The 288,358-nt window shown below is 36.7% G+C and overlaps 2 long non-coding RNA genes across 10 annotated transcripts; one reads left to right on the plus strand and one right to left on the minus strand.

The window, feature by feature from the left end:
- Positions 1–15,476: 15,476 nt before the first annotated feature.
- LOC139076786 (uncharacterized) lies at positions 15,477–45,776 on the minus strand. 2 transcript variants are annotated; one of them, XR_011528742.1, is made up of 5 exons: positions 45,666–45,775; positions 43,005–44,137; positions 38,156–38,194; positions 23,981–24,083; positions 15,477–15,759 (listed from the first exon to the last, which is right to left on the minus strand). It is a non-coding gene; the product is annotated as an uncharacterized lncRNA (long non-coding RNA). The 2 variants fall into 2 exon arrangements; XR_011528743.1 differs by lacking the exon at positions 43,005–44,137 and having other exon boundaries at positions 15,688–15,759; positions 45,666–45,776.
- A 36-nt stretch (positions 45,777–45,812) lies between these two features.
- On the plus strand, positions 45,813–188,821 carry LOC139076785 (uncharacterized). Of its 8 annotated transcripts, XR_011528740.1 has the most exons (9): positions 45,827–46,022; positions 61,523–61,602; positions 63,223–63,375; positions 75,468–75,632; positions 143,396–143,493; positions 156,954–157,109; positions 158,234–158,343; positions 186,463–186,571; positions 187,162–188,821. It is a non-coding gene; the product is annotated as an uncharacterized lncRNA (long non-coding RNA). The 8 variants fall into 8 exon arrangements; XR_011528737.1 differs by lacking the exon at positions 156,954–157,109 and having other exon boundaries at positions 45,825–46,022; XR_011528738.1 differs by lacking the exon at positions 75,468–75,632 and having other exon boundaries at positions 45,825–46,022; positions 186,416–186,571.
- The last annotated feature ends 99,537 nt before the right edge of the window (positions 188,822–288,358 follow it).

Raw genomic sequence — 288,358 nt, forward strand, 5'->3', positions numbered from 1 at the left:
TAAAAATGACCTCCACTGATCCTTGGCACATTAAGGGAAAGATCTAAAATGTAGTTAGTGCCTACTATGTATCAAGTGTCATGGATTGTCCCTTATATACTTTATCTCATTTAAATCTCACACTTAAATAAATTGTACCATAAAATCATTTTACACATTGAGGCCAGGGAGATTAAATTTGCCTGAGGCCACCCAACTGGTTAGTACCAAACCCTGGATTTGAAAGATTTGTCTGCACGATTCCAAAAATCACCCAACTCTTTTCTGCCCATAATTCACTAAAAATATATGGATTGCCTTACTTATGACAGGGGCTTCCAAGGACAGGATAGGAAACCTCAGTAGGTTGAGGGCCTGCTTTTTATTTTTAATTTTTTTTTCTTTTACATATACATCTCTAATGTCAGAATGTGTCTTATAATTGATGGTGATTTATAATCCAGTAATAGCATAGGTGTCATTGTTTATTTATGAACGTGTTGGTCGTAGATAATTATATTGCTTTATTTCAATTGAGTAATATGTGGATTGTTGGAACTACACATGTTAAATGTGATTTTCTTTTAAATGTTTTCTTAATTGATGTCTCAAGACTTGCTGTTGACTCTTTGTAATCAGATCAAGAAACATAAAATCAAAACTTGTAGAATAGTTTCAAGTGATTTGGAAAAAAGTTTAGAGATAATGGTGGAACGCTCTTAAAGAAATGAAACAGCATCAATATTCTGCAGTTGCATATAATGCTACTGTCTTAAAAAATTCTAAGTGCTAAGCAAGCATCATCTCATAATTTAATTAGCATTGCTTTTATGTTCTTAATAGTATGTAAAATAATCCTCACTGTATTAGAACCCATGACATCTTATATCTGATGCTATATGATGAATAATTTGACCAAATTCACAAACAAGGTAACTAGTAGTGCCCCAAATCACAAAACTCCATACTCCAGACTCTTAATTACTAAACTATCCTGCCTTCTAGTCGAACAGTGAGAAATTATTTTTCTCTACTACACATATCAAAGATGGGCCACCTTCTTAAATATATTAAAAATGAAAATATACCCTGCATTATACATAGAAAATACTATAGAACTTATAATATGACATAAGAAAAAAAACACATATTATCAGTGTTAATTATGATCCCAGCATAAGATGGTGTGCTTTCAAATAGTAGTACTGATTTGATCTCCTTCAGTTAGCTTCCAAGGACAATGGATTAAGACGATAGCCGTTCAAGAATATACAGTGTGTTCATTCTTCTTTCTAGGTTTCTCTCACATTGTTCATTTTTTTCTGGAGGGATGAGACTGGTTGTCTAATAGATAGGGATACCTAGGCTTGGCTTGTAATAGGTAAAGCAAAATACTCCATTATCTTAGGATAAGAATAACGAGGAAAAAACAAAACTACTTAAAGAATTGTTAAAGAGTTTTCCAATGGAGGAGTATCCTTGAAATTAAACATTTCTTTATGCAAGTTGACATTTAAAATGTATGACTTAAGAGAGATAAGAAGAAAATTGTGAGAAACATAACCTTAAATATTTTGGATCACATTTTTGTGAATTATGCATCATTTGGCACAACTTTTAGGAAACAGAAAGGCTCTGGGGTAATGATGAGTATTTGTATGCACTTTGTGTGAACATATATGCACACTCACACAGTGTTTGTGGTATATGTACTCGATATATAGAACATGTCTATGTAAAATAGTTTTATATGTGACATTTCCATCCCTGGGATGAAATGCTGGCTCTTTAAAACTTGCTTTTTTATAGATGCTTCCATGTTGAGCTTTTGGAACATAGCTGTTGGATAGCACAAATGTTGTTTTAATTCTTCATGAGCAGTCAAAATGGCCTTTGAGAAGTCACCCTAGAGCCATCCTTAGAAATGGTATGTTGCAGATTGGACAGAACAAAGCAGCAAAAGAAATAAAACGAAACTATGTTATCATTGGCCACCCTTTAAACATATTAAAAACTCTCAGAAGAGATAATCTACAGTAGGGAATAGTGCTGTGCTGGCACAGGGTGGACAGGATGACCTAATGGGTCTTTTCCATCTCTAATTCCTGTGATATTGCAGATCTAAGAAATGGAGCCAGTAATTGCTTACAACATAACAGATTTCTCTCTCTCTCCTTTTTTTTTTTATCCCTTCCCTGGAGTTCAGCAGAGAATCTCTTAAAATAAACAAAAACTGTGAGAAACTAAGAGAAGTCAGGGACTGGCCCACTTTTTAGAGGCAGAAAGTGGAAAGTATGAAGCGCTGATTTGACTGTAAAGGCTGGAAAGCAGAGGGGCCTGAGCCGTTTATACTGCAGGCAGTAGTTAAAAAAGGAAAAAAAAAACAACTTGAAAAAATGGGTGTAACCCTGGGCTTTGATACAACTGGCCTTTCAGCCCCCACTTGAGATTTGCCCATCCCCAAGGGAAGCTGTGGTTTGGAATAAGATCGCGCATTTAATTTCACTCAGAGAACTTATTGGACTTGGCACCAAAAGAAAGAATTTGCAGTATATTTTTTGTCATGATTAGTGGCCCCCTCACCACAACATTTGATTATTTTGGAAAGGGAAAAGTTAAATCCTTGTAAAGTTGTGATTTACAATTTGCGAGCATCCAGGTAGGGAGCATGACTTCTGCCAGCTTGATCATGGGATCCACATTTTATTCTAGCTCATTGATGTGAGAAAACAAAACAGTGCTGTAGGGGGAAATAGACTTGGAAATATATCCCTTGATTATCCTGGGAGATTTTCTCTCCACACTACGTCTTCTCTCAGTCACGTTGATTTTGGTCTCGGCTGGAACTTGCAGCAAGAAACTGGCATGCGACTGGTTTACTTTTCATTTCTAATCTGCAGTATCTTGTACTTTTTATCGTTTGATCTCTTTGCCCTCACAGTTATGTAAATCTTGAGGCAAAGGAGTTAAAAGGAGGTTCTAATTGTATACCTGAAAATAACTTGCGCTGGACATTTTTTCTCAAGCTTTATAATGAAGACTGGAGAACTCGCGGGTATTTCAATACACATTAAAATATGTCCAAATAGCCAAAGGGAAAGTGAATGACCAACTGGGTAGGCTGATGAATATTTTCCTGGTAGATACACAACTTTCCCCACAACTGTGGGGCTTTATCCTTTGACATTAAGAATGCTGTTTGCAGAAGTAACATTCCTTTGAACACTCAGCTTTCTGAAATGGTGTCTCACCACAAGGACTGAAATGGGGTAAGTTTGAGCATCAATGCTGAGTAATGGCCAGGCCAATTAGATTCTGTTCTAGTGTCAAAAACTGAAATACTGTCAGTCAGGTCTTGAAATAAATCTTGAAGTGGAATTAATAATAACAAATATCACCTCTATTACTACTTTTGAATGTTTTGCTCTGTTTCTCGTTGGATTTGTGCTAGCTGGAAAACTGTCTCTAATGTTTAGGCAGAGAGTTCTCACCATGCTTACTAAGTGAAAGCAATGTGCTGAATAATGTCAATGTAGCAATGTTAGTGGTATTGTTGGCAGACAGAAAACACTTTTTTCTCTCATTCTGGACTTGGACAGGAGATAAAGATAAATACGAGAATTCCATTGGCATTTGGGAAGTGCTATACTTGTCCCAACTTGAGCACAGTGGTTAAGGGAATGGATGAGTAAGGGCAAAGAGCCTGGGTTCCAAGCCTAGCTGACTGTGTGACCTGAGCAAATTTTTTATCTTTTCTAAGCCTCAGTCTTCTTATCTGTACAATGGAATAAGTAAAACTAACTACTTCCTTTGGTTGTTGAAGGGCTGAAAGGAGTTAATATAAATATATCATTAATGATGTATAATGATTGGCACATCATAAGAATTCAATCAGTGTTAGCTATTACGGCTATTTGGTATCAATCACATTAGCAGGATATTTCCTGGCTGTATATTGTGGTAAATTTAGATTCAGTTTCTCTTTGGAAGTAAGATAACGAAATCTTCTTTCTCTTTCCACTCTCACTGATTTAATGACAGTAAGTCAATAAGAGTTTTCTTATTTGACCCCACCTTTGCAAAGCTATTGTGAATTTTGAATCAAAGACAATTCATTCTGTGTTAATGAGATCTCTTTCAATTGACAGTGACAGAAAGCTAAGTCAAACTTTCTGGTATAATTTCTTGTTTCTAGGAATTCTGGACTATCAGCTCTTCTTTTTTCCTTTTCTCTCCTGCCCTCTCCTCTTCCCCTCTTTCATAAACACATGCACACACACACAGTTTTTACTCTCTCTCTTCCCTGTCTAGAATTTTCTTTTCTCTGTCATAGATTAATTTCAGGCAAGCTGTCTCCAGCTGATGGCAAATAATATGCCCTCAATCATAGGTGATCTTACAACTAGCAATCTGAGAAGGTACATATCAAAATGTTGTGGCACAGAAACAATTCCCATAGCGAAGGCTAGATTTTTCCTCAAACATCTGTAATGGATGTATACTCATAAGTTACCACTTCTGGCCCATTTCCCTCTACATGTGTTCTTCTTTATATATGAACAATTTTGTAGTGTCCTTACCTAAAATAACGCAACCTTCTTGTATACTATAAACACATTCACCCCTTCCAAAAGAGATGCAAACTCAAATCTCACTCTTTTACTGCATGCCAGATCCAAGTTCAGGATCTTTGAAAGACGTGTATTTGCTTTGAATCTGACACAGATTTGGCAATTTCATGGCCCACTCACCAAATGCTAAATGCTATTTTCAATTACCCCCTCCACAGACAGTGGAGGAGGAAAAGGAGAATAAATTCATTAACACTACCATTTAGAAAAGAGAAGGGGAAATCACCTGTAGTAGTCAAGAGTTGTTGGCATAGACTACAGTCTGTTGGACTAGGGTAGCAGGATCTCTTCCTTCTAGTGGTGGAGAGGGTTCCATGGTCCCCTAATCTGGCTGCTCTGAGATCTGCACTCTGAGAGATGCCCCTTGTCCATTGTCTGTTATAGCCTCATTTGAGAGGGCAAAAGTTCTGCTACTGTGACAAAGTGAAGTTAGCAGCTCATATCGCCCTCACTTGGTGTCATTGCCTTGGGGACTGACTTGGGGGTTGACCATTCCCAGATCTTTATTCTCTAGTCTTCAAGTTCCTTTGATAAGCACCTTTAAAACCTCAGGAGGCTGCCTCTCTGTTTGTTTTTACTTTAAGAATTTCACATATTGTTGATTCTAAGATGTACATCTTTTTCATCTTTTAACATTTCTGAAATTGGGACGTGTGTTACAATCAATAGTGGCTTAGATTAGATAAAATAAGATAGTTCCTAAAGCCAGTGAATGTGTGAAGTCAAGGGCTGGATTTTAGATCCTGTTCTGGGAGTTTCTTCTTTCATCAAGAGTCTTGGTGTGTTGCCCACACCTCCCCTGCTGCCTACGCTGCCAATGAATACACTAAAGCAGGCAAAAATGCCTACAAATCCACTGGTTAGTGTGGTTGGAAATGTGGAGGGACATAATGGACAAAATCAAACACATTAACATACCTATTTGTTATCTTTATGATTTTTAAAATTTGGTTATTTGTGGTCATAAATACCTTTGACGTTCATTACTGCCATTTACGTTAGGATTGACATCATCTAGGATATCTACTACATTTTCTTCTAAAACGTCTCTTGATACCTCTTGCAGAGACACAAAGTTAGATTTGATTCACATGGTGATGATTGAATCTGGCATTTAAAAGCTTTTCTGTGTGCTAGTAAATTCACCAGAGCTATGTCTGTTCATAATTTCTGCTGAAGTATTAGTTGTCATTTACATTTTTTAAATTAACATCAGCAAAATCCATAGTCTTTTGCAGATTAAGTCTATTTCTCAGACAACTATTGGATTTAGTATATTTTCAAGAAGCAGAGCTTAGTCTCTCATTTATAACAAAGCGATTTATCTGCTTTCTCTGCATCCAGCCCTCTCAGTTCTGGGTCCATTTATTCCGTCCACTTCCTTTTCAATCTGCACTTGAGTAACTCATATTTTCCTGTTCCTTAAAACACACCTCTATCGAAACCTTCATCAGGAAACAGGTCTGGTATTAATTAGTTTTACTTTGGCATGATTTAAAGTCAATCCTGGTCGTGCTTTCCTTTTATGCTGAAACATTTAGGGAGGAGATTTCTCACTGAGCAGGCTGGAGACTAGACTTCACCCTTTCCCCGTGAAGGACGACTCGTCAGAATACTGCTTACACCGATTAGAGACTAAATCGAATTTAGAGGATGGGTTACATGAAAGTCTAGAACCAACCTTAACCATAAGAATTATCTGGAGCATTAAAAAAATAGCTTTCTGGGCTCCGTTCCAGACTCATCGGGTCAGAGTCTCTGCAATAAGGTCTTGAGAATTGTTTTTTTTAATGAACTCCCCAGGCAGTTCTCGTGACCAGGCAAGTTGGTCTAAAATAAGCCAATAATGGGAGAGAGTATAAACATAAGAGAGCACAGAGGATGCCACAAGATACCACGTAACATGCAAGAGGGTAAAACTTTGATCTATCTTCTTCAAGTACATTTGTAGTGGGTATAATCACTGCACTTTTATTGTTCCTCCTTGAGTTTGTCTTTCCTATATTGCAAACTTTAATATATCCAAGAGGTAGAAGGTTACACACAGTTTGAAACCAGAGAGAACAACTGAGACTAAATCCCATAAGATATGAATGTGAGGATTCTGTGGAAGCGAGAGATACTGCTGCATCCAGACACATAATCCCTGGGTGTCATCTCGCTTATCTCCTTTGAAGTATCTACACACCAAATTTAGCGTTTATTTGCTTTTATTTCTTCATATACGTTAATCTCTCTTTTTGTAAAAGTATATTTATTTATTTACTTATTTATTTTTCCAACTTTGTTGAGGAAAAAGTGACAAATACAATTGTGCATATTTTAAGTGTACCATATGATGATTTGATATATACATTGTAGAATGATTACCAAGATCAAGATAATTAACACATCCATTGCCTCACATAGTTAACTATTTTTTTCTTGTGGGTAGTGAGAACCCAGATGATCTACTCTCAGCAACTTTTGAGTCTACAGTACCATATTATTAACTATAGCCACCATTGCTATATATTAGATTCTCAGAATTTATTCTTATAACTGAAAGTTTGTACCCTTTGACTTATAACTCCTCATGTTCCCCTCCCCCAGGTCCCTGGCAACCACCATTCTGAAAGCATTATGCTGAGTGAAACAAGTCAGATAGAGAACCACAAATACTGTCTCGTATCACTTATATGTGAAATATGTGTAGGAAAAAAAGTCCGTTTCATAGAAACAGAGAATAGAATGGTGGCTACTTTAACCTTTCTAATATGAGGTTCTTTTGCAAGTATTTTTATTACTTTAGTGATGGACAATTTTATAGGTAAAAGTGGTGAATGTCATGATATGCATGATCTTTTATAACTTTGCGTTATTTAATATTTCTATATTTAGGAACCCAACTAAAAATATTCTAACAGCAACTTCTGAATTAAATCACCACCTAGAGAGGTAATATTGAAATGGTTAAAATGTATTCCTTTACATAATTTAAATAGTGCCATGATGCAAATAACTTGGCAGAGGGATAAAACTAGAGTAAACAAAAGTTTTGACAAAAGGTACCTTCTAAAGTACAGTGAGCTCGTATTTAACCAGACCTTTCCGTAACAAGTATTCAAACCACTCGTGATTCATTAAAAATTGCTGATGTTAATTATTTCATTCATGTCTTTTAGATGGGCTGTAAACTGACTTAGGTACATGAATTTTATATTCCATTTCGTCTCTGCTTTATAAATCTGCAGCCAGTTACTACTGCTGTTTCTCTTAGCCTAAAAAAAAGAGACCAAACAGCTCCAGGTCTGAGATCATCAGTCCTATTGCTTTCCAGATCTCCTTGTGTAGGAATTTGTGAACCCAGCAAAGAGAAAGAGTTAAGCCTGTTCTCCTAGTTGGCAGAAACTTTGTAGTTTAAAATTACATACTGACTCTGGTGTAGAGACACAAGAAATTATAGAGCAGACACTGTCCAGGACAACGTATAATTTAAAATGTACTAAAGAATGTATACCGCATGGCAAAGGAAGTGAAGTGCTTCTTCAAATATAAGTGTTTTGCATAGAAAGGCAGTAATTATCCACTCCTAGGGAAATGTTTGCATTCATTCTAAATCAATATTTACTATTCATTTCTTGTGTTCAACAAAACAGGGATTTAACTTTTTTTTTTAATTTTAATGAAGCACTAAGACTACAATAATTCTACAATGTAATTGTCTTGATATGAAATATTGCTAAATGGTGTTGCTATTTTGAGAAAGAGCAGTGTGAAATGGAAGGGTATCCCTATTTGTGAAATGTTACTTTGGGAAGATTCAATTCAAACTTAGCCAAGCAGGACGACTCACCAGTTTTCAAAGCTAACTTAAGCTGTCTCCTTGGTAAGGCCCTTAACTAGGATCATTCAGATGAGTCTTTGCCCTTATATTTTCTCTCCTTTCTCTGAACACACACTTCCTGATAATGATTCTGTTTCAACTCAACTATCGCCTTTTGGGGTGTGTGGTGACTGTGTGTGTGTATGTGTATGTGAGCATGTGTGTAAGAAACTCTTCTATACAATTATTTTTTTCTGCGGGAGGAAAAGATTTCTTTCCCCCTTTAACCTCCCAATTCTTGCTGATTATTTTGTTCAAAAGAACCTCAAGGAAAATGCTGGAGGAAAAAATAAGAAAATAGGACACACGAACACTGTACTCTGAGACAAGAGTGAAGGTCTCTGGCATATTTTTATTTATAGAGCTTATGATCTGATCATTCTATGACTTTTCTTTGGAAAATGACTACAATTTTTTATTACAGAATCTAAAAAAGAACTGGACAATATAACGACATGTTATATTACAACATGAATACTCTTTTTCTCAGCAACAGAAACAATAATGGCTTTGCCCCTGAGTTTCAGGTCAAAGCAGAGTCCTTTAGTGCATGCCATTACATTACCAAATGCTACATAAATGCCCAAGTTTTCTACAAGCTTATATTTCTGTCTTCCACTTCCGTGTATAGTTTAGGACCCAGGAATTTCTGTTGTTTTTTTGGCTTTGCTTTTATTTTGGGGGTGAGCGGGGTCAAGGAGACATCTTTTTGAAAATCCCGCCAGTCCCATGAGGTTTTTCAGATTTTATATTGATTAGCTTATTTGACATTAAACTTTAATCAGTATTGTACTTTCAGATTCACAGCTTCCATAGCATCCCTATGTTATTTAACATGAGATTTAGAGCAGGAGAGAAATCAAAAGTAAATTATATAACTTTGCAATCTCATCACATAGTTGGTGTTGCTTCTCTGACTTTAAAATGTTCACATAACAGCAGTGGGGAGTGGGTCTGTACCGAAGTTCCCCCGGAGCCTTCCTGCCATTCATAATTTATGCAAGCTTTGCGAGTGAATTACTATTTGGTATGCACTCGGGGGACAAATAATATCATTTATGTATTGTGATTGCTACTCCATTCTCTCTTCCTTTTTATTGACAAGAAACAAGGGTGTTGCTTGTAGTTTTGAAAGTAAATGGGGTGCAGAAATCATCCTTTCCTTTCTGAGAGACCCACCTTCTTTCTGCAGGAAATGCTATTGTAAACTGTACTGTTATAAATGGTGTGTTAGTTCTCAAGATATTCCTGTCTCAGCATATGAAGTAACAAAGTGTTCCTTGAGCATTCAGTGGGGAGAGCCAATGGAAAAGCAGGCGGTTAAGGACACGTTCCTAAAGTCTGGAAAATCAATGGGACACTAAAAAGGGAACTGAAGTGGACCGGAAGGAACCTCTTGAGGGTCATTTAAAAAACCAGAAACTGATTATGAACAGAGCTTTTACCCCAGGAACTGGAGGGGGCCAGCAAACCCATTCTACTGCACTCCAGTTAAATGTCTAATAGTCGAGATGTTTTCTGTACTGCCCATAAAGGATAATGAGGAATGCTTTGATAGCTTTAAAGACAGTCTCTCTGTGGCCTCTCACAAAAGCATGATCTGAGTGTAAGTGGCAAATGCTCGCAGACCCCAAAATGAAAAGGGGCAATGCCAACTAGGTAAGGCCGCTACCTTGCTAATTGCACAGGAGAGACGTCCTAATGTGAGTTTGTACCTGAGGGAAAAAGAAAAGTAAGGGGTGTCAGAATGTAAAATCTAAGATCTCATTTGCTTAAGCTGAAGCTTTCTGGAGACCATGAAATTATGTATGATTTTACCTCTATGTGGTAATTATTTAATGTAGGTCAAATGAAGAATTAACCTGCATTCTTAATTTTATTGTATTGTATCTTTTGGGGATCATGAATTGTTCCTTACATTAGTTAGGATTAAAAAAATTATTATATTACCTCTTTCCTAATGCAATCATTTCTGAGATTATTCTTGTATATCACCACTCCCCAACTCCAGCAAAGATAGACTTCATGAATAATTAAAAAAAGAAAAACCAAGAACATTCACGTTGAAGTATTTATATTAAGTTTGGTAATGAAGAAAACAAGTTTCGTTAACTGTTCTTTTTATGGTGCCTTTGTTACTCTTAGCAAAAGTCTATTAAAGAGAGAAACTCTAAAACCCTCTCCCAAGGCACTGAGGACACTTACACTGACCTTGTATTCACTCTTTCAGAATATGAGGCAGTTACATTGAATAAGAGAGTAGTTGAATATTTCTATTCAAGTAATTTGCTACATGGTTAACAGGCTAATCCACCAAGAATGAAGTAATGCTTTCTGCTGGACTTTAGGCAACAATTGATCAACCAGTCACTTTACAAACTTTGATTGCACAGCCCCTGGACATGACACCCAAACAAATGTTTAGAGTTAGCTGAAACAGGATGCCTAGGAACAGAATGGAGAAAGATAAGTGCTCAGAAAATTCTCGTTAATTTATGAATACTTCAATAAAAATTTAATCCACTATAGAGATATGTCCAATAAAGTGGACTTCCATAAGAATCAAAAAACAATGTTCTTTGAATTGATGATCTGAGAAAAGGGGAAATGACTGTCCTGTAAGGACTGTCTTCAAGCACTCACTGAAAGCTGACTGCTCACATTTACATGGATGTACCATAATGATTCTCTGTATCTAACACTCCAGTCCTGAAAGACTGACTGACAGATGGCAGGATGGAGCACTACATCCAAACTGGGCATCACCCATACCTGGACTTTTTTCAGCTCCAGTGATATTCAGTGCAACATCATTGATGTCTAGATGTCTTCTCTTATGATTATTTCATTGTCTATGTCAGCTGTTCTCAAACTTTTTGGTCTCAGAACCCTGTTACACTCGAAAATTACTGAGGACATTCAATAACTGAATGTTGTATCTATCAGTATTTACCTTAATAGAAATTTCAACTGACATTTAAAACTATTAATTTTCTTTAAAAAAGATAAATCTATTATATTAACATAAATATATTTTTCATGAAAAATAACTGTATTTTCCCAAACAAAAAGTATTTAGTGAGAAGGTGGCACCATCTTATATTTTAGCAAATCTCTTTAACGTCTGGGTTCTTATATCTACTTCTTCATTCAATTAGTTGTCATATTGAATATTATGTAGCCTTTTGAAAACTCCACGTATACTAATGAGAGAGCGAGAGTAACAAAGGCAAAAAATATTGTTGTGAAAATACTTTTGATTCTGCAGAATCCCTGAAAGGGTCTCAGAAACCATCAAGCATCCTCATGTATCACAATGTTGGTCTATAATGTGTAGGAGCCATATGTCTATCTACACTCCCAAGTATGATGAGTTCGGTGGAACACCTGGCACATACTGGGTACTCAATACAATTTCTCTTCCAATTATTTTTCTCCAGCTCAAGGTAAATCTTTCGGATTTATGCCTTAGAGCTCAAATAGCTTCATGTCTTAATGATCTTTTCTATATACTGAGTGACCGGGGGAGCATTCTCTCACTCTGGATCTCTTCTCAGGACCACTTTTCTTCACCTTTGAAGAATATTAAGGATGAAAAGGAGAAGAAAATGGGAATGGAGGAAAAAAATAGGTCCTTGGGATCCGTATGAGCAAGAGAATTACATAACTGGGACTCTGGATTTCTGTAATCCTTAAGCAGCCAATCCTAGTGGGTTCCAAAATATTTTCAGAAACATACTAGTTTCAAAGCAAATAGAGTATTGATAGTATGTTAGGTGCTGTGGCTGAGGTATGACGAAAGGACACATCTAGAGCAGGTTGCTGTTTCATCACCTGATAATGATGCAATAGAGTACAGCATAAACATTAAGAGCCATAATACTCAGATCGATAAAACTGTCGATAGTCAAATCAATTGATTCAAAGTATTTAAAGCCTCGAAAAGGCAACAAAACTATTTTCCCTGTTTGATATTGGGCTTTTGATAATGCAAGTGTTAAGATTCATTTGTTTAGCTAATGCTTACTGATCTCCTGCTGTGTGCCATGGATAAAGCAATGTAGAAGGAGATATGATTTCTGCCTTCAAAAGTTTTGCGGTCTAGTGAAATCTACCCGTAAAACATGGCAATTAACGATACAGAGTGGTGAATGTTAGGATGTGGGAAAAAAAAAGATGCTTTAAGAACTCATAAAAGGGGACATAACCCAATCTTGTAGGAAGAATGGGTCTTCCTAGGAAAAGTGAAGTTATCTAAAGAATGAGTCGAGCTGGCCTGGTTGGAATTCATGTGGAACTGGGAAGACACACTAAGTAGAAGGAGAGTTAAGAGAGAGCACAACTCATTTGCTGATGTGAGAGAATTTCAGCTAGGTAGACTGAGAACTATGTGGGGAAATGAGTGAGAGATTAGAAATGTAGCAAGGAGAAGGGAAGGATTCATAAAAAGTTTGCATTTAATTTTGAGATTATTATGGAGTCTTTGGAGGGTTTTACCTAAAAGATAACACAAATAAGCTTCAATTTTATCAAGTTCACTCTGGCTGCAATTTGTACACAAAAGCCAAGACTAGTGAGGAGACCGTTGTGTAGATCCTAAAGAAAAGGAATGGAGACCTAAACAGGCAGCAGCAGAAGTGATGATAAATAGTGGACAAATTCCAGACGTATTGAGAAAGTTGAATGAACAGGCTTTAATGGTTGATGCAGAGATAGGGATGATGCGAAGAGGAAAAGTTAGTGTGATGCTAAGGTTCCTAGAATTACCAATCGAATACTTTCATTGAAACAGGGAGTCCAGTAGGAGGGATACACAAGTGCAGACATCAAGGAAAGATGATGAATTCACTATTTTTGAGATCTCCAAGTGAAGATGCTGAATATTAAATGGCATCTATGAAATCCACTAGACTATGACATCCATTACATTATAGTTTTATGGAATTGTGGAGTTCACTAGATTATGGAACCCACTAGACTAACTACCATTAAATGGAAAACCTTATTACTTTGTTTCTTATTGTTACTCCATTGCCTGTTTTATATCTGTTGCATGTTAGGAATTCACTAAATATTTGTAGAATAAATGAAAGAGCAAATGGTATGAAGAAAGAAATAAGAAGATCAAAGGAGAGATTTGGAATGACTAGATAGATTTAGAAGTCATTAGCACATGGGTGAGAGTTGAAGTCAAAGGAGTGGTTGAAATAACCCAGGTAAATAATGTAGGGTGAAATGAGAAGGGACATTATAAAGTATCCGGAAGAATTGCAACTTATAAAGAATAGACAGAGGAAAATGAATCTACAAAAGCTCTAAAAAAGAAGGCCCAGAGAGTTATGAATTATATCAATCAACTTTCTTTTTACAATCAACTGAAGCTGACTATCATTCTTCAGCAAAATTTAAATTTTTTGAAGAACATTTGGAGATAACAGAAATGAAGAGAACATGGAGAACCAGATTTGGAAAATGCTCATGAACAAAATGGGCTCTGGAGAACTGGATAGCATCAACTATAAGCTTCTGTCCCTTCAGCTTCCATAATGGGAAGCAACCACTACCTCTTACCAAAACTCTGCACCAATGGAGCATTCTCCAAAAGGGAAATAGAGATGACACTAGGAAGGAGAAGGGAGTAGATGCTGGGTAGAACAAAAAAATGCCAAAGATCGTTACGAGGCAAAAGCTGGAAAACTAGGGCAATCTTCTAAATAGAAATAAATCAAGAGAAAAGAGAAAAGCAAAGTCTTCTCTACTGGCAGCAGCAACAAGGAAGTCATCAGTAACTTTGGCAAGAGCAGTATGAACAGTGTGGTGGTGATGGAAACCAGACTGAAATAGATTGAGTGAGAGTTGGGTGACATGAAAATAGCTTGTGTAGACGACCATTTTAAGAAGTTTAGCTCATAATAATACAAGAGAAAATTTGCTTATATAATTTGGAAACACTCACGATGGCAGGGAAAACAATTTCGCCCTTAATGAGGGATTTTCTAATCCTGATGGTCCTGGAAAGTGTTCTAAAACTTGCATGACCCTAGAGAGGAAAATGTCCATGTCTGGGCAATTACCCATACATTGGAATCTTTCTTTCTTTTTTCAGGACACCAGTAAGTCACACAACTCTGTAAGGCTTTGCCTTTGCCTCTTAAAGTCTTGGCCATATGATTTGTCACTTTAATGCTTCAAGGTATGTTGCTGTTATGCTTAATATTGCTGTCTTTGCATTTTTCTCTAACTAGGATTTCAAGTACATGGGGAGCACGGAGCTCTTATATTCCTCACAGTATCAGACACAGCATGGGGCATGAAATAGTTCCCGTGCTCAGGGGATATTGATTGGTTAGTTTGCTGGTTTTGAAGAACATTGACTAAAATGTCATTTACCCATATATCTTCACAAGCAAAGAGCTATTTTATTTGTTTTCCTCTTGAAGTTTCATTGCTATCTCCCTTGGCTCCCTTTAACCACCTCCCCTATGCAAATCAGTTATGAAAAGGCATGAAAAAACATGCATTTTTGCATTTTAAGATAGAATAAACTTTTAGATTGGAAACTTCCAAAACAAACTGAAACCAATGAAAAGTGCATTTTACTGCTTTCTGTCTAAAAATGGCACTGCCCAATTTAAGCTATTTTTAAAACCTGTATATTCATGCAGCTTGCATACCAAAATGAAAATTGGTGAGTTATAAACCCTTGAAAAACAAGGTTTATAATGGAAACAGTAATTGACCCTTAAGTACAACATCAAAATACAATACTATATAATACAAAGCCCAGGGCTTGGGATCCCATCTCTTCTCTAACCTCAGACTGGCACACTCACCCAACACCACAAAGCCAACCAATAGTTATATTCCAACGTGTTTTCATCTTACATGGCAGGGGAGCGGATATGTCATCCAATAGCCACATGTAGCTAAGCCTCACAGAACCAGAACTCCAAATATCTCGAATCAACTCACAACTTCAGAGCTACAACACTATTAAATAATTAGGTTTTCTCGGAAAAACCGTTTAATTGAAAAAAAACAAAAAAGGAAAACTGCTACTACCCCTGAAGTTGCACCGTGCTGCCTCCCGGACTTCGGGTATGTAACATTATCCCACAGGATGCAGTGAGGGTAGAAGGACCAATTGTCAGGAAAGCTCAGGGAATTACCAAAAATACTCTCGAAACATTTAGAGTTGTCTTCAACTTTGCTCTAGTTCATAGTTGGTCCAGTTTCCCATTTTCCAAGCCACAACTATCCATTTTTATCGTGAGAAAATGCAATCTAAAATAAAGAGGAAAATAAAAGTATTAAACTTGGCAAATCATATACGGAGGGTGAATCCAGATTCCAAGTTATACCTGGCTCTGGGCAAAGAGGGGCATATATATACTCAGGATCTTAACCTAGACTATTTGTGTGGTTTCTTTTTCTTTATGGGAGGGAGTGAAGGGGTTAAAGGACTTCGTTGCTAAAGAAGGAAAGTTCAGAGATTCCTTTCATTTTAAAGTTGAAATGTGAGAGCATTGCCAGCTTATTCCTTTAAGAAGCTTCCAAGGAATTTGTCAGCTAAGAATAGTCAAGATTTTGCCTTTTAAAATGTCATCTATTCACACAAATTTCCACTGAGTTATGTTTATCAGGGGACAATTAATGGGGCTCTCTGGTGTTTCCTTGTTGAGTATTCTGTTTCTGTTGCTACCTTAACTAGTGAACTAGGTAAAATGAAAATGAGGGAAACGTTATTGACTCTGTTTATACCATCTCTTCTCCTATACCCTGTGACTAAGACACTACGTAAGCTTTGAAGAAAGACCTCTTCCACATACAGGCTTGAACACAGATTCACGCTCTCTTCTCTATTTTCTTTCTTTTATTGTTTATTCTTTCTTTCCTTGTAATTCTCTAATACTGAGCTTGCTTCACCCTATTATACTTTCTGTGGATTCTGTAATTTTATTCATGGCTTATTATACTGTACATAAGTAATTATGTGATAGGTTAAAGTTTTGAAGTATTAACTGATACTTTCCCTTTTCTTTGTGTCCCGTGGCCCTTTACAGAGAAGTCAGGGACAAGAAAGCATATTAAAATGCAAAATAAAAATGAGTAATGCCTTAATTTTTGAGTTTCGAAAGCCTACTCCTTGGGGGAAGCAGAAAGAACTCAGGGTATCGGCAAAATATTTGGAAAACTACCTAATAAGTAAAGAGTCAAGCTTTCCTTTTGCCCATTAGATAAAACTTTCTCAGGCTGGGGACGTGAAAAAGTTGGAAAATAAACATTGACAACTTAGAATGTGTGGGTCGCTGAGAAAAGAAAAAGGCTGGTGTCCAGTCTCTTTGTCCGACTTTAGGTAGGTGGGGAGAAGGATGTGTAAGTGGAGGGAATGTGGGGTAACAATAACCCAAAGCTGGATTGAATCTAAGTACCAAGGGGCTTACACAGAGCCAAGACTTTGGGACAAGGGCCCTGAAGATCAGGGTCATGGCCAGGAGGAGAACCACTGAGTTATCTGGTGTCCTGGACTCCACTCTCCAGTTCACACAGGTTGCTTGAGTCCTGCCTGCTGAACTTGTTCAGGACTAGTGGTTTTCTCTTCTTCCTTCTTTCTCAGCCTCCTCTAGGATCCTTGAGCAAAATCCTCCTAGTCTTATGGCCCAGTGTGGTCACAGCAATGTCTGAGAGGCCTTTCCCCTTATTTTTGACCATGCTTAAGCACATGGGAATTAATCTACTGTCATAAGATGCAAAACACTCTCTGAGCTGACTCGGATCCACCTGCTTCAACTCACTTTGCAGCCTGCAGTCTACCAACATCTTGGACTCCACCTGGAGGACGCACTGATCTCCTTACACTGGATTTCCAACTGAGTCTAATATTTCTGTTCTTTCCTTGTTTGGAGGCTGACCAGGTGGAGGAGGAAGCAGAGGGCTGGAAATCTATCTTAGCTTTCAAATTCCACTCTATGATCCTCTAGGAAATTTTACCTTTCATCTTAAAGTTTGATATCTTAGTCCTACCTACCTCATTAATTAATACATTTTCTATTATCTGAGGTTTATTTTCCTGTTTCCTACTGAGGACCAAGCTAAGAACAGACTTGTTTGCTTTAATTATTTTATTCTTTAAGTCACAGCATCCCTTCTCAGAGGTAAAATCATAGAAGGTATTAATTGATTAAATAAGAAAAGTCTATGGACCCCAAGAAAATATATAGAAAATACATGAATTAACATTTCAAAATATCATCCCACCACAACTATTTGTGCAGTGTTTATTTAATACCTGTCTCTCTTGCTAAAATATAGGGTCAATGAAGGCACAGAAATCTTTTTGCTCATCACTGTATCCCTGGCCCCTTGTACATTGCCTGAAACATAATAAGTACTCAATAAATATTATTGAATAAACGAATAAATAAAATCATAAATAGAATGCCTAAGGCAATTCTTGTTACTCTTTTGTGGCATGCCCCACCATTTCCTCAGAAAGAGACCTTACATGATTTATTTTATCCATTACTAACTCTGGAAACTACTGGTTGCAACCCAATGTTTAGTAAGACTTTTCCTTCCTCTCTGGTTTTGCAGACTGAATATGTTTGTAATGCAAAATTAGGTGAGATCCCAGAAATGTAGGCTTTTTTTCTAACCACTTGATCTGAGTGAGATTTGAACATATCTAATGTAAGAAAGTAGTCATTTAAATTAATGGGGAATTTCTGGCAAACTGACTGACCTAGAGTAGTTAAAATTTTCGTTTTTTGAGTATAACAGCACCGGGCACACAAGGTTGAAATGAGAAAAGTCTCGTGGAAACTTATTTTGGTTTTAATTCTGAGTATTAGATATATAAAATAGGTTTTTTAAAAAGAATGTTTTAAGGTCTTTACTTCATTCTCGGCTCAAAGCGAAGATTTAAGGTGAAGTCACCTTTGGTTCTTCTGTGAGGTGCTCTCTAAACTCTCTGTTCTAATAACAACTGCCTGCTAAAAATTCCTACTCCCCAGGCCCTTGTACCTGTCTGTAGTTCTCATTGACCTAAATGGAGGTTAAATGTGTATTGCTGAAGGGAGTATTTGAGGCTCCAGAGAGTATCTCTTTTGTATGTGACAGAAGAGTGTGTGTGTGTGTGTGTATGCACAGAAGTCAATAAACCACATATTTTTACCCCTGCAAGCAAAGTAATTCAATTTTGGGAACTGAAAACTGGAATTAGTATCTACTTCCAACTGTATAGATTATATAGATTAACAGAGGAAAAGATTTCCATTCTAGTCCGCAGAGATAGACTGTAAGCTTCATAAAGATTTTGTGTATGTGTGTGTGACTGCCAATTTGTGGAAAATCTATAATTAGAATCAAAATGACATAGAGAGCTGGAAAAGAGGAGAAGTATATTTCTCGTAGATCACCTGGCATCAATGACATATACGCTCCTTTCCTGTGGAACTGATTGGGACATTCATTTCAAGGAAAACGTCAGTTTAGTCATCCAGGCATAGCTTCATTAAATAGTGTAAAATGCAACTTTGAAAGAATATTAAATACTTATTGAGCACATGTTAGACCAAACTATAGCTAGTCAACATGTATCAAGTAGTAAGTACTCAGTCTTATCTTTGCTTTAGTTTTTCATAGTTCCTTTACTTAGTTGAAAACTCATATCCTAGGGAAAAAAATCAGGTGGAATAGTTAGCAGTCAGCTAGTAAATTTAATTGGTAGAGAAAGTCAATCAACATGATTTGGTATTTCTAAAATAATTACCTAATGTCTTCACTTCAGTTTAAGTGGATAAAGAAAAGTTCCTTTCCAAATGTTTCCATTGATGTTTATACGTTAAGGATAATTCCAGAGGCCTCTTCTCAGTGTCGGGAAAAGACTGTTTTGTTTGTTTTAAATTCCTGCATATCTTTCTTGCATTGATCAGTCAAAAGGGAAAAGTGTATTAAATATTTATTCATATTTGGAATTCTTTAAATTGTAGGAGCAATCAGCGATTGTTTATTAAAAGAAATGAAAACAGTTCTATGAACGCCACACCAGTCTTGGCCATAGATCAAATTATGAAAAGTTTGACTCTGTTGCAGCACTGACATTTCTAAAGCAGTCACCATGAAGTAAAACTCAAAACGCAGGTTTTAGCAAAGACCACAAAATACATATTTATATTGTAGTTTCTAATTGTTCCCTATTGTATGGGCATTTGTCCTGCCTTTGAAATTTGAAATAGAAAAGCTAGGAAGAAAGTTATGTGTTTGGAGGCATATATTTTAGGTGTACGTGGTATATGTATTTAGGTGTATGTATTTTTTTAAAAAATAAGGCATATTTACTTCCTTTCTGTATTTCTTTCTTTGATTTGATGACTCTTATAGTATTTTCATTTCACGAGCACAACTGCAACCCTTATCATGAACTGAAAGTCAATGTCCCTTTGTGGGCTGGCCCTGTGAAAAATAAAAAGATTCTCAGCTAAGTGGATGTGCTCATATTCTTTCTCTTCCTCAGGAGATAGGCCCTAATCTTCGGAATGGAGCCTTGTCAAATGTTATCACCAAGATGCCGCTAATGGATTAAAATCTCCACCTGGTTGTTCGTTACCTTCCTTTTTTCTTTTTAAAATTTCCCCTCCTTCTTTCCTCTTTATCTTTCTCTGCTCATGCTTCCTTCTCCTGATCTACAAGTGTCCAAAACCAGAACTTCAGCCTTCAGTAATCATGGCTCCAGGAATCTAATGATCATTCTCCTGTACCTTTAATAGAATTTAAATAACATCACTAAACCTTCTGAATAGGTGGCTACTTTTCTTGTTATTAGGCGAGAAGGGAGAGATTGGAACCACAAGCTGTTAGAGAGATTTGACCTTTTCCTAAAGATACAAAATTCAGGTATTCATATTGATAATTGTGACAGGATTTCTAAGATCCATTCCTTATATCTTCTATGTGGTGAAAGCAGATAACATTTGTTTTGGCTGGAATGTAACCAAATCCCATTAAACAAAGTTGAGTATAGTCTTAGCCTCAGTATATGGTACTAGAAATGTCCGCATTTATAATGAAATTATTTTAATATAACTTTAATGTATTGATTAAGACTGGGATTAGAAAAATTGACTTTTGATTTACGTCAGGAAATATTCATTCATTTTTTTTGGCTGAATGCACATATCACCATCCTATACTCATATGCACTACCTACTTATACTTTGAACAAAATCTAGTTCACTTAGGTTCATACAATCTCAAGGAGAACAAACTGATATCAAGTTTATATTTGCACTCAGTTTGGATACCATTCATCAATTCACCTAAGTATTTAAGAGCCTATTCTGCATCTAATATTGTTCTGGGATCTGAAGACCTAAAGATGAGAAAAGTGACTGTGGAGTGTTTGTGTGTGTGTGTGTGTATGTGTGTGCGTGTGTGCACGTGGTGCATGACAGTGAGACAGGGAGAATGCCCTCGCCTAGGAGCCTACATTCTAGAGGGGAGACAGCATTATTCAAAGTATTACAGAATTCTTTTCATGAAAAGTAGTTTCATGAAAACATGAAATGACAAGAATCTCAGTGCTTTAAAGGAGAAGAAGGCGTTAGGAGTGTACTGCTGAATTAGGGAGGTCAGGAATTACACTGCAGAGGAAGTGAGGACTGAACTGAGACCGACACGAGCAGTAGGTGTTCGTGCACGAAGGGGGATGGGGAGGGGAGGAGAAAAACGGAAGAACATTCCACTGAGCAAAGACCCAGTGGTGGGAATGAGGAAAGACGAGATGTGAAAAGCAAGCGGTGGACAGACTGTGTATTTTAGCCTTCACACGAAATGCAATGGGAAGCCACTGACATTTTAATCAAGAGAAGGGAAAAGGGCACAAGTGGTAAATACAACCAGAATTTGCATTTTAGAAAGAACATTCTGGCTGTGGTATGGAAAACCACATTGACTGTAAATGGGCATCTTTGGTAGGAAGTTGCTGTAGTAATCCAAGAAAGAGGGGTTGGGAGTTTGGACTGGGATGATGGTGAGGGCAAAAAAGAGAACAGAAAGGAGTTAATAGATATTTATTTGTTACAGCATGGATAGGGAGGAGTTTGAGAGAGGGTATTTTACAAAATGATGTTTTGTAAAATGGTGATTATTGCACAGTTGGTGTTCTGTGATGCTCATCAACGGAGAAAGAGAGAGGTGCTAAGGAGGAGGACCCGCACTGATGGAAAACCATACATTTGGTTTTGTTCTATTTCCTTTGAAATATCCAAGTGAAAATATCCGATACAATGCCCAGAGCTCAGAGAGAGATCTAGATCAAAGATACACAACTGTACAGCTTTTGTGTACGGTTGGTGTTTAAAGCCGTGGAGAATGGATAAGGATGCCTAAGGAGGGGATAGAGGAGAAGGAGAGAGGGACACAACCTGCTCAGGAAACTGCAACACTGAAATTGGGAGGAAGAGTTAAAAGCCAAAAAAAATGAAACCAATGGTCAGGAAGGTGGGAGGAAAAGGAGAGAGTGTAATGTTATGAAAGCTGAGGGAAGAGAATGTTTCAAGATGGAGGAAAATGAAAATAAACATAAGAAATAATTCCTTATGTATCTTGAGGCAAAACTGATTTGACATTTCTTTTGTGGCTCTATTAGTAGTAGTAAATGCTAAAAAAACCCTAACGACACCATTCTAACTTGAGACAGATAAACACCAACAGGCTGCAGTGTGTGGAATCAAATGAGCGAGGCTTGTTCAGTCATTGCTATGTAGTTAGTTCACAAATTAGCACCCTAGATATTTCCGTCAGAGCACTTAACATGGTTTGTAATTATAAATTTGCCTTCCTTCCTTCCTTCTCTTTCTCCTTCTCTCTGTCTTTCTCTATCTCTCTGTCTTTCCTTCGTTGCAGAGACCACGTCTAATTTCTCACCATTGTGTCCTCAGCATCCAGCATGGTGCCTACAAGTATTCAGAAGGAATTCTATTTTTACTGATGAACAAACAAATGAATCTCAAATATGTATTAAAACAAGCCCTGAATTAGGAAAGGAAAGATTTAGGTCTCATCCTGCTCTGATTTGCATGGTATTAAAACATTAAGAGTCTCTCTTTCCTAATATAAAGAAGCATATGCCTTGACCAGGAGACTTCTGATCTAAAGTCAGTGAATCTGTTTACCTGACACTGCTGGAAATGAAGCAAAGTTCTCTGAGAAAAATTGGCCTTTTCTATTCCCATCCAGGTTGACTTTAAGCTGTGCCACTATTTGAAGAAGGCAAACACCTTACAGACGTCGTGCATCCTCTAGCTCCACATCTATTTGCCATTGTCAGCATCCAACTGAGCTCAAGTGAGCTTGATAGTGTCTGGCCTCAGCTGCACCCTGTTTCTCTTGCTTTCTCCCTGGGCTTCTCTGCAGTGGCAGAATAAAAGCCTGCCCATGTACACATCTGGAAGGGTATAGAATTCACATCTTCAAGGGACCTTTGACCAATGCAGAGTGGAAGCTGTGAAGAAACACTCCTCTCTACACTGGTCTCAGCTCTACAATTCTGTGGTGAATTCTACATGATTTCTCTCAGGGTCCCTGAAAGCACTAAGCCCCAATTTCCACAGTGGTACTTTCCCCCCTCCTCTCCTGTTTTCCTTTCTCCAGCCCTCACCCCCAGTTTTTCACTGGGAAAATTTCCCAAAATAAAGTACCTGACCACAAACCCTTCTCAGGAAGCTGCTTTTTGGGAGAACCCCAGTTAAGAAAGGCTTCTATTGGATCAATACAGGTACACGGAGTTCACATTACCCAGTTAGGACGTTTCTGAAATTTTGAGTGTAATCCAAATTGTTCTAATGCAATATTTCCCTCATTTCAATTTCAGAAATGCGGTATCATTTTGTTATGAAACTTTAATTGGCTTAGACTTCTAACTCTTTTAGTCTCTCACCTAGGATACCTTCCGGCTTTTATACCAAACAAATGATCATCTGCAAATAAATAGTTAAATATACTAGCAATGTAGTAATTTAAAAGAACTATTTACTAAACTTTTTTTTTTTGCTGATCAAAGCACAATTATTTACTTGCTAGCATGTGTATTTTCATAAATTTTACATTGGACTACCGTTTTGTTGTGTCAGACTTGTATAGATTTTAATCCTTATTGTTGGTGCCCTTCACTTGGGCTCAGAAAATTTGTTCCCAATTTCATAGCAATGATAATGCTTTTTTTCTGATCCACAATATGTTAAAGTGAAGAATATATACACAAAGATGTTTCTCTTTTTATTGGGAAAAAAGAAAGCATTTTTTTTCCACTGTTCCCTCAACCCATTAATCACAATACAATATATGCTATTAATTATGCTTCAATGTGGTTTGCTTATATAATTTGTGAACCTCTAATAACTCAAGACTTTCAAATTGTTTGTCTTCCATGTAGACATTTTGATTACTAAAACATTCCTAAAGCTAGAAGAAGGAATAATAACATAGGATTAAAACTATGAATCACCTTTTGATTAAACACTTGGCAGTCTTTGTTGCTAAATCTTCAGAGAATAACTCTAAGTCTCATTTGAACTTGTAGATTTTACTTCCATATTGATCACGATAATCTGGTAAAAGAAATGCATATTCACTCAGACCATAATTTGAATTTAAGCTTGATATTGATGCTTTGTTATAACCGTAGTGGTCTCTAATTGTGCAGCCCCAATAGACAAGACTGAGGGAACAAAGTAGGCAGCATAAAATGGACAGCGGCATTTGGTGACAATATCCTTTGAAGGACAATATCCTTGTCCTTGAATTGATGAATTTGATGCATCTCTTGAGTTCATATGTTCACTCAAGTCCAACTCTATCAGAGTAACATAGACTTCTGCTCGTAAAGTTTTTCTTTTTTTTTAAAGTTTTGGTGAGAAAGATTGATCCTGAGCTAACATCTGTTGCGTCTTCCTCTTTTTTTTTTCTCCTCAGACTCCCAATACATAGTTGTATATCCTAGTTGTAAGTTATTCTAGTTTCTTCCATGTGGGACACAGCCACAGCATGGCTTAATGAGCTATGTTTAGGTCCATGCCCAGGATCCGAACCAGTGAACCCTGGGCCACCAAAGCAGAGTGTGCAAACCTAACTCCCCAGCCACAGGTCTGGCTCCTTGTAAAGTCTTTACAGTGGTAATAATAGGAATAATAAATGTGTATACAGATCTTCCTGATGAAAGGTGTTACGTTCAGATAAGCCTATTGTAAATTGGAAATATCGTAAGTCAAAAATGCATTTAATATACCTAACTTGAAGATCATAGATTAGCCTACCTTACACATGCTCAGACCACTGACATTAGCCTACAGTTGAGTAAAATCATCACACAAAGCCTTTATTTTATAATAAAGTGTTGAATATCTCATGTAATTTATTGAATTCTGTACTGAAAGTGAAAACAGAATGACTGCCTGGGTACAGAATGGTTGTAAGCACATGACTCAGTTACCCTCATGATCACATGACTGACTGGGAGCAGTGCTTCACTGCCGCTGCTGCCCAGTATCATGAGAGGGTATTGTATAGCATATCACTACCCTGGGAAAAGATCAAAATTCAAAGTACAGTTTCTATTGAATGCATATTGTTTTCTGTACCATTGTAAAGTCAAAAAATCATTAGTCAAACCATCATAAGTCGAAAACTGTCTGTATGTAAAGATCTGTGTATTTTAAAATCTTTCACAGTTTAAAATCATCTCATTTGACTTGAAAAATTGTCTTTTGATGCAGGTGAAAGAGGTATAAGTATTCCCATTTAGGCTCAAAGAAATATTACATATGACCAAATTAAAAGAACTAATAAAGGAGACATTGGAAACCAGGTGTTGTGCCTCCTGATCCAGTGATCTTCCTGGTACACGCCTGCACCCTGCTTTATACTCTCACCAGCCATTGTCTTCATGACTGGTGCCCTGCCCTGTCTCCCACTCTCACATTCTTTCCTCTACCTTTCGCAACAAATGGAAGATACATACTGGCAGCTACTTTGGACCAGCTGTATCCTTTGCCTTCTTACTCAACCTGAACTTTGCATATAATATTCCTGTGACGGTTAATTTTATGCGTCTACTTGGTGAGGCTATAGTACTCAGTTTATTTAATCAAACTCAAATCAGGGTATTGATAGATTATGGTTAATATCTATAACCAGTTCAGTTTAAGTAAAGCATATTGCCCTTGATAATGTGGATAGGCCTCATCCAACACGTTGAAGGCCTTAAGAGAAAAATGGAGGTTTCCTGAAGAAGGAGAAATTCTGCCTCAAGACTTCAGCATCAATTCCTGCCTGAGTTTTTAGCTTGCTGGCCTGCCTTATGACTTTCAAACTTACCAATCTCCAAACTATGTGAGCCAATTCCTTAAAATAAATCTCTTGATGTATGATAGGATATGTAGATCATATATATATAAATTTCCTATTGGTTCTGTTTCTCTGGAGAACACTGACTGATACGCTTGCCTGATATTTTTCCTAGAATGTTAAGATCATACAATTTTGTTCCATCAATATTTTTCTGTTCCTTAAAGAATATCTATACATTTTCTCTCAGTTCTTTCTTCTGTTCCTCTTCCTTGTCAATATTTCAATTTTCACTTGTGCTTTTGATTTGATAATTCTCTTCAGTATAAGACCTGTTTTTCCACATTTTTCTCTCTTGCAACAACAGTCTTTCCATTCCTCAATTAGTGAACATAATCCTAATGGATAGGACAAGACAATTACCATCAGCCAGCTCTCTTCAATCTTCCTATCAGTAAAACGAGGGGCACATCAAATCATACTTCAAATATCTTACTGTTAGCCAGAAACACACACACACAAACTGAGTTCTAACGAATATATTTTATCTTTGGTTTCAGTCATATCTTCCAACTATTTTTATTTTTTCAACAGAGGCTAAGTAGCAAAGAATCAACTGTGAACTCAGCCACCAATACTGACTTTCATAATTCAGTGTTGATACTTTGATCCTTATGGCTTTTGCATACTGGTTATTCTTAAGGAGCTAGGCGTATTTGGTTGCCTACTGGAATTCACCTGGATGTTCTACACGCAACTCAAATTAAACCTAGCCAAAATTTAACCCCCAATTTTTTCCCAAAACTCTCTTTCCTTGTATTTCCCATTTGGTGGTTGGCAATATTATTCATAATTCTCAATGACTCTTGACGCTACATTTTCCTACACTATATGTCTCCAATTTGACCTCAATCCTGCTAATTCCTTTCCATTACTAAGTGCACCATACTTTGTTCAGCTTTCATGCTTTGTCACACTGATTCATTCATTTAATAAATATTTATTGAATGTGTGATCTGTGTCAGGCCTGATCGTATGTGCCCAGGATACATCAGTGAATAAAGCAAAGAAGTGATGTATTTTGTGAAGCTTACATTTCAGAAAGGTGAGATAGGTAATTAACAATTAATATAATTAATAAGTAAATTGTATACTTTAGAAGATAATATTTTTCCTTCCACAAACAGAGAACAGGGCAAGCCTCCTGGGAATTGCCTAGCTCAATAGGTTTTTAATAAACATTTATTACATGAATGATTTGCTGAATGAATAGTGCTTTAAACTCCAGGACGTCTTATGTTCAGTGTCCTGGAAGAAATGAGTAATGCTGAAATAAGGTCTTAGTTCATATGCTTGTTTGCTTTGGGAGGCTGAAATTCATTTTGTTTTGTTGTTCGTTTACTTCTTTGTCTTTGGTAGAATAAATGGGTGAAGGCTCAGAAAATGCTGAAAGTTTAAAATACCAAGTGAATCGCTTTAAAAAACTCATGTGTGCCTCTAATTCTTCCTCCTTCCTTTCCAGGTCCTTCTTTCCTTCCTTTCATTTAATTTAGCAGGCAACTATGTAATTCCTACTGTGATTCAGCAACCATGCCTGGCACTGGAGAGCCAAAGTCTTTAAAATTTATTTATTTATTTTAAACATTGGCACCTGAGCTAACATCTGTTGCCAATCTTTTTTTTTTCTTTTTTTCCGGTTTCCCAAAACCCCCCAGTGAATAGTTGTATATTCTAGTTGTAGGTCCTTCTGGTTGTGCTATGTGAGATGCTGTCTCAGCATGGTCTGATGAGCGGCGCCATGTCTGTGTCCAGGATCTGAACTGACAAAACCCTGGGCCACCGAAGCAGAGTGTGCAAACTTAACCACTCGGCCATGGGGCGGGCCCCAATACAAGGTTTTAATACAAAGCCACTGAACTTAGGGATCTCACAGTCAGGTGGGGAGACAGGCATGTACTGATGTCCAAGGAAGGCACCCTGGCGGGTAACAGTGAGCTATACTCACTGGTTGGACCCCAGGTTACTGCCTCCAGGCCTCAGTCTTCTTTTCTGAGAAATAGAGATAATACTAGGAACTACTCAGAGGGTTATGTTAGGATTAAATGAGTTACTATTTGTAAACTGCATAGCAAATACTTGGCAGGCCATAGTTATTTAGTCAGTTTTCATTATTTTTTTATTGTAAGTATAATATACTGTAGTAAGTTCAAAGAGAAAAGCGTGCCTGGAGATTATGGATGTCTATGAATAGTAGAACTAAAAGTGGAGGGATGGTTCTTTGTTGTCTATAAATTAAGAAGTGAAATGTGACTGCCAGAGTTGGGATGGGGATCAGGTTAGTTATGAGGCTCAAAGAGACAGTGAGTTTGGGACTAGCCCTCAGTGAAGAATGAAAGCGAGACAGGCTGCAGAGCAAGGACTGCATTTGAAATTTCCAAACAAAATATATTGGGGAATAGAGATATGATAGAGCTATATGGAAAATACGTATGGCAAGGAAGCAAGCTCTCTGTACAGCCATGAAAAAAGTAGTGGAGTTTTTACTTTAGTGGTCAATCTGGAAAATTATCGTTAGTGGATTATTTATTGCAAGAAGTCATTGTTAGAACTGTAAATTGTAACCATTAACTTTAAAGCTCTAGTTGTTGTTTGGGATTTGAGAAGCTTGGAATTTGTAATTTAAAAATTATGACTTTTTTTTAGTTTTACTAGACTTTTATGTTTATTCCATAAACTGTTATGTTTTCCTACTTGTAATATGTATTTGATACTATTAAATCAAGTATATTCTCATTTTAATCTTATTTTTAGTTAATTTTTCAAGCTATAGAATTTCATGTGTTATTATTTCTGCTTGGCAGATTTTCTCAGGGGATATACTTGAGTTCAAGTACACTTTATATGATATGCAGTTATTAATACTAATTTCAATAAATTAGATAATACATTGCATTGCTGCATTTTATTTGTTCATGTAGATCTGCAAAATAATAATTTTCTTCCTCAAAATAAAAAGAATACTGATTTACTTCCTGACATAAAATAATCTTAACACACACATGAAAGTCTATGAAAGCGTATATTTGTCTTCAAAGAGCAAAATAAGATTTAGAAAAGAGGGCAAACTTGTTAGGATTTTAAATCAATATTTGTATGACACCTTTTTATCTACTGCTTGGAAGAAATAAAAACATATTAAACTTTTTAATAAAAGTAAGTTAGAGTAACTGAGAACGTTTTCAATCACATAATAAAGATTTGTTTCAGACATAAACAATGACTTTCTGTGAGCTTTTTCCTGACATCTAAAGAATTCAGAATGACATTCTCTATCCAACAGGGTTTTTCCTTCTGAAAACACAGCCCACTAAGAATCCCCAAACTACTCCGCCTCTTTGGTTCCTGTGTAAAGCACCAGGCAAGCATGAGAAACCAAAACTGGCTGGCTGAACCTTGATAAAGAAGCCTGCACAATGAGGAGGCTTAAGAAGAATTTTCCTAGAAGCTGCCAAACCAGGCCTGTCAGAGCCTGGCCCTTTTCTGGTTAGGAACAAGTGGGGGTGGTGGGAGGGAAAAAGAGGAAAGACCATGGATGGTGATCCTAGAGCAAGCCGACCACAATCCCAAGCTCTACGTAGTGATGTATCAGCACTCATTCATTCATTCATCCATCCAATTCATGCAACAAATCTTTGCATGCTGGGCATTGTTCTTGGTGCTAATACAAAATAACGAACAAAACAACCTCCCTGTCCTTGGTCTAGTTCAGGAGACTGATAAGAAACAAATAAATATGTGATAAGTCAGGTGGCCATGTACGTTGTGGAGAAAATGCAACTAGAAGGAGAAAAGGGAGTATCAGAGTGGGTTTAGACTTGCCAGATAAAATACAGGACACAGTTAAATTTGAGTTTTAGATAAACATCAAATAATTTTTTAGTAAAATTGTGTCTCATGCGATATTTGGGATTTTGTAGCATAAGTGTGTTATCTGCAATATTTGGGGCATACGTATACTAAAAAATGAAATATTTGTTGTTCATCTGAAATTCAAATATAACTGGGTGTCCCCCCACCAAATCTGGGAAACCTGTTTGAGCTAGAAGAGGGAGAGGGATTCTATTTTTATATTGGGTAGTCAAGGAAGGCTTCTGATGATATGACAAAAAAAAATCAGAGAGTTAAAGGAAGTAAGGGAGTGACCCATTCAGATATTTGCAGGAATAGTATCCGTGGGAAAGAATAGTGTGTGAGTGAAAAGGCCCTGAGGCTAGATGTATTCTTGGGGGGGTGGGGGGCGCAGTGTAGATGGTGGAAAGAGAGATGGTTGCAGATTGCAAGGGGATGAGCTCAGGAAGTTGCATGGGGAGCCAGACTCTGGAGGTTTTAATAGGATAGCATAAGAACTTTGGCATTTACTCCAAACAGTATGAGAAGTCACTGGAAAATTTACGCCAGGAAATGCCATGATCTACTTTGGATTTTAAAAGGATGTGCCTGCTAAGTGGGGACTAACAGGAATGACGGAAACAGAAAAAGCAGTTAGGAGTCAATTGCAAAAATCCAAAGAAGAAATAACTGTGGTTTTGTGTGAGTGTGGTAGCAGTAGAGGTAGTGAGAAGTGGACACTTTCCGAATCGATTTTGAAGGTAGATCCATTGGATTTGTTGACAAAGTGGCTATTGTGAGATCTGTGGGAGAGAAGGCAAGGATAATTGGGAGGTTTTGGCCTTGGCAATTTGAAGAATGGAAGAATGGAGTTGACATGGACTGAGAAAGATGCAGAAGGTACAGGCTTTAGAGGGCAGTTTGCAGTGTGTTTTTTAAGGAGTTAGGTTTTCAGTGGCTTAGTTTTTCTAGTGGAGACGACTAAATGTACATGTACATCTGGTGTTTAGGCAAGAGATCAGGAATGCAGCCATGTTTGTGAGTTGTCAATATATAGATGTTATATAAAGTCAGAGGACTACAGTCTTGTGCCGCATAATGACATTTCCATCAACAACAGACAGCATATGTGATTTTGGTCCCATAAGATTAGTACCATATAGCCTAGGTGAGAATCATCTAGATTTGTATATGTACATTGTACGAGGTTTGCACAACTACAAAATTGCCTAAAGATGCATTTCTCAGAATGTATCTCTGTTGTTAAACTCTACATGACTGTAGATAAAATCACCTAGAGAGACTCCAAGGATTGACCTGTTGGCAGCACAGGTAGAGGCATAGAAAATAAAAGAAACAATTGAGAATGAGCAGTTAGAGACACAAAAGGAAAACCAAGGGAGAGTAGTGTCAAAGGAAGCAAGGGAAAAATATTGTGTGAAGAAGAAAGATAATCAGTGATGTTATTAGCTGTTGATATTTTGAATAATAACAGTAACAAATAACCCTAAGATCTTTTAATTATATCAGTTTCATTGAAAAAAATACAATAAAAGATGAAGCTCATCATATCTATTAGGGGGCTTCTAATTCCTTATTTATTCCTTTAGCTCCATCTCTCTAGATTGGAATGATTTTGGTAAACAGTTCAGCAATACAAGAAGACAAGTATGAGCCAATATTCGACAATTCCTGGCTCTTAATTCATTATACTTACATTTGTTTTAACTTTAGTTAACTTTCACATCCTTCTAGACTCTCTAGGTCTCCTGATAATATCTACACTCTTTATCTGAATCTCTATTTTAAATCTACCTATCTTTTATTTGCTTTTTCTGCACTCACCACAAAGACTTTTACATTCTTAAAGAAATGTATGAATGCAGGGCCAGGCTAAAGTTTGACTTCCCTGACTATGCCTCCCCTTATTATAGCTAATAATCTACCTTGGTTTGAAAAACATCTAAGCCATTTATTTCCTTTAAATAAAGGCCTCATCTGTTCTGTGTCCACTCCCTCAGTGTTCTACTACCTAATCTGAAAAACAAGTCCAAATCGATGTGTTGAACAACTAAGAGCATAATTGTCTCCCTTTCAAAATATTACATTTAAAAGGAAGTCTTCACAGCACATAGTAGCTACTGAAAAACATTGTTGAAAATTTCTCTGTGAAAAGTTAAGTATGGGGACAAAGTTGATAGGAAAAGGGTTTGGGGTAGGGCTCTGAAAAGTTACCCTCAATTCACCGAAAGTGGACAGTTGCCCACTTTCCGACATGGTGGTTCTCTTTTTATATAGGAGAGGATTATCTCATTCATTTCCTCAGTTCAAACTAAATGCATAGTTTGCAAAATGTTTTGGAATTAATTTTAATCAATGAATTTCTACTTTATTTTGAGAAGACCAATAAAATGTTTTCCAAACACACTCCTAGACTTCCTGTTTATTTTGTTTCTTAGAGTGTTAAACTAACAAGAATATATAAGCTTTTATTTAATAAAAAGAAAAGTTCCAGTTAGAAGTTGTCATATTCACAGTTGTGTTCCTAAACAAAGTAAGTATAGAGGAGGATTGCCAGATATCTCGAGTGGAGTCTAGATGTGACCTGAGAATTATTTACTAGACCCATCAAGCTACCTTGAAATCCTCTGGCTATGTCTGGCCCCTAGTGTGAGGATTCAGTGCTGCTGGCAAGTTCACCTCTGACTAGCCAATGGAATCAGGCAATAAGACTGTGGGAGCTGTAAAAATGTTACCTTTCTTGAACCTGAAGACCTTTAGTGTCTGGGTTCTATTTTAATAAAATCTAGTGCAGAGTTGCTTATCTGTTTCTTTCCAAACTCTCAGAACCTCACAAGTCAGTCCACAAAACTGAGTTGAAAATTTGGCTGGATTTCTAGAACATCCACCCCTGGTGTTCGCCAAAAATATCAAAAGGGCAGCCTTTCTTGTGGTACTCAGGCTCTTCTGATTTCAGGCCCAGTTAAATACCAGGTACTTTCTTCTTCCTTTTTGGGTGGGAAAGTAGGATATGAGAAAACTAGAAGGAGGACAGAATACCTAGACGTTTAAAAATTAATCTTTTTATATTTTCAGATCCTTGATTAAAAGTAACGTAAACTAGTGAGTTTGAACGTTTTCTGTTTGAAGTAAAAAGAGCAGCATAGAAAAAAACCTGGAGGCAATCTCTGTGCCAAGACCAAAGGGTAATTTTGTGTCCTGGCAGTTCAAGTTGTGGGTTGCTTTTCCACAACTATGCTTCCACTGCTATTACTTAGTCTGCTGAGAGTTCTGCCCCGACTAGTGCCCACATAATCTAATAATGAGCAGATGCTCCTGCTGTGGATGTTGCTCTTAGATGGTGATTTTGGGGGAGATTTAACTCTTTCATGATTCCAGGAAACAATGGAATGGAAAAAATTGAAGTCACCTAACATCCTAAAATAATTAATGCAGCTTGCAAACTTACCTACTGTATAAGTGGGACCTGAATTAACAAGAATAGAAAACCAAAAGAGAGTAATGTCTTCGAAAGCTTTCTCTTTTGTTTGTTTTCTTCCATGTTTAAAGGTCCTGGTAATTATATTCAAGATATCTGGGTTTTATTAGGAACCATTAATTAAATTAAGACTCACTACATAGTTTGTCAGAAGTAAGATATTTCTATGTTGTGCACAGTTGAGTGATAATGTGTTCAAAGTTCAAGGTCTAGCAGGTAATGTCACCTGGCTAAATGATGGCTCCAGGAGCAAGGTTTTGTCTTTAGGTTTTGAGGAAGCAAAAATACATGTAAAAAGATATGTAGCTAGACAATTTTCTCTTTAACCACACATCTGTGGACACCTCAGGTACAATAGGTATTACTGAAATCTAGAAAATATGCTTAAGAAGTTTGCGCCAGATATGTCTCCTTAGGGTATAAATTGTCAATTCTGGTTGTGCTGGTTTAACTGTCATGTCTTCTGGAATCCACCCCATAATTCTAGAAAAGAGTGTGAAGAGCTTTACCCTGTGAAAGATGGCAGATCCTTAGTTTGATCGACAGTTTGCTTATTTAATAATTTTAAATACATTTTTATAATTTTAACATAATGAATGGAGATCTAAGAGGGATCCCCAAAATATGTAGAGTAAAATAAAAATTTATTCACACTACTCGTAGGTGTTCACTTTGAGTTATTTATTTACTCAAGTAAAAGTAAAAAAAAGTAAAAAGAAAACACAAGTATTATTTACACTTGGGTTTTCTTTCTTTCTATCTTTTAAAAAAACTGTATATATTAATTTCTGTTTTGTTTTCTTATGAAATAGAATCATTTTCTATGGGTTTTTTCCTAATTATTTGAACTTAGCATTTTATATATATAATTTTGTCTTTGGTGAGGAAGATTGGCCGTGAGCTAATATCTGTGCCAATCTTCTTCTATCTTGTATTTGGGATGCCACCACAGCATGTCTTGATGAGCTATATGTAGGTCCACCCAGAATCTGAACCTGTGTACGCCAGGCAGCTGAAACTAACACTATGCTGTGGGCAGGCACCAATTAATTTCTGTTTTTAACTTCATTATCTTTTCCCTAGTTCCTTTAAGTGTATTTTCTTTTCCTAATTTCTTGAATGCTTGGTTTATTTTCATTTTTTTTTTACGTAATTACAAAAATATTTCAAGGCTGTGATTTTGTCTCTTGATACCACCTTGGCTGCATCTCACAAGATTTACGTGTAAATTATTAATTTCACTATTTTCTAAATAATCTGTACCTGTCAATTTTTATTTCTTTTTGGTGCAAAGTTATTTAGAAAAATTACTGTAAATTACACAATTAGAATTTTTGCTTGTTTTGTTTGTTTCTTTAGCCTTTGATTATCATTTATTATATTATTACATCGTGGTCAGAGAATATGCCCTGCATAATTTCAGCTCTGCAAAATACATGGAAATATTTGGCAAAACTGTAGAAGACTACTTTTTTCTATATGTTTCATAAATATTATATGTTTTATATTCTTTATAGTGCTTATAGTTAAAATATGTTTATTAATTCAGTCATGTTAATTACTTTTATCAAATGGTTTATATTTTTTCATGATCAATTAGAAGCATCAAAGACAGAGAACAGTGCGAAAATCTTCTGAGAAGTTCTGTTTCTATTTACTTTTTACATAATGTTTTTTAATGCTATTTGTTTACCATATAAAGATTTGTGACATTTTTGCAACTTTACTGTAAAGTGCACTTTTTCTGTATAAATGGCCTTTTGTAATCTGATTACTTTTTCCTTCAAATACCTTTTGGTTTTACACTAATATTTTCATCCATACAATTGAACTTATGGACAACTTTTCTTGTTAAAAATAAAATTTTACCTGAAGAGAACTGGAAAGATGGAAAGATCAAAGTCCATCATGATATAGTTAGAACGGGATAACTGCCCTTGTTCTTTTCTAGAGGGAACTTCTTTGCCTGAAAAATTTTCTCCTGTCATGCAGGTGATAACATGCAACATTAGCATGAAAAAGTATGAGAAGAAAGGATTTGCTCTTGACTAGTTAAGAAATAGGCTTAACAATTCACAAATTTCTTATGGGATTAGACTTTAATAACTAATAATCACCTTTGTCAAGGAAAATGTATTCGACACTGTGAGAAGTAATTGCAATTTATGGAAATGTTTTGAACCAACATAAGAAAAATCAAAGTATTGCTAGTGACAATGGTAATATGAAGTTGGCACACTGTGCTAGAAGGAAGAAGCATCTTGACCAGCTCATTCTCTGGGCTTCCTCTCAGACAAGACTTCATGTCCAGAACTTCTGAGCTTTGGTTCATTAAACTCACACTTCATCACCACAATTAAAATCCTTTTTCCACAACATCTTAAAAGAGAGATCGCAATTAATTCCATAGATACCTTTTCCTCTTAACACTATATTTCATACAACTGTCTTTTTTTTTTTTTTTAACATCTAACTATTTATACATGTCCTGACGTAATGCTCTTTTATTTGTTCATGCCTTCTTTTTCCGGTCACTGATGGTAAGCTTTTAGAGGACGGGAATCTTCCTGATTTAGTTTGCTCCTTCCTAGATAGGCTGAGCACAGAAACATGCTTAAAAGTACACCATGCTGTGCCAGTTATCTCCTTTTCTAACATTACCCATCCATACCTCTCCCTACATTTTTTCCTCCCTAAAGAGCATAATAATTAATATGAGTAGAAGTGTTAGGTAGAGAGGTGAGGTATAAAGATGAAAGAAGTTTCAATTTTCTTTTTAAATCTTCAATCCTTGACCACAATTATTAAAAAACTGTATTGGACAAGGCCTACAATATAAATAAAGTTTGATATGTTTTCATAAAATTTGCCATTGCATAGTCAATTGGGTGAGAGGGAGTAGCCGACAGCTAAGTTAGACGTAAGTTGCTGTATCATCTCATTAAAGGAATCCAAGTAGCCTCTTGTCTCAATCTATCTATTAATTTTCATTTATGTTTCAATCACTTCATAATCTGCTGATTACTGAATGAGCTATTATCTTTGTAGTCTGATATTTGGGGGCCTTAAAAAGAAAATTGTCTGGAGCATGCAGTACCTGGTGGAGGTTAGAATAAAACAATGCCAAAATACACTGGCTCAGTCTTGGACATCAGGCTCCCTGAATAGTCTGTAATTAAGGAGGAGTAGAGGAGGTGTGGTACTTGTCTTATGTAAACGAGAGATACGTAATTGAATTAAGCAGTGGGGGGAGGGGAATAAAACAAAGATCAAACCTCAAGTAACATCAGTTCCTGTTCTTGGCAATGACATTAATGATGAAAAGATTTCTTTGTTCTTTTGCATATTATACCACCCCACGTAAAGCGAACACACTATTGCAAAATTTGTAATTTACCCAAAGACTGACTATTTTGAATGTGAAAGGATAGCTTTAGCAGGTTTAGTGTTAGGAGTTTTAGAAATCTCCTCCTAATACTTCCTATGTGGAACTTTAAGGTGGAACATGAAAGCAGCTGACAATATTAAGAAAAAGAAACCCTTAAGACTGAACACAGGTTATTGGTTCCTACACATAAACTGTGCAGTTGAGAATAGCCTCAGGGGGCCATTTCCAGGGAAAGACTCACCTGGTGAGGTCAGAACCTCAGGAGTTTAAAAGCAAGGGGCATGCTTCATTACAATGTGGACTGGAGGTGAGCGAACAAGATCCCATCGCTCTTTAGAGAAGCTATTTCATGGCTCACCCGAGTGCTCAGGCATAAATACACAAGCAGGAGGCCCGTTACAAGGGGTTGAGACAAGTTGTAGCACTATCTGAACGTGAGCCAGGCCAAACTGCTAGGGCCCGAATTAAAAGGAAACGGTTTATAGGCTGTGGGACCTCTTACCAATCCATCTTTTTCACTGGGGAGAAAAAAAATCCCTTTCGCAGAGGTGATGAAAACCTGTATTAAAAGGTGACACAGCAGAAAAAAAAGAGGCTGAGCCAATTGGTTGAGCATTTCAAAAAACAAGAAAAAAACAGCCAGCATGGTTTTAAAAATATTTAAGTGGGGAGGGAAGAGGGGGAGGAAAAATCACAAAATTGTCTATGATTAACAGTTCCAGGACAAATGATATTGACAGTAAAGAACATTTAGAAAATTCAAGAATTATATTATATTTAAGCAAACCTCTACTTTTTTATAGCTACATTATGAATGTGTTGATGAACCCTTTGCAGTGGTGTGAGATGTGAGGTTTGTAAAATTCATCAGCCAATTAAGTGGACCCATAGCTAAAGCCAATGTTCTTGATAGGTCTAAGAAGGAGACAAATTTATGAATTTGATAATTGCTCTTCTCTGCTGTGGATATTAGCCTCTAGATGACCTTCAGCATACTTCAAGCTCTCTTTCTTAGCCCCACAAGCCTATAGGCACTTGCGGTACATGTATACTTCAGTCGAGATCATAAATATCATTGCCCTTTACAGGTTGTATGGCAATACATATACAGTACTATGTTAAGGGTCTTTGGGAAAGTATCCATATAGAACATATCGTATTCTTTGGTGTTAATACAAAAGGTAATAGAGGATTTGCTAAATGGTTCTATGACTGGAAAGAATGGAAATTTCTCACCCAGACCACCCTACAAGAATGGACTTATTGCCCCACCTGCCAGCAGACAGTCTCCATCTGTCAGTTCCTTCAGGGTTTGCCAAAGTTCCTGTGGACTGCTTCCTCCAAGAGATGCTCTTCCTGCCCCACAACCCATCCCCGTTCAATGACTGACGGGGACAGGTATAAATATCCAGTCATTTCTGGCAGGACAGGACAACTCTGAAGGGCTTGTCTATGCTCCAGAGCTTTCCTGAGCTTTTGACCAAAGGTTTATCGGGCTTCTATGGATATTCAACTTCTCCCTCTGCCCAAACTTACCTCCTCTCTTGACATATTCTACTCACCCAAATTCACTCTCAGTTCCTGCTTCCAGAGAAAACAACCTGTGAAATAAGACCATATTAAGAGAATGTCTAATAAGTGTTCTCTGCATCAACCTTATTTTATAGATTAAGCAATTAAAGTACAAATGAAGAGAACTTGCTTGGGATGAATAGTGAATTACATATTAGATATTAGGGCTGCGGTTTTTAAATCTCCTGATTAGCCTCTCATTTTTCTGATTGTAAGACTCACCAGGGACATTCAATAAGAATGCCAAACTTTGGAAGTTGTAGTTCCATTGGTAAGTGAAATTCTAGGCTGTCAATAACTTTAGTTGTGTATTAAAACTATGTACAGGGCAGCTAATGAGCTAAAACATATGAGAATATTAAATAATTGAGAATCACCATTGTTTCCATTTTTTTCTAAAAGATTTCTGTTATATCTCTTATATTTTCAGTAGAATTATGTAACTGGAGGGGATCTTGATGATTACGTGGTTCACACTTTTCAATTGGTACATCGGTAGAATTTGAAACTATAATCTTGGAATTAAACATGAAAAGTGGGCAATATGCGTTGAGTGGGCCACAATTAGATAAAACCAAAGACAGTCAATGCATTGCATGGTATTGGGGGTGAGTATGAACCATGAAAGATGTGGATAATTAAGGTGTAACCATCTTCATGCTAATTAGCTAGTTTTTGCTAATCAGTTATTAATACACATTTATTTCCAATAAAGTGTAAAATGGTAATGCAACTATGTGACGTATCCTGCCACTTATCTTGTTTGCGTATATTTCAAACCTTCAAACTGACTAAAAAATACTCATTTAGATCATGAGTATTTATTTAGTATTTGCTATGTATTAGGCAATATTTTAGGTGCCGGGGATATAGTGGTAAACAAACATGCAAAGTCTCTAACCTCATGGAGCTTATATTTCTGGTGGAGGAGATAGTAATTTAGAAAGCAATTAAGTAAGTAAATAAATAAATACAATCCATAAGTATACAGTCATGTACTGCATAAACGATGTTTCAGTCAATGACAGACTACATATACGCTGATGGTCCTATTAGATTAGCACCACATAGCCTAAGTGTATAGTAGGTTATACCATTTAGGTTTGTGTAGGTACACTCTATGATGTTTGCACAATGATAAAATTGCCTAACACATTTCTCAGAATGTATTCCCGTCATTAACTGATGCATGGCTGCATGTTATAATGTCAAGTAAGTTGTAGGAATAAAGATGAAGAAGGGTGAGAGGATAGTAACATGATTGGCTGCTCTAGGTAGGATTGTAAAGGTTAGACTGTGGGAAGTTAATTTGGAACAGAGAGCTGAACGAAGTAAGAGAGTGGGTAATGCACTCTGGTACACAAGTATTCCAAGCAAAGTGTAAAAGCCCTGAGGCGGGAAGGGCTTTGGGGTATAAAATAAATCAAGGAAAGTGCTCTTGGAGTGCAATGAGTAATCTGAAGTACGTAGGAAATTTAAGTCAGAGTGTTTGCCAGAGGTTGGATCTTGTGTGGGCTTACAAGCCATGGAAGGGACTTTGAATTTTATTCTAAGTATAATGGGAAAGCACTGGAAGACTGAGGGCAGGGATATTATATAATGTGATTTATCTTTTAAAAGGATCACTGACAAATGTGTGGACGTGAAACTGTAGGGAGCAACAGTAGAAGCAATTAATATGAGGAATATTGAGGAGGCTATTGCAGTAGTATAGACAAATGGTCATAATGGCTTGGTTTTTGGCAGTAGCCCTAGAGACGATGAGTTGTTGGATTTGCTAATGATTTCGATGAGGGGCGTGAGAGAAAGAGAGCAGTCAACAATGACTCTCAGGTTTTTATTCTGAGCAACTAAGTGGATGATGGTACCATTTACTGAGATGGAGGCCACTATGGCAAGAAATAAAATGGTGCCATGAGGAAGCATTGACCTATTGCCAATGGTTCATGCATGACATGATGGAGTTTCCAAATCTCTCCTTTTGGTTCCTAGTCCTTCATCATTTATTTGGGGTCAAAACAAGTACAAAATAAGAATTTGACATGCCAGAATGCCAAATGAGGAAAAATTAGAACTGGAAAGCATAAAATTATAGGATAGCAGAGAAGTGATGCCTGTGGCAGAGCCTTTATTTTTCTAGAATAGTTACAACAAAGCAAAAGGGACATTTTGCCTTTCTATTATGAATGTAAAAAACACAACATAAGAGTTCCTTGAAATTCTAAGATGGCCCTATTCTTTAATTGATATTTTGTTCTAAAATACAGTAGGATGGAATTATGCGAAAGATCTTTTTGACTGTAATTTTCATTTCTATTCCTTACAGTACAGTGTCTCATCCTCAGCTATGTATTCAGTGCAAAATAGACAAATTATAGTCCAGCTTCCAATAATCCCCTTTTCTTTGAGCTTTTCTTTGCTGTTTTAGGTGGAGGACTGCTTTAACTGTGGCTTCACATATGTTTGTGAAAAGGAACGTTGGTTGTAGGTATTTGAAAGATTGTGTTTACATTTGTTTCCTTTTAAATTTTAGCCACAGTGCTTAAATTCAGATTGTTTCAAGAGATGCTCATAAGATCACAGCTATGGCCCCAGTTAGGATCCCCTGAGAATTTGAAGCCACAGTGGGCCTCAGTGCCAAGACAGTAATATTTAAACAGTTGATGTTGACTGATTCTACCACCTACCATACCAACCTTCATCCAACCAGCCACAAACACCTACAAAATAAATTCTTTGTTAGTTCTACCAAGACCAAATGTGCATTTGCCTGCAGAAGGTTTTGTCAAAAGCAGAACATGTTAGTGAGGAGCTTTTACCAATATCATTCCATCATCACTATCATTGTCATAATCATCATTGTCTTGGGGCGGGAGGAAGGGACAATTTGTGACAAGGTGATACATTTCTTGGACACAAGAATGATTTCTAATCTCTTTCCCACACACATCATAGACTCTTGTGTCTTGAGGTCTTTTAATATGTTATGCATGTTCAGAGACTAGTAGTGGTAATGACAAAGCTAACTTAATTGATGTCCTGCAGTAATATGTAGTTCCAACTAACTCTTAAAAAATGGCAACCAACCTACAGAGAAAAATTCCAATCCTTAATTATTATGAATATAGCTACCTAGGTGATTTATCTCTGAAGACATTTCAATGGGCATTGAATTTTCCAAATAGGTCAATTAATGTCATATTAATTGCTGTTCTTACATTGCCCCAATTGACCTATTTCATATTTGTGTGACTCCAACGAGAAAAAGGAAAAGACAACAGGATAAACCTTTCCTTTCAAGCTGCTGTAATGTCCCATCTTTCTGGAATTGCATTCAGAGTAAGGATTTTGTATGAAAGGGCTTCAGGAAGTTACAAAACTCCTTTACATGGCCTGTTGGATCTGTGTACAATTTCCAGCATTACCCAGAATAAATACCAGGAGACTGGTGTGGTTTATACAAGAGTTTATAGAGAAAAAAAATCCACCCACCAGCTCCCATGCTGAGGATTACAACCAGGTCTCTGCTGCCAAGTTCTGTGTTTAGGTAAAGCATGAGAAAATCTGCCATTTTTTTTAAAGTCACAAAAGCGTTTCTATAGTAAAGAGTGGTAAGAAGCTGACAGCTTTTTATGCATAAAAGGCAGCTGTTCCTTCTCAGGTAATATTATTAATAAACCCTAAGGTAATGTTTGCTCTGAAATACGTCTAATTGAAATAATTTACTCTGACCCTTGGAGAATTATGAAACTGTTTTCATCATGTTCACACACAGCAAAATAATTATGAGATGCCATATGGAAAAGCCATCATGTGGTAGATGTCTTTCTGAATCTATATTTTTGAAATATTTCTCACAGATAAATCAAATAGCTAATTCACAAAGTAGAGGTGAACAGTGCCTTTTCCACGTGGAGATTTGATGTGAAATGTTTGCAGTTCCAGAATATTAACAGGGGTGTTGACATCAGTAATTACTACAGTTATGAGACATTTTTCACAAAGTATTATGAGAGCAATATCTGGTCATACAGGGACAAAAAAGGTATGGGACTTTACACATAGCGTATGAAATATCTAGGTACGTTTAGTCTCAGAAAACAGCGTGGGTACATTGGTGACTGAGGTACTTTTTGCCTTTAGCATAAAATCTGTCTGGAAAGTTCCAGCAGTTTCCACTGAGATAGCACATTTGGCAAGATGAGACTGAGCGTGGTATGTAAGGACTTTCGGGAAAACTTGTCAGCTTTCACAGGGAAAGGTCCAAGTGTTTATGGGAACTATGAAGTGGTGTTGGGTGGCTCTCAAAGGGATCTGCGGGGTCATTTGGGACAGGGATTTGAAAGCTTTTTGATTGAAGCTCTTCTGAACTTATCAAAATGGTTAAAAGTCTGGCTGTGAGTCTCATGAGAGCAGACTTTCTTGTGAAATTTCTGGTATGGTACTTTCCTGCTGGGGTGAGAAAATCTTAGTAGGACAGACTTTCTCACCATATTTTAATTCTTGAGATCCACGTCCCTGTTAAACCCAGGAAATGGAGAATCACAGGAAACCGAGCTTTGCTTTAAACCTCTGGGAAGTTAAGATTCAGATTTCTCTAGAGTTTCAACTGTTTAACTAAATCAACTTGCCCCATTTCCTGAACATGTCCCTCCCCCTCCGAAAAAGATGGGGTGCAAGAACAAAAAGGAAACACATAAAGAAAAAAAAGTTTTTAAAAGTGAAATCCACTTTTCCATAAGCTTTCGGTTTCTCCAAACTTCTATTAAATAAAAAGTGGTAAATAAACACACCCTGTTAACCTTGTGGTAGTTAAAATACCTAGTCTGCATTTCCTACCTCTCCAGGAGTGGTATCAAGAGCCTCTTGGACCCTCAGCATTGCCACAGTTTTTAGAGGGATCTCCATTTCCAATGCCCATGACTGGATTTCAGAGCACATGGTCTCAGTTGCAACAAATGAGCATTTTCTTCTTCTAACAGCTCTTTTGAGGCAGCCGCTGGGATGTGGACTCTGAGTCTGGCCAGGCAGTGTCATCTTCACAATTAGCTAATAGTTGGCACATTGAAATCCTAGTTCCAGTCCCCTCGGGTCCTTGCAGGAGCCTCCCATTCGTATACAGCCTCATCTTACTTCAATTCCTCACGTTCAATTTTCCTTAAACTTTAAAACACATTTATATAAAAGCTCGTGTATGTAGATACCATCCACAAATGTTTACAAGAGTTTTGCAGAAATGCGTGACCAAAATTTTTTCTCTTTCCCAAAGTTGCAGTTCTATCTTCAACAACGGAACACGGGATTTTTTTTAAAAAAAATAGTAAATTGCAAAACTGGAAACTTGACAAAACGATGAACTGCTGCTGTTTTCTAATATATTTCGGGGCAGATCCTCGTACTTCCCATTTTTAAACAACTGCCAAGCATTTGTTTTTATATCTGCTAGACATCTGTGCTATTGGTGAGCACTGTTTCTAGCTATTGACCGTCCTAAAATAAAGGTAACATTTTTTCTGTGATTTATAGTCTATCATTATTATAGTGCAGCCTCTGAATGCGAGAACTAGAAATTTATTGCGCACTTGTGTCTTATCCCCAACTCATGTAATAGAGGAAAGGTAAAATGTCCTGGCTTGTTGAGGGCTCTCTTCTTTAAGCAGCTGTCTTTTTTGGTGGGGTGCTTGCAGCTTGATTAAACTACACGGAGAAGGTCAGTGACCAAGCTTTGCCTTTAACAGTTTCCCATAACATGTATTCCTCATAGGGAGCTTTTCTCAGCTCAGGTTATTTCCAGCAATGTTCTCAAACCAAAAGAATGGCCTTTGCAGTAAACCAACACATTCCCACTTTTTATCCTTTATCTCACACGTAAGCGATGACAGCATTTCTGTTTCTTCTGCTGACTGAGCCAAGAAAAACTGGATTGATGAGGCTGTCTCTTTTTCATAAGTGTATTATATTCTTTCTTTGACCTTTCAAAACATGGGAATCTTCAGTTTCGTAAGACCTCTTAAGGAGGGGAATTCCCCACCCCCATTCCTGTCTACTTCTCATCACTTTTTGCCACTGTGTGGCCAGCTATCCTTGGGAATAATGCATTCAGTACACATACATGCAGACTCACACCAATCCCAAACACATTTACTGGAAATTTAGACTATGTAGCAGAAGTATAAAGAAAAGCTTTGCCATAGGGTTGGATTCCCAACTTCTGTTACACTCCACAAAACTTTTTGGAAGACACTATCGTGAAGAAATTAGATATACTGCATAAATATTTAAAAAAAATAAAGTAGCTAACGCTAAATGAGTGAAACTTAAGAAAGATATTTTGACATCTAATTTCCTGTTCCAAAATATATCAGTAACATTTTCATGGTTTCTCACCCATTCTTGCTTATTAATAGTTTCCAATTTCTGATTATGCTTTATGTGTGAATGACTGATAACTATTTGGGAAGGGAAACAAGAGAAGATGGCTAAATTCACAAAGCCAAATCCTAATTAGTGCTTCTTTTACATCCTTCAGTCAGGCACCAAAGTGCTTATAAATTTTTAGTTTAGACTCCAGATTCTCCTTCTTAAGTCAGTAAGACCTCCTATCTTTAACTCTGATGAAACTTAGTTGAGACTATTGCAGTAAATTGATTATGTCCTAAAGGAGAATGTAGACTGAGGGCAGTTTCTCAAGACGTTGCCAAGTGCAAACGGCTGTTGAGTAATTGGGTTTCCCATTGCTCTCAGAGTATCAAAACAAGCACCTGAGTGTTACCTCAAAGTTTCTCTGCTTAGACCCTCACTTATTTTTCTCATCTCAAAATCAGGTAAAATGCTTTGTAGAAAACTGAAACCGTCAGCCAAACTATTTTATTTATGAAAGTATGGTATAAATGGAAATATTCCTAGAAATTCCATTTTTTCCTCTGTGGGGTGAGAACCACAAAAAGAGCTGAAATCTAACCACTCAGAAGTTAATTGCAGGTGAAAAGAGGGCTTAGAACTAAAGTATGAAGATCAGGAGGCTAGGTCTTTCCACAAATCTCTAGATTCCACTGACCATCTGCCAATTAAAGAAATCTATTTTGCTATCCTACAGGGGTCTCACAATGAACCCATCTAAAGTGGAATGTTTAATTCTTTCCTCCAAACTGTTTCTTTCCCTATCTAGTGTATCTCAATAAATGACACTATTATTGATGCAGTTGCTCAAGATAGAAAACCAAGCGTTCTCTTTGGTTCCTCCCTTTCCTCAATACCTACAAGTTACATATCAGCAAGTCTTCTCTACTGTCTAATTCTCTTCATCCCTACTGTTTGCACCCTAGTACCCTAGATTAAGCCACCATCATATTTCATCTAAACTATTGAAATAAGCTCCTGATCAGTCAAGATCAAAGGAGGAAAACAGAGTCAATGCCTGGTAGTTGAACATTAGGAGCATAAAATGTATTATAAAGTGATTAGGAACGCTGAAAAGCCAAATAAGGATAGTGTACCAACCCCAACATTAGCTACATCAGCAAAACACTTCCATTCCTAGACCTGGAGGGCAACGGGAGAAGGCAAAGATATTAAAAGAGCCAAGGAACAAGGGCCACACAGCAGAAGGTGACATCACAGTGGGAGCGGCTGTTTAGAACCCTGATTAGAATTAGAACCACAGAGAGATCAGGCTACTTCCTGAAGCAGTGAGACGGTTGTGTGGCCAGCTCGACTTATCCCTTTCTTTGGCCCCAAACTCATATCACAGCTTCCCATTTATCCCACCTAGCTTGACGGCAGTTGACGAAAGTAGCCTTGGAAATGTTTGTAAAAAGCCAATTCCTGGAGAGCAGAGTAAGGGGGAAGAACGAATCTGTGAGTAATAGTGCAAATAAGTGTCACAGTCTGCCTCTTTGGCTATGCAGCATGTATTCTCCCAAAATATGTACAATTTATTGTCATACAACAACAACTTCATGTTCCATCTAAGGAAATACAACCCAAACACAAATGAAGAGATTCTCGCACCTCCCCACATGAAGTCTCATCATTCACTGTTCACTCTTATATTGAAGGTCTCCAGGTGACACAATGCCTTCTTCATCAGGTCTATATGTGATTCCATGAAGTATGGAGACTTATGAATTAAAATGTAAACTTCAGGAGCCAGCCCCATGGCCGAGTGGTTAAGTTTGTGCGCTCTGCTTCAGTGGCCCAGGGTTTCGCAGGTTTGGACCCAGAGCACAGACGTGGCACCACTCATCAAGCCGTGCTGAGGTGGTGTCCCACATGGCACAGCCAGAAGGACCTACAACTAGATAATACAACTATGTACTGGGGGGCTTTGGGGAGAAGAAGAAGGAAAAAAAAGAAAAAGAAGATTGGCAACAGATGTTAGCTCAGGTGCCAATTTTTTTTTTTAAAAGCACACTTAAGCATTGCCAGCACTCTTCACATACACAGTAGAGAAAGAGGAAAGAGTAAAATATGAATAATTTATTAATATATACATAATGAAAATAAGGAGCACTTTTAGAGCCCTAATTTCTGTCTCTAATCATGAGGGTGCTTCTTTCATCCACCTTTTCCTCTTGCCCTAATACAGAACCTCGGTTGGTCAGGCTTCTATGTCTGGTTGGTGAGCCAAGACTTCTTTCCTAAAGAGTCTGAACACTTATTGGTTCTGGCTTTATTGGGTAGTTTTTGTGGATTTTACTACTGGGCTTGGAATTATTAAAGGAGGAGAGTCCCAATGAATTCTATCATGTTTCAGCAAAAATTTCCTGTTGATAAGTAATTTCCTGATCAATATCCACATCCCCTTCCTTTGCCTGATGGTTCAATGGCAGGAGAAACCCAAACTATCCAGGTAGTGGTTTTAACTTAAAATTCAATGGGACAATTATTGTGTCATTAATGAAAGTACTTCCTTTTTTGGGAACTAAGACCTGTAAACCTGCAAAGTGTGAAGTTATAAGGACAGGAAGCAAAAATGATGCGAGTATAGATATTCGGTGTAATAGTGAAAACAGTAACTCCTAATTCTAATTCTTTGTTCCTAAACACTTACATACTGGCCATGGGAGAAGCAGCACCTTATACTGTCCCTCGTTTAAAGCACCCAAAACTACCAGATTGAGGTCTCCCACTGACTTCCCAAGTGATCATCAGTAAGCCATTCACTATTCTATTAGGTCAGTTTCCTTTGGGCAATGGGGTACATTGCAATACAAGTGAATTTCATGGGTATAAACCCATTGCTGCACTTTTTGCTGTGAAATGTTGCCTAATGTGTTGTGAGATTCTATGATTATTAACAAGATAGTCCTGAAAGTTCATGGATGATAGTGCTGGCAGATGCATAGCAAATCCATTTAAAGAGTAGGTATGTGTTCTAGTGAAGACAATCGATGCCCCTTCAAAATTATAGAGGTTCACTCTTTTCAACCTGTTATCAAGAAGTTGATGATTTCTTTGGGTATGATGATATGTCAGCTGTTAAGCATTGGCCACTGAGGTTGTACATCGGACACTATGCTGTGGAGGTAAAATCTATGCTGTTCTGCCCTTGCAAAGCTTCTATTTCTGGCATGATAGTACCTGTGTACATGGACCCACTGAATGAGCACTGGAGTGTCTGGGGAAGGCAGCTGCCTGATATCCACTGTATGAATTACTTTGCCCATCTGATTTGAGAGCCTTCTCAACAGTGGGTGTCTTTTCGCTGAGCATTTCACATGAGATACAAACACCTTCGTGCTTTGTGCCCATTCTTGGTACGAGCTTTTCTTCATCAGTCAACTGCTCATAGGAAATTTCTCATAGATCACATGTGTGGGTTGAGAGAGGCAAGGATAGTGTGGGATAGCTTATCTAAAAATAAAATCAGTGTTATTTGACTCTTTCAAATGACTGCCTCTCAGTTCTGCTCTCTCTTGAATTATCTATTTATCTATTCTTCTCAGTCATCACATCTTTGGACTATTGGGACATTATGGGGTGGCAATAGCTTTAGCACTTCACATGGGTGCCAGTTTCAGGGCCTAAGAATTGTCTGAGCAAGATATCCTCTCTGAAACCCTCAGTAGTTCTGCATTTTGTTTACTTCCTAAACTTACATACTGTGGAGTCTTATTTCTTGAATCTGGACCCTGACCTTGAAATTGAATTGCTTTGAAGAACTCTTTCAGTAGGGATAATTGTTATCTTTATTAGCCAGAGTGAACATAGCCAAATGAACATATCTGACATACCTTTATTAGTCAAAGTGTGCATTGGGTGGGATCTAAGGAAGCCAGCTCTTAGCAGTTTCCTTAATTTTTTCTTCCAATTTATCTCGGTAATTTTCCAGTGTCTTTGCCATTGCTCAAAAAATTATCTTGGGGTGGAGAATATGTGTTTTATAATTCCATAAATCATGGGAATAAGTTGTTCTGGTCATTTTAAGTTGAAGACCTGAGCCTCTTTCCTGTATGCTCCCAGAGGCTGGCTTGGAGCAAAGCTTTGTGTTTCACACAGGTCTTTACTTAAGGCTCCAAGGAGCCTTGTATCTGTCAGGATCCTCAGTCCAAGATGCAGAAAGAAGTTTTGGATATTTCAAGCAGAAAATGGAGTTATCAAAGGACATTGAGGACTTTATTGATGGCCAGGGAACCAGGCTACACCACTAAGAACTACATCCAGAATCACACCAGAGTACTGTCCATGACGACATCGTGTTGCTGCCATCCTTCCTTCACTACTGACACTTTCGATGCTGGATGCTGGACATAGCTGGGAGAAATGTTGCACACTACCATTTTGATGTGTATTTTTCTAGGACCTTTTCAAAATATACATACATATTTTTGTTTCTATTCAAACTGGAATGTTTTTTAAAGTTAGCAATACACTGTGAACATATTTTTCCAATGCTTAGAAAATTTTTTCTATAATATAATTTATAGTGGTGCATAATAGATTGTTACATAGCTCTACCAGAGTTTATTTAACAAATCCCATATTGTTTGTGCCATTTCCAAATCTTTATTATGTTACATAACATTTTAATGAACATCCTTGCATTTTTGTTTTATATAGATTTCAGGATATTTCTTTAGGATAAAATTCATAGAGGTTGAATTGTTGTTTCAAAAAACATGGCAGTTTTTAAGTTTTCTATTTGACTTGCCAAATTCCACTTCTGAGAGTTATCTTGGGGGATAAAGTGCAGGCCCAGGGTCATTTTTTGAGAAGCAGTTTGTTATGGAAAATAGAATAGGCTGAAAGATTCTTTATTCTCTCATTCCCAATTCCCACTGTCATTCTGTAGCATTTCACTTATCCAGATTGCAATTCCAACTCTGACACTCCTCTATTTTTATAAGATTTTTATAAGGATTAAATTAGATAATGCATAGAATTGCTGCTCATCACATGCCTTGCACAAACTGAAAACTTTTTAGAGGTTAGCTATTACTACTGTTATTATTAATCTGTTTTTTCTCACTCTTCTCATCACTGATGGTCAACTTTCATTGGTACAGTTATTTCTCTGCTGTTTTTTGAGGACTCCTGATATGCACAATATATGCATGAAAAATTTCACTCTTTGAGAACACTGAGGCACATATTCAAAATGATATTGTAAAGGTGAAACAATTATACCTATAAAAACAAAATTCTTTCTCTACTAAATCTCACATTATCCTTAAAATTTCTATAAAAAGTACCAAAGTGATCTCTCATAAATTGGAAAATATTATTTTCGCTGATAGTCTTAGAAATATTTAGGATAAAAATGTACTTTAAATTCATCTTGACAGAAATAGTTTGTTGCAATTACATCACTGACACATACAGATATTACATATATGTCACCTTGAGTTAATAGTGACCTGAGGAGGAAATTTGGTTTAGCAAATCCCTTCTAGTAACACCCACAGAACTGAAAACTTATCCCACTTCTTGGTGGTCTTCTGCCCATCCAAAGCTCCTGAGGACCATAAAACATGCTGGTTCCTCTCCTAACTGCTGTAAAATACATCCTGTGAGACCCAGGGGAAAATCATTCTGAGGTTGGGCATTCCATGGAGATTCAATATTCCACATTTTGAAATGTAGCTAGAAGTGGAAATGGATTTACTTCTCATGATCTCTTTGTTCATAATTAGCGATATAAAACATAGAGTTCAGAAAGCAAATGAAATATGATTGAAAAGAAAAGCCTTGATTTTACATACGAAATTTCTTTACCAGATGGGTGAACAAGGGTAACTTAAGATAGTACTTCAAATTAAACAGCAATGTTGAAACTATGAAATACTAAACTTCTAACACCCATGACCTAGTTCCTAGAAAGAAAGTTATCATATATTGTTAAGGTGTTCACACATTTAACAAATATTAAAGCATTCATTACATGTAGGGCATAAGAACTTATACCTCACTCAGTGATGATATTAATAACAATTCAGTAATCATTAATGACAGTTATGCTGTTAGTAACCACAAGACAGGTTTATTAGGGTTTTTCTTTTCTTTTTGTTCTCTCCTATTTATCTTGACTTCCCTTAATTTAATTTTAGTCTCTCATTTAAATATAACCCCTCTTGTTCCAAAAAGCATTTATGACAAACATGTTTATAATTTGGATATTGTCCTAGCAGTCTTTTCTTTCAATTTTTCCTCCATTACTTGGGACTAATTGCTGTGATTTCTCTCTTTTCCTTCTTTAAAACCACCATATATAGAACATACGCTCTTGTGTGTGCAATTAAATATCTATATGGAATTCAAAATCTTTGATAACATTAAGATTGGGCTTGACTCACAACGATATTGACTTAGTCAATGCATTGACACTGGGTTAATTAGAACGTTCTGCATGGTTAGGAAATCTGGTTATTTGGGTTCTGAGTTCTCTTTTGGTATAGAAACTCCATCTTTTGTTATGAACTCAAGACATCATGTTTTTTAATTGTATTCTGGAGGAAAAAGAAGACAGTAACAGTTTCTGAGCATCTACCATCTGAAATCTTTTCTCTTTTCTCAGTAATCCTCACAGCAGCCTTCTGTTTATTACTTTCTCTATTTCAAACATGAGCAAAAATATGTATAGTACTAAATGAGAAAGCCGGGATTTAAATTCAGATTTGCTTTCACTTATTTAAACAACAAACACATATTATATGCCTCATTGTGTTTTAGACATTGGTGTAATGGAAGTTGTTGGAGGTTATGGAAGTGTTGTGGTGGTGGAAGTGATTCCAAAGTCACTTCATATTCTACTATAATATTGCTGAAAAAATTTTAGATACTTTCTTGGTATTTCCTGAAGATTCAAATCCTAACATTGCAAGTCAAATGTAATTTACAAATGAATCACATAGCCAAATACACTGATTTGTCTGCTCTGGTGTTGTCATCAAAAATAACAAGGTCTCGATGTAGTCTGCTTCACTCTGAGAATATGGAGGGCCTGTAATATTCAATGTGGAATATACAGCAAACACGAAGCTGACATGCTCCAGTGTGGCCATAGCCAGAGGTGGATTTTCATAAAACTAATGTTTAAGCTTCCAAAGTCCTGGGAGAGACCCCAGTAATCATCGTTTTATTTTCCTCTTTCTCTTTATTTGCGAAAGCAAGGCAATTTGTATTCACTTTCTTCATGAATATATTCCAAATTATATAAATTTTAGTGAGAACAAATCCTTTACCCACCACTAGTTGTACCAATTTTCGAAATATTGACTGGCTCACATACTGGTTAGTTACTAGCCACGCCCCAACGCCCTAGGGGTCCCTCCTCCACTCTAGCTACAGTGGCTTCTCCATGGAAATCACCTTGCTCTCTTTATAATCCAGCCACTGAAAGGTTATGCCAGTACAACAGGTAGACTGCAGCACACTGCTCCAGAGCCATGGTAGGGCCTGTTTGCATTGGTTGTGTCTTGTGCTATTATCAATGGTTAAATATTTTGAATATCATCCCTTGCAAACCTGAAGATTCAACTGAATTTCAAAACTCCCATAGCTATTGAGGGACACTTGCAAAGCAATGTCAACTATTTTGTGAGGATCCAGTTACTTTGGCTTGATAAATGGGTCAAACTTGAACCCACCTGAATGCCGAGAGTTTCCCAAGTAATCAGGCCAACATGAGTCAGGTATAGAATCAAATCACCATTTGATTCACTGAACTTGTTACATTGTAACCTTTGACTCTCAGGATCTTGGGGAAGAGGGAGAAGAAGTGAGACTGCATAATGGCTAAATCTTCTCCCTTTCATCTCCTTTCCTAATTAGACCTATGGTTTAGGAAATGGTTGTTTTCTTCCATCCTTCTCAATCCTGCCCCCAAGGATTAATTTTAAGGCCTGTACAATGAAATAATTAACGTTTTTAATTTGACAAGGAATTATTTATATTTGGACCTCAATGGTTCCTGAATTGAATCAATCATAAATCCTTGGTTCACGACACATTAAAATCATTTGTCATAAATGGCTGTCTTTAATTTCTATTAATTAATTCATTAATTAAAATAGAAGGAATACCCATGAACTCACCACTCAACCTAAGAACTGGAGGGTTATCAATAACTAGAGTGAACCCCTGTCCCAGTTTGCCTGAGACAATCTTTGTTTACTATGATTCTCCTGGTTTAATTACTAATAGTGTCCCCTTTCGCTCTCAAAATTCTCCTGGTCTTAATGATATATTACATTATAACTCAGCCCTCTGTTTCTTCCTGGCCCATCCCTCTGCCTCCCCTCAGAGGAAAATGCTATCCTTAACATTGTGTTTATTGTTGTATGGTATTTATTTGCTTGTTTGTTTTTGTCATACATATGCCAAAATATTACATTGTTTGTTTTAAAACTTTATAAGAAAGATGTCATACAAGTCTTCTCTTCTGGAATTTGCTTTTTCCAGTCAACATTATGTTTCTAAGATTTATCCATATTGTTATGCTTACAAATAGCTCATTCACTTTAATTTTCTTTGCTGTATTATATTCTACTGTGTGAATATACTACAATTTATTATTTACAGGTAATTATTATATGGATTGTTTGCAATTTTAAGCCATTACACCCAGTTTTATTCTGAACATTCTAGTAAAATTCTAGAAGCTGTGTGTAATAATTTATATTGGAGATATGTGTATATATATGTATACACATATTACAAATAGAATTGCTGTAGTACATGTATGTATATATATAGCACGTGTGTGTGTGTGAGTAGAATTGCTGTAGGGTTAGTGAATGTTCAACTTAAAAAATATAATATCAGTGGACTTTCTGGGGTACTGATATTTCTGTTTCTTGATGTGAGTGCTGATTATAGAGATGTATTAAGTTTGTGAAAATTCAGAGAGCTTACACTGTGTGCAATTTCAGCATTAAATTATTATTAAATAAAGAGTTACAAAAGATAATGTCAAATTGTTTTTCAAAGTGATTGCACCAATTTATGTGCTCACCAGCAGTGTATTTAACACAGATCTTTAAAGGAAATTTTAAAAGAAAATATAAATTTATCAGTAATTTTACCAATAAAATATTATTGTTTTTAATTTTCATGTATCACGTATATTTGGCAATTTTTTAAAATATCATTTTTTGACATAAGAAGGTAGAATAAGGGCTCATTAGATAAATTATAACTCATTGAACATCTGTCTGCAAAGAATATTTGTTAATGGAATAATAAATTAAATTTTGCCTATTTGTTAACTACATCATACGAAAATTGCTGGATATATTTTCACCAAATTTGGAGTCTACGTTTAAGAGGGCTTGAACTAAAAATAGAGATTACTCAACATACAAAGAATTCTTTTTGTAAGTCATACAGTTTCTAAAAGAGATATGTAAGTATTTTTCAGAGCAGCTCATGCGATGCCAATTGAAAGAAAAATGGCGTATAAATGCAGACATTAGTGACAGAGAAAACAAACTGTGTTTTAAGCACAAACTCAACTGGAATGACCCAAGGCACACACTTTGAATGGGAGGCATTGATTGGTGATTGAACAGCTGCTTAGAAGGGACAGTCCACGGGTGGGGCCTTCTGGACTCTTCCCTCAGTTTCTTCACACTCCACTCACTGCTGTCCTCCTATTTCCTCTTTCTTGGTCTGTTTTTCTGTGTTTCTTTCTTGTCCCATTTGGCATTCTTCCAGGTTCTGTCCTGGACTCTCTTCTCTTCTCCCTGCCTTCTCTCTCCCTAAGTGAACTCTTCCAGTCTCATTTTCCAAATACTCTCCGTAGGCTGATGACTTCCAAACTTTTTCCCAAAAGATCTCTTCTGAGCCCCAGATCTTCTATCCAGCTGCTTATTCTCTATCCCCGCTTTGATACCTCAGGGGCAGTTGAAACAATGTCTGAAGCTAACTGCTGATTTCCACTCCTCCTTAGTCTAGTCCCACGCTCCCTTTTATTTTCCAATCTTGGTAAATGGTACCACCCCCACCTAGTTGTTCAAGCCAGAGGCCTGAATATTATTTTTGACTCTTTTCTCTCTCAAACTCCATATCAAATTCATCAACAAGTCCTAAAAATTTGACTTTCCAAATATACCTCAAGTCTGTCCACCTCTATCCACGTCCACTGTTGTCAATTGCCCTCATTCAAGCCTTTCTCATGTTTCCCTTATATTAATGAAACATTTTCTCCCTGGTCTCCCTACCTCTACACTTGTTCTTTCTAATCCATTATTCACTGCACAGGCAGAATCATCTTCCTAAAAAGTAAATCTTATCATGCCACTCTCTAGCTCAAAATTCTAAATGACCTCACAGTTTATGCAGCATAAAAGGTCAAAATCCTCACCAAAGACCAAAAGGATCTACATGATCAGGCTCCTGCTAACCTTTCCAGAATCTTCTTCCATCTCCTTCTATATTTATTAATCTCCCATTACACCGGTCTTATTCCAATTCTTCAACCTAGCCTGAACTTTCCTCTTTCCAAGATTGTCTTATCCCATCTTCCTTTGATAATTCCTACTTACCCTTTGGGCTTAAAATAAAGTGTCAGCTCCTCAGAAAACTTTGCCTCACCCCGTTCCCCCATCAACATCAGATCCCCTGATAGACTCTTTGACAGCACCTCATCTTCCTTCACAGCACTCAGCGCTGGCTGTAATTGTACTCAGATTTTTGTGATTATTGGCTTAATATCTCTTTCTCCACTGGAAATACCTATGCTACCTAAGGGCAAGGGACTGTGACATTTTTGTATTCTGGCCCATAATAGGTACTCACTAAAACTTACTGAATGAATTAATGAGTCAATTAAATATTTATTGAGTATCTTCTATTGAGCATGATAATCATTTCAAAGAAGGAAGAATACAAATTAATTCAAAACAAGTAAAAACTCCTAAACCACCAAACCTCTAAACAATTAGAGGACAAAGGAAGATAGCATACAATTAAGTGTGAAAATGTGTGGTGCAGTGTGAAACTGCTGGAGGAATGCAAGGAAGAAAGAGCACATCTGGGGCTCCAGCAACTCCATGAGTCTTCTTTGGAGTGGCTAGAACTTCTATGAGCATAGGATTTGGTCGCTTCAAACAATAGATAGAAATTGTTCCTCTCCCATAGCCAAGCCTTAATTATACCAATTATTGATTTTTTAACAGCAGTTCTTTTGCTGTTGTAAAGGGCCTCATAAATGTGTTATTATTTAAAATTCCCTTTTTCATCTTGACTTAGTCATATGTTTCCCTGCTTTTCATACCACCCATTTGAGTGACATCAAGCTACTCTGCATTTGCTCTAGTGGGGCTGTCCCAAATCAGAGCCTTCAGAAGGACTGGTGTTCATGGCACCAAAGTGACACTCCCCCCACCCCCAGCAGCAGATGAAATATTTCAAAGGGGACATCTGCCACCACCACGGAGATTTTATGGAGTACCCACACATGTAGACGCACTAAAGTGGGCATGACAGCTGAAAAATATTAAAAGTGTGTGTGTTTTTAAAAACAACTTATGGTTAGGAATTAAGAAATGACTTTTAAATAAGAACAGAATTTTTTTTTTTTTTGCAAGTGTGGACTATTTTTTTTCTTTTTCTTTTTTGAAGACCCCACACTTGCAAAATCTTTTAGGTCATGTGTTTGCTTTACAAAACATTTGGCAAGCAATAGGTGCCATGGGAATATATCCACTCCATCTGGAATCAGCACATCTTCCTGGTTTCACTGTACCTGCGTTACCACCAGTCCCCACGGCTCACAAATGTTTTTGTTTTCTTGCTTTAACAAATTTTGGATGCAATCGTTAAATGGAGGAGCTTCACTAAAGTGAGTTCTGCCTTAAATTTTGTAAGGCAAACTTGGGGAAGAAAGTAAATGTATATTTGCCAATTTGATGTTTACAAAAATGAAACCTGCGTAGATGGAATTACTTCTTTTCCTGATACAGCATTTTCTTTTACAAAACGAGGCCCAGTGAACACATGTTATTTCTGACCTAGTTTGGTTTTTTTTTCCCCCAGCGGAAAACTTTTTAAAGACATTTAATTTTTATTTAGATAATAACAAGTTATGGGTCATGTTGTCCTAACTTTTGTGCTCCTTTTAAAAATTGAACTAATATTGAAACTGGAAAAATGATTTGGTTATCTGATCCAGCCACTGTCAGAGTGAGATTGTTTCTTGCCATATCTTTTCTTATTTTCAATTTCTGTCATCAATTCAGGATAGTTATATTACTTCAGAAAGAGCCTTCTGGATTTTCACTCCTCCAATTATCTTATTTTGTTTTATTTTATTTTATTGTGTTTTATCTTATTTTATTTTAAATGAGAGTTCATGTAGAAAATCAGGCTTTTAATCTTACAAATACAGCATCCCTTGTTTGATATTTGGATCTTTTTTATTTCAGTTTGGCAAGAAATACTGTGGGAATAAGTGTTTCTGCCAAGTATCAGTTATTTAAATATTTCATTACCTCACAAAATAAAAAAGAAGACATAAAAAAATAGCTTATCTAAGACAATTGGACAAAGACAAAGTCCTGATTTATCCGAAGACTGAGTTTCTGCCCTTTCTTTAAAACAACATTAGAATTTTTAAAATTCCTTTTTAAAATTTCTGAGGATATGCGTACTGTTAAATTAATTCCAATGTTGACAATTGAAGACATAGCTTTCTAAGTAGGAAATATTTTAGTATCAAAAAAGGACTTTTTCTCACAAAAACAAAACAAAACAGAATAACAAAAAGCACCAATATTATAATAAGGTACTAATCTAAATATACTTAATCTAAACATTAAGATGAAGAAAATACACACACAAACACTTACAAATGCATTTCATTGATCTCAATGCCTCTTGCCATTTTCTTGCTACACATATAATTCTAACTAAAAAGCTTTGAGGGGACAGTGGTCATAAGAAGAGCTTGGGGGTGTATGTGTGTGTGTGTCTATAAAAGCAAAGACTGTGTGCTAAACCAGAGATCCTATGTAGAAATTAACTATTTTGTATGTGCTAAAATTTTTTGTTTGTTTAATTGCTGCAAAATACAACTTTGCTTTTGGTGCAGAGTCATAGACTTAAACATTCTGGTCTTTAAACTTAGTAGAAATCTAAGTAGATTGAAGTTAAGGTCTTGTTTTACTACTGAAAATATATTGTCTGGTTTATCTGGCAAGAAATAGTCAAATCATCTTTAGTAAAACACATTTTTCGTTTCTTATTTATTTCACCTACTGGCATATAAATCTGGCTTCAATGTCTTTATTGACAAATTTTCCAAAATATGACTTTAAAAAGTAGAGAAAAGAAAAAGAAACTACTAATGTATTTTACAAAAGGAATCTTATTAGGTCTTTGCCTGTAATGCTGGGGCATTTGATTTAAGGTTGCTTCTTTTGGACCCAGTTCAAGGGTCTTCATTACTGATGGTTTCAGAATGTCCTTGCTTTTAATCCATGTCAGCCATCTGACAAATCCATAGCAGGGGTGTAAGGGAAGCATATTGTCAAATTCCAGTATATTATTATTTAATTATATTTTAATTTCCTAATGACAGATGGAATCCCTTTATGCCAGCCTGTTGCTCTAGGCCTAATTTTAAATTTCCATGTTGAAATAAAGTGAATTCCTCTATTTCAATCCAGAACAATTGACTTCTCAATGAAAAACACTGAGCCTCTGAGAAGCAGGAGATGGTCAAAATTCTAGGACACAATTTTTTGGGTGCAATTGAACATAATTTGAACACTAATAGCTCACACATTCATTCTATGTCAAATGCAAGGCTCTAATTTTAATGGATGGAAAGATCATATTTTTAGATATTCTTATATAAAGTGAAACCTTTCAATATCTTATTACCTACACTTTTTGTATAATACTATAAAGATGAAAAGAATAAGTGATTATAGCAGACATTATAGAACAGACGCAACACTTATTATACCTGTGACTTTGCTGAAACTTATTAGATTTCTTTTCTAATAATTATTTTTGGGATAAGCCTCTGAAATCTAGTTACGGTAAAACTCTAAATATTTCCATATTCCAGGGATCAGGGGAGACCTCAAGTCCGATTATACTTCTCAAGTCTTAGATGACATAGAATATTAAATTACAGGAAAAAAAAAATATATCAGTGCTTCTGATTTTGTTAATAAAAAACAGGTTTTAATGGAGTTTTAATTTATTTGTAAATCTTTGAAAATAGGTTGTTCTCTGGTATAACGACTCAGAAGGTGCTCCACAAAATAAGTAATTTCTGAGACATTCTCCTTCTATAAAACACAGTTTTAGTAATTACTGGATTTTCTTCCTTTCTTGAATGGTTTCGCTTAATATAGATACACACACACACAGACAGACACACACACAAACTTGGAGCCTTATAAAATATATGTGAGTATTTTTCATTTTATTCCCTTGACTGGTAAATTTGGTCAAGGCATTCAAAATGTGGGTTATGGGCAGAGATGGATGTAGGTTTTGAGGCCTGAAACATATTCAATTTGAAGGAACCTCCTTGAGCAAAAGAATGCAAAATTACAAATATAAAAATAGATACAAGATCTTGGAAGGAAACTGGCTAGTGAAGTGTCCAAATCTTATGCTTCATTAGCATCTCAGAAATATTTCAGCGAATTTAGGAGTATAGATTGAGGCCTCTGTGTGAAACTTCAGACCTCTTTCTAATTTTCTTGTCCTCTTCTGCACTTGATTCCCAAGGAGAAGTGTTAATGTTGACAGTTCATGGCATTTATGATATTAATATGCTAAGGTACTAGTCTCTCTGTCTCTCTCTGTCTTTCTCTGTCTCTCTCTCCCTCATTCTTTCACAACTTCTTACTCATTCTCTCTCTCTCTCAAACTCTGTGTTGGGTCATTTTGGAAATTTTTGTCATCTCTTCTTTTTTACACATTTTTAGATTGGGACAAGTCTTGATAAGACCTGGGTGAAACAATCACATTGTCCTTATTGAGTAAGAAACCCTTAGTTTCCCCCTCTCTCTTGAAGTACTTTTCTCTGAACACATTCTTCCTTGCCACTGATGTTTTCAGATATAGAAAGCTAAGACTCATGGGTAGAGATAGGTCAAATGTCTCAGATCCAAAGCCAGGCAGGTGATAAAAATGAGCAAAGCATATCTGGGATAAGAGACACAACCATGAGTGGTAGAGACTGGAAATTTTGCCTGATGGACAGAGCAGCCAAGCTTTAACCCTGGAAAAATGTAACCAGGAAATATATTTCCAGTGGTGCAAATCTTTTTTTTTTTTTCCTCCAGAAAAAACAGCAATCTGGCTTTTAAAATATGAAATCTTCTGATTTTTAAATGTTTTCAAATAAGTCCATATTTTCAAGAATATACTGATGATCAAAACTCATATAAGCCTGTTCTAGCTAATGCTTGTCTACTTGTAATCTCAGGTCTGTAAGGAATGGGTAAAGACAGCTGTCAGTACACTTAGGCTGTAGGTTACATAAGTCTGTCTATAGCTCAGGGAAGAGGAGTCGTCTTCTGCTCCAGCATAGGTTTTCAAAAATGGCTTTTCCTACTGCATCAGAGGAATGAAGATCATTTATTTGCTTTGCCATAACCACTGCATGCATATGTCTCCTCCAATGACCTCATGTGGAGTCAAGATGGAGATAGGACATGAGAGAGAATGGCTGGTGGCAGGACAATATTCAGGTGTTCATGGTGTTGGATTTCTCCTAAAATACATTTCAATTCTACCTTAAATGTTACTAACATTTCATGCACTTTCCTTTCAGGAGATCTCTATAACTTCTTCCCAGGCTTTAGACTGTAGAAAGTGCTCCTTAACTCTATAGTTGTGGCATTTTGTGGTTTCAAATCCATCCAAGAATGCCGCGCTATTGAGGATTTTTCTATTCCCACATTAAACATGAGAGCAGCACGACTATATAGAATGCATTTCCTCTTATTTGGCCTCTTGACATTTCCAGTATCCTCTATAGCTGAGCCTGGAAGGGGCTTTGCATGTAGTTGAAATCACTTGCAAAAAAAGAAAGCAGGTCTGGAATCTCATATCTTTTTTCTCTAGGGATCATCTATGCTCTAAATTGACATCAACACATGATAGAAATTGGTCACTCCCTGATACAGTCATTCAGGAATTTTTGCTATTTTAAGGCCTATTATTATTTCCAGCAGTTGCTACTTCATCATTCAGCAAAATACAGTCATCCAGAACTTCCTGACATATCAGTAGTTCTGTTCCGGACCTTAACTCCCCAGTAGCCAGCCCTGCCAGTTAACACAGACACGACAGGACCAAGAGCTCATGGGCCTGGCTCGAAGAAGAAATGGAGTCCACTCTGCTTCCACCCCTCGCCCTCTACTTTTCCTGGGAGCCTGTGTTCGAGCAGGCTTATTTACGTGAAATCTGGCAGATTTTGAGATTGTACCCTGCCTCTGTTAGTCCAATTGAATCTGCAACTTCTCTTAGTAAAAATTGAAGGAACATGAACAATAAAGCAAGTGAAGAAGAGAACGGAAGACAAAACACACAGAGTTTGTTGCAAAATACACAGGAGTAAAGAACAGAAAATATGAGGAGCAGAAAACTATGAGAGTATAGGAATCAATAAATAGGAAAGAATTAGGAAAAATGTATGCTCAATTACAAGCTGCTCTTTCATTTTTACCTTCTAAAGAGTATTTGAATGTTTTACAGAATTTCTTTAATTTTACATGAGCGAACCCATTGGAATGAGGTTCTTTTACTCTTCTTTTCTTGTCCATTACCTTGGTTCACTATAGATTTTACATCTGTCTAGTTGCTAAATTAATGCTTCATAGGACATAACGCTCACTACTGGCCTGATCCCACACTTTTTCTACAAATGCCTTTGTTTTATTTTTCAGGTTTTTTGAATCTCCAAGGTTTCAAAGCATGGATAACTGAAGATTCATTAACTTAAGCACTAATGAGTTTCTAAATAAAGGTTTGTATGGATGTAGCTTTTCATACATAAAAATTTAACCAACTTCAGAGAATAAATCAACTAAGTATGGGCAGAAAGGACATGTGAATTCTCTGTAGTTGTGAGGGCTTTTAAAAATATATAATTGAAAAGAGGTCATTTTAAACCATAGTTTTACTGCATTATCAGTTTCTAGTAGGTAGTACAGACTGATTCTGAGCTGTTGTTTGCTTAGATGACTAAGTTGTCATTTTTAATTAGCTTTTGTTTTTCTTAAAGGCTAATTGCTTTTTTAGAAAAATCAAGATTACTTGATTGCTAATGACAAGAGTACCATGGTTACACGTTTTTTAAAGAAAATTCCCAAACCTACCTAATTGTATAAAACTGCTTGTCTTCTGATTTTTTTACAATAAAGTACATATTTTTAAAACCAGAAAAATACATATTTACTAATAACATTAGCAAAATAAAATGTCTTGTTTTTGGCAAGAGGATGCTGCAAACATATTTAACAAAACATTAACAAACATTTGTGGTTCTATTTGGCTTTAAAATATACCTTATATCTCCATTTTCTTGTAACTATCATAACTTTCTGGACAAATGTACTATAGCAACCAAATAAACACGTTACATACAAACGTGTTTTTACCGATACCCCCTATTGGTAGGTATATGCTATAAGGATTTTCCCTCTCCAGATCCTATCCCGAATTGCACTGTGTTGTCCATGTTTTCTTATTGTTGGGACTTACTGTATACAATGTTTAGGTGAAGGGGTAATAGGGTGTTGTCTTTGGCTGTAGAACAGAGATTTTTCTTTCTGTAGAGCTAATTGGTTCACAAATTAAACGGATGGTTAGGGTTTTTTCCACTCTAAAAAGCAGTCAGCTACATTAAACATGTCATATCCCTAAATTCTCCTGGACTCCTTGCAGGGTGCAAATTTTCTGAGCACCTACTACATGGCAGGCGTTGTTCACAATAGTGAACATAAGACAAAGCCTCCTGTCCACAAGGGGCTTCTATTCTAGTGGGAGAAGATAGATTATAAATAGAACAAATAAGAAAATTAAGTGGAGTATTAGAAGGCAGTAAACGGCATGAGGAAAAAGTGAAATGGAGAATAGAAGTGCAGGTAGGTGTAAGAATTGCAATTTTAAATAGGGAGGCTTTACTGAGAAGATGATACATGAACAAAAATTTGAAGGAAGTGAGCCATAGGGATATGTGGGGGAAAGCACTATAGATAAAGACAACTGCAGGTGCAAAAGCCCGGGGGTAGGAGTGCTCCTGGTGTCTTCATAGGAGAACAAAGCCACTGCAGTAGAAGAGGAGCAAGCCAAGGGAAGCACACAAGGAAATGAGGGCAGAGTGAAAAGAGGGGATGAATCTTAGAGGGCCTTCTAGACCCTCAGAATGATTTTGAATTTTACTCTCCAGGAGATAGGAGGGGAGGTGCTAAGCAGGGGAACGTTCAAATCTCACTTCTGACCTGAGAAGAGCATTCTATTGAGTAGTGACGAGTGGAGCAGGGCAAGCTGGAGGTTGAGGGATCATTTATGAGGCTAGTGCAATGGTCCAGGCACAAAGAGGGAGTTTTATCAATTGTCTTTAATGTTTCTCCATTTATCACAGTTGAGAACTTCAGTTCACTACCCTCATCGAGAAAATTATGGTCAAGTGTTGAGAAGGCACCCAGGGCTCTCCACCTGACTCCATTCTTCACATTCTCCCCCAGCACAGAAATGGCCACAGGGAAAGCCTTCTATCAAACTCTGTGACATCTTGGTAAATATGTAATTATACATGCAGCATCTTCATATGTTCTTTTCAGCAACAAATTAATATAAACCAGATGTGCAGTGAGCCAGAGTACGCTCAGGAGGTTGTCCTGAGAAAGTAAAGACACATTGATTTAGAGTACACACCTGCAGTTCTTGCTGCTGTGTGCTGCTTCTGCTGCAGCTTTGACGTCAGCTGCTTAAGGGAAGCCTCAGCTTCCCAAATCCTCTCTTGTTGATTAAGTAGAGGAACTCTGGGTCAATAAGGTCATCTAATCACCTCATTGCAAAGCCCAGAGAATCAGGGAATGGCGTCTTCCTATAAGAGGTCACTAAACCCCACCTAGTGTTTAACATGACCTGCTTGCTTTATAGTGAGCTTGAAACAATCGCTTCTAGTTATTTGTGAAAATATAGATGCAGAAAATGTAAGAACAGGGAGGAAGATTTGAAAGGTTGTGAGTAAAATATCACCTTGCTCTGCTCTCTCCGTAAGTCAAGAAATAAAGGCTTTCACTCTAAACAGGATCATGTATGTAAGACACTTAAAACAGAGATAAAGAAAAATGGCTTTATTAAATCAACAAATAGTCAAAGAAAAGGATTGAAATCTTGGGGTTTAAATTATTTATGAGAATAATCCCAAACCATAGCCAAACGAAGCACTAGACACTTCTTACATCAAAAGGGTTTTTGTTGATTTTTAAAATTTCCTTGTTTTGCTGCTAAAGAGCTGAGTGGAACTTTACTTTATAACTGGTGAAATACGCATAGTTAGAACATTCTTCTTAAGTATTAAATGTCTAATAATTATTGAGGATATTGGCAATAACTCCATCCCACCTTAAACTCTGATTTTTTCAGGTTTTAGTTATGTCCATTCAAATCAATGCATTTAGATTATAATTCAAAATTTTCCTTCAAATAATATTTTATTAATAAAGATTTTGTTAACCCATCACCCGTTTTTTATCATTATTGGTTCTTTTGTATAAAGAAATTGCAATTTCATATAAAGCATACAATGTCCAAGGTGGAGTTATTTACGCACCTAGTAAGGCAGGCAATTTGAGTTCTTTTTCTCTTGGTCAGGATGAACTTGGACTTCCTCCTTTTAATCAATAACCCAAGAATATTTTGGCAATGAAAGTGATAGGTCCCAAAGAAGCTATAGGCCACAGGGGAAAACACGCCCATATAGAAAAGAGCTGTAAATGGGGATTATAGAATATGCATTCTCTTAAGATATGAAAATTAGAGTGCTCTCCAGTGCTGTCCGTCTCCTCTTGATGCAGCTATGAGTCCTGAGAAGAATACTCGGCTCTGCTGAACTTCTCTCCTTCCTTTAGCAGACATCACTGGGACCCTGTGTTCTTCCATTTCCTCTTCTAATAAAATAGAATAATACCATCTTCTTCCACAAATATGAAGAGTGATACAAATGACAATGTTTTATTTTTTAATCTCTGGACAAGATAAATGACTTGAGGACAAGGAAACGCCTATTTTTTGCTTTCTCTTTTTTTTAAGAAAAAAAGAAAGAATTAATTTCGTTTGAAGAAACACAGATGTCCTCAAATAGGTCCTGTGTGCCAAAAGAGTTCTTTAGAAATTCTCTGATGAGTCAAAATTCCAAGGTTCTTTCCCATGTTGGCTTGTGTGGTTCCCTAATATTGCTTCGAGTTAGGTCAGAGCGATAAGGCGTCTCTCACTAAAATGTTCCTACAGTCCTCTCGGTTGTCAGACAATTCCCTGAATTTCGAATTTCTCCAAAATCTTACCCCAATAAGTTGTTTTTTATTTCCCACTGATGCCTGAACAGAGCCATAAACTAGACAATGAAGGGAACAATATTTGCAAGAATGTCGATTGACTCAAATACTAATTGGTAATATCTGTGTGCAGTAGTTTCCTTCAATATATGTTATATTATACTTAACTAGTCTCCTGTCTAGGATATCAGACATTAGGCATTTGGACAATATTTGTTATACTTTGTTTAATTATCTTTTATAGATTATCAATAGAGCATTTTAAAAAATGAATACAAAGTGTGTGCAGAGTGCTGCTCCATAACTGAATGGTTGTGTATAATTTTGTCCTCGGTAAAATTTCCCAGAGACCCTTCTCTGAAGTAGTCATTTAAATGATAGTGATCTTTGGACGATGCTGTTAGGATTAGATAATAAGGGTATGACTCATAAACATGTCATTTAAACATGGGAACAAGTAACTAGAACCCACTCTCTAGCCAAAAACCTCTCATTTTTATGGGTTTTCCACCCCCACATGAATGGCATACACCTCCAGCCTTTAAACTGGCAGGTTTTCTTAGAAAAATGACCCATTCTATGATGAAGAATACCTAAATCCCACAAGTAAAAGAAGCAGCCTGTTATTACTCTTCCTGTTCAGCACATGAAAAGCAGAAGAATGTGAGAACCAGACCCAACCTGTAATTTGGTAGCCAAACAACAGATTTGTGCTGTAACAGGAAAAATAAAAATATAGCTCTACTTTGGTATTCTTGGCTGATCTGCCCTGGAGGAGGAGTGAAACTTTGCTTGATTTTCTTGCTTCCAGAACAATGTTCTTGTCTGCCACTAGATTCCAATTAAAGAAGCTTGTGCACATGGGGAGTTCAATGTTTGTTCCCATTCCGAGTACTGAGATTAAGGAGGATATGGTGTGTGTTTGCTCTGTCACATGTCAGGCCTTCCTCTGCTGATGCGCACACTTCCTCTTAGGTGCACTTTAGGATTGAACTGTTTTAGGCTGTATATTTTTTCTCTTTAAGTAAGTGATAAAAGAAAAACTGAAGCACATTAAAATTTTCAAGAGTTATTTGAACACTTATCAATTTGAATTTGGCAGCTCCAAAGCTGGTTAGAAGTGCTCCACTGACATGAGCTAGGGGAAAAGTTTTTATAGAGAAGGCAAGAAGCGAAGTAAAGAAATCATTTGATTGGCTATAGCATAGCAGTTGCTTTAGGTGGGAAAACCCATTTGGCTGTCTGTGATTGCTTGTTCCTAACTGTCATTTTGTGAATTCCAGTGCATCGTCTCTAACTTAGGTTTTTGTTTGCTCACATAGGCTACAAGGCATTAGAGCCACCTCAGTCTAATGGCCTCCTTGTTTAATTACTCTAACACAATTACTCTAAAACATAGTTACCGCACTATAGAAGTAATCAGAGTTCCTCACATCTGTGATTGACTACAACTTGCTTAGTGACAGAAAGGACAGATTTTCCTAGTTCAGTCTACAATTCAATAAAAGGGAGATTGATGACAGTCCTTGTCTTATCAATACCACAGATACATAGTAACCCTTTTGAGAAAGGTAATATCATATTTAGACCTATTATTATATACACACACATACACACACCTACACACATAAATAGACACACATATGTGAATATATACATATATGTATATCATTTAACTGGGAATATTTATATTTGTCTTGGTCTCTACAACAATAGCTATGAAAAACATGAAGACAGTGTTATTCTCCGTCATCGAAGACAAGATTTTTCTCATAGATAAGTGGGGAAAGGGGAATTTGACACAGTTGTAAGAAAAATAGCTTTTAATCCACAAGAAGTCCCCAAAGCACAAATCATTCCATCAAAACGCTGGGAATCTGAAGCTCCAAAGAGAGACTTGATCCGTGGCCAATAGTTCTTTATCTGGTAAGTGCTCTGGAGTCAAACCGGGGATTTGGTTCTGAGACCAGCGAGTTCTGTTCATTCCAGGTTGCCTTGTAACATGAGGTGTTTGGATCCCAGGTTGCCTCGTAACCTGAGGTGTAAACCTACTGGTTTCTTACGTCTGTATTGTTCCATTCCATTGCCCTTTTTATTGAGTAGTGTGTATATACTAATAGAACCTTTACACTCTAAAACCCTGTGCAAAATTGTTTCCATCATTACATAGAATTGTATCAACATCATGATATGATTTTGTGTGCAGTATGCATTCATAAGACAGTATCACAAGATCGATATTAAAATATTTTCCTGATAGATGGGAAACCTAAAGAATCTCTTAGTGGGTTTCAGGAAGAAACAAAGGATTACTAATTTTGGCAAGCCTCTGTATTTAAAATATGTGTAGCTAGATGAGACAAAAGCTAGCTTTGTCCATCCTTTCTGTAGCTTCACCCTAAATTGGTGGACTTAACCTCTGTGTATCTGAAGCACTAAGTTGCGGTTACCTCCCCATTCACCTCTGCGACTAGGACAGGGGAGGGTGAGGAGAAGTAAAAGACTTCTATGTTTCAGGATCATTGAAGAGGGTTAATGAGAGCGCCAGAGCTGAGCTAGTGCTTTGAGTTGGTGAGTCTATGTTACAAGAGCATTTAGAGAAGAGATGTGTTTTTAGGGTGTTGAAAGTCTTCCTGAGGCTGGGAAGTAGACTTCATATCTCCTCAGCCTCTCCAGTGTAGATACTCTTAACCTTGAGAGATGCTGTTATCGCTCATGAGGTGGTTCATGGCTTCTGAAGGTGGGGGCTCAGCATTAATAAGTACAGCTGTGGGGGTCACAGTGGCAAGTACCCGTGCCCAGCAGAGAAGGCTCCTGATGGTTTTGTCAGATGAACATAACAGCAATGTTCAGTGTGCACTGATGACCAGTGTGCCCTGCTCCAAATGTTCTGGAATGACCCAAGAAGAAATCATGACTAACTCACAATATCCTTCCAGAAATACAGGAGGGACTTCTGAGAAGATTGTTTGATGATTAAGAGAAATTAAAAAAAAAAAAAAGCTAAAGACTAAATTTCATTCACATGACAGAATACCTAGCCCATTCAGATGGATTCTCTTTCCTTCTTTTTGTCTATGTGCTTATCCTTCATCCAAACTTTGAGGTGAGAAGATAAGTTGGAAAAAAACCCATGAAAATATTTCCTGGCATCTCCCCCAGGAATGAGTGATGAATAGAGGCTGGAAACAACTCTAAAAGCCATTTTCTTTGCTCATGTGAGGTCATGAGGTTGCTCTGTGCAACTCTCTGGGCACAAGAATGAATGAAAATGGCACAAAACACACCCAAGGTCTATCATTGATTTAAAGTGATTGATGGCTGGTCTTGTCTGATTGTGCTGCATTTTCAAAACATCCATCATTCCAAACAAACCCTGCACTCCATAGTCCAATATACAGTTACATGTGGCCAAAGTGTTGAGGATTTATTTTTTTCTCAGAGAGCAGTTGGTGGTGGAGTGGGGGCAGAAAGAGAATGTGTTACTTCCTATTACAAAACGACAAAACTGTTGTCTGTTAGGAAGAAAGTACTCTGATGACACATGCTAAATTCTTGTTAAGTTTATGTAGGAGTGTGTTCATTTCCATCGAGCAAACCACATTTTCCACATTTCCCACACTTTCCTCAGGCTGTGTCTTCCTCAAGCCTCTGCACAAAATCTAATATTTGTCCTCCTTAAAGAATCAGCCATTCCTAATTCCTAGAACAATCTGGTTTGAGACAGGAAGTTCATTATTTTAGAATAACTGAGAAATTATTATAAAAGTGTTTCATCCTCCTTACCCAAAACATAGATAAAGAAAAGTATGAAGAAAGAAAAATCACACATGATTACCTCCTATCCCACATCTAAGCATATCCACTCTTTCCTTGAATGTTTTAACGAGGTCATTGCAAAACCTTCCAGTACATGATGCTTGGGGCAGACAAGGAGTGTTAGCCTCTCCTGACTCACTCTCTTGGGTTCATAGGGCTGCGCAGGGGTGTGTGCTGGAGCCCTAGGGGTGAGCCCACCCATTGTGAATCACCAGTGGTGCTTATCTCACCCGTGACATGGCATCTCCTGCTTACCTCTAAGCTCCAGGGTTGAGCCCAGAATCTAGCTTTCCTCTCAAGCCCTGAAGTGCCTCCAGTCGCATGAAATCTCAGATCCATTCCTGCTCTAGGTGCCATCGTTCCTGGAACTTGCATTCTTCCTGAGTCATCATTCAGAACTCTGTCTTTGTACAGTACTAAGGACCAGGCTTTGCTCTTGCCAGGTATAATACCTCCCTAGATCTCTTTTCTGTGCACCTTTCCTTCCAGAATCTAGAGAGGAATGCTGTTTTGCCTCGACATCTGAGTACCTTTTGCATAGATTCCATCCCATCCCTCCCTGCTTCCCTGATGCTGTATTATGACTATCTCTAAGCAAGTTTCACTGTGTCTTGGACCCTGGTACTAAGCTTGTATCATGAATATGTGTACCTGTATTCCACGGGCACACTTCTTTTTTTCTTAGCTGTTAACCTCAGCAGGCCTTCTACCATCGTCGGCTCCTAAATCCTGCAGAAACAGACTTGCCATGGCTTCAGTAGCAATGTTAGTTGGGTTAAAGAATTGCCCTAGGCTTCTCTTTTTACCATTCCCTTCAAAACTTTACCTGCAACTAGTTTCTTTGATACTGAGATTCTTCCTCTTTGGGGAGCTCCTTCAAAGTGATGTTTCATCCAGGTGGTTCATATGACTTTTGGGATTCGAATCTCCCAAGATGCTTCTTCTTGGTTCATTGCCTTAAGCCAGTGGTTCTCAATTGGGCATGATTTTGCCCCACAGGGAACATTTAGCAATGTCTGGAAATATGTTTTATTATCATAACTGAGGGAGTGCTGGCATCTAGTTAGGAGAGGCCAGGGATGCTGCTAAACATTCTACAAGGCACAGAACTGGCCCACATGACAAAGAATTAACTGTTCCAAAAAGCAAATTGTGCCAAGTTTGAAAAACTTTGCTTTATGCTGTCCATATCATGGCCCATAAGCGTATGGGGCCACACCCAACTCTGCCTCAATGCAAGCTGTGCCTCCCCTTTCTCTATGACCCTTGAAGAGACACTCAACACCCCTTCACCTGCCTAACTCACCACTAGTGGGTGCATATAATGCTGCACCCTGAATACTCTGCACTGAAAATCAACTGCCAGGCCTCGCCAAAGAATCCTGAACCCTGCATCAGTATATGAAAGGCACTAAGCTAGGCATGGAAAAAGACATATTTTCTGTGCTCCAGTACTTTTAGGATAACATGGAAAATAAAATGTGTTCCCAGATGACTACATAACATCCATATCAGTTACTCTGACACGAATCTGTCCAACTAATTAATTACATGGAAAATGGCTACTGCTGGCCTCGTCCCTCCTTCCTAATTCCCAGGAATATCTTCAATTTTGGATAGGCACTCCCCTAAAAAAAAGTTGAATAAATAACTAAGATCCAGAAATAATGTATAAAACACACCAAGCCAGTAATTTCATGTGGAAGCCAAAGTCCTCGTGATGCCAAAATTCTTATCTAGTCATATCCTTTACTTCACTTAATAATTCATACATTTAATGAATTGGAATATGAAACACTTTGCTTCCATTCTCAGGGCAATGCATTTTTACTTTCCATTGCCATCATCTTCCTCATTGCTCTTAGTTTTTCCTTTACTTACCTGCTTCAGCTGAACCCACACAGCCTTATCTTCCCAGCCAGTTCTGAGCTTTTCCCTCAAACTCTCTTCCCCTGATATCCTTTCAATTTCACCTCTTTCTGGTATTTATTTTTTTTCTATGTTTTGTCTCCTCAATATTTTACTATAACAATTTTCAAACATAAAGATACCTTGAAAGGACTATAGAGTGAAAACCTACATATCCACCACCCAGATGCTACAATGATGCTTTGTTTGCTTTATCACATATCCATTAATCCATCTATCCACCTTAATTTTCGATGCATTTCAAAGTATGTGCCAGTCGTCAATATACCTCACCTTAAACACTTCAGCATGCATCTTATTACTAGAATTTAATGTTTCTTCACATATTTTTTGTGATAAAATTTACATACAGTGAAATGCACAAATTTTAAGTGTACTGTTTAATGTTTTGACAAATACATACACCTGTGTCAACCAAACCAGAGAGTTCTCTTTTAAAGAACAAAGCTGGTCTTATTACCTATTAAGTCTGATCTCAGCTCAGCATGTGAGCAAATTCAAAACAATATATTCTGCTCCAGTGATTCCTATATCTGAAACTGTCCGAGGAGTTATTTTAGAAACACAGATTCCTCTAATTCAACCTTGATTCACAAAGTTAAAGGTAGGGCCCCAACAATCTGTAAGTCTTAAAAACTGCCCAGGTGATTCTGATGATTAAAGTTTGGAAACCTCTGTCCTAGGCTAGTGTGCCCCAAACTTGCCTGATAGCATTCATCCAGGGGGGGCTTGTCAAATGCACAGATTACTAGGCTTTTCCCCTGGAAATTTGGATTCAGTAGTTGTAGGACTCAGACTTTGTGTTGTTTCATTTTTGTTGTTGTTTTTACCTAGCTATTCATTCTCTCGTTTATTAAACACATATGTGCTGAGTGCCTACTATGCGTCAGGCACTTGGACAATTCTGGGCTTTGGGCAAGTGTGAAAATCACTCTATCAAATGTCAAAATAATATCAAGGTTGGAGCTGGAATATGACTTGGAAATATTGGGTGGTAACTTCAATCACCACCTCCCTCCAAGCCCCTTCTCTCCCTCCTGCAAATGCTGCTGCAGTCAGATGTGTAATGTAGCCAATGCATCCAAGAAGTGAAGTCTTATCCTGAATGGTCCATCACTCAGCCACTAGCCAGGAGATTGAGTTAAGAGAAAGGAGTTGTACTAACAGGTTACGGTACTATGATACTGGAGTCTTTTGGCTACATCCACAGCCATTTGCAGACGTTTTGAAGGGCCTGGTGTCCAAAATAAACTCAAGAGATGCATGCCCTCTTGAACCCTTGAAAAAAACTCTGTAGTGTTTTTCTAATCACTTGGCTATGCAGTTGACATTTAATGTAGCTATTTCCTTGGTCTGTTTAAGGCTCTTGCCTCCCATTGTCTTAATATAAGCCCAAGAAATGGGCAAGATGGTAATAAAGCCCCACGGGGTCACATCAATGATACCCACAGGCTGGGCATACTCATTTGGATTTACTGAAATGATGGATGATTGGGCAGAAAAGTAGCAACACAATTCTTCACTCAATGGGCTCCAGGTCAGAGCTGTCTCCTTTGTGGGGAATGCAGAATGGTGCGCCAATCCTCCTAGCACTGGTACATGTTCATCAACAAAGAAGCTCTGGTATTTTTTTCTTCATTAAGCATAAAGATGGAAGTTATAAGGCAGCTATACACAAACTACTATGGGAGCACAGAGCAGGAGATTTTGCATGTATCTGAAACTTAAAGCACTTATGGTGGACGTGGCACTGGGTGGAATACTCTAGTAGAAGGGAGGGGCATGGGCAAGGGCATCCTTGCAGGGAAGTACATCATGCTTGGAAATGAAAAGCTATATGTTTTGATTGGCATGTAGTGGGTGTGAGAAGGATCAATGAGTAGAGAGGCTGGAAATGTAGATTTGGGCCAGATTAAAGCAGGCTTTGAATTTTAAAGCTAAGAGATTAGGGTTTATTTTATGGGCAATAGGGACCCATTGAGCTGAGTGTGTGCTATAATCAAAGCTGCACCATAGCAAAATTACTTTGGCAGCAGCTTGAAGAATAAAAGGCAGCATGGACTTAAGACTTAGAAGACCAAATCTGTGTGCTAGAACTGCCATGCATTAGCTGAGTGAACTGGGGTAGGTCATCGAATCTTTCCTCACCAGTTTCTTCATTTGTAAAATGGGTATGGCAACACTTATCCTGTAGGGCTCTAATGTGGATTTGAGACAGTGCATTTTAAAGTCCACTACTAAGCCTGGTGGATATAGGCACTCAGTAAATGTTCACTAGAAAAGGCAACATTGGAGGCACAAAGATTTAAGAGGGTTTCTCCATAGTATGAGTAAAAACCATAAGGGTTTGGAGAAAAAGAAAGGATTATGAAAGATAATGTCAAAGAAGAGTCTCTAGATCTTTAAAAATGTGGAAAAGAAAAAATAAAAGATGTCAGATATGTTGACAATTGGTGACAGCAAGGATGAAGATGCCATATCAGAGGCAGGAGTAGTGAAGAAGGAAGATATTTGGTAATTTCAATAAGAAGCACACATCACATAGAATTTAGCTCTTCAGCTAGTTATGTCTGGAAATAATATCAATTATAATAGTAACTGAGAAATAAATAATTGCCATATAATGCCGTATTTTAAAAATAAAAAATCTGAGGTATAGAGAGACTAAGTAAATTGCCTGAGGTCCCATAACTATTAAGTATTTGATCCAGGCATTAATCCTAGGCACTCTGGCTCCGGAATCAGGGAGCATAATCTCTGTGTTATACTAAAAGGAATTAGAATCCTAGAACAATTTCTAGATGACTTAGCTTTGAATATTTCAGTCCTTCAAGACTGGTCAGGCCTAGCTGGTCTACTGTGGAGAACTATGAAGAAGTAACATGTCAATGACTTCCTACTGAATTAGATACAAATTTTAGTCAACAAACTAAGATGTTTATCTTTATTCTATTTAAATACATTCAAATCTAACAAAGCCCTCATTCTACCATAGGTTTTAGGTAAAGCCAAATTGTTGGGGGACTCCTCCAGCCATTAGTCAAAAGTCCATGTTATGCATTGCTGAGGCTCCATCTGTGTCAGGCTACACAGACGCCTTCAGGTCTCTGCACCTCTCAGGTTTCCTAGTGGCAGGGGAAAGTTGGAGATTCTAGAAGTCCAAACTTCATGTCCACTGTCTTTACTTGCATCACATCCCTGCTATAGTATGTTAGCCCCTCCACAGGACTATGCCATAAACAGTGCCTGATACACCTAATTCCTCCCCAGTCCAGGGAAGTCTCCCCCTCTTCTCTACTTGCTGCCGCCTTTGGAGGACTACTTCTTCCCTTCTCTCATCATAACACCAAAGATAATTTTTCAATGAGTTTTTCCTTTTGCAAATAAGAAGAAAGTGCCTCCACTTTTGGAACTGCAAACATACAGTTCAGGGCAACATGCAACATATACCAAGTGAAGAGATTGACTCAGTAATTTAAAGCCTCCCTACAAAGGAAACTCCAAACCCAGATGACGTCAATGATGAATTCTACCAAATGCTTAATAAGAGTTAGCACCAATTCTTCATGAACTTTTCAATAAGTTAGAATTGGAGAGAATACTTCCCAACTCACTCTAAGAGGTCAGTATTACCCTGATACCCAAACCAGAAAAAAGCATCACAGGCAAACTACAGAACAATATCTCTTATAGATATAGATGCAAAAATCCTTGATAAAATACTAGCAAACCAGATCCAGTAGCTTATAAAAAGGATTACATACCACAAACTAGTGGGATTTATCCCAGGAATACAAGGTTGGTTTGCATCTAGCAATCAATTAATGTAATACATATGCCGGTAGAATAAAGGACAAAAACTACATGATCATCTCAACAGATGTAGAAAAAACATTTGACAAAATCCAACACTGTCATGATAAAAGTACTTAATAAACTAGGACTTGAAGGAATCTTCCTCAACTTGACAAAGGGCATCTAGGAAAACCTGTAGCTACCATCACACTTAATGGTGAAAGACTGAATGCTTTCCCCATAAGATCAAGAAAAGGACAAAGATATTACTCTTGGCACTTATATTTAACATTTTACTGGAGATTCTAGCAAGAGTATTTAGGTAAGCAAAAGAAATGAAAGACATCTTTACTGGAAAAGAAATATTAAATATCCGTATTTGTAGAAAATATGGTCTTGTATATAGAAAATCCTAAAGAATACATTAAAAAACTTAGAGCAAATAAATGAGTTCAGCAAAGGTACAGGGTACACATCAAAATACAAAATTTAATTGTATTTCTATACACTAGCAACAAACGTTGTGAAAACAAAGTTAAGAAAACAATTCCATGAAAAAGAATAAAATACTTAGGAATAAATTTAGAAAAAGAAGTGCAAAATTTATACTCTGAAGACTAAAATATATTGCTGAAAGAAATTAAAGATGAGTTACTTAAAATGGGAAGATACGTGATGTTCATGGATCAGAAGATTTAACAAATTGTTAAGATGGCAATACTCCTCAAATTGATCTACAGATTCAGCACAACCCTTATCAAAATCCCACTTGGTTTTCCTGCAGAAGTTGACAAGCTGGTCCTAAATTCATTCAAGGGACCCAGAAGAGTCAAAACAGTCTTGAAAAAGAAGAACAAAGTTGAAGGACTCGAACATACTCTTTTAAAAACTTACTACAAAACTACAGTAATCAAGACAGCTTGGTATTGGCATAAAGATAAACATATAGGTAAGTGGAATAGAATTAAATTCCATGCATAAACCTTTAGGAAAAAGGTGAAGGGAAATACATATAGAGCAAAACCCATTATATCTATCTTAAGAGAAATAATTCCATATATTATCTATCTATCATGCCATAATATTTTTTTAATGATTCCCTACAAAATTATTTTGGAATGAATATAATTAATTGGAATGAATATTGTCAAATTGACTTTTGGCAATTGAATATTTTTGTCACTGCAGAGAAAACAATCAGTATTTCTCTTCTCCACTCCACTACATTATTCCCTATCCACCTCCCTAACCCCTGGCTCCATTGTCAACCACCTGGTGAACTCTCTGGAAAGGACAAGTATTAGCTGATTTAAATACATCTGAGGTATAAACTATTCATATCCCAAATTTTCCTGAAGCTCAAAGGTCCTCAGAGGGTTAGTGAGCCAGAGTATCACAAAAGAATTTCTGTGACCTCTGAAGACAGATCCAGCCAAGTTACCATATTACCCAGGATTAGGGTTTAGAGCAAGGCAGGTGATTTGGTAAGAAAAACTGCCTAAGCTCCCATCATAAAACTATGGTTCAGTCATTAAAGTCACTATAAAGTAGCAACTGTTTTAAAAATTGTCCCCTGAACCAGAACCAGAGATTAGTATTTTAGGAGGGTTGGGAGGATTTAGTTAAGATTTAGGAAGAAATGAGGAACATTCAGAGGTATCAAATTTGAGAGAGTATTAAAAAAGAAAAATGTTCTTTTTAAGAAATTGTAAGTAGGAAAATGAGGTGGATTGCTGCTGTTTCAGAAGGGGCAGGGAGGGGATACAACAACACCAATAATTAATCTTACAATATCTGAGGCTGAGGGAGATTAAAGTAAATGAATATGAGTGACTTGAGTTTGTTTTGGAACAGAGAACCTATTTAATAATGAGGCAACTGCCCAGACCGAAAAGAGATGTTTGGGAAGGGATGAAGAAAAGTTTATAAAGGCCAAATTTATTGAGCTCTTAAAATATGATCATGTTGGAGTGAATTTCAAAAGTTGTGATTATTAAAACTACTTACTATGTCTCTTCATTTTTATCCTGCTAAATCCTGCCAGTTAAAGAACACACAACTTAAACTATTGTAACAGAATCCAGAGAATCCACCAAACTTTATTAAATGTTCCCCCAAAACAGACCGAATGCAACAAAAATCAGTTTTGCCTACCTTTCAAATGTTACTTTCATCTTGAGTCAGTAAACCATATGTAATGTCGTAATGAAAAAAAAAAAACCTAACTCGCCATTGTCCTGAAGATATTGTGATATTTATCTCCAAAAAAGATATATTTCCCACTGTAGCCTTCCTATCACCAAGTATTCTAGCAAATACAAATGATAGGTGCTATGGAACAGGAAAATTCCAATGCATTTATAATCTAAATATCTACTCATACTTAAAAAAAAAACCAGACAGATAAGTTTCTTCATCTAAATTAAAACTACAAACACATGAATTTTACATTTGAGATATTAACATTAAAGAGAATATACGAGTTTGCTGGTAAGAGATGGGATAAGAAAGAAGGAAAGGCAGGACAGGGAGGCAGCGCCACTGGAAATACACTGATAGATTAACAATTAAAAAAAAGAAATAGAAGGAAATCGCCTACAAATTTTTACAGGAGAAGGTTAATCTAAATGGACTTGAAAAGTCTTGAAAAGGTTAGCTGTCACATTCAATAGCAGGGGCATATAGTGGTCACCGGCTACCTAAGAGAAGTTGGGAAATTACTTTCTCCAGCTCACATACTTTCCAGAAAGATCAGCTCTTCAGTGTCTCTGGCTGGTCTGCATTAGGAGGGCTCCCCATTCCCTGGAAGGTTTTGTTAACCTAGCTAGCAGCAGGTCCTGATTGGTCATGGGAGAATCTGGGCTAAATGGTATACATTTCCGATGATGTAAAAGTAAATTAGAGAACAGGGCAAGTTATTACACCAGAGAACGTGGGGCAATGGGGAATAATAAAAATCAGGCTACTCTAATTTCCTTTGAACAACTAAATATATACAGGTCATTATTTCCTGTAAGCCGCGGGCCTCCCAGTACAAGCCCTGGCCCTGCGTTAAAGCCTCCGAGACAAAAACAACAAAATGCAGTGTGGAGAGAAATGAAAAAGGCTCTGATGCTATTTAAAGAATGGATTAAGTACAGTTTTCAGAGGCCGGATTTCTTCTCATATTCGAATGTTAACTTAGACAACTGAGGAGGAAAGCTCACCTTGCTTGAAAAATTCAGATGCTCCCCTAACAGTAATTTCCATTCTTGTTCCTTGTAGTCTGTTCCCGTACATCACTGAGGTGGCTGAGCCACATTTTAACTTCTCTTTGCCAAGGCTGGATCATAAAGGGAATCACAGTTTTTTCCAGAATTGGGTTTAGGCTACACTTAACATTATTTCTCTGGAGACTGATCTTAGTCCTTAATTTTTTTTTAAAGATTTTATTTTTTTCCCCAACGCCCCCCGATACATAGTTGTATATTCTTCGTTGTGGGTCCTTCTAGTTGTGGCATGTAGGATGCTGCCTCAGCCTGGTTCCATGAGCAGTGCCATGTCCGCGCCCAGGATTCGAACAAACGAAACACTGGGCCGCCTGCAGCGGAGCGCGCGAACTTAACCACTCGGCCACGGGGCCAGGTCCCTTAGTCCTTAATTTTAAGCCTACGCCAAAATTGGTCTATTTTCCCAGGACGTACACCATGCTACTTTTATAGGAAGGAGGAAGTCTGTTTTCCAGTCTTAGGTAGGTCCGCACATCCCTCCCAGTATATGAGGACTTCTAGGCTGTCAGAAGAGGCTACGTATAGGACCACAGCATCCAGCGAGTTGGCAAGAGAATGACTGAGAAAGATGAGTCCTTTACCAGGGCTTTTGGCTGCATAAACCCCTTATATCCAAATCACCTGATGAGCTTATTAAATATGCTGATTATTGGGCATCTAATTAAACTTGCGGAGGAGTGGAACTCAGAAACCATTTAAATAGTGGCCCCAGGTGATTCTTTTAAATACTAAAGTTTGAAAACCACTGTTAGTCATTCTCACAAAACTTATCCAAACGGACTGCTAGGGACTTTGTGTATCATATTTGTAAGTGGAGACATCTAGAACTAAATTCATCATGGCTGTGCCAAGTTCTTGCTACATGCACTATAATATCATGGAGAATAGGATTTCTTCCCCTGGCTAAATTCGTGTACTACTCTATCACCTTATAATAGAGTCCTGTTGCATTTTCACACGTCCTTATTGTTTCACCCAAGGAAGGATGCACAATTGGTGAAGCTTTTCTCACTTGGGGATTCTTGGTTCCCAGACAGCTAGACTGGGACAAAGGGGCTGGGTGATGATAGAGCACTCTCACTCCAGAAGTCTGGTCTGGTCCCACAAAACCTATCTAGTAAGACTGGAGACTATCTGGTGATGGCAAAGGTTGAGTTGAGACCCTAGAAAGCCAGCAGCCTTGATCCAGGAGTTCAGCTTGAGGGATAGGGGCAGTAAATGAAAGACAAAAGGAGAGGGGGGTAGTCTGGCTACCCCAAGACAAGATAAAGCCATCTAATATATGTCTAAACATGAGTTTCTTTATTACCAAATATGTAGATAGAGACATAAGGTCTCCTGTTGTACCTGGGATAGTTCTGGTTTAGGCCTCTTGAACTGGTGCAATCATTAATTGCCCCCCTTTCGCTCTCGAAGGTGTACAGTTGGGACAAAAATGATGTGCAAATACAGTGATATCTGGTCCTCCTGTCATATTTGCTGGTCTTAAAGAGAGACTACAGGGACCAGACCAGTGGTGTAGTGGTTAAGTTCATGTCATCCACTCAGGCGGCCTGGGGTTAGGGGGTTCAGATCCCTGGTGCAGACCTCCACACCGCTCATCAAACCATGCTGTAGTGGCATCCCACATACAAAAAAGAGGAAGATTAGTAACAGATGTTAGCTCTGGGCCAATCTTCCTCACAAAAAACAAAAAAGAGACCGTATACCCACATTTTATTATTGAAAGGTTATCAAGTCCCTTTAAGACTTTATTGTTGCTTAGCCTTAGAGCCTTAATAAGATGAGAGAAATAACAAGTCCCAGTGGTACTAAGTGTGGAGTGGAGGAAGGGTAGCATCCAAGAGAATGGGGTAGAATAGAAAGATTGAGGACAAGTTTGTTTCAGGCCATATTTGATACTACAAAAAAATCCCATCACTTCTGATAGTTATTTTTTCTTTAAAAAAAAAAGTTATGTTTGTAATTCAGAGCACTCAAAATGTTTAGAAATTATCTTTTTATCAAAGCATTGAATGTAGTTATTTTTATAATTTTTCTTAGTTATTAAATAATAATCTTGAAAATTAAATAATAATATATTTGAAAATTCACACTTTTCCTCCGATTTACCCAGTGTTAACACTTCTAACAACCTTTTCCAGCTTTTTTCTTCCCCATCTTCTTTGGTAATAGTCTAAATATTACTAACGACATGTTAGAAAAAAACTTCCTACCTTTTCAAGAGATGTTGTTATTCTAGAATCATAGAAAATTGGACATTGGACATCTTTGTTGAAAGAAAGCAGTTCTCATAATTCTGTTAGGTCTGGGAGGCAGAGAAGAAAACAAAAATAGGGGGCTAATATCTAGCATTTTAAAATTTGGGGGAAAAAAAAGATACTTCCATAGAACTGAGTTCTGTTGTCACTGCCAGAAAGTATCTCTGAGAAAATAAACATATACACCCCCTCCATAAAAAAAAAAAAGTGAGAACAGGATTTTTTTTCCTCTTAATTTGCTGTTTGTTTCTAAAAAAAATCCACCCCCACATAGGTCACTTGGAATTCATTTTGTCTACATCCTGGACTGCACGTAGAGAGACAAAAAAAAATGCCTGGGATCTGAAAAGAGGAATGTGGTAGGGCATGGGAATTGCAATGTCGTGGTGGTCACCAGAGCATATTTTGGCTTGTCTTAAAACAAGCAAGCACCGTTGGACCTTTGGAATACTAGCAAATTAGTCTCGCTATCAGGCTACCTATCAGAGGCTGGCTGCCTGAGAACAAGTGTGTGGGTTTGTAGCTGCAGCCTGAGGCGTTGGCAGGCCCTCTGTCACCCCTGCCCGCTTTCTGACTTCCAGCACTGCTCAGCGACCTCTGCCCCCATCCGGTGTACTGTTACAGTTCATTTCAATAATTAAACAGTGCAGGGATGGCAAGACTTTTGTGTTGTCAAGAGAAAATCAGGGCAGTGGCTTTTTCTTAAGACTGAAATCAGGAGTGTTTGGGTTTAATTATATTAGCTAGTGCCTGTTCATTAATTTTCCCAATCACAGGGAGACATGTTTGCCGGAAAGATTGGCAATGGGTTAAAGTGGTTATTAAGGCAGGGCATTTCAAAGGAAAGGGATCCGAACTCTGACAAAATCAGATGTCTGAAATTTCAATCAAGCACCCTGGGTTCCAATGGCAGTTTTACTCCTTGAAATAAGACAGCTTCTCTCCCATCTGGGATCCCAAGTCGCTCAGGGAACTGGACTAAGCCATTGGATGCCAGCTCCAAATATGCTGAGCTCTCAATGCCAGAAAAATTAACTGCTCCCTTCAAACTCCAAATAATTTGTTGAAGTACTACTTTTGAAAAGTCTCTTACATCCTCACTTACTATTGCTCAGTGGAGCTTTACCACCTCCCTACTTCAAGAAAAAAAAAAAAGCAATATAATGTACTTAGTGAAAGCAGCAAATTTGCTATTTTTGCTACTTTAGCAAAAATGTTAATACTTCAACTTTTTGTTAGGGATGTCTTGGAAATTTTGCTTATTTTTTTTCCCCTTTAGAGAGTTTAATGTGTACCTTAATGCCCCCTTTCATTATCGGCCTGGCCTTCTTCCCAGCTCTTCCCTGCTGACTCCAGACCTATCCTGGTTATTTTGTGGTGGTGGCTGGCTCTTGGTCATTCAGACATGTTTGTGGCTTATAAGTGTATCAAATTAGATGCTATAGTCTCCTAGGTCTCCTCCCTATACTGACAAAATTTGTCTTTCTCACAAATCTTCACTGGCCTCCCTAGATTTTCTTTTTTGTCATCTATCTTCTTTTGGAGCCTGAGAGATGTCCAGTGCCTGTCTCTATTCACAAGGAAAATGGCCAAATCATAAAAATTCAAAGGTGTCCTACTAACCCTTTTTAATCCTTGAGGATCCAGTTTGCCAATGAATAATAGCCTTGATGTTTAAGCTCGTAACCAGTCATGTTGATTACACTGAGGCTCTAGAGAATGAAGCAATGGCTATAATAACCCTGTATTCTTCCCAATTTCAGCTGACGAGCTCTATTTCTTTCCTGACGAGCTGAAGATTCAAATAGAGATGACCATTAGAATCTGGGTAATATTGCTCATGTTTATTTCTGCAGGACTTTATTTAGTTTGTCTCTAACTCCTGTGGGCTCCTAAGAGCTATGCAACAGAGAGTTAAGAAAATGGGTTTTGGAGCTAGATAATCTGGGGTCAGATCCTAAGCCTGTCTCTTTTGGGCAAGTTCCTTAAGGTCTATTACCATTTTCTCGTCCGTAAAGTGGATTTGATAATAACATCTACCTTAGAGCATTGTTGGAAGAATTAAATGAACAATACTTCTATAGAACAGTGTCTGCCACAAGATAATAAATGTCAGTTCTTATCACAGCACCATGAGCTGATATCTATTACAGTGTGTAAGACTCTGACTTGTAAATTTCATTTAGATGCTTTTATTTCTCTACAAGCTCTTTAAGAATAAAGATTTGAGTTCTTTTCATTTATGTGTCCTTAATGCAGCAGTGCAGTGCCCTGTACAAAGTTACTCAATAAACACTTATTACATGGATGGATGGATGGATGGATGGATGGATGATGGATGGACAGATGAAAGTACGGATGTGTAGCATTGGGGATGGTCCTAAGCAAGTATTTTAAGATCATGAAGGGTGTCTCTAGTGATATCTCCTTTCTATCATTTCCTTCAACTCTTCAGATTGTGTTGCCTTTCCAAGCTTGGACATACTCCAAATGTTGTTTTTCCTCCCCTTTCCTATCACAAGTTTCCTCTCTTTAGTCCTTCTCAGTGACTAATTATCTAGTTTGATCAGTAAGTGAAAGGGGCTTTATGTGTCATGACTTTAAGATAACTTGTAAATTTTATCAGAGAATTTTTTTCTCACTGCTTCATTCCAAGGAAGTGACTAATATGGGGATTTCACTATGGGTTTTAGGAAAAGTATTTTTTGTAGGAGGCTTTTGGACTTTGTAAAAATCATAGCCTATAAACATCTGCCTTCTCTACCTGGGACTAAAGCTGACCCTAAAGAGTACTTTGTTCCAATATATAAACGGCTAAATAAACTCATTTAGGATGAAAAGGTAGGGGGTAAATATTGAAAGACTAAGAGGCCCCCAGGAAGCCCCCTGTGGCATAGGCTGAGTTATAGTTTAGCAATAGGTTTAACACATGCAGTTTACCTCTCTCCCGAGCCCAGGGGAAGTAAATCTAGAGTGTCAACATGAAATATTCAAGTCTCATATTTTCCAGGTGTACACAAGCCAAATCTCGCAATGATGTTGGCGACTTCTCAGAGTTGCAAAATAATGGAGAAATTTTCAAGGGAATGATTCTCTGGCCCTATTAAGAATATCCTTTATTTCTACTTGTTCTTTCAAACTTGATATTTCAACACGGGTGGAAGGTCAAAGCAGAACTCACACAAGTGTCACATATCTCACTGAGGCAACAGGTATATAATGAAGACTTCCTAAAGCTGAAAATACAATGGATGAAACGAGAATTGACAAAAGACTCTGAAATTTACTATTCACACAGTTGAAGCATTATTTAGCCAGGTTGGGAATATGTCATTACCGCTTTTCCAAATGCCTGGATAATGGCTGTTGGTTACTAAGAGCAGAGTTAAGGCACTGTTGAAAGGGTCCTCAAACTACAGAGGAAGGTAATAGAGGGGGACGAAGGATACAGCTGGCATCCCCTCTTCATTGTAGGCTACCTTCACTCATTGTAGATGCCCTGAAAGAAGTGTGTAAAAGAAATGTAGAGGAGAAAGAGAAGGGGACCTTGGGCTCACTCATGCTGAAAGGGTAAGGACTGAACAGAAGGGGAAGCAGCATAGGAGGTGAAAAGGGAACAGTCACAGAGGAGAGGGAAAGATTCAAGAATTTAATTCTACCAGACGCAAGAGAGAGGAATAATGCTCACTGGAAGGTATTACCTGCAGTAAGATGGAACAATGTGAGAAATAAGGAATGGAGTGAGGATATATTTATTATTTACCTACTACATCCAGGCCATGTTCTATCAAATCATCAATCCTCCAGTGTAGGCGTTTTTGGTCCCCATTTCAAAAAAGAGTAAGTTACAGCTCACTGAGGTGAAGCCAGATGCCTCATGTCAGTGTTGAGTAAAAACAGGTCCAGGATTCCAATGCACATTGTCCGGTCCCATCTAAATTTTTTCAGTACCTTCTGCACTTCTTTTCTGAATCGTCTGCCTCTCATTGAGGGCCTTCGATTTGACTTTAACATTGTTCTTCAGTTTCCTAAGTAAAGATGGAAACTCCAGAGGGAGTAGCACGGTATGGTGAAGAGGAAGTTGTTTTGGGAGAGATGGATCCCTTAGTTCTAGTAGAAGCCTTGTCACTAACTAGCTACGTACTTTTAACCACTAGTTTAGGCTCCTTTCTTCCTCCTCTTTGAAATGATGGAGTGGTGACTCAATGTTGTTTTAAGGTAGCTTTTAGCTCCAACATCCTGTGGTTCAATTGAGTTAAATGAAAGCGAACATAACTAGATGAGGACTGGGCTTCTAGCAATAATACATTAGCATACTCTAGCAAGTAAGGGTTGTTAGGGTCATTAAGAGAAATGCTTTAAATTTATATTCCATTTAGAAGATCACATTAGTAGATGCAAAATAAATTACATGAGGATATTGAACAATATGAAATTCAGAAGACAGATATTTCAAAACTTTTTGGAAAGCTCTGGAAGAGAAGAAAGAAGAGAAGTCGGTAGGAGAAAGGTTGAATCAAAGTTTTCCCCCCTTTGGGGAAACAGCTGCATTACTGATGTTCCTTTCCTCATACCAGAATTGTGTACTTATTTCAGGATATGGAACCACTTGTAGCATTTTTTTCCCCACTCTTACTAGTTCCAACAAGTAAATCACATCCTTAGCTAGGTCATGCCATGTTCTTTGTTTGTTTATTTTATAACTTGCTCTAAGTACCTTAATAGTAACAATTAATCTAATCTATCTTGTATTCAATACAGAGACTGCTAACTAAAATAATCTGTTATAATCACACTCTGCCTAAATCAGACCTTAAATCTCCAGTATACTTCACAGATTTCTAAGTTATTTTCTATATACCAAAACCTCTCTGGCTTCTTTATGCAATGAGGTTGGTATGAATAAACAGATTGAGTTACAATACATTATGAAACTTGTTTTTCACACAATCTTATGAAGAAGGTAAAGCAGATTTTATTTTCATTTATAGGTGATGAATCTGAGGCACAGAGACGTTCACACACTTGCCTCAGGTTTTTTTGTTGTTGTTGTTGTTTTGTTTTTTGTTTTTTTACGTTACGAACCATGTAAGTTTATTGGAAGAGATGGTAAAACTGGAAGAAAAAACTTAGGTGAAGGCTTCTGAAGGGCAATATTGGAATAGGCATGCCCAGCATGGTGACCAGGAGAAGTCACTCCGTTTCTATGGGGAAGGCAGTCCAAGCTCAGTTCTTATCATTAGTCGTTCAGGGTGAACTTGTCAAAGAGGTACTTTCTGCCGGCTTCCGGGGCCCCCATCTTGCACAGCCCCCGAACTCTAGACTTGACCTGCACCTGCAGGTAGTGAATCCCCAGGAATTCACACAGGTGGGTGTCCCTCTTGTGGGTGGCCATCTGGTGCAGATCCAGCAGGCTCTGCTTCACGCTCTTCTCCAGGTGGAAGGCGCAACCCTATAGCCTTCAGGCTGCTCCCCCATTCCCAGCAGTCTGGCTTCTCGGTGTTGTGGACACTCATGCAGCTCCTGCATTAGTTCTGCAGCCGCCTCAGCTTTTCCGCGTGCTGCCTCTCCTCCCACGACTGCGACAAGAAGGCCTGGGTGAAGCACTTCAACGCCACGTCATTGGGGTCGAAGTGGGCAGCGGATGGATACAGGTAGGAGGGTAGAGCTCCAGGTTGATCTGGCTGTTGACAGAGGACTCAGAGTTGGGGTGGTAGTTAACTAGTGAAAAGATGAGTCTAGAACCCGGGAACTCTAATTCCAGTAGGGAATTCTAATTCCCTTACTCCTTTGATTTTGGCCTGCATAATATTCAGTTTTGTCCTAAGTAGTCTTGGGGACATCACAAAACTGAAACATCAGATATAAGATAGAGATGTGGGATAGAAGACAGAGACTAGAATTAAAACCATTAGCTCTGAGTGCTAATGAGAACGGCACTGCTTAGCTGTTTGGCTTTGAGCCGAACTTACTCAACCTCTCTGAACTCTTAAAGCAATCTTTCTGGACTTTTTCTTTGCTTGTAAAATGTGGATGATTACCCATAACTTGAAAGGTGTTGTCCAAAATAAATAATTTTACCTCTTTGAAAATAACTTTAAAATTGTATACTGTATAAATATTACCTTTTTATTTTGACTATAGAGCCAAATCTTTAGTTATCGATATTTTTGTCAAAAAATAGCAGCGTATATAATTTAAATAATTCCAAATCTACTCATTATTTCTTTTAGTTTTGATGTAGTTTATTTTTAGTAATTATAAATATGTGGCCATGTTATCATAAGGAAAATGAACATTAAGAAATTAACCTTGTTTCTCTATTCCTAGATCTTGCCTTCTCTTCTCTGCTTACAAAGAATATATAGCTTCTCCAATCAGTAGTTCTTAGAGTGTGGTCCCTAACCAGCAGCATCATTATCACCTGGGAATTTGATAGAACTGTAGATTGTAAGGTCCCTCCCTAGACCTTCTGAATCAGAAACTCTGGGTTGAGGTCCTTGAGGTCCAGTAATCTGTGTTTTAAGAAGTTCTCCAGGTGATTCTGACTCATGGTAAGGTTGGAGAATCAATGCCTTAGATTAGTATGAAGCACTCTCTTGAAGTCCTGCCAGCTCCACAAATGTTGGTTGAATGGCTACTAAATGCAAGATACTGTGCACAGTGAATAGAGAATTAAAAGAATAAAGCACATCTCATGATTCCTCCTTCTGACATGCGATAGTCTTTAAATAGAAATAGGAAAGGGGAAAGGACTGTGTTAAATAATACAAACATTAAGTTTAAAATCCAGTTCAACTGGGTTAGAAATGGCAAGTAATTCAATTCAAGATACAAGGATATCTCTGTTACATAACATTTGAGACTTATCCCACATGCCCAGGAATCAGGTCTTGATAGGAGGTGTTTGTCTTTCCTACTAGCATCACAGATCAGGAAAATACCTCAGAACACCCAATTTCTCTTAATGAGAGCAGGAGAGGAAAAGAGAGAGGGAACATAATATTTATTTAGTCACAAGGTTTCTCTCAGAAAGGAGAGTAATAGCTTTTTGTTCTGCTCAGCTCCTTGAGGAGAGAGAAACTGGAGGCAGGATGGTGGAAGAAGGAGAGATACTACAAAAAGGAGGCAGAAATGTCGGTGCTATGTGCAAAGTAGATCAAGTGTGAAAAAACCCTCTGAAGGCCCCCAGGCCAGTGTCATTACTGTTGTCGAGGTTTTAATAAGGTCGGGAAGAAGCTGTCACTCTCCTGAGCACATTCCCAAAGGTGTGTCATCAGAAAGTAATTTAGGAACTGAGACTTCCAACTATTTTGAGTCGATAAAATTATTGGGGTTACACTCTCACAATGTAAATTTATTTGGGTGTTTATTTTTTATGACTTTCATAAATGTACAGTTAAACACAGACAATAGAATTTAAAGGATGAAAATCAGCAAATAGAATTGCTGATATTTTCTTCACACTACCCATTGGTCTGTCTTGATCTCCTCACTGTGAAGTTCCTAGTTTAGACCAAGGTGAAAAGGCTTTAGAGGTTATGGAGGGGAAGGAAGGATAGATCTGCTCACTATGTCCTCAAGCATCAGTGATCCAGATAGACATGTAAAGACTGCAGTTTTTGATGGCTAATAGGTACTTGGATATGCCGAATCCGCTACTGACTAATAGTGTAAGATTCGTTCTTTCCCCATCCTGATGCTTTCTCACCAAATTCCTTCAGGACTCAACAAAGCTTCTTTTAGTGGTAGAGTGGTCACCATGGAATGTAAGAAAAGGAATGTCCAAACTTATCTGGCTAACACAATACCCCTTGCCCCATGACTCAAAAACCCACAGTTCTATAAACAAAACATAAAACAAAATTAGCAATGTGTTTGAGAGTGCGTTGGGAAGGTAGGAAGTTAAAGGGAAGGGTTTTGATGAACCCAAGGCAGGTTTAAAGAAATAACTTTATCTAGCAATTCAGTGCACAAGAATTTAGGCAATACTAGAAATTGGAGGCAGAAATGACTCATAATCATTTGGAAAAAACTTGTGTAGGTTTTTGGGTTGCTGTTTCTGTTAAATGGTGTTTTCATTTGGGTGTGGATGTGTGCAGCATGGGCCAGAGACACCGAGGAAGTGATTTTGTTGAAGGAAATAAAGTAAAAGAAATATTAACTCAGGTCTGGAAAAAAAGAACCAGCCAGGTTCTTTAGGCTGGGGACTTAACCTATCATGGAGAGAGTATAGCACACCAATAGTTTATTTATAACCGTGAAACCCAAGTCAGCAAATCAAGAGCCTTGCCTAGGTATCTATTTTCAGACTGAAGATCCTCCTTGAATAATGACTTGCCTAAGTTTACTGTCTGATGTTTATCTTAGTTTATGGCCAGAATCAAGATATTCAAACTCTTCTACCCCATGTCCTCCCACACATACCTTATATGTACGCACCTTAATTAGACAAACATTGTCATGTTTGTTGTGGTTATATGGCCAAGATCAGGATCACTTTATCTTTGAGTATAACTACCTATCTCCACTGCATGATATTCAGGAGTATACATAGGAAAGAGAACATGCTAGAGAAGTATATTCCTATCAGTAATGTCAGATGCAAACCAATGCCCTGTGTAGTTTATTCATCCTGAACCAAACTTGACCATGTGTGGGCCTCAAGGATCCCTTTTGTCTGTTATTAGATTAGAAGGAAGAAGACCACAGACCTCATTAGTATTGTGGATGGAAAGATTGAGGTAGGATATGATCCAATAGACAGGCCACCCAAAAGGGAACTTTCCAGATAGAGGTAAGAGCTTCTAATAGGGTCTCCTCTTTCACAGGTGAAACCAAATCCCCCTGCTAACTACCAGTACAGGTCTTGAGGATGGAATGTGGGTAGAAGGAAGAAGGGACCCGTACAGAGACTATCTTCCTTTTTATAGCTTACAATAAAGTATAGTACTTTTTTAAAAAAATTGTCTGAACATTACCAGTTTCAAAAATTAAGGAGAATCTTCAAGTACCAAACCCATATATATTTGAGGAGTAAATGATGAGCCAAACTGAAGATAAGATATTGCCTCCTACAGTGATCTTGAATTGAGAATCGATTTTACTATCATTATTGGGCTGAGTAGAAGAGATGTTCTTCACAAAATTCACGTCAGAGAAGTATTTTGCGTGCTTTCTAGATTTCTAAGTTTTCACATTCCTGATCCAGGATGTGAAAATATGGTTCATCTCACCTTTCAATTCTGCTCTCTTGGTGATGACTTCCTGGAATATATATTGAAAATGATTCATACACCATAAGATTTCCGTGATTAACTTGCAGTGTCTGCCATTGGTGTGGAAAAAGGGACTGGAACTATGTATTCATGTATTTGACATTCAGGAAGAATAGGAGTAGGAAGTGAAAAGAAAGGAAGAGAATAAGAAAGGTGGGTAGAAATTTGTGGTGTTTACAGAAAGTAAGATACAGCAGGAATACCATATGAAGAAATGAAGGTTCCCAAGGAGAGGGCAAGGCTTATGCTTCCAGAGCGCATGACCAGAAGGATCAGATACTTGACTTAAAACAATTTGAGTATTTTGGTATCAAAAAATCCCTTAAATCTATGCACACTTAAAAGATCCTAAAAATAAGCTCAAGGAAGAACAAGTCTGTGGCTCTTTGATGTAGGACAAATTCAGGAAAGAACTGTTGGAGCCCTGAGTGAGTTTTCCCAAAGGATTGTAAAGGATGCAGTGCTGAGCCAGTGCACATTCCTTCTCATGGTCTCCTTTACCTTTTCCCTGCTTTCTTTCTGATGTCTCTTGTTGTTTACGGCTGAACATTTAGGGCTTCTTCCTTTTAATGAATTCTTTAGCCTTTGACTTGCCTGTCACCACTGAGTTTTATGCTTTTGTTATAAGGCAGTGAGCTTGCTCCACACACAGTCCAAATTGAGCAAAAACCCCTTGCAAAGCCCCCCAAATGATGCCATTGTCCTTTTTAATGTATGCTTAGAGAAAGAAACAATCTGTTTCATTCCTTGTGTTAGAACAGCTGGAATGAAATGAATAGAGGGGGCTGAGCTGTTCTGCAAAATCTTTGATAATAGAGAAGTACAAGTGTTCCCCGTCAGCAGTAGGATGATAATTTCTCTGGTATGAATGATGTAACCAAGTGGTTGTGTATTACTGCCCCATTCTTTCTTGTCCCAAGACACCCTTGGAAACGCGATGCTACATCTCAATGGGATTTTCCAGTACAAAGATTCTTTTCAAATAACATAATTGTGGATACACACCACTCCTACAGAGGTAAGTATACTGAAGATGTGCCAAAACATTAGGGCAGAAATTCAGTTCCCATGGCACACAAGCAGGAATCCAACCATTTGCAGCAATAAATAAATTTTTTGTAGACTCCAAGATTATAAAGTATACACTCTCTATAAGACTCAAATTGCTTGTTTGTTTGTTTTGGAGTAAAACAACCTGATAAATGAAACAAGAGAGAAAAGTATACAGGAATGCAGAATATTTTTGTTTCACAGATGAAATTGGTATATTTCTATTGCTCTTTAGCATAGAAAGCCTATAGGTGACAAGAAAAGATTTAAAGAGATAATTCTTTGCTTAATATTGTTTGAACTTTTACTTCCTTAATTGACTATTTGAAGAAAAGAAACAAACACACAAGCAAAAGAAAAACAACAGCAACAATAAAAGATTGTCTAATCTAAGGTCCAACCAAAATGAAATCCAAGAGAAAATAGCATAATGTTGGAGACAAAATGGGCATAAATAAAGAAATAATTGGGTGTCAGATCTCTGGAAATCACTTCTATGCACAGCAGTTGAATAAACCTGCCTTTGGACATGTGAACATCTATTATGTAGAACACATAATAGACATAATTTCCCCAGGGGGAAAAATTAGAACCAATGGATAAACCATAGAGAGGCAGATAGCTCAAAATAAGAAAGAAAATTTTAACTACATATATTCAACAGTAATCATGACCACCATCACTGGGAGTTCTCAAGCAAAGAATGTAGTAAGGAAGACCAAAGGATTCCCTGCCATCCTTCCTGAATTTCCCAGGCTATGATATTGAGCTATGATGGTCGAGTTTGTACTTGAGGAAGTTTATTCACCTAGGAGCACCATGGAGAATGAAATATAAGACTCTTTTCTTTAAAGAGTGAGAGGTAAGGAAGGGTCTGAATCCTGGACGTTGTCCAGAACTGGCTTTAGTGGACATTTGTTTTGATCCAGCATTCATTCTCTCTCTTTATTTTGGCTAAAATCACACTGAGTTTTCTAGGAAGACCAGCTCTCCCTTATTCTTAATTCATTCGTTTGGGGTTCACATCCTCCACTACTAGGGGAAATCTTTACATGGATTTGCTCAATAAAATCATTACATTCCTGGCCACAGTGATTGGTTAAGCAATGAGTGTATGATTCAAAACCAGCCAGTTAGGGCTAATGAAACCTAATGGGGAGTCTCTTTGCCAGAGTTGTTGAGAGCCCGCAACAAAAGCCTAGAGCTTTTAGAAGTCCTCTTGTCATCAGGAGGGAAGAGCCTAATGTGAAAATAAAGGCAACTCAGAATAAAGCAGAGTGCGATGGGAGCGTGCAAGCTCTTGAAACTAATCATGCTTAAAACTAACTTTACTGCTAGATTGTTTATTCTTTGAGCCCCCATCCCTCCATTTAACTGTTGTATTTAAGCTTATTTGAGTTGGTTTTTGTCACATGCAACCAAAGTGTCCTGATTACTGCATGGATGGCCAGTGAGAGCAATAGTATGAGGTGCCAACAGTCACCAAGGGCCAGGAGAAAAGCAATGGCAAATTTGGCCACCTCATGATGTTTCTGGGAAGCTGGCCCTGAATATTACACTCTGTTGACCTTAAGCAGATTCTCTCCTCATATCACTGACTGAATCTTAAGTTTTTTTCTCTCAACCTCTGCTAAATAATTTAGTTTCCTCATAGCCTTTCCAAACCAATCACATCTGATTTCAGTTATTCTAGACTTCAGGTCATCTTACTTTTTACAGACCTAAGTACACGGGTGTAATTTGGTGCAACGAAAAATGCTGATAATTAAATTGATTGAAAATGCTCACCTGTTATTGTCTTACTGGATTCCACCCTTCTCCATTTCTTTATTCTAGTATTGAGTTATTATTATTATTGAATTATGTATTATCTTTGTGTTTCATTTGAATACTCTAGAAAGAAAAGGAATTAAGTTATGAATGGTTAGAATGATGTAGTATTTATAAAATCATTTTATTTCTATTTTGACATTTTATTTGTAATTTTTAAATTGTCCTTAAAGTACTTTGGCCAGGTGCCTGGTATATATCATTTGTATTTGCAAAGGAATTTAATATAATTTGATTATATATAATTTCCAATACATGATGAATCCTTAAGCAGTTGTTTTTCTGTTTTCAGTTTGTTTCTGAAAGAGTATGCTTCCCAGAGACAGGAGACAGCATGATAAGGAAGTTAGGGAAGTAAGAAAATTAGAATTTAGGACGCCAATGTCTTAAGGTAGGAAAATGCCATAGGTTTTTCAATTTCTCACTTTTTTTTTTTTGAGGAAGATTAACCCTGAGCTAACATCTGCTGCCAATCCTCCTCTTTTTGCTGAGGAAGACTGGCCCTGAGCTAACATCCATGTCCATCTTCCTCTACTTTATATGTGGGATGCCTGTCAAGCCAAGCAGTGCTGTGTCCGCACCCGCATCCAAACCAGTGAACGCCAGGCTGCCAAAGCAGAACGTGCAGACTTAACCTATGCACCACCAGGCTGGCCACTCTCACTTTTGATTATTGAGAAAAAAAGCCTAGGTGCTCTACTTTTTTGAAATAGTGAAGAAAGGAAACCATTATCTCTTGTTTTTCTGATTGCAGTGCTTCTTGATTTTTAAAATAGAAAGGCGTGTATAGAAAACAATGGCACTTATTCTGAATACTGAGGTTAAAAAATAAGATTACCAGCAATGAGAGGTGACTGGCCCAGGGTTCCAGCTCCTCTAGTCTTACCTAACTTGTCTCAGGGTAGAAGGAAGCAATATTCTGGACTTCCTCGTAACTTAAAGCCATCACCAAAGCTAATTGTTCTGAAGCTTGGTCACTTTTAAGAACAAACAAATGGCTCCAAGGGGCATAGAACTGTTGCTTATTTTCCCACTTAATTCCATTTCAAACATAAAGAGAGAGAGAGAACATCATTTTAGTTATGGCAAACTGCTTGCTGAGATAAGGATAAGTTTGTTCTATGGAATTACCTTGCTTAGGCATTTTTTTTCTATTAAGGATAGCTACACCATATACTTCAATGGTTTAGAATTTGTTTTTAGAAAACTTGAAATATAAGTCTCTTCTTTCCTTGATTTAGTCTTTTGTCCAATACAAATGCAGCAAGTAGGACCTCTGACTTTGTGTAAGAATGCACAAACCTAAAAAGTTATGGTTGAGGGTAATGCCTGCAAGAGTGAAAAAGTGTTTATTTTATTTGAGGAAGCATACAGATTACATGTATAAAAGCTATAAACAACAAGCAAACAAAAGTCCTTCCCTATGGTCTCCTCCAGGGTCCTTTCCGTAAGAGTAATCTCTAATGCCAACACTTTACAAAACCAAAGAGCCAACATAAAAAATTAAATTGTGGTTTAGATAATAGAATTTTTTACATTTTTGTAGTTTAAAGAGGCTGGATTTAGAATTCAGGGGCTTTGGGATTTAGTCCTGGCTCTGCCTCTCTACTCTATTCCCTGCCAATAGGTCTAGACCAACGCTTCTCAGACTTGAGTGACTGTTGGAATCATTGGTAGAGCTTGTTAAAAATACAGATTCCTGGGTGGACCCCACCCCAAGAGTTTCTGATTCAGCAGGTCTGAGTTGGGCACCGTGCATTTACATTCCCAGTGGGACTAATGCGCTGATCCTTGAAAAACCGTTGATCTAAACCTCAGTTTTTCTCATTTTTATAATGTAGGAATTCAATTAGGCCTATCCATTATAGCCCTAAAAAGTAGGAGACAACCATTTCCACTTATTAAAAGGAAAAAGATTTCAGTTTAGAAGTTGTATACTTTAAAATATCAATAAAATTTTAATTAACTCTCACAAGCACCTTGTGAGAAATATAGGATGAATATTGGCACCCTTGTCCAGATGTGGAAATAGAAGCATTGTGTATTTACATGTCTGAAATTATCCAGCTGGATAGCAGGAGAGTTAGGACTAATATTGTCTCTCAACTCAGAGTCCTATTTTCTTTTGTTTATACGTATATAAGTGAAAAATAACCCATTTACAATCTTTATTCATTCATGGTATTTAGGAAGAGGATTCTGTCTTACTTGGATCACACATGCCCCTTGAACATACCTTTTTAGCAGAGGCAGGTAATAGTTTAAAAAAAGAAGGAGAAAGAGAAGAAAAAGTAACAGAAGCAGCAAAGCACAAAAGAAATAGCATTTTATGGAACAAGCCACTTGTCATCTTTGAAGATATCAACAATGCTAAAAGAGAGCCTCAGTCAGGACGCTGATGCAAGAACTCTCTATTCACTGTTGTGGTGCAATATATATATATATATTACATTAATTGAGATGAGACATCAATTACAAACAGATGTAGCTCACATTGCATTTCTGTACCTTCTGTCTGAACCTAATTGCTGTCCCACACCAACAAATGTGTGCTCTTACCTCACCTTCAGTATCTCAGCTGCTGGTAAGTAAATCCCCAAACATTCCTTGATTAAGTTCTTGTTTCATGCTTGCAAGTTAATATTGAGATGCTAAGCCAGAAGGTGGAGGCATTGTTAGTGACAACAAAAATTAAAAGCAAAGTGAGAATTAATTTGTTTCTATGGCTGTCAATGGGGATCCTCCGAGGGAATGCTAGTATATAGCTCCAGTTGCTGTATTGTGCTAACAGGGATTCCATCAGCTTGTGCATCTCGGGTGAACACCAGCCATTTCACATACAATGGGATTTCAGGCCATCCGATAGGTTGGACCTCATGGTGACTTTGTATTTTTAGTTTTCAGATATATTTTTACAAACACTTTCACATGACAGCACTGCTACTCTTAAATATTGAAACAACCTACAAATGATATTATTTGACCTCCATTCTTTTAGTTGTTGCATCTTTTAGCCCATTCTTTTTAACCTTAAGTTTGGAAAATTAATTTTGAAATATATTTCTGAAAGTTATGCAAGGTCAAATAAATGACGATACTCATTTTGTAATGTGGCTTCCTGACTTGCAGTTTTTAGACCAGTAAAATTAAATAAAAATAAGGCCTAACATAGAGTTAGCAATTTTCTATTTAATAAAAAGAGCATTGAAAATATAATGCCTCCTATTATAATTCTATCGTTTATCGTCAGTATGAACTTTTAAAAAACAAGAAAGCAGAAAAAATATAATGTCAAAATTTTAAAAATTAGCTTTATGAAAAATACAATATAATGTCTTTAGTGTTTCTTTTAAATTATCATTTTGGAAAATTTGGAAAACAAAAGAAAATAGAAGGAAGAAAAACTTGCCCCAAGTCCCGTCATCCAAAGATAACCATTGTTAATAGTTTGTCTATATCTTCAGAGTCCTTTTTTTTGCATTTTTTTTATTGAGGTAAAATTGCCATATAACGCTGTTTCATTTCAGGTATACATCATAATAATTAGATCTTTGTACATACTACAAAGTGATCACCACAATAAGTCTAGTTACCATCTGTCACCATACAATTCATCCCCTTCACCCATTTCACTCACCCTCTGACCTCTTTCCCTTCTGATAACCACCAATCTATTTTCTGTAGCTATGAGTTTTATTCTGTTTTATTTATCCATTGTTTTGTTTTTAGATTCCACATGTAAGTGAAATCATACAGAATTTGTCCTTCTCTGTCTGACTTATTGCACTTAGCATAATACCCTCAAGGTCCATCCATGTTGTCACAAACAGCAAGATTTCCTTCTTTTTTATGGCTGAGTAGTATTCCATTGTGTATATTTATCACATCTTCTTTATCCAGTCACCCATTGATGAACACTCGGGTCATTTTCATATTTTGGCAATTGTAAATAATGCTGCAACGAACATAGGGGTGCATATATCTTTTCAAATTAGTTTTCATTTTCTTCAGATAAACACCCAAAAGTGGAACATCTGGAAGTTTTACCTTTAATTGTTTAAGGAATATCCACACTGTTTTCCATAGTAACTGCACCAAATTACATGCCCTCCAATAATTTACAAGGGTTCCCTTTTCTCCATGTCCTCTCCAACACTTATTTCTTGTCTTTTTGATAATAGTCACCCTAGCAGGTGTGAGGTGACATCTCACTGTAGTTTTGATTTGCATTTTCCTGATAATTAGTGATGTTGAACATCTTCTCATGTGCCTGTTGGCCATCTCTATGTCTTCCTTGGAAAATTGTCTATTTTGATCCTCTGCCCATTTTTAAATCAGATTATTTGTTTCTTATTCTATTGATTTGTTTGAATTCTTTATATCTTTTAGTATTAATCTCTCATCATATATGAGATTTATAAATATATTCTTCCATTCAGAAGGTTGCCTTTTCATTTTGTTGATGGTTTCCTTTGCTTTCTAGAAGCTTTTTAATTTGATGCAGTCCCACTTGTTTACTTTTGCTTTTATTGCTTTGCTTTTGGAGTTGAAGCCAAAAGTTCTACACCAAGACTGATTTCAAGGAGCTTAGTGTCTGTGTTTAATCTATGAGTTGTATGGTTTCAGGTCTTACATTCAAGTTTTTAATTTATTTTGAGTTAATTTTTGTGTATGATATAAGATAGTGGTCAAGTTTCATTCTTTCGCTTGTGGCTGTCCAGTTTTCTCAACACCATTTATCGAAGAGATTGTCCTTTACCCATTGTATATTCTTGGCTCCTGTGTTGTAAATTAATTGACCATATATGGGGTTTCTTTCTGGGCTCTCTATTCTGTTCCATTGATTATGTGTTTGTTTTAATGCCAATATCATACTGTTTTGATTACTGTAGCTTTGTAGTAGTTTTAAGTCAGACAGTGTGATACCTTCAGCTTTATTCTTCTTTCTCAAATCTGCCTTTTGTGGTTCCATACAAATTTTAGAAATATTTTTTCTAGTTCTGTAAAAAATGCTATTGGAATTTATATAGGAATTGCATTGAATCTGTAGATTGCTTTGGGTAGTACGGACATTTTAACAATGTTAATTCTTCCAATGCATGAGCACAGAATAACCTGCCATTTTTTTGTATCTTCTTCAATTTCTTTTATCAGAGCTTCATGGTTTTCAGTATACAGGTCTTTCACTCCTTTGGTTAAATTTATTCCTAAACATTTTATTCTTTTTGATGCAATTGTAAATGGGATTTTTTTTTAAAATTTAACTTTCTGATAGTTTGTTATTGGTGTATAGAAATGCAACAGATTTTTACATATTGATATTGTATCCTGCAACTTTACTGAATTTGTTCATTAGTTCTAACACTTTTTGGTGGATTCTTTAGGGTTTTGTATAGTATCTATGTATAGTATCATGTCATCTGAAAATAGTGACAGTTTTAATACTTCCCTTCCAATTTGGATGCCTTTTATTTCTTTTTCTTGCACAATTGCTGTGATTAGGACTTCCAATAATATGTTGAATAAAAGCAGTGAGAGTGGGCATCCTTGTCATGTTCCTGATCTTAGAGGAATAGCTTTCAGCTTTTCACCATTGAGTATGATGTCAGCTGTAGGTTTGTCATATATGGACTTTATCGTGTTGAGGTACATTCCCTCTATACCCCTTTGTTGAGAGCTTTTATCATAAATGGATCTTGACTTTTCTCAAAAGCTTTTTCTACATTTATTGAGATGATCACATAATTTTTATCCTTCATTTTGTTAATGTTTTGTATCATGTTGATTGATTTGTGGATGTTGAACCATCCTTGCATCCCTGGAATAAATTCCACTTGATCATGGTATATGATTCTTTTAATGTATTGCTGAATTTGGTTTGCTAATATTTTGTTGAGAATTTTTGCATCTGCATTCATCAGGCATATTGGCATACAATTTGTGGTGTGTGTGTGGTATTTTTGTCTGGTTCTGGTATCAGGGTAATGCTGGCCTGATAGAATGAGTTTGGAAGTGCTCCCTCCTCTTCAATTTTTTGGAAGTTTGAGAAGGATACATATTAAATCTTCTTTGAACATTTGGTAGAATTCACCAGTGAAACTGTCTGGTCTGGACTTTTGATTACTGATTCAATCTCATTACTGCTAATTGGTCTATTCAGATTTTTTGTTTCTTTATGATTTAGTCTTGGTAGATTGTATGTTTCTAGGAATTTATCCATTTCTTCTAGGTTATCTGATTTGTTGGTATATAATTGTTCATAGTAGTCTCATGATCCTTTATATATCTGTGACATCAATTGTAACTTCTCTTTAATTTCTGATTTCATTTATTTGAGTACTGTCTCTCTTTATTTTGGTGAGTCTAGTTAAAGATTTGTCAATTTTCTTTATCTTTTCAAAGAACCAGCTCTTTGTTTCATTGATCTTTTTTATTGTTTTTTCAGTCTTTATTTCATTTATTTCCACCATGATCTTTATTATTTCTTGCCTTCGACTAACTTTGGGCTATCTTTGTTCTCCTTTTTCCTAGTTCCTTTAGGTGTAAATTGAGATTGTTTATTTGACACTTTTCTTGTTTCTTGAGGTAAGCAAGTATAGCTATAAACTTCTCTCTTCAAACGAATTTTTCTGCATCCCATAGATTTTGGACTGTTGTATCTCCATTTTCATTTGTCTCAAGGTATGTTTTTGTTTCTCCATTGACCCATTGGTGGTTCGGTATCATGTTGTTTAATTGCCACTTATTTGTAATTTTTACAGTATTCTTCCTGTAAATGATTTTTAGTTTCATACCATTTTGTTCAGTAAAGATGATTGATATGATTTCAGTCTTCTTAAGTTTATTGAGATTTGCTTCATGGTCTAACATATGATCTATCTTGGCAAATGTTCCATGTGCACTTGAGAAGAATGTGTATTCCACTGCTTTTGGATAGAATATTCTATATACACCTATTAAGTTCACCTGGTCTAATGTTTCATTTAAGGTCAATGTTTCTTTATTGATCTTCTGTCTGGATGATCTATCCATTGATGTAAATGAGGTATTAATGTTCCCTACTATTATTACATTGCTATCAATTTCTTCCTTTATGTCTGTTAATATTTGCTTTATATAGCTAGGTGCTCTTATGTTGGGTGCATAAATATTTACAAATATTATATCCTCTTCTTGGATTAACCTTTATCATTATGAATTGCTCTTCTTTGTCTTTTATTGAAGTCTTTGTTTTAGATCTATTTTGTCTTAGATAAGTATAGATGCAACAGCTTTCTTTTCAGTTCCATCTTCATGGAATATCTTTATCCATCCCTTCACTTTTAGTCTGTATGTGTGCTTAGATCTAAAGTGAGTATCTTGTAGGAAACATGTAGATGGGTTTTGTTTTTTTATTTATTCAGCCACTCTATGTCTTTCAATTGGCTAATTTAGTCCATTTACGCTCAAAGTAATTATTGATAGGTATACACTTATTGTCATTATTTTAGTTGTTTTCTGGCTGTTTTTGTAGTTCCTCTCTGTGCTTATCTTATTCTCCTGCTCTCTTCCCTTTTGATTTCATGACTTTCTTTAGTGTTATGTTTAGATTCCATTCTTGTCATCTTTTGTGTATCTACTGTAGGCTTTTGCTTTTTGGTTACCATAAAGTTCACATATAACAGTTTATATGTATATAACAGTCTATTTTAAGTTGATAGAAACTTAAGTTTGAATGCATTCTAAAAATTTTGCATTTTTAAGCCATCTACATTTTATGTTTTTAAAATTATATTTTACACCTTTTTATTTTGTGTATCCTTTAAGTGATTATTGTAGCTATAGTTAATTTTGCTACTTTTGTCTTTTAACCTTCATGCTAGCTTTATAAATTGTTAATCTGCTACCTTTACTGTATATTTGCCTTTATCAGTGAGATTTTAATTTTCATATATTTTCTTGTTACTATTTAGTGCCTATTCTTTTCAGCTTAAAGAAGTCCCTTTAAGACTTCTTGTAAGACTGGTTTAGTAGTGATGAATTCCTTTACTTTTTGCATGTTTAGAAAACTCTTTATCTCTCTTTCAACTATGAATGATAACCTTGCTGGGTAGAGTATTCTTATTTGAAAGTTTTTTTCTTACAGCACTTTGAATATGTCATTCCGTTCTTCTGAACTGCAATGTTTCTGTTGAACAATCAGCTGATGGTCTTATGGGTGATACCTTTTAAGGTATCCAAGTATATACAGTCCTGTTTGACTGCAATCATAAACCTTGCTGGGCTCCAGATCAGGTGATGGCTTGGCAACATTGGCAAAACTTGGTCTTTCAGACAAGGGTATGAGCTCCTTTCTGAAAAGTGCCAACAAGCTGCAGCAAGGCCAAAGGAGAAGGCCCAGACGGCATCCCCTTGCCTATGTTTCTTTAGAGCAATTCTGTAGCTTCTAGATGTGTGGGAACCCTGAAGCCTGCCCCACAGACTGAATCTCCAGGACCAGTAAATAGACCTTTTTCACAGGAGGACTGATGATGTGTTTCATTCTGCTGTCTGTGCAGTGCCCTGGGAGTGGCAGCCTGCCTAGAACTGTCTCTCTGATTGTTTCAGGCCTGTGAGGTCCTCTTTAGATTTTTCTTCAAGATGCACCCCTGCAAACTTTGTTGACGACCTAGAAATTTCAGGAACCACTGTGTGAAGGAGAGAGGGTCAATTATCTGTTCAATTCAGGAGGGGGACCTGATGGGCATGCTAAAGTGATGATTTTGTAACTAAGGAAGCAGTATTTCAGATCACTTGGAAAAAAGTGATGTCCTCAGTGAGTAAGACTACTAAAAATCTCAATGCATCCCTTGATATTGACTAACTAGTGTGCATGGATCTGGCCAATAGCTTTGTCTTTTCCTCATCAAATCTTGAAAGATTTGTAATTCATCATTATGATCATTTTGAGGATTTTCTGCCCCGTGCGTTATCATAATATCAGTAGGAAAACAAGATTTGTATTTTAAAAAATATACTTTGTTGTAAATATTTTCTTGTATTCTCTCATATGATATGAGCATTCTGTGATGTCAGAAGAAACAAAGGCATGTTTTCAGATGGTATATGGATTTTGGCACAAAAAGTTACATAATCTAGTGGAACCATATGTGCACAAAAAGTTACAGAATCTAGTGGAACCCTACATACACAGTGCATCACAGATTGGTGGACCTCTGGTCAGGACCAGAGTAGCTGGACTTCATGGCCAGTTGCCCCCAGGCTGTATATCTTTGGCCTTAGGCAGCCATGTCAAGCTGGGTCTTATAGTTTAAACCTACAGATGGTGAGCAGGGTGAGTAATGTCCAGTATTTACCACTCTACTGTGGTGCTCTAGGCTCAGCAGTGAAGGTTCTAGACAACTGCTTCAGTGGTCAGCTCCAAAGATCATTGTATCCATTTTGAATAATTGTCTTTCGGAACTTCTGGAGGAATCCTTTTTTAGGTTTCCAAGGGGAAAGTTATGTAGCTTGAATTGTGCCTCAGGTAGAAACTCAGTGGGTTGACTGGCAGCGAGGTGGAGACTCCTGATATCAGAGCTGAGGTGGGGTGGCCCTACATCATTAATTTACATATATTGAATTCATCTATCTTGTTGTGGACCAATTGTGCTCTTTTAATGATGTCCATGCTACCTGCACAATAGCTGCTCTAATAATATGTGTGTTCATAAAGTGGATCTTGGTGGAAAAAAAGTCTGTTGGATTCAAAATTATTAAAAGAAAATTCAGCATTACATTTATCAATAAATGGAAGAGCTATTCGGTTCTCTAATTATAATTTTAACTTTTTTGATTTTTGAATGGTTGTAAAAGTTGGTTTTAAAATTATGTCACTTGTTTGTAATATTTTTTGTTAATGGTGACTATTAATGGTTTGGGATGTGCTTGTATCATTTTAGGTATAGATGTGATATAAAAAGTTATAGAAGTGCCCTCCAGTATTGCTGGGCATAAGTGGGAGTTCTGGCTACCTGCTGGGACTCTATTGATAGCACCTGGGCACCATGTCATTTCAACCCCTTTTGAGAGTGAAAAGAGACTGAGTGGGGAATCTGGACTGCTATCCCAAACTTGCAGTAATGCAGTGGTGCCCCATATTCCTCCTGCTGGAGTGGCATGAGAGGAAGCTGACAAAAATAGAAGATGTACATAAGATCCAGTGCCTCATAACAGGATACCCCAAAAGTCCAAGTTCAATAAAAAATAACTAGTCCTACCAAGGACCAGACAAATCTCAACTAGAATGAAAAAAGACAATAAATAGATGCCAACACCAAGAAGACAGAGACATTAGAGTCATTTGACAAAGATTTCTAAGGAGCCATCATAAAAATGTTTCAATGTCCAATTAAAAACATGATTAAAACAAATTTTAAAAAATCTCAGCAAAGAAATAGAAAGTTTTAGCATATAAATAGAATATAAAAGAAAGAAACAGATGGAAACTTAGAATTGAAAAATAAAATAAAATTAAAAACAGTGAATGGGTCAAGAGCAGAATGGAGGGGATAGAGTAAAGAATCAGTGAAGTTGAATATAGACAATAAAAATTTCCCAATCTGAACAATGAGGAGAAAATAGACCGAAAAAAATAAAATAGACTTCAGGACCTCTGGGACTGTAAAAATCTAGCATTCATGTCACTGGAGTCCTGCAGGGACAGGGGAAATAGCTCAGGGCTAAAAGTTATACCATATCTTGGGCCATAGAACAAACCTCAGCAAAGTTAAATGGATTGAAATCATACAAAGTGTGTTTTCTGACCAAAATGAAATCAAACTTTAAGTCAAGAACATATAAATATCAGGAAAATCTACAAATACTTGGAATTTAAACAGCAGATTTTTAAATAATTTATGAGTCAAAGGGACAGTCTCAAGGGAAATGAAAACTATATTGCACTGAATAAAAATACAACATAAAATTTGTATGACACTTTTAAATAGGACTAAGAGGGAAATTTATAGCACTAAATACATGAGAAAAGAGGGAAAATGTCAAATCAATAATTTGAAGTCCTACCTTAAGAATCTAGAAAAAGACCAAAGAAACCTAAAGCATGCAGATGGAAGGAGATCATGAAGATACGAACAGAAATCAATGAAATGGAAAGGAGTAAAACAATGAAACAAAAACTTGGTTCTTTGCAAAGATCAATAAAATTTACCAACTGACAAAGATAAAAGGGAGAAGGCAAAAATTACCAATACCATTTGTAAACAGGGGATATCACTACAGACCCTGCAGATATAAAAGGAAAATAATAGAATAATTTGAACAACTCTACTCAGACAAATTTGACAACTTAAATGAAATGGACTAATTTCTTGAAAAGCACAAACTGCCACAAATTACCAAATATGAAATAAATTATTTGAATAGTCCTATAGCTGTTAAGAAAATTTAATTCTTAATTTAAAAACTCATGAAAGAGGAATTGCCAGGCCCAAATAATTTCACTGGGAAAATCTACCGAATTTTAAAAAAGAATTAAAACAAATTATACACAATGTCTCCCAGAAAAGACAAGAAAAGGGAATACATCTCAATTCATTTTATGAAGCTAGTATACACTAATGCCAAAACTAGATAATGACAGTAAAGAAAAGGAGAACTAACGTCTAATATCCCTCATGAAATTAAACACAGAAATCTTTATTATAATAATAGAATTCAGCAATATATAAAAAGAATTGTATGCCATGACAAATGTGGTTATTACAGTGACACAAGATTGGTTCAATATTCAAAAGCTATTAATGTAATCCACCATATTAATAGGCTAAAGAGAAAAACCATATGATCATAGCAACTGGTATACAAAAAGCATTTGACAAAATGCATTTATGACAAAAATTCCAAGAAAAATGGGAGTAGAGGGAAACTTTCTCAATTTGATAAAGAAGATCTATAAGAAAACCTGCAGCCAATACTTAATGGTGACTTAATGGTGAAGAATTTGAATACCTCCCCACTAAGATCAGGAAGAAAGCAAAGATATCTGGTCTAACCACACTTACCCGACATAGTGCTGGAAGTCCTAGCCAGTGCAACAAGAGTAAAAAGGAAATAAATATCATCTAATTGGACAAAAAGAAATGAAACTTTTCATATTTGCAGATGATATGACTGTCTAACATAGAAAATTCCAAGGTGTGTACTAAAAAACTCCTCGAAACTGAGTTTAGCAATTCTGCAGGGTACAAGATAAACATCCTAAAAGTGATTGTAGTTCTATATGTTAACAATGAACATGTGGAGACCAAAATTAAAAATGCAATGACATTTATAATTGCTCAAAAAAGAGAGAAATGCTTAGGTGTGAACCTAAAACAATATGTACAGGACTTACATGCTGAAAAGTACAACCATACTAATGAAAGAAATCAAAGATCTAAATAAATAGACAGACATACTATGTTCATGGATTGGAAGACCCAACATTGTAAAAATTTCAATTGTCCCCAAATTGATATATGTTTAATACAATTCTTATTAAAATGCCAACAAAATTATTTCTTACATATAGAAATTACTGTATAATTTGTATAGAAAAGCAAAGGAACTGGAATAATTAACAAAATTCAAAAAAGACGAATGAAAAGGCAGGAATAGGTCCACCCAGCTTCAAAACTGATTATACAGCTACAGTATTCAAGACTGTGTGGTGCTGGTGGAGATACAGACACAGAGATCAATGAAACATAATAAAGAGCCTAGAAATAAGTCCACACAAATATGCTCAACTGATTTTTGACAAAAATGAAAAAAAGAAAGCAATTCAATGGAGGAAGGATAGCCTTTTCAAAATGGTGCCGGAGCAACTGGATATCCGCAGGCAAAAATATAACCTTTACCTAAACCTCACATCTTATATAAAAATTATCTCAAAATACATCATAAACAAATGTAAAACATAAATTTATAAAACTTTTAGAAAATATCATGGGATAAAATACTTGGGAGCTAAAAGCATGATCCATAGATGGAATAGTAGATTAATTAGATTTCATCAAAATTAAAAACTTTTGCTCTGCAAAAAATGCTTTGAAGAGGATAAAAAGATGAGCTACAGACTTGGAGAAAGTATTTGAAAACCACATATCTTACAAAAGAATAACATGTAGAACATAGAGAGAGCTGTTAATATTCAACAGTAAGAAACCAAGCAATCAACTTAAAAAACAGGCAAAAGACATGATCAGATATTTCATTTAAGAGGATATATAGATGGCAAATAAGTACATTCAGTAATGTTCAGTATAATTAGTCATTAGGGAAATGCAAACTAAACACACGAGATATCACGACACACCTATCAGAATGACTGAAACAAAAAATAGTGATAAAACTAAATGCTCATAAAGACAAGGAGAAATTCATTCACTCATGCATTGCTGGTGGGAATGTAAAATGGTACAGCTAATCTGGAAAAGAGTTTGGCAGTTTCTTAAGGAAATTAAACATAAAATACCATACAACCTAGTAATTTCACTTCTGGGCATTTATCTCAGAGATATGAAAACTTACATTCATGCAAAAACCTGAATACAAACTTTCAGAGCATCTTTATTCATAATAGCCAAATGCTGGAACCAACCCAGATATCCTTCAGTGGGTGAATGGTTAAACAATCTGAGCTACATGGATGGAACACTACTCTGCAATTAAAAAGGAATTAACTATTCACACACAGAACAACTTTGGTGAATCTCCAGAGTATTATACTGAATGAAAAAAGCCAATCCCGATTAGTTACTTACTGAATGATTCCATTTATATAATATTCTTGAAATGACAAAATTATACAAATAGAGCACAGATTAGTGGTTGCCACAGTTTAAGAATGAGCAGATGGAGACTACAAGCGAAACATGAGTAATTTTTGTAGTGATAGAAATGTCCTGTATCTTGGCTGTATCAGTGTCAAGACGCTGGCTGTGATATGGTACTACGCTTTTACAAGATGATACCCTTGAGGAAAACTGAGTAAAGGGAACATGGGATCTTTATGTATTATTACTTACAATTCCATGTGTATCTACAATTTTCTTCAACTCAAAAAAAATTAATTAAAAAAAACTTATAGAAAGAAGCTCAACTTTCTCATAAACATTTTATAAGATTTTATACAGAAATTTAAAAAAATTCAATATTTAATACACCCTCTAATATTTTTGTTGTTGTTGTTGCCTCCAGGGGAAGATTCACCCTGAGCTAACATATGTTGCCAATTTTCCTTTTTTTTGTTTTTTTAAGTGGGCCTCTGCCACAGCATAGCCACTGATAGACAAGTGGTGTGGTTCTGCACCCAGGAAGTGAACCTGGGTCGCCAAAGTGGAGCATGTCAAACATTAACCACTAGGCCATTGGGGCTGGCCCCATCCTCCAATATTTTAAATTTGTTCTTATCACAGGTGTATAACGTAAAGAAAAATATGATTAAATATTTTCGCAAAGCCCAATATGGATGCCCCCTAGGTTTGTTCCAATTTATCCCAGTGTGAGTTTCAAAGAAACCAAGATTTTTATCATAAGAAAGAAAAATCCCACAAAGAAAGAAATAATTTTTTAAATAACTGGTTCGCAACCTCCAATAAAATAATTATCTAGGTAATTTTTATACCAAAATTTGCATGACTATTTTGATGGGGAATTTTATAATGGATATATTAGGCTGACACCACCTGAATCTATTGATAAGACTTCCCTAAACATCAGTTTATCAAACTAAACAGTACAAATCGTTCATTGGATGTTAAGTGGATCCTGATATGGTAAAATAGAGAACATAGAGCACAGCTATGAAGTGATTTTGCCTCGCAAATACTACCAAAAACATCAATATGAATTTATTCAAAACTATAATGCTATCCACCAGTTTATAGGAAACCTGGAGCCGAGGAAGAGGTTAAGTGATGATTTAAGGAAATAAATAGTTACATGAAGCTTAAGAACAATTCAACATGAGAAATGACCCAGTTTCTTCAACACGGAAAGGAGCAACTGTTAAAGATTAAATGAAATGAGACATTTTAACCAAATGAAAAGTGAAGATCTTGTTTGTATTTGATTGGAACACACTGTTTTAGCAAAAATTAAGTAGAGACTGAATAATGATGATATTAAGAAGTAATTGTTTTATTATTTGTGTGTTTGATGTTATTGTGGTTATGTTTAAAATGACCCTTAATTTTTAGAAATATGTATTGCACTTCTTATGAGTAAAATTATATGATGTCTGGAATTTTCTTTAAAACACTCCAGCTAAATAACATCATCAATGACAACCAAAGTGGGAGAATGGAGATAATAGAGTAATATTGGCCAATGTTTGTAATTGTTGAATTTGGAAGATGGGCATATAAATGATCATTATATCATCCTTCATACTTTTGCATATGTTTGAAAATCTTCCACCAAAAAAAATGCACATATATACTAATTTATGACATGCAAAAACAAAGAGAGATCAGAACCGATTGTCAGCTTTTCATAGAATATTTTAAAACAGCTGAAGTGTTCTATTTCCGGATTAGTGTATTATTTAGACACTGGCTGAAACTGTGTCAGTCATACAAAGTGAATGCCCTTGTATTTTTTCTAATATCCTTCTCCAATAGCATTTGTCATCCAGAGGCTGAGACATTAACATACCCCTGTTTTTTTCACTATATCTGCCCTTGGACACTCTATTGTATATCTATCCTCTGAAGAATCCTGACTTCAATTAATTTCTGAGATTTAGTGGTAACACAGTTAAAGGTATTGCTTTGAAGGTTCTCATGGTCAAAAGGTAAGTAAACATAACTGGGAAGAGAGATTATCTGCTTTGGCCTTTCCCTATCTTCCCCTTTCTTCCTGCCTTCCTTCCTTCCTTCTTAGGGATTCCCTTGGTATTAGTTGAGTAATATACATTAAAAACAACAACAACAAAAATCCAGTTACCCAGGGCAAATATCTTTTGCACTTGATCAGGAAGAAAACAAAATAAAACAAAACATTTTTTTTTTAAGTACAGTACATTATCCTGCAGAGTTGTCGTATGAGACCAGAAAACTATACTCTTGTTCAAACTCCTGAAGTTGGAAAAAAAAAAGCCATGCAAATTAAGTGTGAAATGTAAATTATTCTGAAAACTAACAAGGACAGCAACATTAAAAGAACAGAGTCATCAAGGGAAATTCAAATCCAGGACACAGCTGTGTAAAACCTTAGACAGTGAAGAGTAGCAACACTCATGTAAACAAGGAAAGGATTACATAAAAGAGAATGCTCAATGAAAAAGAAATGGACTAAATCTATTTTTATTTAGAGGAGACCATTGCAAGATATTTTAATTACTGTTTAAAAATACCTTTATGGAACAACTTCCACTTACATTAAAGATAAAATGGAATTTTGCTTCATTTTGTTGAGTGTCTTTATAGCTATAGGATGTCTAAAATGAATATGCTGTTACCTAATGTGGTCAAAGAAGAAATTGTTCATTCATTTACTAATTCAACAATCTTTTTATGGTTCCCTGCTATGTTATGGGCATTAATGGTTCAAAATTAAGAAGATACAGTCCTCAATTTTCATGCACTTAAAATCCTGTAGGGGATGCTGGATATCAAATAGAAACAATTATTACAGTGAAATGGATCACTGGAGATATACCTAGAGTTCAAGGGGAGCTCAAAGGGGCCCCTGAGTCATCCCAGGGACATAAAGATTAAATTAAGTTTTGAAGGACTAGAAGAGTTATTCTAATGGAAATAAAAAGAAAAAGATGGTGACAGCTATGGTGGGGATGGGTGGAGACAGGTTGCTGGCATTCTAAGCAGAAGAACCCATGTAAGACACGGTGGTCTGCAAACCCTTGAAGCATTCTAAAATTGAGAGTAATTGGGTTGAGCCAGAGGGTATATTTTGGTGACCAGAAGAAGGTGCTAGATGTGAAAGGGACACAATGCACAAAGAGTCTGTCTGATAAACTGTATAACTAAATAACAAAGGGTCTGTGTGATAAACCATATAAATCAAGACTTATAAAGCATGAGAATGAATTGAAGGATGTTAAAATGAGAGGGATGATATGGTCTGATATGAATTCCACAAAGATATCCCCATACTCAAGTTGAATGGTGGTAGACTTTAGAGAACCAAAGGAGTAGTGAGAAAATCAGTGAGGATTCTATTTCAGTAATGTTCTCTTGTATCTAATATCTGTGGTTAATAAGAAGTTATTTACAAAATGGTCAGTCATTCTCCTATCCATTTTGTGACTTTCTCCTTCTCTGCTCTGTAATCAAAGTGGCTGATCCCTGCAAACTACATTTCCCAGACTCCTTTGTCCATTAGACTTCCAGTAAGGTTTAGCCAATTGGAGTTACTCGTGGGAGATTGCAGGAGAGAAGTCAGGGTATTTCTCCAAACACTATTTAATTTTATTACAGTTTAGGGGCTGGCCTGGTGGTGCAGCGCTTAAGTGCTCGAGTTCTGCTTCGGCAGCTGGGGGTTTGCCAGTTTGGATCCCAGGTGAGGACATGTCACTGATTTGGCAAAAAGCCATGCTGTGGTAGGCATCCCACATATAAAGTAGAGGAAGATGGGCATGGATGTTAGCTTAGGTCCAGTCTTCTTCAGCAAAAAGAGGAGGATTGGCAGCAGTTAGCTTAGGGCTAACCTTCCTCAAAAAAATTTTTTTTACTATAGTTTAGGACCCAACATGCTTTCTGTCTTTCTTTTTTAATAGATAGGGCCCCAAGCATAGTTGAGTAGTGTAGTAAGATATCTCCAAAAATATACAAGATAGAATTTGATAAGTTTCAAAATAAAGGGGAAAAATATTCTTAGGGCTTAAGCAGAGAGTGAGAGCTTTAAGCTGATCAAAAAAGGAGAAATGGGTTTCATATGCTGGTTTGTTTGAATTCACTCAACTCATAATTTAATGTATTCTGAGGGCTACAGCTGAAAGCATCTCAGAGTTATGTCCCCATTGCATCACTGACCTTCATAAGATTCCTAACCTCCTGGTACTTCTCTCTGTATGTCTGCTATGAGTCCTATTTCTATGCTTCCTGTTTTGGTCTTTATCTGATAGAAACGAGCTTGTAGTACAGCTGTGTGAGCAGAGAGAGACAGGTCATCAGATGGTAAGAGGGACGGCCAGCAGACCTGATATTTACCAGGGGTAACAGAACTGATGACGTGGATTGGAAGCAGCATAATAACTTTGGGATCAGAGGCTATCCATTAATTTCTGGATCCAGAGAAGAAAATACTTAGAAAAACTATTACCAACATGTATGAACTGGAAACCCTGCAGATTTCCTATATGGATGTGGAAGAGGAAGGTTTTTTTGGAGATAGATGCAATAGGGAGAAATTCCCTGTTAAATTTTGATATGAAAAAATAAATCGTTCTATTGTGGAGTTTTGATTTTGTCTTTAGATGATGCTCATGTAATGTCAGTCAGAAAGATAGTGTGCAATCAGGAATAAAAGAGGAAGAGGACCTAGACAGAGTGCCATTTCTGCCACATGAACAAAGAGAAATCAACCGTTTAACTGAAACAATGACAGCCGCAACAGTGAAAACACCAGCTATAACAACACAGCGCCTCTTCTTTTTGGTCTTAGGAGACTCATAGTGCATGGCACACTCAATAAATATTAGTGCTCAATAAATATTGGCTTAATGAATGAATGGTTAAATAAATGACACAGTGAATCTTTTAACAGCACTTGGGTAAAACAATTTTTAAGACAATGCTGGAAATAAAGCATTCTTTTATTTATCCTCAAATCTAAGTGATCTCCAATAGGTATACTCAGACCAAAATTATTAGTATTATTTTTAATTAATAAGTTTTTTGCTCTTGCGTTGAAACAGTGGATCGAATTTTATAGATACCCCAAAGCTGTGCAAAACAGTATTTACCCTTGAAATGCAGAAGACCTGAAGCGTGAATTACTGGACATTATGCAATCATCTATTGACATCTTCATTTCCTTCTCAAGCTATGAAATTAAGCCTTCTTTTATTTTAGTGATGAAAATACTGGATCTGTGGTATAGAAGGGTAAACTTGAATTTTCTTAACAATAAAAAAATACAAAGTATCATTGGCAAAGCTGCAATATCCTTCCAAAAAATGAAGCACGATAGACAGAATATTCCAATGGGCAGATGTTAACTTAAAGTGCGCATTGTTTGGAAAAGGAGTTAATTAACAACTTATTAATTGGATAGAAAATCTGAAACTGTTGTACTTCTAGCAAATACATAATTTTCTTCAAGTATTATTAAAGCGTTTTTGTTGTACCTATTAAAGATTCTTGTCTCTAAGTTAATTTCATTATGCTAATAAGCTATCATCGTTACAGAGCCTAAGCTTTGATCCATGTTAATTGTCGTGATCTTCAAAGACAAAGTCACCACTTACTTTAAATGAATTTTACATCTTTTTAAAGAATCACACGGAAATTAGGGGAAGTAATTAATTTTTTATTATGTGTCTCCATATTTTTAAGGGAGGAAGTCAATGGTATTGGCTAGAATTCATTTTAGCATTTAACTAGGGAAAACAGCATGAGGCAAAAAAAACGTTCAGATGCAAAAGATTAAAGAAAATTTGAAACTGGGACCTAATTTGTCTTGATAAACTTTGGTGTTTAATATGCTTCTTTTGTTCTCAGTGTGAAACTGCAGGGTTTTGATTTGTAAAAACTTTTTGAAGAATTAATTCTTTCTAATTTTTATTCATTTCTTTCCCTTTCTTTTACAGTAAGACAGACAAGTTGACCTTCAAACCATAACACTTTTAAATATCTATGAACTTGCAAGGTTAAATATATTAGTGATCTGATATTAGCTATTGTACACTAACAGAGTGTGTTTCTTCTAAGGCAGATTAGACCTAGCTGTTCCTATATAAGAACTAGTTATTTGAACCTTGAGGGGTATAAGCAAATAGTGTTATTAAATTATTTGCATTTCTTTTTGTAACCAGAAAAGATCAAGTGTGGAAATATTAACTCCTTCATTTTATGAAAGTTTATTTTGTAAGAAGACAAAATGTACTGTAAGGACATATCTGAAGTGGAAAATTACTGTTTGTATCTTTAACATAACCATAGCGATGTGCGTATTAGGGACCGTCAAACTAGGTCAAAAGCTGAATCGAAAACCAGAAAGGCAAAGGATCATACGGTATATTTTTTCCGTAAACTTTCAGAGAAGGGAATTTGCCAAAATTGCAATTTTGTAATCATGTATACTGTATCGAGCCACCTGACATTATTTTAAAGATATGGGCTATGGAAGAGATATTACAGTTAAACATACATTTAAAAAAAAGCAGAATTCACGAACTGATGTAAATTGGTGCTTCACAGAAAATGGAAATACATCAAATGAATTTTTTAGAGAAAATTTAGTGGCTGTAATATAATTGTTAGCAAATGGGAACATCTCAATACAACAAACAAGTTAATGGCGAAGTTCTCCCTTGCTGTGAAGGATGTCTGGGACCCATTGAAGAGGTGATGAACTTGTCATAATGGGTTCTTGAATGTAAACCAATAGTTCTTAATTCTTTGTATACAAGAAAATTACGGGATGATGGAAAAATATGAATTCTAGCATGGTGCCCAAGCGTTTATGTTTCTCACAAGTACTGTTAGCTGACTCTTTTTTTTTTTTTTAGGAAGATTAGCCCTGAGCTAATTGCTGCCAATCCTCCTCTTTTCTCTGAGGAAGACTGGTCCTGAGCTAACAACCATGCCCATCTTCCTCTACTTTATATGTGGGACGCCTACCACAGCATGGCGTGCCCAAGTGCTTCCATGTCTGCACCTGGGATCCGAACCAGGGAACCCGGGGCCGCTGAAGCAGAATGTGTGCACATAACCGCTGTGCTACCGGGCCAACCCCATGTTAGGTGATTCTAATGCACATAGTTCATAGACCACACACCTTAAACATAAGATTAATAACAAACTCAGATTTTATGAGACTTTAAAATACATTTCAATTCATAAAATTTTTACTAGTCAAAGTGCCAATAATCTATCTATAAAATAGCCATACAAATTAGTATGTTGGTTTAATAATTTCAGTATTAATAATATTTTATGTGTTATATAATGACTAAAAAAAATTTAATTAATTATATAATTAGGGCATTTCAAAATATACCTTCAAATTAGTACTGTCCTCTTCAAAACTGTAAACCTGTAAAGATTTTATGGTAAGGCTGCCATTTGTATTGTTTTCTTTGCGTATTACAGGCACTTAATGGATGTTTGTTAAATGGGGAAATTGGACTTTAATCTTTTATCCTGTAAGCCAGTATGAGACTCACTTTAAGTTTATCCATTTTATTTACCAGATGTGGCTATTTTCAAAAAAATTATTATGTGTAGACAAAGGAAAAGATTTCTACCCCTGAAATTGTTCTAAAAATGTGCTGGAGTTTATGAAGTTATTTACATGAATTTTTGAGATATTCCAGGTTCTGCAATAATACACGAACATGTGTTCCATGTGTCATCTTACAAATTTTGATAGACAGACCACATATTTGCATAAGTGCAAAGGTACAGTTTCTCCTAGACCTGCCAGTATGTGGGTGTAGGAGTTCTACATTATATTTTGAGATTGAATTTCTGGTAAATGTAATTTAGGGTGAAAAGATTTAGAAAAGAAAATTGTTTACATTAAAAAATATCAAACTCTAGCCACAACTAGAAGGACATGCAACTAAGATATACAACTATGTCTTGGAGGGATTTGGGGAGATAAAGCAGAAAAACAAAATCAAACTCCTAAGTTCCTGCTAAACAAATCTTTTATCCTTTGACATCTCATTTGACATTTCAAATGCATTCTAGAAATAATAATAATAATCAGTGTATGGGATCATTCTTATATTGAAGATGTTGATTTTGCTACATGGAAAGGTTGGAGGACGTAGTAAAGGTAGCAAAGAATTCAAAGCTTATCCCGCATTAGAATTGTGTTCGGCTGAGGTTGAGGAGAAAAGAGGCATAAGGTTCACATCCAGCTGTATCAGTTTCTTTCTAACTTCTCAGAGCAGCCTGATGAAGATGGAAGGGAAAAGTAAAACCTGCATAAAGTTTTCTCCATCTTTGGGACTGTAAGGAAAGAATGAAGGGAGCACTGCTTTTCTTGACAGATGTCAGCGTAGAAGTTCACAGGTTCTCATATTCTCTCTATCCCAACCAAAGCCATGTGGACACTAATCTAAGAGGTAACTGCTACATATGATGGTTTAGAGCAAAACATGCCTTGTACGAATGGCAAATCGGAGGAGAAGTATGTGAAGGATCAAACCCTCTGTGTATAGTTTTAGTAAATTAAATATTTTTAGATCAGGGTTGCATATGATAAAAATTATGAATAAACAAATTTAAGGTTAGGAGATGAGTGGCTTAGGAAACCAGAACTGTTCAATCGTTTAATCAAAGATGGAATTTATTGCCTAAAAATTTTGTTGCAAGACTTTTTTAAAACTATCAAAACAACACTGCAATGGCTTCAAAGAAATTTGTGATCAAAGGTGTAGTAAATTCTATGATTAAGGACTGTAATCCAGACTTTGTCAAATGCTATAAGCATTGAAGAGCAATACCTCCAAATAACATCGGGGATTTACTTCTAAATATCCCATGGCTTTCCAGCCAAAGGAATATAATATTTGCTAAATGAAATAGAGATTTTCCCAGCTTTTGCTTGAATTAGGGGATCATTAACATTCTTTATTTATTGTACTCTATAAGACAGGTAGCAAACTGGCCCTACCATATTTTGTTTGGCTTATATAATATTTTAAAATATTTCAAAGTTAGTTTCTAGCATTTAAAAATCATGTGATTTTATACAAATATATGGATATCTAGCTTTAATTGAAAAAATCCGGGGCCAGCCCAGTGGCACAGTGGTTAAGTTCTCACGTTCTGCTTCTTGGTGGCTCAGGGTTCACTGGTTCAGATCCTGGGTGCAGACACGGCACTCCTTGGCACGCCATGCTGTGGTAGGCATCCCACATATAAAGTGGAGGAAGATGGGCACGAATGTTAGCTCAGGGCCAGTCTTCCTCAGCAAAAAGAGGAGGACTGGCAGTAGTTAGCTCAGGGCTAATCTTCCTCAAAAAAAAAAAAAAGAAAAAAAGAAAAAATCCACTATCCTTAAATACTGAACAATTTTTTTACTTAGCAAAGATGGGATGAGGTTGGGTAGAAATGTCTTTAAACACTTGCTCTGTACTTCCCTGTTCACCTTGGCACCTGTCTAGCCTCCTTCAATCACGTAAATAACTTGTCTAAGACCTAAAGACACTTGAGTTTGCCACAACTGATAAAAAACAGAGTCTACCAGAAATAAATATTAATGCTACATCTGCTACAGGGGAGCCTTCTATGTGAAAATCATTGGGATATATTGAAATTCAAAAAGATATTAAGGACAATATTGTAAGGAATGAAAAGACAGTGGAAAAACAAGAAGAGATTGAATTATTATCTTAAAAGACACGTTCAGGTAAGTTCATGTTCAAATGACCTTTTTCAGCATTTCAGAAAACCTTGGGCAAGTCTGTGAGTATTCAGCAAATCTTAGACTAAGAGAAATGAAATGGTAAGGTTTGATGCAAATAATCTTAGTTTCTGTATATAGTAAGTAACATTCTAACTTAAGAATGTCAAAATACCTCTGACTGAAGATTGTTATAAAATGTTTGGGGTTAACTATGTTAGATGCTTTTCTCTTCTAAAGACCTTTGCTTTTAACTAAATGCTTGCTTATCTTTCTAATTTAACATAGCCCCACATTCTTCTTTGTAGTAATTTTGGGCTATCTGATAACATATAATGGAAAACATGTTTATGTCTTCCACTAGTTCTTGTTGCATATTTCAAATGCTTAGAACAACAATTTTCAGAAGCTTTCATTAAGGTTAATTTAAAAACTACATTAAATACAAACAGATTTTCTCACAAACAAAATGCAATGTGTACTTAACAGACTTCTGTATGTTATATTTGATAAACTACCTCATATAAATGCAAATTTTGACTTTCTGCCAGAACCAGGTGGTATGGAAAATATTTCTATTAAACAAATAATGCTGGAAGAGCAAACTTCAAGCACTGGTATGCCGCATTGGAATAGAGGATGTTTTCGTTCAGGTTTGATGTATATTTTCAGATTGACCTTTTCGTGTGCAAAATGAAACGTACATACTGAAGAATAATATATGGTGAGCAGTTGTCTTTGGTGCGAAAGAAGTTTCAAGAAAATATACTTGGGGAAGGATTTGGTATATTTGGAGAAATAGGGGAAACTACTTTCTTTTGTTTTGCATGGTTATTTGCTAGCATCATCTCTTTTCCTCTGATAGTTATCTGACTAGCTTTCATCTCAACCACTAAGTAAAATTGAACAAGGAGAGCTAAATAAAGCAGGATAGTCCTAAACGTTGCCTCACATGGGAAAGCTTTTTTTGAACTCTCAGCCAGACAAAATACAATCAGAATATAAAAGCAAACAGAAGACATCCCCCAAACTGATAACCGTAGTCTAACCATGAGAAAAGTCTTAGAAAAAACAAAATTAAGGGACATTCTACAAATTATCTGATCAGTGCTCCTCAAAATTTGTCAAGGTCATCAAAAACAAGGAATGTCTGTGATACAGACCAAATGGGACTCCAGAGACATGATGACTAAATGTAATGTAGTACTCTATGGGATCTTGAAACAGATAAAGGACATGGAGAAACTAGTGAAATCCAAATAAAGCATGGAGTTTAGTTAATAGTAATGTATTGATGCTGGCTCATTAATTATGACACACGTACTGAAGTAATGTTAAGATGTTAACAATAGCACGAAATTGAGTGCAGGGTACATGGGGATTCTTTGCAACTTTTCTGTAAATCTAAAACTATTCTCTCAAAAAAGTGTTTTTATATTTAAAAAAACAAAAGATAAATGGAGGAAATATCATTTGGCCTGAAGGTATGTGTTGATCCTTATGGAGATGCTTTATGTTCACTCTTAATAGGGTAAGAAATAGTTACACCATGAAACACACATGATGTCCACTAAAGGTTTAAGTACGCCATCTCAAAAAAGTCATTGCCTACATGAAGTTCGATGGGGAAATCCATGACCTTGACCCCATTGATACTGGGCTATCCATGATCTTCATCCCTTTGGTATTGGGTTCTAAAGATTAGGCTTAACAAACTTGCTCTTCACTATGCTGATAGGCTATATTTGTGAGGTGTTATTATAAAATTGGTGTGAAGACTTTGGAGAAATGTTTAATTTAAGACAAGGTGGTAACATGTAAGAATGTTGCAAATCATTTAAAAATACTATATTGTTGATAATATGAAATATAGGAATAATATGCACTTTGAAAATAAGGGAAACAACATAAGAATTTCAAAATTGGGAACAACATAAAAGAATTTTTAGGTTTGATATAATAGGTTAAATATCTAAAAGCAAAATAGTAAAACTAAAAAAAGTGTGTGTGTGTGTGTGTGTATATATATACACACATATACACACACATACATACATATATAAAGAAGAAGAGGAGGAGGAAAGAGTAGAAAGAGAAGGGAGAGGAGGAAAAGGGAGGGAGAAAGAAGAGGAAGAGGATGAGGATTTGGGGGACCTCTGTTCTAAGCAATGAGCTGTGAACTTTACATACTCTGCAAGTTTGGTGTTACTGTTAGATGGCGGACTTGTTTTTATTGTCTCAGAGATCATACATGATAAAGCTGGGATTCAAACCCAAGTCCATGTAACTCCAAAGGCTATGATTTTACATCAGTGAGTTAACATGCACATAGTAGAGCATTATCTACATAATACCCTTGATCTCAAATAATTCTAGTACAGTTTGTTGGCTCAATTAGTCAACTATGGGAATTATTGCATTTATCTTTGAGGTACTAATAAATTAATATATTTTATTCTCGAAAATGCTAAAGGACTTCCTAACCAAAATATCCATCACCAATTTTTTTTAAAGGATAATATGAAATTAAATTTTCTCTTTGGTGAAATATCTATTAACTTCAAAATGTAAATGTTGACGTATACTAACTCCATGATGTAAAATTTTGTAGGAATTGTAAAAATGAATCAAAGATAGAGGAGAAAGAGCGAGAATGACACATTAAGACACTTTGCAAGGTCTTAATGAAAAGTTACCAGGGAGGAAAAAAGAGATTTTGTTCATGTTATCATTCTTGTTTGTTTGCTTGTTTACTATAAGACCTGAGGTTTTCATCTGTCTAAAAATAGCTATTGTTTTGGTAAGAAACGTGTTCTTCCTGCTAGAGAAGATAGACTAAGCTAGTTGAGACTACAAAGATCTCTTCAGACCTCTGATCTAATGTGTTATTTTTGCTAATCTGAGGTTAACATCACTGACTCATAAAATAACTTTATAATTGTCTCTAATGACAACATCTAAGTATACAACTCTAAAAGGCAACTAGTTTGAATAAAATAATTATCATTAATCTCATGGCATACTTAAATTTATTTCATTTTAGTGTCAAAATGGAGCCAAGGTTTGTAGAGTTCATGACCTTTCAGAACAAAATCTTTCCCCTCCCATTGAAATGGGAACAGTTTCCTAAGAAATCGTTGTCTTTTGAGAACTAATAAGTTAGATATACATATAATCAGCACAATCAACACTCTATTGCAAGAGGAAGTTAAATTTCAAAATTGGAGATGTTTTTATTAGTTCTTCATTTAAACATTTTTCTGAATCCTTGAGAGAATTCAGAACTCAGAAAAGGGTTTGATTATGTAAAATACGATTTTAGTGGTGGGTTAATAAAATCATGTGTTCTCTAGCATATTTAATTTGAAGAAGCCTAACAAATGGCATCGATTTTATAACAAAATCAATATTTGCCTTGCTAAATTGGGTAAATTCATTTCTCTAAATTTTATTTAATATCAAAAGAACAAAATTCAAAGAATATGCAAAACCAGAGACTTACAAAATTGAATATGAAGTGAAACAGTATCAAAAACTGTATTAAGCTGGTCCAGATTAGGTATTATTTAAAGCAGATAGTCAAAAGTATTCAGCTTTTAAGGTAATGTTCTCATATATTTAAATGTGAATGACTTCAAATTTAACATTATTATTATTTCTTTATATTTTTTCCCAGAGAAAATTTCAGATTTTGAGCCAAGTATGGAATTATATGGTTGGAGTTTACATAATGCAGACCTACAGAGTGTTTTATATTATGTCTGTGAAAGAGAGCATTAGATTTCACAGAGAAAGTCATGGAGATGCCACATTGTTGAAATTTCTGATCTGGTTGCAGTGCTTAGGTTTGAATAAAAAACCCGAGGGCTAAATTCACAAAACAATTACATTTGCTTTTTGCACCCTTGATGCCCAAAACGCTAGAATTTGCACTTTTAAACAGGCAAAAGAAATTCTCTTTTCCCTCCTTACAAAACTTTAAACTTACAAATGTTTCTTACTTAACTTTAAGTACTCTCCTTAGGGGTTTTGCTGGCCTGAAAAAAATGCAGGGCAGCCGAGAAAGGTGTTCCCAGCTCAGCCATCCTGTTTATCTATCTGCTTAGCTCCAGTTCATTTCAAAACACAGGCACATAAAGAATCCTACCAGGGGCATGTATAAAATATGTAGCATCACTTTAAAAAGTAGTTCATGTCATTACTTTTTAACACATATTTATTTCTAAAAGAAAGGATTTAATGATATGACCACTCAGACCCTAGTTCTCTTTACTATTGAATACCAGATTATATCCATTTAAAGCTCACTTCTAACCATCAGTGTCGGAAATATATATGCACAAATGCATATATATATTATGTATAATACACATTAAATAGATATTCAAATTCCTTCATATTCTAAAGTTTCCCTTGATATCATGTCTTTTCAATGTCAGAAATCTATTCATAACCCATAATAAAAACTATTAATTAGCTATATGAAAATCACATAGCTTTTCTTGTTAATTAAAAAAATGGAAAATAGAGAATTGATACAAAGATGGCATTTGTCTGTGTAGATGAACACCCTTGAAGTCTTTCTTTCTTATTCTTCCCAAAGCCACTCATATTGTCTAAGCACTACAGTAATCTTCCTCTCATCAGTTGCTCTTGAAAACACCCATCGTCATCCTTGTCAATCCTTCCCTCCTTCTCCTATCAAGTCTCCCTGGTTTTCATCCCCTTGGCACTGTTTGCTGCCTCTCCCTTTAGATTGAAGACTCCTCTCCAGGGTCTCATATTTAGGCTTTTAGTTGTATGTGTCCCAAGACAGTTCTTTAGATCATATCCAGCACCTCAGTGTACTGTTGCCTGGATGGAGGACTCTTCCATCCTTGGAATAACTTTGCATCAAGGATGGCCCATAAGTATTCCAGTGGTGAAATTATCAATACCAAGGGTGATCACACCAGCTGCATTGCCAAGACAGTTCTGTTTTAAGCTTGTTATCCCCAGGTAATTATTAACAACACCTGGTTGTATTCTCAAGAGTCTCTGTATTTGAGTGTCACTATGTCAATAGCCAATGTGTTAAGTTGAATGGGAATAAACTCATGAGACTTGAAGGACAGATTTAGTATTTTAGGCAGAAATACTATTTGAATTATGTGTAATGAATATCTTTGCACTCCTAATGAGAATAAATGCATAAAAATCACCTGTAGTTGTGGGCTGGCCTGGTGGAGCAGCGGTTAAGTTCTCACGTTCCACTTCTCAGCGGCCCAGGTTGTCCGGTTCAGATCCCGGGTGCAGACATGGCACTGCTTGGCAAAAGCCATGCTGTGGTAGGCATCCCATGTATAAAGTAGAAGAAGATAGTGTAGGGACCTGAAATTGGCCACCCCAAGATATGTCTGTTTGGCATCAGGATTATTTGAGGCTGATTGCTTTTGATAAACTGGGACAGGGAAGGAGACTCTGAGGAATGGAACTTGCCCTTTGTTAGGACACATTTACTTTTGTAAGGTAAATCTCTATCTGTAAAAGATGCCTCCCTCTCTGTACCAGGAAGAAGAAAGGAGATGACCTTCTCTCTAGAAACTCTTAATAATACCAAAGGCATGGACTGAAATCTGCATTTTATTGTGCTTCTCTGGTAACCTCCTGTAACTGACTTCCCTCCCCCTCCCAACGTTGGCATCTCCTTAAAGATGAAGCATCTTTCTTTAGGCTGGGAACCGATTGCAGCGCTCATCTGTGACCCCCCAGGCCAGGCAACACACCTGCCACCCCGCAGCGTTCACTGAGACAGCAGACGTATCTGCCATTTCCATCAAGTGCTGTGCTGACAGAGCAGCCTTGTGGCTATTGTAAAAGGGACATTTCAATCATATGTGAAACACCCTGTTTGGGGGTATATAACCACTCTGTGCACCCCACTTCTTCGGTGTCCTTTCTTCCTTCAGGAAGAAAGGCCCTGGGCCATGGTTCCTCATAAAGCTTTGTTTAATTTTCTCTTGCTATTCTGTCTCATGTGAATTTAATTCGTTCTCCAGCCAGACGAACCCACATTTGGGAAGAGGAAATGTCTTCCTCCCCTACAATAGACATGGATGTTAGCTCAGGGCCAGTCTTCCTCAGCAAAAAGAGGACGATTGGTGGTAGTTAGCTCAGGGCTAATCTTCCACACACACAAAAAAATCATTTGTAGTGCAAAGGATCTTCTACTCAAATTGCAGAACAAGGACTCAGAGAAGGCAAATGAATGGAGATTTTTTCAGTCCAAAAGCTTTAGTGGTCATGTGCTAGTAATTAGCATTTATAAGTTTAAACATGCCAAGTTGGTCTCTGTAATAAGATTGTGATAAACAACTACTAAAAAAAATACCTAAGTTATATTTCTAGTGATAGTATTACTCTGAGACACCTCCAATAGCAGCCTGGATTGAAAAAGGAAAACAACACCAACTGAGTGTTAGGCATTAAGACAGGTATTATAATTATGCAATGAGACTATAAATACAGATATGTCAACACAGAGTGATCAGAGGGCCTCATGGAGGATCATGGCAATGAGAAGTTAATGTCTTGGGATTAATGAAAAGCCAAGGGAGAAGAGAAATGAGGCAGATACTGATAAGGCACAATAATTTCCCTTTCTACATGGACAACAGAGAAGTTTAGCAATGCCCGTGTGATTGCTATCGTGGAAAGTTCATATCATTTTTGCAGGTGAGAAGAGAAATGTGTGCAAGCAGGGATCAGCACTGGCAGAGCAGAGAGACAACCATCTCAGACACATCTGAGAAGGAACTTCTGACCACTTCTAAGAAGTGACATGTGCTGGGAAATGTGAAGGCTGAACCCAGACATAAGAGTGCCCAGCTTAGCACATGCCCAGCTTAGCACATGCACAGCTGAGAACAGAATGAAAGAAGCTAGAGTTGAGAAAAGTTTTGCATATTGAGGAAAACCAGAGATTCCGAGGGTAAACATACAGTGTATTCAGTTAACGATAGTGTGCATTTTCTATGTTATGTTTTCTTTTCTGTAATCTTTGTGACAGGAATTACTGTCGTATAGGCAGCGGAAATGAGAAATATGTTATTCAGTAGTGTACTGTAAAATTTATTATTTGAAGTAGTTCATGAACAATTGCAAGAATGGAAACATGGATGTACTTCACAAGTGCTATTTATTCTATCCTCAAAACAATTTAGGGAAGTAGATATTATCCCCACATGACAGATGAGAAGCCTGAGTATAGACAGATTGAATAATTTATCCAAGGTTACACAAACTGTTAATGGCAGATCAGCTCTAACTCCTAAGTCCATTCATTTTTCAGTATATTAAGACTGTAGAGGGGCAAACCCTGTGGCCTCGTGGTTAAGTTTGGCGCACACCGCTTTGGTGGCCCAGAGTTTGTGGGTTCGGATCCCGGACGCAGATCTACACCACTCATCAGCCATGCTGTGGCAGCGTCCCACTTATAAAGTAGAGGAAGATCGGCACAGATGCTAGCTCAGTGCTGATCTTCCTCAAGCAAAAAAAGAGAAAGATTGGCAATGGATGTTAGCTCAGGGTGAATCTTCCTCAGCAAAAACAAAAAAGATTGTAGATCAATGCTTTACAAAATTAAATGTTTCCAGCTATCACTTGATTTTTATTTTTGTTTGTTTGTTTGTTTTAATGAATACTCTGAAGCAGGTGGTCTGTAATGGGGCCAAGATTTATGATGACAACACTATTGGTCTGCAGACTACACTTTGAGTAACAAGGGTGAAATGTAGTGGTTAAGACATGGAGTGCCTTTATTCTTAAGTTTACAGGATTATTGATGCATCTTTTGTTACACATTATTTACAGACTTGCTTGCAGCAATTTCTTTTGAGTTACATTGCTTATTATTTAAGGAATTCTAAACCACCACATAAGAAATTGACTCCTATCAGGGTCTGTACTTTCTAATCAAGTGTCATATTTTGTTGGAATGGATAATTGCAGATGCAATCCATTGTCAGTTAATGATATATTTTCAGAATTCAGCAGGATCCTAATGCTAGGCTGATGTAATATTTCTCTGTAGTCTGTAGTTTCCTTCCACAGTTACTACTGAATCACCCACTAGCAATATTTTTGTTGCTCTAAGGTAGCATCCAAAAGCATCTCCAGCCTGTGGAAATTTAAATTTTAGTGGAACTGTTTCATGTTTCTTACAAAGCAAAATAAAAATGCAAAATAAATACATACAAAGCAATCAAACAAAGACCCCAAAATTAAAGTTCTGTAATTCTGCCACCTGTCACCAGTACGGTTTTGATGAGACTGTTTTCATGTACAGATATTGAATGTTGAGAAGATTTCCTCTTCTATATATTTCACAACTTTTAAGGTAATTTCAGTTACATTATTTTTTTCCATTTGAGACACTCAGGACACCTTTATTCAGGAGGCAGTACAGGTCTTAACCATAAACTATGATTCACCTGGGGAACTAGGCTGAGAGAAGTGGAGAGTTTCATTCAACTACTTTAAAAAATAGGTATCTCAGAAACTGATTATTTAAAATAATAGTAATTGTAAATACTTTGCTGTTTGTTGCAAACTCCCTTCCTTAAACTATAACTTTTTGTAGAACAGAGTCAAAGTATTTCGTTCTGCAAATGTTCAAATTATACAAATTATAATTATAAATACTAGTATAAATAACTAATATTCACGAAGAGCAAAAATTTTGTTATGGAAAAAAATCCAAGAATTACCCTTGCCAATAAATTAAATTATAGTCACTCTATCTCTCTAGTTATGTTACTTACAAAGGTTTTCTATAAAGGAGAGTTCTAGAATTTGTATAAATTAAGTTATTTCTTAGCCAACATAAAAAGAAAACAGAATTTTTAAAAAGTCCCCTAAAAATAAAGTGATCTGACAAACTGATTCTAAAGTTTATATGGGAAAAGACCCAAATTAGCCAACACAATATGGAAGGATAAGAACAAAGGCAGAGGACTCACACTATCTGACTTCAAGTCTTACTGTAAAGCTACAGTAATCAGAAAAGTGTGGTACTGGCAAAAGAATAGATAAATAGATCAATGGAACAGGATAGAGATCACAGAAATAAATCCACACAAATATAGTCAACTGATATTCGACAAAGGAGCAAAGGCAATTCAATGGAAAAAGGATAAGTTTTCAAAAACTGGTGCTGGAAAAACTGGACTTCCATATGCAAAAATAACACTACTAGTAATAGTCTAGATATCGACCTTAAATCCTTCACCAAAATTAACTCAAAATGGATCACATATCTAAATGTAAAATACAAAACTGTAAAACCCCTGGAAGATAACATAGGAGAAAATCTTGTTTGACACTGATATTTTAGATTAAGTATCAAAGGCACAATCCAGGCAAAAAAATTTGATAAATTAGATTTCATTAAAATTAAAAACTTCTGCTCTGTAAAACAAACTATCAAGAGAATAAGATAAGCCATAGACTGGAAAAAAATATTTGCAAAAGCCATATCTGATAAAATAGTTATTCAAAATAGACAAACTCTTAAAATTTAATGATAAGAAAATGAACAACTCAATTAAAAAATGAGCAAAAGATATGAATAGACACTTCACCAATGATGACATAGAGAGAACAAATGTGCATATGAAAAGATGCTAAATCATCCATCTTCAGGGAAGTGCAAATTAAAACAACAATGAGAAACCACTACACATCTATTAGAAAGGCTAAAATCCAGAAAACTGACAACGTGGAATGCTGGTGAGGATGTGGAGCAACAGGAACTCTTATCGGGTTTTGGTGGGAATGCAAAATGGTACAGCCACTTTGGAAGACAGTTTGGCAGTTTCTTACAAAACTAAACATACTCATACATTATGATCCATCAATCCCACTCCTTGCTATCTACCCAAATGAGTTGGAAACTTACATCCACACAAAAACCTGCACATGGATTTTTATAGCAGCTTTATTCATAATTGACACAATTTGGAAATAATCAAAAAGTCCTTCAGCAGATGAACGGATAAACTGGTACATTTAGACAATGGAATATTATTTAGTGCTAAAAAAGAAATGAGCTATCAAGCTATGAACAGAGATGAGGAACTTGAAAGGCATATTGCTAACTGACAGAAGCCAGTCTGACAATGTTACATGCTGTATGATTCCAACTATGTGACATTCTAGAAAAGGCAAAACTATGGAAATATTAAAAATCTCAGTGGTTGACAGGGAGTTCCCAGGAGAGAAAGATAAATAGTTGAAACATAGAGGATTTTTAGGGAAGGATAACTATTCCGTTTGTACTGCAATGGTGGATACGTGTCAGCATACATTTGTCAACACCCATAGAATGTGTAACACAAATAGTAAACCCTAATGTAAACATGGAACTTGTTGATAGTAATGTGTCAATGTCGGATCATCAGTTGTAACAAACGTAGCACACTGATTAGGGATGTTTATGATGGGAGTGTTTGTGTAAGGGGAAGAAGTATGTAGGAATTCCCTGTACTTTCTGCTCAATTTTGCTGTGAACCTAAAACTGCTCTATAAAGTAACACCTATTAATATTAAAAGTAAAAACAAAACAAAAAGAATGTGATCAAGTTAACATTACATTATATATTCAATTAAGAAATGTATAATATTCTGGTTTTTGTTTTATTTGTCTTATGCAGGTGAGTTCTTCTAACTCTTATCCCCAAAACACACACATGCACACACACACACTTTTCATATGCATGTTTAATGTTTATCTCACACAAAGATTATTTTTCATTACCTGGAAGATGATATCTTAAGGAACAATATCTTATAATGAATTGTTATGAATTTCAGATCTAAGTCATTGACGTACTTCAGGCCAGCGGGTGTGATGATGTAAAGTAGAATCGGTCTATCTAAATGACTGAATCCATTAGGAGATCAAACATATTTTAGATTCTATCACAGACTCTTAATCTAGACGGGCTTTAGAGTCAAATTTGTTATTTAAATGTTAAAAACTCAAATTATGTGACAGTTACTCAAGAACAAATAATAAGGATAGGCATTAATAATCATTGGCAAAAGGTTTTCTAACTAAAATAAGGTGATGAATGCTGTGATGGGGGAGGAACTTCATCTATTGGAATTCATATGGAAGACACTTGAGAGGACATGGATGAATTCTTGGTTACCGAAGTTTCATATTTATTTTAGTGGTTCATTAATAAATCAAAGTATTGTCATTTTAATATAGAGAAATAGAAGTCTGCAGCAATATGCATGCATTAGCCTCTTACAAGGAAAACATAATGACAATGATTTGATTTTTATATTATTTTCTCCAACTTTAAAATTTCACTTTTGCAGTGGATCATAAATATAAGATTATATGCATGTATTTCAGGCATACAAAAAAAAAAAAAAACACGGGAATATATGAAATATGTACGGAATCGTCTCTGGTGCTTTGCACTTTAACCAATTCATTCACCATTTAAAAACAATTAAAAAATTCATTAAGCTAGATTCTGCCCTTGGATACACACAACAAAACCCCCATTGAAGTCAATGGAAATTGTGCATGCATATCCAGGGGCAGAATTTGGCCTGCTGTGCTTAATTCACTCTGATCATTCCTATTAATTCAATATTAATATTTCCGTTCATTTATTCAATTAGTTCTGTGGTATTCAAAATTCATTGTATGTAATACATTGCGATCAGTCAATCATTGCATTTCCAGTCCACTTTCTAACAATCAATATTTGAAGTTAGTCAAGTCAAAATGCACTTAAAAACCAAACAGAAATAGAAATAGAAGTCCCTCTGCAGCGATATCGCCTACTTTATTTCCTGGTTTCTTGGGCCTGACCTCTCCCTGTGGATTTAGTCAGTGTGAGAGACATTAGCAAATTGTGGGGCAGAGCTGGCCCTTAGATCAAATGCTTCTTTGTGGGGTAGCCAAGTAGGGCTATCTAATAACAGCCAGATGTGAAAGACTAAGCTCATGAAATACCCACCACTTAATTAGGTCGCACAATGCCATTTGGCTCCTCATCAGATTTGGGTTATCTCTTTTCTGAGCAGAGGGATCTCTTCTGTGTTCAAGGAACATAGATCAAATTGAACACAGTATGTTAACATTACAGTATAAACATCGTATGCATGAATAAGTGGGGCCAAACTCAAGAAGTGTAATGTTCCCTATGCTCCAAATTCATTTAAGTATTTCTTTAGGCAAGAGAACTTAGGTTTTGGCATAATTTCTGTATTCATTATAAGTATCCACAATATGCAAGATTATCAGCAATTCTGAAAAGAGATGTCTATAGAAATTGACAGTTTATATTGAAGTATTCATTAAGAATTCTAAAAAGAATTGCATTCACTAGTTTTGTTTTGTAATAGATTTATTGAGATTATAATTGACATACAGTAAACTACATATTTTAAATGTGCAATTTGATAAGTTTAGACAAAGGTATACACCTGTGAAACCATCAATACAGTCAAGATACTGAACATATCCATCACTGCAGAAAGTTTCCACATGTCTCTAAAGATCTCCAACATTTCCCTGCAAGCTACCACTGATTTGTTTTCTAATAGACATTAGTTTGAAATTTCCAGAGTTTTAAATAATCAAAAAATATGTATTCCTTTGTGTCTGGCTTTTTTCACTCAGCAGAAATATTTTGAGATTCAACCTTGTTGTTGTGTCTATCATTAGTTCATTTCTCTGTGTTTCTGAGTAGTATTCCACTGTTGGGATGTATTATAATTTGTTTACACAGTCCTCTGTCAGTGGGCATTTGAATTGTTTCCAGTTTGGGGCTATTGCAAATAAAGCTGCTAAGAACATTTGTGTACCAATCTTTGTACGGACATCTTTCCCTCCACCTTGAGTAGGAGGGGAACGGCCAGATAATATGTTATGTGTATGTTTAACTTTTTAATAGGTTGCCACACTGTTTTCCAAAATGGTGTGCCATTTTACATTCCTACTGGGAGTTGATGAGAGTTCCAGTACCTCCAAATCCTCAACAACACTTGGTATAGTCAATCTATTTAATTTTAGACAGTCTCATGAATATGTAGTGAAATATACTGTTGCTTTATTTCATGTTTCTTTAATGCCTAATTATGTTGAACATCCTTTCACATGCCTCTTTGCCATCTGTTTATCTTCTTTGGTGAAGTGTCTGTTCAAATCTTTTGCCCATTTTTAATTGAGTTGTTTGTTTTCTTATTGCTGAGCTTAAAGTTATTTATATATTCTGAATAAAAGTCCTTTATCAGATTTGGTACATATTTTCTCTGAGTCTGCAGCTTGTCTTTTTATTATCTTCATAGTACATTAAAGGGCAGAAGTTTTTATCTTTTTTTTTTTTTTTAAGGAAGATTAGCCCTGAGCTAATATCTGCTGCCAATGCTCCTCTTTTTGCTGAGGAAGACTGGCCCTGAGCTTACTATCTGTGCCCATCTTCCTCTGCTTTATATATGGGAAGCCTACCACAGCATGGCTTGCCAAGCAGTGCCATGTCTGCACCCCAGATCTGAACTGGCGAACCCCGGGCTGCCGAAGCAGCACATGTGCACTTACCCGCTGCACCACCGGGCCTGCCCCAAAAGTTTTTATCTTTGATCACAGCCAGTTGATCAGTTTTCATTTTTTTCTTTTGGGATCAAGATGTTGGAAGTTATATATAAAAAATATTTGCCTAATCAAATGTCATGAAGATTTTCTTCTAGAAGTTTTATAATTTTATGTTTTATGTTTAGGTGTATGATCCATTTAAGTTTAATTTTCATACATGTTGCAAGGTGAGGACTGAAGTTCAATTTTTTTGCATATTAATGTTCAGTTGTTCTATTGTTTTAGATTGAATCTGTGTTTGTCTTATTAGTTTTTTAAGGTGGAACAAGTCATTGATTTGAGACCTTTTTTATTCTTTAACGTGGCCATTCAGTACTACAATTTTCTCTGCTTATAATGCTTTATATTGTTTTAGCATCATTCTACACATTTTGATTTATTGTGTTTTCATTTTCATTCAGTTCAAACTACTTTCTTGTTTACTTTTGGATTTTTTATTTTTTTTGCCAATGGATTACTTAGGAACATGCTATATAATTTCCAAATATTTATAGTATTTCTAGAGACCGTTCTGTAATTGATTTCTGACAATTTTATTATAGTCACAGAACAAGCACATTTTGACTTTTGAATATATTGAGACTAGTTTTCTAGACCAAAATACAGTATATATTAATAAATGTTTCTTGTGTACTTTTGTATTGTACTTGTCTATTTGTGTGCTTGTGTATTTTACATTGTTGAGTGGAATGTTATATGAATGTTAATTACATCAAATTGCTTGATAATATTTTTTTATTTCTTCTATGATCTCAATTCTATCAATTGTTGAAAGAGAGGTAATGAAATGATGGATTTATTTGCCCTTGTGATTTTATCAATTTTTGCTTCATTTATTTTGAAGCTTTGTTGTTAGAAATATCAAAGTTTAATATTGTCACGTCCTTTTCTTGAAGAGAGGTGATTATTGCTATGAAATGATCTTATTTTCCTTGGTTTAATTCTTTGTTCAGAAATCAACTTACTCTGAAATTAATATAGTGACTCCATATTTCTCTGATTAGTGTTAGTATGGTAAATCTTTCATCCTTTTAATTTTAACATACTTGTATCTTTATATTTAATGTGTAATCCTTGTAGGCAGTTTATAGTTAGGTCTTGCTTTTTTATCTCATCTGATTATCTCTGACTTTTAATTGGGATTTTTAGATTATTTCTGTTTATTGTAGTTATTGATGTTATTAGGAGTAAGTCAATAAAAAATTTGTTTTCTATTTGTCCTATATGTTATTTGTTCCTTTTTTCTGTTTTTCTCTTTTCAATTGAGTGTATTTTATGATTCCATTTCACATCCCCTTTTTAACTTATTGACTATGACTCTTGTCTACCTTCCTGTGTAAGACTCTTACCATAGTATACTTTTATCGCTCTTCTCCCAGACATAAGCTATTGTTTCAAATTTTACTGACAAATATGATATAAACTCTACATTATATTTTTATTCTTTTTGTTTAGATAGCCCATTATATTTTAAAGAGATTTAATACTAAGAGAAAAGCTGTTTGCTCATGTACTTATGTTTCCCAGTGCACTTCATTTCTTTGCGTAGACCCATGTTTTCATCTATTCTTATTAGGCCTGAAGGAGTTCCTTTAATATTCCTCATTTTACAGGCCTGTTGATAATGCATTATTTCAGATTTTATATGGACACAGTTTTTGTTTAGTTTTGTTTTTGAAAGATATTTTTACTGAAGGTAAAATTCTAATTGACAGATTTGTTCATTCAGTACTATAAAGATGACACTCTGCTGTCTTCCTGCTATCATTGGTTTTGGTAAGAAATCAAAATCACATCCTTATCCTTTTTCTCTGTATGTAACATGTATTTTGGGTTTTTTTTTTGGATGCTTTTAAGATTTTTTATTTATCCCTAGTTTTGAGTAATGTGGTTACACTGTGACCTGGTATGTTTTTCTTTATGTTTCCTGTGCTTAGAGTTTGTTGAGCTTCTTGGATCTATAGGTTACAGTATTCATCAAATTTGGAAATTTTTCAGTCATTATTTCTTCAAAGTATTTTTCTGTGCCCCCCTCAACAGCTTCAGAGAACTCCAATTACACATATATTAGGGCATTTGAAGTGTTTCCTAATTTTCTATTCATTTTTTAAAATAAATATTTTTCTCTATGTATTTCACATTGGATTTTTCTATAGCTATGTCTTTAAGTTCACTGAGTTTTTTCTTCTGCAATGTCTTATTGGCTGTTGATCCCATGCTGTATAGTTTCATCTTTGACATTGTAGTTTTTATCTTTAGGAATTTTACTTTGGTATTCTTTAAAAATGTATGTTTTTTCATCTCTTTCCTTAACTTTTACAATACCATTGTAAAAACTATCTTAACATCCTTCTCTGCTGATTCTGACATCTGTGGAAGTTCTGGTTTGATTTGCTTGACTTTTCTCCTAATCATGGGCCAAATTTTCCAACTTCTTTGCATGCCTGGAAATAGTTGATTGGGTGCTAGACATTATGAATTTTGTCTTATTGAGTGTCCAATAGTTTTGTGTTCCTATAAATATTCTAGAGCTTTATTCTGGAACATTGTTAAACTGTATGAAAATAATTTGATTCTTTTGCCTCTTCCTTTAAAGATTCATCAGTTGGGCCTGAAGCAGTGCTTAGTCTAGGACAAATTATTCTCCACCACTCAAGCAAGACCCTTCTGAGTATTCTACTCAATGCCATATTAATTATGAGGTTTCCCAGTCTGGCTGTAAGGGATAGGCACTATTCCTAGCTCTGAGTGATCACTGGAAACTGTTACCCCTAATTTTGGGGGGTCCTTTCTCTAGCCTTGGGTAGTGTCTTGAATGATCAGGACTCAGTTGAATATTAGAGGAGAACCCTCTGTGGGTATCTAGAGTTCTCTCTCTGTGTAGCTAGCTATTCTTTGATACTTTATCTTGCAGATTCTAGCCCCCTCCAAACTCTTACCCTCATCCCTTCAACTCAAGGAGTTTGCTGCATTGGCCTGGGTTTGCCTTCCCTGGACAGTGCTTTGGAAACGATTTCAAGGCAGTAATAGGGTAATTGTAGGGCTCACCTCAGTTTTTTTTTCCCATTTTTCAGGGATCATTGTTATTCATTATCTGATGTTCAGTGTTCTCAAAATCATTGTTTCATATATTTGTTCATTTCTTGTTTGTTTCAATCACAAAGATAAAGCTAATGTCGATTACTTCTTGGTCAGAGATGAAAGTCTTAGGTCGACCACTGAATCATTATGTATGTGCCATGGCCTTCTCATTTGTATCTCAAGCGGGGCATAGCAAAGAGCAGTTAATAGTCCTCTCCTAGTATGATCCATCTGGATTTTCACAACCAAAAATCTGAGAGAACTGGCAATTGTTAGGTTGACTGACTAACCATAGATAAAATCCATAATTTGTCATAAAAATGATTTAGGGTTCAGAATAATTTAGTTTGGCTCAAGTCATTCTGGTCTGAATTCAATGACAGATTTTCATGTGACTCTGTTCTTTTTGTCACTAGATAAGTTGACGTGATTCCAATCATCCCACAGTAGCTTAGCCGAACTGAGTTCAGTAATTAGCTCTGTCATTTTAGCCTTCTATTTAGAGATACTACAGTGTACCATCTATAGAATGAATGAATGATTCAGATGATTACAAAGGCCACTGAAAATCTGTTCTAATTATTTTGCCATTTGCTTTATTTTTAAGCTGCAGAGCTGCAGCTTTACTCTCCTAGCTCCAGGAACAACCACTTACTTTTCTCTATTATTTTATCTTTAAAGATATAACTAAATAAGAAAATTGTCCTGCTCATTTAAAATATTCTCTTCCTTGTCCCACATTCCAAAATTACATAAAGTTTTCCATTATTCTTAATCCAATGACTTAAACAACTGTTGTGATTTCATAAGTGGAAGCATTTGACTACAGGTGGGGATTAATTTGCAAAGGCAGGAAAACTGTTGAAAACAAAGAGCTAGTGTCCAAGTAAATATCTCTTGAGAAATTAGGAAGTACAAGCTACATTGCATGAGAAGAATTGTTACTGAGTATTATGGTTTAAAGAATTCCAGGTGGTCTGCGTGGGTCATAATGCTAGTATTTCATCTTGGAATAATTTTTGTTTTTTCCAATTCAGTTTTTTTAAAACTAGTTTTTCTCCTGCAATGTACTAGAAAGTTTGTTCACATAGGCTCATTAAGTCTGTAGCTATATAACACAAAATATAAAAAAGAGGGGGTGATCTGTTGGAGAAACATTCCTTTTGTACAAACTATATAGATAAATGAAGCAAGAGAAATTTGGAGGTCACGATGGGTAAAGGAGGGTTGAATTATCTGGATCTATGCCTGATTCATCATTTCATTTTCCTTATGCAGATTTAGCTTGTGTCTCCACAGGTTGAAACTTTAGTTTAATTCAAGGCTTTTCTAATTTTTTTTGTGGGAGGAGAAAGGAATTAAAGTCCTTTTTTCTTTAGTAGAGGAGGAAATCTATGTTGGTAAGTCATGAACAGGAGAGAAAGACAAGGGTAGGTGGTTAGAATTGTTGAGCAGGATAAAATAGGCATGGCTTCCATGAACTGCTATCTTTTCTTCGTCTGTCAAGATGGACCTTGTAATTCACTCGACAATAGAATGTAGCAAATCCTACTAAAAACTCAAATGGCCTGTTCTCTTCAAGACTAATGAGCAAGTTTCATTTACCTAATTATAGCCAATTATGCCAAATTCTATTTAAATCTTCCATTTCTCCCTACCGCATAAAGAATATACTCTTTGGCATAGCATGGCCTCTTTTACAAGCTAGTCCCAACTTACCTCTCTATTTGCATCTCATGTCACATCATTCCCTGCAGCTCCTTGCACCAAACAGTTCCTCCAAACACCATGCAGTTTTATGTCTCTTCCCTCTGATGATTTTTTTTCGACCCAGACATTTTTCCCTCTTCCTCCCAAGTATACTCCTACTCTTCCTTCAAGACCCACATCAAATGTCTTGCCCACATTGAAGCCATTCTCAACTCCCTTAGCAAGAGTCACATCTTCCCTTATTCACATACTTTTATATTAAGATTTAACACATGTCATTGACCTTCACCTCCAGGAATAATATATTGTAAATCCATCCTGATATGTAACATAATTGGCATAGGGTAGGCCTTAAATAAATGAATATATGAGAAAATTAATTTAAATGAATGGGCAAGTAGATAGGTTCTTTCACACACTGAGATACCAGTCAGAGCTGACAATGTTCAACATTATCTTCTCTTTTCACATGCATTAACAATGCACTGACCTCATTAGTAGGAATAGTTCTAGTTCATTTCAGAAGGACTTTGTTGCATTGGGCAGTCAGTGTCAGCAAAGAAGACTTGATGTACTTGTGTCTATACAGGTTGGATAGATGGAGTGAAGTCAAAAACAACTATAGATGTGGAGATTGCTGTTGTTCAGCTAACCATTGGCTGTATATTATGAACGGGGGAAAAAAAGGTAGCAAAGTGATGGGAACTTCACGTCAGGGAACTGGATAGTCATGAGCCTATTTATTGGCTTGACCCTTAGTCAAACACTTTGAAAATTGTTCTAGTAACAATCTCCCAGCTATTAGTGCAATGACTACAAGTTAAAAAAAACTTCACTTAACAGCAGTTAGATATTATGACTGCAACGGCCTGGAATTGTAATCCCTTCACTATTCTCATTCAATATTTCCACTATCACTTATAGGGTCTCAAGAAAAAAAAATCCTTTTATAGTGGGATCACTGAAATTTATCTATCAGGTAAAGTCCACCAATAAGCACCAAATAAATCATTAAAAAATTCTATTCTCAATGCTTTGTTTTTAAATAAGTGACATCTACTGTCTTTGTCACGGGTATTAGTATATCAAAATTGTCTTTGCTCAGCCTAGTAAATAAATGACATAATTGTATTTCATATTTTGTTTATTTCCAAGGCTAACAAAAAGATAAATACAGTATGTCTGAAACATTAGATTCACAGAAAAATCTTCTGGAATGGTTGAATGAATAACAGTCTACTTTCACTTTTTTTCTTATCTCTGCATCCTTGTTTAAACAATGGGTGAAATTAAGGTAAATCAAATTACTTAGTAAAGTCCACCTAATATTTTAAGGACAGATCTTGGAGTGTAATCTTTATAACTTTTGGCCTGACCCTTTGAGACTATTTCCCCCTCTCATATGTCCCTTTTAAGTAAAGGAAAGAGCAAAAAAGAAAAAAAAAATGCATGAGACAACTTTGAAATATTTTGCAAGATTTTAATATTACTAAAGCAAAGTTTCATTCCCTTTGTTTAGCGGCCAGCTGTGTCTGACACTAATATATAGTTGCTAGCTGCTAGCCCGCCCGGAGCGTGAGATTTTATATAAAGATTTATTTATGGCTAATTTCTTTATCTTTATACTGAATATAATACTTGCTAGTATCTTTCAGCTTGAAATTATTTTGCTTCACATCAAAGAACAGCATTAGAAATTAAAGTCCATTCACTCTCATGTATGATTCACAGCCTATGTTAAGGATCTTATAAAAGATGCTCATTTTTCTTTCTTTTCCAGACCTCCTCTCCTCTTCCTTCAGTTCACTGTATCCCTCTCCTGTCATTTCACATTGTTTAGTTCTTTCGATACTAGGAATGTATACTAATATATATTAGCCATACGTAAATGTCAGGGAGAGAAACCTTTTTCTGCCCACTGTCCTGATCCATAATCTAAGGAAGCCTCAGTTTCCTTGGTCCTCCACATTGATTGTGTATGTTGACTTTCTAAAGCACTTGCTAAATAAGAACAACATGTTTGGTACCAAGATGCCTTCACTTTCTTCTCCTTAGTGTGGAATCCTATAGCACTGTGGAACTTATAAATAATAGAGTTATTTTTAAACCACTGGATGTTTTCCAGTCACTCTATTTCACACTGGATTAATTATGTAGGAAAACCGAATTGTTCCTCACCAGTGTTACGACTTTTAAAAACAACATGCTGTTTAAATTCAGGTTTGGCAACTCCGACCTGAACCCCCTCAATTTATGGCACCACACCCATAGCATAATAAAACCTTTAGTGGTCCTTTGTCTTTTAGCTTGCCTTCTATTTTTTCTCAAGGGTGTTTTATGCTGGAAGATGCAAACAAAAGTTGTCCAGATGTTATTTGTATCAGAGCAGGATTTCAGTCCAGCTATCTGTGGTTGCAAATGTTTATTTTAATGGGTTATTGTGCAATCTTGCTGTGTAGACCTTCATGGCCTTATATGCATGTTCTCATCAATGCCAGGACATTGTTTTTTAAAATATATCATTTTAGTTCAGTTGAATGATTACTAGTCACTAGGGGAGCAAAAAATGTAACACCTGTAGAAACACAGAGGATATTTTTGCCAATGCCCCCATGTTGACACTGTGCAAACTGCGTGATTACGAAACCATGACCAATGGGCTTTAGGTAAGCAGGAGGAAGGTGTGGTCCAAGCCCTAGCAACAGTCCCAGCCCTTAGACAAAGTTCCACTGCTGCAGTAAACATACCAAGGGTGTCGAAAAAAAGGCCAGCTGCTGCCCCATGCAGTGTGATGGAATGAAAGAGAAGCTTAGCTAAATCACCATAGTGTGAGCTGCAAGTTTATTTTAGCTATTATAACAAGCATGAGCTGGGCTTATTGTTCATTTTTAGAAGTCTAATAAAATCTTAACTGATGTTTCCTTGATACTAAAGTAAATTGTTTACGCTGTATCTAAAAACACATCTTATGCCCAATGCACCAATTAGGAGTGGGGAATTTCTAGTCCTTAAAATAAATTTTGAAACTAAATTGCATTGTATGGAAATGGACTTGGTTTTTCTGAAAGTGCTAAATTTTAGAGCTACTAGTTTTCTCTGAGAATTTATTTAAAATCAAAGGATGCTTCTAGTATACAAGTGAAAAACACATTCTCTGATACTGAAAAAAAAACACTTTAATTTTAAACAGTGTTAGAAAGGATCTCTTAAGAGGAAAGTTATTTTATAAGCTCATGCTAAAAGTTTCACCAGGTATTTTCATACTAGACATTTTTGATTGACTTTGTAAGTAAAAGATAAAAATTTGGTTGAAAATAAAAGCTGCAGACAGTTTTCATAGATCAATTTTGAGGTAAATTAAATGTTGGTGTAGTGTCATAGATATGAGTAGCCCTGATAAAATTTGGTGGGCCGGAAATTAGAGAATATGATGAAGAAAGTTTTTCAAAATTTTGGAAAGAGATAGATTTTCGGTTACTGCATATGATAGTATGCATGTGTCAGTCAACATCGTAGTAACAACACTATCCTATATTTGTCTTATAGTGTATAGTTTAGAAAGTATTTTGGCCATTAATTCAAGGCTTTATAGCTTTGGATTTTCTTTTTTCTTTTGTGAGGAAGATTCACCCTAAGCTAACATCTGTTGCCAATCTTCCTCTTTTTAGTTTTTTTGCTCAACGAAGTTTCGCCCTGAGCTAACATCTGTGCCAAACTTCCTCTACTTTCTATGTGGGATGCCTCCACAGCATGGCTGATGAGTGGAGTGGGTCTGCACCTGGGATCTGAACCAGCAAACCAGGGTCACCAAAGCCAAGCATGGGGAACTTTAACAACTCGGCACTGGGGCCGACCCCCAGCTTTGGATACCTTATAGTGTCACATTTTTGTCACTCTCTAGAATCTGAAATGTCCTTGTGTACTGACTTGTTCTTCATAGGTTTGGACATGGTACTATATTTCTGTGAGATTCTGCCCCATGTACTCAAAGGGTTTATTGTTCATATAGATCAAGGGCTAGCATAGTGCCAACTCATAAAACAGTCATGTTATCCCAAGATATAAGACTTCTGTAAAATATCAATTAATCCCCTCAATTTCTCTACTAAAATCACATAAAAGAGCAGTTAAATTTGGCACATTTTTGGCTAAAATCAAGAGCATCAAAGGAGGAGAAATACATGCTGTTGCTTCCCTTCTGTGTCCAAGAGGCTCTGTCACTACAGTAAAAGCTCTGATAACCAGAAGGCTTGGTGTCTTAGTTTGGGTTTCCCCAGAAGCACACTCTGTCTGCACGCCAGTTCAGTGAGCAGTGCAGGGTATGTTGTGGAGACCAAAGAAAAGACCTGCAGTTGGTGAGCGAGACATATGAGTTCATTGGGAGGTACAGGGAGGTGCCGTGGTGGCCGGCTGGACAGCAATGTGCCCCCTGTACTGCAGACGGCATTTGTAGGGAAGATAAGAAGAGGTCATAGGCTAGATATATTTTCAAAGCTGAGACCACAGATTTGATGATGAAGTAAATGTGTGGTTTGAGAGAGAGAGAGAGAGAGTAATGAAAGGAGATACCTCAGTTTGGGGTCTAAATGATTAGTAGATGAAGTTGCCATTAACTGAATTGGGAGAGATTAAGGGAGAAATAAGTAAATTTCAGGAGAAAATATGAAGAACTGAGTTTGTACACGTTAACTGTGAGATACCCATTTACCCAAGTGGAATGTGTAAAGGCACAGTGAAGTTCATGGATGAGAGCTTTTCCAGAAACTTGAATTAAGTTTTCTTCAATCTAAATTTGGAGTTCATCAGTGAACTGATAGTATTGAAGCTGTGACGAACAGATGAGATCACCTAAAGGAATGAGGGGAGTTAGGAAGGGAAGAGTCCAAGCACTGAGGCAGGGGACCCTCCAATGTTTAGACGTAGATACATGAGCAGAGGACACAAAGGCTACATGCTTCCCAAGGGGCTGTCCCTGGTACATGAGCATTCCTAGGAACAGCAGCTCACACAGAGGGGCTCTGTATCCCTTTACGATGTGATGTTCTTTAAGTGAGATAAGGTAAGATCTGGGCTGGCCAGACCCTGGATTGTTACAAATCCCAGCAGCCAGTGTCTTGCTCAGAAGGGAGCCAGAGGGACACATGGTTGTAATGAGCTTGTAGACTTTTGCTGAGCAAACAAGGCCCGGGCCCTACACAGACCCTGAGATAAAGATGTGAAGGCAAGCAGTTTATTTGGAAGATGCAGTAAACACCAGTTGAGGGTGGCAGGGGAGAGATCCTGGGAAGTGAAGTCATCCATTAAGGATTGCTTTATTAAGCCAGCTATCCAGTGTGTGGCTGGTGCTTCACGCTACAGAGAATTCCCAGAATATGTTAGAAAACGCACCTCAGAATGATCCCATCCAAGAAAGAAGGAGATCAGATATTTATATCCCACCTGCCGAGAATAACTGGATAAGAGAGTTATTGGATTGAGGTGGCAGTGGGGAGGAGTGGAGGCAGTAGTGGTGGTGTGTTAATTCCTGGTATTTCTCTACCGTCATGAGTGTATGGAACAGCCTTCATATGTCCAGGAAAAAAGCCCTCAAGTGCACAGATGCAAATGGTGGCAAGTAACAGAAAGCCAGCCAGATGCTGCTGCAAAGTCTGCAGTATGAGGGTGGGACGCTGATGACATCTTCCTATGCTTGGGAAAGAAGATGTCCTATGACTTGGTGTTTCTAAATATTTGTGTTTTGATTCACGTTGCTAAAAAACTACTGAAAAATATTATTTTAAAAAATGTTCCCAAGAGGGGCCAGCCCCATGGCTGAGTGTTTAAAGTTCGTGTGCTCCGCTTCAGCGGCCCAGGGTTTCGCGAGTTCGAATCCTGGGCACGGACATGGCACCACTCATCAAGCCATGCTGAGGCAGCATCCCACATGCCACAACTAGAAGGACCCACAACTGAAAGTACACAACTATGTACTGGGGGGCTTTGGGAGAAAAAGGAAAAATAAAATCTTTAAAAAAATATGTTCCCAAGAGGGCTGGCCTGGTGGCATAGTGGGTAAGTTTGAATATTCTACTTCAGTGGCCTGGGGTTTGCAGGTTTGGTTCCTACACACACCTCATCAAGCCATGCTGTCGTGGTGTCCCACGTACAAAATAGAGGAAGATTGGCACAGATGTGAGCTCAGGGCCAATCTTCCTCCAGAAAATAAAAAGTTCCCAAGAGAATTGCTTGGAGAATATGATACATACCCTTCTCCAAAAGTTCAAGATGACGTCATCCTGTGCTCCTAATTATAATTTCTCAAGGAAGAATACAACCCAAGATGTTCAAGGTGTATGGAACACAGATGATGTTTGCACTGACCTTAAAGAAATATTTCAGCAGTTTGTTCTGATTTAAAATATAAGGCAAAATGTGTTGCTTGTGATTTGTAATATTCTATTAAAAGTAGACTATAACAAGAAAAGAAAAAATCCCAGTTAATTGAAGGATGTGCAAAATTAACTTCTATTAGTCAAAGTTTCATTGTGGCTGCCAAAAGGAAAGCAGAGTAATTCAGAAAATCATTCATCTATTTAACCAACAGATTTTATGAGATTTTTACCATGTACCAGGGAATTATAAAATGAACAGCATGAATTTGGCCCAGGCAGTGGTCAAAGTCTTTAGAGTAGTTAAGACTTGATACTGAAATTCACATCTGCTGCTCTCTGCTAGACCTCGACAAACTTCCTTAATTCCTGAGTCTCAATTTTCTCATCTGTAAAATAAGAGTAGAGGAGTTAAGATATTTAATGAGATTATGCTTGACAAGTGCTTAAGAGTATGCCTGGCGCATATTAACCACTCATTACACGTCATTTTTATCATGGTGGTGATGGAAATGCTAGGATTGCTGCCATCAAAGTCCTAGCAATCTGCTAAAGGGGGCAGATAGACACACTGTAAGGCAGGGCAAAATACAACGTGTTCTGTGATCACAGAGAATGAGCACAATTACAGGGATATCTTTTGAGGAGGTGGAGTAAATAGGTGGTTCTTGGAAGACAGAAAGGTTTCTGACAGATGATGTTAGTGGTCAGATTTAGAGGGTGAATGTAAATCAAAGTATAGAGTTCTAAATAGACCTGGTGTGCCTGGAACATTTAAGAGTACCAAGTACCTGAGATAAGAGCTCCTGTATCTACATCTAAACATTGGAGGGTCCCCTGCCTCAGTGCTTGGACTCTTCCCTTCCTAACTCCCCTCATTCCTTTAGGTGATCTCATCTGTTCGTCACAGCTTCAATACTATCAGTTCACTGATGAACTCCAAATTTAGATTGAAGAACCCTAAATTCCAGTTTCTGGATAAGCTCTCATCCATGAACTTCATTGTGCATTTACACATTCCACTTGGGTATCTAATGAGTTTCTCACAGTTAACGTGTACAAACTCACTTCTTCAAATTTCCTCCTGAAATTTACTTATTTTCCCCTTAGGTTTTCCAAGCTCAGTTAATGGCAATTCCATCTACTAATCATTCAGGCCCTAACCGGGTGTCTCCTTTCATTACTCTCTCTCTCAAACCACACATTTACTTCATCACCAAATCTGTGGTCCAGCTTTGAAAATATATCTATCTAGCACATGACCTCTTCCTATCTTCTCTACTAATACCATACCGGTATCCCTCCTAGATTATTGTAATGGTCACCAAACGGATCTCATTGCTTACTCTTGAGAAACCCAAAAGTCTCTTCTCCAAATAGCAGCAAGTTTAATCCTGTTTGAGTAAATTATAGTGTATTACTCCTTATCAGGACACTGCAAACTCCGGGGCCTTCATTTCATCCAGATTAAAAGCCCAAGTCTCTAAACGTTCTAGAAAGCTCTCCACGATCTCGCCTCTGTTACCTTTGATCTCACTTCTTTATGCGTTTCCCTCTTGATTATTTCATTCCAGTCATATTGGGTTCCTTATTCAACAGATAGGGCTTCACGTTCCCAGCTTGGGCCTTTGTTTTGCCTATTTCCTCAGCCAAGAACATTGTGCCCCCAGACATTTTCCAGGATAATGTCCTTACTTTCTTAGTGTCTTTGTTTAAAACGCATCTTTTTCTATGAGGTCTATACTGATCACCCTATTGAATGCTGTAAGCTGCACCCTTCTGCCCCTCCCCACATCCTGGTCAAAATGATTCTATTCTACTTCTTTTTCTATACCCCTTACTGCCCTACAACTCAGTATGTTATTTAGTAGTTTTATTTAATGTTTATCTCCTCCCGCCTCCTCTAGGACATAGCTCCTTGAGGGCAGCTGCTATTGTATGTTCTGTTCAGATGTTTATTAAAAGGATGCTCAGCACATGTACATGTTCAGTAAGGAGAAAACAAAAGAATAAATGCTCTTTCTTCTTTATTTTGAAATGTGCTCTTACTCCATTGACAGAAACATTTATTTCAATCTATAATACACAGCATTCCTTACTATTTAAAGGATCTTGGATATAATTTCCACACTCCTTAAAGGTTTTCTCCATTGGAAAGTGGACTATAGTATAAAATAATTGTTCTCTAGCCTATAGATTGGAAGATTCCTCTTCTTTCTAGAAAAATTATTACTGTGGATTCATAGTAAAAAACTAAACTAATAAATAACATATTGAATTACTCCAACATGGCAAGCATTATACATATTATTTCATTCAAATTCACCATAACACTATGAGTGGACATCTTTTCTACTTCAATGATTTGAAAACTAGATATCAGAGAAGTTTAGTAATTTGCCAAGATTCACACAGTAATTGAGTTGATCTGAAGTTGGAATGTAGGTTTTTCTGACTCCATAGCTCTTATTATTGATTGGCCACCTCGATTTGATAAATCAATATCTATTATGTAGATACGAGAAAAATTAAAAATGTATAAAGTCCTCTGAACCTAATAAATGAAGGATAAATGCTTTTTAATATAAGTATATCCTTAGCTGACGCGCTTTATCACATCCTTAGTACTTATCTTGCTTTCAGGCCACTCCACACAGAAAAGCTCCACTGATGTAGAGAAGACCTCATTACAGACAAACAAGATGATGAGAATTAAGCATCCCTATGGACAAAGCCAATTAGTAAGTTATACTTACTTATTATTCCAAACATTATGAAGAGTAACAACTGTAGTGTATAGTTATACAAATTATATTCAAAAAGTTTTTTGAAGTAGCATTTCATGATATTCACTGACTGAAAGTGATCTTTGAAATATTTTGGTTTTGGTTTAAATACTTTTTTGAAGTTTGCTCAAAACTTTGGTCTGAGTTTTCACAAGAACATTTGATTCTTATATCCTGTTTTTAAGCAAAATATTGGTGTTTTTTTGGGTGATAATTTTCCTGTTCTGTTGAAGCTAACACACATATTTTTGAGTTTCTTTCACTCCTTTCCTTACATATGCCAACTGCATTATGAGACAGAAGCATCTGTTTCAATTTCTCTCAATTGATTTTCTTTCATATTTTCTAAACCCAGGTTACTAATCTGTGTCATTTTCTTCACTCTCTCCTGGAGAAGTCTTATTTTCCTTTTCCAATGCAAAAAGTCATTCTTGAGAAGGGAAAATTTCAAGTTCATTTAAGAAAGAAGATATTTCGTGTTTCTTCACTTCTTCTGTTCCCCAACTGCTATCAGCAAACAAGGAAATCCAGCCCCACCATCGCTTCATGCATAAATGTAGAAGCATAAAATTTTACAAAAGAAAGGACCATTGGCCACAGAAGAAGTCATCTTGTCCATTTCTCTCATTTAATAGGTGAAAACAGTGGGGCTGAGAGTTTAAATGACCCCTAAAGACACGCCACTTGAAAGTGACTGAGCCAGGCCCACTTGTAGGATGACCAATTCTCAGTTCGCATGCATTCTATCTTATGACTTAGGTTTCCCTATTTTTTGAGATTAGGGAATTGATACTGTAAAGATGACTTTTCCCAACTGTCCACAGAAGTGAAGGGGCGTCGATATTACTACCCAGGCTTATTTTAATTTACGATAGTTTCCCAGATGAACATGTTAGCACACTGCAGTTTGGGACAACAAAAATATTTGCCTCTGAAACATCAGGCATATTTGAGAAAGTTAAAATCTGAAAAGAGAAATTCATTTGTTAATTTTCAAATAAGATTCAGTGTAACAATCTGCGTGGATTTTCTTCTTTTTTATCTGTGTGTGGAGCAAACAAAAACCCTGGTTAGCTTCATCTGCTTTCTTTTTTAAACCATACTGCAGAAAAGAGGTGAAAAGAATCAAATTCGATAGCAAGATTTCTGGTGAGATCCGTTTGCTCATCCTTAGTTTATCTTCTGCAAATGAGCATGTATAAAACAGTCCACCTACTGTTCTAGTTGCCACGGTTTAATGCAGTTCCTCTGAATGATCCTGTTAACCTAACCTTCAATTTGCTGGGGTCTGAACTCTGAATTACAGCTTACGAACATAGTTTAACAGCTGGTACAAGGGCTGCTTTTGAATTTTTAATCATATGAATTAAAGATTGCTAGAGATGCTGTTTTAGACTTCTCTGAGGAGGGATCTGATGTATAGAAAGTCAAGTATAGTTAAGCCCAGGGGAATGGAACAGAGAGGCACCGGGTCTAGAGACACTAGGTTGCACACTCTGCTCACCAGATTGAGATGGTAACTGCAAAGCGTTCATTAACAATTGCATCTTAAGCAAACTTAACATTATCAAGTATTACACTGTCTCAGATGTATAACATATACTTTGTAGTTACTTTGAGATAGACATTAGTTAAATAGAAGTGAGCATAGATTCAAAAGACCCACTACATCAAAACCTTCAATTGGTATAGAGACAAATCGGAAGGTAGTTAATCAACATACTCAAGGATTATTTGATCAAGACTAAAGAATGTCTTAAAAACAGCAGTGTTTCTCAGATGATGAGATTTTTGTGAAATTTAGTGAATACTGACATTAGTTTAGTGGGGCTTGAACAACGATTTTTAAAGAGCAACACAGAATAGAATGGAAAATGTCAGAATGTATCTCATTTAGCACCATTATATTGTTGTCTGAAATTTTGTGTTAGCTGTGTGTGTTTATGTGTGTATTTGTGCTGGGTAATGCTATAAAAATGTGTTTTTTTATCTGTTTAAGAACAGTTTGAAAAGCATTGGCACAGGTTATTTAAATGACTTGTATTTCTAAAATTTTTATTATTCTGATATACTTAAGAATAAATCTAGCACATGTAATCAGATATATACAGAATAATAATATTCACACATAGCAAAGTGCAGTTTTTTAGTAACTTCTAGGAAAATTCCCAAAATATGGCAACTATCTATAAGATATGGGGAGAAAAAATATTTAGCATTAGCTTTTGTTGTTTTTTTAACTATAAACATTCATGTGTGCATTTTACTAAACCCTTTTCTTTATTATTTATTCCAGCATGAGCTTCCTTACATGCTAAAAATTGCAGTGAATAAATCCAGTTCAACTGGATATATATCCATGTCAGCAGGCTGGTGCTTTGGGGTGTAGCAAAATACTTTGCTATTTAGTATTTCAAGTTTGCGCACTTCATAAAGTATGACAACTATTCACCTGTTAGAATCATTGACCAAAATACATACAAAAGAGAAGTTAAACTAAAAACAAACCAAGAAAATTAGGGCATTAACCAAAATGAATCATGGGTCTTCCTCAATCATAATTCCATGAGTTCTCTCCCAAGAGAATCTCCTAATAAATGCAGTGCAATGTTGTCTGGTTGTCTGGACAAGAGCAGCCAAGGTTCTTTTCATAAACATAAAGATATTTGTGTTTCTTTTGTGCCGCTCCACCTCATATTTTTAAGAACAAGTATATCTGCGAGAAGCGTAGGTCATGTAGTAATGATTTCAAAGGTTTCAAAGTTTGAGAAAAGCGATGTATTTAATTTGGGGGGAACAGTATGACTCTTCCTCCCACCCCAACTGTGAATCTATCTCTACACAGCCCACTTCATTCCCTTTCTGACATTGTCTTCAAAAAGACTATTGAGGAGAGAAATGTACCTTTCTTTGTGACCAAGTATAGGCTTTGTTTTTTATAATTTGATATGAACAGGACAAAGCTAGATAAGTACAAAGGAATAAATGAAGACGGTTCCATTCATCAAAAGGGCTCAGGACTGGCCCGAGAACAAGGAAATGCATTGAGACAATGGATTCAATAACTGATATGGCTCATGGTGGTGAGGCAATAAGGCAAGAAGAAACAAAGGAGAACCGATTTTGGATAGCTTTTGAATACTTTTCTTACCATGTGATGAAATGGTTGCTTAAAGCAGCTGGCTGCATTTAATTATTTTTATTTCAATTTTCTTTTTTTTTTTTAAATGTGGTTACTTCATAGACACATTTATTTTCCAACATCAGCTCCTTAGTAGTATAATATAGAATGCCTCATTAGCAATGGAAAATGGGCTTAAGTTCGTAGCAGGAATGTTCTGAATAATGTTTTTAGATGTGGAAGAAGTTAGCAAGGGAGATTATGGAACCTCTCTCTTTCCCCTGGAGAACTTTAAAACAAGTGAAAACTTTTTATTTAATCCACAAGTTTCACATGAGGTCTGTCCTCATTTGCTGGTGCTGCTTTTACTGCACTAAGGTCCCCCTCCTGCCCTTGTTCTTCCTCTCGCTGCCTTTGCTTGGAGAGGCCATGAGAAAATAGAAATATGCCTCAGCTGGAGGGAGGATGTGGGTGCTCCTCTAGCAACTGTAATAATCTGTTACTTTATCCCTACTATTCCTCTAGTTTTCTCATTTGTCATGTAGGGGTTGGATTAGCGCGGTGGTTTTCACAGTGTGGTCTCTCGACCAACAGCATCGGCACCACCTGGGAACTTGTGAAAAACACAAACTCTTGGGTCCCATATCAAATCAACTGAGTGAGAAGCTCTCAGGATTCAAGGGAAGGTTGAACTTCTGTATATTCAGTTATGGAATGTTCTATCCCGATTGAAATGCCTGACAAATTCAATCAAATATTTGGAAAACCACCCACAAAACAACTATAAATGCGGACAGAATTCCTTACCTGGTAATGTCCACTGCCCAAGACGACATAAATATTTGCTCCTTGAGTGTCCGCTCATACTTATTTATGCCAAAGAACCAATTCATCCTAGATGGTTCAAGCAAAAGTTCATCCATTTAGTCAACAAATATTTGTTGAATGCCTGGTCTGTGCCATACACTGTGCTAAGTACAGAGGACATACTATGAAGACGACGGTCATCAGCCCATTACATGAATCCTCTGCAGAGATGAGAAAAGTATTTGGAGAGCTGAATCTGGCACTTTTTTTTTTTGGCTGCTGATGCTACCAAAAGAACTTTTTATATTTCCAATAGTTTACGCTCTGCAGGTGGAGAAGTCTTTCCTACCAGAGAGAATGGTTACATCCCCCCTGATGAAATTTCCTCAGCCTGACAGTATGTTTACTAAAAATGCTATCTTTAGGGCATTCTAAAGAAAGGCAAACTACAGTCCCAGAAAGCGCAGCAGCTGAGTTGCTTGCATGTGTTTCTAACTCAGATCTGAAGGGCGAAGCTGAAACATCGGCCGCAGCTGGAAGAATGGGGAGCCGAACACTGGCAATGGGCAAAATGGTTATTCATTTCCTCTCTTGTGATCTTTCATATTTCATTTTTGTGTATCTCAATACATAGTTGAGACTTTTCCCAGATTCACAATCAACCCTGATTATCTTCCTCCTCTCTCCACTTTTCCCTTTTTAGTTTCTTGGAAGCTGTTAGAGGAAGAAGATTAAAAACTATCTGGCATGGAACATTTTTGCCTTTTTTCTTTCTTTTTAGGTTGCTTAGTATTTGTCTAAGAGTTGAGAAAAAGAGACAAAGGAGAGAGTAAGGCCAAGGGATGAAGAGAGACAGAAAGCTTTGTTTCTCTTCAAATGCGGTTTTCATCTCTGCCCTCACGTAAAAACTTTGCAGTTCATGCAGTCACAATATTTACATAATTTTAAACAGGTAGTGATTTTTTTGGTGACTAAATTATTATACAGTGTTAATCCCCTCTTATGCTCCCGTGGTTTGGTAGCTTTTTAATTTGTCTTGGGATTTAGTGTCTGTGGCAATGTAGTTTGAGTGAACAACCTAGCAACAGTTTGATTGCTTTAGGGTGTTCATAACTTTTTGCTTACCTGAGCTCAGCTGAACATCAACTCATGAATTCTCTGCAATTATTCTCAGCCTATATATGAACACAACAAGCTCCACATAGCAGTGGAGGACATACTGGGTTCAGAACATTGAGAGGCACCGCTCAGGCTATAGCCCAAAAGATCCATCAGCCTTGGGGCCGATGTCTTTGTCCTGAGTAGAAGTTTCCAGTGATCTGTAGCAAGTCTTACTCGGTTAAGAGATTTACCAATAAATTAAATATGGATTAAAAGTTATCTGATTAGATTTGCAAACATAAATACTTTAAGTCTCTAACATTGAGTTAAATGGTAGATTCACAATCTCCCCCGACTATTCTCCATCCCCCCCAACAGATGCTAAAAGATATTGAAAAATGCTAAAAGTCTGGAAAAATGGTCTTTTAATATGATTAAATTTGATAGGAATAATTGTAAGGCCCTACACTTGGATTCAGAAACAAAGTGCACAAAAGTAGGATTGGGGGTGATACGACTTAGCAACAGCATGTGTGAAAGAGACTTAGGCATTTAGTTGACAATATGCTCAGTAGGAGTCAACAGTAATGTGGCTGCCAAAAAGGCTGATGGACCCGGAGGCTGTATTCATAGAAGCAATGTGCTAGAATAAGGGAAATAATGGTGCAAATCCACTTGAATCTGCACACACAACACCTGGAGAGTGCAGTCAGCCCTGTGGGCCCCAGATGGACCCGTTTGCAAGGAACTGTGACAAGGCAAGTAAAGGCAGTAGGAATTACCACACGTGAGGAACAGTTGTGGGAAATGAGGTTTACCTTTAGAAAAGTCTTAAGTCAATGGTACCATGAATAATAGACTTATCAAAAAAGGATTAGAGTTACTCTGCATGATCAAGAAGAAGAAAGAAAACCACTTTGTAGAAGCCTTGAAGAGATAAGCTAGAAAAATAATATAGGCATCTCAGTCAGACTAATCTGGCATGGACTTCTGGTTTATAAGGCTACTCTAGAAGCTTGAACAAATTTATTCTTCTCTTCTTCACCTCTGTTTTCATATTCATAACGTGAAGAGAATATCTACCTTACAGATTTGATGTGTGGATTAGAAATAACTCATTAAAAATACTTAGCCCAGTGTTTATCAGCATATGGACTCAGAATCTACAATAGCAATGCTGAGTCAAAGATATCCAGAGTACTATGTGAAAAATTGGGAAGAAATATATGAAATTGTGCTCATTAGAAATGGTGATGAGATCCATGGACCAATGGAAATATAGAGAGTTGGGAGTGGATAGGTAATTACTCAAATGACCATAGGGTTTCTTTGGACCCTATTTAGAGATTATGAAACTTAAGACATTTATTTTTGGTTTGATATTCAGTGATTGCATTCGTGGGAGTTTTAACTAATAAGTAAGGCAGATCTTAAGATTATTTGTATCTCAATTTTAAACTAAATATGAAGAAGTGGGTTGGTTCTATATACAATTCTTCATGAGGGCAAGGGTTTTTTTAAATTTTTTTAATTGATACATCGCATCTACCAAAAACGGTACCTGGCATGTGGGAGTTAATAAATATTTGCTGAATAAATGAATGAATGATATTTCCCCCATTTATAGAAAGCCACGCTCAGTCTAAGTTCACAGAGCTAGAAATTACACATATAAGGGCATAGGGCAGAATTTTCCCTCAGAGAACTTTCAGCTAGCCAGTAGAATATTTTAAAAGAAGCTATGTTAAAAATATATTTAGGTTAGACATGCTCTCTCTAGTCCATATAGACCACTCATTTCTTACTATTCATTCTCAGTCTGATTCATGCAAATATATATTTTCGTTTAGGTTTTATAGGTATTTGAGTATGTAACCACTCTACACAAGCGTTTTTCAATTTATCATTCCTGAACCAGAAATATCAGTATCACCTGGGAACTTGACGCAACTATAAATTCTCAGGTGATCTGGGTTAACAAGTCCCTCCAGGTGATTCTAATATACTCTGAGGTTTAAGAACAGCTACCATCTAGGAAGGCGTTACCTGGTAACATCTCTCGGTTCAGGCATACTCTGCAACAACAACAACAACAACAAAACAAATAAAACAAGAGCAAAACAGATTCCCTTGCCCCATCCCAGATATACCTACAGAGCCAGAATCTGTGGGATCAGACACCAGAAATCTGGGTTTTTAACTTGCCTTTCAGTCCTTGGCCCCCAGGACAACTATTCTGAAGTCAGGCTAACAGGGTCCAAAGATTGGTGTTCAGGGACCCTTGGCCTAGGTGACCTCACCTCTGCAAAGCTGGTCAGTCACCTTTCATACCGTGTCAATGAAGGAAGCATTAAACATGAGGAATCAAAATAGAGCAATGCATACTGTTGTGCTTTCACCACTGCAAGCATTGATTCCCATCTCCTTTTCTCGATTTTATGTAAACCTCAGGTTCTCTTCCTGCCTTGTGCTAACTTTCAATCTTGGTGACAAGCTTTATACTGGTAAGCTGTGTTCCTGGGTCTATCCTAGTAGAAACCAATTAACATGTCACTCACTTGGGATCCCTCAGGAGTAGGGCACTGTGAAGACTCTCACACTCCTTTTTTTCTGGTTTCCAATTCCATTCTGTACTTGTACGATGAATCTGCTTAGCATTATAGTTACCACTTTTACTTTTCACTAAAAAGTTGCTAATTAATTTAATTAATTAGTTTGGCAATGGACTTCTATAATCCAATCTCAAGTGACCTTTCTATTCATGGCTCTAAAGATTACCTAAATATGTAAATCTTCTGTGCCACATGGAATAACTAAAAGTAGGTTCTTTCACCTCTTTTCCATATAGCTGCATACTGCTCATTCTATGTGGACCAAATCAAACCACACCTCTGTGGAGAGTCTGTATACTGTCCAGAGAAGGCTGTGAGTACGTGCCTAGTACCGGGTAGTCATTCCCAAAAGAGCCCAAGTGGTGCTTGTATTTGGAATAAAATGCAAAGAATGACTACACAAGAAAGATTATCAGAAAGCCATTCATAAAGAAATCATCAATGTTTCCTCAAAGAATGAAGATTCAAGTAAAGCTGTTACTTGCCTTAATAACAACTTCCAATTAATCAAACGCAAAGGAACCAAACCTCCACACCACAGTTTCTATAGTCAAGAAAAATTAGTCTTCCCAATAAAATAGCATGTTCGACTCAATACTGCAGGGTCATAGAATCACTATATAAACTCACTGGAAGAGAGAGATCATTCTCTCCACTTCTTCCATCTTTCATCTCTTAAAGAAATTCCTGTGGTGCAATGAGTGCAACATAAAACAAAGCACTTACGTGAAAGCAAAAAGAACAGAGATCTAATTCAAACAAGATAATTCAAATGTTTGGATCACAAGTAACGTAAAGTGTCATTTTATTAGGTTATTATTTCGCTTAAATAAAATGATGAATAGAGTAAAGATATATATATATATAATTATTGAGTATGATATGTATGTATATGTACTTGTATGTTAGAGAAGTTAAAGAAATTTTAAAAACATTGATAGAATAAAATAACATACAATATATTGCATGCCAAACTTCCTGGGTGAGGATCGTGGTGCCATCACCTGTTACCTGTGCAATCTTGGGAAAGTGGCTTCACTTCTCAAGGTCCCAGTTTTCCCATCATAACCTGCTTCATAAAGTTGTTGTGAGGGTTAGAAGAATCACAATTTGTGAAATCTTAGAACAGTGCTCAGCATGAAGTATCGCACAAATAGTATAAGCATGAACTGTATCATCCAAAACAGGATATTTCTAAGAGTGAAAGGGGCTGGGGATGGCTCAGTGGCTGAGTGGTTAAGTTCGAGCGCTCTGCTTAGGCAGCCCAGGGTTTCACCGGTTCGGATCCTGGGCACGGACATGGCACTGCTCATCAAGCCATGCTGAGGCTGCGTCCCACATAGGACAACCAGAAGGACCCACAACTAAAAATATACAACTATGTAGCGGGAGGTTTTGGGGAGAAAAATGAAAAAATAAAATCTTTAAAAAAAAGGAGTGAAAGGGGATGCTAAAAGCATTAAAGTTTATAGATTATTTTGAAAGGTTTATTTATTGATCAAAGAAAAAGTTTCCTTGTAAATGATAGTGGTTCATTAAAAAAAATAATAATAATAAAAACAACTTCCAGGGCCAGCCCAGTGATGTAGTGGTTAAGTTTGCATACTCTGCTTCGGTGGCCCTGAGTTCACTGGCTTGGATCTGGAGCACTGACCCACACACCACTCATCAAGCCATGCTGTGGTGGCGTCCCACATACAAAGTAGAGAAATATTGGCACAGATGTTAGTTCAGGGACAATACTCCTCAAGCAAAAATAGGAAGATTGGCATAGATGTTACCTCAGGCTCAGTCTTCCTCACCAAAAAAACCAAAAGAAAAAACCTTTTTCTTAAAAAGATGAAATAACATACATTCATATAAATTAAAATAAAATTATTTTTATTGTTTGTTGAATATTATGAAGGAATGTAAGTAGAATAATTATTTTTGGTAAATTTTCATGAACTTAATCAGTTTTCTTAGTTTGTCTGTGTTATTGTGTAACTGGTTTTGTTCCCTAGAACAAATTTTGTTTTTCAATGTGTTTTTGTTTTGATTTTGAATATCTTTACTGAAGTTTGATTTATATGCCCTGAAATTCACTAATTTTAGGTGTACAATTCAATGTTTTTAAATAAACTTACAGAGGAGTGTGAATCTCATCACAAAGGCTTTCTATTTTTAACTTCTTCGTAAAATTACCTGCAACATTCTTCCAAGTCCCTTTTTCTGATTAATTAACTTGAAATTGTTGATGCCTTCAATTGACTCTTCTCTATGGACTATAATAATTCGAAATGAGACAATGATCTGTTAACAGATACTGTAGTACCTCATAAGCTAATGGTAAATGCTACTAAAGAGGAAATATTCTTAATCTGAATTCTCTTTAACATAAAAATACATATATAGTACTGTCTATTTTCACAGGTACTGGCTTTTTGTTTTATTTACATTACCTTTCACCAATATCTAACAATTCTTTTTGTAAGACTACATTTTTCAAATAAGTTAACGATGATGACTGTTTTGAATGCTTTGCCATATTTAAATCCTGTAAAACTGTAGGTTTTCTAATTTTTTTCCATTTCAGTATGCTGTATATATTTTTTCAGTTAAAATAAGGACCTCCAAATTTTTTCTCCCATGAGTCAAGATTTTTCAGCACAATTTTAGAATTTAAAAATTAAATAGTGCATGTTGTTTGAGAATTCATCATTTAAATTCCTCAATTTGCCCTTTGCTATTATAAGCATAAATTTTCATTTCTTTCTGTTTGCAGGATCCTCCATACTGTTTTCCATAGTGGCTGCACCTATTTGCATTCCCACCAACAGTGCACAAGGAGTCCCTTTTCTCCACATCCTCATCAATACTTACCTCTTGTTTTTTTGATGATAGCCATTTTAACAGGAGTGAGGTGATGTCTTATTGTGGTTTAGATTTGCATTTCCCTGATGATTAGTGATATCATCTTTTCATGTACCTGTTCACCATTTTATTTCTTTTTTGGAAAAATATGTATTGAGTTCCTCTGATCATTTATAAATCAGATTTTTTTTTTTGCTATTGAGTTACACGAGTTATTTACATATTTTGGAAATTGACCCCTTATCAGATATATGATTTGCCGATGTTTTCTCCCATTCCATAGGTTGTCGTCTTATTTTGTTGATGATTTCCTTGCTGTGCAGAGCTTTTAGTTAGAAGTAGTCCCAGTTGTTTATTTTTGCTTTTATTGCTTTGCTTTGGGATCGAATCCAAGAACTCCTTGCCAAGACCAATGTCAAGGAGCATATTCCTTATGTTTTCTTCTAGTGGTTTTATAGTTTCAGGTCTTATGTTCATGTTTATGCCATTTTGAGTTGATTTATGTGTATGGTGTAAGATAGTGGTCTAGTTTCTTTCTTTCGCATGTGGCTATCCAGTTTTCCAAACATCATTTATTGAAGAGACTCCCCTTTCCACACTGTATCTTCTTTCCACATTGTATATTCTTGGCTCCTTCATCGTAAATTAATTGACCATACAGGCGTCAGTTTATTTCTGGGCTCTATATTCTTTTCCATTGATCTATGTGCCTGTTTTTATGCCAGTACCATCCTCTTTTGATTACTACAGCTTCGTAATATAATTTGAAATGAGGAAGTGTGATGCCTCTAGCTTTGTTCTTCTTTCTTAAGATTGCTTTAGATGTTAAGGCTCTTTTGTGGTTCCATACAAATTTTAGGATTGTTTTTTTCTACTTCTGTTTTAACACATAGTTATAAAAATTATAGAAGAGTTTTAATACCATATTAGAATACTTAAGTTTACTTATTAAGCAGCTCTTCAAAGGATAAAACATTTCTGAAATATATTTATTGATGGACAATGAAAAGAGAAAGCATGCACTACCACATTGTTTTTTTAAAAAAATTATTCACCATTAACTTCATCACAAAAAAAAATCTGTATTTTAGTCCATCCTACTGTGCAGAAATAAAAAATTGTAAATTCTGACAACAGCTACTTCTATTTTAACTCAAGATTTTCAGTTTGTTTGGAAACAAAAGTATAAACTAAGTGTTCACCACAGCCAATACCAAGTATATTTCTGTTCTGTAGGTTTCCTAATTTAGTAAGAATATTTTTTAACATGACACTTTTCTTCATCAATATTTATATTTATGTTCATTATGAAAACAAATAATTTTATTTATTTTTGATCTTTTTAAACTAAATATTCCATGCCAGATGTTTCATTTCAGCAAAATGAACTGCCCTAATCTTTGCTTTGATTTTATAAATGAGATCAAAAAATTAAACTACCAGTGGAATTAACTTGTCAGTTTGAAGCATCTGATAACAATGATAAAAGTAACGTCATTTAACCATTTGCAAAGTTCTTCTGCTAATAGAGTCAATAGCAGCTATTACTTTCCTTTTTTTATATGCACAAGAAAATTTGGACTTCAGCATAAGCAAAATTAACGAAGAACATTAACTTGATCTAAATAAAAAGATTTGCTTTCAGAGTAATATGAGAGCCTACCTTCTTTAGCTACATTTGTTAAATTATCATCTTTGGCAGAGTTGTCTATAAACAACTGGTAACTTTTGAAGTAGCTGCTGATGCTTCTTCAAAAGAGTTGTGTCTGAGTTTTCATGTGTTTAGTGGTATCATTACAGGCCCTATAGTGGATAATAAATGTCAACAAGTATTTTGTGCAAGTTAAAAGTTCATCCTCTATTTTGGCAAGCAGAAATTCAATAATTAACTTTTCATTAAAAGTTTTATTGTGAAAGTTTTAAAACGAAATTTTTAACTTTCCATTTTAAAAATTTTTGCTTATGACAAAAGGCAAAAAAAGCCCCAAGACATTAAAGGAAATATACGTATTCAGTGGCTGAATGACTGAAATGTGGACTTCTACCAAACCATCCTGACCTATTGAATGCAACTATTAATAATAATGCATTGCTTGACGATAAAAAATCTAGGGCAATGCTTTCAGCAAACAGGGACAAGTGTGAATTTGGACTTTACAAGCAAACCTGGGAACATGATCCCCCCTGCACCAGAGTTAATGCTATTCCTGTCTGTGCATGGATCAACTGGATCATGCATGGATCAGAGTAAAGCATGACCACAAATTGCATTAGTCATGTATGCATTTTTATATAACTTATATTTTACTATTGGATTTTCTGTGTGTGGGGAAACACCAAATTTCAAATTAATTTAGGGCTGGTACAAGTTTGTCTGCTTACGCTAACCTATCTCCCTCCCCAGTCACTCACTGTTCTTCACTCTATTAGCTGTGAATATAATTAAGTCTGAGGATTTTGTGGTTTTCTTAGCATGCTTACTGAGAGGAGACTTAAAATCTTTGCCTTTTTGCTTTTTGACGCTACATATAGGATAAAAACAAACAGATAATGCTGACAATATCATTTAAGGAGTTAATAAAGAAAGAATGTCTGTCTGTGGCTAATCTGGTGGGACACTGTAGGATCATATTAAGTAATATTTGTTGAACACTTCTATAAACAAGGCATTAGCCAGTTTTTCTGATACCCATAGTGGCCTTCGTTCAGTCTCGTCATCTCTTCAGCTGAATTTCCTCATCTCTTAAGTGGACATGCAGGATTTTCTGAAAAGTCTAGATGGAATTGAGGCTGTTCAGGCTATCAGTGACTTTAGGGAAAATACAGTTGTTGTGAAAAACATGGTTTGGTCCTACTAAATTGGTAGCATTCTTACTATTAAGATCTTTAACATTTTTAAAAAAATTTCTTTTAATTCCCAGCTGCCCTGATGAGGAAACTGAAATAGAGAAAATCCAGAGTACGTTCCACCAGGCCACACAGCAAGGTCTGATAGAGCCAGGAAAGCCTTTATGAAATCCAGACCCTCAGACGAATGTTCTATCAGCTAGACCTCCATGTGAGCCTCACAAACGTAGGTAGGAACAGCGTTCCCTAAGATGCTCGTGAGGCAAATCAGAGCGAGGCTTCATTCCATGTGATTTCTAATTTGAAATGCAAACAATTGCCAATTTGTTTGACTTGTATTTATAATTATTTCCTTGTGAATTACTCATCGCTAAATGCTTTATAAATATTTTCTCTCTTTCCCAATGTCTATGAAATGATCATTGCATAGAAAATGTTGGCTTTCAAGGATTTATTAATATCTCCTTTTGAAATAACATGTATTTGTAAGATAGAATAAAATCACTGTCAAGAAACAAATCTTGCGTTTGAATTCCGCCTCAGACAATGACTCATCTGATGTGCTTAATAAGATGATCTACATAGTGACTTTTATTTAAAGGTATCCATTATAGAACAAGTAGAAAGTACACATGCACATTTGGATTTAGTTGAGCACAGCCTCGCCATCAGCTCCTTCTGATAGATTTTCAGACTTCCCTAAGTTTGAGTAAGTTGAAGGCATCTCACTGAATGCGTTACTGAATCTGGTTTCACTTTTGCCAATAATGAAAAAAAGAAGCTAGTGGCCATAATATGGCAGCAGGCATCATATGCTTACCATAATCTCAAAGGTTAGCTCTGCCTGAAGAACTGAGCCTTTTATTTCTCAGTCTTTTTGAACATGAGACATAATTTAAAGCATTTTCTAGATGGTAAAATAAATACCCCTTTACGCAGAAACTTAACAAATTCAGAGTAGAGCACGGAACTCAGTAACTTGATTCAGAATATTGTTCTTACTCTGTGCTTGTAATTATTTTAATATCGAATAACTTTAAAGAAGAAAGAAACAGCGGTTTGCCCCCTTTTGGTCCTGGCTGCCATCAAATGGCAGTCGTATGTGTGCTTTTCAGTCTTTGCTGTGGAAAAGTGCATTTGAATTCAAACCAGCCTAAAAACTAAGAATCCAACATCCCCTTTTAAAAACAGAGATTCAAAATTGTTAAATATTAACAGCAATCTTCTTAAGAGAGAAGGGGAATCCATTAGAAAAAATTCAGAGAAGAGTCACACTTATTAAAGGGCCATAAGGATCGACTTTTAAGAAAAGATTAAAGGAAAAATTAAAAACGGAAACCTACATCTGTTGCAGGAAAAGACGATGGTAACCGAAGCTGTATAGTAACGTAAACAGTCTGGGAGAGCAACTTCTCATTTTGGCGTAATTGAGAGAGGAAAATGACCCAACTCTATTTGCTAAAGGTAAGTGTCATTCAGTGTTGATGTCCTAATCGAAAGGCAAGTCCTCAGCTTTAAATACTGTTTAAAATGTCTTTAAGAAAGACAGTTTAACGTGAGAAAGTGTGGTAATAATCAAATGGATGTAGAATTTTGAAACGTATTTATTCAATTCAATCTCTCCTTCCCCTCAAATCTTAAAATAGTAAAAAAAAAGAGAGCTACTGAGATGCAAAATTCTCAACTCCATACCCTAACAGAGGACTTCTTTTGTATGACCAACTCAGAAATGCATACGGAGGGGCAAGATAATATGAGCAACAGGGTGAAAGGAGAAGAAAATGCTCATTTTAAAACGAAAAGGAAAGATTGTGTGAAACATGAAAAGCCACCCCATATCTGAAAGAGATTGAAAAGGGAAGTCAAGAATGTCATGCCGTTTCCCATTCTCCTTACCTGAGTCTTCTTGTCGCTTCGTTGGTTAAGTTTTATAGGTTGCAATAACTGGCATGGAAGAGGTATGCCTGTCAGCTGTTCACAATGCAGAATCTTGAAAAGGTCAGCATAGTAGCAGTATGACAGGCCATGTAAGTCATTATGTGACTTATAACTCATTTGTAAGTAGAATGAGAACTGGAGCAAATTAATGTAAACTCTGCCATAAGACCTCCGAAAACATGTTAGTTATATTGAAAGCTAGGTTTTCCTTTTTATCTAGAAAGACAAATAGATATTTTCCAACAAATGTGTTGCCTTCCTTAGGAGCAGTAGAAATAGAAAATAAGTTCAACTTGCTGTGAAGAGGTTTAAAGAAAAGATGTTAGCAGCAGAAGGAAGGCAGTTTTGGGAGAAGATATGTAATAAAATATATATACAGGTAGTATGTGTGTTTAGGTTCCAGTTGGTGACACTTAGATGTCATTTCCTGATTAATAAAAATCTCAAGACTTTCAAAGTCATGTATTTTTGAGGAATATTAAAATAATATCAAATAAGAGAATATATTTGTGACTTTCTATAGTTTTATTCTGTTGTATCTGTTAATTGTGAAGCTTTATCTTGCATTAAAATAGGCACAATTTTATCCCATTAACCAAATGCTATTTTTGAAATGAAAACTAGTGAGGTACACATATAACACAGCACATTCATAAGTACTGAAATGCTAAAGTAAGTTGCTGCACATGCTACAGGTGATTGATATGGAGTAGTGAAAGAGTTAACCCTCCACAATACCTTTTTTTCTCCGAGACAGTCCACTGTGCCTCTGTTGTACACTTAGGCACAGTTCCTAATGGCAAAATCTATTAGAATGCACAATACTCTCCCAAGGGAGGTGGTGGAAGTCCTGTCACTTGAGACATTTAAAACTACACTGGATAAAGCACTAGAGAGCTGTGAGTGCATGTGCTCCAACCCTCAGGATAGAATTCATGACCTAATGGGTGCTTTTCCACCCCTTAATGTCTCTGATTCACTGGGTGTTTTAATAGCTCCCTCATATTTAAGTAGATGAACAACAGTCTGTTTTTTCAATGGGAATTTAGTTTGGTCTATAATGTGTCAAGACAAAGGTGACAAGACAAACCACAAGGGAATGGAGGAAGCCTCGTGGAAATTTAATTGATCTGGAGGAGGGTTGAGCAAACACAACAGTGTATTAGGGTTTAGCAAATGCCTCAACTTTTTTCAAATGTTTTCAGTTCAAGGAAACCCAAAACACATTTGGCTAAACACTTTTTCCTTAATTTTCAAACCCATGTGTATTTCAAGGGAAATTTAATCCATGTGTTTCTGATTCATTTACACTTAGCTCATCAAAATGTGGTTTCGTAAGACCCATTTGATGTCTAAGAAGCCTTGTGAGCTTTTTTATAAGTCTTTTTTCTTTGAACCAGGAAGTTGCTTTTTGCCAAGAGTCAATGGAACTTCAACCCAAAAAGCAACAGTTTCGTTCGGATTTTGGAATCCTTGAAGGTGGTGGGAGCTAATGAGCAGGGAGGGGAAGGGGACACATTCAGATAGAATGAACGTTCCCATTTCTATGTTATCTATTCACATGACTTGAAAAATCTTTTTTTTTATTTATACTAGAAAAATCCATATTAAATTCTTAGAAACCTTGTAGAAAACATATGGATGAATTTTATTACAGGATGCAATGTTGCCAAGTGTTCTGATAATTGTCCACTAATGTGTCTCTTGGTAGTGAGTAATCAGGCCGGTCGTGTCGTATTTATCTCAGGGGCAGTTATAAAGAAGTGACTCCAAAAGGTGTTTAGATTGGCCATTTTTCTATATTAAAAGAGAAAAGCCCTCTGTCTAGTTTTTGTTGCTCTGTGCACAATACTACTGGTTCTTTAAACAAGAAATGAGACAAATAAGGCTCAGTGATTGTGCTGATTCAGGTGCACACAATCCCCTATCTCATGGTCGGTGTTCTTAAAGAGCATCTGGGGTAAGGGAACATACATCTGGTCCATCCGTCAAGTCCATGAGAAAGCCAACAATGTCTGCACCTGCAGGATGAATTACGTCTTTGGTGAGTGTGAGGAGCTGCATAATGAGACAGCTGAAGAGCTGACACATTGCTTTCCTCCTACTCCTACCATCTCTTGTTTTTGCCCTCCTTTTCCTTTTTGTACTTCTTCCTCTCCCCTTTCCCCACCTTTACACAATCACCACTAGATAACGGATCAAGTGTGACACATTCATCCAAGGGGGAGTTGACATGGTTTATACATTGCTTTTCTTTGGTTGTTCTTTGGATGAATTCTTCGTTGAGAACAAGATAATGAAAACCAGACGGTCATTGAACACAAAATCTGCTGTCACTTTGGGATGTTCCTCTGCAGCCCATTTCATTTCAGAAAGCTTGGTCCCCGAGTTTACTCCAGGAGAGGATCCCAACCAGGTGGAATCCTGCCCCCCCGTGGGCTTGGAGAATTCAGCAAATGCTGCCAATATAGTTGCTGCCTCACCTGTACATCAGAGAGCTCATCTGAATGGAGCAGCTCCTGCCAGCCTGCTATAGCTTTAGAAACACGGCCTTTTCAGTATTCAGATGAGTTCTGTTCAGGGACCTTCATTGTGGGAATTGAAGACAGAAGAATCAGAATAGGTGACAACCGAGAGTTAAAAGAGCATTGAAAGTTTTTAAACTCATGCTGACCTCAAATTTTGAACCATCGCCTAAAGGAAATGAATTCTTTAGAATGTTACGATGAATGAAGGAGAACATGTTCTTAGTTTCTGGGCTGAGTTTTGACAGAATAGAGCAAAATTACGCATTGTCAACTACGGCAGCAAGTTCAGACTACAGGTGTGAGGATAAAGAATTATTCATTGATTCAAATCCTGTATCGGTGAGTGAAAAAGCTCAAAGCAATAAAAATACAGATGAGGTCCCTGGCATTTGAACAAAAGTTTATTTTCACTTTCTAATTTGTCACTAGTTTTACACAAACACAAAAACAACATCTCAGCTATGTAAATTCATCTCTGAAAACACAGAGGTAAAAACTATTATATATGGTTTAAGATAAAAATATTCTCTTTTAAAATTGGCTGGGAAGACTCTTTTACACTCACAGAACTTATGAGAATACCCAGTCTCTTCTGTCTAATTTCAGTTCCTTTCTCAAAGACATGTAATCAAGAATAAAAACTACAATCAATGCTCAAAATGTAACTCTCACACATCTTTCTAATGCTGGAGAAATACCATCAAGTTTTTTTTCAGTACAAATATATATACTGCTTTCAAGTGTCAGAAATCTTTGTCATTATTGATCAAGCAAAACAAACTTCGTATGGTATAGAATTATCTTTTTTTTTTTTTTTTTGAGGAAGATTGGCTCTGAGCTAACATCCACTGCCAATCCTCCTCTTTTTGCTGAGGAAGATTGGCCCTGAGCTAACATCTTTGTCTGTCTTCCTCCATTTTATATGTGGGACGCCTGCCACAGCCTGGCTTGATAAGCGGTGTTAGGTCCGTGCCCAGGATCCAAATTGGCAAACCCGGGCCACACAGAAGCAGAGTGCATGAACCTAACTACTACGCCACTAGGCTGGCTCCTAGAATTATCTTATTATCTCTCCCCTGTAAGTGTAGAAATGGAAGCAAAGTGATTAACAACAAAATTTATAAACTGCTGTAATTTGCGTTACTGAGAGATGGAATGGAATCTGGAATCGTTTCGTCCAAACTCCTAATTTTCTAGGTGAAGAAACAAAAAGGTCAGTGAGCTTAGGAGGCCTGTTCAAAGTTCCCAAACTGGCTTATATCAGAGTGGATATCAGAGTTTAGCTCTCTTAAATACTAGTCCAGTGCTATTTTAACAGTCAATAAAATTTCCATACAGGAATATATTCCTGGGATAAGACACATCGGATAAGACTACAGAGATTTTTTTGAACTTGAAAAATTCTCAGTAGGTAGAATTCCAATATATACAACAGATTCAAGTGGAATTCACTCATTGAAATGGGGTTGGGAGCCCTAGAGCCCCATATGCTTGCTCTTCCACCTGCTGGAAGGACTCTAAGGCACCTCAGAAGAACACCAAGTGCTCCTTAGGACTATGTCTTAAAACCACCATCAACGTCTCCAATTGTGGAGGATAGACACTAAAGTGACCCCCAATGACCCCACTGTATTAGTTTACTAAGGATACCATAACAAATTCCACAAACTGGGTGAAAAACAACAGAAATTTATTTTGTCACAATTCCAGAGGTCTGAGATTAAGGTGTAGCCAGGGTTGGCTTCTTCTGAGACCTCTCTCCTTAGCTTGTAGATGATCATCTTCTCCCTGTGTCTTCACATGTTCTTCCCTCTGCACATGTCTTTCTTCTAATCTCGCCTTCTCAGAAGGACACCAATCCCATTGGATTAGAGCCCATCCTAATAACCTCATTTTAATTTAATTACCTCTTTAAAGACCCTATCTCCAAGTGCAGCCACATTCTGAGGTACTGGGAGTTAGATACCAACATATGAATTTGGGGGGAACACAATCCAACCTATGACACTCACCTTCTTATGTTCATGCCTTTGTTATAATCTTCTTCTCTGAGAGTGGGTGAGAACTTTGACTTGATTCTAGCCAATGGAATATGGCAAAGGTGATAGGAGTCCTCCCGTGAGTATGTAACATTGTATAGTAACCTGTCTGTCTTGCCAACAGACTCGCTTTAGAGACTTTCTCTTTTGTTGGCTTTGAAATGATCAGTGGCCATATTAGGAGGCCCAGATGGCAAGGAGCTAAGGAAGACCTTCTGTCAATAACCTGCAAGAAGCTAGCTCCCTCAGTTTTATAGTCACAAAAAGATGAATTTTGCCAACAGCTTGAGTGAACTTGGAAGTGAATTCTTCCCCAGTTGAGCCTCCAGATGAAAATTACAGCCCTGGCTAAAACCTTGACCATGGCCTTACAGAGGACTCAGCTACAACATGCCTGGACTTCTGACCCACAGAAACTGTGAAGTGATAAATACATGATGTTTTTAAGCCACTAAGATTGTAGTAATTTATTACACGGTACAAGGAAAGTAATCCCTAAAAATCCATGAGTGACTTTGAAACCAGGCTATGGGCAGAGGTGGGAGGAATTTTGATAAACATGATAGAAAATACCTAGATAGCTATGAGCAGCAGATTATTGGCAGATATCTGGACATTAAGGGCACTGTCAATGAGGCTGACAATGAAGAGGGGAGTATGTTATTGAAAGTTGGAAGGACAGGGATCCTTGTTATATAGTGCCCAAAAACTTAGCAAAATTGTCTTCTATGGTTCTATGGAAAATACTTATAAGTGATGAGTTTGGTCATAAGGCTGATCTTCAAGCAAAGTGGTGAAGGTACTGTCTTGTTTATTCTTGTTGATTATAGTAAAATGTGAGGGGAGAGAGATAAATTGAGGGAAGAACTATTAAAAAAAACCCAAGATTTGATGATTCTGAAAATTCTCATTCTCTCCAGATGGAAAAAGGAAAAAAAAATTAACATTGACATTCACTGTCAGAACAGCTTGCTCTGAAGGAAAGTCAAGGTCGTGACTCCATAACTTCTTACTGAAGCCTCAGAAAGATTAAAAGATTAGGGTAATCAGTCACAAAAAGAGATCTTTCAAGAGATTAGCAATGCACCTCAAAGATTCTTCCAATCAAATCATAAAGATTCTGGGAAGTTCGGTGTGATGCTCCTTAGCCATGTTAGCAGGATGCCAAGGTAGAGAAAGGATTATCTCAAAAATATCTGTGGACCTAGTTTTTGTCTAGTGACATGGACCCCATTAAAATCTACAGGAGACCCAGAAAGTACTTGAGGTAATTGTTTCAATGAAGAGGTCACTATTGGCTTGGACTGAAAAGACAGAGTGCAATGCGAAAGGAGGCTGTCAGATCACCCCAAATTCTACTGGCTGGAAGGGCTGACAAAACTACTCACTTGAGAACCTACAGTACCTTTCATGACAAAAGAAGGGTGACCACAAAGCAGAACCAAGAGAGAAAGGATGGAGGCTAGAGCCACAGAGAATTATTCACAGTCCTTGACATCTAATCACTAAACTCTTGTTTGCCTGGCTAAACTTCAGAACTCCTTTTTATCTTCCATTTTCCTGCTTTTTGAACTAGAATGTCCACAAATGTTATTTTTAGGGTCTCCCCCCATTTTATATTGAGTTTGTTAGATGTAGATAACTTGTGTCTTTAGCGTTATAGGGTTACGGATGGAGAGGAATGCCTCAAGGGCTAGCTGTTCTTGACAGATTATATCCAGAAACCTCATTCTTACCTAGACCTGATTTAAATGATGAGATTTTGAATGTCGAGCTTGTACTGTTACAGAATGAGACCCTTTGGAGCTTTGGAGGGGGAGAATTTATTTTGCATGTTGGAGGGACATTAATCATTGATGGCCAGATGGTGGACTGTGGTAGACAGAAACCAAAATGACCTTAAAGAGCCCCACTTTCAAGCCCGGTATAAGCCCTCCCTCTAGATTGTGGATGACACCTGTAAGTTGCTTCCAACCCATAGAATATGCACAAAGTGATGAGGTGTCACTCTTGAAATTACGTTACGTAAGAATCATCTTGCTAAAAGTCTGTCAACAGCCTAAATCAACTTGTAAGTTGTAAGTGGACCTGTCCCCAGACAAGTCTCCAGATAAGAAACACTTGTTTGTTTGTTAACCTTTTTTTTTGTCCTCTCACCTATATGGGGACATGTTGCCTTCAAGACCAGGATATTGTAAACTTTTGAAATTAGGGATTATGGCTGTCATTTCTATTGTCTCCTGGCACTTAGTGGGGTGGTAGTGGAATGCAGCTGAGTGAGTAAGTAAAGGTCGGGGTTAACTTATTCATGGCTCAAATCTTTCTTCTCCAGTATTCTCAGTAAGTTGGCTCTTTTCATACTTATGAGTGCTCTAGTTCTAGGTGTAAAATGAAGACAAAATGATGTACAGCAGGAGATGAGGAACTATTTCTTCTCTGTTTCTTTTTATCATCAAGCAAACATTTTATAGAATTCCATAACGTAATCTCTCGACATATCTCATTGGCCAGTCCTGGGTCACATGCTCATGCAAAACAAGCCCCTGGCAAGCCGACAGATAGGTAAACTACGACCTGCTAAGACCAATCGTGAATCTCCTGAGTCACTGGGGAAGAGATGGTGGATTCCCTTGAACAAAATTGACTTCTGCCAACGTAGGAAGAAAAGTGAATTGTCTGTTGTTTTGACAAACAATAGTATCCTTTTCAAGAAAATAACACAGTTTTACAAATATCCGTATTATAGAATGACTGAAAAATCCATAAATGCTAATTGAGCGCCTCCCATGGGCAGTACTCTAAGAGCTGGGAATACAACAGTGAAAAAAAGATAGAATTTCTTCTACTTTAAACAAATAATGTCACTTGTTGATGGCGTAAAAGATAAAATTTATAAATGACTTGGCAAGGATGTTGGGGGGGGCACTGTTTTATGTAGGCTGGCCATGTGTAATTCCATGGAAGAACAGCAAGTGACACAAACTGACCTGAATTCACACTTGTCTAAATAAAAAGAGATTCCCCCTTTTGCCCCTGTGGCCAATCCCCCATTGTACTTGCTCCAAATCTCTCTCTCGTTCCCCAATATCTCTAACCTCTTCTTCACTATGAGCCACTTTCCATGAACACTTCAGCATACCAAAGATTCTCCCATCTTAAAAATGAATGAATAGGGGCTGGCCCCATGGCCAAGTGGTTAAGTTCGCAAGCTCCTCTGCAGGCGGCCCAGTGTTTGGTTGGTCGAATCCTGGGCGTGGACATGGCACTGCTCACCAAACCACGCTGAGGTGGTGTCACACATGCCACAACTAGAAGGACCCACAACGAAGAATATACAACTATGTACCAGGGGGCTTTGGGGAGAAAAAAGAAAAAAATAAAATCTTTAAAATAAAAAAAAACATGAATGAATAAACTCAGAAGCAATAATGGTGGCACTGTATAGGGCTTCACTGTGCATGTGCGGCACCACTCCATGGGGAGCCAGACAAACACTACCATATAAATAGTTGCAGTGTGGTGTCTCTGAAATCTTCCTTCTACTGCAGTTTCCTGCTCTAGACACAGTCTTACCTCTCTGTCCTCCCTCTCACTGAAAAACTCCTTAAAATAATTTCCTAGACTAGTTGTTTCTTCATTTTCTTCTCTTATTTATTTCTAAAGCCACTGCAATCTGGACCCCCTACTGGGTCAACGGTGACATCTTCTTACTAAACCAAGAGACCCTTTTCAGTCTCTAGGATGTTAGACATTTTCACAGCATTAGATTCTCTTTCTTGAAATACTCTCTTCCCATTTCACATTCCCCTCAGTTTCTTCAGTCTCTCTCTTCCTTCTCAGCTTTTCTGGGGATTTCTTGCAATTCTAGGACACTCTATGTTCTGCCCTAGGCTATCTTCTCTTCTCGCCCATGTGATGCAGGTAGTGCAATGTAGACTTGGGTGATCAAAATCTTATCAGCCATTTTTTAGTGGTACACAAAGTTATTGATGTATTTTCGTTATTTTAATGCATCTAAACCATGTTCAGTTTAATTTAATCTTGGATTTTGAAGTTGATATTTTTGAAATGAGATGGATAGATTGATAGAGAGATAGACAGGTAGATAGATATTGATCTAGTGATATCTATGCAACAATTAAGGACTATCTCACCTAAGACATTGTGATCTGGCACCTCCCTGACACATACTAGGTGATGAATAAGTACAGTTGAATAGATTAATTAATATGAATTCTTTTTGAGGAAGATTAGTCCTGAGCTAACTGGCGCCAATCCTCCTCTGTCCACTGAGGAAGACTGTCCCTGAGCTAACATCCATGCCCATCTTCCTCTAATTTATATGTGGGACGCCTACCACAGCATGGCGTTCCAAACAGTGCCATGTGCGCACCTGGGATCTGACCCGGCGAACCCGGGGCTGCCGAATCTGAACGTGCGATGTTAACCACTGTGCCACTGCGCCGGCCCCATATGTGATGTTTTAAGGAAGATTATAGGAAATACAAAATCGTGAGTGCAAACTATAAAATATTGATGTAGAATGTAAAATATCTATGAAATGTGGCTCGATTTATTTTCTACCCCCAAATATCAATAATCTGGCATTTTGGAAGACTAAAATTTTGCATCTAATTTGATATGGGTTATTGATTCTGTTCAGACTTGAGGTTAAAGGTCAACCATTTTTGTGTTTTGTGCCATGTCCTTGGTCAGGTAGAAGAAGAAAACCATAAAAGTAAATAGAGCAGAGAGATTTGATTATCTGGGCATTTAGATATAGGATGCTAAGTGAATATAAGACAATAAAGTGTTTTAGGGTAAACAGAGTATTTAGTTTCTGACTTATAAACAAGAAAGATAACTCAAATACACTGAAATCTCAAGAAATATGAAGCTGAAGAAATTACATTCTTATATTTTTTGAGCATAAAGGGAAAGAAAAATGATTCTGACTTCTAAACTTCCAGCCAAGCTTCCCATGGGTCAGTTAGACATTTTTATTAAAAGGGAAAAAAACACAATATAATACATCCATTATTCTTTCATTTTGCAAAATGTCAAACTCCATGTGATCCTTTTAATTTCTATGGGTGTTCTAAACAGATTCTATCTAGAGATGGAGCTAATACACAGCGTGGCAAGTACAGATCAAAGTGTGCATAAAAAGCCCTCATGACTTACATGCACACACACACTCACACACACACACAACAGTATCAAAAACCCTTGAATCTGACAGATATAATAAAGTGAGTTTTCTTTCTCCTGAATTTCCTATATCTAACATATCTATATTTTGCTCAATTTTGTCTCATGAAAATGAGTTTTGTGTCTAAAAGACATGGACTCCACAATGTACCTATGCTACTTTCTCACCTCCTGGAGTAGAGAAAAGGTCAGAAACAGTTCACTGCCTATTCCTTGAGTAGTCAAATTGGTATTATTTTCTGAAGTTGTTCGTGGGAATAAGACAACACAATGGTGAGATTGGATAATTTCATCTGAAATGCGCAGCTTCCTTTCATCTCTTCTCTGCCCGCCCAAGGCTAGAAGTCACTTATTTATGCTCATCTTAATATCTGAGGTTTTGAACCACTCTTAGAGGCAGTGAATAGACTGATCAAACATATGTGTTTAAAAGCAAATAAACTTTATTCCACCTCCACAGAAGAGAAGCTAATGACTTAAATATGGAAAAGCAGTTTTTCCTTCCTCACTTATCAAAAACCACGAGAACTTCCTGTCTCCTCATTCTTTAAGTCTACCTATGGTGGTCTAAAGGTGAAATGCCCGAATATTAAGCCATAATCAATCATTGTACACACACTAATTACTTCTGTCCTCCCCTTTCCTTGTCATCACGGTCCAAAGCAGGTTTTTGAGACTGAGTACATTCATCCGAGCTGTTAGCTGCTACGCTCCACTGCATCCTCGTATGATCTGCCTGGTCCAGACCCCTGGAGAAAATTTGTGCATGCATACTGTATGTGAACTTTAGATAAATAAATAAACATGCGAAACAGCTTCCAGATAATTGAAAGCGAATGAAGGAGGGAGCAAAAAGAAAACAATTTCTCTGGGGATAAGCGGCTAAGGTGGCAGGTATGATTAAAATCCATATGATTTATGGCTAGGTGGATTGCTAACATGACAACGCTGTTAGTGTTTGTTTGTTTTGGGTGCATTTGACAATAAAGTTTTGTTGTTGTTGTTGTGCTTGCTGTGGGTTTTGCTCAGGAGTTAGCCACTCAGGAATTCCTAGTGCCTGACTGAGCAGTAATTTAGCAAGCTCTCTTGTGCTCTTTTCCTGTCAGCATTAACATGTCAATTCATTTTAATAGTCTGGGCATGCTCAGTGGGCATGCATTTTTTCAGTAGGTATCCCAGGGGCCCGCCCTGTGGTGCAGAAATGTGTTATAGCTTGTCTCAGACCGCAGAGACTTCAGCAGGTTTATTTTCGTTATGGCCAAGTATATTTGTTAAAACAAAGCCAAAATAATATATACAATCAAGATTCTAACAAATGAAACAGATTATGTATATTTGATTGGTAATTGAAGCTCTTTCAAAGATTAGGTTGTGAAATCTTTCCTTACACCAAATTATTATATGGTAGAGCTTTACAAAAATGTGTGCTGTCACTGCCTTTAGTTTTTGGAAGTTAAATGATATTCTGTCACAATGGGAATTTTCTGTAATCATGATTAATAGTTGAAGTGGCTTTTATGTTAAACGAGAATTTGCCTACCCTCTTTCTCATTAAAGTGCTTTCAAATGTATTCTTATCTAATATTCTGTCCATAAGTAAGTAGATGAATGAATGAAGAAGTAAGTACATAAATAAATAAATAAATAAAAAACAAACAAAAAAACAAATACTAAAATCAAACTACCAATTAGGAGTTTTGGTGCTTTATAAATCTGTCCTTCAATTGTCAAACTGGGTCCCAATTTAAATCCAAATTTCAGATGTGTTAGGAAACACCTTGTCAGATGGAAAGGAAGTAACAAAGAAAAGAAAGAGGAGATGAAAACTAATTCCATAACCAAAACAAAATTCGGTGAATGATTGCAGAAAGGTTGGCAGTTTATGCCATTTATTCAAATTACTGCTTAAAAAAGCGAGTCTTTGAGGGCACGCTTTAAAGCAGCTAAAAAATTTAAGGCGTTGTACTGTTGACACCTTTTGGATCTCAGAATTTCTAAAACTGCTAAACAATTTGGTAATATCAAGAGTAAAGGGAAATTTGAGAGAAAGATAGAGTAGAGAATTATGTCAGTTTTTTTTTGAATGCTCCATCTCAATCTTTTAATTCTTTTTTCACCCCTGGTTACTTAACCTTTGTCTACTCGATTTTGTAAGGGCAGTGAGTTGACTGAGTATAAGCTCATACGATTTTTCTGTAATGCAGTTGGTGGAAATGGTGAGGCATTTGGGCATCATTACACGATAGAACAGAATTCTCCTTAGAAGTCAGAGTTTAACAGAGGATATCTGTTAGCCTTACACCTCAGGTATACTCTTGCCTCTCCGTAGACATTCGTTAAAATAATTTAAAATAAGGCTTTTGTAAAGTATTTTGCATATAGAACATTTAGAAATTTTTGACACAAACTTTCAGAATTCTTCAGTGTCATGTTTTCATTTTTACTTCCTTTCAGTTTTAACTATGGATATTTACTAGTTACCCATTAGCAAGAGTTGTCTGAATGTTTCAAATCTTCAATGATTGGAAAAATAGACCAGTGTATTTAAGCAGTAATAACTCAATCCTAAATAATTGTGTAATATTTTAACAGATATCATCAGTTCTAGTCAGAAAGTCACAACTACAGTGCTTTTTAAGGTCAAAAATATTCACTGAACTCAGGAAGTAGCTGCTCATAAATGCTTATTCAGGTCAGGGAAAATGTTTTTCATACTCTGTATCTAAAGGGCAAAGTGGAAAGATAGAGGATAATAGGAAGGGATACAGAGAAGATTAGATGGGTGTGAAGGCAGAGGTCAGAAAAGATGGAGTGGCTCTCCTTCCTGACACAATATCCTGTGGCTTTTCCATCACTCTGCCTAGTTCCGACACCTCTAGAGTCTTCCAGATGCTCCTCTCACCCTGCGTACAAGTATATCCCCGGGTGTACATCTCTCTGTATGCAAGCACATTCACCTTAAGGAGATTAGCGAAAAGAAAAATGAAGGAACAAAAGATATTACTTGTCTTCTCAACCTTGAATTACACCCAAATTATGTGACTTCTCTAAAGTTTGCATATTGGGAAAAACTTAAGTAGCATTTAGTCTTTTTGTCAAGATGAAAAATGATACATTTGTCCTAAAATAGTGAATACACCTTAACTCACAAAAACTTTGTTCATGTAAAATAGAATCAAAAAAAAGTCCTTCATCTATAAAGTGATTTCAGATTTTCAATGAGAGGTAGTCTATTTTCATAAGTCAGTCTCCTTATACAGGCATTAATATTATTATAAAATAATAATAATTATGATTTCAATGAAACAAACTAGAAACTATATTCTGCCTATCATCTTCTCTCTGTATTCAGCATACAATGGATTATCAGGCAGCCATAAAAATTCCCTGGCTTGTATTTTTATTCAAATATAGTGCTTTCAATTATTTTTACATAAAATTTTTGTAGACAGTTTATGATTTACATAATCTATGATTGATAATATTTTTTAATAAAAGTCCAAATCTCTGTCTCTCTCTCACTGTTACATACAAATAAACCCACCACACACACACACACACACACACACACACTCTTCAGGGCTCTTTTCAATCTAATAAGGATTATTTTCAGGACATCTCAGACATAATGTTCCAAATTATTATTCTATAATCCTTGTTCTTCTGCTGTAGATAAAAGAAGGGTACATTTGAAGAACAAATGCTTAGAAGTCTCTTTTACTTAAATGTGAAAACAATCAAAAAAAGAATTAGCTGAGAAATATACAAGAAGGTTCCATGGAATTCTGAATGAATCCTTCTACTAGTCAAAGTGTTTACATATGTTGTGTGTGACTAGAATAATGCAAGCCTTAGAAAATACTGTATTTTAATCAATTTTCACAACTATTTTGAACAGGACTTTAGAAATAATAAAAAATGTAGCACATAAATGTCCAATAGCCAAAATATACTACCTAATCATTTGCTTTTTATGGAAGTCAGGGTGGGAATAGAAAAACTATTATTTCCTTTAAATATCTTTGTCAATTTCTTTTACTCTTAGGATTTATGGCTCCCTTTTTACAGTGAATCTACTTTTCAAAGAATTGCTTATTCTTTGAAAACTTTACAAAGGCAACCTACGTGATTCATTTTCATATTATTTACACCAAATGCGTAAATCATATACTAATGACTGTAGCATCTTTGTAGTTCTTTTTAAATATGGATGAAATATGAGTTTTATTCCAAGGTACAAAACGTCATTAAGGGCTCAGGTGGTTAAAATCAACATGAAAAATACATGCTGCATTTTCTCCCCTTAAATGCAATAATGTAATCAGATTTCAAGTCATCTTACCTACCTCACTTACAGCTTTATGGAGATTAATTAGTTTTTAGACCCCAGTCACATGATCTTTTCTGACTGTCATTTAGCTGGCTGACTAGAACCTGTAAGCTGTCTCCCGTCCCAAAGGACAGATTAAATTTGAGCATTGTTTGTCTTTCTTTGATTTAAAGGTGGATTTTGAAAGTTATGGTTTAATTGTATTTTGTTGCTAATTGGAAATTTATTGTAACTTCGTTTTGGAGGAAGGTAAATATTTAAATAATTATAAATAGGTCAAACAACATATTCTCCCTGTTTTAGTATAAAAGCTGTTATTATGCTGACACCTAAAAACTAGCTTTTTGTTATTTATGATCCAGATGTTGTAACAGTCAGATGAGTTTTCTACAGTAAACCTCTACCTTACAGAGGAGGCGACTCCGGGGGGGCCCCAAGTTAAGGACACTGGTAACTGGTGATCCCAAGACAAGTTTCTAAGGTCCAAATGAACAGGGACTTTTTAAAAATTACGTGGAAATTTACTAAGCAACAAACAAAAAGAAGGACGCTTTGCCTCAGTGGAACAATTTCTGTTAAAAAAAAAAAAAAAACACCCACAAACAGAAAATAAAATTCAACGACAACAGAAACTTAATAGTGACGAATTTGTTCCTCCTTAATAATGTATTTTCTATGATTACTGTTATCCTTTATTACTCTGTCACTGACCGAGCTGAGGATTAAAATTGAAAGACCACAGCCTTAGTTTTTATGTTCGTCTACTTAGCCGTGGATTCTCAATCGAGAGAAAAACAAAAGAAGAAAACACTGATAAACTACTTCAATCTGCTTTACAATATGTGATTAAAGAAAGAAAAGAAATCTTGTCTGCTACAGTTGTTAATACATTGATATTTCTAGCTGGGGTCCTAATTAAGGTGTAATGAGAGATTTGAAGTGCAGTGAATTCCCTTCATTCACGTCACTAAGCCAGTGAACCACAACTACACGTAGAGTTTCAGGCAGACATAGGACCAAGTGAATTAGTTATCCTATAACTCCCGTGCAGTTGGTTCCGAACTGGAGCCACTGGGGCGTAGAAGCACGGTGAATGTGTGACTGCCTGGCTGCTATGTGACTGCAGATTTTCTTTCATGGATACTTAACAATAAACAGTCACTCCACGTAGGAGAGAACTTGATTCCATAAACACATGGAATTTCCTGGCTCTTGAATGAAGACGCCACAGGATTTTCACTGCTCAGGTGTTACTGGATGCAGTGCTGATTCGGGAACCGGAATGATCTGTTTCCCTTGCCTGTGGAGTTGGATCACTGCCTTTGGCAGTAACCCCAGACTCCTGCAAATGATGAAGACATCCCTCCATGCCTACATAGAAAATGGCGCCAACATGGATGCCATTAGAAAGATTCAAGTGAGCATATGCTGAGAAAATTGTGTCATCCATACCTTGCGTGAAAAGGGAGGACTGAGAACACCAGTATAGGTTGAAGTCCATTCTCTTGAATGAGAATCCATAGGTTGTTCAAAATCTCTGTAAGGACACTGATATCATATTTTTCTGGCTCTTTTTTTCTTCCAACACATGGTTCATCCACTTGTGCTTCCTGTGTGTGACTTTGGCAATAAAGTAATCACTCCACTCTATGCCTACCTTCAAAGATTTTTTAAATAATTAGAATAGACAGAAATTATGTGAGAGAATCTCAATACGCATCCTGGAGCATTTGTATAAATAATAGATTTGATAAGCTTTATTTTCATTTTATTCATAATGACCTTTGGTGAGTAAATGCCATTTCAAATTCCATATTTGTAAACAACAAAAACCCAAAGGCAAGAGATGGGTAACAGGATAATCAAAACCTTCTTTAGATTCATTGGTCTCATCAGCCTCTCTGTTATTTTTAGAAAATGTGTCATTATGTTTGGGTTTTTTACCAGGAAGCGTTGGTTCCTTATCCTATGACATTCTTTTGGTCCCGTACATAGATTTTGTGTATATGTTTAATTAAAAATAATATTAAAACATTCTCCCATTGCCAGGTAAACATTGCATATCTAATTAGTTGTCTCCAGTGGTCTTATAACTTTAGAGTTATAACTGCAGAGTTATATTCTTTATTGGTACCTGTGTGCTGCCCCTCTCTACTTCTCCCACAAAACAGACCTGTTCCAGCAGGGGTAGACAGTAAACACCCCCATCCACAGAAATTATCATAAATAAACAAATGCCTGAATATATCCATTTCTATCACCAGTAGGCAGCATTCCAAGCCAGGCATGTTGATCCTGGTTTCTGTTCCATTGATAAAAGGGGATATGCCATTTTTGTTCCAGCCCAGAGCTGTCCAATGTGCTCTTGTAAGGCAACTTTCCATGTTGAGTGAATAAGGATCATTGTTTCCTACATAATGAGCCTCCCCCTCCTTTGGCTCTCAGTGAAAGGCTGCCACCACACTGGCTAAGAAACAGTCCTGTTTAACCGCCAAGTGTCTGCCGAACACAGTGTGGTAATGGGAATGATTTTCTTATCCATCATTACATGACTGGCACGTGAATAATTTTACCCACCAGGTCATCATGTCACATCATCCATGGTAACTTGGCTGGATCAAATGTAAAAATTATATTACTCCCACAAAACAATCATTTTTACAAGAAAAAATCAAGAAATGTCTTTATTTCTACTCCCCTCCACCCCAGTCTATTGAAGATGCTGGTTACAGAGCTGAATAGTTAAGAAAGCCACTAAAGGACATTGACTAAATTCATATTATAATTTTAATTATATATATTTTCAAGTAGCACATCTATTTTATACCTGTTTCTGGCTGGAATAGCTAACTAAGGATCTAGAGATTAATATTAGATCCAGTTCACTGATATTTATTGCTCTAAATCCAATCTATATTAGCATGTCAGCCCTGTATCAAAGCAGAAGACAGCAGTATTTATGATTATTAGTACAATATTGAATCATCCTGAACCAATTACTGATCCAATTACTGTGTCATTATTATCTTCTGAATAGGGCTTGATTTGTCTGTGATAAATATGATGCAATTAAACCACCTTTTTACATAATAAAACACTGCAGGTGTTTATTCTTAAGAGTTCACAGATACCAACAACCAATAGATTTAATTAAAAAAATCCTTGATATAAGTGTGAATTTCATTAAATTTTTCTAACTTTAATGTACATGCAAAGTGTATCTTATTGAAAGATACAATGGTGTAATCTCTTGTCCGTCTATTACTGAGAAACTATACTACCTGTCAAACCAAACAAAAATTAATGTGGTTGCTTAATATTCTGATATTTATTCAAGGCATATAAACATTAACTGAATTGCTAAAAATGTTTTTAGAAATAGATATATTACAAAAAATATTGATAATAACAGCAATTGTGTATATGTAATTTTAAAACAAGTTTTTTCACTACAGATTTAAATATACTATTATTTGAATGACTCATGCTTTAAACAAGCTGAATATTAATAATTCTAAAAATGTTCTTATAAAAGACAAAAATGTTAAATAGAAAACAATATTTAAATTTAGTATTGGGGCCTGCCCTGTGGCCAAGTGGTTAAGTTTGCGCACTTTGCTTTAGCGGCCCAGGGTTTCACTGATTCCAATCCTGGGTGCAGACATGGCACCACTCATCAGGCCATGATGAGGCAGCGTCGCACATAGCACAACCAGAGGCACTCACAACTAGAATATATAACTATGTTCCAAAGGGTTTTGGGAGAAGAAAAAAAAATTAAAATGAGTATTATTTTTGATGTTGAAGATAACTCAAGAAATTGCCTTTGTTCTTGATGTATTTCTTTTCTTCACTCTCTCTAGCCCCAAATTTAAAATTAACATTTATAATTAGAGGAGTGGAAAAGAATGATCAATATCAGATTTACATTTTTTTTTAATTTCACAAGAATATGTTGAAGACTATAGTAATCAACTTGATATTTTATTTATTTATTTATTTATTTTGCTGAGGAAGATTCGCCCTGCGCCAACATCTGTGCCAATCTTCCTCTATCTGGTATGTGTGTTGCCACCACAGCATGGCTACCAAAGCAGAGCACACTGAGTTTAACCACTAGGACACAGGGCTGGCCCCAAATTCTATCATTATTAATTAAAGCACTAAAATTCAGGTTAAATTGGAGACATTTTGGGAGAGATGAGCAGTTGACTCATCAATTTTCCAAGACTTTGACGTAAATGGAAGATTTTTATGATCTTATTTTAAAAAGTTGTATTACAAGTAACGGATTCAGAAAGAAAAACCCCATTGACAGGTTCAATTTATTGCCAAATAGGCATATAATACTATTTATATCCTGTAATTTTTTTGATACCTTTTGAAGAAAGAAAATTTGGTATAAATTTTAATCTACTTATCAGGCTAGTAGCTATTTAACTAATTTCGCTCAGCAGTGAAACGGCAGTGGACCACCAACACTGTTAGATGTGGTTATGTAACATGTATCAGCATTTACTGACTGCATTATTACAATTAGCCAAGAGTTTCAAACTGGTTGATGACATATAGCTTTTATCACACACCTTACTATCGGCCTATCCAGGTAATTATAGAAAGTTTGTTTTTGCTTTAAGCCTGTAATTACACAAATTGCAGTTTTCATCCTCTTTCTTCCTCTCTCTGTCTATCTCTGTCTCTCCCTCTCTTTCTTTTCATGAATAGTTCTAAATAGGAGGGAGTTTCCATTTTTATTGCCAGCATTTCAATAATTGTAGATGTGCTCTTGTAGAAATCAATTGATAATTCTGAACACCTACCATCAATATCCAATTTTCTCCATATTTTTAAAAAGCAAGAATAAACTCAAATCCATTCCAAGGAGATTAGCAAAAATGCACTTTGTTTTTTTCATCTACATTGTATATAGGGGAGGAGGGGAGAGTTTGTTGTGCCTCGCATAAAGAAGTATTAAACATTAAAATGAACCCTTTCATTGGTTCAGACTAAATTTACTCCTGTAACCACAGAAATTCAATATAAATTAAGAGTTAGTAAAAAATGGAAAATGGGTACTAGATTCCAGACAATATTTAATTTAACTCAAGTTATTTTATTTTAAAATAAAGGCAACAACACTGAGAATAAATTAATGAACTACAATTAATTATATTTACAATAAGTGGTTTGAGTTTGAAACACCTACTTTCGGCACTGATAAAATAAGACCTACATTCTGCAGAAGCTAAAGTAAGTTAAATGAAGATGCTTTTAACAAGGTTATTACTTAAGCAATGACAGGTTTACAGATTTTAGCACCACTGGGTTTTCACAGGAGCTACAGCAAGTGCTAAAATAACGCACACCTTCAGGTTCATTAAATCCACCAGTGTGATGAAATAACTGATATTTTGCTAGATTACTATAGTCCCTCAAAGAACCATCTATAAATAAGATACACTAATAACAACTGTTTGTGCTGGTAAAACAATGAAATAATTCTTCCGAGGTTTATCTGCAAGGGAAAAAAAGAGTGTTTAAGCAATACTGTTAGCATAGTTACGTCTAGTAATTTTGATTTCTTTGGAGTCATATATTTGTTTATTTACCTAAAATAGGTATGTTCTGTAAAAGGTTTTGCCATGGGGCTGCACTTAGAAGGAAACTTGTAAAAAGGTGGTGTATATAAAGAGGAAATAAACTGAATCTCACCCCCAAATATTTACTTTATTGTCTGATGTTTACTAGGATATTTATGGAGGCTGTTTTATTTAAAGAACTTATAAAATTCCAACAACCGCCAGAAATGGCAGCATCTCTGATAAATTCTTTACTGTAGTCTGTTGTGAGATGAGCCAAAAGCATAAAGAGTGAATTTCTAATAAATCAATGGAGCCTGGCCTTTGGAGACCTAGAAGACATATGGACAGTAATAGACTATCTCAGGTTGTCTCATGAGTGATTCCATCTGGATGAAGTCTTGGTGTTATTCACAGCCTACTTCTCCCCTAAAACACCTTCAATCTTATCCACAGCCTCCATCTCAAATGTCAGACCACCTGGGATATGCAGCTGTCAGGCTGAAAGGGGAGCTGCCTGGGACTGGCCCTGGCCTGCTCATCAAGGAGATACTGTCACTAGCCAGCAGGCAATGCTAGGTGCACAGGGGTGACAGCACTACCGAAAGCAGGAAGATACGCCTGGCTTGGGATTTGAGATTTGAAGGGAAAAATAAAGAACTAGCTAAAACTATGGATATCTATCTCTACAAGAGAGCTGCCTCTGATACAATATTCTCTTCTTCGTGATACTTTCTTTTTTTCTGGTCAATATGCATGTAGGGATCAATCTATTTAATTAGGAATGAATCAAAAATATATAATATTACACAAATATATTTATTCATACTTCATATCATTCTCAAGTCTCTTGTCCTATGTTCTCCTACATTAGTATTTATATTTTCTATTACTAAGCAAATTTAGCTTGATCAGTGCATGCCCTCCAAGAGAAACTTTTCTTTATCATAATCAAGCTTAGCTTCTTTTCTCCTCTCCTCTGCTTCCTTTCCCCCTCCGTGTCTGCTGATTTTGTGACTCTGACAGTCTGGAAGATAACTAGACCTTGTGACAGGTAGTGATTTTAGTTTGAGAAGTGACTAATAATAATCCAATAAATTTATTATTTAGCGTTTCCTTCTTCCCTTTCAGGAACCCCCCTTTAAGAAATTAGCAAACACAGATTTCCTTTGCAGCTTCAATAAATTGCATCCTTTCTCCTTAGGGATTGAATTACCTTTCTGTGATTCTGTTTTTTTTTTTTTTGCAAGGCTACTGAGGGTCTCTTAACTCACTGAAAATAGTCCCAGTTCAATGCAAATGATGGCCTACACAAGAGGGAAGGTACCCTATCTGTCTGAGGTGCTTGTATTTCTAAGTTTTAGGAATGGTTCCGGGCACTCCGAAATATTTATCCAATGAATGGGGGAATTTGTATATTTCTATTTTCCTGTGAAAGAGAAATTGTCTTTATGGATAATCAAAGTCCAATGTGAAGTTTTATTTGCCTTAAAATTTTCTTTTCCTGCTGTATGACTTCACTCATATGTGAAAGATAAGCAAACATAGACAAGGAGACAAGATATGTGGTTACCAGACGGGAAAGAGGGTGGGGGAAGGGCAAGAGGAGTAAAGGGGCACATGTGTATGGTGACAGATGGAAATTAGACGTGGTGGTGAACATGATGTACTCTCTACGGAAGTCAAAATGTAATGATGTACACTTAAAATTTATAAAAAATTATAAACCAATGTGCCCTCAATAAAAAATTAATTAATTAAAAAAACTTCCTGTCCTAAATTTCTTTCCTATGCACACTTGTTACAATCCTGTTACTCTTTGTTTAGTTTTTCTCACTATCATGTTGTGCTTATTGCTTTTTGCTTCCTTTTTCTAACCCCTTGTCTACAATATCTGGCTTTAAGATAGACTCTGACAGCTAAATAAGTTATTTGTTGGCTTGTTGTCTGGTTTGATGAAAAATGAATCATAGCTTTCTCAGGGAGACAGCACAGCATAATGGTTAAAAGCATGGATTCTGGAGCCAGGTGGAATGAGTTTCAAACACAGCCCTCCAACAATCAGCTGGCAAGATGTTGGGCAGGACTGCAGTGGGTGCTAAGTTCTCCACAGTGAGGACATGGTACAACCTGCTTTGTTGGGTGGTGGAAGAGCTAGTCGTGACAGTGGATGAAGTGCTGCGGATGAAATCACATAGTTCAGTGCTACCACTGAATGCCTGATATTGGCTCTACAAGTTTGACTTGATCTGCAAGTTAAATATAATGGTCTCCATTTTACTCTTAAGAAACGAAGCCTGAAAGAGTTAAGCAATTTGCCTGATGTCACATTAATGGGAACTGAGGTTTAAATCAAGGTTAATTTAATTCTAGTGTCTTTATATTTTCTGTGAGTTGCTCAGACGGCAACCATCATGACTCTTTTCTTTCATACTCCTTCTAAGTAAATGATCAAGACGGGTACTGGCTCCCCTTTTAAAATAGATTCAGAATCTGACCACTTCTCTCTACCTCCACTACTACCACCTTGGTCTTAAACCTCCATCATATCTTGCTTGAAATTCTTTATTGGCTTCTTAATAGATCTCCCTGCTTTTATCCTAGCCCTTTACCTTCTATTCTCAACAAAGGCACTCAAGTGATCTTTGGAAAGTGTAAGGCCTATCATGCTGCTCTTCTGCTGAAAATCTTACACAGAAACCCCCATTTTACTGGGACTAAGAACCAATGTCCTTGCAATGGCCAACCATGTCATAGAAAGAACCAGCAAACTACATCCAGCACACCAAATCTGCCTTCCGCCATATTTTAATAGCCCATGAGCTAAGAATAGTATTACACTTTTAAATGGGTAAAAAAATTTTTTTACCTTATGATTTGTGAAAATTATATGAAATTTAACTTTCAGTGTCCATAAATATAGTTAATTGGAATACATCCACTCACATTCCTTTATGTTTTGCTTATGGATGTTTTGGTGCTACGCAGGCAGAGTTGAGTAGTTGGAACAAAGACTGTGTGGGTGGCAAAGACCAAAATACTTACCACTGGACTCTTCACAGAAAAGTTTGCTGACCTTGACCTAAAATTCTGGGCCCTGACACCTCCAGGAGCTCCTATACTACTCTCCTTAACTCACAGTGCTTTAGCTGCAGTGGCATTCCTACTCCTGCCTTGGGGCCTTTGCACTAGCCATTTCTTCTTCTGGAATGCCTTTCTCCTAGATCTCAACTATGCTCATTCCCTTTACCTCTTTCAGATGGTACGTGCTGACTGGGGTGACTTACGCTGGGCACCCTATTTAGTACTGTCATGTATACCCTACTCTTTGTAGTCTCGTTCTCCCTTATCTTGTTCTGCTTTTTCTTCTTCTCTCATGACACTTACCATCTTCTAATGGGCCACACAATTTGCTCACTTATTATGTTTTTTTTTCATTTTCTGTCTCTCCCTGCTAGAATTTAAGCCCCATAAGGGCAGAGTTGTTTGTCTGTCTTGTTCAGTGATATATGCCAAGCACCTAGAATATTACCTCAGAAGCAACTGCACTCAACAAGTATTTGTTAACTGTTGAATTTTATATTTCCTCTTAGTGAACAAAGTATTTTAATATTTGACCTCTCATATGTCGCTAAAGATGCTATTTTCATTTAATATTTTCTCTTCACTTTGGTACACACAAAGGAAAATGTGCTTAATTATGTAGTTAACTAAGTAAATGAGTATGCTGTATTAAACATCATTCTCAATTTACCAAGAAGAAAGTCATTCTTCTACTGCTTTACTCCGAAAAAACAATGGAATAGCTTTGAATTCTTGAGTGTGTGACTATGCATGGTAATTAATGCTTTTAGAGTTTCGAGTGGAATATATAGTTACTTTAAAGTCTTTGATGTTGCTTTAATGGCTACATAATGCCTTACATGTACAATAAGATTGTATGAAATATTCAAATAATACAAGCATTTCTTTATAAGGAATAACATTAACAAAACATTATTCGTATATATTTTTGAATAGTATTGCAGATACTCATATAAACAAAAATGAAAAAACTGATAAATAATGGCTAAATAATGTATGATTGATTTTAAGTGAAACTTTATAAAGTATTTTGAGAAAAAGAAAGGTTTCCAAAGCAACATTTCCTTCATTGCCTGTATAAAATTTTAAAGTTTAATTTTGGCATGGTTGATTTAAAAAAATTAACTCAATGCAACATGAAATAAGATTTTAAGTGGAAAACTTAGCTTTTTTCTGTAAATTTAGTTTACCTGACTAATTTACATTGAATGCTGCCATATAGTCTAAAATGAGCAAAAAATTCACAAGTGCCTGTAGTAAAAATGACTGATAACCACATACAGAAACATGTTTTATGTAAGAACTTGAACAATCTCTTTGAACAAGGCGTCCTAGGACAGAAAACACAAATTATACTAATTCAATTATTTGCTAAAATGTTAAAAGCAGAGAAATATAGCTACGGCATTCTACCAAGTGAAAAATCCCTTTAACCTCCTGTCTGCCCATATATAATAGAATGAGATTTGATATTCAAAATAACTCTGAGATACTTTAAAATCCTAAAAGACCATTTGAATCATCTCATTACACTTTACTTTTACTATCTTAGTAAATTTTATTTCATTCTCTTCCTTTGAAAGTTCACCATCTACTTTAGAATAAATAAAAATGTTTTAGAATCTCTACTAACGTGAGTAAAATAGAGGATATGGTCATATTACACTGATCCTATCAAACGTTTACCACCTGTTTGTGGGTTGGTGATCTATTTCTTGCTACCATTCAAATAGTCCTCAAAATTACCTGCAAACAATTAACTGGTACCTTACATTCAGGCGTCATAGAAATGGGAGATAAGGGAAGAGAGCGACACATTTAGTGAACTGGACAGGGATTAAAATCTTGAAGAAATGGGCCCAGGTAGGTAAATACTCTAGTTAGTGTGCACTTAAGTTCAGACAGTAGTCATAATTTGAGTGACACAGTATGCTGTCTTAGATCATTGGCTTTCTAGTTGATGCCGAAAATCTGTGGCCTGGAGTTTATAACAGTTTATGGACAGGGTTTTGCAGGCCCCCTAGATCTGAAGAAAGCAAACTTACCCAAAAGCCAGAAAACTCAGAACTTAAAGATTCTAAAAGCAGGTTTTAAGAGAATGGGTGTTGAAAAATAATTTTTATGAAAATAAGTGAAAGAAAAGTGTTGATCTTGTGCAGTGGTTCAAGGTACTTTTAGATGAGGGAGTTTGGGAATACGGCGGCATAGGAGGATCCTGAGCTCACCTCCTCCCAGGGACACTACAAACCTACAATTACTTGTGGAACAATTTCCTCTGAGAGAGATCTGGACACTGGATGAAAAGAACCTCCACAACGAGGAACAACACAGAAAGGGGTGGAAATCCTGTGAGGAAAAAACCACACCCCAGCCACAACGTTTCATGGTCAGGAGCCATTTCAAAGTTGTAAGCATAAGGAGTTTGTAACTAATTTTATGCTTATGTTTATGTTATAATACAACATAATTTAAATCAAAAAATATTTCTATATGGATGATGTAGAAAAGACCATGACTCTGTACCTGTAGGTGAGAGTCAACATCTGCAGCGCTGTCTATGTATAAGACATTACTCAGTACCAGCAGGACAAATTCAGAGACCCATTATATGCCAAAGAAGATAAAACATCTAGAATTGGCACTGGTTTGGGGAACCTGAGTCATGGCATAGACAATGGGAAATTCAAAACGTAGAAGTGAAAGAATTAATAAAGACCTTGTGGAAGCTGGTCCTCAAAGCCTTATACAGGGAGGAGGGTCTCAACTTTGGAAAGCTTAGGGAATCCACATGAAGCACAAGAAGAAGAAGTGGGAAACCAATGCAGGATTGCTCGTGTCACAAATTAAAGAGGTTCTCCATGGCAGATAGAAGCCTGTTATGCTTGAGGAAGATTAAACAGATCACATGTGTATCAATCCCGTGGCTGCCACCAACTTCTACTTCCCCAAAATGTACTCAACTAAAAAATACTGCTGGTTAATATCATTTTTAAACAACAGCTATACTTAATCATTTTGTTCTTTAAATGTTTCATGCCTTTTATAGCAGATTTGTAAGAAAACTTTACTTGGTAGCAGAGTTTCATTAAAATTGAGATCATGCTGTTAACAAAAATCTCCCTTGGGAATGGACCTCATGGCTGGATCTCAGGAAATGCAGTTTTTGTGTAATATACTGAGATATTTTGACTTTGGAGTGTGTGATTGATTTGAAGAGACTGAAATTGTTTTCTAGGGATATTTCTGTGCCTATTTATATCATTCTCCTCAATGCTCTGTATATAGTATTTTCTAGAAAAAGAAATTTGTCTAGTTTCCTAAGCAAAGACTTGCTTTTGGGCACTAGTTTTCTTCTAAGTAAGTGAAGTTGATGTCAATTTTGCACACCTTCTCAATCTACACTTGGCTGTTTCTTTCTCCTGCCATTCTCTAACTCAATGGAGAAAGTGCGTCCTTGAGAGTCTGAAGGAAGGGTAGTAGGAAAGGAACTATAGCAAGCAGGCAATTACTCTGCAAGTCATTTTCTTAAACTCTGGTAAAAAGAGTGATTAGTGGAGACAGAAATTATCTTCTCATCCTGGAAGACTAGGTATTTTGTGTGAGCTACTGACCACAATCTTTACTGTCTCCAAATAGTTTCCAGGGCACTAATTTTGTTGAAAATGAAACAATTCATTAGTATTTCGTTAAATGTTTCTTGTGTTTATCTATTTCCAGAAAATACAATGCAATGTCCAGTTTAAAATATTTCATCCCTAAACTCCTAATTATTTCGCTTTTCTTTTAGTGTGGTTTCATTTCATTTTATTTGGCAGAATTCTGCAAGAAGTCAGACACCCCCAGAGTCCTGATATGCTTGCATTGATTCATTCTGGTGTAAACTGGTCCTAACATACATGTAGAAGAATATAGATAATAGAATGATAAAATTGTTGTATAGCAGAAAAATTCAGGTCAAATTTAGGGAACACACAAATCAAGTAACACTCCAAAAGTTCCAAAAAATAACAGTAAGTCGCTATTTTTAAAATCACAGTGTAGCTATTTGTTTTTGATGACCTTTTAGTCTTCTGTTGTGCTAAATTTTAGTTTAATGAAGCTGCATATTCCCATGAGCTTTCTTGATGAATTTTATCTATTCTACTTTTACCTATGCTACTGCGCTTTAGGTAAATTATGGTGTTTTCGGGGGCTGGCCCCGTGGCCGAGTGGTTAAGTTCGCGCGCTGCGCTGCAGGCGGCCCAGTGTTTCGTTGGTTCGAATCCTGGGCGCGGATATGGCACTGCTCATCAAACCACGCTGAGGCAGCCTCCCACATGCCACAACTAGAAGGACCCACAACGAAGAATACACAACTATGTACCAGGGGGCTTTGGGGAGAAAAAGGAAAAAAAATAAAATCTTTAAAAAAAAAAAAAATTATGGTGTTTTCAAGTTAAAAATATCATTGCCTTCTACTTTATTATTGTAGATATTTTGTTCAGTTATATTGGAACAATGCCTTCATTTATTCCTTTTTGTTGCTATTGTTACCTAATCATAAATGCTATAGAATGTTATATTTATTTGTATTAACAAGTACAAGTTAGTCCAAAGAAAGCATACCTTCACATTCCTGCATTGAGCTAGTCAGACACTAAGCATGCATTTGCATTTTGAAGAACAAAAATGGATAATTAATGGTAAGGATCTGAGATACACACACACACAAACACACTGAAGAATAGAGTGCTCCCATGTCTAGGATAACATTTGCTTTTGAGATGTCTTTTAGAAATGTTTCAAAATATTATCCTCTTTAGAACTAGCTTGTCTTTATTCTATCAGTGCCACATACTGGATACGATGGAGCATGATATCAAATTTATTTCCAGCTCTTCAGATCCTGAAGATTCAGAACTCTATCTGACAAGCCAAAATGGGTTATCCTGAGAAAGAACTTGAAACTAAGATTTAAGATGGATTTCATATTCTCTACCTTTGGTAGGTCTGAATTTTTTAACACATTTGAATAATAAAAATGGTAAAGCTAACATAATATATGTATATGTGTAAGTATATGTATACATAATATGTGTATGTATGTATTAATATAGTATAGTATTTAAATAATCCATGTAAAATATTTAATATCTCGTTTGATTATAACTTCTCAATAAATGGTGGTGACGGTGTGGTGAAAATAGTGATTGTGATTTGTTATGATGATGATTATTATTACACGAAATCAGTAATTCATGTGGAATTAATAGATTAAAAAATTATAGTAATAAAATATCAATAACTAATGTATAAATAGAATAAATGTAATAGATATAAAAGACTGGGATCTGTTTGCTTAATATATACTGCAACAGATATTTTGTTCTCATTTTACTTAGGATAGAGGTCAACCTCAAGAGTAAGTTATGACCATTAATTTAGCAAGTTATCAGTAATTCTTAGGTGAAAAAATAAGACCTGGGGGTTAACTTTCTGATCTGATTTTAAAAAGCCATTAAATTAGTTTACATAATTCTAATACCTTACGTGGTAAAAAACTACAATAAGATTTTTTTCTTCTTTCATTTTAGGGTATTTTTATTGGAAAGAGCATGACACGGGTAGAACAGGAAGAAAAGGTGGTCATCTCCAGGTCTTTGCTCTACATGAATTTTCCTGAGTATCCAGATACTTAGAAACATCTGAATACTTAAATGGGACTAATACAATATTTGGGTGACTGAAAACATTGTTTCTTTTACATAGAAATATTTGGACATTTTGCATAGGTTATCTAAAATATCAATGATATAAGGTAACATATCAAACATATGCTTTGTTCTTGGTGTGATCCTTGTCTTCACTTGCTCGCATGATAGTGACTTTAGTTTGGATGATGTAGTGGTGCCTAGATTTCCAACTATGTCAGAAGAATGGACTAATAATTCCACTCTGGCAGCCTGACTCACTGTAAACCCATGGCTAAAAAGGCACACAGACCTACAGAGAATGACAGCATCAATGGTATGTTATAGAAACTCATGCTGCACTTCTCAAAAACAAAGTTTTCTGTCTTCACAGCTTTCAATATAGCACCTTGCACTGATACTAAATTTGCTGATTGTTTTTTAAACAAGGAAGAAGTATACAAACAGGGAAATAAGGTGCCTGCAACACCCCCTGTTGAAAGCTGCATTACTTATTCTGCTAGAATGAGTTTATATTGGATAAATCTAGTACGACGTGAAAACCCTATTTCCAGCTGAGACTTAAAGATGTTTTACTAAAACATGCTTAAGCAAATGCATTTTGACGCCTCACGAGGAAGATACACACAGAGCTATCTGTAGAAGTTCAATAATTTGTGTATTGGCAGCTGAAGAAAGATGTTCTCTTTCTGATTTGCACTCAAAGATTTGCATTGACTTAATTTAAAATTCATGGTATGCACAGTAGAAATGGTTAAATATGACTTTTGGATGATAACTAACAAGGGAAAGTAACTTTTCCTTTCCTGTTCAGTAGTTAGCTATGCTACTGAAACTCCACATGCTCACCCAGAAACTGTCCTTTTAGCAGAGGGTCCCTTCACCGTGACAGCCTAAGACAATGGGACTGCTCCTTCAACTGGCCTCTCTCCACCTTCCAGGATCCCGAAAGTTTTGAAATCCACCTCAAGCCCAGGCAGTAGCAAACTGGGAGAGGAATTGAAGAAGCAAAAATAAATATTAAAGTACAGAAGAATTAAATATTACCTATTTAAATGGCAATTAGGCAGTTGAAAACAAGATCATCACACCTGTACAAGAAAAGGCATACAAGCCCAAAACATCTGCTGGGATCCACCTGCCAGGCACCTGTTTTGCTGTTTCAATGCCATTTGATTGCTGGAGATGTAGAGGCTCTTGTGAGGTAATGAGTGATTTTACATTATGCATGATTGAAAACAGGTGTTCTAATGCTGTACAATTCGATGCATGAATAATTCAGTTTGTTTAGAGCAAGATCTTTCAAAGAAGTACTGCATAGGCTTTATTATTTCTATAAACACGAAGGTTAGTTTTTAAAAAATGCACAACGATTGTTCCTTTTCAGTCTGCTTGTTTATGTCAATTTTTGTGTAATTTTATGGATGAGGAATAATATCTTGAAAGGTAAAATTGATCAGACTTAAAACATGTACGAAGTAAAATTGAAAGGTCTCTTAGCAAGAGGAAAAACGATATTAAAATTCAATGTTCTAAGTGAAAATGCCTGATTATTTCCTTCCTGCTTTGCCTGCTTTCTGATGGTAACAAAACATTCATCTGAGAGCTATAATTAGGGAGGGGTGAACTATTTGGGAAAATAGAGAATTTGTTTTGTACCTCAGCCCAAACACCAAGCAGAGCCCAGACTTCCTTAAAGATAGAACTGACGTTAGTCAGCAGCCCTTCCTTCTACTTAGATCTCGTGAGTTCACAGCCTCTTGTACTCCACTGTAAAGTACCACTGAGAGAGACAATTGCTTTTGCTCCAATTCCCACTTCAAGTCTTGTCTACCCTGGCAGCAGTTTATTATCAGAATGTTGTGTTTCAAACAGCAAGTAAAATCCCCAAACTCCCAATATAGACATGAGATGTGTTCTCTTAGAGACTTGTTCTCTTGGAGACCAAAGACCCTGTGATGTCTCAAACTACATATCATTAAATAGTTAAGATTTCTGAGGTGTGAGAGAGAGAAAACATATTTGCTTCAATAAGTACTATTTAAGTAAAGGAAAGACGAAGAGGACAGAATTATACTCATTATCACTTTGCTCTTACAGATTTACCTTTGTTGAGTGTTTCTTACCATATAAACCATAGTATAAGAGAGTTATTGACTCATAGTAATCCCTTCCTAAAATATACCACCTCAGGAAGTAGTCAGCTTTGAGCTTTGAGGTTTGGCTCCCTTCTGTCATTTTAAGAACTGTGGGGAGCTTCGCAGGGGAATCTATTATTGAAAAGCTTTTCAGCAAGAAGGAAATTGTAAGGCAGTTCCTTCATCTGAGGAACAACATTGGGAAAGTCACAAAGAAAAACAGAAGATTTGATATGCAGGAGAACACTTTCATTGCTATTGACACGGTGAATTGACTTATTCCCTCCCATTGGGATAAGGTTGGAGAGCAGGCCTTCACAAGTATTCACCAAACAGAAGTGTTGGCCTCATAAACTCCAAGAATCAATGCCAGGAAGGGCTTCAGGGATCTGGACGAACGGATAAAGTAAGCAGAAGACAGAAATGTTGGTCTGGTAATCCTGACCTAGCATAAAGTGACCTCTTTCTCCAAAAGCTAAAATAGCAAAGGTTTTTTTCTGAATCTGCTAAATATTTATATAAAATCTCTTTTTTACTCCATATCTCAATGCTAACAGATAACTAAAATATTAAGTTGAATTGTGAAATTGCAATTTTTGTTTGTCAAAGTTGACTAAATGTTAGGCATTTCATATAGTTCAGTCTATCCCTGCTAAGTGTCCCTCAGGTGGAGGCATCACTTATTCTTGAATACAATAAACCATACCTTTCATTGTGTGAAATGCATTACTATGAGAAGAAATGCTGTCTGATAGGAGGAAATGCAGAGACAGACAAAGTGTAATACATGTTCAAGAACCACTTAATGAGAAGGTCTTGCAACCATGGTAGAAGTTGGGAAATGTTCCACCTCATACCAAGAGGTGGAGTCTCCGCTCGCCGTGAATCAGCCTTTCTTAATGAATTCTTTGACCAATAGATTAAGGCAGAGCTTTGCAGCTTCTGCCTGTGTCTCTTGGAATGATAGCTGTTAGGACTCTTTCTCTAAGAACCCAGTCATCGTGCTTGAGAATCTACATAGTGAGATTGTGTGCACGTAGGCACCCTGGTCAACAATCTCCTCTGAGCTCTCAGCCAATTGTCAACATCAGTTCACAATCACATGAGGGAGCCAACTTGGCTGTCCAGCCCAAATGAGCTTTCATACATCTCCATCCCCAGTTGCCACTTGACTGCAAATGCTTAATTGATTAAATATGACTGCAAATATTGACTAAACATGGCTGCACATATTTTGATGCTCCTCCCATTGAGAGGTGGGGTCTATTTTCCCTCTTTGTGAATTTGGGCTGATGCTTTGAACATTGGAATATAGTAGAAGTGGTGCTATGCCAGTTCCAGGCCTACTTGTAAGAGGACTACCAGTTTCTGCTCGTCTCTGGCAACACTTGCTCTTAAAAGCCCGCTTCCATGTAAGAAGTGAAACTCAACAACCAACCCACTCTGCTGTGAAAAGCCCAAGCCACATCTGGAGGCCCTGGATGATGAGAAGCAATTTGGGGAGTAGGGGCAGGATTGGAGTGTGGAATGGGGAAGGAGCACTAAACAACAGATACGTTAGTGGAGGAGCCATCTTGGAGGTGGATTTTCTTGACCCATGCTGCTCCAGATGATGCCATGTGGATCAGAGATGAACCCAGACAAGCCCTTCCTACATTCCTGACCCACCAATTTCTGAGTAAAATAAAATGATTATTTTAAGCCACTATGTGTTATGGAAATTTGTTAGGGAGCAGTAGATAATCAGAACGTGCTTCAAGAAATAACACAGATTCAGCCACTAACCATGTGTGAATGTGAGAAAGTTACTCTCAACCTCAATTTTCACACTCAAAAATGAAATACTGATCATCTACCTCCAAGGGTTGTTTTGAGAATGAAAGCACAGTGCCTAACACATAGAAGCCCTCAGTAGTTGTGAGCCATTATAATTGTTATTCAGGGCTCTACAAAGAAATAGAATATGTTGGAAAATTGTTAACCCAGAATGTCCAAGCCACTCTATATAGTGATTCAAAGCTCCTTGGTGTGGCCCAAGCTGGTTACCTTCTGATTTTTAGCATGATGATTGTAGGTTTCAACTAGCAGATATTCATCTTGGAAGTCAGAAAGCCTAGTTTAGAGAGTAGTCATGTGCTATGCAAATGTAAATTATTAGTTTAGCTGGCAAGTTTCACTCAGAGCACAATGAGTTTATGACAATTCTTTGTGCTTGTCTTAGGTGTCCAAAAGGGTAGATACTGGGGAGGGGAATTAAAGGGTGGAGAAGTTAGCAAAGATAAACTCATATCTTCTAGTTTTATTCAGACTCACACCCCTTTGAGACCCCTACTATGTGCCCATGGGCTGATGTGACCAGTGATAAATTTCCCGTGGACTAGCAAATGATTACTAGCCTATTAGAGTGTGGTAACTGTTATAATAATAGTTATTATAATAATCACATATATATTAAGGCTCAATTTCTGTTAAATGTATTGTCAATGCTTTGAAGGCATATCGTCAGTGATCATTCAGTTGAAGCACATGATTATTATTGATCATTTGATTGTAAGCATCTGTACCAAATTTTCAGCATTTTAATTCTTAGTACTTTAAGGACTGACTAAAATTGTCAGCCCCTTAAGAGTAGAAACCTCAACTTGATGCGTGTACAGACACAGTCTAAGCATTTTTAAGTGGAGAGGCAGCATCGTGTGATGGTCAAGAAGACAGGCTCAACTCCTCATTCACAACTTACCAGCTGTGTGTCCTTAGGCGAGTTACTTAGCCTCAAGTTACTTCTTTATAAAGTGGGGATACTAGAAGTAACTACTTACTGAGCTCTTGTGAGGATGAACCGAATTAATATTCGCGAAGTGCTTAGAACAGAAGTCATCACGCTGGACTGCCGTGTAAATATTAGCTAAATAAATAATTATTCTTAATACTTATACTTTGGAGATGAGGAAATTGAGTCTAGACAAGTTAAATAGCTTAGATACCCTTCATAGCAAGGTCACAATAGGCCAGGATTTAGATACCACATACCACAGAAAAAGAAAATAATTATTCAAATGCTGCTAAAGGTATATGCATAACTAAAATTGGAGTTTGAGATTAGGAGTTAAGGATTATCTAAAAGTGTTTCAGGTCATTGGGAAGTGTTATCATGCTCTGGTATATATTAACGTATGAAAAAGTAGACGGAAAATTTAGAGTTGTAAAAAGTTATGGTTACTTGAAATAATGATTTAAATTAAATTGGATCCCCAATATTGGCAACATGGTACTGTTTTCGCAATTAAGAACCAAACCATACTACTTGCTTAATATTCCCAAGTTTGGAAAAACTTAAATGAAGCTAACACAATTGTAAACTTCAGAGAAGTGTGTTAAAAATTGAGTTACAGCAACAGAGTCTTACAGTACTGGGTGAGGCACTTCTGCAAAGACTTTAGAAGAAATTTAAAAGCAAAATGCCCATTCCTGAATTGCTGGGGGTCAGTTGAAGAAGGAAGATCTGAATATTTAAATCACCTCAAGGATAGGCTAGGCAGGACCAGTCTAAGAAAGGGCTGGAACAATTGTCTGGAGCAAATTCATACAAGGGATGAGGGGTCCACAAATGGAAAGAAAGGAGAGTCCTTCAGTCGTCATACACAGAAAGGACGACACAGAGATAAACACGTTTGTTTGAGATTAATTGAAAAAGTGAGAGTACTACATTTGTTAAATTACCATGTAGTCCATTGATGAGAAATACCTGCTCATCAGGTTGAGTTGGTCCTGATCCCCATTCCAGTCTACTACTTCCTCTCTATTCCAGCTTCACCTCTCCTCCCCCAGTGGATTGTTTTCATTGAAATCCATCTCAGTGTGCACTTCTTTGGTGTGTGGTAGGTATGAAAGCCAAGTCACAAATCGAGGTGTATAAGAAATTTAACTTACTTTTTCTGTAACTGAACTTGTTGTCTCTTTTGAGCTTCCTTTCACTATGTATTGAAAATTAAATTCTCATCAAATAGTTTCCCATCCCTGAACGCAATCCTTGAAAAGGAGTACCTAATGTTAAGTTCACGTGGGAAAGAGTTGGTTGTGGCAAATGGGATCTGGTCCAGGTTGTCAGCATCCATCCACACTGACATCTGTTGAGGTACCCACATGACCTCTTCTCCAGAGCACATGCACATTACTGCTGTTTATCTTCTTGTAGCAAACTCAAGGCTTCCCCAGGTCAGCTCTCTCACGGATGATATCGTGCTCTTCTCTGGCTCACAGGAAGCCACTCTGGGATTCCTGGAAAGTGCTGCACCCAAGGTCATTCTATCTAGATGTTCCATGAAGGCATTTCTATGCTACTGCCCTTCTATAATGCCCAGTAGTGGGGAACTCTGGATATTGCTGGCTCCCTAGTCTTTATCTAGATTTTCAGGCATATTCACCTTTCTCTCAGACACTCTGACCCTAGCCAACGTTTATATCATCCCTACCTTCTTCCTTGCCGCTTTCCTCAACCTGTAGAATTTTTTGTATCATCTGAGGAGAACTTCTCTTACTTATCAGGAATTAGTCGAAGTCTTTCTGGTCAAAATTTTATGCCACAAGTGCTTTAGTGTTTATAAACACAATAATCAAGGTTCGTTGGCCTTCCAAAGCCCTTTTCAAACCGAAGATATTTCTGCTTCTGATTTGTCAAACCCCTCAGGACAACGTGATGCCTTATGGCCCAGCTGACAAGGGAAGTATCATTGCATCACAGGAAATACTGAGCAAAGCACATCAGTTCATCTTAAGAGTTTATCCAGCTATTTGTAAATCAACAAATCGTAACATTTCTGGACCTGGCTATAAATGACTTTTTAATAATTTCTCCTGTATCCTTTCCAAAGTTTTTATGTCTCTGAACACAAATCCTCATTCATGCCTTTGCACCTTTACTTGTGTGACGCCTTCTGTCCCGAACTACGTTCTTCTCACTCTTTGCCTGGGCAAACCCACACTTCCACAGAAAAGCATCATGGGAAAGGGTGTGGCGTCTGGGTTCAGACCTTATACGTTTGGCGCTACCGCTTACTCCATGTGAGCGATAGACAAATTACTTAAGCTCTCTCTGCCCCAGTTTCTTCATCTGCAAATTGGGAATAACAAGAGTGCCTCCCTCAAGGGTTTATCATGAGGATTAAATAAAATAATATATATAAAGTACTTAGAATGGTATGTGGTGAATAGTAAGCACTCAGTAAGCATTGGCTATTTTTACTCACTGTTCAAGACTCACTCAGCATTGCTTGCAGGTAGCCCTCATAAATGACCTTGGCTCAGTACCTGGCTTCTGAGATCCCACAGCTCCTCATGCTCACCCCATATTACTCTCATTCTCCTGCCCCTGGGAGTCATTAGGGTGAGAGGCCTTACTTCAGCCCCTGAGGGTGGAGAAAGAAGGAGTCAGAGGCACCAACTGGAAACGGCTTAGCGTTGATTTTCTCTTACGGGAACAGGCTTTTATGTTTTGTGGAGTCATCTCTTGTGAATACATTTGCTGCAGAGTCTCTGTTTACTTCTCCAGCTCTACTGCTGCGACATCAGCACACTAGCAGGAGTGCTGGGAGAGTGAATGTGGAAGGAAGGAAGAAAAAAGATTTGTACCAAAATATTAGTAGAAGTAGGATTACTATCCCTACCTTTTGAAATAAAGAAATAAGGTTAATGGAGACAGAATGACATGTTCAGGTTCACAGGTCAGGTGATAAGTAGTTAAATCACGACTCAGTTCAGCTCTTAAGACTTCTATCATCTTGATGTTTTACTAATGTAATTCTACTTCTCATGGGAGTGTGCCCTCTCTGAGGAATATATTACAAGTGGTATCTGGGCAATGAAGACAGAGAAGATTTTGGTTGCAGAAATTGTACCCTGGTTTCTCTCACTATTTTGCAGGACCTGCCTGACTTGTTTGGGTTGTAATCCCAGTTTCTTAAAGGCTTTCTATGAAACTTATTGACTTGAATCTTGTCCCAATGTCTCAAGTTTCTTGCCACAGATACAGTTTTTATCTTAAAGCAAATCCTTCATTTTCTTTGTCTGCACAAAATTCCAGGGCCTGGATATCATCTAGTCTTTGGGTAACATCTTCCAGATTTGTTTTAAGCTGATTACATGTTGCTGAACAATCAGATTTTCTGCCCTAAGCAGCACAAAACCAAGTGATGACAGCCCTGGCTCTCGGCCACCAGCAAAGTGATGATGCAGCATGAGTCTTTGATAGACATGAGTTGATCTTGGGTGTTCTCACATGGCTACATACCCCTGAAGACTGGGAAAGGGAGTCTCCCTCACATGGTGACACAACAATGTTAAAACTCATGTATCGTGGCTGTGTACGCCATCTCCATGACCCCCTCTTCTTCTACGCTCAGTCCACCTTTTCACATTCTCTTTACACAACCCCTTACATTTTTATACACACTTACATATCTAATTGAGGCCTGTTAAGTGTTTTAAAGTAGCTGCTTTAAAAAAGGGAATGCCAGTGGAGACTGTGTTCTGTTTGGAAATGTAGGCAGAACTTAGCTTATTGATGTAGGAAATATCAAACCTAAAATGTGGAAAATCTTGTGCTGGACTTTCATTTTTCTGGTCTAAATGTCCTATTCAAGTTTCTCTGTTCTCTTGTTTTGCTAGTCTGTCATCTTCTGAACTGCAATGACTGACGCCATATACCAAGGCACAGTGGTGATTCCCATAATTTCATTTGATTTTTTAACCTACCACAGTAAAGGCTGTCTGTGGAGGCAGAAATGTGTACCTAGAACACACAGTCAGCTTTATGCAGCTTCCAGGTGCCTGAATGCAGAATTCTGGGAAGTCACAGTGGCTTTCCCCATTACAGAATTGAGCAATACTAACTCACAGTGAACATAGGGAATGAGAAAATGACAATCAAGCAAAAAGTTCACTAAGCCTCATTAAATACTTACCAGGAGTAGGGTGCTGGAGCAGAAAATGCAAAGGATATCAAGTATAAGACAAAGTCCCCAACTTTCAGAATTTCAATCAGTTTGGGGAATCCCAGCATAACGACAGCTAACTGGAAATATTGAACATGATATACAAAGTATCAACTTAGTTCTAGAGGAAACTAATTCTGTAAAATATTAAAAAGTAAGATTGGGATCATTGTGGCTTGAAGTGATCAGAGGATGCTTAAAAATTTTGGATCCTACACTGGCCTGTGAACAGAGAGTAAGAATCAGACATTTCAGAAGCAGAAAGGAACACATTCCTGGTAGGAGGGATGCCTGAGCAAGTTTTCAGACTACAGGAGATTGAAGGGTGAATGTGCGAAAACTGAGAGAGTAAGTTTGGCTAAAAGGCTCACAGAGGTATAAAGCGAGCTATCTGTGCCTACCACCTGGTAGGATTCAAGAAACATTCATGATATACATGGGAAAGGGTTAAAAAGACAGGTTGATGTCACATTATGATACGCGGCTATCTTCTCTGTGCTCTGTTTAGTTGGTTGAAGGTGATTGTTACTGTGATTAAAGCTAAAGGTGGAATCTTCATCTAGGTCTTTTAAATATGTGCTAAACTTCATCTCCATCAGTCGAAAATGTGTTTTAGTGACAAAGGCGACTGAGTGAGGCCAAGTGAATGAGTGAGATTAGAAGCATCTGCTTTGTTGGAAAAGAACTCAAGGTATATGACTAACATCTAGAACACCTGCTTGTAAATGGCTCCAATAAAAGCCAGCACTCTGGAAGTGGCACCCTTTTCTGATTTTGCTGATGAGTGTGCCAACTTTCTGATTGTAAGAGTCAGAGGGAGCACCCTGCGTTACACTGGCCTCTTTCTTTGACTCTCTTCACCAGGTTTTAAACTCGCCAAGATAGGAACTGTCTTCTTCAACATTGTAACCCTAGCACCTAGCAGAATGCCTACCACATATTCAGCGCTCACCAATATCAGTTGCCTGAATTACTCTGTTAAAATACCTGATGTGGTTCTTTAATTTAGAATTGTGCCAGGTCAATAAAAAGATGAACTGAGACAAATTAAATGTACACAATGGATAGAGCTAGATTACCCTACATATAAATTAAATACAACTGTAAACAACAAAAGTTGGATGACCTACACTTGAGTCACTGATTCCTCCTCATATATGATGAAAACAGTACTGTCTAGTTTGGATCCATCTGAATTCCTCTACTTGGTGTGTTTTTAAGAAATTGTTGATTCTCTCTATTTCTGGTTCGAGAAGGGGTCATTTCCCAATATTTTCAGATTTTCCAGGTTTTTGTAATTGCTCAAAGTTTATTCCTAGAACCATCCTGAAATTCCAATGCATTTTGTTCTCTCCAGTGCTCCGCAATATGATTTTTATTAATCCCTTATTTTCCTGGAAATGACAAATTTCTTTCTCCAGAACGACAGCCTCCACTTGGAATCTGTGTGATCATCATATCTTTCCTAGTACTCTGCTTTTGCTGCAGTACCAGGAAGGGTTAGTTATATCTTGATCCTTTTCATGACAGAACAATTTTCTGATTGGAGTTAAAGATGACATTTAACGTACTTTAGCAATTGCCTAAATGTGGTATAAAAAGTACCTAGAAAATCAAATAAAATCAAAGGAAACAAAAACCCTGCAAAAATATTTTTATATTTACAATGTATCTATTTTATAAGAGTGATACATTTTATTATAATAAATTCAAGAAGTAAAACAAATATGAATAAGGAAATAAAAACATACCCCCAGGGGTCAGCCTGGTGGCACAGTGATTAACAAAGTGATCACACGTTCCGCTTTGGCAGCCTAGGGTTTACCATTTCGGATGCGGGGTGTGGACCTGTGCACCACTTATCAAGCCATGCTGTGGTGGGCGTCCCACATAACAAGTAGAGGAAGATGGGCACGGATGTTAGCTCAGGGCTAGCCTCTCTCAGCAAAAAGAGGAGGATTGGTGACAGATGTTAGCTCAGGGCTAATCTTCCTCAAATAAAATTAAAGGAGGGGGGAAGACCCCCAAACCATCATCCAGAAATGGCCTTTATTATATAAAGATGAACTCTGTTCCTGAAAGATAGAATGGGTAGATGGATTTAGAAAAGGAATAATATTATCAACATAAAATTATATATGTGTATATACGTATAAAACAAAATGTCAAATATAACAGCACTCAAATTTAAAACAGGAATAAAGAAAATCTGAAATAACTTTGAAGAATTTGATGAAGTCCAGATACATTTTAAATCACTCCTAGACAATACTAATTACTAAAAAATCCCTTTCAATTCAAGAAAAAGATTATTACAAAAATTAGGAAGTTAAGCGCAATGTTTTTTTACCTGCACTATGAAAGGAAGAAATATGAAGAGGCACTTTTTCCATTTGTCTTTTGTTTCTCAATTTTTATAATTATAAATATGTGTGATGTCAAGATCTATAATTTCATTATATTTCATAATAAAATTCTCAGATTTTTAGAATTAAGTTTGCATTTAAATCTATTAAGTGCTTGCTCCTGGTTCTTTTACCATGGTGTCTCTATTCCTGAGTTATTTATTTGAAATTTCCTCTTGGTTGGCTTGAACCAAAAAACTCACAGATGCTGAATTTCTTGAGCATTTTCATGTTTGAGAATGTTTGTTCTTTTATGTTATAATTAATTAGTATTGGATCTGCCTTTAATATTTTCAGGTCTCTTATACATTGTTCCACTGTCTTCTCACATTAAATTAGTGAGAAGGTAAACTCCATGAGGGAAGAAAACTTTGCTTGTTTCGTTGTGGCCTGAAACAAAATCTTACACATAGGGAGTGCTCCAAAAGCATCCATGGAATGAACAAATGAATATTGTGTAAAGGATCCAGACACTAGCCTGAATCTTTCTCCCATTCACATGTCTGCAAAACTCCATGATTCTTAAAGTTCACTAGCTTAACCAGGATGTTTTCTGGCACTGACTTTCCAAATGCTTATTACTGCAACATAAATGCCCCTTACTGCATTTCAAACAAATATTCCCTTTTCTCTTTTCTGTTGTTAAAAATATCAGAGTTAGACAAGTTCTCCCCTAAGAAATGGAAAATGATATCCACCATGGGTAGTTAAATGAGTTAATACAAGTAAAATATTACATGGACATAGTTTTTATTTGATCTGACTCATCCTTTAATAATTCTCAGATTTCATAGCAGTTTACTATGTAAATGCTATTTACAAAAGATGGACATACGAGACTATAATGACATTTCCTGTCTCGAACAGTTTATGGTTTTTCCTGGAGTTGATAGTTATCTTGCTTTTTGTTCGCTCAGTTTCTCTTTTATTAATTACTAATTCTTCCCTGAAAGCTTACCTAATGAAAAGCTCATATTAGTGTGTCTAATCACATCAGTGCTCTATCAGTTGTGTAATCTTTGGACATCCCTCGTGAGCCTGCTCACCTGGTCTCGTCTGGACAGGATGCTTGCTCTTCCTGCCTGCTACACAGGTTTCATCCCAGTGTCCCCCTTGCCAGCTGCCTGAGGATTCCATTCACCTCTCTTTTCTTAGATGATACATCTGGGTCTTTCTCGGATTAATCTCCTGTTTGCCCGTGTTCTAGTAACTTCCTGAGAAGGGTGTACTGTAGCTCAACAATTTGAGATGTTGCATGTCTGGGAGATATATCAAATTTACTTTCCTACTGTTCTACTGAATTTTCCTTCCTGTTGTAATATACTTAATTTCCAAAAGCTCTGGGTTTTTCTCATTGCTGTTCTTTTAATATTTGCTTTTAAATAGCATACTGTTCTTGTGTCATAGATATAGCATCTGCTCTGTTTGTTCAAAATGGCCTTTTTCACTTTGTTTGCTATTTGTCCTTAATGTTCTATGCCTGTAAGTTGTCCAACGGTAGTTGTTTACAGTTATATTTAACTTGTACATAGGGTAACCTGGCTATATCTATTGCATACAGTTAATTTGTCTCAGTTTATCTTTTTATTGAGTTGATGAAACCTGATGTAAATCCATATGTATAACTAAACATCATTAACTGGAAGTTTCTATTAACTCATTGAGCGTTTCTTTTCCATGTGCTCAAATCTCTAATTTGGTAACACTGAATATTATTGTATTGTCTGTATCCTGATTTTATTACTTTTATTAATTTCTTCAATGTCTTCATCTCTTTTCTCTTTAATCACTAAAATTTTATGAAGCCTCGCTCACTGTTGGCAATATGGTTCTTATGCATACTTGAATGTACTTTTTCACTTTATTTGTTGTGACGTTCTCTTAGTGAGGCAAAATCCATTTTCAGCTAATTCTTTTTTTTAAAGTTACTCATCTTTGAGCCCTAATGTTGTTCCAATTTAAATTCCTCCGTAGTGTGAATCACTCAGAAGAAATATTATTTTAATCCATGTTATATTGTCTTTCAGACTGTGGCCTTCATCTGCTTTTTGCATGCTATATTGCTTTTTTACTCTTCTTTTCTCCAAAGTATGTTTGCTTACTTGTCTTTGTATTTCTTTTCATTTTCATTGCTTTAACTTAACAGAGAGACTTTATTCAAGTTTTACATCATTCTGACACAATATGGTTGAATTCTCCTGTATCCTCTTTCCATCTTATTTAAGGATAGACTATCTTCACCTCAGAACCATAATGTGTTTCTCTGTAGTCTGAGCTGTTGAGAGAAATTGTATGTGTGTGTGTGTGTGTGTGTGTGTGTGGCAGGGTGAGTAGGGGAGTAAAGAGGAGAGGGCGGAGCTCAGCTGAACTATGTATGTGCTGTGTTGTTGGAGGTTGCAGATTTTGCTCTCTTTTCTTAGATTTTGACAAACCAATAGTTGGGAACATGGGAGCAATGATCTAGGACTTTGAATCAATCAATTTTGTCTCTCTCTCTCTTTCTGGGAAAACTAAAACCTATGCTTCTCTCATACAGCCAGGTACACTTGTTACTTTTTTCTATTTCCTTACTACTTGAAGTCTTTGTGGACCAGCAGCACAAACATCACATAGAAGCGTTAGCAGAATCTCAGGCTTCACCCTAGGTTTTCTGAATCAGAATCTGCATTAAAATGGGGGACATATTAGGGTGTCTGTGGTCTCAATATTGATAGCTGGGGGAGGGGAGGTCACATACCATCTGGGGCTTTTTTTTTTTTTTTAAAGATTTTATTTTTTCCTTTTTCTCCCCAAAGCCCCCCAGTACATAGTTGTATATTCTTCGTTGTGGGTCCTTCTAGTTGTAGCATGTGGGACGCTGCCTCAGCGTGGCTTGATGAGCAGTGCCATGTCCGTGCCCAGGATTTGAACCAACGAAACACTGGGCCGCCTGCAGTGGAGCACACGGACTTAACCACTCGGCCACGGGGCCAGCCCCACCATCGGGGGCTTTTTAACGTGTCCTTCCACGTTTTCTACTTTCAAAGATTTGTTTCACTTATCTTTATACTAAATTTAATGTTTCGTTTTATTGCCTGAGATATTTAGCTTCATTTGATTTCATTTTTGGCCCCTAGCTCTCTGGTTTTACTCCTCTCTAAACTACGAGTGTATATAATGGGAGAGCCCAGGTGGTTCTTTCTAGCTTGTCCTCTGAGATCCTGCCACTGTATGTAGTAATTTCTCCCAGTACCTTTTCTGTGATTTATTTTTTCTCTTGGGAAGCTATTCACTCTCTCTCTAAATTTCTCTCTAAATTCAATAATTTTCTTTGAATTCTGCTCATTCACATTGTCTCTTCAGCAATATTTCTAGGTAATGAGAGGGAGGGCATAGCAGCCCAGCAAAAATATAAGCCACACCAGAATTTTTGTTTTCTGTCCTTGGCTGCCATATTGCACTTGTCCTTTTGATATTACTGTGGAAGTGTTCATGGTGGCAGAGTTTTTCCTTTTTCCTGGAGCAGAGAGGGAATACCATGGGAAAGAGATACTGTGCTTTAGTTTTATTCTGCTGTCTTTACCCTTAGGTTCCGTCTTAGCTTAGTTTAGAATTAATGAGGTTTTGACGGAAGCACAAGTTTAGTAAGACAAATGAATGCTTGTAAATTGTGTCTTCTTCTGAAGGAACACTGAAATAAAAGCAACAAAAACATGCATTCTGAATTTTAAGTATAAGTATTTGATCTTACAATGCTTTAGCAGTTGGATGATGCTGGAGTTTCAAGGCTTGTGGATTGATGGCACTCCATCACGGTGGGTTTTGCTGGCAGGTACTTTTAACTTCTATCTTCTCACTACACTCCTCTCAGCCTATCAAGCTGCCCTTACTGAAGTTGTGTTGTATTCATAGCCTAGTAAGCTGTGAGTGGTATTACTGTGAGCTTCCATACATTTCTTTCAACTTTTACAGGAAGGGAAATCCTCCCAGGGTGAGAGAGAATTCTGCTTTTATGATCACTCCTGCTGAATTGTACTGTACTATGTGTGATCTGACTGGAACAATGCAAGTCAGTACTGTGCCACCATACCTCTAATGTGGAGTAACAGACCACAAGAGGACAAACAAAAAATTAATGGTATTTGTAGAAAATAAGACCCAGGGGCTGTACACTGTAGATCTAGCGTAAACGTAGAATTTTAATGATTCAGGATAAAATCAGGTAGCTAGTGGATGTCATGCATTTAGTCAACTGATTAGGAAGACAATGCATTTCAAAAGATAACGTAAGAAGCCATGGCAGGAAAGGGAACAAGAATGAAAGGGAAAGGGGGGGAAGGAGGAAGGGACAGCGAGAGATAAGGAAGTTTGGCATTTTCAAAGCTTTTTGGTTAAATGATCATAGTCTATTTGAGAGTACAAATAAACTTAGGTAAAATTCACATTCTGGAATCATAAATTGTTCTTACACAGTTACTTCTCTGGATTGAGCTCAATTTATCAAACATTGGACGTTTGATTTTAGAAGTAGAGGAGACATTTTGGTAACGTTGTTCCCTCTCAAGAATATTTCAAATTAAAGGTATTTCTTCATTTTGTCAGAATAGATTGTTATACATTAAATGGTTTGGATCTTTTTACATGTGGTAAAAAAATAGCGTGTTTCAAGTAGAAGAATGGTAAATCTCCCTATTTTTCCAAATAAAGTAGGCAAAAAATAGGAGTAAACAGAAGAGGTTTTTAGTGGATTTTATGTAAAGTCACAAAGTATGTTTAGAATTAATCTTGATTTTCCTTCTGTGCTCATCTTCCAAATTCTGTTCTTCCCTAAATGGAAGAGTAGCTATCTATTTTCAGACCATCTACTCAATTTAGCCAAGCTACCGTTATCAAGCAGATAGGTTCTCAAGCAATCATTGCGTGAGAGTAACTGCTGATTTCACTGACCAATCCTCCCTGGTTACTGATATGTCAGAGCTCAGATCATAGGCAAATAATTCTACTGGCTTAGGAATATGTCCAGATTGAAGAAAGGGAACTTTCCTTATCTTCCAGCAAAAATATACTTGCATCATGTAGAAAGAATCACAAAAGGTACTTCTCCAATAACAATGGGAAATATTTTATTTCATGTTGGAAATTTTTACTGAACATCTTTTAGCTTCTAGGTACCACATCAGGAATCATTAGGCTCACCCCTTGTATTATCATTAAATCAGAATATTAGAATAAAAGGCAGAACTATCATAGCTTCCATATCATTAAATATATCTAGTTGGAAAATGTATTGAGACCAAAATCTGTACTAATGTACTTTTATCAATTGTTTTGTGTATCATTCAAATTATTCATGTACATTATTTACCTTTACTTTCTATTTGACTTTCATTATTTCCTTCTTCCTCTTTGTGTATTTCTCTCTATCAAAAAAAATTGGTAAACCTGAATCTTGCAATGTCAGAGGTGGAAGGAACCCAAATGATCATCTCATCTAGCCTGTTTATTTTACAAATTGGTTAAGAGATGAAACTAACTAGGCACACAGGAGTAGAGAAGGCCGCATTGAGCCCTGAGGAACTCCAAGAATAGGTCAATCAGGGGCTGGCCCAGTGGCATACTGGTTAAGTCGTGCACTCGCTTCAGAGGCCCACAGTTTACACATTTGGATCCCAGTCATGGACCTAGCACCGCTCAAAGAAGGAAGTGCTAGAAGATGGAACTGACAAGAAGTACCCAGTGAGAATAAGGGAGGATAATCTACAAGACTATCTAGATTTCATTTGTTAAATATGGAAGCTATGCATAATATCTTTTCTCAGCCTTGCATGCTAACTTATAACGCTTTTATGATTATGCCTCTAAGTCAATCATGAAACTATTAACATTTTGGGCTCAATAATTCTCTGTTGTAGGGGCTGTCCTGTGCATTATAGGATGGTTAGTGGCATCCTTCGCCTCTACCTAATAGATGCCAGCAGCAACCCCCAATCGTGACAACCAAAAATGTCTACAGGTTTTGCCAAATATCGCCTGTGGACAAAACCACCTGGATTGAGAATCACTGCTCTAACCAAATTTAAGTAATCTGTAGACGTATTGATTGCTACTAGTTGAAGGGATAGAACAACCTGAAAATAGCTGTCTAGTCTCATAGCAAAATTATTAAATTATTTTAGAAATACTTTATGGCTTGTTAATATTATAGTATCAATAAATATGATGTGCATTTTTCTATACATTTAGTATTTGTATTAGTAAACAGTTCTACAAGCTTATGCAGGATTTTTGGAGCATAAGCAAAATAAAACTTTATTTTTGGATGCCACTATCCCTTTAAAATTTATTTAGTCAGAGAATGTCTTTCCCAGTCACTAGAGATGTCCATTTTCCTTTGGGACACTCACTGGTAATAAAAATCCTCTAGTTGTTTTCAGTCACAAACCCAGTCTCAATTCAGAAAATAGCACTCTCATCTTTTGTAATAATCCTGATTTCTAACTTGATGTGGCACTAAATCTCTCCCCCAGGTGGGGCCTACTCGGGGCACTGGGAGAAGGCAGGGCAGTATGGGCTTCTCTTTGGTTCTCCTCTCGCTGGAGCTCAGCACAGCGCAGGCGCTCGTCCTCCCTGCCGCTCTCCATCCTGGGGGGCAGCAGGGATGGGGCACATGAGAGGGCTGCACCCGCCTCAACCCCCGGCCTACCTGGCCCGTTCCCCGCTTTGACCTCTATTTCTCCTTCTGCAGCATTCTCTTGCATCTAACCTCCCATGGGTCAGGCTCAAGGGTGCAAGAGATTGTGAGGAAAGAGTATAGCCCCATGTGGCTGGTGCCATTGTCTCCCAGCATTGAGACCCTCTGGTGGGCAGATATTTAAGGCTGACTTTCATTTCATAGGCACATTTAGGAGTTCTTCCTGCCTGCAGTGTCCCTCTGACAAAATTAGGTGGCATATATCTTGTATCCTCTGACTGATGCTCCTCCTCACCCTGTGGTCTTCCAACATCCACTCCTCCGTCCATTCTCCTTGTTGGAGTCCATGACCCTGCCAGGTCTTCTTTAGCAGGAGCCCAAAAGGCCACAGGTGGGCCCTAGTCTCCATGTGGCCCACATCTGGTGCATGGGAATACTCACATCCCTCTGCCTCAGGAAACTTTGGGAGTGCAGGCCCAACCTCTACCCAATCCCTACTTTTTACTGCCGGAGGTGAATACAGTTACTAAACAGACACAGGCACTAGTGTTCTAGGTTTTCCCAAAAAAGGCCCCCGTTTCAATAAGCTCTTACTAGGCTTGAGGCAGCACTCCCAACCCAGCTCCCTGGAGAAGTGTAACAGCAATTCAGTAGCTCTTTAAAAATCTCACCATAAAATACTCTCTTAATTTTGAACCCTTGACTATGTTTTGAATCTGAAAGAGGACATGAGTCTCCAAGAATCAGGTCCTTGATATCCACTTCAAAGGTTTTTCTAGAGTGACCTGTCTCACTTTCAATTCACTTGATATTGGTAAATCTAGGCGCCCACCTCAAACTGTTGTTATGACCTTCTGATCTGGCCATGTAAAGTTTTCATTTTCATCCTAATTATTAAACTAAAATATAGACCTTTTGCTACATGAGGATAATGTACTAATACACTAATTCCCCATGATTTTCAAAACTCCACTAAAACCTGTCTGAACCTCTATGTAATCATCTATAAAATGATTGAGTTGTAACAGATGATGTTTAGATTCATACAAGACTGAAAACTCTGAGCCTCTATAAAGTGTAATTCCAAAAACAAGACTGTATGTAAAAAAACTTTGACTTTATTTCCCTTAGTTTTCGTTAATCTATTTTTCTTATTAATTAGGAGAAGAATTATATTTTCTTAATATTAGGCCCAATGAGGAATTTAAAGCATGTGCAATAGTTTAATCAATCAGTATTTACTGAGTCCCTATCGTGGTCCAAGAACTGCGCCATTACAGAGTGTGAACGGCGTGGTGCAGCTTAATTTACCTCTTTCAATTCGTCTCTCTATTTTTTAAAAAATCTAAGAATTTCTACAACATTCTCCAGTGTGTATTAGGATAAATTAACCTGCCCTTTACTGGTGGGAGCCATCTCACTTGAAAGTACAATGACCATATTGCCAACAGGCTCTGTAAATCTGTAGGACATCCATAGAGCTGTGTTCTTTATTAACTAGAGCTGTCACTGGAAGTTGCTAATTTCTTTTTTAGCTGTATCTTAGATTTTTAACAGTTTCCTGTGAACTTATAACAGTTATTCCCTATTCAAACACTATCTCTAGGAAGTATTTTTACAACTTCCTCAATTTTATTTTAATGCTCTATAGTATTTATTGCCGTGGTACATAGTAAATAGAACCAAATAATGAAACTAATGGTTTGAATGGAGTTACTCAGTGTTCATTGAAAATGAATCCTATCTCCACTTCCATCCCAGGACTATGACTGATGCAGCCACCTTCTCTTTCAAAACAGTTGTTTACCAGTTAAATTCACCTCTATTTTCTTTAGATGCAAAGCAGGCTAAAGAGAATATGACCGTTGTCCCATTCTATGACCTTTTGTAAATTCTTGACTTGCCATTCAGTTGTACTTTTGTGAGATTATAGAGAAAGATAGGCTGTCTTTGGGGGAGAAAAAGAAAAGTTCTTAATATCTAAAATTTTAATTTTGATATACTGATCTACATGAAATTCCTTGTATCATGTATCTATGTCTACACATTTCATAAATAATAAAAACTAATGATAGCTAATATGTATTGAATGCTTGATATTTTTATGTGTATTAATTTGTTTAATTCTTATAATAGCATTTTAAGGTAGATATTTTTATTATGTTGAATTTTATTAATTCCACACTGTTTTATCTTTGACTCATTCATTTGTTTTTCTTTCATTTTGATACCACATTTATACAACCTAACAAGTATGTATGGCAAAGCAGTCAGAACAACATTAAGTTGTGAAATTGCAACCAATCTTCTTTTTTTTTATTTTTTTGAGGAAGACTTGCCCTGAGCTAACATCCATGCCCATCTTCCTCCATTTTATATGTGGGATGCCTACCACAGCATGGTGTGCCAAGCAGTGCCATGTCCACACCCGGGATCCAAACCAGCAAACCCTAGGCCGCCCAAGTGGAACGTGCATGCTTAACAGCTGCGCCACCGGGCAAGCCCTCCAATCTTATTTTCTCTGAAGATTTGCTTTCATGGATTTTGAGGGGTTCTCTATTTTGAAGGGAGTTGTGGCAGCCGGGAGCTATTGATCAATAAGTGTGTAGAAAGACATATGATGCAGCAGGGAATAGAACAATTGAAGCTTTGGTTGGCCCTGTGGGATGCTATACACAAAAGATACTTATATGCATTAAAGAAAAAGAATTTATATTTGCTAGAGTTGCCATCTGTTTACATATTAACATCCTTTTTTGACCAGGAGGCACTTATAGATACAAAGGATAAGGTGACCTAAATAATCAAAAGTACTAAGATATTGAATTTTCCTGGTAGTTTAGGCATTCAATGATTTCACAGTGACCTCTTTGACTTTCCTCTAACGTAGTCTGCTTATAAGGATTACTGCCATTTTTTTTTATTGCCCTTTGTTGTCTATTGGACAAGACACTGACGTCACCACTACGCTGTCATGCTTTGTCTACCAAAGCTGGTCTGTTAGCTGAGAGAGTAAATGGGAACCCTATCAGGAAAAGAATGTCCAGTGTTTATTCTATTTATTTCTAGGAGAAGATAGGAGAAAGCACTGGGATGTTGATTGGGGAAAAAGAGAAAGAAAAACACCTCTGGATTCATGACAATTTAGTTTTGGCCCAGGGATCATCAGAGTGTTTCCCTGTTGTCTCATGACCTGTTCCCTCCTTCCTCTTTTCAGTTTGTTTTTAATTAATCACTTTCTTTTGTTTTTACCTTGATATCTCGCTGCTTCTTCTCTTCCTTCTTCCTCCTCCTCTTCTTTCCTGTTCCTTTCTCTTCCCTTCCCTTCTTTCTTCTTCCTTTCCCTCTCCCTCCCGCTCTCTCTCTCTCTCCCTCTCTTCCTTCTCCCCCTCCTCATTTTCCTTTAAGCTCCTTCCTTTCCCCTGCTTCCATTTATTTAATGCTAATAGGATAATTTCTTCTTTGAGCACTTTCTCTCCCTCTTCCAATAATTTATTTTCAAACTTTGCCTCTGCAGGAGATAGGATTCCTTCTATTTAAGAGCAGGTCAGCCTTAAGCAGACCACGGAGAATAGCGCCTCTACTCTGGACAAGAACTAGAATAGAATTTCTGCCAGGGCAGGTTGCCAGATTAACTTGGTTGCTGAATAGGTAGTAGCTCAGGGCCACCTTTTCCCTGAACGGAGACAATTTTCCTCCAGCAGTTCGGGGTAGGGAACTCTTTCCTACCACTTTGTGGAAACAATTTGTTCAGGTAAGTGAAGGATAAACAAATATATCCCTTAATTTATTGGTTGTGAATGAGTAAACAAAGGCTCTCTCCAATGGAGACTTTCATGGCTCTTTTGTATGCATTTTGATGCTTGTGGTAGGGGTGTTCATTCTCTATCCTGGGCACAGTGGTTACAGTGATCAATACTTAAATCTACATTGTTGGAAACATAGACCACACGTGTCAGAAACAAGTTACAGAACACTTTGCAAAGCAACGTGTCAACAGGTCGAAATCAATTTGGCGCAGTACAATTGAATACAGAACTGCCTCTTACCTGCATTATTTACCACTCAGAGGCTCTTTTGAATCGGAAGTATAGTAAGGATTGCAGTAGTTGCATTAGTTGAGGTTAATGACTATTGAAAGGAACATAGCTGAATTTGGCATAAGAAGTGCCATGGTCAAATCCTGTTTAGCTATGAAAACTGCTAAGTTACTTAAATTTCAATGTGATAATCTTTGAAATGGAAGTAATAACAAGGTAGTACTGATAAAGTAATGTAAATTCTTGTGATATTTGCTAGTACATTATGTGGCATATGTAGATAATTTTAAAATATTAACTTAAGAAATGATAAGTAAATGCAGATTAACTAAGGGCAATACCAAGCCTTCATTCTTTTTCACTAATTTGATGTACATTTAAATTATATTTTAATTTTAATGGCCTTTTAAACATAATGGTTTGAAATTTGGTTTATATATTTATCCAACTTTATGTCACATAGGAAAGTTTACCTGAATGTGGGCAAATATTTGCTTTATTCTGTAAATAAGCTACAGCCACCAGGAATTAACTATTTATAATAAAGAATCCTATGGTGACGCTTTCTCTAAAATAAAGAAGCCTACTGTTTCTTTCTTTCTTGTATTTTATTTTTTTTTTACTTTTATAGATCAACTTTTCTCCATGTCATTGCAAAGCTAATATTGCAACACCTATAAACAGCTTCACAACAATAAAAAAAATACCAATTTGCCACAGCATAGGCTCTTGTTTTAAAGGAAATGGGTTAACAAATAGCATAAAAAAATTGCCATGTATCATAACTCTTTCCAAAAATCTCCATTCCATTGGCTTCAAACCTTTCCAGAGAATATTCAGACATAGAGATAATGAAAAGAAGTGACATCATACCAAAAGAAAAATCTAGCTGAAATCATTATTGAACACTGGAGGAGAGCACTGACTACAAATCTTCACATAATCGTATTTAAATGTAGCTAAAAAGATCATTGAGCATTCAGTGCGAAGGTGGCTCCCATTGATGTAATAGGGACCATACTAAACTGTAGTGGCAAATAACAACTTGATCTAGTTTTATTCTTAAACATCTCAACTTAAAATAGTACCATATGTTGCATGCACAATCCGTATACCCAGTGTCTTTCTTGATGATACAGTACTTGGGGAAACTGGCATGGAATATTTTATTAAAGAAGACAGAGCAGATGAAGTTGTGGTTAATAGGAATGGGGGTGGACCAAGGCCTTTATAATTATAGATACTGTGTTTGTATCCCACATTGAGTGGAAAGTATTTTGTAGCATTTCTTCTCAACAGTAAAATTTCCTTAGAACTCTAGTTTGAAAGCCATAAAAAAGGCTTGTAGTGGAGGAACTATGGGGATGTCATTTGTAACCAAGACACTAATGTTTATAATGTGTGCTTTTAAATGTTGCCAGGTGTTGAAGCTGTTATGCACTATAGACTATCATTTTTAGAAAGTTAGAAAAAAATGGTGATATAAATTTCTTTTTAAAAAGTTTAATGAAATCAATAGTAATGGCCAGAGAAAAGTCAATTGGCTTAAAGCCTTATTGTGCTAATTCTGAAAAAAGGTTATGTTTTCCATGAAATTAATATTATCACATTTGAAAATATAGGTTGTCCAAGACTACGTGATGTCAATTTTTTTAATGTTTTATGGTGGGTTGCATATGCAGGATGAAGTCCTTACTACAGTGCCATATTCTGGAAAAATTGTAACACACTATAAACAGGGAACATTTTAATCTAGAATGTCTCACCTCCATTTTATTATAATCCCCTGAACATTCCGTATGATCAGTGTTCTGTTCTGGCCTGTGTGTTAGTTGCTGGGAAATTACAGGCCTGAAATAAACTTTAAACTGCTGTTGTTATATCTGCTGCATTGTAACAAGTTAACGGAACAGGGTCATTTGCTGCCTGCCTTTGAGGACTTCTGTCCAGCTGGGTCTTTTGCAAAGTCCCTGAGATTCATTGCAAAGAGTCAGAGCCTGAGCACTCAGACCAATGGCCTGAACCAGGTGTTAAAAATGGAGGCTGCACGTGTAGCTGTGCTCTTGAACGGGATGGCTATTTCTGTCAGCTGCGGTGATTGACTATGCTACTTGTTTAAGTTGTTCTTTCCCAGAAGGCTCCTTGAGGATTACTTTCTGGTCTTTATTGACACCTTTAAGCTTTCAATAGCCATTATACTTACACTTTTTCTATCCTGTCATAACATTTTCCATCAGAATTATATTGATTTCTTTTTGTGAAAAAATATAATCATCTTCATAGTGACTGGATTTTTCTATTTCTGCCAGAAAAAAAAGGCTATTAAAATGCTTGCACATCTTCCTCAAATTGATACTATGCGTTTAAAATGCTTTTGTAATAATAAATACCATACGGACATATGTATCCAGTAACGGGTTTCAATTTTATGACACTTGCTTCTTAAGAACAGACATATTTTTTAAAGGAAAAGAAAAAAAGTTTCCAGCTCTGGATTGATTGACATTTGTTTACTTAACTCTCTCCTTTTGAAAGCCTGCACACCTATTTCAACCTTGAACAGTTTCCAACTGTGGTATCCTGGAACACTTTTTCATTTAGAAGTTCAGTGTTGCCAACCCAAACAAAGTATAATCAGCGATGATCCGAGCAGACCAAGCTGTCTAGCACCATACAATGTATCTGCATACTAATTTCCAAATTCCCTCACATTTCCAGAGAACTAATGGGATCATTTTCATTCTGTTACAGCAACTCAACAGTTACTGAATCACCATCTGTGTTTTCGTTAACCTGAATCAGATATGAATTCTGTTATTGCAAGGTAGAGCAGCTTGTTTAATGATTCTTAATCTTTTCTTTAATTAAATCATGCAGCCAACCTGAAAAATCTATCTTAATGCAAATTAGGAGCTTTTTTGGCATTCGCTTACAGTAATGCACTAATAAGGTTAATTTATGAAGGTTCTCTTCCAGTCTGTACAGATGATATTTGTTCACTGCATATTTTTAGCATATTGTCCCTTTTTGTAATATTTTAAGTAATAAAAACATAGTTATTTTTCACTTACACAAATGAGAGATACTGTAAGCAGCACTCTCTGTTAACCAAAACTAAGTATGAAAAATATAAAGAATTCTAGGTAAGAGGAGAATTCATTTTGTTGAATTTCAAATGCCAGTTCTCTGGAAATAACTGTCTCTCTGTAACCATTTTCAGTTTCTTAGATATATGAGAAGAGAGAGAGCTGAATAATTAGATGAGGAGTTCCGTTTAACTTTTTTTAATTCTTTTGGACATAAATTAGAATTATTTTATGATATTTTCTTTACTTTTTATCTTACTATAAAGACTTAGTTACATAATTATTATGAACTGCATTTTGATCATTTCGAAATACCTTGTCTGAATTCTTTTCAATAAGTAGTATAATTAATATTTATTATAATGCTAAATTCAGTGTAAACACACATTCGTGAAGCTGGAATAGATTATAAGAAATAGTACAGGATAAAAAAAAGCAACTTGTGAGAATAGTGGGATCAAAAGTTAAAGAATGAATGATAATACTAACCTTATCAAGTCTACTGTTTGCCAATGGGGCTTTCCTTCATGACCCTTACTCTGATCACATTGTGTGGTGAAATATGTCATGTCATGATCAAGACTTATAGTTAGCTGCTGTATTCACTAAGTCTCTTCTAAATCTAGATTTAGCATTTCTCTAAAGAACACCAAAGATGGTTAATTAAGGTAGAATAAAAATTATTTGCCTAAGTTTATTGTATGCATATGATTTTGAGAGCCACATACATGAAAAGCATGTTACACATACATACTTGTAAAGATGTGAATATAAATAAGATATATAACATCTGCCCCCAAAAAGTTTAAAATTTTTGGAAGGATTATTAACTTTGCACTTATAAAGTTTTCTAATGTGATTCCAAGTGAAGCATCAGTGTTTCTTGAAGCATTTGTATTTCCCTTGCATCGTTTGGCAAATTTGCATGACTGTGCTCTAGTTAGGTAATCATTCACTAAGAATGGACTAAACTTTTAATAAGACTATTAGCAACTTATATCCCACACTACACTTTGAAATGTCCTATAGCAGGATGCTTTTAATGCGTGAAATAAAAACTGTATAACATTTTTGTTTTGATTTCATCATCTATTCCCATGACATTTGGACCCAATCTCTAAATGGTGGTCTGTTTATATACATTTTAATATCACAACCTGTTTCTTTAGAACATAACTTGGTATAGACTATTTCCAAAAGAAAATTTCCTTATTTGTTACTCACATGGAAATTGAAAGCGTTTTTTTTTTTTTTTTTTAGCATTTTGGGAGATTTCATTATGGAATTCAGAATTATGATATGTCATCCATCCTCCAAAGCCCTGGGAAATAGTGTAAGTAAAAGATGAGTGCTGTGGCCTTAAAAAAAAGTAATAAATTGTAGAATATATTGCTTTGGTTACGACCAGGCCCCTAAGCTCACCTCCTTTATCTATAGTATAAATATATGCAAATCTTGACCTGTAGTTTTATATCTCCTAGACTTTGAAAAGATAAAAACAAGCAGATTAATGAGGTAACAAATGTATTACTGCCTTTAACTCCTAAAGTCCAGTATGGCTGTTGACTGTATTTATTATACCTCCAGGTAAAATTCAGTCCAGAGGGAACTGAGCCCAACGGAAAGCATCAGTCATTTGGAGAATAATTATATAGCTTAATTATAATTAGAATCAAAGCAAGACCCATGTGTTCAATTGCCAACAGCAAATGGGATAAAGTATTTCAAATACTTTGGGTCAGAGATTAGTCTAAAATATATAGGCATTAAAGTAGAGATGTTCTGTGGCATGAGTGGTATCCTTGTATTTGAAACCAAATGACACAGAAATAGTTTTATCTAGGAAATTGGTAAGTTACATTCCCTTTTTATTTCTTTGAGTCAGGATCTATACAATACTGAATTATTACCTTACAACAAAGCTGCTATTTTAAGAATTTTAAACTAATATTGACTGCTGTCAGATCAGTTTCTAGATTTATTGACTTAAGAAGTAGATATAAACTGAGGTGAAGGCAAGGTCAGGTCAATATTTATCTTGTGAATCAATAGATTTTGATACTAACAAAAAATAAAGCTCAATAAATGTATGTGGTTGATAGGAAGAGGAAAAATCTGGTCAAAAAGTTTGTAATTTTGAAATTTCCTAAGCAAAATTGACTTGCCGGTTTCAGATATTATGGGATATTATATACCCTAAGGGTATACAGGAAAAAATAATTCTGACTTGTAGTCTTGAGAACCTAAGCTATGTAACAGATGCATGCAATGTTCCTGTCTCCATAAGACAAATGTTTTTCAATCATATTGTATTATTAGTTAGGAAAGTTTTTTCTTCAATCTAGCTTTTATTTATCTGCCTCAGAAGAGAACCAAATGAGAGAATGTTTGATGCTGAAGTGGAATTTTGTTCAATTTTTAACCCCATGTTACTTGAAATGTGGTTCCTAAGAATAAACTATAATTGCTCGGTTTACTTGTATCTTATTCATCTTTGTAGCTCCTTTGTTCTCCAAGGTATCTCACTGTCTTAGTCCGTTCAGGCTGCTATAACAAAATAGCACAGACTGGGTAGCCTATAAAGAACAGAAACCTATTTCTCATAGTTCCAGAGGCTAGAATTCTGAAATCAGGGTGCCAGTGTGGTTGGGTGAAGGCTCTCTTCCAGGTCGCAGACTTCTCATTGTCTCCTCATGTGATAGAAGTGGGCAAGGGAGCTCTCGGTGGACTTTTTGATAAGAACATTAATCTCATTTATAAGGCCTCTGTCCTCATGACCTAACCACCTCCCAAAGCTCTATTTGCTAATATCATCACATTGGGCATTAGGATTTCAACACATGAGTTGTGGGAAGACATAAACACTCAGACTGTTGCACTGGCATACTATAACACACAAATCTTGAAGTAGTGAAAAGACATTATTTTCCCATAATTCATGACTTCAGATTCTTGAGACTCCTCAATCCCTCAAATCAGTTCCAGGTGATAGACAGTTGGTCCAACATCTATTGAAGGCCACCCATGGGTAGGAAAATATATTTAAAAAATGCACAAACATATGGTCTCTGCCCTCGAGGTTCTTGCCTCGTATAATGTAGGGTGACAGAGCATACGAGACACTGAAGAGTGTTTAGAAAGCATTGGGTAGTTAAACAGAAATTGTCATATTGCAAAATGTGTGCATGAGGCACAGAGTTGTGACATGTGGTTTCTTCTGGTGATACTTTTGGGGTCCTAAATAAAATGAGTTACTTAATAGGGAGTAGAGCTATATGTCTATATTGTTGTTCAAATGAGCAAACAAAATCCAAGAATTCAGGGAAGAAATGAACAAGTCATATATTATCTTTGTCAGAAAACTTTTATGAAATATTTTGGTTAGAAAATGATCACAGAAAAATACCTGCAGACAAATCTATAAGATCTTACACAGAAAGTCGAAGCTGGAATATGGCCTTCAATATTATAGACTGTCACATTTTTTTCCCAGCCAATAGGAAATTTGTCTTTGTCTCAAATCTTGTATCATGTCAACTCACCTCTTCTTTTTACACAAACCACCTTCTACTTTGTACATTATATGCCACCTCTCCAAGCCTTTTGTGGGTAGAAAGTATGATTTATGTAATAGCTTTATCACCTTCAGTGCCAAGTGAAATAATTTGCACATAGTGGGTTCTTATTCAACAAATATTGTTGGTTGAACAAACTTCACAAAAATTTCATTTTTTGTAATATATGACTATTAGCTTCAACTGGTATTTGTTATTAATGGATTCCCTGACAAAATGTTCCATTGCTTAGATGTCTATGAAAAAACATACTGCTGCATTTTTTAGAGTAAAAATTGAGTTAACCATCTTGTATGTTCCCATAGCATTTTGCATATTGACTCTTACAATGTGCATCACAATTTAAAGAAATGTTTATCTGTCTACTTGCTATACTAGATTATGCTCTTCTCAAGAGAATGAACTATGTTTTCCTTTCTTGGCATCTATAGGCCCTAACATATTACTCTCCATATAGCAGTGACTCAATATTGGTTGAAATAGAAACTTGCAATAAATGAGTTATTGTAATGAAACAAATTCTATTAAATAAGGAAGGAAAACTTTTAGGACTGCTTCTCTTTGCTGTGACGACACCTACTCAATTTGTGAAAAGTAGGAGGAAAAGATAGAATACTGTCAATTCCTCTGTATTTTATATGTCCTCTTTTATTTTGTTCCTATTGACAGATTTATCAGGGTCTTTGCACATCGCTGATTTACTTTCAAATATGTAAACAAATTCTTAAAGCCTTACAGGCCCAATGAAAAAATCTACATTTTAGTGTGAATGCTAGTAACTTTGAAGTACATGCTTATTTGAATAATCCAAACACAAACTAATGGTGTTTGAATGCATTCAAAAAAAAGAAGGAATGCAGCAAATTAGACACTGGTATGAGTCACCAGGGGGAAGGGAGGGCAGGAAGAAAACAAGCATTTTAAGGTACAGTAGTTTATTGTTAACCTGACAACCAATTCTAGTCCACAACATCAAAATTCTTCGCTAAACTTGGGAGTTACGCTTCACTTAGAGACAAGGATTGTGTGTTTCTCAAAGTGTGGTCTGTGGATAAGGTGACCACACTATCTATCATCCAAACCTAAACATTTTCAAGAGTTAAAGGGGGCATGCTTAATTTGTTTACTATTAGTATTAAGAGTAATGCTGGGCAGCCAGCCCGGTGGCGCAGTGGTCAAGTGCGCACATTCTGCTTCAGGGGCCCAGGGTTTGCTGGTTCCTATCCCGGATGCAGATATGGCACTGCTTGGCAAGCCATGCTGTGGTAGGCGTCCTGCATATAAAGTAGAGGAAGATGGTACGGATGTTAGCTCAAGGCCAGTCTTCCTCAGCAAAAAGTGGAGAATTGGCAGCAGATGTTAGCTCAGGGCTAATCTTCCTTAAAAAAAAGAGTAATGCTGGGATGATCTCAGTCAATCCAGAATAGATTGTTACCTTTACTTGGCTACTTGTATTGGAATTATCTAGGGTCCTTATTTTATTTTATTCTTTTTGCTGAGGAAGATTTACTCTGAACCAACATCTGTTGCCAATCTTCCCTTTTTTGCTTGAGGAAAATTAGCCCTGAGCTAACATCTATGCCAGTCCTCCTTCATTTTGTATATGGGTCAGTGCCACAGCACAGCTGACAAGTGGTGTAGGTCTGCACCCGGGATCCAAACCCATGAAATCAGGCTGCTGAAGTGGAGTACACCAAACCCAACCACTACACCACAGGGGTATTCCCTGGAGTCCTTATTTTAAAATGTGATTTCTGGGCTCTACTCTAGTCTCATTGCATCAGACAGAACCTCTAAAACTGGGCGTGGACTCTGCATTTTAGCAAGTACTCCAGATAGTAGCAGTTTACATTCATGTTGGGGAAGCTGAGTTAAAGCAATAGGTCAAAAAAGAGTGAACTAGAGTGAAAAGGCAGGTTGCAAATCTTCACGCTTGCCCAGGACAATTTCACTCCTTACCATACCTGAACATGGGAGACTCATGATTCTGTATGATTTACAAGACTTATGTTAAGAATTTTATAGTGGGGCTTTGAACCTACACTGGTGTTTTGCAAATCTCCTATTTTACAAATATGATCCATAAAACCAGGCCGAGGAATGACAATAGCTCAAGCCTTCACACAAGCTAGGATGCTTCTGCCCTACGCCACACACCTGCCAGTGACTCACCTGAGAGAAAACACAGGCATGAAAAAGGTGGGATTTAAATAAACTGCTTTCATCTCACTCCTACACCCAATCCTAGGAGCCCCAAAACAAGAACTATAAATTAAAAAGAGACAAAGCTTCTATCCTTAGAAAAATAAGAGAAAATATAAGGACTCTTGAAAGCAGGTATTTTAAGATCACATTTTTTTTAACTGAAAATAAATACTTTAAAGATCACATTATTTTAACTTGAAATACAGTCAAATAGATTCAAGGAAAATATATTATTCTCAGAAGAATTTTTCAGTCTCTTACTATTGCACCCATCATTCACTACGGAGAATTCTAGCCTGTGAAAGGCAGAGTAAACATCAACCAGAACCAAAGAAGAAATCATTTATATTCAACTTTTCCAAAACATGACTCTTTATTGTGGTTTTTCTGAAGAATGTTTATCTGCCAAGAAATGAGCAAGGGTAGGAACAACCGACTATAACAAGAGGAAGGTTGTTTTCTTTAGCATCAATGGTGATATATGCAGATTTCCATGTTTAAAATGAAAACACTAAAATTGTAGCTTAAATGTTTAAATATTATTTGACCTAAAATAAAAGAAATAAATTCACCAATTGTAGTTTCTCAAAGCCGAAAGGACTATTTCTCATCTAGAACAAAAAAGGCACCATTTGTTTGATATCATTTTGATGAATTATTAATTTTATCACAGCTAAGATGACAGCTAATATTAGAACATTGAATTATTAATTTTCAAATGTGCAATAAAAAGCAGAATAAACATAAACTGAGATGTGTTTTACGTACGGGTTGCAGTGCTTACATATTCTATTTAAGAAAAATATCAAAGGAAACAGAAGGAATTAAAAATCTTGTCAACACTTCTGATGAATTCTTTTACTCGGTGTTTTCTATGCCACTTTAAGATATAAAGCACAAATAACATTATGTGTTATCTGATAATAAATGAGATTATTGAACACTAAAGATATACATTATCCATATTGCAAATTATCTTTTTGTAGTTCCAAGCAAAATAGTTAAATCACAAAACGATCCTAGGAATGAGAAACATCTGTGGTCTTAAATGATTCACCTCTAATCTTTCTGGGATTATTTCATTGACAGATGAAAACTATTTCTTCAGAATAGTTTCAAGTAATTATTTTAGTCTTTTTTTTTGTCATGACAATTATTCCTGTTAGTTCATGGAATAAAGCTCAAAGAGGTCTCAGTCTTCCTCAAATATACAGTGTTGTGGTTTCAGTTCAGAAACAAGGACGCGCTCTATAGAGCTCTGTTGCGCTAGTGGCCAGTGGTGAGCGTCCTATCAAATATCTGGTCATAAACATCCCCTGGACTCTTGAGCCTTCAAAGCCTTAACACAATTCCTGAATAAGACCGTGTTGCCATAGTGTTGGTGTCATGAGTACTCAAGTAGCGTAGAAGAGAACCACTGCTCAGCAAAGGGACAGTTAGAAGAGATGGAGAAGTGGCTGTAAGGCAAACAGACTGATGGACAATTTTTGGGACATAATTACTCTTCAGAGGAAACCAGTTATTCATCCCAGAGTTCACAACGATTTAGTCGTGATAAAAGATGAATTCACATCCATTAAGACAACAAAACTTTTTTATTTTCTTTATTATGTCATTTACTATTTAGGCACATGGATCAGGGAGTACAAAAAAGAAGAGGGAGTTTCACCATAGATTTTTTTCTTTTCACTGAAGTAGGACCCTAAGTACAAAATGATATGACTTATATCTCATCTAATTTAAATAAGAACGATTTCAACCAGAAATGCTTTTGTGATATTATTCAAAACAATAATGTTTAGTCACTATTTTTACACCCCCCCATTGCCATGTATGCCCCCACAGAGGGTTCTGTGTAAACTGCTACAAGATTATTTCATTAATAAATTGTTATAGTATCTAATAATTAAAACACATGCTTTCCATGTTATAATACATCAAATGACAAATTTACTAATAATCCAAATCACATATGAAACAAAAAGAACATAGTATCTATGTTCTAGGCCCTCTGACTCTCGTCAACTCGGTAAAATAGATGCATCTATTTTCAAAAGATTAAATAACTTGCCCAATATTGCATAACTGGTAAGAAGCTGAGGCAGAATTCAAATGTGTATCTGTGTGGATTCAAATCTCTTTTTCGGATAATACATCTCTCTCTTGAAAATTCACAATGTATATTAAACTCAAAATGTCTGAGAACTCTTAAATAATATTGTGTAAATTAACTTAGCATTTGTTTCATTAGCTTTATATACCCCTGAATCCTCATAATAGCCCCTGAGCTCTGTACTATTATGACCTCACTTTTACTTGAAAGGGGGCTGAGACATGAGAGATCAATTGTTTGTCACCAATAGGGCTGCACTTTGAACTCAGGATGTCTGACTCTCTCAATTGTGGTGCCATATTATGTTCAAGGGATAGATTTTATTGATATAGGCATATATAACACAACATACTAAACTGAATATATTGAAAATTGGAGGCCAAAGAGACTAGACTAACAGGCTCTATGGCTTCTGGATTCATTAGGAAGAAGTGATTTCTGTTGCTTTCCTTTAAAAGAATTGAGAATTGAGTCAACTCCCTTGGAGAACATGGTGGGTTCTCTCTACTTTTCTCCCTCTTCATTTTCATTAATTGGTCTCCAGCCTTTCCACCTCTTCTTGGCCGCTGACAGGAGTCAACAAGGAGCTTCAGTACACTGAGTGTTCTAGAAAGACCTATGACCCTTCATAACCCTCACTGTTAAGAGGCTCGTCATTACTTTATGCCTTGAGACCATCAGGACTAATCTACTTGTGCTCTTTATTCATATTTATGTCACTTGCCATAATAAGCCCAGTTTCTGATTCCCTTCACGCTGTTCCACCTATGTCTGCATATCTGTCCCTATTTCTATCCTTCCTGATTCCTGAAACACTTCCCCTGGGCCCTCTCTGACTTATGGCCAGCCTTCCATAACCCTTCCTATAGATCCATCTTCATCCTCTTTAAACGTTCCTTTCCCTTCTTGTTATAAAGGAATGCCAATTCTCTCCTGAGGGTATTCTCCTCTTGAACCCTCTCAAGTACTAGCTAATTTCTCTCCCATACTCCTTCTATTGCTGGACATGAAGCTATGCTACATATTTCCCTTGCTCTACTGCTAGACCATTTCCCTCCCTTCTCCCAGAAAATAGTCAGCCTTGAGTCTCAGCTCATCTGACTATCCCACTCAGTACCCCTCCAAGCTACAGTCCTTTCGAGATGTCCTGGGTCCCTCTCCCTCATTGTTTAAAGGTTTAATTTGTAAGCTTGCTGTTGTTTTCTTCAACAATACTCCTAACATAATTCCTGAGTATTTCAATATCTGCATAGTCAAGGATGATAATTTGATACCCTGGCCTCTCCATTCCTTGGCCTCCTCCCTTCCAATGATTTTGGCCTCTGCCTTTCCTCAATCACCCACTCTCAAGGTCCTGGGCTAGACCTCGTCACTACTACTAACTCACCCCACGATACCAATTTAAAGCCTCTCACTCTTGCAGCACCATGGCCTAGACTTATGGCTAGTTTCTTAATTCCAACAGTTCTTCAGACACATTCAAACATCCCACCATGATTTTACTTTTCCTCACTCCCTTAAATCCTCACTTATTATATTATCCAGCTTAATTGCATGGCCTATTATCAATAATTACTCCCTTACATAGACCCTTGTTTCTCCTACCCTTTTCTCTCTTCATGGCACTCAATTGGCAAAGCCCCAACTTTAATTAAATTCAAGCGGCCCTTACTATTGTCAGCCAATCACACTAGTATTTTCCCCTAGAGCTTTCATTCTCTCACATTCCTAAATGACTATTTATGACCTTCTCCTTTTTGCTCAACTTCTAACAACTCATCCCTCATCATCAGTCACACGTAACAACCTCACTTCCTATTTCAGTATGAAAACTGAGGCAATCAGAAGATAACTTCCAGGGACTCCTACTGCCATATTTATTCATCCATCCACCACCATATACTCAACCTTTCCTCTTCTTCCTGTGGCTGAACTTTCTGTCACTCTCTGCTGTGCGTTAGATCTCATACTGTCTGGTTAATGAAAGGTCGCACTCTAGCAATTCTCTCCTCACTCTTTTCAACATGAATTTTCCTCTCCATTCTGGATCATTTCTAACAACATACAAACATGTACTTATTGGCCTCATACTTTACATAAAAACAAACAAACACTTCTTTTTATTTTGCCTTCCAATTGCTGGTCACTTTGTTTTTCTCTACAGAAAAACTCATCAAAACAATTGTCTATATTCACTGTTTCCAATGTTTCTCCTTTTCTTTTGAACCCACTCCAATCAGGCTTTTACACCCACCATTCTTCCAGAACTGGACATCAGTGATCTTCACATAGCTAAATCTGGCAAGTAGTTACTAGACTTCATTTGGTTGAACCTATCACTGACAGTAGACGTGACTGATTATGATATTTTCCTTAAAAACTTTCTTCACTTGACTTCCAGAACATCTCATCTCCTAGTTTTTCTCCTACCTTAATAGTTGGATTTTTTTCTGTTTACTATGCTGATTCTTCATCTTCTCCCAGACTTCTTTCTGAAGCTCTATTTGTCTCCATCCATACTTTCTACTGTGACTTTCTCAAGATGTATGGCTTCTAATACTTTCAATAGGCTAAATCACCAAATGTTTATATCTATCCAAGACCTGTGCCATGTACTAGAGACTCGTAAGTCCAACTATGTAGTAATTATCTGTTTTTAAATATCTAATGGGCAAATCAAATTTAACGTGCCTAAATGTAATTCCTCATCATCTCCCAGAAGCCTCCTTCTACACTTTTCCTCATCTCTAATGAGGGCATTTAGTTTCTCCTATTGCCTAGGCCAAAAATCTTGAAGTCAATTTGACTCTTCCCTTTTTTTCTCACTTCACATCTAATCCATCAAAATATCCCATTAGTGCTATATTCAAAACATATCCATGTTACAGCCACTTCTATTCTTATGCTTTTAGTCTAATCCCTAGATGTTCTCACAAATATTATTTCTATAGCCTCCAAAATGGTTTTCCTGCCTTTGTTCTTTCTTTCTATGCTAGAAATGGATAGATTTATGTGTATGTGTGTGTGTTACTTAAAGGTGCATGCCCAATCCAGGACTAAATTTCCCAGCCTCCTAGCATATAAGTGGAGCCATGTGGATAATTATAGCCAATGGAAGACAACTGGTTGGGTCACATTTCTGGGCTGAGGTTGTTAATAATGCAGTACTCATTTCTCATGCTCTCTTACACATCCTCAGAAACCATGGAGACGTGTTGTGGAAGACCATTGCATCACGAGATGGAAGGAGTGTGGATCCACGTGTCACTAATTAGAAAAGAGTGATCCGGGGCTGACCTGGTGGTGTAGTGGTTAAGTTTGCACGCTCTAGTTCAGTGGCCCAGGATTCGCTGGTTGGGGTCCTGGGCGTGGAACTACATACTGGTCATCAAGCCCTGCTGTGGTGGCATCCCACGTAGAAGAACTAGAAGGACTTACAAGTAGCATATATAACTATGTACTGGGGCTTTGGGGAGGAAAAAAAAAAAGAAAGAGGAAGATTGGCAATAGATGTTAGCTCAGGGCCAATCCTCCAAACCAAAAAAGAAAAGAAAGAAAGAAAGAAAAGAGTGATCCAAGAGAGCTACCCATTCAGCAGCATCCACATTGGATTTTGCGTGAACAATAAACATTTTATTAAGCCTCTGAGATTTGGAGGTTGTTTGTTACAATGTATCTACTTTCTAACTGACACTATAGCTTGTTCTCCACCAAGCTGTCAGAGTGATCTTGTTAAAAAATAGGTCAAGTTACATCATTCTCTGCTCACTTACTTTACTCCAGTCACACAGGCATCCTAGCTCTTCCTGGAATACACCAACCACTCTTCTACTACATGCCTTTCTGCTTGCTCTTTCCTATGCCTAGAGTGCCCCACCCATAATTCTTGTATGCCTGCTCCCTCTTCTCTTTAGTCACCCTCTTGGTGAGGCTTTCCTTGACCAACTTATTTGCAATAGAATCTGACTTTCACTTTGACATGTTATATTTCATTTCCTGTTTGAATTTTCTCCAGAGAACTTATTAGTATCTCACACTCAATATTTTATTTGTTTTATGTTTTGTCTGTTCCTTTGAATCGCAGCACCTAGAAGAGTGGCTAGAACATTGTAGGAACCCAGTAAATATTTGTTAAATGAAAGAAAGAATTGAATCAATTGAAGAAGAAGCCAGAATATTGAAGAGTAAATTTTTAGAGAAGAGTAGAAGCTGTTCCCTTTAAGTTTATATGGCCCGAGGCATGAATCAAGGATGATTTTCTAGCACTAAGTGTTTACAGTGAGGCAAAGAGGCTGTGGGCCAAGGGCCCTGAGGAGAGAACATATTCTCATTTTCCGTCTGAATGCACAGAAGGACCCCTAATACACATGTCTATACTTCTTAAAGACAAGTTGAACCAACATCAAGCCCCTGGAAACTATTATTTTGGTACTTGTTGCTTTGAAAACTAAGTTGGTTGTCCATAGGTTTGTTCGTGGAGTCATTCAAATTATTTTTCAGCAAGTATTCACTCCCTCTTTATCCTCACCCCCAACTTAGTTCCATGGTCTCATGGTAGACAGAACGTACTACCCTACTCCTTGACTTGTTTTGACAAATTGGATATTGAAGGACAACATGGTGTGGTCCTCGAAATATGCTTGCGTTGTCAGGCTTGTGTTCTCACACTCCTCCATTTCGGTGTGAGAAAACATGCCTCAAATATGTGTTACTGTTGGTCCAAAGAAGATGCGAGATATGTGGAGTAGATCTGAACCCAACACACATATTGGAGTCAAGTCCAAAGGAGCCTAGCCATGCCCAACTTTTGAGACCTGCAGGTTGCGACTGAAAAAGGTCACTGATTTGGGGATGGTGTTAATACATAAATTATTGTGGCAAGAACTGATAAAGAATTAATTGTACTTTTCCTTTCTCTTCTTCCCAAAAATTTTGAAAAGAATTGGGGCCAGACCAGGGAAGAAGTTTTATTTCTATATCCCTAATGAAAATACTAGAGATCTTAACTGTCCTTAATGCTAAATCACTGAGGAATGAGAGAAAGTTTGGATAAGTCACCTATTGATTTTTTAAATTTTTGTAAAACCCTCTTAGACATCCCTTCTGTGAAACTGTTGCAATCTACACGTACAATAAAGTGGCCAATGTGGCTTCCACTTCAAACACAAAATCAAGTTTTTCCAGTTGTGACCAAGACCCACGTGTACACTTTGGAAGCAGGAATCAACAGACCACTCAGTTGGAGCTTATAAATGTTAGTTCCTGAAGCTGCTGGCCACACTCTGGGAGTCCAGGAATGTTTCAGGATAACACCTAACTGCATGGAAAATTGAAAGGTAACGAGGAAACATCTCTCAAATATCATACAGTATTTGTACGAGCAGTCTATCATTTATTTCCTCCAACACATTCAGTACAACATTTTTGCAGCCGAGGTACCTTTGGCCGTGCAAAGCAGGATGTTATTCTCTTATATCTGCTGCCAGAGGGACTGGAAGAGCAACAGCCTTAAAGGAAGTGTAAACATCTTTCATTTAGCTAAATGGAGTGTGAACTAGATTTGCTATATTAAAGAAGGAGCCAAAATAGACACACATACACACACACACATGCATGCATGCATGCAAATACAAAGCCATCTTCTGGCTCTCTCTTGTGAGTTTCTGAGATCTCAGAAGACTTAAATTCACAGTTGTATCAGGTTGTCTTTTTATACCATATAAAGCATACCTTATTGAAATTTACTCTTGCTATGTGACTATTGTATTTTAAAATATCAAATATTTTTATAGGTCTTGCTATATGTAAGAAAGTGTTCTAAGCATTTTGTTAATATTAATGCACATTATTTTCAAAATAACACTATAAGGGTAGTAATTTTATTATCCTCATATGACCCATGGTGTAATTGTGGTACAGAGAACTTAAGTGATCTGCCCAACATCACACAGTAAATGGTGGAAGTGAAATTTGATTCCAGCAAAAACCAAAATCTTTTGAACATTATGTAAATGCAAAAATAAGACAAGCTGCAGTTTTTAAAATGTGATTTATTTAACAATTATGATTTCAGATCTCATTGTGCAAATAATTTAGTAAAAACAAAAACAATTAAAAGGCTAGAGATTCTTTATCCACCTACTCATGGATTATTCAGTTTTATTTAACTCTAATTATGAAAACCATTTACCTTTTACCATGCATATCTTCGTTAACTAACTGTACTGTGCATTCATCACACACATAGAGAAAGCCTCACTGAGGTGTTGAGATGAGTGAGGGAGAAAAGAGGAGGGAATGCTGTCCAAATTAAGAAAACCAAATTACACAATGCTTATTTTTTAAACGGATCAACTTTTTCAAGTTACATAAAGTCATAGGAAAGATGGGAGAAAATAAGATAAATTCAGCTAGAGTTAGCAATAACTGCTATCATCTTCCGGTCATTATGGAAGGTTTAGCTCTATCTAGAGAGTGGAAGTGTATCCTATAAGAAACATATTTCTGAGTGGTTGCGCATTCTGTATTTCAGGTGTTTTAATTACTTGTGTCACATGACATGAAGTTCACAGGTAACATTACATGGGTTGGGGTGTTCCAGGGTGTTTACACCTCTTAGGTCTCATCTCACATGCCATGCTGGATGAGTAGAGAGCTACTGTAATGCTATGATTTGAGTAACACCAAAAAACAAGAATTGCTAAAATTTCTTGAAAACTATTTCATACTGAGCACTATTCTGAGCATGTTTCCTGTCTTCTCTCATTCAGTCTTTACAACAGCCCAACAAGGTAAATGTTGTTATCATCGCTCCCATTTTACAGATAAGGAAATTATGCCACGTGGAGGTTAATATGATCCTACAGTTAGTAAGGGTACACACTTAGGCAGTCTTGTTCCAGAAGCTGTGCTCTTAACATCATGCTATCTCTTTTCCCAAGCTTTTCCTTCTCTGCTCCTTGCCAGAGGGACTGCTTTGTCCGGTGTCATTACTTGAAAAATGTGGCAAAGAGGCATCTGCTGAATGCAAACATTTCAGTAGAGAGAGGGATGCATAAAAAGTATGAAATGCTGTAGTGGAAGACTTAGGAGAAGTCAACCTGGGCCGCCAGAATGATGCATCCAGGCGGCAAAATCAAATGAGAAGAATTGATAAAGGCAACTTTCCTTATCCCATACTTACTTCCACGATTGGCCTTAGAGCTATAGAAATCTTTTCAGGCAACAGGCTTTGACCCTCTCAGGCCCTGTACTGCAGTCCTCACTTAGTATGGCAGTTGATTGCAGCTCCATCTCTGTCACAACTGGGCATAGACTGCAGTTTCCAGCAATAAGAATATTAATGGTATCTCTGGGGAATCCAGGGACCTGTCAGCCAGTGGAGCTGGATCTTCACCTGATGCCACTCTCCCCAACTAGGATCATACATTCTTTATGATTGCATTTGCCTGATTTCCAACTATCTTTCAGCAACTTTGTCCCTGTGGAAATGAAGCACTGCTTTGAACACAATTACTTAACTGGTCCAGAAGCCTTTCAAAGAATCACACAACCGCTTTCTGCTATCTCACCTCTTCCCACAGTTTAGCAGCTACCAGGAAACCAATCTTCCTCCAAGCTAACCACCTCAAAAGATGGTCCACCTCACACCTAAAGTTTTGAGCATTTCTACTGCTTAGCAAATATTATTGTCTTGTCTCACCTACCAGGTTATTTCCCTCAGAAAAGAGACCACATAGGATGTTATTTAGGTTCTCCAAGGATAGCTGAACCTCATCACAGGGAACAGCCGTATGGGTTGCCCTATTTTTCTGGCTCCTGATGGTTTCTCTTTTATTCTCATCTTCCACGCCTCCCCTAGTCCTTTATTTGAGTCCCCAAGCACCTCGAGCACCAAGCCCACACAGACTGTGACAGGCTTTACATCTGTCACTAACTGGAAACATAAAGAAAACCTACATGAAGGAAACCTTTTCAAGTTGAACTTCTGTCAAGCAATCGGAGGAGCATGTGGTTTTGTGGTAAGATTTGTCAGAATGAGTTGTGGAAGTGGCTAAGTGTTGCGAGTGGTAAATGACTAGTTCGGTGCTCTCAGAGCTCTGTGAAGGGCGATCTGCTCGTTACCCATCAGTTTCCGATCTCTTCCGAAGCTTAGAAAAAATCCCCCAGTTTTTGACACAACATCACAAGCTATTTTTATTAGAAAAAAAATTTGTTACATGTGGAATAAAAATTGCCATGTGCTGCTATTAAAAACTAGTTTTCTGATGGAAATTATTTGAAGAAAAACTCATTTGTGTGATCAGCACAGGACTTCTTGGTAGAGGATCTCAGTGCAATTATCCTTTCTCTTACAGATTAATTCACTAAATATGGTCCAGGTTGTGTACTAGGGGCTTAGGATACATGTTGGTTTATAGTCTAACTGGGGACAGAAAAATACACAATGATGTATCTACAACCTCAGCTGACGAGGATAGATGATCAACCAGGCAAAGGAGATAACCATTGTGAGAGAGTCTGCCAAACTGGAACAACTAAAAGAAATTCAGTACGGCTGCAGCAAGATGAGAGAGTGACAAGTGATGACATAATCTGAAAGAGGAGAGAAAGTGAGCACGCGCTGGGGACATCTTCCTGTTCAATAAGAAATTATTGTTAGGTTTTAAGTAGTAGCATGACATGATCGGAATTTTATTTGCTTTTAAAGGATTATGCTGGTTTCAGTAAGGAGATAAGTAGGAGTAACAAGGTGAGAGATATAGTGGTTTGACTAGGCTGGTGACAGAGGATATAGAGAGACTCGAATGGAAAGAATAGGAAAATTGGACAGAATTGATGTTGTTCAAGAGGTTAAATCTTTTCATTATACTAGATCCCCCTTCTCGTGGTCTGAGCACGTGGACCTCACCAGTTTCAGCTTAAACCAGTCTGCCCCTCCATTCATTGTGCTCCAACCACAATGACCTTCTTTCAGTTCCTCAACTTCAAAGGCTCTTGCCACTCTTGGGCTTTTTTTATATACATTCCCTCTGCCTAGAATGCCCTCTCCACCCCGGCCCTCTAATTTAAGGTCTTCCCTCCAGGAAGCTTGTCCTAAATCCCTAATGTAGATTAGATGTTCCCATTGCACGCTGACTTTTGTGTGTGTGTCAGTCACTCTTGAGTACTTTGGTATGGGGAGGGATACTCTCTCTTCCATTACAGTAGAGATCTTGTCTGCCTTGCTCTTTACTGTGTTCCCAGTGCCGAGACACTGCCTACACAAAGTAGGCTCTCAATATATGTTTATTAAGTAAATAAGTAGACTCAGATGGTGTCTTTATTAAGTCAATTTTAATAAACATGCTCACATTCTAAAATCAGTGACCAAAAGATTTGTTCTCCTTGGATTATTGCTGGAAATGGATGCTTGATGATGACTGTCTCCAGCTTACAGGTGACGGTCATGAGTTCTAAATTGGTAGCACAAGTAACTTGGTCTAAATTCCAGTTGTTCTCAATCTTGGCTGCAGAGTTTCATAACTTGGGGAGATTTTAAGAGTATTGATGTCCAGATCTCCTCTAAAGCAAGTGAATCATAATCTCTGGGGGTGGAGGTAGGCACTGGTACTTTTAGGTGTTCATAATGATTCCAATATGCATGAGAGATTACTATGTAATGTTTACTCAGCTGTATCTGAGAAAATCACAGATGTACAGATGGAGTGTCCCAATACATTGCTATAACCTACTAAGATCACAAAACCAAGGACTGCATCATCAAGTTTACAATTTATTTGTTCAACCTCCCTCAAATATTTATTGGATACCTATTATGTACCATTACTACATTAGGTAATAGAGATGTATTTTCAGGACTGACGGTGACTAGAAGCGCTATTTATTTCTTACCTGTGATAACAAAACATAGTGGCTCCAGATCCATAAAATATCTGACTTGTGTATGCGAAACCACTTTAGTTATCTATGTTTTCATCAACTTGACTTTGAAAGCTCTTGTTTTTATGTTTCATCTTCTAAGCCAGTGACGCTCATGTTTATTTTTTCTGCTTATATGTGCTTTTGCCATATTTCCACAAAGTATATGATCTGTTTAAATGTTATTACATTAGACACAGTCATAAAATAAAAGAATGTCTATTGAGATTCATCAGTTTACTCCTGTGACTTTTTCCCTTGTTCAAATTATAACGGAGGTTACAAATAAATTACTGAGAACAGTTGTTACTTTACAGGAGAAGAAGTACCTTATACATCTGCACAGAAATTATTCAGGGCCTTCCAGGAAGATTTCTTTCTGTGTGAATTTGACCGAACTATGTGTCAGTGAGAGGTATGCACCATGACTCTGCTTCAAGCTCTCAGGTCTCCCCTTGGGTTTCCTCAATGTTTTCAAGTTGTAATGGATTTGCAAACATCATTACCAATGGAACTATTTACCACCATTTTGGGGGCCCTTCCAGGGCTGCTGTGCAGAATAGAGAGGCACTGCCTCACTCCTCCATGTCATTTGCTTATGATTTCATCCAACTGGAGAAATCTCAGGCCTGCTTCCATTCAGAACCCTTGTCTCATTCTTTTATGTCACTTTTTGTTTCTTCTGGTCATGTGAATTCTCTGCATGGGATGAGGTTGAAGGATGATTGTAATTATAAAAATTCTAGGTGCCATTTTTCCCTTTTTTAGGACTTTATGAAAAGGTATGCCAAGTTCCAGAGAATTGTCCTGACCAGTAAGCGTTTTCTAAATGTTTAAGTTTCCACAGTCCCTCTTCTTTTTTCTCTCCATCAGTTATTAGTAAGAACTCTAATATAAGAAGTACAGAAATGATGACTATATAACTCAATTAAATTAAAAAGTTTATTCAACCAAATAAATTTGCATTTAAAAAATACATTTAAAAAGAAGGTAAAAATATCATGATATTAAAATGGGAATGCAGAGAAAGAACTAGGACTTAGAAGGTATACAGACCAAGGATTGAATCTAGTCTCTGGCAATTACTGTATCTGAAGCTTTAGGCAAATTACCCCAACTTTTCTTCCTAAACCTCAGTTTATTTAGCTGTGAAGAATTATTAATAACTCATGTTTAATAATCACAAAATTTATGTGTTTTTGGTTTGTTTCTGTTTTGTTTTGTGAGAAAGACTGACCCTGAGCTAACATCTGTTGCCAGTCAATCTTCCTCTTTTTGCTTGAGGAAGATTGTCACTGGGCTAACAGCTGTGGCAATCTTCCTCTATTTTGTATGTGGGATGCTGCCACAGCATGGCTTAATGAGTGGTGCACAGGTCCGTGCCCGGGATCTGAACCAGCGAACTCTGGGCCAACCAAGCAGAAGACACAAACTTAACCACTATGCCACTGGGCCAACCACTGTATGTATTTTTTAAAACATGCAAAATTACAAATGCAGGGAAAAATTGCTCTGTAATTGTTTAGGTAGATCTATTTTTCTAAGGCTGTGGTGAAATAAACCAAATATGGCAAGAAAATACATATGACATAGAAGTATGACAATGAATCACTTAAGTATTCATTCAAAAAATATCTAATTAATCATTAAGAAGAATGAACTATTAAGAAGAGTATAAGCCACTCTTCTTAAAAAACAAGGGCTATAGCAGTGCCGGACCTAATCCCTGACTCATGGATCTTATGTTAATATCGGAAAGAAATCTATCAAACTCTCTATCCTACCAGCTTCCATTTCAGCTATTAGCTTTTCTTTGTACTGTCTTTTTCAAGTCAAGATCAAATGGAGCAGGGCAGCTGGAGTGTACCTTTCCTCTTTGCATTTCTGTCACTGGTCAACATCAAAAGCTTTACCTACTTTTCAGGAGAATTTTGAACATTAACGAGACAATGTTTATGAGATGAACTCCTCCGAGAAAGTAGAATATAACTGCAAGAAATTATAATTTATTGCCTCTCAAATGTTATATGATATAAGGTATTCAACTGGATCTGTGCTATTAATAAAAATGTGAAGCTTTACAGTAAAAGGAAGTCAAAATGGGGAAACACTTGGAATTTTTCATTACTTAATATGGATATTCTGTCTAATTTTTAGAAGTCATTCTAGCTTCATGAGGTACTTTGTCAATTAAATTAGATGCAGCTTCTACAAAGAGGGAATGAGCTTTGAGATACATGTTGAAGCTCTTAGGAGGCAAAAGAACAGAGAAAATTATCTTGAGGTTGTTGCTAATATTAGGATGAACCATATGTAACTACTGAGACAATCATTTTTGTCCTACCAAACCAGCAATTTCATGATTCACTGTAGCTTGTGCTTAAAAATTGCCTTGATTTAACTTTTTATTTATTGAGAAAAATATTGAGCTGACACAATACTGCATCATGAAGAATTTGTATTAGTCATAAGAAATAACCAACTTACAGTTACTTTTATTAATTGGTATAGTTTATCAAAAGTATTGTAAAAATATCAGTTTCTGAAAAATATGGCCTAGTGGATAGATCTTCAATTCACATTGTTCATGGATTTCATTCTAACCTTAAGTGTGATATCTGGGAAGTCTGAACCAAGGAGAGGAGGTCTTCTTGGGATAAGAAGCGTTACCAACCATCCTCTAAAATCAATGATGGAGTGAAAATCCCTTTAAAATATTTATGAAACCAAGTCCCATGACTGGAAAAAGTCCACAGTTGAAATTCTTACCATATCGAAACTTAGTGACCAAAAACAGTAGACTACCCAATTTCAAGAGGTTTCCCACATCAGAGGCAGGGGCAGAGTCAGATTTGTGTAGATCAGAATTCCAACAGCACACTTATATTCCACTGATATGCATATTTTAATACAACAGTATCCTAGTAGTACACAATAAGTAATCCAGAAGATTATTCAGATCACTACCAAGAGGTTGTGACGTTCTAATTAGACGATTGCCAAGAATAGGGATGTAGGGACATAATCTTTGATTCTTCTGGGATGCTTCATAGAGAAAACAGATTAAGAGGTAAAAAGATTTTCCTAGAAAAGAAAACAAATGAGAATTGCTCCTTCTGGATTATGTAAACACAAAGTGTAAATGTGTTCTTGTAAGAAAATGAATTATGCAGTGATTCCAAATATAGCATGAAAATAAAGTGCATATTAACTGCTGAATAAAAGAAAAGGAAGAGTGATGAATGAATGCATATCTTTTGGCTCATATTTTATAAAAGAAAAGAGGCTTAAACTCTAAAGCTAAGAGGTAGTGTCAGGAGTTGGAGTAATTCTTTTCATTATTAATGATTATTAAGTAAGTTGCAACAACATTTTTTTATACACTCTTTAAGTTATAGTCATCAAAAATAGTCCGTATTAATTCATTCAACTGTTAACCATCACTTGTCAAAATTAACTTTATAAAAATTCTTTCATGTTATCTTCATAACAGCCATAGAGGATAGGAACAAATATTATGATTTTATAGAGAAGACAACCAAGAATTAAATAATTTTCCCATAGCTGACAGACTGCAAATAGCAAAGTCAAATATTCACATCCTTGTACTTTATCAAGTCTGGTGGTTGTTCCTGTCTTTCACGTTCCATTTCCTTATTTCGCAGCATTTGCTATTGTGAGCACTTGAACATCAAAGACGTTTTTTTTTTTCTTATTCAATCTTTATGTAAAATATTCCAATACACGAAACAAAATAAAAATTGCTATATCTTTCTTAATCTACTACCTCCTAGTAAAATTACCATCTTCTCATTGCTTCTGTTGTCCCTACTGTACATGATCATTAGTTTAAGATCATACCATTAAATCCCTGGCTTGAGTCATCACGATAGAGGGATCTTCTGTTATTCTATGTCTTCCACTGTTGTTTGGGCCATTTTAGAACACTTCATAGTAAATGGAAGGCCTTCAGTGTCTACATAGCATCCTTCAAATTTCAGTCAACATTGTGCATATTTAATTCTTGGTACCAGATTTTAAAAAGGAAAGGATAAAGATAACCAAACTCTGTTCTGAATAAGATATATAAGCTATTTAGAGAGCCAAGAACAATGTCATGTGAAATTTATTATTATAGCCCTTAGAGCACCTAGGGTGACTTAGCATTGGGAGGTGAATAGGATCTTGGTCTCTATGCCAAATTCTGAGGAGTTCAATGGCAACCCCCCAAGTTCTGAAAATTCCCAGGGCCTTTGGTTCTCATGATCCCCTTTGGATTGATTCCAGCTGTTGAAACTGTAAACTCTTGTTTCCACACACATGTCAATTCCCATGGCTTATTTCCATTCTCTATTAGATGCTGAAATCTAGACATGGGACACAGCTCCTTTTGCTTGATTTTCCTTTGTACAATTTACAGAGAGCATTTTTATCCAGAGGGATCTTTATTAAAAGTTTGGGGAGATGGAGAGAGAATAAAAATGCAAAAAGTTTAAATAAGTTACTCCTTAAAGTCTTTTGACTTCACCCCGACACCACTGGTTATATTTCTTTGTAAGTTTTAGATACATTACGACATTGTTGCCATCTTCCCACTTCCATTTTCTGCTGCTATCCTCCACCCCAAATTCCTCTTTTCTAATGCAGAGTGATGTCTCTATCTCTTTCTTCTCACAAACTATGACTTTCAGTACACAAGTATCATGTATTTTCCTTCAAAGTGAATTCTCCTTCTAGGAACAATTACAGTATAATGCTGTCTTTTCATATGGTTATACAGTTTGGCCAGCAAAGAGTGTATGTGTGTGTGGGGGTGTGTGTGTGAATTTTTCAATAAGTTGTCCGTATATAGACTGTGGGAGTTTTCATAAAAATCCACATTTTCAGCTTCTTTTGAGAAATAGAAAGTCTGGAAACACCAATCCCTCATATTTGGATGAGAACAAATATATTATGCTGAATAGTGACTGGCCCTGTTAAATGGAGCGTAACTTCTCTGATTTTCAAAACTCTCACCATTCTCTGTCTTCCAGGAGGACTCTTTTTCAGTTACGTGTTTGAACTTTATAAGCTTATCAAGTTGCATATCCTAGCAAACTAAGAACCACTGAGAAAATGGATACACCTATAAAAGGTTTGTAACTAGACAATCAATGGAAGTGAGTCAATCTCTAACAAATATGGTAAACTCGTTGAAAAGACAATAAACTGAAAAACGAGTAATCATTGATAAAGCTTCAGGCACTGCTTATATCAAGAATAAAATACCATAGGTGACTGAAAGGCAGATCAGAATGTCCTGGGGAGATTTTTAAATATGCCAGATATTAAAGTGAATCTGTAGAGATTCTAAATTTCGAACATGTAGACTGAAGCCTTGGAATTAGTTTTCCTAAAATGTTTGCCAGGCGATTCTGATATAGAGTCAGGAATCGAGCAGGGGCCGTAAGCTTATAGTACCTAATATATCAACAAGTTTTTATTGAGCACTGTGCCTGACATCAATATTAACTACAATGTCTGCTAAGTACACAGACTCTTCTACTTGAAGTTTCCACAGCCAACTGCCCACTAAAGAAGGATGATTTTGCCATATGACCCAAGGACAATTGAACAACAGAATGGCAAAAATTCCCACACTGTGATTTGGCTCAAAATGATTAACTGAACCAATTAGATTCTCTCACTCTGGCAACAAATGTGGAAAGAATGATGGGATATCCATGTTCACTAAAAGTTAAAAGGTCACAACAGCGACATTGGAAGGGTTCTGACTGGGCCACATGCAGTCAGAATTTATGAGAGAGCAGAAACTACAATAAGTTAAAAAAACTATGAGGGGGAGGAGAAAATACACATACAAAAACTAAAGACTGGGCAAGGCCTGGATAAGAAAATAACTAAAATATGAATGAGTTGAGGAGCAGACACACAATCGCACAAGTAGTGACTACGGAACTGGGAGTAACTGGGGCCTAGAGAGAAGATCCAGGGCCTCCAATGGCTGAAACCTCTAGCACTTACTTTAAACTAGGACTGCCCTCATATTTCTTGTCTGAGCACCTGGTTTTAAGTTTTTCCTGGGATCCCACATGCATATCCTTGGAGTAAATTATTCATTGTTTGACACAGCTAAAACATGTCCTTGTTCTTTATAATCAGTTATCAGTAATATGTATGCCTTATACACACAGATAAGGAAGGGAGAGGGAAATTTTTTAGAAAACCAGCCTATCCATTAACATCACATCCTCAGCAATGTTATTGATTCCTAACACCTACACCACCTTCCACCTGAGAATACTTTCCAGGTGATGTGTGAAAAGTAATAATGTATTTATTTTTTGCCTATGTAATTAAGCAATTAAAGATAGCAAATTTGTTCTGAGTGATTATGGCATTATGCTAAGTATATACAAGAGTAGTTTCACTTTATTCCAGATTGCCATCATGGGTTAAGGTCTGAAATGGCATGAGCAATGCCCTGAGAATTCAGTAAGAGAGGAGAAAGAATTGAAAGCAGAGTGAGATCCAGGGACAGGCTTAGTTTCAAGGATGGCACGAGAGGAGCCATCGGCTTAGACTTCCTGTTGAGCGCATTACCTGCAAAGACCTTTTGAAAATATTCTAATGGATACCTCCAACAAGTTTCATCAAAGTGACTGTATTAAAATGTCACGTACTTACAGTATTTAAAAACTCAACATCCAAGTATATATTCAGCTGGAGGAGAGAGAGGTCCATTTACTTCTAATCACTGCAATACAACACCCTTTCTCCTCACAGGTAAACATAAAAAAGGAAGAAACCTCAACACTTACCACCACCATTTTATACCTCTTGGTCTCTCTATTACCTCTTCCAACTTAGACTCTTGTCATTACTACTACCTGAAACAGCTCTCAGTAAGGTCAACAATAACGTCAATATCATTCAATTCAGTGCATATTTTTTTAGCATGCTTCTTACTTGACACCCCTGTTTCTGGGAACACCTTCTTGCTTTGACTTCATGACCGAAGTGCTCTCTGAGAGATTCTCTTGGTATGCTATGGTTTTGAGGCTCACCCTCATCCATCCAGCCATGAAATTTGAGAATTCTTCCTAGTTTAGTCCCAGATCTCCTTATCCTCTCACTTTTTATTTTATCCCTTAGTAATCACATTCTTGCCCATGCTTTCAATGACTATCTGTGTATCCTGATGCCTCACAATCTCTGTCTCCAGCCAAACCTCTTCCATGAGAGGTCTAACTACCTGCTGACTCAAAATGTAATATTACTTCAAATTCAACATATCTCATTGCTAACTCATGAGTGTTCCTCCACCTATCCCTTTACCACACATTTCTTCCAAATCTGGTAAACTTCAGAATGTCTCAGTAAGAGTTCCCTCCATTAATTTTATTTGCATTAGCCATAAATCTCAGAGTCACATACAGTGCCAACCTTTCTTTTATTCTTATATACAAATCATCACTAAGTCCTCCTAATTTGGCTCCTAAGTATTTCTTCATTTCCACTACCAAACTGCAGAACCCAAGTCAAAACTAACGTTATTGCTTGGGACTGTGAACACTATAACCACCAACTGATTTGTCCACCGCATCCAATCTGATCCCTCACCAATTCCATCTCAACACAGCAGCCAGAATAATATTTTGAAAATAATAAAGTGATTATGTGACAGGTCATTGCTTACAATACCTTCCATTGCAGTCCATGATTCTTAGATACAATCCAAATTCTTAAATGCCCTTAAATATGTAATCCAGCCCTGGATATCTCTCCAATTACATCTGTCATCATTTCCTGCTTACCCTTTTGCTCCAGCCCTATTTGTCTGATCTTAGTTCCCATATCATTTGGGTTTCTGTATGACTTAGGGAATTGTGTATGTACTTCTGTTCCCTTTTCTTAAAATATTTCTAAGCTCCTCCCCCTCTCTCCAGATCCATACCTACTGTTCCGAAGGATATCAGATGAAGTTTCATTTCCTCGTGGAAGCCTTCCTTGATCTTGAGCCCACATCAGCTTTCTTTGTATAAACACTCACAGAAAGATGCTCTTTTACTTTGTTGCCCTCTCCTCCTTCTTCATTTTATAATACTTTAATAGAGGTAATTGATATTTCTTTCCTCATTAAATCCCCAATTCAGCAGATAAGATACTTCATTTTTGTCCAACATTATTACCCTAGGTTTAGAACAGTGCTTGGCTCCTAATGAAAAATCAATTAAATACTGTCGAATGAATGCCCAGTAAATAGAAGTGATTATTGAAAGTGTGAAGGCAGCAATAAACATAGAATGGAGAGTATGGGCAAGAGAAAGAAGAGAAGAGATTTCCTCACAATGCCTTTAAGTCGAGGCCTTAAATTGTGAGGAATGATACTTAACAAACATAAACCAGTTCAATCAACAAGGTTGGGGGGGAATTTAACACAAGAGTACAAGAGTATCCCTTGGAATCCAAAACAGGAAGCATATCTGGGCTTCAAAGGAGGTTGAAACCAGGGACTGGAAGATTAGAAATTGAGACTGACCTCTCTATTATTCTGGGGCTGCACAATTTCACGTGTCTTTTTGTCTCTGCTTCTGTTTCATTCTTAACCAGACTGCCTTTCTTTGCCTCAATTTCCTTCTGGAGACTGAAAAATGTAACATCTCCTGTTCTACTGAACCACAGTGATTGGTGAAATTTCTATACCTGCTACTTCACATTCTTGAGAAGATATTATTATTGATGTAGCTTAAGTAGGGTGTCTACCTGATCCAATAAGCTATAGCCGGAAGGACAAAATCAGAAACGTGGCTACCTATTTCTCTTCCTTCCAGGGTAGGTTGTGAAGTCATTCAGAAAAATAGAGTAGTGGGCAACTAACACCCAAGAATCTGCTATGCTATGCTTAGCAACAGAATGTATATAGGGGGTGCTAGAGAGTTGGGGGAGGGGAGAGAGACAGTGAGTTGAACATTTCCAGGTTGACTATTAGAAAAATTATAGTGATGGTAGGACAAGGAAGTTCACAGAAAGAACTAGATTGGAGTGAAGAGTTGAGAATAGGATTGAGTATTGTTGAGAATTGTTGCATTCTAATAGAGACAATGTCAGATTAGTTTAGAGAAAATGGAGTCATTTATCATTGGGTCATGTTTTTCCCTTGATATGTGAGAAATTGAACCACATAAAGCTTTATCTAAATACAACTCTCCTCACATCTTGATTCCTCAATATAACCTACCAACTCCTTTCCTTTTCTCCAAGATTTATGCAGATAAATCATATTAACGTTTTCCTCCTGCTGTCCTCTTAGACATAATTTCCAACACTTGTTGATTGACATTTGAAATTGAACAACAGATATGGTTTTGCAAATTCAAGCATGATATGAATCATGTTAAGGCAATTCTCTGAAATGAAAAATGGTGGCTTCGTAAACTCAGTACTTATACCAATGGCAAGATTACATCTATGCACTACATCTCTAAACTTAAAATAGATTCAGAAATTTACTTTGAATCTAGGAAAATTGAACTACAGTATAAAACATGCTTATTTTCCTTGGAAAGTTTTATTGTGGTGGTTGTTTTGCTTTTGTTTTTGTTTTTTTGAGGAAGATTAGCCTTGAGCTAACATCTGCTGCCAATCTGCCTCTTTTTGCTGAGGAAGATTGGCCCTGAGCTGACGTCCATGTGCATCTTCCTCTACTTTATATGTGGGATGCCTGCCACAGCATAGCCTGATAAGCGCTGCATAGGTCTGTGCCTGGGATCCAAACTGGGGAACTCTGGGCCACCAAAGTGGAGGACATGAACTTAACTGCTATGCCACCAGGCCAGCCCCTGAAAAGTAGTTTTTTTTCATTGACAATCTGTAGATAAGTGCCAAAAATGTTTGACTTGGCAGTCAACTGTATATACTATGGACAGCTGGCCTGTAGGGCTCCTGACTCATAATTTTATGGAAATTAAAGAATATAATTCATAAGGACAATTGCAGTTGACTTTGTGAGAAGGTAGACAATATATGATAGGGAATTACAAAACATTATTGTCATACTTTTCACTTTTTATGGAGCTTCTTAGAAATATATTATATTTATATTCAAAATGAGAGTGCTTTGGTTGTGCCATTTTCTAAAACCACCAAGGCAAAAAAAAAAAAAAAAAAAGAAATCAAATAAGTCATCAGAGAATTAAATAGCATGACAAATTATGTCAGAAATTGAGATATGAGAATTTACACATGATAGCATGTGTTTTGTGGGTAGTGATATCACACTGAAATATAATTTAATCAAATATTTAAAGAGGTAATAATTAATTTTTAAAGAATTGAAGTGAACCATAACTATAAAGAAATGTTATTGTTTATTTTTAATGCCAGAACAGTATTCCTGATGCAATTTTAATATTTCATTAAGGCAGTAACTTGAATATTGTGGGTTTTATCACAGATTTTCATGTTTGATGATATATTTTTTCTTCCTGAAAAAAGTTGGAATTTTATTGTACAGCAATAGTAGATGATGATAAGTGCTCTTTTCATATCCATTTGAATATGGTCTATTATCATTAAATTACTAGGGCTTAATCAAGCAAATTAAGACAAGTATATTGGCTTATGTTAGAAACGTAACTTATAATCATGCATAGTGCTCCATATTTTATGGGAATTATGCAGAAACATTTTGCTAGATGTTTTTCTTTAAAACCTTTCTTATGCTGGATAGCTCTTAGGTGTTTAAGTTATAACAGGAAACGTCCTTTAAAATCTGTCTTGCACTTTTTCATTAGTTTTATGCAGTGTATTTTTCACAGTTTGAGCATTTGTCTCTGAATTTGGGGAAATTCATTTAAGTCTCTTGTTTCAGCCATACTTAAAAGCGTGACCTACTAAAATTGAAAGAGTATACACACATTAACATGGCTGTGGAGATAGTATTTGGCAGAAGGATGCATGCGAAATGAATGTTTGACAGAAAGCATTTAAGATTTTTTTAAAAAAAGGAAAGAAAAAGACTCCTAAATTTGACAGACAAGAGCAACATATATTTGCAGTTTTCATTTGTGAAATGCAAAGAGCCATGAACACAGAATTGTACTCATTTTATGACTTTAGCTTTTTTGCACACTTTACTCTGACTCCAACTTGTGGCTTCTGTTTTATCAGTGGTGCATTTATATTCTGCCAGACTTGAAAACTTAGTCATCTGTGACACCTTTTGCTACTTTAAGTTCTGTAAGCAATGTCATGAATATCTTTATTTTATTCAAAGAGATGTTATTCTTTCATATGTTACTGGTAGAGTTCTGAGAATAGTTTTTCCTAGTAGTGGGGAATAATTAGTCCTAGACTTGGGACTGCATGAGTCCTGCTTAATAAACCATAAAAATAAGACCCAAAAGTATTAAACTGTCTCTAAGAAACTTTACTGTATCTCAGAACATAGCTTGAGAATATTTATGGGAATATAAAAAATATCTAGCATTCATCAAGATTTACAATGTATGGCATTTGATAAAAAAAAATTGCTAAGCATGCAAAGAGTCAGGAATATACAACTAACATCATGATAAACCAATCAGTTGAAACCAACCCAAAACTGAGACAGATGGTAAATTAACAGTTGTTCTAACTGTATTCCAAATGTTTAAAAAGCTGAATTGAGACATGAAAATATGAAAAATGTAAAGAGCCAAATTGGACTTCTAGATGAAAACTACAATGTGTGAGATGGAAAACACAGTGGATGAGATTAATGGCATATTAGCTATTGCAAAAGAAAAAAGTAATGAACTTGAAGATATAACAACAGAAACAATCCAAAATGAAACACACAGAGAAAGAAAATAATTTTAAACATGTACAGAGTATCAGATATCTATGGTATTTCAAGCAGGCTAATCCATGTTTAATTAGAATCCTGAAAGAGGGCTTTGGAAAAATATATTTGAACAAAACTTGGCAAAATATTTTCCAAATGTGATAAGATAGTAACCTATAGATCCAAGAAGCTCAAGGACCACCAACACACACAAATGAAAGAAAGAAAGGAAAGAAAGGAAAGAAGGAAGGAAGGAGGGAAGGAGGGAAGGAGGGAGGGAGGGAGGGAGGGAGGGAAGGAAGGATGGAAGGAAGGAAGGAAGGAAGGAAGAAAAGGAAACTACAAGACACATGACAAAGTTCTCAAAGATAAAGAAAACTTTAAAAAAAAACACTAGAAAGGAAAACTATGAACAAATTAAGGATGAAAGCAGATTTCTTGTCAGAGGGAAGGCAAGTGAGAAGACAGTAGAGGGACATGTTTATAGTATTTAAAGAAAAACTGTCAATCTAAAATTCTATACCCAACAAAAATATCTTTCAAACAAAGGCAAATAAAAATATTTCAAGATAGAAAAATTTATCACCAACAGACCCATCCTATAAAAGATGGTAAATCATATTCATTTAACAGAAAGAAAATGATATAAGATAAAATCTGTATCTACAAAAAGGAATAAATAGCACCAAGAATGGTAACTTAGAAAAGATATATATTGTAAACCCTAAAGTAATCATTAAAATAGCAAAAGAGTTATAGTTAATAATATAACTAAGAAGATAAAAATGGAATCATAAAAAATATTCAATTTATAAAAAAGAAGCTTTTTTTGTTAATCCAACATATCTATCACAAGGGCTTAACTGGAGACTTAATTCAATAAAATAGAAACAAAACAAAACTGACACCACAGCCTAAGATGCTGAGTTTTAAACAGAAATTAATGAGAGGAAACATAATCTAAGGAGAAAAAAAGTAACAACACAAGGAGAGAGGATGAAGAGCTGAGGACTGGGACCTTGACTGCAGATCTGCTTTGAGTAGATTTGTTTTGACCACTTCTTAAAGGTTATGGATTTTTCTTCCATATTGGATAGGAGAGGGAGAATACACATAACAAGATGTTTATATCAATAATCACCTTAAATGTAAACGGTCCAATATCCCAATCAAGAGGTAAAAATTGTCTGATGTTGGGGGAGAGCCAACTACATGTTGCCTGCAGGAAACACAATTCATATAGAGAGGAAAATATGGGATAAAAGTAAAATGATGAAAAAAGATATGCTATGCTAAAATTAAACTAAGATAGCTAGAGTAGCTGTTGAATGTCAAAGTAGATTTAAAAGCTGAGATCAAGAGTATCATTTAATAGTAATAAAAGGCTCAATTCATTAAGAGATATAACAAAAGTAAACATTTATGTACCTAATAACAAAACTTCAAAATACATGAAGCAAAATCTGATAAAACTATAAAGAACAACAGATAAATCCCTAATTATAGTCCAATATTTTGATATCACTCAATAATCAGTAGAACATTTAGACAGAAAATCAGTTTGGATAGAGAAGATTTGAACAACACTAGGAACCAACTTCACCTAATTCCTGTTTAGAGAACACTCCACTCAACAATAGCAAAATACACATCTTTTTCCAAGCATATATGTGACATTTACAAAGATAGACCATTTTCTGCACCATAAAACAAGTTTCAACATCTTTTAAAAAGTTTGTGTCATATAAAAATATGTCATATAAATTATGCTCTCTCATCTCAATAAAATTAAATAAGAAATCAATAATAGAAAGATGTTTCAAAAAATCCCCAATATTTGTAAGCAAAGGAACACATGATTAAATAACCTATAGGTCAAATAGGAAATCAAAAAAGAAATTACAAAGCTCTTGATCTAAACAAAAATGAACATGCAACATTTCCAATTTGTGGGATACTGCCAAAGCAGTACTGAGGAAATTTATAGCACTAGAAAAAAGGAAGTTCTTAACTGAATGACCTCAGCTTCCGCATTAAGAAACCAGATTAAACCCAATATATATAAAAGAAAGGAAATTGTAAAGACTAGATACAGAAATCTGTGAAAAAGAAAACAGAGGAATAATAGAGTAATTCAATGGAACCAAAAGCTGGTACTTAAATCTTAAAAAATTCAATAAAATTGATAAAACTTTAGCCAAATGCACAAGAAACAGAGAAAGAAGACGCAAACTACCAATATCAGAAATGAGAAAAGTGACATCATTTTATATTCTATAGATATTAAAAGGATAGTAAGCTAATATTATGGATAATTTTATGCTAATAAACTTAAGGAGTTGGATGAAATGAAAAATTCCTTAAAACACAAAACTACCAAAGTTTACTCAAGAAGAAATAGACAACCAGTAAATAATATCTATTAAGTAAATAGAATTTTTGTTAAATAACTTCATAAAGAAAATTTCTGGCCCAGATGCCTTCACTGGAAAATTCTTCCAAACATTTACAGAAGTAAAATACCAATTTTATATAAATTCTGCCAAATAATTGAAAAGGAAGAAATACTTTTCAATTCATTTGATGTTAACATTATTCTGAAACCAAAATCAACAAATACATTATATTAAAAAAGAAAACTTCAGACCACTATTCCTCATCAAAGTAGATGCAAAAACTTTAGGCAACATTTTAGCAAATAGGATCCAACAGTATATAAAGCGAGGAATGCATGATAGCCGATTTGATTTTGTCTCCACATTCAAGGCTGGTTTAACATTGAAAATGTAAGCTGCTGTAACTCATCAAATTAACAAACTGAAAAAAGAAAACACAATCATCTCAATCAATGCAAAAAAAAGATTTGACAAAATATGACATCTATTCCTGGGAAAAATTGTAAGCAAACTAGGAATAGAAGGGAATTTCCTCAACCTGATTAAGGAAATCTAAAGAAAATCTACAGTTAACATCATAGTTCACAGTGAAAGACTAAATGCTTTCCACCATAAGATCAGGAAAAAAAACCCGCAAGGATGTCCGTTCTCAGCACTGCTATTCTACATTGTACTGAAGGTTCTATCTAGTACAATAAGACAACGGGGAAAAAGACATCCAGACTAGAAAGAAAAAAGTAAAACTGACTTATTTACAGATGACATCATCTTCTGTGAGGATTATCCAATGAAATCTATAAGAACTCATAAAACTAATAAATGAGTTTAGCAAAACTACAGGACACAAGCTAATTATGCAAAAATCAATTATATTTTTATATACTAGCAATGAACATCTGGAAATTGAAGTTGAAAAAAATACCTTTATAATAGGCATTTAATATAATATAATATAATATAATATAGTATATATAATAGTTATATAAAGAAATGAAATACTTAGGGATAAATCTGGCAAATGATATGAAAGACCTGCATACTGAATTCTATAAAACATTGCTCAATAAATGGAGAGATTCATCATGAACATGCATCAAAGGCCCCAATATCAAGATGTTAACTCTCCTAAAATTGATGTACAGATTCAATACAATTGAAAAGAACATCCTAGTAGGCTGTTTTGGTAGATATTGACAAGTTGATTCTAAAATGTCTATGGAAATACAAAGGACCTAAAATAGCCAAAATAGCTTTTAAAAGGCAGAACAATGTTAGAGGACTAAGACCACCAGATTCCAAGACATTATAAAGCTGTGCTAATTGAGATAGTTGTGGTATTGGCATAAAATTAGAAAAGTAGATCCATCCATGGAATAGAATAAAGAGCCTAGAAATAGATAAACACATATATAGGGAACTGACCTTTTCTTTTTTTTGGTGAGGAAGATTGGCCCTGAGCTAACATCTGCTGCCAATCTTCCTCTTTTTCCTGGAGGAAGATTATCACTGAGCTAACATCTGTGCCAGTTTTCCTCTATTTTGTATGTGGGATGCTGTCACACCATGGCTTGATGAGTGCTGTGTAGGTCCGTGGCCAGGATTTGAACCAGTGAAACCTGGACTGCTGTGGTGGAATATGTAAAGTTAACCACTATGCCACTGAGCTGGCCCCTTGAGGCAAATGATTTTTAACAAAGAAACAAAGATAATTTAGTAGAGAAAATATTTTGTTAACTATGGTGTCTAAAAAGTTGGATATCCATATACTAAAAATATCAACTATAATACATACCTTGCACTATCTATAAAAAAATTAACTCAAAATGAAGCAAAGACTTTAATATAAAATTGAAATGAGATAACCATTTTGGAAAATAATTTGGCAGTTTCTCAAACAGTTAAACACACATCTACCACGTGATCTAGCCATTCCACCTCAGTATTAACCCAAGAGAAAGAAATCATGTGTTCACACAAAGAGTTTAATAGGAATGTCCATATCTACTTTATTTCTAATAACTAAAACCTGAAAACAATCCCAAAATCCATCAACTGATGAATGGATAAGCATTAGATAACTATTCAACAAAAAATTAACTATTGAAACATGCTACATCGTGGATGAATCTCAAAATAAATATGGTGAGTGAAAGAATCTAGACCAAAATAAAAAACACCTAATTTATGATACCATGTATAAAACAAGTTTGGGAAATGCAAATTTATGTATTCTGACTGGAAGCAGCCCAGTATTTGCCCAATTTGGTGGGGGATGGGCAGACTGAGGAAAAAATGGGAGGGACTGGGAAGGGCTAAAAGGAAAACGCTGTGAGTTAGTGAAATATATCCATTATTTTGATTTTGGTGAGGGTTTCATGGGGGTATATACATGCTCAAACTTAAAAAAAATATGCACTTTATATATATGTGCAGTTTACTCTATGTCAATTATATTGTAATAATGCTGTTTTAAAAAAGAAAAAAATAGAACATAGGCTCAGGAAATGACAGGGAGCACTGCTTACTTGAGACAGATGTACTTGGAATTCTCCACTCATATGGATGTGCTCCAACCATTCCAAACCCATCTTTGTCCCTCTTCTCCAGACCGAAATCCTGAGAGAGAGACACTGAAAGAGACAGAGGCATAGAGACAGAGACAGAGAGACAGACACTCATTTACCCGACTTGAGTCAGGTGTCTACCATTTGCCAAGGAGTGGGCAGATTACTTTGGTTTGAAGTCTCCATGCACGTTAAAGAGAGATAATTTCCCCAAAAGAAGTTTGGGATATTATTCTGAAAAGAAAGAGGAATGAATGGCCAAATTAAATACATTTTCACTTAAGTAAGCATATCTGTCCCTATGAATATTTATTGATTGCCTACTACAAGCTGGATTCCAGAGTTTGGGAACACACTGATGAAAAGACAGAGAGTCATCCGTCTTGGGAAGTCGTACAATGGAGAAAATCTATGTATAAAGAGGTAATTCGAATACTCAAATGAATTACTTATCCTCTAAGTCTCAGGTTCTGCCCAGATCCATGAAATCACCTCACAGCTTGAGCCAGCACACAGAGGCAGGAAGCAGGGGGAAAGTTGCAGGGCTAAAAAAATAGAAAGAGGAGGCATTACAGGAGTGAATACCTGGCAGCAGGCATTTAGCAAAGAGGAATGGAGTAAAGCAAACTCCATTAAATATAGTTAAAACAGAAGAGTGAGCAATTGCAAACCAAAGTTTAAGCACTTTTTGCAAATAGTTAAAAACAAAACAAAACAAACCTTCCTGAAGCAGAATAGCTATAGTTCAGGATCAGAAGTGGTGAAGGAAAGAAGCACTCTCTGCAGAGAGCAGGACAGACTTCTAAAGATTGTACCAGTTTTTTGGACAGGAAGAATTACTACGTAGGTCAGTGCATAGTATCTGTCGGTGGGAAAACCTAGGCTGACAAGCTTCTCTGTCACTTATGGGTAACAATTAACTTTGAAAATTAAGTTTTCTCCTCATGTTCTCATCTGTTCAATGTTGACAATATTAGTAGCTACCTCACATGTGTATTACAAGGAATGAATGAGAGAATATGCATGAAAATTCTTTAACAGAATACTTTATTCAATGAAAGGTAGAAACACGTTTAAAATTATTTTGGACCCTCATTTTATATTATCTAGAGTTTGTTAATCCTAGTTATATTTATATTAGCTATATAATAACTTGTATATATTCATCTTTTCTTTTCTTATATTCATAAAATCTCTATTAAAGAAACTCTCCAGGTATGGTCATTGCTAGATACCTATTCGATAAGCAATGTGAGAACAGACATAATTCCTCACTTACTCATTCCTCACTTTCTCCCCAGTGCCCAAGAAAATTCTGTGGCACACATTTTTTGAATAACAGTAATGACTTGGGTGAATTCCATCTGAATATAGCAATCCAGATTCCGATGGTCCGAGTCAAAGATCAGTTACAACAGCAGGGAGAATATCACCAAGTTACCTGAGCAACTTATTCCTAATTAACTTTAACAATGAGATAGGCTTCTAGATCTCTAACATGTAGCATTCTGTAAGCTTGAAGCTGCTCTTCCTGGCCTCAGAGGTGATGTTGCCCCATATGTTTCAATAACTTGTTTTTGAAGAACAATTTTCTTACATTTTGTAGTAGATGGAAATATATAATTGTATATGTTCATATACATATGAAAATATATTTCTATTTGTCTTACAAGGGTCAGTAAAAAAGTAAATGAACAAATCACCATTTTTCTTTTTTTAAACCCTGGGAATTTTTTCTCGTGTGATACATGCAACAAATAACTAAAATCTGTCTTTGTGTGCCAAATGCACAAACAGTACAAAATATGCTCATTCAGAATGAGATAAAGTCTATTCTAATATCTATCCAACATTTCCTCAGTTTTATATTTTTGGAAAGATTATTGATCAATTTTATAATCACATATCCCAAGTTAATATATCCTAATTATTGCACATTATTAAAAGTTTAAAATATAATAATGCAAACAGTGAGGAAAGTCCTTATTGGCTAACCTTTTTCTCCCATAGTTTTTATGGAGGCCTCTCTGTCTAATCAGGATTTTGAGCCCTTCAATTGCTGAGCTAGCAAACTGTTTATAAGTTACATATGGTACTAGGCGAAACTGCAGACTTTGCAAGACCTTCCAAGAATTTCAGAAATGGTACAAAAGGGCATATTAAGTGTATCTAGTAGTAAAGGTATGATGGGGAAGACACATTCAATGGCAGAGTAAATTCGTTCAGAAAAAGAGCAGCACAGGCAATCAAGATAACCAGTGTTACCATATTACCCCGAGAAAGGTATTGAAAATTCTGGCCTCCATCTTTGCTAGAGATAAATTCATCAGTTCACAGCTCAAACCATCTGAAATAGAAAATGCTTGATTCTTACTCTCTCACAAATGGGTGAAATAACAAACCAAGTAAAGGAAGCGTTTTTCAATGGTCAGAAATGGTCTACTATCCCTCACTCCCTCCTCTCAGAAATCCTTCAAACCAATCCATGTACCATATAAAATTAGATGCATTAAATTTATTTTACAACATCTCCATAATAGCTTTGGACCAATAACTTAGCAAACTAATGAAAGTAACTTCTGACTCAGAAGCATTTCTCTCCATCTGGAAATATTGCAGCCATGGAAATTTTGTTTTTGAAAAAAATAGAGAAGGCAAATAATAAGTCATAAGTAAGGGAAGTAAATTGTGAATAAAATAGCATCCTGATGACGAAGAAGAAAGATGTATGTCTGACTTTGCCAGGGCCTTTGCAGCAGGGGTAGTTTTGGAAGTTGGGAGTGATTGGATTGGCCAGAGTCCTTTTTTTTGTGCATGAAGCTTCCTGTTGGCTGGCCTGACGTAGGGCGTTATTAAGCAATTTGGGCTGGAGCATCATTATTCTCCATGAAGAATTTAAAGAAGATCTTGACTTGAGCCTATTGCAAGAGGAGTCGTGCTGTGCCATGTGGTATAAAAATATCATCACTCTTATGCCACTGGCACATTCAGACACCTAGTGGGACAAGCCAGGCACCAATGTTCAAGGTTTTATATAAGGTAACAGCTGCTTTGGTCAGACAGTTAATTAAATATGTTAATTTCCCATACAACCAACAGTAGCGACAACAGATCAAAGAGGGATTTTATGACATTTCTGGGTTCCCTCTTATACCCAGGAGGATGGATTGTGCCCACATCATCTCCCAGTCTCCTTTGTGCAGTAATGCTGCTTTTCCCCTTTGGAAACTGCCCTGTTCTATGACACTGCAAATATTGTACATGCTTTGGTACCACACTAACCACTGCCAATTGTCACCACTCCAGTCCTGAAAGGCTATTTGGGTCTTATCCCATGCTAGTGTTTGGTTAGTCAGTAAATATCACAAATCATGCTGAAGGCGGGGAATGGGCTCTTTCTCCATTTGTGTCATTCTGGCTTGGCACTTCTGTTTTATCTTTGTGGAATTGATAGAGCACAGATTGCAAATCACATAAGAGCGTTGACTAGATTCCATCCTAGGCATGAGGAAGCACCAAAAGATTGTTCTAGATGGCGTTATGAGTTAATCACATGAAGTGCACATTATGAGGGTACATTGTTTAAACATAATAATATATAAATGTGCTTTCTGGCAATGTGACACTGGGAAAGGAAGAAAACTCTCTCACAATTCATGAAAACAAGTAATCACAATATCTAGGAGTTACAAATGTAACAGCGACAAGGAACCATTTATAACACTTTTTGTGTCGTACGGGAATCTTTGAAGATTGCTACAGAGATGGCATTCTCATCGTGATAACACAACTGCTTTTATGTACCTAAACGAAAGATTCAGAGAATCTGTCCTGTTGAAGAAGAGTTGGAGTGGGCTTTGATGATCAACATTTTGATGGAAATATTTATCAGCCTACAAGTTTCTCAAGGAACTTCAGAATGCTCACTGTTGTTAATTAGGTAATCATCAGTAGAATTCCTATATTCTCAGGCCTAATGTCGCTTTTTTAGGAGGCATGATTCTTGTATAGTACATGTATTGATCATATTGCCTAAAAGTGTCTACATTTTATACCATTAAACCTGAATGCAAAGTGATAAGTTAGGAAAGGCTGATGAACCAGAATTTCTGTCATAGTTGCCAACATGTCTGTATTTTCTCATTTGTAAAATGAGGGGCTTGAGGAAATGAACTTTGAGATTACATCCTGGTCTCATTTTCTATTTGAGGAAATGTGATGAAATCAAAATATTCTAACCAGCTGCTGACTTTGAGCAATTGACTTAACTACTCTGAATCTCCAAAATTCTGTGTATCTAAGGACATAACATATGTGAATATGGTTAATGAATTACAAAGTACTATAAAATATTAGTTATTAGTGAGATTATTTTTTAAGATCTATAGTTCATTTTTTCAATAAAAGATAAAATTGTGTTTACTTAAAAATCTCAGAAAAATAGCACAACCAGAAGGACCTACAAGTAGAATATACAACTATCTACTAGGGTGCTTTGGGGAGAAGAAGAAAGAAGAAGGAAGGAAGGAGAAGGACAGAACAATAGCACAACCAGAAGGACCTACAACTAGAATATACAGCTATGTACTGGGGGGCTTTGGGGGGGTTAGGAGGAGGAGGAGGAGGAGAAGAAGGAGAAGAAGATCTCTGAAAAGTAGTGGTATTGGTATAATTCAATCCAAGTCCAAGGCCTGAGAACCAGAAGCTTAGATGTCCAAGGTCAGGAAAAGATATACATCCCAGGTAAAAGAAGACAAAGAGAATTTGCCCTATACTTTTTTGTTCTGTTAGGGAGCAGACGAGTTGGACAATGCCTGCCCACATGGCTAGAGATGGATCTCTTTACTCAGTCTACTGAATTAAATACTAATCTCTTCTAGAAACACCCACACAGACACACCGACAAGTAAAGTTTTACTAGCTATCTGAGCATCCTTTTGTCCAGTCAAGTTAATACAAAATTAACCATCACGTGTAACTATTAACTCATGTCTCTTCTCCTAATGTCATCAAGGAGATCAGTGAGAATTCAACTAGGAGAGAGCAGAATCAGCATCACAGAACTGAGGAGGATTTTCAGGGCAAGTGAGGAGAAAAAAATTCAACATTTAGTTGTCTTAATTTGATTTCAAATTTCTAGGTTCATTGTAGTTTCCCCCTGAGGAAACAAATGTAGATTCTAAGTATGAGTATAGAATACATAAAATATCTTACTGGTTGGGAGAATGAAAATGGGGGTGATTCTTGAAATTATAGAATTATAATTTTTGAGTCAACTTTTAACATATTAAGTATATGGTTTATAAGCCATTAGGAAAAATAATAGTGATTGTTGATATAAAACTGTATACTCTTTCCTTAATGGGCATCTGGAGGATGGGAGGGGAATGTAACCAGCAGTTTCCTGGGGCCTATGCTGGTATATTAGAGTTCTCCAGGGACATAGAACAATAAAATATATGTATGTATATGTAGGAAGAGATTTATTATAAAATATTAGCTCACCTGATGATGAAGCTGAAAAGTCCCAAAATCTGCTGTCTGCAAGCTGGAGACCCAGGAAAGCTGGAGGTATAGTTCAAAGCCAGAGACACGATGGTATACATTCCAGTCCAGGTCTACAGTCCTGAGACCAGGAGCACCAAGAGCAGGAGAAGATTTATGTCCCAGCTCACCAGTCAGACAGGGTTAATTCAACCTTCCTCCACCTTTTTCTTCTATTCAGGTCCTTAACAGATTGGATGATGCCCATCCTCACTGGGGAAGGCCATCTGCTTTGCTCAGTCCACCAATTCAAATGATAATCTTTTCCAGAAACACCCTCACAGACACACCCAGAATGTTTAACCAACTATCTGAGCACCCCTTGGCCCAGTCAAGTTGACGTATAAAATTAACCATCACAGTTGGGCATATAGGCAGGATGACCAAAGCATTGTATGAGATTTCCAGGTCTGTACCAAGGGAACGAAGGTTGAGCTGGTTATCCAAATCAAGCATACCTAAGGAAAGGAGGACTAAAAATAAAAAGGGCAAAGATTCCACAGTTTTCAAATCATGAGATTTCAGGTCATTAGTTAGAATTTATGCAATCAGAGTTGAAATGTTTCCTCAGGCTTTTTATGTAGTGATTGCTGTCTCAGGTGCAGGTCTCTACAAAGACAGTAAAAAAAGCGTATTCCCTCTTGTGGGATTCAGTAACAAAGCTTCATGATCCATTCACCTCATTTACATTTTGAGATATTTATGGTCAGGAAAATGCCACATAAAGCTTTCCTTGATTTCAATCTGACATTACTTACTATCTCTCAGAATTGAAATTACCATAATGCTTATATGGAAAGATTTGGAGTAAATAAGATGGAGATTAAAGTTCAGTCATTTCCCTATCCCTTTTTTTTCTGCTTTCACCACAGATTTTTTAAGTTAATGTGTACCTTACACTGGTCTAAATATTTTATGTATGTTATCTCTGACAAACTTTACACCAATTTTATAAGGAAAGTGACTGTCCCCATAGGGAAAGAATATTTTACAGATGAAGAGCCCTAGTCTTAAAGTTGTAAAGTAACTTGCCCAAGGTCACCCAGCCAGGGAGTGGCTAAGGATTCCAACCCAAGATTATTTAGCTTCTCAACCTGAGTTCTTAATATTCCACCTCCCAACTTCCAAAGGCAGAAGCTGAAGAACTCAGCAAAGAGCACCTGGCTGAAAGTAGGTCAAATAAAATTATTGCAACATTAGGATGGATCCTTAGATATAATTAATCCAACAGCCTCATATTACTCTTGTGCAGCAAGGGAGAAATATGCCAGGGTTCTCTGGAGACAAGTGAACCAAAGAGAGGAGGGTAATGGACATGGAGAGAGGTCTGCTAGTGAGGAGTTAAAGAACTCTGTCCTTCATCCTAATTTATTCATTAAAAATATATATTATTAGTTGTAATTTAACTTTATATTTTAGTTTTATAGTTTATGGAATACTTTAAAATAGGTTCCCTTATTTCATTTGATCCCTTCAGAGGCTCTATTATACAGTGTAGGTGGGGGGGAGGGTTATAATATCAACTTTAGAGATAAGAAAACGAAGATTTGAGTTGTAAAACTATCCTGAAATTGCATAACTAGTAGATCTAAATTTAAACGCAAAGTTTTTTTATTTCTTTGGGGCTTTTTGGTTTGTTTTTAACTGCAAATGCAGTATTTTTGTAGCTACGTTATCCTTTTTGAAATAACAGGTGGTCACCAAATGCATATGGAACAAATACTAAACAAGTCTGATAAATTAATGATTATCTTAAAAGCATTGAACTCAAGCTGGAAACAAAGAAGTTGAATTCCAATAGAAAGAAATGTAAAGGCCATATTTAGACTTAAAAAGAAGAGTTATGAATTGAAGGAACTTTTTGGTTACCAGTTTGCCATGGATCAACAGTATATTAAATTGTCAGAAATTGTTAATGAAGGCAAGGCAGAATTAAGAAAAACATATTTTTCTAGAGAATGGGAATAATAAATTTGTCTTTTTTGCATTGGCAGAACACAAGTAGAGTTTTGAGTTCAGCATTGGTAGGACATCTAAGAGGGATATTGGTAACAGAAGTCCAGGGAAGGTGACTAAGTGGTGAGATGGAGTCAGGAAATAGATCTGTCTCTTGGGTGAGGCAACTAAGAGCATTGCCCAGTACCATAAACTGAGTTCTAAGGATCTGAAACCTATCATTTCCTTGTATCCTCACAACAAACTTAAGTAGTAGGAACTAGTATTAATTCCATTTCACAGATGAGGAAAGTGAAAAGTGATCTCTCTAATATTCAGAGTAACAAGCTAGAACACAGTTCATTTGCCAGGAAGGAATTTTAGGATGTACTTGGAAAAGTATGCAATTGTGCTAGAAAAATTCTAACATCATGTAAGGTCCTAGATATACTTGCTCTCTGATATTTTTTTATTACTACCTATACCTCTTAGGTCTCAAAATTCAATTGAAGTTAAAGAAATTTATTTACCTTGGTTACCATAAATATAAATAATGTTATTAATATAGATAAATATATGCTATATAATATTACAATATATATAAAATAATATATAACTATAAATTTAAGTTGGTTCTCGATTAACTATATACTTTATATATGTCATGAAAATTTTTAAAAACTTATGTTTCAGCCCCCTGAAACCATAAAGTATTTTTCTATTTCATTCCTTGAAATGACTGAATGTCTTCTTAGCTATCACTTTGTTATGCCATTTTTTCCCAATTTTTTATTATTTTAAAAAATTGAATCAAACAAAAACAAGAAACAAATAATAATGAAAAAGTTCTGTTACTGCTCTGACACCAATTCTCTAACATCAACTAGGTGTTTTGTAATTTAATTCAATTTTAGCACGAACTACTTGTGCATGATTCCGTAAGTTAAAGGCAAACTTCTCAAGACTACCCCCACTGCCAGCAACAAGTATTGGAGGCCCCCGGTACTTCTCACTGACCAGCTCTAAATTTGGGGTTCCTACAATCCCCCAAGTTTGATAACTTGCTAGAACAACTCACAGAACTCCCTGAAAGCAATATACATATGATTATAATTTTATCATAAAGGATACAGATCAGGAACAACCAAACGTAGACACATAGGGCAAAGTCTAGGTGGGAGACATCTTAATTCAGAAATTCTATACCCTCTCCACATAGAATCCCAGTACGTCATCCTCCCAACACATCAATGTGTTCACCAACCAGGAAGCTCCACTGAGCCACAGTCCAGAGTTTTCATTGGCATGCATGGTTTTACCTGGGCATAATTGATTAAATCATTGGCCATGTGATTGAACTCAATCTCCAGCCTTCCTCCCCTTTCCAAAAGCTGGGCTGGTCCAAAGTTCCAACTTTCTAATCACGCTGGTCTTTCTGGTGAAGAACATCCATTCTGAAACTATCCTGAAGGCCCCAAGAGCCACCTCTTTAGCATAACAAAGACTTCTATCAGTCAGGAAACTCCAAGAAATTCTGAAGCTTTGTGCCAGGAACCAGGGAACAATATCAGATACATTCTATATCCATATTATCTATCTATCCATCCCTTTATCTGCTTGTCTGTCTGTCTATTTGTTGTCTTCCTGTCCGCCTGTAATTCAAGCAGCTTAATGTAGTTTAGTATAAAAATGGCAGATCCTTTTTACACAACCACACTTGAACTTTGAGAAAAATATGTGTAGATTTGGACTAGTTTTGGTCAAACTTCAGAAAAATTCATTTTAAAAGAAAATTATCCCTTTGTTGATGATTAATGAGGAAATTAAGGGATAGCTTTTGGTTAGCGTGCCCAAGATGATTCTGATGACTCCTAATGCCTTGCACACCTTAGAAGTAGTTAATACCAGATTGATAACTAACTGGTCACATTGGAGTGAATCTAAGTTGCATGACTGGAAGGAGTCAGCAACTTCTTTCCCTAGTTTTTTTTATTTCACTGTGACATTTTATTTAGGTAACTCTGTTTAGCCAACAACTCAATCTGATGCTTTTCATGGGGATTTTTTTTTTTTTTTTGTCTAGGAGCAAAGGCATATTTTCATTTATGTCAGGAAGTGACATGATCTTCATATTTGTTAATCCATAAATAAGGATATGTATATCATAGACAGAGAAAGTGAAAGGGTGGGGAAAGAAAATGCATAGCAGCAGGGTTTCCATGTGTGTCTAGCAGAGCATGAGAAAATGAGGATGATGCTGGTTGAGTCTTCATTCTATTCATCACTAAACTTGTGGAGATAATATAATAAATGGATATTGTAGTTCCTTTACGTTAACATAATGCACACACACTTCATAAAGGCTTATAACTTTCCTAAGTTTTTGTGGAAATGTTTATAAAAGCTTTAAAACAATTCTGAGGTCTAAAGGGAACCAAGTCCCTGAAAATTGGAGTGCTCTGTTAGATAGAGTGGAGACTATAGGCACACATCCTCTTCAGCACACTTGAGTTTTGATGCAAATGCTGACATGTCAGGTAGAGAGGGAATTACTGTATCTCCTCATAGTCCCCGAAATGACATCCTTTGCATAAATCTCCTGCCATGGGAGAAACAGACTATCTGGTATTTTGACAGGGAAGTGTTTATAAACACTAGAGAAAACTTGGACCTTTGGCAAAGGAGAGATTCCGAGAGGGGCAGGGACAAAGAGTCAAACCAAGAATGTCTGGATGAAAAGGAGCCAATACTAAACAACATTGCTGAAGAATCTAATGATGGGAGTTTTAGCTGCAGAGAAGGCTGAGCAGAAGTTTGGGGCATCTTTTACTTATTTTTATTCTCATACTCTTAAAAAAAAGTATTTCATTTTGAATATAAATCATTCTGAATAATTTCTAAGTTGAGACAGAGCAGGAAAATGAGACTTAAAGTAAAAGTAGATCTTAATATCTCCGAAATTAGAAAAATGTGCACACCCACAAAATGGACTTGAGTAGTTTAAGCTACCCACCTACTCATTAGACAAGGAAGGAAGAAGAGAGCAGGGATCTAAGGGTCCTGCTTGAGCCTCAAGGAGGCTCAAAAGAGGCAAAGCTACCTTGGCAACACAGTATCTTATATTGACAAGTTCTCATTTAATTTACTGCATATCCTTCTGTGTCACCATAGCTACTGTAAAGGATTCATTATTCATCAAATAAGTGACGAATATACTAAAAAATTGCAGCCACATGGGCTGCACAAATGCATTTTCATATTATTAACATGTTGCCAACTTGCAACTCTTCGAAGTCTGAGTAAATGTTTTGACAAGAGGAGACAGCAAGGACAAATAAGAAGTAGCGGTCTTGAAGAAATTCAGCCCTCTTTCTAACAGCTTTAAAGTCTTAAGAGTGTTTTCACTGGGGCAGTACCAGATAAATTGCTCTTATATGTGCATGCAAGAGGCTAAAATTCCTTTGAAAGTTTATAATTTCTCATGGGAAAACACAACATAAAAGTTACTTTTACTCATAGAAAAACAAAACCATATTTTCCTGTCAACCTTTGCTGTTGGGAATTTCAAACTTTTTGCATTTTTTTCCTGTGATTCTTAGCTGGCCCAAGGGACAGGCGTTTACAACATAATTTACTTTCAACGTGTCTCTGTAAATCATTGTAATACTCTCTATTGCTTGTGGAAAAAAAAAAAAAAAAGCTCCCAGTGGGGCTTCTTGTCCCACTTTCCTTAGACTGCAACAGCCTAAACCCGAACAAAAACTTTCCCTTTTAATGTCCGGCCTCAAAGACAAATGCATACAAAGGAAACACCATACAATGAGTTCAGGTAGAGTTAAGACAATGGGCTGGCTTCCAGGGAAAAGATTATGTTTTAAGATTAATTGGGAGAGGGGAGATTTGCCCTAGGTGATGTGGAAATTGTAGGAATGCTCAATCTTTCTAGAGTAGGTGGGTTGCCCTCAGCCAAATGACTTAAGATCTTTTTCCATAAAAATCCTATGGACCTGCAGCATACTTTTACCAAGCTATTAATAATCAAGGATCATTCAGTTTTACATGAGAATTTGATGACTTATACACTGGTTGAACCTTCACCTTTTACAACCTTAATGGGAATTTATTAGCTATTTCACAGTGTGTAAATTTGAATCTAGGTCAGATGAGGAAGAAAAATAGGGCATATCCAGGCCTAAAGAGTAACCAGAAAAATAATATATCAGAGCAAAAAAAGATAAGGTGTAAAATTAAACAGATGATTAAAAGTGTCTTAAGCAATCTGAGATTTGAGGACAGAACCTGATAAATTAGGACTTTCTACAGACCATTTGAGCTCCAATTCAGGTGACTAGCAAGCCTGGTTCCTACACAAGTGCTGCTGATTAAGGAGTTAAACTATTGTATTAACCTGCTTCTGCTAACTGTCCATAACAGGAAATGTAACCCAGGTGGGTTTGATATTCACAAGATTAAAGCGTATGTCTATCATCAAATGGTCACCACATTAAAGCTGTTTTAATGAGGCCTTGAGAGATAATGAATGAATGTCGCTAATTCACTACAGAGAAGACAGCCTGACCTTTTTCTGACCTCTTTGCTGCCAGGTATCTTAAACAACATATTAGTTCTGCTTAAAGCCAAAATGGGATGGTCCGTAAGATAAAAACAAGCCAAATGCTTAAGAGAATGACTTTTGCTGGTGTTAAAGCCAGAAAAAAAATTTCCTCCCCAGAGGCCTTATAGAAAGAACACTGTGTAACAGGATGAAAATCATCCTCACTGACACCTTTATCTCAGACACAGCCCTCAGCTATACCAGGCTGTTTCCTAGAGTGCCCCTCAGTACAGTCCAGCTACATTGTGCCGGGAAAATACCACTAGGTAAGAGCATGGGTGGAGGACTATTATTTAAGGATATAACTCTCTGCTGGTTTAACTTAATCCTGAGTAAATTTTAGAGGATTTAGAGGGACTGCTTATCTTTCAGGTAAGCCTTCATAAATATCAAGCATTTGATAGATTTAAGACAGCAGTGTATTAGAGATTGTGCTTGCTAGAAAATACTCAGGGCACAGCCAATTTATTGTGATTCCATTTGTTTGGCCAGTAGCAGAAATAGGGGGCAGGTCTTTGTGGGAAATGAGGACCCAGAATGGCTATTTCCAAATAAAAGACAACTTGTCTTCTGCTAAGAGGTGAACCAAAGGTGTGACTATGATTAGCGAAGAACGGACAGGCAGGCAATATTCCAGTGCCTGTTTTGGTCATTAAGCACAAAAAGTGTCAGATAAGGTAAAATTAACACAAGTGACAAATTCATTTTAAGACTTGACCAACATAGATAGAGGGAGTAAGTACTTTAAATTATAATGGCTTCAGATTTTTTTCCGGAAGAAAAGAAATATGATGGATGGAATTGATGGAGTTTAAATGAGCCTTGTATTGGAATATTTTCTCCTAAACAAACCTATCAAGAAAGTTTACAGACGTATGAAATGAATATTGTGGTTTTTCTATATGTGCACGGCCTCAGTTTTTTAAGGATATCATTAGTTTAAAATATTGAAGAAAACTTAAGCAAGAGGGGAAAATCCTCAAAATTATTTTCCAGGCCAGATTTATTTTGGCAGTCACATTCAGGAAACTATGTAGTGTACCAAGTTTTGAGTATTGTATTTGGACACTAATCCGTAACTGTAGTCATCAGTTTACTGACAACCATCTGCTTGGACACTACTCCCCCTTCTAATAAGTAACATTAAATTAAAATGGCAACAGACGATTTCGGCAGCAAAAGTAAAAATGGTAATAGCACCCTTGAACTCATACAAAGGAGTATGAGTCAAATAGTGATGCTGTTTCATCACTATCCAAACACATTTAGGTAAAGAGTGCTACCTAACTCTTTCCATTCCAACCAAGATCCTTGAAAGAATGATCTATGTTCCTTCATCTTTGCATCTTTATCTGTCGCTTTGTTACCCACAGCAACCCTGCTTTGTCACTACATTCCACTGATGAGTCCTCGTAGTCAAGTCAAAGTTTTCTGTGATTATCTGACTTTACCTGAGCCATTTGATGTTACAGAGGTAAAATAATGGCTTAATAAATGTTGGGTCCCCTTTACACTCTGGCGTTTTCTTAGTCCAGCTACTATATATATCCCAATGACTCCCCAGTACCCGCATCTAACCTAGACTTCCTTCAGGAGGTACAGACCTAGATAATCAATAACCTATAAGATATTTCCCTTTAAATGTTTTTCACAGGCGTATTTAGGTAAAAATGCTCAAAACCAAGCATCTTTTTTCCATACCACCCACCTCTACACAACATTAACCAAACCTTCCCTCCTGTTTAGTTTTTTCAAAATCTCAGGGAAAACACCCACCATGTACCCAGTTGCCCGTGTCAAGACCCTAGAGTCACTGTTGATTTCTCCTTCTCTGTTCTTTTTTGTAAACCAATTAGTCACAATGTCCTTCACGTTAGGTTACGAGTGAATGAAAATACAATATAAATTTGCTTAAGGAAAAAACCAAAAGCTCACTGGCTCATTTACCTGAAAAGTTTGGTCCTAATTGGCTCTGCTGTTTAAATTCTGTCTTTGGGCCTTCTTAGGAGTCTTTCCATCTCTCAGCTCTGCTTCCCTTTGTGTTGTTTCTATTGCTGGTAGGTTCTCCACTTAGGGTGGGCAGATGGCTGTGGATAGCTCTAGACTCATAGCCCACGCTGAGCAATTCCAGCTGAAAAAAAGTGCCCCTTCCTCAAAAGTTTCCAATGAAAAACCTGGGAATCTAATCTTCTTGTCTCCTGATCTGCCTGAAGCAGATCAAGTGCTTATCCTTGATCCAAACAGTGTGGCAGTGATCTGATTGGTCAGTCTGAATTCCATATCCACACCTGGAACAGGGCTGAAGTTAAGGCCACTTCAGGCACAAGAATGAGAATTGTGAAGTGTTGCTAGCACAGAAATTAGGCTGCTTTACCAACAGAGGGAAGTGGATGCCAGCAGAATATTCCAAGAATGTACATTTTTTCTTTTTTTTTCTGAACATGAGAAAAATATAGAAAAAGAAAAATGAAAGTGTATCACACTATAGCTTTCATATAATGTTAACAATACAGTAGGAATTGGTGGAAAAGGTGGGCATATTTTGGAAGTCATTAGGTTCCATTGGAAAGCTTCTATCTGCATTTATCTCCTGAGCATGCAGCAATTTTTATGTATAGCAAGGCTTAACGGCTTCACTCTTTTGAAATGAATTCTAGATTTTAAAAATAGATAATTAATTTAGATTTTCCTCATTTAAATAGTGGAATAATAGTTCAAGGGAGACACTGAAAACAAGAGAAGGTATTTTTTAGTTTGGAGGAAAAAACTCAGGAACGACTTAAATCATGAACAGTAAGTATTTTTCATACTAATTTTACCCACCAGCTGTTCCTTTCCACTGCAAATTAAACAAAGGGAAAAGCTTAATTTGCAGAAAGAGGATTTAGATTAGGCATAAGGAGTCTGATGTTGCCATGCATATTGAAAGCACCTGTAGCAAGAGCAACACCCTCAGGTATTTATGGCATGGAGGTGTGCTTGGCTGGCTGCAATAGCATAATGATGGCTTGTCACCCACGTTCCTCTCTGATCCTTTCTGATTAAAGAAGCAGAAAAGCTCTTAGTTGGGTGCTAGAGTGCATTCACCATGGGAAGGGAAGTTATGCCTTTCTCTGCTGCTATATTTCTATTAAGCTGTCAAAGATGCTATCTGCCCAGAATGGTTTGTACCAGAGTTTCTCAAAATTCAGCAATCGGAATCACCTGGGGGAATTGTTAAAACACAAATACTAGGCCACACCCGCAGAGATTCTGATTCAGTGGGTGTAGAGTGGGCCTGGGAATTTTAATTTCTGAAAAATTCCCAGGTGAAGCTGAAGCTGCTGCTCCAGGTATCCCACTTCGAGAATTGCTAGTTTCCACATTGTGCTGTTGTGACAAAAAAACACTCTGGAGATTCTTTTAGAATTAGGTGACTTTGAAATGCAAATACACAGGTAGTTCCACATACTTAATGAATTAATTGTAAGCCTCTATAAGCAGTATTTTCTTAGAATCTTTTTTTAATCAAATTCAGCTCATATGGAAGAGTTTTCTCACTTTCTCTTAATGTTTTAGGGGACTGGAAATATTGTTTTTAGAGGACTCTAGCCTGTGGCCCTTTCCCCAAGGATTTAGTATTTCCCTGTGGGCTGAGCTCCACTCTTTCCTGTCCTGTCTCCAGCCAGCATATTTCCCATCCTCAACTGAGAAACATAGGCCTAACCAGACTTTCAGAGGAGAAGGCCGGGGTCTTTATATTTTTATAAGACCTCACAGCCAGTGAAAATAAAGTGCCCAACTGGCCTAATGTTTGTCCAATGGGTCCTCATGGTTTAGTATAACGTATCCAGCAACAGGATTATACACAGATTCAAAAGTGCTGCATCTCAAGTAACTTAGATGGAAGTGGAGGTGGAGTGCTTTGCAACACTCAGTGTTTCTGAATAGTGGTTCTAGTTGTGAAAAAGACACTCCAGTCAACGAATCACAGGGGAAATCTGAATACCGTTGTTCCATGACGAGAGCCTGAAATAAAAGCAGTGTTTCTAAACGGACGTTTTATAGAAAACATGATTTTACATATGCATGAATAATAAATTAGATATCACAAGAAAACAAAATTCTCTAAGTGAACTCTTGTATTCTCTTGAATGAACTGACTTTTTGGCTACCTTGAGTAGTTCACTCACGAACTCATTCACTCCTCAAGGTAGGTCACAAATTCCAAGGCGTGTAACCGTAGTATGAGTTATAGCCGGATTCAAGAAATAGTGAGAAGACTTCTGCTTTAAGTTGGTAAAATTCTTCCCTTGCTTTTTTTGTCTGATGTGCACTGGTTAGACTTTTGCCAAGTGTGCAGAGGACAGGAGACCTTTGAGTGATTCAACTCATTATTTTCTCTCCTCACATCCCCTTACCTTGGACATTCCGGGGCCTCAGTTTATTGACGCTTTAATGTTAGCAGAAAAGTCTCCTGTCTGTTTGGAACTAGCTTGTTTAAACTGGCAGAAAGAAGCATCCCTCTGCCCATTTTACCTATGAGGAAATTAAGGCTCTCAGAAAAATCCACGAGATAATGCACTTAAAGAACCTACTTCAGGGTCCAGCACATAGCAAGCTGCTATTATGCATAAGGCATAGGGCCTCTCTTCAGGAATTTATATAGATTGGACATGTAAACAATAATAGAGTTAGGTATAAAGGGCAAAAGGAATAGAGAGAAGGGAGCAACACTCAGTGTGAAGAGGCTACAGAGAGGTTCTCAGAAGACGGGACCCTTGAAGACTGTGTAGGAATTCAGCACAAGGTAGAAACACTGCATTTATTAAATGGATACGTAAGAACATAGATGATTTCACCATGAAATTAGATAAAATGATGCCTCAATTTGATGCAATATAAATAGAAGGATTTGATCAAAACTACTTATTTTTTTCTTTTTGGTTGAATTGTAATGTGTCATCAATGGTTCCCAAAGGTGGTGATTGATTCATCAAAATAGTAGAGGAGCTGCTAATAAACACAAATTCAAGATACGTTGGAAATTCCATTTCGATTTCATGGAAAAGAGGGTGGGGGTGGAGTAGCAAAGGGCTCTGTTCTTTGAAAAAGCTCTCACGTGTTTCTGGTTATCAGCACGTTCTGGAAACCAGTGGTTTAAAACAGCTGTTTTCCTCCCAGGCTGAACATTGGAATCACCTGAGGCCCTTTTAAAGCAACTCAAACTGAAGCCCTGCCCTAGACATCGCTTTTTTATTTCTTAAGTTCTCCAGGGTTGTAATGAGCAGCCAAGGTTGAGAGTTACCAATGGAAGTAGATGGGTATCTTGCACTTAGCAAAAGGAGGGTGGGTTGGGGGAAGGAGGGAATAAAACAAATGTTAGAAATAATAAGGCACTCTTATGGAGCTTTTATTATGAATTATAAGTACTTTGAATCTATTTTATTATTATTGTTTTACCCCTCCCCCAACTCTCCCCCTGGAGAGTTGGAAGACTAAACTCATAAGCAGAGGAAAGTGATAGAATGACTTAAAGTTTTACAGCCAAATCTTATAAAGACACAGGGGAAGGCAAATACTAGTTCTGATGCTATTTTCCATCAATCAATTCAGTCTGAAATGTTTCTCTCAGTGAATACTTGCAGCTTGCAGTAAGAAGAGATGAAGACACATTCGCCATAGCATCCCACTTCTACAATGGAGCACTGTCTCTGTTCTTTTGATAAGAAGTGGGATAGTTTACCAAGTCCTTTTACTGTACAAATTACAGTATGTGGGCAGTTTCCAGTGTATGGGCAATCCCGATTTTCATTGTGGTCAAAAACAAAAAACACATTTGGGGGAAAATATCTTCAAATTTCAGAATTTTTTTTAATGTAACGTGTCACATTCATTTCAAAAGAAAGAAAGACAGCTAAGGTGAAAAATGAATCAAGTAAGTATCAGTCTTTCAGACTGCAATTTTTGAAACTCAAGAGGATGGCATATTTTGGAATGGATCATAATTCGCTTTTGGAAGACATTTCTATTTTAACTATATATAAACAACTATTCAGGATAGGTCTTCAAGTAAGGTGGGTCCTTGATGAGTCCTCATTTTGTGTTGTCCAATGTAGGATGAATGCTTTAAGGCTTTCTTTCGGTTTGGTTGTTCATGGTTCTGTGTTTGACACATAGAAATCTTTGAAGGCTTTGGATAAGAAAAAATTAGATAGTGCATTTAAGATTGCTAAAATTAATCTTGAATTAAGTTTGCGATTCAAATGTTACCATAAAACAGAAATGTGAAAAGTTGTTTTCATAAAGGTGTATCTTCTGTAATTCTGGAGAGTTGGAAAAATAAACTCATAAGTAAAGGAAACTGATAGAATGACTTAAAGTTTTAATATTTGTGATATAATGATGTTTGTGACACTATTTCCAAGTGAATAATATATTTAAGATTAAAGTTAAGCAATATTCCATTAATCTTTTATAAAATTAGTATAACTCGTCCATTTTTTGAAGCAAATTTGCCAGTGGTTTGTCCCTGGGAATTAGTTAACAGAGCTTCAAAGTTAGAGAACAATTGATGTATGTGTGTGCGTGTGTGTGTGAATTAAGTGCAGATGTATTTATACAAGGTATTTTGTCTTTCCTCTATGCATTTTTTCTCCCTATCTTCCTCTATTTTGGATAACTGTAGTATCTATCTTTATTGGTGCAATAGCACTATTTTAATCCAACTAAAATCCGAGGTAGAATGACATCCTGTTGGCTTTTATCTGAACTCTATTTTGGTGTTTCTGCTTAATGAGCATACACTTCTTAAGGTTTAAAGCAAGGAAATAATCTCCTGTGTATTTTGCACTAAACACCAAAAATCTTTTACATAGGTCACAGACTAAGCCTGAGTGTGGGCCATTAGTTACTAAGCAATAATATTTATACAAATATCATTTATTTATAATATATGAATGTTTTATGTTGTGTGGAGGTACTATAGCTGTTTCCTGGTTTATCTCTATGATTAAATTTCCCGCATGGTATTATAGAGTATGGAGCGTGACACAGCTCAAATGAGTAGAAACAGTTATCTAAGTCATGAATCCTATCCCACCTCAACCCACTTATTATAATATTTCTCTTCAAGGAACTCCTTATATCCCATTAAATAATTAAAGAGAAGGGTTGATTTATTTTGCTTTCCTTTAACTATAATGATCTTAAAAGAGGAAGACAAGCAGGGAAACAGAATGTTGATCCTGTTAATAACTATCTGTAGTCTCTTACCATGGTTTGCTGGAGTAAGAAGAGAGAGAGTGCTCAATTTCCTTCTTCCTTAGGAGGCCCCTTGAGGTGGGGAAAGCACTCCAGATTGGTCCTAAAAAGCATCCTTTTTTTTTCCCAGCGGGAGCCAGGCAGTCCTGACATATTGCCCATATCCATATAGATAGATACATATATATGCATGGGCATGTGTGTGTCACATATAAATAATTTGCCCTTATGGAGAAACCAAAGATCAGGTAAGCCTTGCACAGGAAATAAGATCATACCACCCTATCTGGTATGATCGACATTCTTCCTTCCAGAGAACTCATGAATGCCTACATCCTACCTGCCTCATATTATTCTAGTATTGAGTATCTTTCCAAGATTCAACACCATTCTATGTGTTGATTGATTATTATTATATTTTATGAAAATTTAAAAATGATTAACAATATATATAGGCCACAGTATACTGTGAATATTAATAATATGTTTCACACATTCTGTATTACCACTTGGCTCCAAAGGTTGTGAAATTCTTCCAAATCTTTTTTTTTTCTACTCAGAAAATGACTACAATAACTATGTTTGGGGGCAGTGTTATTTGGGCTTTGTTTAAAATGAGCTGTTAAGCACTTGTGACAAATAATACCCAAAGTTTTACCTCCTGCCTGAAGCTTTGCTGGAGATTGTTTGTTCATTCACTCATTCACTTAACAAATATTTATTAAGTACTCAAGCATGGACTCTGTCCTTTCCGTGTGAAAAAGTTGTACTTCTGATGTCCATAGTCACTCTTCTCTCAACAAAAACCCTGGAAAAAGCAAACAAATAAACAATAGACCCAACATTCCATTAGTTGATTTTTAGACTTTTATAATAGTACTGTTACTGTCTTCCCTTACCCCAGGTTACTTGTCTTAAAGTGCTCATTTGGGTGTCTCCCACACTGTTAATACACACCTCTCAGAAGCTCATGGGATGGGAGGTCCTTTATAAAACCTTAGGTTGCTATTGCACTCCGTTATTATGTTTGTGCCTGTCTGGAAAGTGGACCAGGAACCCATAATAATGGAAACCCCCCATATTAGTTTCCTAGGGCTGCTGTAACAAAGTACGACATACTGGCTGGCTCAAAACAACAGAAATTTGTGTCACAGTTCTGGAAGCTGGGAGTTCAAGACCGGAGTGCCGTCAGTGTTGGTTCCTTTTGAGAGCTATGAGAATCTGTTCCACGGTTCTTCCCAACTTCTGGTGGTTTGTTGGCAATCTTTGCCGTTGCTTGGCTTGTGGATGCATCACCTCTATCTCTGCATCCATGTTCACATGTCATTCTGTGTGTGTGTGTGTGTGTATGTCTGTGCCCAAATTTCCCCTTATTATAAGGTCACCAGTTATTTTGGATCAGGGGTCCACCCTAACTCCAGTATGACCTCATCTTAACTAATTACATCTGCAATGACCCTATTTCTAAAGAAGATCACATTCTGAGGTACTGGGGGTTAGAACTTCAATATGTGAACTTTGAAGGGTACACAATTATCCCATAACAACTCTGTATCAAGTGTGAATCAGAAAATTGGAGGAGGGAGAGACGTACAAAATGACCTCTGTGCATTTGCTCTTCATCACCTCTTCCCAATCTTCTTCTATACCCAACGGGGTCTTGTCAGGACCTAAATTTCTTCACAATTTTGAAGAGAAATACAAGAATATATTTCATCAGGAAGGACGGTGACTAGATGTTATATTTTGTTTGAAGAGAGAGAGTGCTGCTTGAAACATATTATAATGTCTGTGTAGATCTGTCACTTTTAGTCTTATAATTTATGTTTTAATGACAAAGTTTCTGTTGGATAGAATTTTTATTATTTTTTACACAATAACAATATATGTCCATGGTTACATATATACGCTTCCAGAAATGTGGTAGTAGTATGCACACGACGTGTTTATCTTGTGATTATTTTTGCCTAAATCTCATGATCCAGAAGCTGCAGGGTGGGGAGGAGATGTAGGAACTCAGGCTCACATCTCTGCCTTAGTAGCTTCATTGCTATTTGAAATTACTTATTGAGACATCAAAAACAATTCCAAAGGATTTCTTTGTATTTTTCTCAATTTTATATGAAAACTGGATTATTCCGGGTGTTGGCATCCAATTAGGTTTTGGATATTTGATTTCTTTGACTTTGTTGTGGGGTCTACACTGTAAAATAAGCAATAATTCACTAAAAATTTACCTTTATTTTAACCATATAGATAGTTGTATCTCCATTGCTTCACGAAGCAGCTGGGCATTTTACTACAAGCTGATTATTAGAAGATATCTTCCAGAAATGTTGAAATAATTTTATATGACTCTTCTAATTTGGACTTCATGGACTGCCATTGACTGTGTGTGTTTGTGTGAGAGAGAGAGAGAGGGAGAGAGAGAAACTAATTTCACATGGCTGTTTATTGAGAATTACTAAGACCACAAAGGAGGATGTTTCCCTACCCATTCTTTTGCTTGTTTTTGCACATATCTAAGTTTGGCACATTTGGGCATCTTGCACTACTTTGTGTCCACCCAGGACTATGAAATAACCAGCTCTTATTGTCTTTACTCCAATTGTAACCTTCCCATAAAAAAAAAAGGAAGAGACGTACTGAACTCGCCTGAGTGAAGGTACAATATAGGGGATTGTTTCTTGCTTTGCTATAATCTAATGGTTGAAATCTGTCTGACTGGAAATACTTCAACGGAAAATAAGGCTGCAGGTTCTTGGAAACAAATCCACAGTACCTGATGCTTGGTGGGTAACATAATGACTGTGTGAGGTGAGGACATTGGAAGGTGTGTATGTGTCTGCAAACAGTTGGGTAGTTCTTTCCAATTCTTTCAGACAGATTGGCTTCGCTATATTTTTACAGTTTGAATGATTTTTTCAAGATAAGACACCACCACCGTCTAATACCTTTTTTGGCAGCCAGCGATGCACGTCTTCTCAATAGCTTTGAGTCTGTCTTATTGTTGTATCTTCTAAGTTATATTAACATGGAGTGCAAGAATTGGCAAAGAACTAGGGAATACATTTTGTAAGATTTCACAAGGTCTTCTGGAAGCCTAAGAAAATATTCTTGTAAAATTTGTCCCCCAACCCAAAACTTCTTATCCCCACCTCAGAAAATTAGACCATAGATTCTGAACTAAGCCTGAGGTTTCTCATTTTATCTTCAACTTTTAAGATTTGCATAGTAAAATCTCTGATTGCAACAATGAAAGGATAGGATGCAAGCTTCTTTCAGGAAAGTGTGCTCTGGGTTTATTTCTTTGTTTGTTTGCTAGATTTATATAGCACCTTTGACCCTAGGGCTAGGGCACTTTCTTAGGTCAGCTCCTTCCCCACCTTTTTAAAATTGATCACTTGAGATGTAATCTGTGAATCACCCCAGTGACTCCTTCTAAGCTCCCACTGGCATCACGCACTGGCTGCTCATGTCAGAACCACGGAAAACTACAGCATGTCAGATCTATGCAACGCCAGCTCTCTGCGGAGAAAGACATTCATCAATGTCTTATTGCAACTGATGCCCTCTTTGGGATTTTTTGTTGTAAAATTGTGGCCATGAGACTAATAAAAAAAATCTACACATATACAAAAAGGTGCAATTGGTCATTATTTTTGCCCCTTTGTATTTCCATTGAGGAATAAATTTCTTAACAGAAAATGCACATTGCGTTACTTCTCTAATGCTGGTACTAAAAGGCACACAAATCTTCAAGGAGACAGCTGATCCAGTTGAAACCAAGTGAAAAGAGACCAATCAGGGGGCTGGGAATAGGAGAGTGATGGCAAATGCAGTGCAGGTTTACTTCTCAGGGCAAAGCTACTTTTCTGATGAGTAAGCTTTTCTCCAAAGCCCCTCGGTTTAAGAAAGAGAAGGATGATGGAAACTGCCTAGGTTAATTGTCAGCTCACACCTTTCTTTAATGAGTTTCCTAGAAGTTTATGGTTAAGTTACCCTGGTGACTCAGGTAGGGTTTCCGTCAACTCCAGCTGAGGCTGTCAGAATAGGAAAATGGGGGTCCATTGTCTGATTAATGAAAATAATAATTATGTACAAATGAAGGCAAAGAGAGAAAGCAAAGAGCTTCCATGTTACTTTAAACAAAGAAGAGTTAAGGCCTTATCTTAACTATGCATTGGCACCGCAATGCGAAATGGTCATGCAAAATTAATTTTTAATGTGTTCAATTTATATTAAAAATTTCTGCAAGTGTGTGAATTTTTTTTCCAAGGCTGGAGTGCTACTTCATTTACAATATTCCCTGAAGGTGTTTTTTTTTAAAGAGACTCTTAAACTGAAGCCATTTTAAGGGTTTTATGAGACATTATGTGAGCTTTCATATGCAAGTTAGTCGTTAAGTACCAGATATTATATTCTGTAATATGCTTAAGTGATATTAGAGGCTGTATATAGCCTGCAGTAATGGCTATTGCTGCTTTTTTAATTTATCAAGAAAATGTTGCTTAAATAAGGAGCAAATCAATGCTGGGTTGTACAAAATATAAATGTAAGGAAGTAACAGTATTTTTTTATATACTTGCTTCTTCCAGCTTCACTGAAAGGGAAAAATACAACCTACTTTCAGGGTTTATATTGACAGAAATTGTCAAAAAATAAAATAAAATAAAATATCATATTTACAATTAGAGAGCTGCTAAGAGTACACAGAATGACATTGAACAACGGATACCCATTGCTACTCAGTGCTACGTGATGGATACAAAGATAAATTTTATGCCCTTGATAATTGTTTTCTGTATGCTTTCTAGCATTCAGACAAAGTAAAATCTCTTATTTGGATTTAAACCAGTTAAGGCTTTGACTATTCTGCCTACAAAGGGAAATATTTGTATTAAGCTGGATTCATTGGTCAAGCTTTGAAAAGCACGGATAAAGCTCCCACCTGGTGAGTGAAATTGACTTAAAAGAATTAAAGACAGATTCTTGTGCAATGCTCCTCTCACTCTGCAGCTCAACCACCGCCACACCAGCTAGTTCAGAGTCTGGATAATTCTGAGCTTGTTTAAGCAGTGTTTTAACATCCTTTTAAATTGAATTTTTTATTTGGCAAGAAATGACATGACCAGTTATTGATAAGCTGTGTATCACATCCAGGGGCTTACCATTATGAAAATAGGAGTCGAGCCTAAAAATAAATCACTGCTTATTTAAAAAAAGTCTCTCAAAATACGGAATTACCCTAAGCAAAATAAAGGTTCTCTCAATTTGGCAGCATGAAATCTATTTTATACTTACATTTTTATGTTAAAAGCAAATGATGTCTTAGTTGAGATTATTCCCTTGAACAGTTTCCTCTACTATGGGCATTATCAATATACACTTACATATATATTTTGTGTTTCTTAAATTATATGTTAAATATCATTAATATGCTGTGGAAGTTTCACACATTGAACTCACATTACTCAGGACGCCAAAAAAGAAAGTTCAGTTGGATCTTCCTTGGCACTGTGTGTTGTGAGACAAATAACAAAATAATAAGCCAATATACAAAACAACTTTCAGAGAGTATTATAGGCTCAGGACATGTTTAGTCTTTCCATATCTAAAACGTAGGTTAATGATTGTTCATTGATTAAATTTTATTTTCATTCTACAAACATTTACTAAGCTCCAACTATACTCCTGACATAATGCTCTGAGAGCTCCTAAATTGCCTTCAAAATCACCAACAAAAAAATGTATATTATATTTACTATGATTTCAATGATCAGTGTACTTTTGGTTTCCTAATCTTAAAGAATGATAATAAAAATCTTTTACATGAGAGATAATTACCAGATAATCAGAATGCTTGTTTTTATTAGATCACTTTACAGCCAACACTTTCTGGAGTTTTCTTCTGCTTTTGCAACCTTGGCATGAATCTCATTATATTTACTAATCATCCTTATTGTCATTTTCTTAATGTCATCATGAGCAGGCAGAGTTTTCTACTTGCAACCCCTTCAAGCTGTAGCATCTTTCTATGTGTTCACAAGTTTCCTGGCTCCCCTGGGTCCCAGAAAACCCAAAGCTGCGTATTTAAAAGGAAGACAATATTCCAACTTAGCCCTCCGCCTTCCTTGGCCCAGCTGCACATCTCTCTCCTCCGTTCTCCACTTTGCATTATGATTAAATACATTTAAAATCAAAATCATCTTTTCCACTCGCCTTCCCTCTCCCAGCTGCTGATTCCCACCCGATCCTTCTTTTGGAGTCAGAATTAATACGAATATTTAAAATCAAAATCATCTTCTGTTTCCTTGCCCTAGCCGAGCAGCTGCAGATTCCTGCTCCCGGTACTGTTGTCAGTCTGGAGCGCACCAAAATGTTTCTCTGAAAAATAATACGAACTTGGATTTTTCTTCCAAAACTGCTAGTGCTTTCATGGCCCTCATTTTAACCTGTTTTCTTTTAGAAGGACCGTGAACATGATCTTGCCAGAAGTTAAGTGTGTCAAATTGTGGGTGTGTGTGTCAAGGGGTAAGCTAGCTTTATATTAATTAATAATATTGGTATAAAATGGCAGGGAGGCTGTGTGTGCCACTCATTCTTATAGAACATATTCAAACACATATGTACAGACTGTACATTTTTGACAAATGCAGGAAAATAAAAGTGAATAGAGCTTAGCTCTACCAGATCTTAAATAAATATTCAGAAGAAATAAGGAGAAATAAGCAAATAAAGTTTTTTGGCAGGGAGTTTATTTATTTAGCAACAGCGATGCAGTTGCTTACACTTTCTACAAATGTTTTATCTCTTTTTCCGTAGCACCTGTCCCTGAGTGAATAGAGCCACATCTGTCTCATCTTGGCATAACAAGCACACATCTACATCTGTGAATGATGATTCCATTTTTGAAGGAAGCAGTGTATACTTTTGCACTCCTGCAGTCTGGGAAAAAAAATATTGCACAATAGATTTTGTGTCTTGCAGGAAGGCTTCTAAATAGTGAATGCAAAGTTTGGAACTGGTACAAAAATATTGAATTTGCAATTCAGGAAAGCTGGGAATTTTACCTATATCTGTGTATGCACATTGTGCATGTAAATGTATCTATTATTTGATTAACATAAAATATCAGATAAAGGATTCACTTAGTAGAAGCTATAATTTAGAAAAGAAAATACTTTCATAAACACTTCAATATTTTACACGCCCATAGGATAGTAATGGTTTGCATATTGCTTCAAGAATATTTTCTGAAAGAAAATGATTAATTTTAGGTAAGGAAGAATTCGGGGTCTTAATTGATACCAATTAGAGTTACTGATTGTGATAATTTAGGGCATTTTGTATTTTGCACACTTCCATTTTAATACAAATAACCAATCTCTATGCAGAATCCTCTAACAATTAATGAAAGGGTTGAGGGGAGGTGGAAGATGCTGGAAGCCATCACTTCAGACAGATCCAAAGCAGAAGTTACGGTTCAGAAGATATACAATTTTCTTCCCCCCCGACCTGCACTAACTGCTGTGGTCTCTATTTGAAACCACAAATGTGGCTATTACACTTTTTCTTCTCTCTTTTCCCCACATCCACTCCAATATCCTAGTCCTGGTTCATTTACTCCATTCTTCTACTATCTTCTTGCAATTTACCATCATTTCTTTTCTGGATTCTGCAAAAGCCTCTAAACTGAACTTTCAGCCCTCAAGACTACCTTTTCTCCAACCTCTGCTCCCACTGCACCCAGAAAGAACGTTTCTGAATTCACCTCTCATCTCCGGTTTCTCTACTTAAACCCTTCAATGGCTCCCTATTGCCCTCATGAGAAAGTCCATACTCAACCCCTCAGCTTGTGTAGAAGGGCCTCTGGAACAGTCTTTGTGAGGCTCAGGCAGCCTCACCTCTTTCCATCTCCCTCTGCCTTACCTCACTCTCCACTACCTCCAGCCATTGGTGAATTATTGTCATGCCTTGAAACTCTTGCCATCTTATCCTTCTCTCCCTCTCTCTCTCTCCTCCTCACCTTCGAGATTTTTCATATGTTATTTCCTGTACCTGCAACAGTTTCTCCTTCCACCCCTTCCCTACCAGCCTTCCATATTACTTGACTGCATATCAGTAAATGGGCATGGGCAGAGCTAAAGAACAGTGTGGAATCAGTGGATGCAGGAATTATGAACTCCAACTTCATGACCTTCCCATTTTTTTTTGTTTTGTTTTGTTTTTGTGCATGCCTATTCACTGTGTGCAGAACACTGACTTAGGCACTGTGAGAATCTTTTAAAAATGCTGCTCAAAAGTTTGGCAATGCACTGAGGAAAATTTAACTGATACAAGCAGAGTGTGCTCATGTACAAAATAAAAATGACACAAGCAAGGTGTACAGGAAACATAAATTATTTTGCTGTTTGGTAAAGAGTGAAGATAATTCCTTTGACATATTATTAGCCTTTGATATGCCATTCCCTCACATTAATCTTTTTCTACAATTAAACCAGCCAGGTTTTGATAATGTTGATATAATGATTGGAAGCTTTCAAGGATAATCCTTTAGGTGATTCCATAATCTCCCTTGTTACCATTTCCCAGAGTTTCACAGGTCTTGCGTTTATGAATCTCAGCTTTATTCCTCCTGCTTCTCTGAAAGTCTATTTGTTTTTTCTTGATCATTCCACGGTGAGAAGCAAGAACAGCTGCTCTCCACTGCTGCCTCTTCTTATCGCTGGAGTTCTGCATCTCACCTATCTTTCAAACAGCACTAGGTTCTCGAAGGAAAAATTGAGTCTGCAAACTTAAGTGGGTTTTATTTTTGTTTCAAGGACCCTGCTTGTCTCAAGGGGCTTGCTGCGCTGTTGCATTACCATCTCCTAACTTCCCATGAAAACCCCCAACTGCTCTCACGTCCTCTCTACTTGGCTTTGTCCATGGGTTGGAACTGCCTCGGTGTGGCTGCAGTGCCGACCATTGGCACACAGCTTCCTAAGAAGTTTTTTTTCATCTGAAGGTGAGAAGAGCAAGCTGCATAATTTACCAGCACTTCCTGGGTGGCCACACCTTCCTTTTCTCTCCTGTCTGGCCTAACCCAGCTGCCATCTGTTCTCCTAAGCACCCGAGGCAGTCCTGTGCTTGACAATACGCTGCAGTGTTACACGCAGAAAAATGAGCTGTGATAGAAATCTGAAATTCTTTCTCCATCTATAGTGTATCCAATTTCCTGTATTTGGTTGGTTGCAGCCAGTTTGTGTAGGTACGCTTGTAAGTTTCCTTTTGATTAGTTTTAATACAAAAAAATAATTTTTAAAAAATCAACCAAAAGGATTATATAATGTTAGTTATTTATTGATAGTATTCTAGATATTAGATAAACATACAGGCAAGCAGTTTTTAAAAACATATATTAATGCCCAAGAGAATAAAAGGAATTGTTTCGGTCAAGTGGGGAAATTATGTTTAGGGAACTTTTCAAAATATGTTACTGTATCGGTTTTACTGGTCAATTGAGTATGAATTTAGATGTTTTAAAAATACACGTTAAAAAATATATAGGTAAATAGGATCGTTATCTGGTGGGTATGTTCTTTTTTTCCCCTAATTTTAGACATGCCTATCATTTACGAATTCCTCAGATTACTCCGCTGATCCCTGCTGTTATGTTTGCAGTTAACATTATCATCTAGAAAAAAAAATCTGCAATAAAATACCCAGTAATGAACAATGAGTATTTAAAGAGACTTTGGGTCAATTCTTTAATAGTCAAGATAATTTTACTTCTGAGAAGAACAGAAGCCTTAGTACCAATAAGCACCACACATACATGTGCCCTATTAGTAATTTTTAACTTCAAATACATTGATTTCAATTGCTTTAATTGAAAATTACTGCATATCTTCAAACCACAGAATTGACCTATCAAATTTGATTAAGAAAAATCTTACACTTAGTACATATTTCATTATTTTTTCCTTTTTGACAATTTAAATAATCAGTAAAAAATTTAGAATGATTGACATTCAAGTTCTTGATTCAAGAATTAAAATTGTTGACTTTAAACAAATAGACAGCCTGCTATTTCTCCAGCAAAAATGGGTTTATTCAGGATCAGCAAAGAACTGTAATTCAGGGTCTGCAACAATGGTGTCATGTGCAAGTCCCCCAGCAGCAAGGGAGGAGAAACTCTTTTACAGAGGTGAAGAGGAAGTTGGGAGGGCTAGTGTAAACAAAGAATTTGCTGGAAAAGTTGAGAGTTTCACGTGTAGTGGCTTTTCGTTGGCTGAGCTGTGCCAGTTTCTCATTGGCTGAGCTTCTTGCTGGTCAAGAAGAGTAAGTCTTTCTTCTTCCTGTTGGGCTCCCCTATTGACGTAGGATGTGAGAACACCCCTTTTTGGCCCCTAGACTCCAATTTAATGAGGTTTCTGTTCATTAATTTGATAATAAGTGAATAATCTTAGGCCCATTCTGTTTTTTCCTTTTAAGCGAAGTTAAGTTGTACTTTTGAAATTTTGAATATATGGTAAGGAACAAGAAAAATTAAAACCAAAACTAAGTTAGTTAAGGCTAGAAAATATCATAGTGTTCTAAAAAGAAAATAAAGTAAAATCCTTCTATTTTCTTGTGACCATGAAATAGTCTTCATTTGATATGTGCCAGTAGTATGGTAGAAATAGCTTATATCAATATGTATATCTCATAAGCCATTTATAAACTAGCTGACGCTACAATGACATTTCTAATTATAGTTAACTATATAGGGTTCATTAGAAACGCTCTATATTTATCTCCTGTTTACGTGGATTCTCAGATTTAACTGCAATTAGTTTACTGTTGCTAGTGTCTACGTGGTTAACTGAAGTCCTTTTCCACTTACTAGGTATATAATTTTGGCAGATTTACTTAACTTCCCTAAGTCTCAACTTCTTCCTCTTTAAATGGAAATGACTCAAGCTCTGTGTTGATCAAATCAGGGGTCAAGAAACTATAGTGCATCGGCCAAATCTGATTTTCAGCCTATTTGGGGCCAGACTAGGAGCTATGAATGGTGTTTTTATTTGTGATGGGTTGTAAAAACAAAATGAAAGAAAACAACAACAAAATTAGTAAAGACTATGTAACAACAAATCCTATATGATTGAAAAGCCTAAAATAATCAGTATCTGGCCTTTTATAGGTGAGTTTCCCATAGAGTTATTTTAAAGATTAAATGAGATAATGCATGTAAAGAGCTAGGAAGGAAGCCAGGCATATGCAAAGGGCTCAATAAATGTCATTTGTTACTATTTTTGGTAATACTAGTATGAAAATGGTATTAGTATTCTTAACAGGTCTACCAATTGGTCAAGTTCCATTTTATCTGTGTTATACTGTGTCCTATTGTGAATACCATCTTGTGCTGGATAAAACTGAAAGCCATTCTTTTTTGGAAAAATGTTAAAGGTTCTACTTTTTAAAGAAAGCTTAACAATGTACATTTTCTGACTTATTTTTATTAACTCATTAATTAATTTTATTATTTTTTTAATGCAACTCTGATGTGGGAAGCTGTATCTTGGGAGAAGGGAAGTCTGGAGAAAGGTTCATAAAAACATGTCAAAGATCACTGGAAAGGAAATCACTTAATGTTCTTTCTTTGTGTGCGTGTGTGTTATTTTTATTTCTCTTGCAAAAGAAAGAATGTTAGTCACTTGATTTCTCCTTTTCTGAAGGGAGGCTTCAATTTGGAAAGAGTGATGTTTTCCCAAAGGGGAAAAAAAAGTTGGAAGGGAAGATACAAAAGGGAAACAAGTATATTGTTTTGTTTTACCTTCAGAGAATGCAGAGCATAAAATCCCATGCTTTCAGAATGCCCTGGGAATCTTACGTAAGCCCACCACTAACTCAGGTTCATACAAGTAAACATCCTTCCCTTCCTTAAGCGTTAGATTAAAATGCATTAAAAAATAAACCTTTGTTAGCAGTCCTGATAATGGAATGCTATGGATCCCGGCCAGTGGGTCCTTGGGAATGCCATCACAACAGGACCCAGCCAGCTGAGGAAGAGAACAGTGGAATCTGCTAGGGGCGGTCTTGTTTGGTCTCAAACTTGAGTCCAGCTAAATGTGTGGGAAAAAAAATGAAGGATCCCCTCCACAAAAGTAAATAAATAAATAAAGTAGGAAAACCAGTAGGGGTTCAAGTTAAAAGAGCCAACCTTAGAAGCAGACCTGATTTGGTCAGGCAGTAGCAGGCTTTGTGAGGTCCATGGCTGGGTAGAAATGAAATAGACCATGAATTCCCCACTAAATTCCTGTGCAAATAGGATTTTGGCATTCCTACTTGGGCTTTCCTTGTTGCTCCACATCTTGATAGCCAAGCCACAGGCTTCTACAGCCCTCAGTTAAAAGAATTAGCACAAGCTTATGAACATGCTGGCCCCACACTTAATAGTAAAAGGCATCTGTTGGGCTTCTCTTAAAGCACTAATGCGTGAACATTTTTGTTACAAACTTTCCCAGAGAAGGAAAGAAAAATGGTGATAAATTGCCTAAATTTTTAATAAAATGGAGAATATTATCCCATCTTTCCACAATTTGGACGTTGGGGCTAGTTCTGAAAATGTATCACAGCCAGTCTCTTTAAAGTTGAAGTGAAGTTGAGGAGAAGTAAGATGATGTTGGAGGGAGCATCATGGGAAGAGATGAAGTCCCACAAGAAATAAAGCAGACAGAAGAAGGAGAGAGCCCTGGGTGGGTCATGTAGGATGCCCACCAGAAGCACTGCAGGAAGAACCTGTGCTAAAAGCCCACTGGATAAGGTGAGTCCCCGTTTGTGAAACCCAACTTTGGAGTGACAAACTGAAATTCCTCCAATTGCTGCTGAAGCTGCTCCATTCAGCTGTACTTTAGATCTGTGGTTCCTGAACTTCAGAACAGATGCACACTTCTGAAGATTCAGGACTTTTTTACATTGTTCCTCACTGAATCTGACTTGAACTCATAGGATGATTCTTTTTTGTTTTTTTAATTCTTTCCCCCATTTTTTCTTTTTTTAAGTTGGCCGTGAGCTAACATCTGCTGCTAATCTTCTTCTTCTTTTTTCTTTTCCTTCTCCCCAAACCTCCCAGTACATAGTTGTAGGTCCTTCTAGCTCTGCCATATGGGACACCACCTCAGCATGGCCTGAGGAGCAGTGCTAGGTCCGTGCCCAGGATTCGAAGTGGCAAAACCCTGGGCCACTGAAGCAGAGTGTGCAAACTTAACCACTTGGCCACAGGCTGACCCCAGGATGATTTTCAAAAACTCTTCCAGTTCAAAAGTGCCACTCTTAGAGGTATTTTAAGATAGTATTGTTGAGCAATTTGGTAAGAGTTATTACTTATTTTCCAAACCACTATGCTAGTAGGTCCCCTAAAGCTCATTTAAATGGAAGATAGATTGTTATGTGATCTCATTATGCATCCAGAATCCTTATTTTTACCTGTAGCGTCATCTATCCTGATTCCACCCCACGACCTGGCCGTTATTACCCAAGGTTCTCATCTTGTAGGACACAAGGGCTACTCCTCCTCTTATAAACATGTGGATGGGGGCAGAGTAGAGACACTGAGGAGAAATAAAATGGCTGGTGCACCGCCCTAAGACTAGAAGCCCTGCCCCTTTGGAATGGGAACATTTAAGATTCATTTCAAACCTATTGGTAACCTCTAAAGATATCTCTGCATGTTGCTGCTATATAAAGAAAGTTCCAGGAAGAGCCTGGACTTCTGTCAAGCATTGTAGCATAAAAACATTTCCTACTAAGCTCTCCTTAAGGATCTGAAATATGCCTCCAGTAAAACCTCAGAGCCTCTTTCTATAGGAAAAGTCTTCTTCCCAAGATAACATTAAATTGTTTTAATAAATAAACAAATGCTGGAATATAACCAAGTTGTAAAATGCTAAATATTTAGTTAGTTTTGCCTTTAACTGTCCACATTTACTACCACCTCAAAGGAACAAAAACTTAATAGACTAGATGTTCCTTAACATATAACATCTGTGAAATGGTCACATGGGCCAAAACACTTGAAGAGTTGCTGATTTCTGAAGAATGTCAAGTTGCAAGAGCGCTTGGCCTGGCAGCAGGTACTGTCCCAAGGCAATCAAAAGAACCTACGTCAAAGGCTTACGGATTTTCAGAGCTGCCTCTGCGTGCTGTGTGTGTCTTCTGTGAATAACAGGCCAGGACTGGAGTGGTCTGTCAGTATCCTCTCAAGAGGCAAACCCTTTTATTTTTTTCTTTTCTTCTTTTTCTTCTTCACCTTTTCCTCCTGTGCTTCCTGCTTTTCCTCTTCTTCCTCTGTCTAATCCTTCTCCTTTTCATTAAATTTTCTAGGAAAAGGTGAGGCTCAGTGTGGCTTAGAGATTTGAAACTTGGAAAAGACAGCTTTTTGACATATTTTCTAAGATGTTTGATGGGACCCAGGGGTTTGGGAGTGTCACTTGTAGGTAGGCAGGGAACAAAGAGAGAGAACACACTTTTATTAACTGTTGGCTAAGTGCCAGGAATAGAGCTCATCATTTCTTTCTTTCTTTTCTTTTTTTTTTTGAGGAAGATTAGCCCTGAGCTAACATCTGCTGCCAATCCTCCTCTTTTTGCTGAGGAAGACTGGCCCTAAACTAACATCCGTGCCCATCTTCCTCTACTTTATATGCGGGATGCCTACTACAGCATGGCTTGTCAAGTGGTGCCATGTCTGCACCTGGTATCCGAACTGACAAACCCCAGGCCACCAAAGCAGAACGTGTGCGCTTAACCACTGAGCCACCAGGCCGGCCCCTAGAGCTCACATTTCTATAGACATTATTGCACTTAGTGATCATACTGACTCTGTGAGGTAAATATTATCTTTCTCTTTATCAAATGAGAGAAAAGTTTTAAAATTACTAATGTGCTCAAGATCATGTAGTTGATGAGTAGCTGAGGTAGCCACAAATGTAAGTCTATCCAACTCGGAAGTCCATGCTTTTTCAGGTAAATATACACAGGAAGATGAGACTAATAAGAGTTTCAGACAAGGGGATATTATTGAGAAGTTCCAAGAAATATATCATTTCTTATTTCTTAGTGTAATAAATATCTTAACTTCTGCTATATACCAGCTTCTGTCCTAAACATCATCGATGTAATCTTGAATGTAGGAGCTTACATTATAGTAGGGTTAGGCAAAGAATGGATAATTAAATAATAATTCAATTAATTAACAACTAATTAATCAATTACAGATCATTATAGAAATGTACTTACAGGAAGTAAACAAGGTGAGATGCTAGACAGTAATTTGGAGGGGAGGGAAACCTACTTACATAAGGGGGCCGAGGAAGGCCTCTCTAAGGAAATAACATTTATGCTGAGACCTGAAGAGTAAAACGGAGGCAGCCTTGCCAAAGGTTGGAAGATGAGTGTCCCAGACAGAGAGAAAAGAAGACCAGGGTGGAAGGAACATAGTAAACAAGGGAGAGAGGTGTACACAAAGAGACTGGAAAAATTGGCAAGAGTCTGATGATGCTAAAGTGTATGTGCACCTTAATACATTTAATATTTATTCTAAGTGTAGTGGAAAGCCATCGAAGGGTTTGATACAGAGGAGTTATATGATATGGTTTACATTCAAAGAAAATCTCTCTGGTTGTTGAATGCATCTCTCCGTCTAGTCCTCTAGGAAGAGGACATGTAGCTTACAGCTCCAAGTTATGACATCTGAGAAGATGGAGGCAGATTACAAGTTTTATTTTCTGTGCTTATTCTAGCTCTATTACTTAATTTGAATGGCATTGCTTTCCTCTTATCCATGTGACAGTGGATAAGTACCAGTTTTATGACATTTGAGATTACAAGATTTAGTTCAAAATGCCACTGTCTCTCTCTTATCTGTATGACAGTGAATAAACAATAATCACCTTTCCTATGGGAAAGAGCCCTTGGCATTGTTTAGCGCCATGGTCCTGCCAATAACATTTGTTATTGATTAAAACATTACGTAGCATAGTTGGTAAGAGAATGGTTCTGGAACCACACTGATTTATTTTGAATCCTGGCTCTGCGTATTACTAGCTAGGAATCCTTGGATGAGTTACTTAATTTCTATGTGTCTGAGTTTCTCACCTCTCACATGGAGATAGTAACAGTATCTACCTCATGTGATTATTGAGAGGAGTAAATGAATTAAAACTTATATAGCACTTGGAACAGCGCCTGGAACATAGTAATGACCTAATAAGTGTTAAGCGTTCTAAAATCGTCACATTAGAGCAAGGATTAGGCTAACTCTTAGAGATAGTCCAGGAAGGCTTGTTTTATCCATCCCTTTGTGAGTGGGCACGAAGATAAACACTCCTTTTCCAATATGTGTGTATTCATGAAGTGTTTGTAGGTCAATGTGGTGGCAGATATTGGGAGATCTACTTGAAAGAAAGTGAAGAAAAACAAAACAGGATTCTGGAAAACATCAACATTTAAGACAAGGAAGGGAGGGGCAACAGTGAGAATAGACCACCAGAAAGAAGTTTCTAAAAAGATGAAGAATAGGTGAAAGCAGGGTTAGAGTAACAAGGGATAATGGGCCAACAGTGGTAAATGTACAGAGGTCAGCAGAATGAGGGGTGCAAACAGATCACCATTGATTGTACCATTAGGACAATGCTGACTTTTGTTCAGTTAGTCTTGGGGTACACCTGGGACAAGAAATTGGTTTGTAGGCAGTGTTAAAACCTGAATATGAGATGAAGAATTATAAACAACTTTTCTAAAAAGAAAAGGGAAGGAGAGAGAGGAAGTGAGAGCTTTAAAAGGAGGCTCGAATTATGTGAATGTGTGTGTGTGTATGTGCACCCAAAATATATTGGGAGAATAAGAATATGTTTGTAATGTGGGATTATAATGCAATGGAAAGAGACTGTATAAATCTAAAATTAAAGATATATAGAGTAGAATAAAATTTCTGAACAAAGATGTAATAGACTCAGTATAAGAGAGGCAGTTAAAGCTTGCTGCCCAGGCTTGTATCTTATCTCCAGCATTTCCTAGCAGTAGCCATGGGCATGTTGCTAATGCCTCAGTTTCCACATCTGTAAAATTGGGATAATAGCAGGACCTGCCTCAGATGGTTGTGGTAATATATTACGCCTAAAGTGGGTCCCAAGCACAGAGTGAGTGCGATAGAATAGATGTTGTTGTAAAAGGAGAAAGATAACGTTTTCTTTGAGATTGAGGGGCAAGTTAGGCAAAGGAATAATAGTTGTGAAAGACAGAGGAAAGAATTTGAGAAAATTCTTACCTGAAACCCTCTACTTTCTCCATAAATAAGAGGAGAAGTTCTCTTTGACAATGAGGAAGGCAGGCATTGGGTCTGAAATTTAGAGAAAGTCATAAAATTTGAGCATAGGTTCTGGAAAATGACAACGAAAGAGGAAATATAAAGATGATTAAGGATCGAGGGCCCAGCTGAGGGGATGTGAACACCCTTATCAAAGAATCCTGTGCCTGTGCGTGACTTTTCCTCCAGCAAGTTTTCACCGCTGGTGGATGCTACGGTAACTGCCCTACGAGGCCCACGCAAGTCGGGAGGCGGTGGAGGTGGGGTGGGTATCTGTTCTCACAGTCGTGCATTCAGGAAGCCATTTTATTAGGGATGCCACCATCTTTTAACTTATTTTATAATTTCTATTATTTCTTTACTTTTTCTTCCTGTGGTAAAATGTATTCAACATAAAATTTAACCATTTCCAAGTGTACAGCTCAGTAGCATTAAGTACATTGACATTGTGGTGCAAATATTAGTTCTATTCATTTCTAGAACTTTTCATCATCCAAACCAAAACTCTGTTCCATTAAACCATCATTCTCCAATACCACCTTCTCTCAGCCCCTGGTGACCACTATTCTGTTCTCTGTCTCTGTGAATTTGACTATTCTAGGTAGCTCATACAATATTTTTTCCTTTGTGTCTGGCTTATTTCACTTAGCATAATCTTTTCAATGTTCATCCATATTGTATGAGAATTTAATTCCTTTTTCATACTGAAAAATATTCCATTGCATATATGTATCATGTTTTGTGTATCCATTCATCTATCCATGGACATATAAGTTCTTTCCACCTTTTGATTATTGTGAATAATGCTGCTGCGAATATTGATGTACAGATGTATGTTCTAATTTTTGCTTTCAATTATTTTGGATATATACCTAGAAGTGGAATTGCAGGATCATATAGTAATTCTATGTTTAATTTTTTTGAAAAACCGCCATAATGTCCTCCAAACATGCTGAGCTTGCCCCCTGCTTCATAGTTCTCGCACTGACACCTGCTCTCTCTGGTGCCTTCCACCTGCATCTTTCAGTCTCCTTGCTCAGAAACAGAGCAAGATTGGGACTTTTCCTCACCACTCAGTCTAAGGTAGCTCCCACTACTTTCTAAAATAGGGGCTGCACCATTTGAACTTCCCATCGGCAATGATTACATATATGTCCATCCATCAAGACCGAATAGACTTTATTTCAGGAATGCAAGTTTCGTTTAATAGACAAAAATCAGCCAAGTCATTTCACCATATTAACAGACAGCAAAAACAAAAACATATGACCCTCTCAATAGATGCAGAAAAAGCATTTGACCAAGTTCAATACTCATTCATGATGAAAAACAAGTTTCCAGAGACTAGGAATGGAAAAAAAAAATCTTCATTTTGATAAAGAGCTTCTACACAAAAATCAAGATCTTTTTTATTGGTAAAATATCCAATGATCTTCCGCTAAGATTAGAAAGAAGGCAACCACCTTACTTTAGCTATTCTATTCAGCATTTTATTAGAGATCTTAACAAGTGTAGTAAAGCAAGAATATAATAGAAAGTGTGATGATTTCAGTAAAACTATCTTTCTTTGCAGATGATATGATTTAGTTGTAGAAAATCCAATGAAGTCTATAAAATACGACTAGAAATAAGTGATTTTAGCAAGGCCACAGATACCATGTCACTAAAATAAATCACTGGTATTTTTATAATAAGTACAGTTGAAAAAGATGGTAGCAAACATTTGGAAAATTAAACATAATTTGTGCTAATAATCATAAAAAACTTTGAAATAAAATCAGCCAAAGATATACAAAACCTCTACACTGAAATCTGCAAGATGTTGCCAACATAAATTTAAAGGGACCTACAAAATGGAGAGTGGTACTGTGATTCTGGATTGGAAAAGTCAATGTTGTTAAGCTGTCACTTTTTCCCAAGTGATTTGTAGATTCAATGTGATCCCAAACAAAATCACAGCAGGCTATTTTGTAGAAATTAAAAAGATAATTCTAAATTTTGTATGGAAATACAAAAGACCTATCTAGATTAGTTAAAAAACCGTGAAAATGAAGAATAAAATGGTAAAATTTATATTATCATACTTTAAGACTTATTTTAAAGCCAACCTAATCACTATTGGGTGGAATTTGCATAAAGATAGACACATAAATCAATTGAAAAGAATAGAGTCCAGAAATAAATCTATACATAAATAGTCAATTGATTTTAGACAATGGTGCCAAGGCAATTTAATGGGGAAAGGAAATTCTTTCTCACTAAATGGTCTATAGCAACTGCATAAGCACGTGGAATGAAATTAACCTTAACCCCTACCTCACAATATACCCCAAAATTTGAAATGGATCGTAGACTTGAAAGTAAAATCTAAAACAATAAACTTTGAAAAAAAGAGAGAGAATACCTTTGTGACCTTGGGGTATGCAAACATTTCTTGGCAAGGAAACAAAAAGCAACAAGTATGAGGTGATTTTTAAAAGCGTCCATCAAAAGATACCATTACAGAATTAAAAAGTCAAGCCACAGGCTAGAGAAAATAATCATAATACACATATTTGACAAAGGATTTGTATCCAGAATACATAAGTAATTTCTACAAATCATTAATAAAAAGTTAACTAGCCAACACAAACAGGCAAAATAATTAAACAGCCACTTATCCAAAAATATAGCAAGCCAGTAAGCCCATTAAACCGTTCTCCACTTAGGAGAAAATAAAAACCACTTGATGCCCATTTGAAGAACTAAATTAAAAACTAATAACACTAAATGCTTGTGAAAATATGGAGGAACTAAAACTTTCATCCATTACTGGTAGGGGGTGCAAAATAGTACACCCCTTTGCAAGACTATTTGGCTGTTTCTTACAAAGTTAAACACAGTCCCTCAAACTATTGACCAGAAATTCCATTCTTAGGTATTTACAAGAGAAATGAATCATTGCCCACAAAAAGCAGTGTAGCAATTGTTTATAGCAACTTATTCATAGTAGCCCCACTTGGGAAAAAACAAATATCCTTAAGAGAAAAACAGATAAATTGTGATATATTCATATGATGGAATACTGTTGAGCATAATAAAAGAATAAACCACCGGATGATGAGCAAGAGCACTGAAAGATTCAAAAGTTATTGGTTGAATGAAAGAATCCAGATATAAAAATCTACATACTATATGATACAATGGATAAAAGATTCAAATACAGGCAAAAGTAGTCCCTTGAGAAAGAGATAATAATAATCTATGTAGTCTAATTTCTAGCCGAGTGCCTGACTCATTGTAAGCATTCAGTAAATATTTGTTGACTGAATGTTTCATGAGAAACATTTTAAAAGATAAACTTTTTCTATTTGTTTGAAATGTGTTTGTGTGTATGTGAATGTGCATGTGTTTGCTTCATATTGTTTTGTTTTATTTTTGGTCTTATTCTTTTGTCTACACACATAGACACACGTGGAAAACCATTAACAAATGTTTCTACGGGAAGGTGCCAACGGAAGGAACGTGTCTGGGTGTTTTCGGTGGAGTTGAACATACTTTTCATGAGATAGATCTTAAACAACAGTCCTCATTGTAAGAAATTAATGAACTAAAAACTGGCTTTACCTCAGGAACCCTATTTGTAAAAGCAAAGTAGAAAGACTAGTTAATGTTCTTTTAAGAAGATGATTTTCCTTTACCCAGTTTATTTGTGTGCAAATCACTGGCCCACTTTGAACATGATGAGGATAATAGGTAGCTTTTGGTTGGTATCAAAATTAAAGTCTGAAGGCTGCGTCTAAATTATGAGTGGCTTGCTTGTGAGAAATTTCCTAACTGGGACTCCTTCCAAAAGTACTTCACTGTAGCTTCATGGAATTTTCTCAACTGTTTTATTTGTTCCTTCTCCACACCTCTTCCCTGGTGCATAGAGGCACATCTGTCTGTTTTCTGCCTTATCAAGCATGCATCTACATCTGCAAGGAAAACTCCACTTCCTCAGCTAAAAACCTGTATCTGATTGTGGTAATAAAGCTCTACTTCCTCAGTTCAAAACATACATCAGACAAGACCAATTACTTCAAATGACTCATAGTAACAGGCGAAGCAATAGTCGTCTTTTCAAAGCCTTTGAACTTTTACTGCTTCAAAGGTGTACTAAAATGTGGTTATGAGGCGATTGTCTAAAATTGCCAAATTACCAGTTTCCAAGCTTTGACATTTGTTATTTTGCATAACTAGACAAAGGAAATCAGTGAGATTACCTACCAGGAGGAAAAGAGACCAAAAAAAAAAAAAAAAACAAAAAGAGCAGACAAAGAAAGTAACTATGACATAGGTGAGGCTGTTGACAAGGATGCCTTTTCTTAAGCAAAGGTCAGGAAAGAGCTTTAATTAACTATTGATAGAATTATAATACTAATTTAAACAACCGGATATTTTTCATTCTTAGTCTTGCTCTGAAAAGTATAAAAAATACATTACTCGGAGAATGATCAGTGAA

The sequence above is a fragment of the Equus przewalskii genome, chromosome 17 (assembly GCF_037783145.1).
Source record: "Equus przewalskii isolate Varuska chromosome 17, EquPr2, whole genome shotgun sequence".
Taxonomy (NCBI): domain Eukaryota; kingdom Metazoa; phylum Chordata; class Mammalia; order Perissodactyla; family Equidae; genus Equus; species Equus przewalskii.